The 243,793-nt window shown below is 44.5% G+C and overlaps 1 protein-coding gene across 1 annotated transcript; it reads right to left on the bottom strand.

Moving 5' to 3' along the window:
* Positions 1–596: 596 nt before the first annotated feature.
* Positions 597–182,011, bottom strand: ADAMTSL2 (ADAMTS like 2). Its single transcript, XM_069241556.1, has 19 exons — positions 181,413–182,011; positions 129,311–129,425; positions 127,523–127,665; positions 124,963–125,038; positions 120,665–120,767; positions 117,502–117,647; positions 117,261–117,384; positions 111,897–111,977; positions 108,482–108,657; positions 102,315–102,651; positions 92,870–93,248; positions 81,017–81,120; positions 69,361–69,487; positions 66,043–66,256; positions 42,212–42,367; positions 36,917–37,087; positions 35,655–35,831; positions 6,784–6,928; positions 597–1,863 (listed from the first exon to the last, which is right to left on the bottom strand). Exons 2-19 carry the CDS (start codon positions 129,422–129,424, stop codon positions 1,745–1,747), a joined length of 2,892 nt encoding a protein of 963 aa, XP_069097657.1. The 5' UTR covers position 129,425; positions 181,413–182,011; the 3' UTR covers positions 597–1,744.
* Between the last annotated feature and the right edge of the window lie 61,782 nt (positions 182,012–243,793).

The following is a 243,793-nucleotide window of genomic DNA, read 5'->3' as shown; positions in this document are numbered from 1 at the left end:
CATACAACTGCTGAAAATCTGCTATAATGGACAGATGTTATGCTGCAATACTTTAGGGCTCTTGGTGGTATCATGAGTGTTCCCAGGGGAAGAAGGGGAAGAAGTCAGTGGGAAACTAGTGGGCACCTCTAAAATCATAACTTTATAATTTTCAAAAGCCTGCAATTTTCTTCAGCACCCAGTGTGTGCTATTACTTGTATTGTCAATGGGTTTTTCCACCTGTAAAACTATTTTGCAGGCAAAGCATGTTACAGTGAATATATACCTTCATCACCCCCATAAACCAGTAGGTCTTCTACCACTCAGGGTTAGGCAAATACATGTAAATCTATGATTGTTCTATAGTTCCTTGCACCTGATTTAAGTCAGTGAAACTGATGAATAGAGTAACATCACATTAAACTAGGTATAATTCTACAAATGATTGAGTTGTTCATTTTATTGACTCCTTTATCCATGACAAGTTTTGATACTCTCAAACTGATTGTGCGCAACTTCCTGCATTTTGTACAATAGAAGTCCCAGATTAAAAAAAAAAACACACAGTCATCTACTTAAATATGATTTTTATTAAAATATATAACTTATAGTGGATTATAAATGGTTAAATATAAGTAGAGGATTCATTGAAGAAAAATATATTAAATGTAGAACACGTGTCCTTGGCTATTACATAAAGTGCAGTTACACTTTGCCTCTAATAATATTAATATTTACAAAATGTAGACAATATGAAGAAATATGACATTAAAGCTTAATTAAAAAAAACTATTCTCTCAAAATTATATACCTGCACATTACAAATTAACAATCTAACATTACGTGTACTGTGCTCCAAATCCTTAATATTATAACATCATGAATAAAATATTACAGTAAATATAAATAAAAATGAGATGGTTGAAAGTTGTCATGTAAGCACCTACACAAAGATCTGTAAATCAACCCACAACACTTTACTACTATTCTACGTTTCACAGAAACATCTATTTCTGAAAATTGAATTCTCAAAGTTGGCCCTACCATTTTATTACAGGCATCTGTAACAAGGATGGTGTCTGGTTTAATGGTAAAACAGTAGGTGTGAAGCTAGATGCCTATCCAATGGTAGGCATCATAGGGGGGGCGGATAAATTGCTGTTGTAGGAACAATAAGGTTAGGTTTGAACATGGGAATTAATGAAAATGTAGCCGTAACAGCTCTAAAGTATGCATATTTACTGAAATTTGGGAGCTCTTGAATACATGGCTAAAGATACACGTAATGCAACCTCTGTGCTTTCATCCAAACAATAGCAAAATATAAATACAACCTTCGCGCCTCCCTTCCACAATGACAGGTAGGAGTGGTGGGCTTTCAGTTCCCTAAAGACCCTAGATCAGGCCAATTCCAAAGATGCACACAAGACATTAATTTGTCAGAAGTGAACTTCATGCGTCACTAAATCTTTACAACATAGATTTAAATGTGGAAAGCAAATATGATATAACAAGATCTGCAGAAAAAGCTTTGGAAGTGTTAATGTCTATTCAGAGGTCCAGGAAGAGATTAAATCCTGAACTTCTGACCGCCTCAGCAGCATCTCCCAGGAAACAAGCTCCAGATGTTTCTTGAATGAGAATGCACTATTTGTTATTATCTGTCCTGTACCATTAAGACAGCCAGGCCCCGGGTGCACCTGTCCAGCGACCACAGTCCTTCATGGCATCTTCCAGCGGCAAGTCTTTGGCGCAATCCCTGCACTAGGAGTGTGTTGTCCTGCAGGACCGGCAGCAGGCTTTGCTGTAGTACCAGTGGCTGCATAGGTTAACTTTTATCGCCAAAGCACAGTTTGTTCCCGCCTGGTCCTGACAGCTGTCATCTGGGGAAAAGGAACCAATTGGCAGTCATTAGGATGAATTACGAATGTAATTGTACTGTACAGTACAAAATATTAATCTGCTTAAAATGGATCATTGCAGAAGAAAAGTACAATCTTGTTATGTGATCAACAGTCCATAGCTTTTCAACTGCATCCCTTAAGCAGCTACTTCAACGTCTTCACAGAGACTGACTGCATAACAAGAAATAAAGAGGACCTCAAGGTCCACCTGCCAGCCCTGCCCCTGAGGTCTCTTCCAGCCCCTCATAGTCAAAGGAAGACAGATTTAGTTTAAGCATTCTACATTGCACCCAGGGCTTCATTTACAATAAAATGGCGTACGATGGCATAGCAAGTTAGCTTGCTGCACCATACAGCATACTTTTAAAAGTGCAGGGATGCGTCATATTTACAGAAATACGATGCATCCGTGTACTTTCCTCAGCGCTGGTGCACAAACTGCTGCCTAGCACCAAAGCAGGCACCCCTGCACCATGGTGAAATGGTGACTGTGTTGCAGGGGTGGTTGTTTATGTGCAGGAAGGGACACTTTATTGCACACAAACAATTATTAATGGCATTTTCCTATTTCTTTGTGTGCTGCATAGAAAGAGGGAAAAATGGGGGGAAATCGACACCCCTGAGGTGGTGTAGGAAGCTGACCATCCCCCACAGCTGTGTAAAACTGGAAATGCATCAGATTACATCAGGTTCCATGGGTGTTGCATGGGAACACCCACAGCAACACCAGCGGAATGTCCCTTTCATGCAGAATTATGTATGAAGGGAGGCCATATTTACCAGTCCATGAAAAGCCCTGCAAGGTGACTTTGAGTGGCCTTGTAAATATGGGCTGGCACACTGTGCCACTGAAGCATACAAAATGACTAGGGTCTTGTAAATGAGGCCCCCAGTCTTGCAATTGAACTCACTCAATGTGTTCCGCTGACCAACCTAAATGCATGCCACACGGGGTGAGATCCATCCCGTTCTCAATTTATGTGTGTATCCCTTTCTGTTCATGAACAATTAACACCAAATCAACAGGTGACAACTGAACAAGGAACAAGTAAAGGCATGACTGTGACACTGTAAACACTCCAGGCTGAAACATGTTGACATATTCATCAAGACTTATGTTTACTCACAATACGGGAGAAGGTCACAGGATGATAGAGTAGGTGAAGGGAATTTTATGTTTCCACACACTTTGTGGAAACTACAAGATGGTTATCTAAGTATATTTAGAGAAATGATTTATGTCAGTTTATCGACCTTCACATCTTTTGTATAAGCCTGTGCTCACACATGTGCCGCTTCAACTTGCATGCACACACTCACTTAGCCAGTGACTAGGTTAGACATCAGAGCCAGTAAGGTCGACACTGAATTATTAAATTAATGACCAAAATAGTATCTCTTCAGGTGATGCAGAGAGTGGTACCTGCATCTGCTGCGTTTGAGGAGGCCCTCGACCAGTAGGAGTAGAAAGGCATCTTTGCCTATTATTTGCCTAGTAAGCATCATAAAGAGGTCCAAAGCCATAATGTATATCAACACGGCAGTATAGTAGCTACCTGGACTAAATGGATCGTGCCTAAGTAATTCTTGTGTTGTGGAAGAGCTCAGAGTGCTCAGAGTAATTTGAGACGTCTTTCATAGAATAACCTGAACAGTCAATTCGAACTCGTACCAATGGAGTCCAGGGGAGACATACCACTAATGCTGGAATGGGGCCAATTCAGTTTTTACCCTCCAGGATCTATTGAGAAGGGGAGTGGATTCAGATACCTCAGGGGCCAAGAATGTGGGTTAAAGAACAGAGAAACTGCCCACAAAGTGCCCAATTAGGAGTCAGGTGGGGTGGTATCCAGTGGTAGGTTACTAGTCCGTTTAACCCCAGATGTCCTGGTGCTCCTGTATCCAAAATTACTGGGTGAAGGAATACTAGGCCCAATTTTGCACTGTGCAAAAACACAACTTGTAAAACATCCTCAGACACCAAGGGAGGGGCTGTGGACATGGACACAGGTAACCCCCACCTGACCCCTTCTTGCTCAGTGGGGAAAGCTTGGGCCTCTGCCCCACCCCAGTTAAAATAGAGACTGCCATGACCGCCACCCCACAAGCTACATTTCCTGCATTACATCATTCACGCCTTGCACAGAGAAGGTGGTAAATCAGAACAGGGAGAAGAAAGGTTTCTGGAATTTCAGACACCAATGCAGAAAATGATCTGTAGGGTTAGTCACGTGCTGGTTTCTTCCAACCTCTGCCCTGCTTCCTCTTCCTACTGAACAACAGGGAACTTCAAGTTAAAGTTGAAGTCCTGCACGCAGGAGATCACAATGACTTTCAACTATCTACTGCCTGGCTGCAACTTACCAGCTGGTCACTCGAAAGAAGAAGTTGGTTTGACTTTCTGGTTAAACTATTCATAGTTACCAGTCTACTACACAACAGATGGGAATCAGGGGACGAGATTCCTCTGTGCACTCCCTAGAGTCACCTTAGCATTATGGGCTTAGTTCCCTGACACAAACCGAAAAAAGAAGAGGCAAGCTATATTATCCCATGGTGCAACTGGGTACTCCATGCTTAGATTAGGTGATGGGCCAACCAGACAGTGTAATGGCATTAAATGAGCCGAGGGAGATGTTGTCTCAAAAGGGACTTCTGCTCCTATTTGGCTTGCACCTTTCTCATGGGCTTTGCCAAATGGATCGGGCTGGATCATGTCAGCAGATACAGGAGGCAAACAATTGTTCAACTTTGTGTCTTCCTCTTTGAAAATGTTACTACCACGCGCTGAATTTGGTCAAGGAGCGCAGCGGTCACATAGGGGAGCCTTTGCAAACGCTACCTCACTTAGGGCCAGATGTAGCAAAGTATTTGCACGTCGCAAACGGCGAAAATCGCCGTTTGCGAGGTGCAAATGCCTCTTTGCTATGCAGAAATGCATATTGCGAGTCGGTACCGACTCGCAATATGCATTTCCGACTCGCAAATAGGAAGGGGTGTTCCCTTCCTATTTGCGAGTCTGAATGGTATGCAATACCATTTGCGACCGCATACGCGGTCGCAAATGGCATCGCAGTTACCATCCACTTCAAGTGGATGGTAACCCACTCGCAAATTGGAAGGGGTCCCCATGGGACCCCTTCCAGTTTGTGACTGGACCCACAAATATTTTTTCAGGGCAGGGAGTGGTCCAAGGGACCACTCCCTGCCCTGAAAAAATGCCGAAACTAAAGGTTTCGGTTATTTTTTAAGTGCAGCTCGTTTTCCTGTAAGGAAAACGGGCTACACTTAAAAAAAAAAAAAAATGCTTTATTTAACAGCAGTCACGGACATGGAGGTCTGCTGACGACAGCAGGCCTCCATGTTTGCGAGTGCCTATATTCGCTATGGGGCCGCAATTTGCGACCCACCTCATGAATATTCATGAGGTGGGTCATTGCGACCCCATAGCGACTTGCAGTCGGTGTCTGAGACACCGTACTGCATACCAATTTGCGAGGTGCAAAGTGCGAGTCGCATGGACTCGCACTTTGCACCTCGCAAATTTAAAATTTGCTACATCTGGCCCTTACTCACTGACAAAAAAGATGCTGTGCCTTGCTTTAAGGCATTTGGATTCCCAGCACCTTTGCTTACCTCAAAACTATCTTTCTTCAAAATAGACTTACAAACTTCCTGAGGCATGGCGTGCACTTTGCCCGGACAGTCAGTATTTAATAGACCTCCTTACCACAGTCACACAGTGACCACAGAGGGCTCTGGATATGTACTCCATAAAATGCACATACTGGCGATGTGGGCAAGCTGTGGCAAATGTCCTAGGGGAACGACTTGCATGGTTCTGCTGTGTATGCCAAAGCTGAAGTGCAGCGGAACCAGAAGAAATGGTAGACAATTAAGCAACCTGCAGATATGTGTGCTGAGCATTAGAGCAACATGTTCCACTCCGCACTGATCCCCTGACAAAAGAGAACTGGCTAATTTGTGTAACTGTGCAGTGAGCCTTTGTGTGTGTGTCTATGCCTTAGCATAACTAGCCCGCAAATCGCTGAACTGAACAGTTCTGAGAAGCAACTTCTGGTGTATCACTGATAGAGTTGGTCAGGGTAAAAAAACAGGGCCTGGCGCCCACATAAACATGCCCCACAGCCCCCATTGGCAAATGAGATAGCTAACAAGCATTTGCAATGCAATGCATCTCGCATTTGCTCGAGTTAGAGCTATTAGCATTGTAAACTCGTAACAGGGCTTTTCTTGCCACATAAATTGAAAATGAAAAGTAACACAGTTTCACATAAGCGAGCCAATTCAAAGTGCCACAACATCAGTGTGAAGCAACGCACTAAAGGAAAAAGAAGTTCGCTTGCAGTCAAACATATTGGCAAAAGTGCAAAAAGCCATGTAACAGGGGCAATGTCCAAGGCGGTAACTAACCCGCCCCAAGAAGGGACAAACGTAAAGCATTTACCAACGAACATAAAGTATTTTTTGAAGGGCAAGCCCATGAACGAGTGATAGTGATGGGCGTGCGGTGGGTGTGGCTAAAAGCCCTGATATATACCAACACGTTGAAAAAGCAGTGCTTGCGTGCTGCTATGCTTGACTTACAAATGTGGCCACATTTGCAAATCAGCCCAGTTTAGAACATGTAAAGACACGATGTATTAGTGTTTTGCAAGATATGTGAAACTGCATGTTTTTGTGTTTGCTGCAGGCAATGTTTGCGGTAAGGTTTGGGAAATCAGCAGTAAAAACCGACCAGTCCATCGGGAACTGTCTCACAGTCATAACCAGCTCACCGAGTCCTTGAGTATCCACAGGTGTAGGCTAGGAGAACCTACAATGTAAAAGGGCCATTACTGTAGAATCAAAGGTATTAGTGATTCCAGGATTTCTTACCTGGGGGCTCTGTGGGGCAAGGCTGGAGGTCACAGGTTTGCTTTGCTACAGGCTTCACCAGCGGGTCACAGCCACGGACAATGTCTGTTCCTTGGTAACACTTCACATCACGCATTCTTACTCCGACACCACAGGTTTTGGTGCACTGCAGAGAAAGGACAGCCATTGTCAGAGGAAATAAGTACAACACTTCCTGGACAAGTAAGTGCAAAGCAATCAGTAGGAACCTTGAACATGCAAGATAGCATTGAAATGATTCATTTGCTGTCAGTGCAACAGTAGTTTAGTGAAACCAATAGCTTGTGTGCAAATACTCATGCACTGTTTTACTATTATTTTGGATACTAAGAAGTGGTTTGCTCCCTCAGCATTCCCATCTCTACCCCCGCAGGCCGCACTCATGTGCAAACAAAGCATTTGCAAAAACATAGCAGAAACATTATCGTTTTCAAGAGAAAACATCTCAGGGAAATGGATGGACCATTTCACATGGAGCTAGCAGCAAAAACCAAGCACACCCTATAAGATCAATCTAGCCACACTGCCTCCTTCACTCAGCAAAATTGCTATGCTTAGGGAAGGATGCTTGCAAAATCCCTTTTAAATAGAAGTCCCCCAAAGACGTAGAACATGTCAATAATGAGTTTTACACATTTTACAGCAATGCACGCACTGTGGGTTGTTTTAACTTCCGTTTACCGCTTGTATCTTTGGAAGCCAAAGTGTGTCACCATACAGTGCTCCTTGTAGTTCTGTGAGGTTCTGTAAACCATAGTTTACTACAGAACATTCCCCGACACTTTTTTGTTTTCTCACTAAAGTATTGATGCATTCTGATACTTATAGTCCTTTCCATCATCAAATGAGCTCATGGCCTGCAGGAGGAGCACCGACGGTCCTGCCGCCTGCCAGTTCCTTCAGACTCATTAACACATGCATGAAAATTTTCTTTTGTCCATGTCCTGCTCCACACTCTTTTCTGAAGCTACAATCATCTGAATCGCATAGAGCTGCGTTGCGTGTACAGCTTCTGCGATGCCAGATCATTGTACTTTCAGCAATACCAATCTAGAATTATCCAACGAGGCCATTCATTATAACCCCCAGAAATCCTGCCTCATTCATGGTCATGAGAAGGAAAGGTCCTTGAAAATCCTTCTAAATGGCTGCCAATACACATATGGAGCCCTGCAAGGGACTGCTGGCCTTTACCTCTGTGCTATACAATGAGGAGAGTCACAGAGATCTGCAACAATCCAAATCCGTGTTCATAATGCACTGTTTTCTTATTTCCCATGTGCACCCATAAAAATTGCTGCCCTTGCAGAGATGAAGAGCAACAAGGGATTGCAGAGTTCCATCTCCCCATTTTCATTTGCAAACAGCCACTAAGACAGCCCTTTACTTTAAAGGGCCAAGGGCTGCAATACTACAAAACATGACATGATGTGAAAGAGACATTGCAGGCAACATAAGGAAATCTATGGGGTACCTGCTTGCTCCCTCTTATGCTCACAACTGTCACAGGACATCTTTCACTGTGCAGATTGTTGCAGTCAGCAAAGGCAGTCACGAACAATTGATACACGATAACAAGTGGATGCACCTTCACCTCTCCCTTTGAATTTAAACTCACAAGGAGTAGAAATACTTCAATTTCAAGATGCAATAACATTTGAAACTTGCAAGGCATCCTGTTAATGGTTTCAGACATAGGTCATGGTATTTGTGAAGCATGGGATCTGCAACTGTACAACACCTTCATGCATCTAACCTTTGATTTCGTGGTATCCTGGTGCCCTTTTTATGCTTTCTGGAGTCTCAGTTCTTCCCCCTCTAGATTCTGTACATCTGTTTTATTATGTACATGGTATATTTTTCCATAATTCTGTTCCTACATTCTACTCCCCTTCTCAGGCCACTTTGTACTCTCTGGTGTTTACTAAAACAATTCTTATATTTAGGCCTTGTGCCTCCTACTCAGAGACTCACTTCGGTGCTCTTATTCCACGTGCTGCTGGCTGTCACCTAAGATGCTACGAGAATAAGTGCTTTACCTGCCTTAACTTGATCTTTTTTGGTTACAGACTATGTGAGTTGACAGGGTGGAGATCGATTTTGAAAAGTTTTACATTACCCTTTCCATCTCCTCAAGATCTTTTTTCCATTCCTGTCTCAGTATTGAGAGGTAGGATTTGGAAAGAGACACCTCTTCTGTTTATGGTGACATCACAGAACCACAAATTATTTAGTCAACTTCACTTCTAAAACATTGAACGCAATCAGCAGGTGGGATTTCCCTACAATAAACCTGATGGACAACCCTATTTCAACATGTGACATGAGGTGGGAAAGATATTGCAGAGGAGAAGTCGAATCTTCACATCAATGTAGCTCGACTGCAGATCCACAGGGTATGTGCCCCCCTGGTCTATTCACAGCTCACCTCTGGGGGGATGCCTCAGAAATATATTTCATCATTCATTTTAGGGAGGGGAATTATGAGCTTTAAAGAATTACCTTTGCAGGATAACTTTCTGTAAAGCCTTAGGCCATCATTAGGAGTTTGGCGGGCAGCGGAGTCCGCCCAGAAGACTCGTACTGCGATTAGGCCGTCTGGGCGGCCAGAACACCTCCGGCCCTATTAGGAGTTTACCGCAGGGCCGGCAGGCGGAAGCAGTGTTTCTGCCCCTGGCCCTGCGGTAAACAGGGCCTTAACATTGACGCAGGCTTGTAATCGAGCCGGCGCCAATGTGGCGGTGCAGCGGGTGCAGCACCACCCTTCGAGCTTTCCACTGTCCGTAATTTGGGCAGTGGAAGGAGCGACGGGGCTGTCCATGGGGGCCCCTGCACTGCCCACGACAAGTGCATGGGCCCCTGGCACCACCTTTCCGACAGCCTTTGCAGGGCTACCCCCATGCAAAGGCTGTCGTAAAAGGGACTAGTAATCCCCAGGGCAGCGCTGCAAGCAGCGCTGCCCTAGCAGATTACAACTGTGAGACCACCAGGCTGTCGACTGGCGGCAACCTGGGGGTGCCGGCGTTCCGACCATAGTGCTTTTGCCACGGTCGTAATGTTGCGGCCGGGCCGCCACTTTGGCAATGGTCCAACCGCGCCCGTGACCCTGGCGTTCTGGTGACCGCCAGGGTTATAATGAGGCCCTTTGAGTTTTTTCAATTCCAACAAGTTAAAAAATATAATCTTCACCAAGCTTAAAGAGGGAGACATTTGCAACTTTGTCCACTTGCACTTCTCTGTATTGAATTTGACCTTTCATGTCCTGTATTGCCCTTTTCATCGATTATTTATTATTATTATTATTATTTTGCACTTTACATCTGTTTATACATCATTTTAGGTGCAAGTGTGAACAACACTGCATATTAATTTCTAAATATATCACTTTGCCATCAGTGCCGGACACATTATTTACTTTGTAAATTTTCTTTCCATACTCTTTCAGTCACAGGCATCAGAGTGCTCTGAATATTATTATTATTATTATTATTATTATTATTATTATTATTATTATTGTTGTTATTATCACTGCAACTATTATTATTATTGTTATTATTAGAATATTATTAAATGCAACTAATTGCTCAAATACCATCAGCACAATTTTCAACCCAGATGAATGCGTAGGATTCAGGTAATTTAAGCATGCACCCAATTTGTGTGTCATAAAAAACTCGTTGGTATATGGCTCAAGCATTCTAATCACACTGCTAAGTCTACCTCGGTAATAATTACACTCCCTGCATGAAAAAATGCCTGTATTAACTATAGAAGAATTGAGCAGTTCCTCTTCAATGAAACAGAGTATTCTGGAACTGGGTGGCTACAACTTATACGCCTTTTGTAGTCTGAAGGGTGACTGAAAAAGCCAGCACTGGGAAAGACATTAGGTCTTGCCTATGAGGGACCTATTTGCTTTGTCAATGTGTTTCAGCCATGTTTTACAGCAGAGTGGCTGCTGTGCAGCATTACTGAAAATAAAGTAAAAAAATGCTTTGATGTGATCAGTGGTGTCCACATCATAGCAATTTCTTTCCTCTGCTTTCAGCTATGGTGCACAGCAGCTGTGTTGTGGTACAAAATGGTTAAACAAAACCTTGACCAAGTCAATAGCTTTTGTAGGTGAGACCTTTTGGGTTTGCCAGTGCTTGTTTATACCATCAAATTTCAGGAATGATCTTGGGAGCTCACCACGCATGTTGAGTTTCTGAATAATATATAATATTCAAATAGCGAAGATAATCTTTCCAAAACAAGCTAATATTTATGGTTTAGGATGCTTCACAGGAAACTCTCCAACAACAAGCATTGAAAAAGCCATTATGTCTTGCTTTTGCGAGAGTTAGAGCTATTGGTGTTCTAAATGACAATGTCTTTTACCCATGTGTTATGGAGTGGAGTGCATGTATGTGGTGTGGAGTGGAACGGAATTATGTGGGTTGGATTGAAATTGTTAGTTGTGGAATTGTGTGGCTTGGAATAGTGTGGTCTGGAGAGGGTTTATGTAGTGGAATTATGTGACACATTAAACTACCAAGTAATACAACTTTTAATTCACCACCTCCTCAAGGTTTTAATCCTCCTTATTGTGTCCCTGAGTCAGACTGTGAAATGAGAACAAGCCTGCACCAAAGTCCCACCCAACCCCTTCTATCCCCTTTCCCTCGGCTCCGCTGGTATGCTTGCTGCTGTAGATTGATAATTGTGAATCGCCCGCATATCCTTGCTCAAATGCCTGTTTTTAGTTAAGTCTTGCTAATCAATGTGCCATGCACGTGGATGCGTTCATTGTGCACCACAGGTCAAATACATTAATATCAGAAATGTAACAAGAAAAATCCTAACATTTAAAGAATGAAAAGAACCGTGAAAAATAACTGATAAATTGAAGAGGGTGAAGGCACAATTATGTAAATAGGAAGCCTCTCGGCCATGCTCAAAACCACCAAAGATTACGATGTCTAAAACAAACGACTCCATTAACAAACTTAGGTAAAGGAGGCAACAAAAATACTCCACTCTACAAACGGAATAAACAGCGAGTGGGAGAGAGGCATACTCTGTCTCATGAGTAAAAATTACAAGACAAGCTCATTTCTCCCATTTACCACCACTGCAAAACAGCTATAGTAAAGGAACACAAAATGCTAGTTAAACTGATGGGTAAGGAGGCTTTGAAATACCAACATTATAAGGAAATGTATTCACAATGGGAGTTACCCATCCGATGAGTGGAATAAATCAAGACATAAGTCCAAAATCTAGGGGGGCATGCTTGTCCCAGCTCCCCTAAGACCACGCTGGGAGTAGGGGTGGGTGGTGAACTCTGCTCCGCTCGTGGAGTTTGCATACTTTTTCCTACTCCACATTCTGCTTAGAGCGTCAAGTTACGAAAAACTCAGCGTAGCGTAGTGGAGTTTTTTCCTCGTTCACACTCGCCAATGATAGGTTGGCGACCGTGAGCGAGGAAAATCTCACTCCAGACCACCTCCTGGCAAGTTATCTCAACATGGGTGGTCACGGATGGTCGCTACCGCTTGCGTTGAGAAACCTTCTTTACATGTTGAGGAAGCTGCCACTCGAGTAGAAAATCTACTTAAGCAGCTGAAAAGAAGCAGCGCCCACTTGCGCTGTGCGTGGTGCTATTCGAGCTGATTTTACAGCGCAGGACAAATACCCTCCACTGAAAATCAGTGCGAACAGCAAGACCTAACACACTTCGCCACTTGCGTGACTCCATGTAGTGCAGCTGAGTTTTAAGTCACTTTGTAGCGCTGTGTGAAATCCACCTAGGAGTAGGAGGGAGGAGGAAATGAGGACAAAGAATAAACAAGGTATTATCTATTAAAAGGTTAAAGCTTAAATGTGCTGTCATGGGAGGGGCATACTACAAGGTATGATGTTGAAAAGGTAAGTTTATTTGAAACATCAGGACAATACAACTCTGCTTCCACCTCTACCGACTGCCTCCAACCGTCTCCCCGACCCCTCACATTCCGTCGAGCCTCGTGCCCAAGATTCTTCAATAAGCATGAGACTCAGTAGAACAGACCCAACACATACCTGCCCCAGTCCGCCTCCATTGCTACCAAAGGCGGGCAAGGAGATATAAACATCCCTTGTCTGAAACTACTCACCAACTCAGCCAAATTCCCCTACTTCCCTCGTTCAAAACACTGGGGAATGAAACACATCTCAGAAACGGCAGAGGGAAAGCAGCTGTGAAATCGTTTTCCACACCCTGTCTCTGCAGTAGAAATGTGACCCAGCTCAAACTTTGTACGGAGCTGCATGGGGGCGAAAACACTTTTCTCTCTAACATGACTGAAACGAAGAGAGGCTTAAAGGCACCATCAGTGCATATTTGAACAAGTGGGCACCGTGTAAAAACAAAAGAAAGGTGTGTACCAGCCGCACTTAAAGAAAGAGAGACTTGAATTCACCATTGGTGGGTACGGTTATTTCAGCGACCTCAAATTTAGATTGTAAACTAAGTAAACAAAGAAAGCACAGCCTAATGTACACACAGAAGATAAATATAAAAAAGGAACAAAAGGGAACCTTCCAAAAACATGGACTGCTTGGAAGGAGAAACACAGGCTGAACAGAAAGCAACTAGAAAAATAGTCCGCACACCAACTAAAATAGTCAAAAGCACAAGGAAACAAGTAATACTTTGCTGCTCCTTAAGGGTAAACAAAAGACCAAATGGAAGGACAACAAACTAAGATTAGCCACATACTTGGAAGCTTTCTTAAAGGACACACAAAAAAATGAATCAACAACACGGGTGGGATGTCAGCTCGCAGAGTAGAAACAGCATGTCTCGAAGAGACAGCGCATGGACTTCCTAGGCAAGAACTAAAAAGTGGGAAAAACAGCAAGCAAAGGCAAGTATTGGTTTTGTGCCTGCTGTTTTCTTACCTCAATGAGTTAACTATTATTGTATTATTTATCAGATCCATTTTGTGGTAAATACACTACTTTGTGGCAGACCGGTATATGTGTTGCACAAACCAGATTTAAATAGGAAACAGATATGAGTGAATGGACAGTAGCAAAAGAAAAATGCATGTCACAAGCATAAAAAGGTGAAAGAATTACAGAAGATCTGGTTGCATGGGTTCATCTTTTGTGAAAGCTCATAGAAATAGATGGAGACAGTAGCTCACAATCATAAAAGTGCAATGAAACAATGCTGAGAAACTAACCAGGAGCCTGGAGAAATAAAGCAAACACTAGAACTCTAATGAAACGTTGCTGTCAAATACTGAAATAAACTACTGCATGAACTAAATTAAATAGCATAAATTACACAAGGTAAAGTAATGCACAAAATGATTTAAAAAAGGACAAAAAGGCAGAGGTAGGCAACTACAAATAGACTGTAGTTTACAAGCCTTTACAGATTTAAGATGCTTGAAATCTGCTGTAGTCTACACACAACACTGTTACTGTCTAGAAAATGGATTTAATATGGTGTATGCTAGGAAGGTCCTCCATGTGAGGTTATGGAAACAACCCTACTCCCCACCCCTATTTGGAATGCTTAGGTTAAATGAGGGGTTTTAGATTCCTCAACAATGCTTGCTGATTTACTTTTGGTCGGGACTAGTTGCAAGATTAGAGTTACAAAGGGCAGCAGGTCGAACCTCATGGAGTGAATTTAAAACCAAGGAAGATCAGGTAAAATAGACATGACTTGCACTGAAGTACAATCCTAGTTTTAGGAATTCCTAGACACATGGTATTGTTACATGTACTCTTTACCACAGACATGCAAGTATCTGAATAATAACACTCATTGTACCTTAATACAAAGAAACATGCTCCAAAGCATACATCACAGTTCCACACCACTACAAACAAGCACCAACAGAGAAAGCCTTCAACAGGAAGCATCTAAGATGGGGAGCATCAATGACAATAGTAGAACAATAAAATGTACCTCAATCCCAGTGTGAACAACGGAAGGACCCCAATAAAGACAATAATTGTTTTTTAGTCCATGCTCCACTGAAGTGACAAACACACACAAAGAGGAAGTGACACATACATGCTCTGAATAGTTGAACAAGGAAATGAGAGTGATGAAGAAGCCAAACAAATGTAACTAATGAATGGGCTAAAAGCCACTTTTTAGATTTTGTTTTAGAACAATAGATTATCGCAAACGACAGTGCGTGTACGCTGTCTCCAGACTCGACCTAATGAGCATACTAAGCTTGCTTTGTGATAGTGTTGCAACAATGATCTAATTAATTTTAGTTTAAAGGTCAAAATGCTGAAGACTTAGGGAGATAAGGAATGAAAGAGAGGGTAGATCTGAATGGCACATGCATGTGCTGAACATTAGGTACCAGGTCAAGAGATAGCACTAGTTTGTATTTTGCCTTCAGTGCTTAAGAATAATTCAAATGACTAGAAGTAGTTGGTGTTTCATTCAGGGATGGGTTTGAAAAGGGCAAATAGAGAACTGGCTAATGAATAATTTTTCCCAAAAGATTGAGAGTCACAGGCATCCAAATGAAGGATTCCTCACTGTTGGCAATGACCATCTTCTCTGTGGTATTCCACAATAGTTTTGCCTTCTTTTCCTGAACCCGTTTCTGTTGGCTATCGGTCCCTGCACAACTTACTCCCACTAATTGGTGGTAAAGTATTTGTGCTCCCCCTTTTAACTATGGTAAGCTTGTCATATACCCAATGGGCATATTTAATTTGCTTATAAGCCCCTGGTATATGCTACTACCTGTACCCAGGATCTGTAACCTAAATAGTACTAGTGGGCTGCAACATTCATTGTGACACCTAATAAAGTAGCACTGTAGATATGTCTCCAGGCCTGCCCCTTGAGTATGGGTGGCCAGTCTTAAACTGCCATTTTGACGTGGCAAAGCAAACTTTTTGCCAAGTCTAAACCTTCCTTTTTAATGCTTATAAGTCACCCCTAAAGTAGGGCATGTAGTTTTAATGTTTTGTATGTCCTGACACTGAAAACCCTCCAATGTCATTTTTCACTGTAGCAAGGCTGACTGTCTCTTGGGAAACCCTGTTTCATATTATAACAACTCATAATGCTTAACTTCAGTTTGGGAGTGGCTAGAAAAATGGTTCAAGGGCAAATTTTTAGTAGTAATTTAAAATCCAACTTAATGGTTAAGTTAGATTTTACATTACTTTTTTGAAAATTACACTTTTAGGAAATAGTTTTCCTTCCTAAGCCAAACTTGACCTTTGTGTCAGTGTCCAGTTTCACCAACTGCTGGTGGCTCTCCTGTTGAATGGATTTCTCCCAACCAGTGGACAATGGGCTTTGGTGTGGAGAGGTGTTTTTCTTCCTAAATAGGATGGCCTGGGGGCTATGCCAATCCCCTTCCTGAGCCTCAAATGATGCCCGAGCCTGTCACTAGCAGATGTAGCACACTCCTAAACCTTCCTCCCTTTTGTCTTGTTAGTCAGCTTGGCTAAACTCTAGTGGGAAAGGGGGCCTTCCCCAAACCTGGTTTGGAGCAACTACAAGTAAAGATTTGCATTTTGTATCATAACCATGACTCTGGGTGGGCACAAGGATTTCTGACGAGGAAAGAAGGGCTTTGCCATGTTCCATTTAGGTAGCGATGGCATTTTGGGATTGATTACAGTAAAACACACAGGAATTGCTACAAAAGATGGAAGGATCTGCTTTCGGAGCTTGAGAGTTGTAAGGGTTTCCCCCACTCACAGGCTGGAACTGGGAATAAGTGTGCCACCTCCAGTACCATCTACTCCAGAATACTCCTGGGCCTGAGAAGAATCAGAAGAAGGACTCCTCTGCTGTCTGAAGAACCTGAAGGAAGACTGGACTTGCTTGACTTGAACTCAGGACCCCAGAAGTGACTCAAAGGCCCATATTTATACTTTTTTACGCAAATCAGCGCTAGGGCAGATTTGCGTAAAAAAAGTTTACCACCGGCTAACGCCATTCCAGCGTCCCAGCCGGGCGCCTTATTTATGGAATGACGTTTGCCAACGCTACGGCCTGGTTAGCGTCTAAATAAATGACGGTAACCGGGCAGCGGAGGCGAAGGGAAGACTGCGGGTTGTGCGCTCCAAAGAATGGTGCGAGTCAGGTTAAAGTAAAAAATATTGGCTCTAACCTCACTTGCGCCATTTTTTGGTGCACAACCCCCATGGAAATGACTCCTGTCTTAGCAAAGACAGGAGTCATGCTCCCCTGCTCAATGGCCATGCCCAGGGGACTTCTGTCCCCTGGGCATGGCCACTGGGCACAGTGGCATGTAAGGGGGCCCAAGTTAGCCCCCCCTATGCAACTTTAAAAAAAATATATATATGAACTCACCATGGATGGGTCCCCCATCCATGGGTGTCCTCCAGAGGAGGGCGAGGGTGGCAGGGGGTGACCCTGGGTGCAGGGAAGGGCACCTGTGGACTGCTTCCATGATCTCCCACCATGGAAATGAGCCCACAGGTCACTTAACGCCTCCCCTTACCCTGGGGGCCCCACTTAGAATTTTAGTGTCTGCTTAGCAGACACTGAAACTCGCGACGGGTGCTACTGCACCCGTCGCACCCCTTCCACTCCGCCGGCTCCATTCGGAGCCGGCTTCCTCGTGGAAGGGTGTTTCCCGCTGGGCTGGCGGGCGGCCTTTTGGCGGTCGCCCGCCAGCCCAGTGGGAAACCCAGAATGACCGCCGCGGTCTTTTGACCGCGGTCCGGTCTTCTGGCGGTTACCGCTTGGCGGGCGGCGGGAGCCGCCCGCCAAGCTCAGAATCACCCCCTTTGTCTTCTCAGAGTTTTCCCCTCTTCATCAACGACTTCACCAGGACCCTGCTCTTGAGCAACCCACTGTCGACAAACCTGATTTTGGATCCAGCTTGTAGCTTACCCTGCGAATGACCACTTCTTCATAAAAAGTCTGAAGGAAAACTTTCAATCACAACAAACCTGGTTCCTGTATCCAACCAGCAATCCATTGCAGTTAGTCTTAACTTTTGACTTTGGCCTGCTCTAGGGCAACTAGGTAACCAGGTTGGTGATTTGTGCATTGTGGCACTATTTTTAATTAAAATGTTAAAACATTCATATCTCCAGGTCCACTTGCTGTATTTTGATGTTTTGGTGTTATTTTATTTATTAAAATATTCTCTACTTCTCTAAATTGGTTTGGATTTTTTCTTGAGTTTTCACTTTATCACTATTTGAGTACAACATAAATACTTTACACATTGCTTCTAAGTTAAGTCTGACAGCTTTGTGCCAAGCAATCAGAGGGGTAAGAACAGTTTTATTTAATGACTTTAATGGTTCACCTTGACAAGGATTGTGATTATGTTTTGAGGTGGCCTCTCACCCCTCTCAACTAATACTCAAATTTCTTACCATCATTAAGGTGTGCCAGCAAGGGGTGGTCACCTGTTATTCCAAAGAGCACTCTATATTCTGGAACAAAGAGCCACTGGCTTCAAATTAGAATGAGCATTTTTCAATTATTTCCACATTTTCCAGCAGATTAATAAGACATCTAGTCCTCCTGTTCAAGCAAGCAGATTGCCAAAATATTTACCAGTGCTTAATCTTAGTTCTTCTTCCAGTTGCCTCAAGATATGCATGCAATCTGGGACAGAAGGACTTTCAGATCCCAACAAACCAAGCTATATTGCCCTTCTGAAATAGATTAAGTCTGACTGGTCAGCATGGTGTCTTCACTAGCTGCACTGTTGCCTAGCCCTTCTTTCTTACATAGTGCCAAGAGACAATACAGTGAATATTTAGTCTTAAAAATGCACAGCTAGAAGGATAGATACTCTAAAACCCCACTCATTGCTGAGGGAATTTGTCCTTCAATGAAATTCCTGTTGGACAGTCTACTCAGATGTTGAAAACACCTAGTGAAACTGAACTTTCCAATTAGTGGCTCTCCTACTCATGGTGCGATAAAGCACAACAGCACCAAGCCTAGTGTGTTGATCACATGGATAACCACAGACTGCCAGTGGATCGTTTGGGAATAAATCCCATCAATGTGTTTAGTTCTTTGACCAGTAGTTTTTCAAGACTTATAAGACAGAAAGGGAGCTTTCTCACAACTGGAAAAGTGGGAAAAAGAAAATACTTGAGTAGCAACACAAACATGTGCCTAGGCAAACCAGCTGAACACCAAAAAAGGTAACTATTTCCCTCTTTATGACAGGCTGAGTCCAATTTTGATCAACACATGTTCAGAAATATATATCACTCATCACGTGTGTAGCTTTTCATACTTGTATGAATTTGCACTGTGATTGTTTTAATCTCAGAACTTGTCATTGAATCTAGGATAAGCTTTTTACCTCACTTTGACATCAAAATTAGGCTTTTTTGATGTAGATGTGCTCTGGACAACTGTCAGAATAGAACAAAGTATTCACACCAGCAACAAGATTGCATGAATGCCTGCCTTTTCTAGAGCGAATGAATGGGGAATGATAACCATCTGCAGGAGAGAACTTTGATGACAGGGCAGGTGAAGAGACAAAATAATTATCTTGTTTAAGTAGAAGGGTGAGAGGCTTGTTTTACTTCATGTGCTAGCCACCCTAGAGTGCATGTCCAAAGGGCACCACACACAACGTGCTCCAAACTTTTTGCCAAAAAGAGGTGAGTCGTATGCCTCAGTCTCTTCGATCTGCCCTAGCAGTAGAGTTCAGGCTAAACACATTTAGGGGTGGGTGAACAATTTCACTCCACCAGCAGAGTTCACAGAGTTTTCCCCACACCGCACGTAGCCCAGAATTCTGAAAAACTCTGCGAAGTGACACGGAGCAGAGTTTTTTCTCTTGCTCGTGCTCTCCAATGTTAAGTTGGCGAGCAAGAGCAAGAGAAATCGCTAAGTTGGCGAGCAAGATGTCTGAATGCTAGCGGTCAAGGTAGGCCACGACCGCTCGCCATGAGAAGGCTGCCGCTCGCGTTGAGGAAGCTGCCGCTCAAGAAGGGAATCTACTTGAGCGGCAAAAAGAAGTTAGTGCCCCCTAGCGCTTTGTGTGATGCTGTTCGCACTGATTTTACAGCACAGGAAAAACTAGTGCTGAAAATCAGAGTGAACAACACAACTTACCCAAACACCGCTGCTTGCAGAACTTCACGTAGCGCAGCCGAGTTTTTTCAGCACTTCAGAGTTCCACATAGCAGAACTCTGCAAACTCCACTCAGGTCTAAACACATGGTCCTATTTCATTGGGATAACGAATTGCTAGGTTCAAGGCCATTTCTCTCTGGCAGGAACATGTCTTCCAGCTCTTTAGTTTGGGTTGGCAGAAGGAGTTGTGATCACACACAAAGAAAGAAAATAGCACAAGAGTTACGGCCCATGTTAGAAATGGGGTCTTTGGTTGGGCTTCCAGCTTCACCTTCCAAGGCCCCAGGAACTGGATAGGGCAACACTTGGCAGGGCAGGAGTCTCAGCAGGGAGTCCAGGTGCTGGCAGGAGAAGTCTTTGATGTCCCTGAGTCTTCAACAACAGGAGGCAAGCTCAGGACAAGCCCCTGGAAATTCTTCACAAGCAGGAAGACACACAAAGTCCAGTCTTTGTCCTCTTGCACAGGCAGAAGCAGCAACTGAAGGATAGCTCCACAAAGCACAGTCTCAGGCAGGGCAGCACTTCTCCTCAGCTCTTCGCCTCTTTCCAAGCAGAGGTTCCTCTTGATGTCCAGAAGTGATCTAAAGTCTGTGGTTTTGGGTGCCCTTCTTATACCCATTTTGGCATTTGAAGTAGGATTACTTCAAAGGAAAGTCTCTCTTGTTTGTGAAACCCTGCCTTGCCCAGGCCAGGCCCCAGACACACACCAGGGGATTGTAGACTGCATTGTGTGAGGGCAGGCACAGTCCTTTCTGGTTTAAGTGACCACTCCTCCCCTCCCTCCTAGCACAGAAGGCTCATCAGGATATGCAGGCTACATCCAGGTACCGTTGTGTCACTGTCTAGAGAGAGTTGCAAACAGCCCAACTGTCAAACTGACCCAGACAGGGAATCCAGAAACAGGCAGAGTCACAGAATGGTTTAAGCAAAAAAATGCCCACCTTCTTAAAGTGGCATTTTCAAACACACAATCTTAACACCAACTTTACTAAAATATGTATTTTTAAACTGAGAGCTCAGAGACCCCAAACTCCACATGTCTATCTGCTCCCAAAGGGATTCTACGCTTTAATCATTGGATAGCCCCCATGTTAACCTATGAGAGAGATAGGACTTGAAACAGTGAAAAACGAATTTGGCAGTATTTCACTGTCAGGACATATAAAACACATTAGTATATGTCCTACCTTAAACATACACTGCACCCTGCCCATGGGGCGACCTAGGGCCTACCTTAGGAGTGTCTTACATGTAAGAAAAGGAACGGTTTAGGCCTGGCAAGTGGGTACACTTGTCAAGTCGAATTAGCAGTTAAAACTGCACACACAGACACTTCAGTGGCAGGTCTGAGCCATGGTTACTGAGCTACTATTGTGGGTGGCACAACCAGTGCTGCAAATCCACTAGTAGCATTTGATTTACAAGCCCTGGGCACCTCTTGTGCACTATACTAGGGACTTACCAGTAAATCAAATATGCCAATCATGGTAAGCCAATTACATACACATTTTATACAGGAGCACTTGTACTTTGGCACTGGATGGCAGTGGTAAAGTGCCCAGAGTAACAAAAACAGCAAAAACAGAGTCAGCACACATCAACAACCTGGGAAACAGAGGCAAAAAGTTAGGGGAGACCACGCCATGGATGAAAAGCTAACAGCCCATCTTACTTTAACTCTTTGCATTAACCTCCTTTAGTGCCCACAGGGGCGTAGCTTCAGAGGAGGTGTCTGGGTTTGACACTTTCCTAATAAATACATTCTTAACTTGGTAGTTGGGTTTGGGGGCCCTTAGTCTTGTCTGCTATGTCTGTGTCCATTGTTCTAGTCATCCTAATTTCACTAACAGGTTTTAACTTGTTCATTGTTTTTAATCAGAAACTTAAATATATTTAGGCCTGGATTTAAAAGGATTTTGTATCAAGGTTGAGTCACATTTTGATACAGCCCAGACACAAAATCCTTTTTCGTCTTTACAAAACTGTGCAAATGTTGATTTGTGGGGCTTCGTAAGAAAAGCGAACACATGCTCACTGTGCCACCTTGCGCTATTTTGCTTCAGGTAGCCATTCCATGATTGATGCATTGGTGTTCCTGTGCATCGTCCCATGGATGTTGATGTAAACCCATAATTACATAGGCCCATGTTTATGAAGATTTTGCATCTGGGTTTTCTCACTTTTTTGATACAGCCCTGATGTTAAGTCTTGTTTAGTATTTACAAAGCTACACAAATGCTGATTTGCATGGCTTTGTAAGAATAATTAAAACAACACAGCACATTTCACTCCCTTGTGCTACTTTACATCAGAAAGGCTTTTTATTGGTAGACCATGGGCGTTCTGGGCATCCGCCAATTGATTTTGACCCTAATTCATATTTACAAAGAGCTTCAGACATGGGTATGCGCAACAATGATGCACCTGCTGGGGCTGGTGTAACAAGGAGAAATATCTTAATTTCTCTCCAATATTTCCTCTTTACATGTGTGATCCTCCTGCAGCAGACATACAAAGGGAAACTCCTCTAAGGATAGTTTGCATGCAGAAATGTATCTCTTACTGAACAAAACCTGCTTCAGGCACCAAAACTATCCTGACTATAATGCAAGCACGCTAGCGCCATGGTGTAAGGGTGCCTGCACTGGTGCTAGGCAGCCCAAAATGTGCAAGAGCATAGCGAGATCAAGACTATGCCATTTCCTTAACATCATTGTGCAATTCTGGTCTGTTCAGGTGACACAATCCAGTGCAGCAACTTTGCTTGCTGTGCTGCATTGAGCCACTTCCGTATAAATATGCCCCTTAGTTACGATTTACCAAAATAGAAGCAAATCTGCACTCATAGAAGTACTCCTTGAATGAATGGAAACTTACTACTTTTTAGAATTCACAAATATTGGCAGGAATAGGCTTGGAAAGCTCAGAAAGTCTCAAGTTTCCAGCCTTACACCCAAATTGTGATTGTGATGGAACAAATGCTTGCAAATAGTCTAACCACTGGCAATCCCTTGGGGTAGCATTCCAAACCATTGTTTATTGCCCACTGTTCCACTTTTAACAGAGGGCCTGATTTAGGATTTAGCAGATGGATTAAAGGCAGACAGGGTGGTGGAGGACTTTACCACCTTTACTCCATCTACCATATTTAGAGATGCCCACTAGCCTAGCGGACATCTCTATATATTGGCAAGAACCACTATTAAGGTGGTTCCTGTCAATGTAGGAAATGTTTAATGGATGGCTGGCCATCAACCTTTTCCAAATTATTTTGATTTTTCAAAAACAAACTCCCAAAGCGGGAGTTTGATTTTTAAAAATAAAAATACTGATGTCCCCCCAACCTACATTCCTTGGCGTTGGGGTACTTTTTTTTTCTTTTACTGTCCTTGACCTCCGAGATATACCTGTGGGTGATGGACAGTAAAAAAATAAAAGTTCACTCTAAATAGGGTGGACAGTCGGAAGGCTTACTTCTGAGGGCACCTAGTCCATCGGGTCGTCAAAGGAAGTTTTATACTGGCAGGGTAAAGTTTGCTCCATCAGTGTATAATTTGATTTGCGGATTGTCCTACTCAAAATTAGATAGACGGACTTTGAGTTGGTGGGCAGGGTGACTCCGTCTCTGTTGAAATAGGGTACCTGTCAACCGATCTCTAAACCAGCCCCAGAGGTCCACATAATGCATCTCGGAACTGACTCTGCGCCTCATCGGAACAGTCTATCCAGAACCTTTGTCACCCCACACATTCACCCTGTGGCCTACTGCTTTTTTTTATTTGGCAAATTTGAGGTTAACATCCCTCAAATCTCACCAACTAAGCGATGCCCCTGGATGCCCATACAAAATAAAACATGTTCTAGTAGGGCACACACATAAGCAAAAAAAATAATAACATACTTGCACATATGCACGCATGCATGCGTTCACAAATTGTGACTCTATGCTCTGTCACAGACCATCTTGCAGTTTAAAAATGCTATTCCACTATATCTGCTCATATTCTCTTTAGAATTCACTCATTTGTTTCTCAGGTTACAATCCCCCAGGCTTCAACCTTGTCATACACTTCTCTACAAGAAGTTTAGGCTGCATAATTCTTCATTCATTATTAGTTCAAATAAACATATTGGAGACTGGAGAATGACAACCATTTTGTTCAATCAATTAAGCGAATAGATCGCTTCACGCCTTTACAAAACAGGGAGGATAACACAAATCTTCAACCAATCAGGACGATCTTCAGGCACAGCTGCACGGTACATCACGCACACTGACGCACTCATGCATAAGTCAAGCAGGGATTTTGTGGAGAAACCCCAGGACTGCAAACAATCTTCATGGACCCCGCTCAGAGACCACAGGAATTACCCAAGACGTCCTGGGACATTCTTGCTGACAGACCCTTGCCAACAAGGTAAAAAAAAACCTTACTGGCCTGGTGCCCCTTAAAGACTCCCCATAGGAGAAAATCAATAGGACATTCATACTGGTAAGAATGGCTGTCTACAGCACTCTGCCAGCCAGACGCTTTGACCACCAACTCTCCATTGTTGTGTCTGTCTCAGTAAAAGACTTTCTGTGGTCCAGCTCTGCGCGCGCTGAGAGCCTAAACACTTTCATTTCAATCCCCAAAACAAACCGAGATGTGATTACCTCTTGGCAGGATGTTCTCCCAGCAGTGTCTACGAATTAGCAGAGCAGCTGCCTTGGCGAAGGCAGTCAGATATATACGTCATCTAACAGTGAAGCAGCATCTTTCTAGAATGACCCACTGAATGGTTTATTTAGGAGCTTTGTAAAGTGCTATGTTTAGCCATTGTAGCAAAGGACAGGCATGAAGCTAGTTTAAGGGGACAGAAGCATTAACGAGGCTGGCAACTGGGTAAAGGAACAGTCTCCTTACCCCACATTGGGATCAGGGGACTGGACAGAAGTAAAGGTCTACAAAGGAAAGCAGGGAAGGAGCATGGGGGCTGGAAAGATGCAAAAGGTGAACCACTGTGGTGGCCTAACAATTTTTAAACTACCCTATGAGGGGTGGGTGCAGCAAGGCATATAAAACACCTCCAAGAAGGGAAGAAGGCACAAAGGGGCATAATTACAAGCCCCTTGCTCCTCCTTGCAGCACACTAGCATCATTTTTTATGCTAATGTGGCGATAAGGAGGCATTTTCATCGCACCACATTTACAAAGTATCTTTTTAACCCCTTGTGCCACATTATGCCTGCGCCAGGCATAATGTATGCAAGGGGGGTGTTTCCCCATTAGGAGACCCAGAAAAATAGAGCAGGGAAACTTACAAGATTTGACTGTGCCATTTTTAGCATAATATTTAATGCCTGTCTTTTACAGATGTTGAAGTGACACTCCCATTGTATTCAATGGGCCTCCCTTGACTTTGGTGGTTTAGCGTCATAAATTTAGGCGTTAATCCACCAAAGCGCCACAATAGCTCCAACATTTTTGATGCTATTGGACAAACGTGCTCCGTGGTGCGCCTTATTACATATTAAATATGGCGCATACATGGTGTTGTTGAGGGGCCGCAAGAAAAGTGACGCATCATCTATGACGCACCACTTTATTGTAAATATTCCCCTTTGAATATTCAGAGACCTCTTGGGAGAGTTCAGCCAAAGAAAATCCAGAGAAGTATATATCCCTGTCAAAATACTAGCCCTTTTTTTGGTAGCAAAGGGAGCAGAGGCTCAAGCACCATCTGTTGAGGGTATAAAAAGAGCGAGCGTTCATGGATGCCGGCCTGCAAGCTTAGGCACGTGTGGAACTGCGGTAGAGCACACACCTTCACGGAATTCAAGAAACCGAGAGAGAACACAAAGAAGAAAGAACAGCACAATAAATAGGCCACATTTGCCTATATCCATCTCCCCAATAGAGATCTAAAGCAAAAGATAAATTAACACAGCAGAATGACAGGCAGCAAGGAGAGGGTGGAACCACAGGTAAGAAACTGCCCAATATCATTATCGAAACTGAGACTGCAATTTCATAGCTATCACCAGCAGGGTGATCCACAAACTTTTATTGGGGATACACAAATGTTTTCCCATTACATATAAAGCGCACTCCTTTTTATAATTTGCTAGAATCTGAAATTAGCATTACACCAACCAGCTATTAAAAGAGAAGACAGAGAGGAGGTTGAAGCTGGGCAGAATAATGGGACAAGTGGAGCACATGTTATTTGAAGAATTCATAGTGTCTCCCCTGGTGATCCCATAAAGAAAGTCGGGTCAGCTCAGATTAATCCATCACCTTACCCAGAGAGGGAGTCGGTAAATGACTGTATTAGATTCCAAGAAATGCTCAGTGAGCATTCGGTCCACTTCAGTTTTGAATCCTGTTTTCCTGTGCTCTCCCTAAACTGCAGCATCTCAGTGCACGAGCTGGAAGCTTCAGACTTTTTGGGGTTCATTGCTATTGAAACAGAGCCACTATCACTGCATGACATGACAATTTCAATGAAAGAAAACAGGATGTTACAGGAAAAGAGAGCCTTAAAATTTCTTCAGACTGGTGGGAGGGTGCATTAACACTTACAAACATGAGTATCATCAAACTTCTTCCTGAAAACTGTACCTTCTGCTCCTGAACGAGCAGCATCTGATCAAATGCTAAAATGATGGCCTGCTCTCACAACAAGCATCTCTTTACAGTGAGAACAATTGATCATATATTGTCACAAACGTGTGTGGAAAACCCTTCCAACCTGGTGCAGGAAAGTGTCCCCATGTCTGTTTTTCCAAAGTCTATTGTGTTTCAAATAATAAACGTGAAATATTGACTATATGTTAAATATATATGTATTCGCTAATCTTCTATCTAGCACTAGTCATGTATTGCGATTTTATATCTATCTTGTTTAAGCAAACCAACAAACATGCACTTATCTGTTGAGATAATAGTGATGATTGTTGAAGAAAACACATAGGTGGTAGATTTAGGCGCAGATGTAAGGGTACAGTTATGGTGCACTAGACTAGAAATTATGAGTTATGGGTCTGATTCACAAAGGCACTTACGACTCAGAACGTTACAAGTGCTGAGTCTTGGCACTCGAGGAGGAGTCTCCGCGCTCCAGGTGTAATCTCTGCACTGAGTACTGCAGTGCGGAGATTCCACCCAAGTGCAGAGACTCCACACTCATAACTTCACTAGTCATAAGTAGTTATAGGTAGGCCTGGGTGGAGTTTGCGGAGTTCCGCTATGCAGAACTCTGTGATGTGACCAAAAACTCTGCTGCGCTGCACGGAGTTCCCCAAAGCAGTGGTATGTGTTCGATCATGCCGCGAATGGCACCAAATGCAGTGCAAGACAGCGCTGCTTCTTTTCTGCTGCTCAAGTACATTTTCTACTTGAGCTGCAACTTCCTCAATGCGAGCGGAAGGTTTCTCGATGCAAGTGGTAGTGATCATCTGCGACCACCCACGTTGAGACATCTCACCAGGTGGTGGTTCGGAGTAAGAGTTTCCTCGCTTGCACTCACAAACTTAACTTTGGCAAGGCGAGAGCGAGGAAAAAACTCCACTCCACAGAGCTTTTTGGAACTAAGCAGAAAGAATATGGAAAAGTACTTCAATTCTAAACCTTCAACCTACAACTTCAGTAACATCTTCTAAACAACAAAGTCAATTACAAGATGAGTATGCTAACTGCTATGATGAATTTAGGTTACATAACTTGCATAACATCTGTATTGAACACCTATTGAATTCTACACCCAATTCATACACAACTTTTAGTGTGCAGTCATCACGTCCACCAAGCTGGTGCATTGTGTTTGGACAACTGGTCTTCCACGTCTTGAAAAGTATAAATTAAATTGAGATTTTACTCATGAAAAAGTGCATTTTTTAGGAACTCATATAAAGTGCCTTCATTGGCTTTTTACATCAAAATTGCATAATAAACTAAACATCAGCATTATGCAATATTATTCTTTTATCGAATACGACAATTGACTTGATTAAGAAAAGTTTTTTTCATTTAATATTTTTAAAAACACACACAATCGATGTTCAGATTCCCACTATTGTGCTTTATTTATTTAATGTAAAGTATTTTTTGGTTTCGCAAACAAAAATTTCGAATTCTCATGTTTTGTTTGTCTTTCTTTCAGTTCTCGTGTAACTGACGATCACTCCCCTGCCATGGAAATATCCACAAAGAGCACAGCGATAACAACCAAAACACACACTAAACTATGTCCAAAAAGAAGACACTGGGCCTAGTCACAAAGGTGTGCATAAAGTAAGACTCTCGTGGAACTGTTTACACACTTTTGCATACCTTTGTGAATTTGCATCAATACAGCTCAAAGGAGAATAACGTGAGAGTATTCAGGAAAGATACATAAGTATATATTCACACCAATTTACTTTGGTAAAAGTGCAAGGAAAACTGTCCTTTTTGCACTTTTACCAATAGGGATGATTCACAAAGGCATGTAACACACGTAAAACAGTACTCCTGGAGTACTGTTTCCTGTGTTAAGTAGTGCTTTCTGTGGTCATGCATTCTTCTGTGAATCTGCTCTAAATGTAAACTTTTATTGTAATACATTTTGCACTGAATAGCAAATATGAGATGCACTGCTGTCGTGTTAAATGCCAGATGAAGTATAGTTGTCAGGGGCAACAAAAAGAATCTTCAGGTGTTCTGGAGGCTAACCCTGATCCTTTGAGTACTAAAAGAACCCTGTGAACCCTGTGAAACAAGAACAATGAGAGCAATATTGAAAATTAAGAAGTACCAAATTAGCATACATACTCCGTGGCTTAGCCATATAAATGGGCACTCTGCGATAGTAGATCTTCCACGAGTGGTTTTTCATGCAAAGTAAACCATGAACACTAGAAGGGTCAGCTTAAGAATTGTGTCTGGTACCAGAGTTATAACACTGGAAAGGAAATGTCAGCAACATTTTCTACGGATTGGGCAGTTCTTCTGACTTTGTTGCATTATAATGTTTGATCTTCAAGCACAGGATCTCAGAGCTGGTAATTAATAATCTATTTGCTGACAGCCATCACTTGCGTTAACCCACCAAATGACTAACGGTACCAATTTGCTGACTTGGGGCCTGTTTATGAGTTTGGCAGACAAGGTACTCTGACACAAATTTGGAGGAGTGACCTGTTTATCAAACCATCAGTCTGCCTGTTCTATTTTGAATCATGAGGACTGTCAGTTTTCTGACAGCAGTACATTCTCTGGCTCTGCCATCAGAAACCTTGCACCGATGGCTTGTCGGTGTAGAATCATCAGACAGTCCGTCCTATTTAGAGTGGACTGTCTGATGGATTTTTCTCTCTGCTGCCAGGGAAATCCTGGACGTTCTGTGCAGACAAAAATATACTGATGAGTCTCGGTGTGTCAGGGTCATTAATATTTTATTTTGGCAAAAACAAATTCCTACTCCTGCTTTAGGAGTTTGTTTTTGAAAAAGTAAAAAAGTTTGTTAAGTGGCCATATGAAACATGACAAGCAGTCATCAAACTTTCTGTGTCTTCAAAGGAGCTACATGGAGGCGGCTCTTGGGAAGGCACAGAGATCACCCCCAGGCCTGCAGTGATCTCACAATATGACAAGCGGTAGTCCGTCAGGTTGGCAGATGTAATGTTTTTCACCATCCTGATGGATGGTGGGCCACCTGGGCAACCCTGAATCAGGCCTTAAGTCATCAGATGGCAATACCCTTCATACATTGTTTAGGTAAATCCCAGCTTTCAACAGGGCAGATGGAGAAGAAATTTATAATCCTGTGGGTCAGCGCTGCAGTGCACAACAACCCTTGCCCCAGATCCTTCTCTACCACCAACTGTGCTAGTGAAATCTGCAATCTGTGGCTTTGAGTCAACAACAGTGCCACACACATTTTTTAATCTCCCATAAAGTAGGCCTATTGGAGAAAAAGGACTCTCTCTAAAGACCTAATACAAACAAAGCCCTGGGCGATATTGTCACCCCAATTCGAGTCATCTCACTTATCTGCATTTAAGAGCAAGGATAACTGATTCCATTAGAACATTGCACACATGATTCCCATAAAATGTTTTATTAGGTCAGAGAAAACATAACCTAATGTAAAAAATAGAAAGCTTGGATGTTGTACTTGCAATCATTTTGTCCAGATCACGTACTGTTAAAGTGTTCTTGATTTTAGTTACATTGTTTTTCACTGTTCTTTCAAGGAAGCACTCTAGGGCAGTGGTTCCCAACCTTTTGATTTCTGTGGACCCCCACTTTAACATTAATGGAACCCAGGGACCCCCACTGAATCATCATGGGAATCCGGGGACCCCCGCCTGACTCATTACTGGAAGCTGGGGACCTAATTTGTCAATATTTGTTAATATTTTTTAATTTTCTAGGCTCTCGTGGACCCCCTGAGAAGGCTTTGTGGACCCCTAGTGGTCCCCGGACCACAGGTTGGGAACCACTGCTCTAGGGAATTACATCTCACAGTGTAAAACGAATCTGTCATGTAAAGCTGGGAGCTTTCACTGTGTTACATGTTTCCCAACCAGTGCTTCAAAGCCCTTCTGGTAGAGTCGAGTTCACCAATAACTCATCAAACAAGGAGGGCTTGATCTTCATTTGCCATTAGACTCAAATCTGCTCTCTAAGGATGCTCTTGGTGTAAAACCAAATCAAACCTCTTTTCAGACGGTGTGATCGTTTTACCAAGACCAGGGTCCTATAAGTCAGCAACGTGTACTGAGAAGCCACTACTCTATCAAAACATATTTCAGGTAATTTCTTAAACACAACCCCTAAGTCTATACTTAGCTACAGCTTGGGGCAGTCCCCCGGGAAGTAATTCATGTGGTGCAGCTAGTACAAAAAGAGTGCAACTTGGACTCCCCAATATTAGCTGGCTTATTTATGACAGGCTTGCGCCACCGAACATCACTTTCTGTGATCCTCCAGTGGCGCAAACCTCCCAACCATATCTATGAGACCACACAAAGCCACTCTGCTTGGCTTTGAATGGCCTCATAGATATGGAGTAAGGCAAAGCAGCGCAAGTCACTGCATTGCTTTACTCTGAGTCAGGAAGGCGTTTGTGAGAAAGTAGCCTCTTTCTAGCCTTGTTACCCCCACTTTTGGCCTGTTTGTGAGTATATGTCAGGGTGTTTTCGCTGTCTCACTGGGATCCTGATAGCCAGGGCCCAGTGCTCATAGTGGAAACCCTATGTTGTAAGTGTGGTTGTTATGTGTCACAGGGATCCTGCTAGCCAGGACCCCAGTGCTCATAAGTTTGTGTCCTATATGTATGTGTTCCCTGTGTGATGCCTAACTGTCTCACTGAGGCTCTGCTAACCAGAACCTCAGTGGTTATGCTCTCTCTGCTTTACAAATTGTCACTAACAGGCTAGTGACCAATTTTACCAATTCACATTGGCATACTGGAACACCCTTATAATTCCCTAGTATATGGTACTGAGGTACCCAGGGTATTGGGGTTCCAGGAGATCCCTATGGGCTTCAGCATTTCTTTTGCCACCCATAGGGAGCTCTGACAATTCTTACACAGGCCTGCCACTGCAGCCTGAGTGAAATAACGCCCACATTATTTCACAGCCATTTTACACTGCACATAAGTAATTTATAAGTCACCTATATGTCTAACCTTCACCTGGTGAAGGTTGGGTGCAAAGTTACATAGTGTGTGGGCACCCTGGCACTAGCCAAGGTGCCCCCACATCGTTCAGGGCAAATTCCCCGGACTTTGTGAGTGCGGGGACACCATTTCACGCGTGCACTATACATAGGTCACTACCTATGTATAGCATCACAATGGTAACTCCGAACATGGCCATGTAACATGTCTAAGATCATGGAATTGTCACCCCAATGCCATTCTGGCATTGGGGAGACAATTCCATGATCCCCCGGGACTCTAGCACAGAACCCGGGTACTGCCAAACTGCCTTTCCGGGGTTTTCACTGCTGCTGCTGCCAACCCCTCAGACAGGTTTCTGCCCTCCTGGGGTCCAGGCAGGCCTGGCCCAGGAAGGCAGAACAAAGGACTTCCTCTGAGAGAGGGTGTTACACCCTTTGGAAATAGGTGTCAGGGCTGGGGAGGAGTAGCCTCCCCCAGCCTCTGGAAATGCTTTGATGGGCACAGATGGTGCCCATCTCTGCATAAGCCAGTCTACACCGGTTCAGGGATCCCCCAGCCCTGCTCTGGCACGAAACTGGACAAAGGAAAGGGGAGTGACCACTCACCTGACCTGCACCTCCCAGGGGAGGTGCCCAGAGCTCCTCCAGCGTGCCCCAGACCTCTGCCATCTTGGATTCAGAGGTGTGCTGGCACACTGGACTGCTCTGGGTGGCCAGGGCCAGCAGGTGACGTCAGAGACTCCTTCTGATAGGCTCTTACCTTTCTTACTAGCCTATCCTCCTTCCTAGGTAGCCAAACCTCCTTTTCTGGCTATTTAGGGTCTCTGCTTTAGGGAATTCTTCAGATACCGAATGCAAGAGCTCATCAGAGTTCCTCCTCTGCATCTCCCTCTTCACCTTCTGCCAAAGGATCATCCGCTGGCTGCTCAGGACGCCTGCAAAACCGCAACAAAGTAGCAAAGACGACTACTGCAACCTTGTATTGCTTCATCCTGCTGGCTTTCTCACCTGTTTCCTGGTGGTGTATGCTCTGGGGGTAGCCTGCCTCCTTCTTGCACCAGGAGCTCTGAAGAAATCTCCTGTGGGTCGACAGAATCTTCCCCCTGCAACCGCAGTCAACAAAAGACTACATCACCGGTCCTCTGGGTCCCCTCTCAGCATGACGAGCGTGATCCCTGGAACTCAGCAACTCTGTCCAAGTGACTCCCACAGTCCAGTGACTCTTCAGTCCAAGTTTGGTGGAGGTAAGTCCTTGCCTCCCCAAGCTAGACTGCATTGCTGAGTACCGCGTGAATTGCAGCTGCTCCGGCTCCTGTGCACTCTTCCAGGATTTCCTTTGTGCACAGCCAAGCCTGGGTCCCTGACAATCTAACCTGCAGTGCACAACCTTCTGAGTTGTCCTCCGGCGTCTTGGGACTCCCTTTTCTGACTTCGGGTGGACTCCAGTTCACTCCTCTTCTAAGTGCCTGTTCCGGTACTTCTGCGGGTGCTGCATGCTTCTGTGAGGGCTCCCTGACTTGCTGGGCGCCCCCTCTGTCTCCTCACCCAAGTGGCAACATCCTGGTCCCTCCTGGGCCACAGCAGCATCCAAAAACCCTAACCGCGACCCTTGCAGCTAGCAAGGCTTGTTTGCGGTCTTTCTGCATGGGAACACCTCTGCAAGCTTTTTCACGATGTGGGACATCCATCCTCCAAAGGGAAAGTTCCTAGTCCTCTTCGTTCTTGCAAAACACCAAGCTTCTTCCATCCGGTGGCAGCTCCTTTGCACCCTCAGCTGGCATTTCCTGGGCATCTGCCCACTCTCGACACTGTCGCGACTCTTGGACTTGGTCCCCTTGTTTCACAGGTACTCAGGTCCGGAAATCCACTGTTGTGCTTTGCTGGTGATGGTTTTCCTTGCAGAATCCCCCTATCACGACTTCTGTGCTCTCTGGGGGTTGTAGGTGCACTTTACACCTACATTACAGGGTCTTGGGGTGGGCTATTTTTTTAACCCTCACTGTTTTCTTATAGTCCCAGCGACCCTCTACAAGCTCACATAGGTTTGGGGTCCATTTGAGGTTCGCATTCCACTTTTGGAGTATATGGTTTGTCTTGCCCCTATACCTATGTGCTCCTATTGCAATCTACTGTAACTTTACATTGCTTGCATTACTTCCTTTTGCTATTACTGCATATTTTTGGTATTGTGTACATATATCTTGTGTATATTTGGCATCCTCATACTGAGGGTACTCACTGAGATACTTTTGGCATATTGTCATAAAAATAAAGTACCTTTATTTTTAGTATATCTGTGTATTGTGTTTTCTTATGATATTGTGCATATGACACTAGTGGTATAGTAGGAGCTTTTCATGTCTCCTAGTTCAGCCTAAGCTGCTCTGCTATAGCTACCTTCTATCAGCCTAAGCTGCTAGAAACACCTCTTCTACACTAATAAGGGATAACTGGACCTGGTACAGAGTGTAAGTACCCCTTGGTACCCACTACAAGCCAGGCCAGGCTCCTACAGCGTTCCATGGGCATTGCAGGGGGTTTTCCCACGCAACACCCATGGTTTTTTAAGCTGCTCCAGATTTACTTATTCATGTAAACCTGTGGAAGCTCCAAAACCCTACGCCTCCCAAAGTGAGGTGTAACAAGGTGAAATATTTTTATGTCTCCTAATTTTTGCCTCTTTCCATGTGTACTGCATTCTGCAATACACATAGAACGGAGAAAACGCCTCTCAGGATTGTTTTTGTGTAGGAAGGTGTCCCATCCTGCACAAAAACAATCTTGCATGCAACGCAGGCACCCTTTCACCATAGTGCAAGGGGCATGAGTTGGCCCTAGGTTGCCAAAACAGTTCCAGCGCAGTAGGAAATGTCAGGAATGCACTGTATTTCATACGTATGGTGCATTTGTTCCCTTTCACATTGGCATGGTGCAGCGAAGCAAGAAGACTTGAGGCGCTACCCTAGGCCAATTCCCCATAAACCTGGGCCTATGTATAGTAGTCCACTTTAACTTGACGTCTGCTACCCAGCAAGGGACACTGAAATAGTAAAGGAAGCAAACACCTTTTTCTGTCTGTGCCCCAAAATAAATATGAAAGTGGCTACTTGCCATGGTAGAACTACCTCTACCCAGACCTGTGCTCTTCAGGAAAAAGCACCTTTTGGATGCTGATGTAGTATCAATTAGGTAGTCTTTATTAGTATTATTGAAAAACAAAATTGGAAGGACTTAATCAGGTAAAATGATATGCGAGACTCATCTCTTACTTAAAAGAAAGCCCCCTGAATAAAGCACTCACTGCTGATTTCTGTTTGCGAACTACTGGCCAACGTTCCGAGGCTAGTACATTGAGTGTGACTGTAATCTAATTTATACTTGCTTTATGAAAAAAGAACTATTAAACCATGCTCCATTAGTAGAACTCTTCGTCCTACGTTTGTCAATGTTGTCAGAATTTTTAAATGTATTCGGGTCTTGCTGTTCCAGACATGTTAGAGTGGATGTAAATCATAGTAAGGATTTGTAATTTGTTTAGCACTTAACACAATTTTTCCATCTCCAGATGATGTCAATGAAGGGTGTAGCTGTTATCCAATGCAATGGCTCTGAAGACACGCAGAGATGGAAAATGTGAATGACGTTCAAACAGAGCAATGGATAAAGAGGGCCGACCTAACACCCCTCTGTTTACTCATGTTTGTAGGTTTATTTTGATTTGTTTAAGCATCAGGATGACAGGAAGTACAGACCTAATTAAAATTCATGTGCATATATGAGATTAATTCCAATCACGAAGTGTGCTGCAGCACGGCTTGCCCTACAAAGACCATGTTTTTGGGGGATTTCTATGAATGACCTGGGTTAAGGTGCCCCAAAGGCACAATGCATACATTTAGGAGTTTAATTCCTATACAGAGAACTTTGACAATCAAAAATAAAAGAGAGCATGGAAGGGGCCCTGTGTTGCATGACATGGAGGTTAGAAAACAGCAGTAAGCCCCAAAAGTTGCATTTTTGCTAGGGACATGTTGAGCAGCAAACTTCTCCAAAGTCCGTATTTGACTAGGTGCGCATTTTACCTCTGACCATGGCGTTGTGTACCACTTAAAACATGGCCGCTCGAAGCACGTGCTCTCCTCAGCATCTTTGGCGCTGATATCGCAGTCCGAAGGGTTCCGGTTTTTCAGTTTCCCATTTGCTATTTCCACACACTGGACGATCCTCTTCTTGACTCCACGGCCACACGTGGTATTACACTATGGAGAAGAGATACCCCAGTAATGTGAGTCTCATTACACCAGAGCGTTCCTATTATTCTCAGCCACAGGGCTATACCCACTGCACCAAACACTGCGAAGAACAAGTGAGCAAGGAGCACATTACTAACTAGGCTCAAACTAGATCGAGCTGTGGTATGAAGGCTGGAGCATCCAATCAACCACAAATGTGGTATTGCTGTGGTAACAAGTTAGATTACAATCCTGTGGGCACATATCTTCGTTTCTAAGGCTGGCACAGATTTAAAGGGAGACTGGTCCACTGCCAAAGTGTAAGACTTCGCAACAGGCTTCTCAGAGTAGAGTTCAGCAGTAGCAGAACAAATCATATATTAGATGTTTCTTGCATATGCCTGGATGTACCCGCGCCAGGCACAACAGCCTACTGGGTATTTACTAAGCCTGGGTGGAATTTTCAAATCTGCCGGCGGAATTGGAGGAACTTTGGAAATTCTGTATTACTCTTGTACTACAGAATTACTGATCAATGAAAATTCTGCCACTCCGCCGGCAGAATTAAAAAAAATATATGCAGTAATTCCTAAAGTTAGAAACCACTGCATACCACCCAGCTCCCTCGCATACTCTGCAGTGATTGAAGCTATTAATCACAGCAGAGTATGTAAGGGTGCCAAGTAGCATTTGTTTGTGCTATTTTCTTAACACAAAATGCATCCTTGCATCCGTTTTTGGACGCAAGGATGAAGGTTGTGCTAATAAAATAGGGCCAAGTGCCCCCTCTGCCCCATTGCCGAATTCTGCGGAATCTGTTGGATATTTAACTTGTTTCTACGAAATCAAACACCACGAAGTCCCCCACCCCGAGTATTTAAACTGTTTACCTACAGGCCAGTTCTCCACTAACATAAAACAACATAACAGAGCTCAACACAGCCGGGGGATGCATCAAGGCGCACAGTTCCAGTTACTTCTAAATGAGGGACACCCCACTGAATTATATTTGATTAATGATGTCTGAGAAAAAGCATGAGGGTCTGTGACCAGCCACAAAGCTAACCATACTACAGAAATGCCCATCAGGAAATAGTAGTAGCAGATCTTACCCTTTCCCAGTCTTGTGTCAACCACTGTGGTGGGCAGTTCTTGTCACCACATGGGTGTATGGCCAGCGGCTTCATCTCAATTGGGCACTGGGACTCTGGAACCACTCTGCCATCTGCAGTCTTACAAAAGACGTGTCTGACCATCTGGCCCTGCCCACAGCCTCCACTGCACTGAAAATGAAATATAAGTGACAGGTCAGTAGAACATGTGGGAGACATCTTAGCAATATCAAATACGGCTATGGGACTCATTTAGGATGGGGCAGTGAATAGGAGCTTTGCTGCACAACATCAGGACTTCTGCCCACCAACCATGAGGTTAACCTCCCGATTTAGAGGTGCGGACTAATGATTGTGCAAAAGTTGGACCTCCTCCAGCTCCAGTGGTGCACAGGTATTGGCGGCAGCATCAGGTCAACCCGACATAACGTGGTCCTCCTGATGTAACGTTTCCTTGCCTGAATAGTATGAGGATGCCATATGTCTGTATTTAACATTATGAACTTTACACAGTTTGAATCAAATAAAAAAAAAAGTTAGTCTTGCTGCTTAAATGGCGTGATGATTGTGCAAAAATGTGTACACTGCATGGCGGAGGTATTTAATGCTCCTTGAGATGCTACGACCTAGTAATTGATTTTGGGCGAGCAGCATACCAGAGTAATTTAGCAAATATACCATGGTCCATAATACAAATAGGAACTCGAGATTCTGGCTGGTAGTAAAAAACAGACTCATTGAATGAAGCGGGACCCTCACATCACAGATGCTATGGCACCTTCTGCACATTTTCTCTAATAACTAGCAAAAATTATTTATGTTTTGTGAAGCTCAGCCACTTCCTTTGCCTTAACGCATTACTGATCGGAAGCTCTAGGTGCATTTAAACAATGCATGTTTGGAAAATAAAAATGTGTTACACATCCTCAAAGACTTCATTCTGCTGCTGAACAGAAGCATTCTACACTGCCAATACTTCCGAAGATTGCAGACTTCTAGATTTTGGTTCCTATTCTCTGGACCATTATTCTTCTTCGTTTTGATTTATTTTTTTATATTCTCTTGTTCTGCAAAAGGCTGAAAAGTGTTTATTTTCCACCTCAGAGCAAAGAGTTTCACTCTGTGGCTCAGCTAATGACTTAGTGCTCTAGTGAACATTATTCAATTTATTTATTATTTTATTCAGGCAGCAAACAACCGTACATCCAATAAGTGGTACAGATAACAACGCAATACAAACAATTGTGTCTGTCCCATAAACCGTGTCTTGGTCCCCGTCTCTTCATTCTCTTACTTCATTTAGAGGTCCTGGGATGAGGTATTCCCGATGATGAAAAACCCATTACGTGAATATCATAAATTTGGAGGGATCACCCAACTTAGGGTTGCCCCTTTAAATGTCAATAGAGAATTTTCAGACTGCAGCCAGCTTGTGAACCATGGCAGTGCGGGACATAAAATGACCCTAGATGTATCCCCAAATGCAGGGACTAAAAAAAAAGCCCAACACCTTGGGAGCATTAATTATGTCATTTTCAAACATGGACCCCAATTTCGGGGTCTGGTTTACAAATGAAGGTTACCAGCAGACTGAAAACGCTAAGTCTGGTGGTTTGGCCATGAAAGGGGTACGAGGAGACAATGGTTCGCTTACGAACTCTTTGAGGATTTCCCTTCATCTATAAGGATCACACTACATTTCACAGGATTTCCGACCATGACTATGTATTGCCCTACTTCTATGTTTGTTCTAGATGCCTTGGGTTACCCAACATCTCTATTAAATTACCTTTCATATGTATGGATTTCCCTACATTTCGATGGTTTGCCCCAATACAGGTTGCACAACATCAATAGGAGTTGCCAGACATCTTAATAAACATCCCTACATTTCTTTGGATTGCCCCATCTCTATGAATTGACACGCTTCTCTATGTATTGCCATCATTTTCTATACATTGCCTTGTGAAGCATGTTACTTAATGTCCCTTTTAACCTTCAGAGGCAAAGGAGAAACGACTTAAATGGCAAGATGAAATTTTTAGTGGTGTAACTGGCCCCATGAATCAAGTCAGCTTTTCTCTAGTTCGAACTTTTAACCAAGCAGAAAACAATTCACAGATGTGTCTACACATGCATGAACACACGTTGCTTTCCAGACCACCCCTATGTAGTCTCTCCCACGACTTCTCTCCAGAAACAATGAAAGAACCCAATGCATTAACCCATGTAAGACTTGTGTACATGGTCATCCAGGTGGAGTGTTCTAGTGATTAATAGATGTGGGCTGCTACAGTGTCTGTTCCTGGCCGAGCCTTGCTTGGCTTGAGCATTATGTTCACTCTTCTGTCTGCTTGATTAATACTGCATGTGGAATCCAAGTCCATTCTTCTGCTGGAGATTTCCAGCTGCGCCTGTGGATCTCATCCAGTCAGAACAGGGGCATGGTTACTCTCCAACTGTGTCAGCGACGTCATGAACAAGCGGCCAGCTGGTGGCTAACACAGATTCAGAACATACTTCTAATATGTAGACATCGCTAAAGAGATTGAATCTGTAACTCCTCACCCCAGTAATAGAAGGGATCACTGGTTTAATAAGAGCAGTGATTAATATAAGCATCTCCCAGACTACTTTACCATTTACACAGAGAGGTTCTGTGTTTTTCCAGGCCACCAGTTTCCTTTAAACATATTCACAGAGGTTAAATACCTTCGGACAATGCATTGAGAACTGGAAAATAGATTACCGGTTTTTATACTTTTACAGTCCTTACTTTATGATTGTTGGTAGCAGAACATATCTATCTGGTCAATTTGAAGCAATAAAAAGAATCATAAGATATCTATTTCTGCACACTTTTCAAGATAAAACAAAAGTGTCAATGAAAAAACAACAACTCCATTAACAGAACTATATGACTCTTATGCATGCCAAATAAAGACTGGCTGGTTCACAAAAGTTGTCTAAGTCCTACACAACTTCTTGGCCAGCCTAATAGCTAATTGTTTCATGTATTCTTGTCATGGTCTTGAAACATCTTACTTGAATCACGGCCTTTTGCTCACTACAGGCAGCACCTTAGCTGGTGGCCCTTTTTCGAGTGCCCATAAAGTTTATTTCTGTTAATCCTGCAAATCCACTCAAGTCTTGCACTGTGTTGACAAACCTAGAAGGCTTACAATCAGATCCCTGTTCCTTCTCTCAATCCCCCTAAAGTTGATTCAGAAAGGTGTTAATCAATATTTTAATACTCAGGATCCAGGGGCAATTGAATTTCTATAGTATGGACAACATTCATTTCATAAATCCTTGCTTGACAGTCATCGCTGGTTTGAATACAGTGATTAATTCAATAATAAAATACACCAAGAACAAATTATTAGCCACATCTTAAACATCAGCTTAAGCTGTGGTCATGAGTAAAAACATATCTTCAGCTACTTTCCTCAAAGTCATCACAATGATTTCCTCTAAGACCTGTCATATGGGGTTTCATTCTCCTATAACCGATTCATTTTCACAGGTGTGCTATTGCATGATGTTTTTTTGATTATTGTATTTGACCGTGGATCCCCTGTTATCACTATGGTGTTAATTGTATAATTTGTGTTTCTTTTTTCTGTATTCGGAGTTGAGCCCTTGGTTTAATATTTTCACCTTAAGTATAGTAAAATAAATATATGCATCTTCAGCATCCTGAGTTGAATTGATGTCTAACGATACAACCTTATTGCTACTCCTTGATTCATATCAGATGGATAGCAAAACATGAGCATACCTCTTAGTGATTAAAATTCTATTCTTGCCTGGTTTTGTATGGAGGTGTTCAGTGATACGCTGAAAAATCACCAATTCTGCATGTAATACCCCATTTGTTTGATCAAATGCAGAATATAATTAATTACTGGCCCTGGTATGTAACTCACTCTGTGATGTTAATATTTTTAATTTACAAATCCAGAGTATTATACCCCTGGGATGGGACTATAGGATGTGACCTATTTTTGATTCCCCCTCTTTGAATTATTCATGAATGTGGTACCAATGTGCACTATTAGGGATCCGAGAACTCTGGGCATTGCATGGAGTATAATTGGTATACACAATACCTCAAAATTGCAAATACTGTTGTGCAACTATTTCTCCTTATATAATTTCTAAGGTCTTTATTGCCTAGATCATTACCCTGTTGAAAGTACTTGCATAGTGCCCCCATCTTGGGATCTATTACCCCACAGGGCTACGTATATACTACCATGGCTTTGCAAGCCCAATGCTTTTTACAGCATAGGTCTATTTTCAGTTATCCAACTGTGTAAACTAGGACATTTACCACCTTGTCACCAAAAAGGAGGACACTCTACATCAGAATTTATCACTTATGCTAAATACAACCCAATTGTGAGTTTTTGAGCAATAACATGCATATTGTTGGTGGCTACAGCAACAAAATCTGCATCTTGCACTAGATACCAGATATAGGGGGTCATTCCGACCCCGGCGGTCAAGGACCGCCGGGGCCGGCGGGAGCACCGCCAACAGGCTGGCGGTGCTCCACAGGGTATTCTGACTGTGGCGGTTCAGCCGCGGCCAGAAAGGGAAAACCGGCGGTCTCCGCGCCGCCATGGGGATTCTGACCCCCATACCGCCATCCTGTTCCTGGCGGCTTCGGCCGCCAGGAACAGGATGGCGGTATGGGGTGTCGGGGGCCCCTGGGGGCCCCTGCAGTGCCCATGCCAATGGCATGGGCACTGCAGGGGCCCCCGTAAGAGGGCCCCACCCTGAATTTCAGTGTCTGCTTAGCAGACACTGAAATTCGCGACGGGTGCCACTGCACCCGTCGCAAATCCTCCACTCCGCCGGCTCCATTCGGAGCCGGCATCCTCATGGGGGGGTGTTTCCCACTGGGTTGGCGGGCGGCCTGTTGGCGGTCGCCCGCCAGCCCAGTGGGAAACCCAGAATACCCGCGGCGGTCTTTTGACCGCGCAGCGGTATTCTGGCGGTTCCCTCCAGGCGGGCGGCTCCCGCCGCCCGCCGGGGTCAGAATGACCCCCATATTCTTCTCAATGAATAGAGACATGTTTGGCCCGTCTAACATCTTCACAACACTCATAATTGTGTGATGTACGTAGTTTGAGAAAAACAAAGATACCTAGACATGCACCCCTTCTGGGCCTTTGTAACCCTACAAACAGGATATAATAGGAGCACAGATGTCTGCGTCATTCAGATCATCTGAGAACTCATTTCCTGCTTCTTGTTCTACACAGATGTCCACATGAGAACACTCACTGGCCCCCAGTCTGAGACGGTCCACTGCCTGTCGCAAGGAGGTCCGGTGCAGTTCTTCTCGGCAGGTGGCTTGGTGTCCGGATCACACATGTTCTCACTCTCTGAGCATCGCACGTCTCTCGTCACATGGCTCTTTTCCCCACATTTTGCAGTGCACTAGAAAAGAGAGGAGGGGGAAGTTGAAATACGACCTGGCATTTCCACCTGACATATGTTTAGAAACAGCTGGCTTCCTCAGAAAGCCGTCAGGGACCAGCAGCTCCAAGCTGCGACATTTGCCAATACATCTGGCTGAAGGTGTGACTGAGTCTGATTAAAATCACAAGGTAGTCTACAAATGCAAGACAACAATTTTCATGGCCACTCTTTGGTAGTAAAAGGGGAAAAGCACGCGAGCAAATCATTTCCTGAAAGGAATTCTTGAAACGTCACCCTCCTACAGTCTTTCTGAGGACTAATGTCCTTTCCACAGAACTATATCTCTTGAGAGCAGAGCGCGTCCAGCATCCATTGCACCCCCCCCCACCCCCCCAACTGCACAGCCAGCAGAGTGAAGTCATTTTGGAATGGCCTTCCATTCATATCTGTGTCAGACAGCAGATTCAATGTTTGTGTAACGCAGACCAACGCGTGAAGGGCACGCGGCTCTAACATGACGTATTGATTTTAGAAACTGTCAGATCTCCACAAAACCAGCTCTTATTGTTGGGGAAAATTAACATGCTGCCCAGTTGGCAACAGTGTCTATATGCTGGCGCAAGCTAGATCAGGACAGCTGGCCAAAACATGCACTACACATCTCGCTGGAATGCGCCAGCAGTAAAATCCCTGGTGCTTGCCATGGCTTTCAGAACACATCATTTCTCACCTCTAGAAACTTGTGAAGCAATACACCTAACACCAAACACCACCCACTGACTGAGATCTTATTTTGCACACGATTGTGAAGCACATAAACACACACTGGTGTATGGACTGACTACCACAACCATTTCGTACCCATTTGTAGAGGTTATTTGTAATGCTGAGTGTAATATCTAATTGTGCTTTTATTAAAGTGTTTTTCCTTTTTAATAAAAAAGACACTGACTGGACAATGATTAATTGACTGTTATTTGGTGCGTTGCTTAGCTCTGACTTTCTAGCCCAGGAGTCAAGTGAAACAAGCATTTGCAATGCAACGGGTCTCGCGTTTGCTCATGTTAGAGCTGATCGCGTTGTAAACTCCTAACCCGACTTTTCATCTATCGGCAAAAGTTATTTTATGTACGTAACCAGAAAAAGTGAAATTAACTGTGTAAAGCGCTCGACTTCTGCCAAGCGAAATCGTGCTAGGAAAATAGAGAAAAAGTAGTCCACGATCCGACAGAAAACAGCGAGCCTCGCATGTTTTCTGTACTTGGTCGCTGCGCTCGAGGAGGGCTAACGTGTGCATGCCTTCCACTAATGAAAGCAAGCAGATTTTACTAGGCAAGCTCACGAACCAATGAAACACACTGACGTGACGTCGACAGGGCTCCGAGCCCTTTTCTAGTAACTAAAGCGTCTCGCTGTGATACGCATGCGCGAGAGCATGCAACGCAGGCTCGACCCTAAAAAGGGGTTGGTTGTTATGTTTAAAAGTCTGCACTTCGGAGGATTCAGGAAACCAGCGATAAAGGACCCTATCTAACCCAAATGGAGGTGCAGTAGCTGGAACCTGCTGACTCAGATTTCTTACAATTGGCAATCATATTAAAATTAGTAATGGGAGAAGTTTTAACTCTACCCACTAATGAAGGGAAGCCTGGAAGAAATTAAATGAACAAATGGTCAGTGCATCTCAGGATTTAAAGTCACTGGATGTGCTCTTGGTGGGACATCTGGCCACAGGAAATTATATTGCCTAATCACTGATGTCTGCCTGAACCACAACCTTCTCGTAGACAGCTCTGATGATGATGAGTACAGGGGAGAAAAGTGTGCATGCAAACTGGGGGCAGCACTTCTGTGGTCAAGGGTGGGGAGGAAGAGATTTGGAGACAGCTCTTATGGGAACACTGGGCTGGTTGCAGAAACCCCTTCACTTTTTGCCCCCATTTTTAGCTTATACTTGCGTTTTCTGACTGTGACTGTGCCCTGGGAACTGCTATCAGGCACAGGGACAGTGCTCTGTTTAAAACAGTATATGCAAATTAGGCCTAATTATTATTGGCTCTGACAACCTTCCTATAAGTAGGGCATGAAGGTTTAGGGACACCTGTATAGTTGGTGCACCCAAAGGCGCACTGCTGTTGTGTCCAGTGTCATTGTAAAGGTGTACCTGCCTTGCTGGCTGCTTTTATGTTACAATTAACTCGAAATTAGATTTTGGAATGAAAAGTTCTTCCAAAAGCTCAGACTACCGTACTTTTGCACATGTCACTACTAAGGTCTGCCCTATGTGCCCCAAGAGTTGGATGCAGTGTAAATATAAGCAGGGGCTTTATAAAAGAAGTTGTATAAGCCCTGGTGAGGGGAAAACTGCCAAATTAGTTTTTCCCCATTGTAGTCAATTGGTTCCGTAGGCTACCATTGGGAGACTTTATTTTAAAATAATAAATAGATTTTTACCACACTTCACAGGAAGTGGTCACCCCAAAGGATGGTGGCCTGTACCTCATTGAACATGAGTACCTCCATGCTTCCTAACCCTGGAAAAAGGATAAATGTGTCAGAGCTGCCCCACAATTCAGATTCCTGCTGGAAGAAGATAATGGAGAAGAGGGTCTTCCTTGTTGGGCCCCTGGCCAGCACATGAAGAACTGCACTCAAAAGGACTGCACCACCTGCACTTTTTGGGCTTCATCAACAAAAGGACTGTGTCTTGCTTCTGCAACTCCAGGAGTGCACTCCCTGTACGCTACAGCGATAAATGAGCTGACCAGAGTCCGCTGCATCAAGTCCTGCAAGAAAAGCCCTGCTGACCATTGTCCAGTGGCCATTGGAGGACTCTGACCAGGTGCATGCTGGGACTTGTAGTCCCAACTTCCAAGGAGCAACTTGGAGCTTCTGGAACCTTGGATTAAGTTGCAGACACTTCAAGGACCAAAGAGGACTTCTAGAAGAATATCCAGAAGTTTGGAGATGTTTGGAGCAACTTTGAAAAAAAAAAAAGCTCCATAAGTGGACCAACCCAATGTTGAGAGTCAAGCTGGCTACCTTCAATCACAATCTGAATTTCAGGTCCGTCCCGCTGAAAGCTTCTGAGTTCTAAACTTCCAGGATTTGACGAGGGGCTCACGGGAAGGCAATCTGACAACATCGTATTGAAATCAGCTTGCTCAGGAGGACCGCACGATGTCAAGAAAAGCTCCAGAAAAGTTTCTAAGTGTGAAGGTAAAACTTTGACTGAGGCTCAGTGTATTCAAGCAGGGCTCCATCGCTGTCAGCCTCGACTTTTGACTTTGCCCCGATAAAGTGCTACCAGATGTCCCCAGTGGCACTTTTGGTTTTTAGGCGCTAGAAATAATTCATATCTCTGGTTCCTAACAACTGGATTTTTGTCGTTTTGCTGTCATTTTAAACATACAAATATTTCCTATATATATATATACATTTGGTGTTGTGAGTTGTGCTTTACTTACTGTTTTGTTGATATTAAATGCTATACACACCTGTTTCCTAAATTAAGCCTAACTGCATGTGAGCCAAGCTACCAAGGGTTGAGCAAGGATTAGTTTACTGACACCTTGATTGGACCTAGTTGGGTTTTGTAGCCTATTGCTAAGTGTAGGTACCTACCTGCTCTCACGAATAATCCACTTTCCAACAGCTCCAATGTTGTTGGGGGCAGGGCTAAGAGGGATCCCAGAAGGGACAGCTTCAGGGCTGATGTCAACTGGAGGTTCTGGCTTTGATCATGGATAGTTCTGGAATGGCAGAACTTAAAATATTAGTGGGATGTGAGTTTGGCAGAGTATGTTGTATGGTGACAGACGGGTGCCAGCCCAGCTACTGGTGGCAGCAGGAATAGCTTCACACTGCTGTAAAGGGGCAGTAAATCTTCACTCATATTTTCATAAAAACCTTGCCAATTCTGCACTTTGTGAAACGCTGAAAGTGTTAAAAATGTTGCAAAGGTATGACTCTAGCTACTTTACAAGTTCAAAAAGCCCTACTTAAACTACCAACATACACTGTAAAAAAAAGCTCTCATACAATCAATGCCCGCACTAGAGGAGCGGGTGAACCTTCATTGGAATAATTTGTATCAATTAATGACATTGTCCATCAACAACCACTGATGAGATGCTACCCAATTTAACATTAGTTCCTATGATAATTTACAGAGAACCAGTGTTCCCTCCACTTAGAACACCACCACAGACCCTGTATGGTAACCCAGTCTTTATTCCCCTGTAGGATTCTTTGAAAACAATGCATCTATAATTTTTCCCTTTTATGAGGTAAGTGAATGCCCGTTCTCGGACACATTATAAACGCATAAAGAAACTACACAGCATGTTGGGAGTACAAATTAGAATGCAAGGGTGCCTGCGTTGGGGCTAGGCAGCAGTTTATGCACCAGCGTAGGGGGAGAGGACAGAAATGCGCTGAATCTTGTAGATAGAGCACATTTCTGCCTTTTTCCAGTGGTGCAGGGTAAGGCAGCAGGACACTTGCTGTGCCGCTCTGCACCATGGGGCTTGTATATAAGCCCTTTGCTCCACCAGAGCATCACTTTTTGTGACACTCCAGTGGCGCTGTGCCACGCTCCATATTTACAAGGCAGCGTTAAGCCACTTTTTGTTGCTTAACGCATCCTTGTAAATATGGGCAGCCCAGTGCAGTTTTCTGCGGCAAAGGGGCGTGGATGGGTGTTGCTGTGGGTGTGGCCATGCACCTATTCTTTTTGACACTACCTGTGATTTACAAGGAAACGGAAACCTGAGGCAGCACCAAAAACTAATGCCTCCCCAGGGGTGGTATTAGAGTGGCACAATGAGGAGAAATAATTCTCCTAGTTATTTTGCTCTTTCTATTTGCATTCTGCAGCACACATAGATGGAGCAAATCATCATTAATGATTGGCTTTGTGCAGGAAGGTGTCCCTTCCTGCACATAAACAATCACCCCCGCAATGCAGGCCTCCTTGCACCATGGCACAAGGGTAGCTGCACCGGCACTAGGCAGCTGATTTAGCGCCGGCATCAAGGAAAACCACAGGGATGCATTGTATTCTGGTAAATATGGCGCATCTCTGCATTTTAGAAATTATGCAGCCGGGCACAGCAAATTACTTGTGACACCTTGCTGCACCATTTCCTCTTAAATTAGGCCCTAAGTATTCTTCTTCATAGTTTGTCCCTTCTTGCAAAGGCATAGATCAGTAGAGTGGCTTGTGCCTGTGTTGGAAGTCTTTTATTGTTGTGTGCGATAACCAGCTGGTTATTCTAATCATGCCACAACATAGCTGTACCTATGCATAATATACAGTGAAGAGGAGTGAGAGATAGGTATGAATATGCTTATTTCTACCATCTTTGTTTGGGAGATTAGTTGTTATTCTTGGGTGGATACAAACTTGAATGCTCTGTTCCTATATTTCAGATAGTCTTGGATATTTCTTGTGTTTTTTCCATGAAAGAGTTTTAACAATGTGCAGCCTGTATTAAGAAGGACAACCCACTAATGAATGCAACACTTCTTATATGGCGATGCCAGCAGCCGTATCAGTCTAAACAGACAAGTTCTATTTTGCCAGTATCTTTAAAGTTTCATTTGAAGGATGGTCCACTGCTGTATCTCTCCCTCTATCCATAGGTGTGGCATCTGGCCATGGGTAGGCAGTGAAGCCCTTGAACAGCTGGAGTGGAGTGGTGAAATACCAACTTCTGTAGTCATTGTCTGGCATTTGGAGCTTGGGTTCTTGGAGTATGGGTTCTTGGAGTGGTGCTTCTAGTTACAGCCTGTTTGTGGATTTTAAATGATACAAAAGTGAAGCAATGGTACACCGGAGCTACAGTGGAAAATCTTGGCATCGGAAGATGCTTCAAAAGTTTACATGGTATAACTTGAAAGACAAGGAGTAGGCTGAATTTCACCATTATCCTTCGGTTTCTCACTTCAGAAGAGGTCACCAAAAAGGTATACACAAATGGTGTAGACTTGTATCTCTTCCACTCTCCCCAGTAGAGGATCTCAGTATTGCATGATATCAATATTCACTGGTCAATAGCTTGGCATCAAAGCTCTGGAGCCAAAGCATTTAGGTTAGATTTCCAGGTACTGGATGATCTGAGTGTTGTTTCATCATTCTAGTTACTTAAGTTGAAGAAACGGTTCAGGTTTAGTAGCAGGCTGAGATAGACTTTGAAGAGGGCTAGAGGAATGATCAAGCATTGAATTACACAAGAGGTGGTGCAGAAAAGAGCAGAAATTAAGGCTGAAGGTGTTTGATTTGCTGGACAGGTGGGAGGAAATTCCTCTAAGAATGGCTCTCTGGAAGACCGCTGCCTTTGCCTAAGTAGATGGTATGCACTGTATCAAAGGCAGCAGAGAGCTCCATTACAAGGGTGGCGATTATATCTTTGTCAACAGTAGTCTAGATGTAGGGCTGCTTCAGTAACTCTGTTAGGATGGAAGCCAGTTTGGTACTCAGACATCTGAATGGTCTGAATGAAATCAGTTGTCTTTGGAACAGTTGATAGCTGGATGGTTCTCCTGGATTACATTTATTCTTCTTGATGATTGATCAGATGTTTGAGGTCTAGAGGTTGGTGGCTCAGGTTAGGGAATTGTTGCTCATGGTTCTTGCTGAGTTGGTGGTATTTGTATTAAGTAGGGTGCCAGGGTATTAAGTAGAATGTGAGGAGGGCAGGGATCTGAGACCCAGCTGGCCTGTTGCCCTTGATTTTTTCCTTCAATTATCAAGATGAGAGTGTTTCAAAGCAAAATAGAGACCTGTGTGGCTTCAAATGTTGTTGTGCTGCACAGGGGGGGGCTCCTTCGCAATGGCAAAAAAGCATTGCCCCCTGGCTAAGAGCCAGAAGCTGAAAAATAAAACAATATTTTGTTTTATTTTTCAGCTGCTGACTCAGCTGAGCCAGTGTGTAAAGTGTGGGGCGGGGCTGCTCCAAGGATGGGGGGAGGAGGAGGAGTAGAGTCAGTGCATTAAGTGCACATGATAGTTTGGCCGGCTGTCTTAGGCTGGCCAAACTGACATGCACACTTAGGTTTCTCCAACCTCGCTGTGTTACACAGCTGGGTTGGAGAAACTGCACAAACTCCAATGCAATGTCTGAGGGAGAGCCAAAGTCACTCAGACCAATCCTGGCACTGCTCTCATGCTAGGTATAGCAGAAAAGCAATGCCAGGATTGCATCAGAAGCCTGTGCTGGTGTCCCAGGTAATGCTAGGACAGCATCAGAAGAGGAGCGCAAGATGGCCTGCATTGTCAGGAAAGGTATGTTTTTGTTTTTGTTATCACTGTTATTACACCTAGTCTGTCAGGAAGGGTTGGAAGGTGTCTTGCTATTAAAGTATTTTTCTAGGACCTTGCTTTGCAGATGAGGTGATCTAATACACGACAGTGTAAGGGTATTAGGAAAAGTTTTGCTTGTTTTTGTACCACAAGTGTGTTGACAAATCAAACTGCACCTAATATGTAATGTCATTAGTCATGTGTAAAAATGGGTCACAAGCAAGTAGTGATGTCATGATTGCCCCTCTGTCACAGAGGCCAAAACACACACCAATCCCTCAGTCTACTCCAGTCTCTGTAAGATTCAAAGTGAGAGGACATCCGTTTTCATTTAGAAAGAGCTGACAAAATAATTTTCTAATGAGAGACATACTCTGCAGAAAAAATGCTCAGCTGTACGAGCTCAGTGCTCTTTGTTTAAAAAAGGTGTTAGTTTAACTTAGACACCTTTATTTTCAAGCAATATCCAACTGAAATGTTCCTCCTTGAATTTGGTGTCTTAGCCTAGGAGAAGGACTGCAAAATTTTACCATCAGGAAACAATTCTTTGCTTTTTAATCCTAAAAGCATCTTTGCAAAAACCATTAGCTATGAACTTTAGTAACTGCAATTCTAGCTCTTTGAGTTACTGAAAGTGCCACACCAGACACTTAGCAAAACTACTAGTTGCTGGTAAGTAGGAAACAGTTTCAAGCACAAAATGTCTCTTGGGTGCAGTTTTATTTCCCAGCAAGATATTTTTTGCTCGATCCAGACTCTGGCAGACAGAAATGGCACAAAATTGCATACCCATTAAATGACAAAAAACCCACAAAATTCACATAATAGGAGAGAAGATTTCGCTTTTGTGTTCTTTTAATGCTGGCCCAAGGATGTTAGGTAGGCATGTTTAAATTATATTTAACTTGAATGGTGAAAATACTTGCCCATATCCAACTCTTTTCAAAGAGTGACCGAAACACGTACAATAGGGCCACTGAAGACACCAGTCTTACATTGCCACCAAAGAGGGTCTACGCTGCTCAAATGGCCTCAAAATGGCCTTGGTGCCAGGGGAAAAAAGAATGCAATTGGTAAAATAGATTGCAGTGCAGTACTGACATATTGAACTCATTTGGTACTTTAATCTAGTTCACGTATAGTGCACTCACAACATGCAGTCGCTGCCCCCACTGAAACAATTTCCCAGAAGAGAGACCACTGCAATTAAGGTGGTTTGACCATGGCGTAGCCTTTAATTCGTATAGTCACATAGTATTACAAAGAAATTATATCCATAGTTAGTCAGACATTATTGCTATGAGAATACAGACAATAATACAGAACATAGGATCATCAAAACAGCAATACTGTGCAAGCAATACCACAGTTGTTTCCACCTTCCATTAAAGCGCAACACTTCAGGATGCAAAAAGTGCCAGAAGGCCCCTTTACTCATCCATCAACTACGCCCTCATCCAAGGGCATCCGGGGCATACCTTAGTATCAACTTTTCCTCCATCATACAGAGGGATGGGCAATACCCGCAGTTCCATACCAACACATACCCAGGACAGCGCATAGCACTCTGGCCCTACCGGAGTACCTGTCACAAAGCAAAATCCTCAAAATGTTCAGCTTCGGGCATCCCGAAGTAGGGCAGAAAGGTCCAGGACCACCAGCAGGTCAGTTCCCCACTCCTGTCTACCCAGAGCCCACACAAATCAACAACCCTCCAAGATGTAAGTTCAGTACACCAGTCCAAATTTTTTGGGTAGCCTCCTTTTTCTGCTGCAAGACATTCAGCCAATTCCACCTTCCGCCAGGGGTGGGTGAGTGGGTGATGCAGTATATGGTTCATGGTGCGTGGCGAAGAGAGAAGATGCTGATCCCTCGTCTCATGATGGCTTAAATGCTGCCATTTCAGGTGCCCTCCAATGACATCAAGGGCGACCCTCCTTTCTGGTGAAACGGATGAGGGACTCCTCCTTGGCTCCCTCCCGTGAAGTGACTAATGGCACCCTACAGCTATTTGCCATGGGCACCTGGCCATAGTGCGCTCACAACGTGCAAGTCGCTGCCCTCCACTGAAACATTTCCCCAGGAGATAGTCCATTGCAATTAAGGTGGTTTGACCATGGCGTAGCCTTTAATTCGTATAGTCACCTAATATCAAAAAGAAAGGATATCCATCAGAGCCAGCTTTAGCACTGTTGGCGCCCTGTGAGACAGTCTTTTTTGGCACTCCCCACTCCATGACCATCTCCTCTGATTCACTCACTACACCCTGGCAAATGTGCTCCTCATCTTTCCATAGCCCCCTTTCACATACATTCATTTGTTTTAAAGTGCTTGTAAAGGCTGTCTTTAGTAATCTATTCAGCTATCCACATAATATATAGTTCTGTTCTATATTGCAGGCATATTAACCCTGTACGCTACCTTATGGTGAGTCAAAGCTGTCTCTAGACAAAAATCCCATCTCTCTCTCTAGCAGGAACATTAATCACAAGAGGTATCTTGACATTTTAAATGTTTCCTGAAGGCTGGACCAACAAGGAACTTTTTAGCTGTTGCTTTTAAATCGCAAATTTCGTAAGTCATTGCTAAACACAGCACCCCTCCAATCCAGGTCAGCACCTGGTGCCGCCGCAAGGCTAGCACTGCCCTAAAGCCAGCCTTGATATCCATAGTTAGTCAGAGATTATTGCTATGAGAATACAGAACATAAGAGCTTCAAAACAGCAACATTGTGCAAGCAACACCACAGTTGTCTCCACCTTCCATTAAAGCACAACACTTCAGAATGCAAAAAGTGCAGGAAAGCCCCTTTCCTCATCCATCGACCATGCCCTCATCCAAGGGCATCTGGGGCATATCTTAGTAGCAACTTTTCCTCTCTCCTACAGAGGGATAGGCAATACTTGCAGTTCTATACCAACACATACACAGGGCACCACATGGCATTCCGGCCCTTCTGGGGTACTTGTCACCAGGCAAAATCCCCAAAATGTTCAACTCCAGGCATTCCGGGGTAGGGCAGAAAGGCCCAGGACCTCCAGTAGGTCACTCCTCACTGCCAAGTGCCCAAACAAATCAACACCCCTCCAAGGTGTAAGTTCAATGGACCAGTCCAAATTTTTTGTGTAGCCCTCTTTTCCTGCTGCAAGAAATTCCTCCACAGGGTAAGGAGGTCACTGGCGATCTCGCCCTCCCCCCACCACTGCCAGAGAGTCTCAGTAACGGCCCCTAAGAAAGGTCAACTGCTGCATGCAAAGCTTGTGGCCCCCCCAAGTAACAAATGCACCATATCACTAAGGGACTGCTCTCTGTCCATAGGACACTACACTATGGGTGCTACCAAATAAACTGCTGCCACAGCTTCCCCGTTGGGTACAAGTTTACTGGCTGACTGCACCTGCACCTTAAAAATATAGGCCATACAACAACCTCACTATTAGACCACCCACCACTCTAGATGCCTGGAATTATTTGACAGTGAATATTCCAACCAATCTCAATTTCCTCCCTAGTAGGAGGGGTAACAACCGACCACCTTCTTCCAGGGATGGTTGTACTCTACCGTGTTCTTACTTCATAACTTATCCAGGACTCTACGTCCAATGGGCAGATCCTTCTACTAACCGATTGCTCCACCTTCTTGAAACCAGAGTCAATTCCTTGCCTGATGGTACATCATGATGTGGCTGTTTAACCACAGAAACATTAATGAATGAAGTGGCAGACATAAAATGATAGATAAGAAAACACCCGGAAACAAAGAAGACCATCCACTGATGGCACCGCACTGACGTGTGAAAAAATAACCAAGACCCCTTTATCAAAGCTTCCTCAGTCCAGTGATAAACCGCTCACATATGTATTGAAGTTAGCTGCTTCTGGTCATGCTGGAACGGGTCAAAGTAAAATGTTCACCCTAACCAGTGTGGAGCATTGATCGGATACAGTCCCAGATTAGTCCTGCTGAAGTTTTACCTTCTCAAGCTTTATGCCAAGAGTCCCGTTCTCCTTGACGAGGGTTGAAGGAGCAAGAAGAGCATCACTGGTGCCAGGTGGCATGGTGTGAAGAGCAGGTCGAGCGTCATGGATGGGCAGGTTAGAGCTTAGTGTTGGCCATCCCCTGCGGGCTGTCAATGTTGATGTGCAAAGAAAAAGGCTGGTGGTGGCTCATGCTGGACTTCGTGTGTGGTCTGCACAGCCCCCAGTGTGAAGGGGCCTATTCTGGAAGAGCCTAAAAGCTTGATTTAAAGAGCCCTTAAGTCACACCAAGGGTCCAAGACATTCGGGGGTCAGAAATTCACTGCTACTGGGCCCAAGAGCTGGTTGGGGAGCCTTTTATGTGCCTTAGGCTCCGGTCAGGAGGCCTATAGACTAGCCCTTTGAGTCACTCTGGGTCCTGAGTTCAGTTCAGTTCAGTTGCTGGTCCAGTTCGTCTTCCCCAGGCAGGAGGGCTACTGAGTGCAGGTCAGCAGAGTAGGGTAGCAGTTTTAGAGAAGCAGTCCAGCAGAGCGGCAATATATTCAAGTAGAAGTGGGACTGTGCCTAGCTCCTTCCTCTCATCCTGCCAGTACTGACCCATGCAAACACACCTTAGCTCCCATTATGTGTGGCTGTCTAGAAGGAATAGATAAAGTACATGACTGTCACTCACATCCAGTTATGTCACCCAGAGACAGGCTGCAGGCACCAAATGGCTAAGGATCGGAAATACCAACTTTCTAAATGTGGGCCGATCGAGATGGCCACTTGTTAGAGTGGCTCCCATCCTCCACCAACCTTAGCCCCTAACATCCGTACCCTAATCTGTCTCTGATGACCGGCTGTTACATTCTGTGGGTCATGAGGCCACTGGGATAGCACAGAGTAATTTTCTCAACCCGGTAGTACAACCTCTATGCTGTGAGATGAAGAGGCCTGCAGCACCGTGTGAAGCTGCGGTCCTGATGTGTTGTCTGCGAGAGCCATGCTCAGAGAGGGGGCACCCATGAAACTGCTGCCCACTACAGACACTCACTTAGGGGGCTCGGGGAGAATGACCTCTACATGCCAATATCCGCCTGAATATTGGTGTCCCACACAGATTCAGGGGCAGCGGGGCACCAGACCAAAAAGCAGAGTGCATCAGCCTACACCCTTGATTGATGCTACGTGAATTACGACCCATCATATGAGCGCACAGTACACCAATGCATTCATTGGCACTCTAGATTATGGTTAGGCTGTCTTGCAGCACTGAGGATGCAGCAACAGACCGCATCAAACAGCAAGATCGTTTTGGTGGAGGGAGATTTGTTTTCTTTTTTCTTCGCACCCTCCCGATGACCTACCATAACCTTAACGCCCATTTCAAATATGAGATCGGGATTGAGTGTGCCTGGGATCGTGGGTCCCCTGACAGTTTGTAAGAGCCTGACTAAGAGGGCCACAAGACAAACCTGCAGAATTGGTCACCAGCTTGGGAACAAACAGCTGGTGGACAACTGTCCGCTACCAGGTACAGATCAAGGTTGGCCCACTACCACGCAAGGGGTATCATTCCCTGGCCACATTGGGCTCTCAATAGTGGAAGGGGGCTCGATTTATTGACTGGCTGAAACAATTGTGGCCCACTGTCCTCCCCAAGTGATGCCCTGAAAAATTTGCAAATGCGCATCATTTAGAATGTCCCATACTCCCTCCCTTGACACAAGCCTTGGCGTTTACTACATCCAGACTGGAGAGGGGAACTGGAAAAAGTAACAGACTAAGGGGGTCATTCCGAGTTTGGTCAGAAGACCGCGGGGCCATTCTGACTTTCCCGCTGGGCTGGCGGGCGCCTGCCAAGGGAGCGCCAAGGGAGCGCCCGCCGGCCCAGCGGGAAAGGGCCTGCAACACTGAAGCCGGCTCCGAATGGACAGTAGACAGTGAAAAGCATACTGGGGCCCTGTTAGGGGGCCCCTGCACTGCCCATGCCAGTGGCATGGGCAGTGCAGGGGCCCCCAGGGGCCCCAGGACACCCGTTCCCGCCATCCTGTTTCTGGTGGTGAAAACCGCCAGAAACAGGCTGGCGGGAAGGGGGTCGGAATCCCCATGGCGGCGCTGCTTGCAGCGCCGCTATGGAGGATTCGCCCAGCCAGGGCTAATCCGGCGGGAAACCGCCGGACCCGGTTTTCGCCGCGGTCGGAATGGGCAATGAAGCACTGCCAGCCTGGTGGCGGTGCTTCAGTCATTCGTGGACCTGGCGGTCGGAGACCGCCAGGGTCAGAATGACCCCCTAAGTGCCGGTCAATCCTCTGACCTACCCAGCAGAACGCCACATCAGATATCACTACAGACCCCAGTATTCAAGGGGCACATGGTAGGAAACCCGACAGGCCGCACAGAGAAATCTTCTTGCCAGAACGCTCCCTGGCTGGAGGCGGTGAGTACCTCTGCCTGCCTGCCTACCCCAAACAATGTAAATTTTGCTCTGCAAACAGGATGACTGGAGGCTGGAGCACCCAAGTGGCCAACCAAACCAAACTTAATAAATTTGCATGTCACCGAGATGATGCAACTTGAGCATCAATGGCACCTGCGCCGAGCCCTGTGACACTGCGCTCATACGAAAATGGGGCCCTTTCACTCAATGAGATTATGGCAGTGATCCAGGGAGCCCAGGGGTCTCTAGAGACAAAAATAATGATTGTTTCCATGGTAGTCACACTGGTTCAGGCGGACCTCTGTAACATGAATACCTGGCTGTGGGAAACAGAAGACTCCCTTACAATCCTCAAGACAGAAGCTGCAACCTTGCGGAAATAAGTCAAGGAACTGTGCATTACCATGAAGGCCCTTGTGGATTTCGAAGGCCACTCAAGAGGGAACATTATTTGTGTGATAGAAGTCCCAGAGAAGGTGGAAGGTCCAGCTGTAAAACACTTTGTGATAGACCTTGTCTTTAAATTCCTGCAGCTTCGAGGCCTCTCTAAGTAATTTTTGATTGAGAGGGTACAAAGAATTCCAGGTGCCATGCCCCACACGATAATTGCCCACATTTTTAGGGTCGAGCCTGCGTCGCATGTGCTTGCGCATGCGTTTCGCTAAGCGAGACGCTTTAGTAATTAAAAAGGGTTCGGAGCCTGTCCACGTCACGTCCATGTCTGTCATTGGCTTGTGGGCTTGCCTGTTAGAATGTGCTTGATTTCATTAGTTGAAGGCATGCACATGTCATGCCTTTTCCGGTGGATAGCCCTCTTCGAGCGCATCGACCAAGTACAGAAAACATGCGAGGCTCGCTGTTTTCTGCCCGGCTCGTGGACTACTTTTTCTCTATTTTCCCAGCGCGATCTCGCTTGGCAGAAGTCGAGCGCTTTACATAATATCGGCCCTGTTACAGAGTTAATTGCACTTTTTTGGGTTAGGTACATAAATGCACTTTTGCCGATAGGTTTCATTACCAGTGAAAAGTCGGGTTAGGAGTTTACAACGCTATCAGCTCTAACACGAGCAAACGCAAGACCCGTTGCATTGCAAATGCTTGTTAATTTTGGAGACTGCAATGTCATTCTTCAAACAGCTTGGAGTGCCCCTCCAGTCAAATACGAAAATGAAACTATCAGCTATTTTCCGGACTTCACACTGTGTATTCAGAGAATGCACTGTAGTGTTGTGGAAGTGAAATGAGCCCTGAGGGATCGGGCCTGAAATGCTCCATGAAGATCCCGGCACAACTGTGGGTAGTAATAGAGGGGAAGACCTGGCATTTCATGACCCTAGAGGTGGCATGGGAATGGCTTAATGGATGGAGACCGTCCAGAGAGTCATGGTCACGAGCCCCACAAGCAGCAACCCTGGCACCTCAGAACACAGAGACGACACTAGGGACGCGAGAGTTGGCAGGCATTCACCGCAACAACAAAATGAGGAGGAGATGAGGCAACAAGATATGTGCAAATATTGAGTGACTGAGTGGGATGATTCTGGTGGTCGGTCGGACCCTCTCCTGATGCAGAATCCCGGAGAGAAGGGCCAGACAATAAATGCCACGCTGGACGTTTCATTTATTTGTAACAACAGATGACCCTTGGTAACACGTGAGCAATGCAAAAGAGGGCATTAGTGGGGGAATCTTGTTGTTGTTAGTGGTGGTCGTCACTGTCATCTTTCGATTCAGTATTAGTTTGGGGGCACAGGCACTATGCAATTTAGGGGGGATGAGCACTTTTGAGTCCGCTATGCAGGGAGAGGTGTATGGTTGGGGGTTTTTGTTGTATGTTTGGACAGTTAGTTTATTATTCACAGCACTAGCGCTGACACTACAAGTAAGAGCCCGTTCCTATGCCTTCACACAAACCCTAAAGTGGGGGGAGGCAGAATTGATGAACCAGAGAGGCCTCTGGCTTAAACCCACAAATATGTGGTGCCATGAGAGGATCACAGATCGAAATTCGATCCTGGAATGCAAACGGCCTACGGAATAAAAGCAAAGCAGGGGTTGTGAGACAATGTAACAAACGTCGAACCCCTGATGTTGTCTTCCTCCGGGAAACACACATGAAGGGCACCACATATTAAGCACTAAATAGATGGGGGTATACTATGGCAGTACACGCAGTTTACACTTTAGGATCCAGAAGAGTTTGTATTCTCATAAAGAAAATGTTCCCGCTTACTCTTCAACAGACTTGGTCAGACACACGCAGGAGATGTGTGGCCCTTCCGGGATGCTGGGAGGGAGTAACAGTTAATAGTTACTCAGTCTGTGTCCTGCCACCCTTCCCTGACGCTGTGCTGCCCAACCTGCATGCTCTCTTGCTACAGTTACCAGAAGGCACATTGTTACTGGGAGAGGGGACTTTGATGCTGTGCAAGGAGCGTGATTGCTGGCCTCTGAGACCAACTGGATCATCGCCTCACGTGACTTCCTTGCAGCCCTTGGTTTAGCTGATCCCTGGTGCACTCACAATCACGAACTCAAACATTATACTTTCTACTCCGAGGCACACCGCAGTTTCTCCCACATTGATCACTTTTTCACTCTCACACATTAGCTCCTCCAGTATTTGGATGTCCAATTCCTAGCCAGAGGTATTACATACCATTCCCCACTCTGGGTGGCCTTTGGTCTCCAAGAGGGCTCTGAGCACCCTGAGGTATCAACCAGCCCCTGGCACTTTAAATTGCCACATATTAAAGAGGGCGTCATAGAGGCCACAAATCATTATTTCACTGAGAACAAGGCCTTGGTTACCTTATCTCTGGCCCCAAGGGAGGCAAACAAAACAATTATCAAACAGCAGGCCCTCTCCCTGATTGATGGCCATTGAAGGGGTAAAAGGGCCAAACTAAAAACACTTGAAGATGAGCTATTTGCCACGCAAGATACCACTGACACCCACCGTGCTCTGAAGCTAAAAGAGAAGGAATACAAAGATGAGGTCATTGTTGTGGCCAGGGCTTGGGCCATGCAACACCACATTTTCAAAGCAAGCAACAAGGCAGGTAAACTCTTGGCCTGGCTAGATATGTGGGAAAAGGTTAGCCACTGGGTATTGGAAATACGAAAAGACCAAGGAACATTGGTGAGGGGTAGGCGAAGCACAGCTGATGTCTTTGCAACCTACTACACGCTCCTACAGTCCATGGCTGTTACAGCTATGGCAGAGGACTCCAGGGAGCCTTTGACTAACATTCGTCTTCCAACACTTGGGCAATATGATAGTGCCTTCCTAGAAGAAGAGCTCACTGAAGCTGAAATAATACAAGCAATACACAATCTCAGTGTAGGTAAAGTCCTCGGCCCAAACGTAGTGCTAATTTAACTGTATAAATTTATGGCCTCGAAGCTAGCTCCATATATGCTGTGTATGTTTAAGGAGAGTCTGCCACAAGGTTGCTGCCGAAAGACCAGTGCCTGACCACCATCAGTTGTGTAACAAAGGCCCCAGCAGACCCCATGGTGCAGGTGAGCCCTCAAAGTCCAGGGGGGCACCCTCAGCCCAGTATCCTGGCCTGAGAGCTCCTGAATGAGTTCAGAGGGGGGGTCCATCCTTGTACTTTACAGGGGGCTCTCCTGAAGTTTCGTTTTGCCACTGGCCACCACTGAAGATACTCATGAGGAAGGGAAACCACCTTATGATTGTGCATCATACCAGCCAATTTCATTCCTTGATGCTGAAGTCAAAATCCTGGCCAAGGTGTTGGCCTCTCGCCTTTTCTAGCTTATTACAATCTTAATTCACCCAGATCAGTTGGGATTTATGCCTGGCCGAAGCACCACTCTTGATTCTCAGATGCCTTCATGGTGTGTTCACCATTCTTCAAGAAGATGCCCCAGTGCTCTCATTAGACACTAGAATGGCATTTGACACAGCAGAATGGGTTTACATGTTCAAGGTATTAGCCAGCTGGGTTTTGGCCCACATTTCACCAACAGAGTGAGACTACTCTATGCAGACCCATTGGTACTGGTGAAAGTAAACGGGGGGGACGCTTCCGTGAGTTTGAACTTTGGTGAGGCATCTCCAGGGTTGTCCCTTATCACTGCTAATTTTTGCCTTAATACTTGAGCCCCTGGCAACCTGGGTCCAACAGGACCTTTGGTATGCGAGTTGCATTGGAATGACCATTGGGAGGACAAAAGTTCACTATACACTGATGATATTCTGCTCGATGTAACAGACCCTGTTATTACACTAGATAGGTTGATGAAGATCATAACTAACTTTGGCTGGTACTCCAGCTATACTATTAACTGGAAAAAATCTCTAATTTATATCCTGAAGGGCCGGGTGCCACAACTGACCCATAACTGCGAGGCTACCATAGCAATAGATGGATTTCACTTTCTGGGCATATACCTCATTACTGATCCAGACTTATTCTTCCGTATGAATCTCTCACCACCAGTAGACAGGCTGAGTTGGGATGTTTGGCACTGGAGGTATCTGCCCATGTTGCTCCTCGGCAGGCCACACTCTTTAAGATGATGTCCCTGCCCTGTTTCTTATACGCCCTACAAAATAAGCCTGGTGCAAGACTCATAGTTCAAAGCCATTCACAGGGAAATTAGATCACTGCTTAGGGACAGGGGAATGGAGAGGACCACGCTATGAAAACTCAATAGGTGGTACGATGGAGAGATAGCCTTGGCTGATATTCAGAAATACTACTGGGCTTCACAACTCACCTGATGAATCCTTGATTTGAATGGATGGACTGATAATGCAGCCGGGGGGATATCTGAGGGCACTCTATAACACAGCTAGTAGCACAGCCCTCTATTGCCCAACATCAACCATAATTGCTCTCTGCCACACAGCAACAAGGTCCCGGGGATGGAGAGATAAACTTATGCAAGCTACAACCTTATGGGACCTGGCTTGGTTGTGTACCCTGGGAGAGCAGTGCCTGTATGAATGAGGTGCATGAGTGTGCTATGGCTGTTTCTGCAAAATGGTGTCTTCTCGAAATCTGGCGCACAACAGACATGAACTGCATTAAACAGATGTGGTGGACTTGGGACTTTCAGCAGTGAAACATAATATAGTGAGATTTTGGGGAGCAGAACAGACACCACAGCTCGGAGACTAGAAACAAGATATGAATTGGTGTATGTTGGTTGAGAGGGCAGTATATAAAGGTCGGGGCTGCCCTCAGGAATGGAAGAAAATCTGGGGGGAATGGAATGTTCACAGGGGAAATACTAGTAATGACTTTGCCTCCACTGGCTCAGTGGAGTAGCGAACGGGCCCAAATGTATCTCTCATCAGTGTTGATTGAATTAAGTAGTGGGGAGGAAGCATTGCCAGGAAAATTGGGTATTGAAATACTCATACGATCACAAGAAATGTCAGTGCTCAATTATGTTTTGTATTTGTTTGTGTGTATTGTAAAAATATTTTTTTTAAAGAACATTCTAGAAGTGACATTTTCAGAATTCCAATTTAAAATCCAACTGCACCATAAATTAGGATTCTAGAGACACCAAACATGAACTGATCATCTCTTCCCATTTGGAAATTAAGCTTATAAAATTTACTAAGGGAGCTCCGATGTTATCCTATGGGAGAGACAGGCCTTGCAGTAGTGAAAACCGAATGTAAGAGTTTTTCACTACCAGCACATGTAAAACTTAAACATATGGGTCCTATTTTTCAAATTTGTTGCATATTGCCCTCTGGTCTGTCCAGGGCTTAACCTAGGGGTGACTTATATGTATTGAAAAGGAAAGCTTGGGCCTGGCAAAAGGTTTATTTTGCCAGGTCGAAATCGCATTTTACCCTGCACTCACAAGGTTTGTAGTAGAATACCTGAGACATGTTTAAGAGACTGTTTAAGTGGGTGGCATAAGCAGTGCTGCAGGCCCATTAGTAGCATTTACCTTACAGGCTCTAGGCACATGTAGTACTACTTTACTAGGGACTTCCAAGTAAATTAAATACATCAATTGGGTATGATTCAATCTTACAATGCTTTAGGCAGAGAGCACAAGCACTTTGGCACTGGTTAGCAGTGGCACAGTGTGCAGAATCCTAAGGCCAGCAAAAACAGATGGCCTGATTTAGAATTTGGCAGATGGGGTTCCTCTATCACAAATGTGACTGATATCCCATCTGCCATTTTCTGATTTCATTATATCGTATGATAATTGTAATATGTGAGATGGGATATTCGTCACATTTGTAATGGAGTAACCCCTCAGCCAAATTCTAAATCAGGCCCATAGTCAGTAAAAACAGGAGGCGTGAATGCAAAATGGTTTGGGGGGAAACTATGCCAAGAATGCCAGATCTAACATTTAACCTTATTGTGGTAGGCTGTTTTCTCATGATTTAAGTTCAAAATCAACTTTTTTTTAGATAATTTACTCATCTATTAAAACTCTACAAAGTCAGTATTCTTCCTACTGTGTTATATTGCATCAAATATTTAGCACATCAGTGTTTGCACTTCCTCCAAAAAACAGAAGGAAAGATTAGTATGGGCCCTTCTTTCTGTAAACTCCAGTCCAGGCCCTTCGATTAGAGCTTGGCATATCAAGTGTTAATCCTCTGTTCTGTGCTGTGTGGCGCAATGGCTTTATGAGTTGGTACACTCTAACACAGGAACTTTGAGAAGACATGGGTTTCAAAGCACAAAATGCTTTCAGAATAAATGCTTTCTTCTGGCAATATTTTAACCATGCGCTATCACATCTAGAACATCCCTTGCAGTACTTAGAAAACTGGTCTTATTCTCATCCAAAGTTAGTTTTTAAAAGGGCAAATGCCCAGACGAGTTATAAAGCGGATAAACCCATGACGTCACTAATTCAGACACAATATTCAGGATGCAGCTGTACCCAACCTTTCTGACAAATCATAAGATTAGACAAACACTATTTTTTATTAAGATCAGATAAACTACCAGTCAAATCGGTATTAGGTTCATGGAAGGGTAACCCACCAGATCAGCGGATAACTGTTTATGTAATGATAAAGGAGTACAGAATTTGGAACATATCTTTTTTATGTGTCCTGCCCATGTAGTGCAACGTCATAAATGTTTGCTTCTTTTTAGTAGGCACTCTAAAGTGTATTCTCGAAATGATATACTTGCAGTTATGTATTCATCAATAAATCAATAAAATCAAATAATGATGCCTCTCAAATGCGTTCATGAATAAACAAATTTTTTATAACGTTTTTACTGTTCTAAACGTTTCTGCAAGATTTATTAACTCATTTCTCATTATTTATCACTGTAATAGTGTACTTCTTTACATCATCCCAACCTTATTTCTCTAATTAAGGTTGTCCTCTTAGTCATGACTAGTTCATCACAAAATATTGTACTTTTGTCGATGTTTCTTGTTACTTTTTAGGTGTATATTTCATTGCATTGGCCTCTGTTGAGGTCTATATATGTCAATAAATTAAACTGAATTGAAAGCAATCTCTTTAGTCTAATATGGTATCCCAGATTAGGTGGAGTAATCTGATAAACTTAAATTGCACCAGCATGCCTCTCTCAAGTACAACTGATAACATAACAGGTGTGTCCAGATGACAGGGACATAGAGTGTGGGCACTGCCCACTGGGATTCAGAACAATGACAAAGTGGTGAGGCCACATGCAGAGCTGGATCTTTGATTTTTCTTGCACTGGGCAGAAAGGGAAAAAGTATGAGCCCAAGCTAATGACCTAATGCCTATGACCTGACATTACTGTGAGTAATATCATTTGTCTTTTTATCCACTTTGACATCAGTGAAGCGACTACACTGGATGGTGCATGAGTAAAATAAAAATAAAAACATAATTAAAAAAAATAACTAGATCCTAAAGCTCTGTTTAGCGGATACACCCGACACTGATCTCACTGGAAAGGAAAACGACCCAAGGTCTCACTTAACCGATATTTTTCAGCACTGTCTACTGCATTATTAAAATTCCAAAAATATGCATCCCTGATGCAATACTAGAATACTGTTGCTCCCAGGTGCACAGTGAAAGAAAATGTATGTAGCACAAATATTTTTGTGAGCATAGAAAATACAAAAATGTGAACTCGTTCTATGAAGGCGATATATGCAGTATTTCAATATATTGAAAGCAATGAACAACAGTTTTATTTTGTTCATATTATGGTAAACTACATCACTTTTCCTTATTGCTGGCGACCCCAAATAAAATAGGTTGCATAATGTTGTTATTTGAAGTGCAGAAATATTCGACGTGTGCAGTGTTAATCTACGACACTATTACCGGAATTGGAACCAAACTCTTGTATGTTACACACAGATAATTTCGGCAGACACTCAACATCCTGGGCTACCTTACTGGGATTGAAATCTGCTTCCTACAGGTAACACAAGTGCCTTGGCGTGCATGTGCTCAGCTCACTGATCTATAGACAGTGTTTACATTTTGTAAGCTCTGCTTGTTCAATAAATGCCTAAGAGGTATATAATCAACAAGTGGTGTATTAAATAAATGTGTCTGCTCACAAAGACAAATAATTTTTGTCTATAAATATTTCTCTGTTTATAAATTGTTTGTATGAAGTATGTTTAATGTTTTTAATGTGAAATGTTTTCATTTTCTTCCGTTTTTTCTGCATTTGTCGCCCTGAGTGGGTAGGGTATCCCCAGACGTGGGTCCTTGCTTGCTATGCCACCAGATTCAAGCTAGCCTGGCTGCTGAAGGGTGATACCTTAAAACCGGTCCCAGGATGCTCGATTCTGGTCCAGGGAGGATCTAGCCTGGCAGTTCGGGCTGGACTGTTCCCATGGGAAATGTGGTCAAGACTGATTTGCATATAGCTGGGTCCAAACTGGAATGGCATGACAAGCAAAAAAAATGATGGATTAAACCCAAATCTGTGACTGGGGGGTGAATGTTAGATTTGTTCTACATTCTGACCATCTTCTGTTGTTTTTGCATGTTTTTATTTGAAAGATTTGTTTAAAAGTGCTCTACTGAGTACACCATATTAAAATGTGTGTATACTTAAAAAAAAAAAAAAAAAACTTATGTGGTAAATCTTTGTAACTTTTGCTGGTATATTGAGGATGAGTGATTGAATACAATTGAATAAATGTGAGAAGTGTGCCTTTTGTTATTCAGGTACCCAGGTGTTCTCTTATTGTTCTTCTGAACCCTGTCCCCTTGGTGTTTCAAGGATATCTCTCTTGGTATTAATACTGAAAAGATAGATACAGACAGTGTGTGAGACAGGAAGAAGGAGGAGAGTGCCACATAGGAGAAAATTGGCACATGGACAGTAACAGCTGGTGACCTTTAAATTAAATGGTTCTTAAATCACTATTTGAACTCTGACTGAGCGAGTCAAGCACGTGATCATTGCCTACATTTGTGGGTTCCAAGGATAAAGGGGTTTGACCTCTACAGTGCAGCAAATGGAATACACTGTGGTTTGGGACAAACGTCTTGGTGGGTGATTCTGTTGAAGTCAATTGGATCACAGAGATTGGCCAAGAGTGAGACTCTATTCAGTGTGAACCCCAGTGTGACTCACTTTATATAAGTTGGAACACTTTCGCTCAACCTAAGTACAGTGTTCTTAACAGGTTAGTAAACATCCCCATCATTTTAGGAACACTGACTTTCTAGACACGGATGTAGTACACCTGTACCCAGTTTGTGGGTACCTTCCCCATGGCCATTGTTGGCGGTGGAATTTCTACCATGAGTGCTGGACAGTGGTGTATTTTTTCCTCCTACAGAAAATAGATTCAGTCCTGCATTTGATGGCTTTTTTTCTGCTGCCTTGGCAGGAGGGAATCCAGGCCCAATGACAGAGGAAAAATGCACTACCCAAACATAAAATCAGGTGATGAGACAAATACACAGACGGAGGAGATTATTCTGGAAATAAAGGATATTTACAAGCCTAGTTCAAATCAATCAATGGCATCACTAACCTCTGACCACTCTGACATTTCCCATTGTGGCCCACAGGCTGGGTTAGTGCAGGTTTTGCGCTCATCTGGCCTGGTTATGTCTGCCGCCTCACAGAGGTCACTGTACACTGAGCTGTCAAATCCGGGAGAGATCATCTTCCAACAGCGGACAATGCGGAACTGATACCCCTCACCACAAGTCCGAGAGCACTCACTCCAGCTGCTGGTCTCCCACCTGCAAGATCAGCAAGGGAAAGAAAATACACACTGAAACCAGGCTCAGACCTGAGGCAAAGAACAACTTGTAGCCACCACATGTATTTACACATTGCCGAATAATTATTGGTTAGCTTGCTTAGAGATGTACTCCGTCTTCAGAGGTATGGAAACAGAGGTATCGGGAGAATCCTCTGGTGGTAACTATACTTTGAAGGAAATTGAATTCCCACTGCTTGCTGGAGTATTAAGTACGATCACCTTTCCCAAATCAAACCTTTAGTCCTAAGATCATAGCTCTATTGTGTCATCACTTACAAAGCAAAGCCGGTTCTGTGGTTGCATAGAACAATTTATACTGATTTTACAGAGATACATCTTGTCCAAAGATTCTGCAATAGAGAACACATTTTAAAAGACTGTGCTGTGGTCATTTTAAAGTGTGGCACTACAACGCAGTTGTCTGAAGACACATTGTTATCAATTATTCAAACTATACATAGAGTGGGCTGTGCTTTTGCCCAGAAGAATATTTCTAGTTCACCATATTCTGTTGGGAGTTTGGTGTATCATTCCACTTCCGGGAGTGCTTGCATTAAAAATGCACAAGGAAATATTTTACAGCTCAGACGAACAGAGAAACAGTAAACCATCACATATTCAATTATTTTTCATATAAATGCATTGTGTAAAGAACGCAAAAGGATTCCTTTTTGTTTTGTGATTCAACTGCACCGCACTTTTTTAAATGTTACAGTCAGGACTCAAAACGCAAGCCAAGCCGATTGGCTTTGCCATTGTTTGGTATGTTCTGTTTGTTATCTGTGAAACAAAAAGGTCTACTAGGGAACTATACAAGCCACGAGTCAAGAAATGATGCTGGTGTTCCTGTTTAAGCAGTGGTAACTGCTGGACAGTAATTGAAAGTGTGCACTCCATTTAACTTGGGACGTTGATACATCTCTAGGGTCACACCCAGTGTAGTAGCTCCAGGTCACATGGATGTTAGGGGGTCACTGTACTCCTATTGTGGCTCTTATTTACTACGCAACCAGTGACCATGGTTAGCCACAAGGGCCCATGAAACCCTTAATACACCACTTGGTTCCCTCACCGTTGGTTAATCGCTCTCTTTATTAAATATGGGATAACCTTTTCAAAAATTCTCCAAAAGGGAAACCCTACTAATTATGCTACATCTTGGGCCTCCACCCACATTCCTTCAGCACATCCTCTTTATCACTATGGTATAGAGCCTCCCATGGGCTAGTCATTCCAACAATAACACGCCTTGCATACCTTCTCAGGGAATGAACACATTGAGTATAGTCCCCTCAAATCTAGCATCTTGGGTAGAGCCACCAAGCCCAGTGAAATCGAAACACAAAGCGGGCAAATCCAGTAAGGTGCAAGGCCCAATGAACTTAATGTTCCACTTATTAGGACCCTGACCAGCAGAAATACTTCTTAAACTGGAAAACGTTTGTGTTCAGTAAAAGGTCGGGTTTAGAACAATTGACTGTACATCGAGGACATCACAAAGTCCACCACTTGTTTTAGCCTTAACCAATCAAGCGCCTTCTGTTTGCAATTGAAGGCCAGGATACTCAAGATCAAGTGTAGAAATGGCAATGTGAGAGGTAAAAAATGATAAGCTATGGGTAGCAGGTGTTATCAATTGCTCCCATCACTTAACGTTCACTGCTTTGCCAAGCAGAATGAGACGTATTGAAATAAAATTAATTCAGACATCATTGAGACATATTTATAAGAGATAATTCGCAACTATACACCTCCCTCACTAAAATCAACTTAATACTCCTCAAAACACAATGATTTCCACACAAGAGGATCTTACCCCTGTACGGTACATCTGGAACAACAGTTTAGTATGTGGCACTCCTAGGACATCCTCAATATATGGCACTCTCATTGTACTGGTTTCAAGAATGAAACATTTGTGTTATCCTCACACGCAAGGCAAACATGTAGTACTATTCCCATGCTATGAAATCTGGAAAAGTTAAATTATGACAGCTCTTGTGTTAACACCCTGCCTCTCTTTTACACCAATGCCGCAGATGGGATATCCATCTGACTTATATCACCTGACTAAGAAGCCATTTGTATTACCACTAGTATTAGTGTAGAGATGCCACATGTGGTAATACTCCAGATTAATGCCACAACTAGGCTATTCTCAACAGGAACAACACAATATAAGAGTTATCCTCCTGAAGAAGGATAGGTTTCCTTTTTCGCTCCTTTATAATGTCACAACGTGGGCAATATGATTTTTTCTACTTATAAGGATGCTGTATTAATTTTTCATTGTGTTTGAAACGAGGACAGCATTATAACAGGCACACACTAATTGCTGGTGATTTATTTGAAAAGTATGCAAGATCAAATAAGGGTCAGTGAGTACTTAAAGCTCTAATGATTCCACCACTACAGAAGAGAGACTAGTACATATGGGGCAAGGTCATATGTAGGTATAACAAAGATAATAGAATTATTTTAGATCACCTGTATTCATCTGGCTGCTTAAAAACACTTAGGTGTAAATGTTGCTTTATTTGTTGCTGAGAAGCATGAACTAGATTTACCTATTTTTGTATTACAGGTTATAGCTGATATTATCCAAATTTCTCAATCCCAAAGTGTAGATTACGTTTAAACTACCTATATGTGTCGCTATTTAATAAACTACTCCAAAAATCTGCAGAAATAAACCCCCCCAGCTGGCGGGAAGGAGCTGAGTCAAGAGTTCAGTATTTGAACAAGTTGTAAGAGGAGGCACTACACTTGCCAAAAACAGTTCTTAGAAAAAGAGAAAGTTGAAGGGTGCTAAGCGAGGGGGAAATAAATAAAACATATTCCGTGGCTTATATAAAATATAATGGGAATTACACAATTTAGCATCCACGATGTGCAGAAATGACAAAATGCTCTGTTTAAAAGAGCAAAAAAAATGTTCGCACTAGCATTTTTAAAAATGAAAACAGAGCATTTCTGAAGCGCAGGTGGTGGCTTCGGCTGGAATGCACTCTCAGCAGTGTCTGGACTGCAGCCCTCGGGCCTCTCGAGGCGAGCTTGGTAAAATGGCCGCCGCGTGTGTACCTTGGCTGACATTCTCTTCCAGCGCAGAACTCGTGGACTGGCTCGGGACGGGTGAGAGCATCGCACTGTGAGTCGTCCACTTCGATGCCGTCGTATCGAACGCACATGGCGTACGTCGACATCACACCTATGGAAAGGGAGCCAAAGGGGGAGGAGAAAAGGAGTGGGGCCAGGAGACAGAAAGAGACAGTGATGAAGACATACAAAAAGTCGAAGAATTGTGTAAGTGTCGGATTTATTTACTTTATTGGACAGCATCCAAAGCATCTGGCCATATAACGTACTATGTTTTGTATTACTTTCGTTTTGGCAAGAAAAAACTGTAGGTCATAAAAAGAAACAAGTATGGAACATATTCTAATCCTATGAAAATGTTAAATCCTTTGTCCATATGGCATGTACTTTAAAACTGGATATCCAAGTGTAAATTCCTAGCAAGCAACATCTGTTCATAGGTGTACGTTGCTCCTCTAACTACCCAGATGTTGTTGGATCTTGGCATTACCTGTTACATTGCTGCTTAACAAAATGCTAGGCGGAATTTTGTATTGCGGGGTATTAAAGAGGTAACCTTGTCCATAAAAACGTTAACATTGACAACAATTCTTTTTCTTTTGAGACAGAAAAAATGTTGCATGCGAAGACACAGCACATTTTGGCATGGGAAAATACTTGCATGTATGTACGCATGTACGTAAATGCTAGTTTGCAGAAGGATCTTTTCAGTTTCAGTCATTGGACCTTATTACAGGAACCATAAGAAGCACAATTTTGGTGATAATGGGATCTGCACCTGAAGTGGTTTTCCTTAGTTAGTAGTAATCAAAGCGTCTGAAAGTTGCTTCCTTGCAAGAATTGCCACAGTTAAAACTTGGCAAAAATCATGCATGGAAAAAAACACAAACATTCCAAGTTTCCAGTCCATTAACACTGGACTTACTATGCAATAGCTCTGTTCAGAAGTGCAGAAATTGGAATGATCCGGACATAGGCACCTGACTAAAACCAAAGCCAGTGAGATCAGTAATCCCAGGTGCGGTATTATTGCATCTGTTTGTTAGGAGAGGAAATTATATCCTAAAGTCTCTATTAAGATTGCCATGGATTAATGCATGCTATCCCCCTGCTCTGGAATTACTGTTACAGTGCCCATTTACGGACCAATTATAATGATAATATAAGTGTTTCAATTGTCAAGCTTTAACTTTCCGGTTGTGTTCAAAGGAACCTATTTTTAGTATCCCTTTTGAAATATGATGGAGTCAGGGTACAAATGTAAAGAAATGGTTCTAGGGATGATTCCAAACATGAAGTAGCCATAATCAATCTAAAAAGTGAATTTTATCTAAACCAACAAAATATACCTAAACCTTCAACCATGTAACACAACCCTTATTTCTATAGATGTGACAAGTTACAAGACAAGTGATGGACTGTAATACCATAATGCAGCAAGTCAGATCAACTCAACCGATTAGAAATTGTCAACAAGTTTCTCACATCCTACCAACCTCTTCATCTGTTCATTAAATACACTTTTGTGTGTCTCAGAAATTGCTCATTGACCTCATTGACGTTCTGTACCTAGGAATGAAATTTATCTCTGTGATTGACTTCTTTGGGAATAATATATTTATTTATTCATTGGACTTCGTAGCAACTCTTTATTCTATGTGTTGGAAATAATGTCTTATGATACAAGAAATTATCCTCAGACAAATGATGATCTCTTTAACTCCATAACGTAATTGCTTGAAAATTGTATTGCTTACAGAGGTTCATTCTCAAATCTATAACTTTTTCTCTTTGATATGTATATTTTTTTTCTGTGAATTTCTAGGGGTTTTAACGTAAAGCAATACTTAATTACTGTATGTTAATCCAAACGACTTGGGGTCAATCCCTCACATGCAGCAAACCCCATACTGTGCACAGCCTTTGGCCTTTTGCAGTGCAGGATTGGCCACAAGGCCTGGCCATGGTTGGCCACAAACCCTGGAGTGAAGCCAGGCCATTGGCATACCCCCCAAAGGTAACAAACCCCACACTGCGCACAGTCTTTGGCTGTGACTGTGAGAGGTTGACCACAGCGCCTTTTTTTCAAAGAGAAGTGGATGACACAGGCCCCCTGCCCAAGCTTTGTAAGGCCCTAGGGACCCCATCCCCCAGGGCCACTAATTACAATTAAGGGGAGGGGGCATGCACCCCCCTATCATGGGCTAAATGCGGGGCCCCGGGACAACATTCCCTTGGGCTTGGCGCATTTCATTTAGAAGAAGGGAGCCCATGATTCCCCTCACAGGGTTGCTTTGGGCCCCAGAGACCCCATACCCAGGGCCCGGTGCATTTTTCATGAGAGGTGGACATAGGGCCCCCCTCCCTGGGCCCTTTAAGGCCCTGGAACCTCATCCACCGAAGCCCAGCAATATATATCAGAGGGAGGGGGCATGCAGCCTTCCTCCCCAGGCCCAGTTCGACCCAAGGAACTCCTCCCCCGAGGCCCAGTGAATATTTTGGGGGGACAGGGGCACTTGGCCCCCACAACGCTTTTGGCCCTAGGACCCCATTCCCCAGGGTCTGGCACATTTTGTGGGGGGGCATATGCCCCCTCCCCAGGCCAATTTTGACCCAGAAACACCAGCCCCTGTGTCTGCCATCATATTTATGGAGGAGGGGGGCATGTGGCCACCTCACTGGGCCTATTTTGGCCACGTGAACTCGTTCACCCCAGCCATATTGCAAAAAGGGAGCAGGGCATGCAGGCCCCAAGGCCGACTTTGGCCCCAGGGATCCCATCCCGAGGTCCACCCATATTGGAATAGCGGTAGGGGGCATGCAGCCCCCCTCCAGGGGAGGGGGGGGCGATATTCGCTCTGGGTAAACCATCCCCAGGGCCCGGCCAATGTCCAAAGAGGGATGGGAGCTAAGCGGCTGAAATTCGCTCAGGAGGGGGGCTGCATGCCCAGCCACCACTTTTTTAAAAATGCTGAGTCCCAGGGAATGGGATCCCTGAGTTGAAATCATCCTGGGGAAGAGAAAAGTGTGCACCCCTAAAAGCACATGATTGTTCCCACAGGACTGGCCCACCCGGGGGGCTGAAAAAAAAAGAACAAGCGTCGGAGACTGCACTTGTTTTTTTATTTTTTATTTTGCCACGGATCCTCATGAATTCATGGCAAAAATTAAAAAACACATTTTGGTCGAAGGCAGGGTCCCTGTGGGACCTCACCACCAAGCCTAGGGGTCTGGATATTACTACCCTGTCCCTTTGTAGTTTTTCGTGAGTCCTGAGTCCTAAGAAAGCTGCCACCACTTCCTGGTTGAAGTGGTGGCAGCCAATCAGATCGCAGTATAAGATCTGTTGGATCCACAGACCCTTCTGCATCTCTAGATATACACAAATCTTTATTTTTAATTACTTCAAAACTACTGAACAAAGTTACACAAAATTACTAAAGGCAATCTATGTGAACCAAGATTCAGCTTTCTGTGAAACTGTTGTTATTCCATTCAGTGGATCGAGCTGTAGTATTGTTCAAAATCCCTATGGGAAAATAGATGGTGAAAATGCGTTTGGGACACCCCCTTTTTCTTAGCCCCCCCTGGACAGATCACTCCAAGACTTTCCATATAGCAGATGAAGTGAGTGGAAAACTAGTTTTTTAAATTTTGTGAACATTCAGCAAATGGGCGATCACCAGCAGATGGTTATAGATAAGACCTAGTTTCTATAGGAAAAGCGTGTTTTGTTTTGCTAATAACTTTGGTACCGTTTGATGAATCCTCACGAAGGGACGCAGACTCATCACAGATCCACTGCAGTGGACCTGTGGATCCACGCGCCAACAACAATGCCGTGAGTGGCTGGCCGCAACATGACAGGAAAGTTGTGGCCACCATTTTACCTATCAGGACACGGTCCGGGAGCCTCAAAATGAAAGTCTACAATGATTGAAAGGTTCAAGGAGGAGGTGTCACTAAGGGACCCCTGATAGCCAAGAAATTGCCCCAAATTTTTTTTTCCCACAGGCACGGATCCACAGATCCATTGTGGCACCCAGTGCGGCCCCCGTGTGAATCTGCAACAGATCCGCGTATCCTCCCTAATAGAAAACAAATACATGCACTCACAGACCCACTTACACACTTTCTTATACCCCACATTACCACTCAGACACCCACTCCCACACATACACAGCCACTCACAAAATCACTTACAGACCCACACAAGCACTCACTCACCCATGGACGTACCCACCAGCCTCTGACACAACCACTCACACAACCAGTCATACACTCATGCACCCACTCACACATCCACAAAACGACTCATATACCCACTCACAGATTCACACAGCCACTCACACATTCACTCATACACCCACAAAACCACTCAATCACCCACTCACACCCTTATATACCCACACACAGACCCAAAAAACACTACCACACCAAGTCACTGACCCACACAGCCACTCCCCCACCCACTCACACACCCATACAGCCCCTCACATGCCCAGTCACAGACCCTCAGCATGAGGTTGGCTGCATTCAGGGGGCTGGCCCCAGGCCCTACGGCCACTCCTCCACCTAGCATGGTCGAAGTGTGGTAAGTAAATATTACTTTACATTAAATACATGGTTACGAGGATGGTATAGTTAGGAAATAAAACTAAAAAAAACCTTAGACATACACTGAAAAACAGGAATATTACAGTTAGGTTCAGAATTCACACACATAAAACAATAGAAATTAAGCAATTATAGTTAGAGTTACCTATAGTAACTATAAATCATTCCCTAAGGTAACCATAACTAGAGCCCACGTCATGCACTGCTAATTACCCCACATATCACATCAGTCATGACATCTTCTGTGACATAATTGATAATATAACTGCAACATTTGCAGCAAAAATATTGATGAGAAAACTGTGCCGGCGGGGCCCGAGTTATAGTTAATTTACAACACAAGTTATAATTACTTGATATAACTCTAGCTATAACTTCTGAATTTTTATGGTTTTGTGTGTGTAAATTCTGAACCTAACTATAACATCCCTGTAACCTTTGTTTTTTTTAGTGGATACATTTACTTAGATCACATCTGACTCTTTCCTGGGGCACAGATGCACACGTTAGTTCACCGGGAAGGAGCTAAATACTGTTAACATTGTTTAATTGGGTTGGACATCGACACAGCTACCACCTCTGGATTTAATCTACCCTATTATTTTAGGGTCTACTAACCCATCCCAATAATCTAGGGAGACTACCACCCCCTCTGAGATCTCCTCTGAGTCAGTCACTAACCCACCTGGGGGAACTAGGGCACTCCCCACCCATTTTCTATCTCCTCAGGGACTACCACTCTCTTCTTACCCCTTACTCTGCTACCCACCACCATGGACCATTCTTGGACAGCTCCCTTTCTCAACAGATGACGTATGGGAACCTTAGGAACCACCATTTTTTCTTGTGCTCCCTCCTTATGCTGGGAACATTTCTCAGGGAACACCTCAAACTGCTGGCAGGAACCCCAACGGGTGGAACTAACCTCCTGGTACTCCCCTCCATCCACCATTCCAGTGGAATTTGGCCTGTGCCAATACTGACAAAAAACTCTGCAAAAAATATGACTCAATGTGTGCTCCCTCACATGAAATGTGGTTTGCACATGACAAATGCAAGAATGTACTGGTGCTTCCTCAATAATTTCCTGGAACCCAAGAAGCAGGTCCCATCCCTTCATCCCAATTTATGGTGTGGGTATTTGCCACAGTCCCTAACCTATAGGAAATCAGCCTCCTCATACAGCCTAGTGTGTATAGTGTTGGGGCTCAAAGAACACTATGGCCTGGGAACAATCTAGTGTAAATGCTGTGAAAGCTCACCCTGCCATCACATCGTTTCAACAATGAGCATGGACCACATTAAACACAGTTAAAACCTCAAACATAACAAATTTCAAATGGAAAATGTGTGTGGGGCTTTTCCTCTCCCACATTTTGATATCACACGGTCAAACCTTTGAACCCCTTTCAGAGCACTGCACTCTGATGCTTGTGGTCTAATGTATAGATAAAATGTTGCAAAAGTGAATTTATCAAATTTTAATAGAGCATCCTGGAATTGGATACTACTGATCCCAGTGCTGACAACCAATGTAAAAAATGTGGTTAAAAATTGCAAAGTGTGTGAATCTTTTTCAAGTATTAAGTCTGACATTGTCTCTTAACTGTAATTCAAGCAGCAAATGATGCTCTCCGGTAGCAAAGCAGAGCAGTCCAAGTCCTATTCAGGAGTGGTGATGTGGACTACCAATCCCAATTTGATGGCACACAACAACAGCACTTAATACATTGATGTCCAGTCAGTGCTTTTTCTTTGAAAAGGGAAAGTACATTTATTATACATGAGCTACTAAATACTAAGCATTAAACTTCAAATATACCCTTGATAACAGCCTCTTATCACTTAGGGTTAATTTTCTCAAAACTGTGCTTGGGGTCTCTGACTGAGCTAGCCTTCCTGCAGTGTCTATGTTGCTCCAGCCCCTGGTAAGATTGGGTTCTAGGGGCAGTAGTTGGTATGGGAGGGGGACCCATGCTCCCCTCCAAAGGGGCTAATAAATAATGATGCTCCGACCACCAAGCCCTTCCCGAGAGGTATTTACTAAATTCGAGCAGAGTGCTACAAGTTTGCTTGCTTGCTTGCTTGCTTGCTTTTCTTCTTTTAAAAAAAAGGAAGATCTTTAAGGCAACATATCTCTGGCCCAGTAAAGCTAATCTATGTCATATTTGCCTTGTTTTGCTCCTGGTGGCCAGCCCTAGTCTCCAGGACAATTTTCTTCAGCCTCCTGGCCTCTAAGAGTGATTTTTGCAGTGAAATGTTTTTTTGAGAGCTCTGTGCGCCAGATCGGTCCTCTGCTTGGCTCTTGCTAAGCTGTGTCTGCGGGTGCTTCTGCACCTCCCCTTCCACCAGTCAGAAAAAAAACCTCCCTGCCACACTCCCAAGGCCCTAGAGCCTCCTGGCATCTTGAGGGTACTTGGGTGACAGTAGAGTCCAAAGTCAGTCTGTATAAGTCATTGTGGAAGCATTCAAGGTTGCTGCAGAAGTTCCTTTTCCCCAGCTTGCCCTCAGCGGGCATAAGGAGGTGAGCATCACTGGCCCTGGAGAGATCCTAATCTCAGGGGTCAGCTTGAGTAAAGGCCCTTAGTCCATCCTTGCAGGTCCTGACATGGCTTCTCCTTCCAGCTGGCATCCTTTTGCCATTGTCGCTCGCAGGTCCATGGTCTTATCAACTGTCTCGTCGTGGTGCTGGGTTTTAAGTGGGGTAAGTTACTTTCTGTCTATACCTAATCTCCACTTCTACCACACAATTGTTTCTGAAAAAACATTTTTCATAATTAGACTATTATACTGGCATGTGATTCATGTGTCTTATTTTGTATATAGGCAAACATGCCCTAGCTTGTATTATGTCGGCGTTTTAGCAAAAATACGAGAACCTGAGTACTGTAACTGTAAGTTCAAACATGGATAGAAAAATAGAAGCATGTTACTGCAATTAGGGTGCAATTATGCTTGTAATAAAAGTTTAGACCAAGAATAGAACATAATATACAAAGTTCTCTTTGTAGGCTGCTTACTGACCTTGTGCTTTGAAGGCACCAGGCCTTGGTCTAGTTGATATATATATTCCATCAATGAAATGTTTATATAACAACACCAGTCTGGGAGACTTCTGTAGTTAATTTAAGATACACAAATGTTATATATAAAATAAGATTTATTGTCCCTCTTGATAAATTATAGCATCCACCTTCCTAGAATGTGTAATTGACAAGACACCTTTGTATAAGAAAATTGAAACTATAGATTATATTCCCCACTACTAATACTCTATGTTCACTCCCTATACTTTATATTCAGTAGAGAGCTTGCCCCACCTGCCAGGCTAGTGGGAAAACAGGGAAACAGCTTAAGGCTCCCCTGCTCCCACTCCCTGTCGTTGGCACCCCCTTTGAAAGGGTGGGCATCGACATTGTTGGTCCCTTGGACCCCAAAACTGCCCTGGGTAACAGGTTTATTCTGGTTTTAGTGGACCATGCCACCTGCTATCCAGAGGCAATCCCTCTGAGAACAGTGACTGCACCGGTGGTGATCAGAGCCATGTTGGGAATATTTACCCAAGTGGGATTCCTTAAGGAGGTTGTGTCTGACAGGGGCACAAACTTCATGTCTGCATACATGAAGTCCATGTGGGATGAGTGTGGGGTGACCTACGGGTTTACCACCCAATATCACCCTCAATTCAATGGGCTTGTTGAGAGATTCATCAAGATCCTGAAAGGCATGATTAGTGGCCTGATTGATGCCATGAGGCGTAAGTGGGACGTCCTCTTACCATGCCTGTTATTTGCTTACAGAGTGGTGCCCCAGAAAGGGGTGGGGTTCAGCCTCTTTGAGCTTCTCTATGGTCACCCTGTCAGGGGACCCCTAAGCATTGTTAAGGAGGGCTGGGAGAAAGCTCCCAAGTAACCTCCCCAGGATGTGGTCAACTACATGCTGGCCCTCCGTAACCAAACCCAACGCTTCTGGAAGCAGGCCAAGAGTAACCTCGAGGCCAGTCAAGAGGTGATGAAGGAGTGGTATGACCGGAAGACCACTCTGGTTGAGTTCTCACCGGGAGACAAAGTTTGAGTGATGGAGCCAGTAGAGCCCAGGGCTCTCCAGGACCGCTGGACTGGCCCCTTTGAGATCAAGGAGCATAAAGGGGAGGCCACTTACCTAGTGGACCTCAAGACCCCTAGGCACCCCCTAAGGGTCCTCCATCACAACCGGCTCAAACCTCACTTTGAGAGGTCTGAGGTCAGTATGCTCCTGGTCACAGATGAGGGCATGGAAGAGGAGAGTGAACCTCTCCCCGACCTCCTCTCTGTCAAAGAAGGGGATGGGTCAGTGGAGGGCGTCATTCTCTCTGACTCCCTGACTCTAACCCAGAGAGGAGACTGCTATGAGCTGTTAGAGCAGTATGACCTCTTACTTTCAGACAGACTGTACAGTGTGCTCCTACTCACATATACAGATATTGGAATGAACTTTATGATTGCTAACTGCATGAATTGTGTGAGCCTCTCCAAATACTGAGCTTCAGTGTTATGCTCCTTGTCATGGACCATGGTTTTAATGCATCTTTAAAAATAATGGTATGATTATATAGTACAGGAGAAGATATCTTTTATCAAAAATTAAATGTTAATTTCCTTCTTTACTTGTTGCACACAACTGTCAGGAAAGCGTCCACTTGGAGGAGTGTTCTTCCACAGACTTTGCTATTAAGTTACTACTTTGAGCATACGGATTGTGTTTGTTCTACCCTCCCTTCGGCGACGTACTAAGGTATTAGATTAATTACTTATATTTCAAGAGGTCACTTTCTCTTACAGCATGATTGTATATATTTTCTAGCCTTAAGGAAATTAAGGCAATATGATGCATGATGAAACATGTGTTGACCAGATTTGTTGGTCTGGCTAGATCGGTTGGATTGAAGAAAAATACATAAAGCCACTTTGATTAACAGAAGGAGAAATCACCATTGTGCGTTGGTGAGGTTGCGAGAACTGCCCTTCTATAAAATGAACATTGTACCCTAAACAGTGAATTTGTCACAAATTAGTGATCTGGACTAATGGTTCATAATTATTTGTGCACACTACATTCTGTGACAAAGCCCACACTTATGTGATACAACATACATTCAGGGAAGCATGTCCTTTGCTAGGATTTGTGTAATCATATTTTTCCATTTGCGAAATTCAGCAAAATATTGAGTAAATTGAGCAAATCAGTAAACAAAAAATGAACATATCACCACATCTTTTATTATGTATTCAGACTGCAAGAAGATATTGATATTGGGTAGGTGCCTCCAACCTTTGCTGTTAATGAAAATCACCCCAAGGTATTAATATCATTAGTGTTGTGGATTTCTAGAGCGCATGGATACCTGGAGGCCTCCCAAAAGTGATTACATAAGACAATATTATGTTAGTGGCCACCTTATGTAAAATTACCCGCAGTGATCGCCTCTGCATCAGGGAGGGTAGCCAGCAGTAATGCAAAAAAGGCTTTGTCAATTTGGAATATTTTACATAGGAAATACGTACCAGCCATAGCTTAAATGTCCCTGGTAGCTTGGTAATAATGTTAGTAGTAAACCTCCCCAGCACCACATGATTTATCACTCAAATATCAGCTTAAAATATTTGGAAATTCAACCATCAGTTTATCAGTTCTGAAAATACACTCATTCTTATTTCAAACTCACATTTTTCAATTTTGGTTTACCTATATGAATTCAGTCAGACAAAAGCTTCTAATATAGTAGGCTGGACTGGACACCAGAGAGCTACTTCTGGGCAGCTTGAGGGCTACCAGTAGCTCACAAGCTACTCGTTGGAGAAGCCTGATATACATTGTCTTTAAGAAGTCAAACAACATTTTGGGCCTGATTACGACCTTGGTGGATGGGATACTCTGTCACAAATGTGACAGATATCCTGTTCGCCGTATTACAGGTTCCATTATATCCTATGGAACTTGTGTGCGGGATATCAGTCACATTTGTGATGGAGTATCTCATCCGCCAAGGTCGCAATCAGGCCTTTAGCTTATGAGGGTGCAGGAAGAGACCAAAGAGGTATATGTGTTTAAACAACCTAACAACGATGTTTTGAAAAAAGGTCCGGCACAGAGGAGTGAATAAAACCAGAAGAAGGGTCAGGACAGCGTAATGTATGACTAGACCAGAGTATCAAAAGCAGTAAAGTAAATGCAAGCAATGATTTCTCTTTCCTGAAATGCATGCCCCATGGCAGGACTTAAAGAAAGAGGTCAGCAGTTAACGTTTGGGGAAAAAAAACATGCACACCTATGTGACAAAACAGAGCATCTGCCGAAAAAGTAAAATCATTGTATTGTGTCTACAATAAGGTCAGTCTCCCGTTCTTTTTTAGAACAATGTGTTGGCAAACATACTGGGCCCCAACGGGCGTTTTGTTTAGATTTCTGTCCTTTGAAAGCGAGATAATTTTTGGTGAGGTTTCTGGCGAACTTGAAAGTGGAATCTTCTGCATCTTTCTATCACCTAACATGCAAGTTTCAAGGATGATCAACCCACAGGTAAAATTACAGGTGGAAGTAGTGGGTGTTTAGTCATTAAGCCCCCCCCCCCCCACCGTTCCCATTTTTTTTGCTGGAAGGTCTGTGGGTGAGATCAGACAATTGCTGCAGATAATGAAACAATGGCAGCATACATCAGATTAAGCTTCCACGTTTGCCGGAAAATTCAAACAAAATTATCCTATCTGTGGCAGAACAGAAAAATTAGCAAATGTCTCTTGAGGTGGTGGCGTGGGCAGGCAGCGACCTTAGAGCACCACCAGAAGAGAACATTTATCAGAGTGCAACTCTCTAGCCCTGTATCTTGGACAGTGAAGCACGGAAACAGGAAAAATTTCACTTTACTAGGACCCTAGAAATCACCGAGATCGTTTGAGCCTGCAACTTCATAAGGAGGCACTACCACATTAAACAACCATCAGCGAACGATTGCAAAAGGGAAAACAATGTGGGTTTATGAACTGACCTGCTGTGCAGGTAGAACTGCAGGGCTCTTGTGAAGAAAGCTTCCACCTATACATATCAGCAACACTGAGCCCTTGACCTTTCCTCAACAGCTTCAGTCGGTTTCTGCCAAGAAGTGACAACGAGCGTTATCAGTGGAGCTGATGCACTTCTATTTAGTCAAACAATACGTACAAACTTAGATTTGTTTTACTTTAATTTTTGTTTCATGTGTTATTTATTTATTTTAAAACATACCTGTCCTGATCCCCAAGAAGAATCCCCAGCATGGTTAGAAGCAGAGCTTCCACTGCCTAGAAATAGAGAGAATGGGATAAAAATACCCAAAATATAGAAACATTTCAGATTATTACAAAAGTTTGCACTTTCTGCTCAAATATGTGATCTAAACAGCAGGTTTGAAAGGTGCAGTATCTCCTTCCTCATGATGCACTAGTGCAACTTTTTAAGTACTAGATTAGTCATGTTGTACTATGGTACCACGCCATCCTGTACAGAAAATGTTCTTTCACACACAAAAGTGTCTTGAGGAATGCATTCCATAGGAAACCGCCTGCATGGTGAGATGTTCAGCAGTTACAACATTTACACCATGGTACTCTCAACCCATTAATCCTTCTTCCTATTGCTTCAAACACATTGGTTTGGCCTGTACAATTGCTTCGACTACTATTGCTTAGACCTGCAATTACTTTGATCTTTGCATTTGGACATCAAGTTTTAAGGTAAGTAAATCAGTAATTTAACGGTAAAGAAAATAAAAGGATCAGATTAATGGTTGTAAAAATGTTTATCTAAAACAGATTATTTAAATAAATCAACTATCATTCAAAAGTTCATAGAATATCAATTATAGAAGCTACGTTATCTTGATATTTATATTAATTTGGGGTTAGGATTACCAATTTCCTTTACTTGAAATATTGAAATGCAATTAGTTCTAATATAAATATATATGTGTGTTTAGTTTTATCCACAAGAATATAATTAAGTATTAAAAAGAGGTTATGGTAAGAGGCAGGGTTAGTATTCCATACTTATTCATGTAATTAATATTAGTATATTTAAATAGTTAGCAGACAATAGGTTTGGGGTTCCCCATTTCAGTTTATTTAATTGAGTTAATATTAATGTAATTAAGAATTTGCCATTTATTAGAGATTAAGGTCCCTTCTTAATGAAAGGCTTATTACTAATATAACAATTTAGCATTTGCTACACTAGTATTATTCGATCAGTAATGGGGTCAAAGTAAGAAGTATTGTCATGATAGAGGCTAAAGATAATGGGTCAAAGTGATTGGTTGAAGTAATGGATAGTAGGTTAAAGATATGGGGGTTTAACTACGACCACTGGAATTATGCTGCGCTGTGCGGCAGCAGTGATTTTCGCATAATTAGAAATTTGCTACCCATTCCATCATCAGCCGCATAATTTGTAGATTTTTAACATTAAAAGTTTGCTTCTAGATCAGGCGTTTCAAAAGTTACTAAAAATGCAGTGACACATGTAGTCGTGTAGTAAAAGACCCTTTGCAAAGCTGGAGTGGTCATCTTTCTGTTGCTTATTGTTATATTTGAGTGTTAATTTGGTACTAATGAGGTGCAACCAATGCCCAGAAAGGGTTACCAAATGTAAAAATTTGAAAATAATGAAGTAATACTATTGTAAAATAAAATGTGCTGCACTATGCTGCATAATTTGCCTTGTCTTGCAGCGTAATTTACTCAACCCTGACGTGTAATTTGGCCCTATTATGCTGCATAATTCCAGTGAACAGTGGTGAAAGTATACCATGCATTCATTACAATTCAGATTCTTCTTCACATATCTAATACAATAATGGGACTAATATCTGCTCTTAAAGAATACCTATTGCTGATGATCTCAGGCAAAACAAATTGAAAATGTAGCCTATACAGTGGAACATTTACTTTCAAATAAGAACTGTCACCTCTTGTTTGTTTTGTCCTCTGCTTTCTGTATTTTTAAACAGGGGTTTTAGTCTGAACATTTAGGAATATTTTACTAAAGGCCAACTTTGTGTCTCCTTGACTCTGAATATGAAACGGTATGAATCTTCATTAGGCTTGATAAGAAGGGGTGCATTGTGTTGGATAATATAATATGCACTATACTGGATAATAATGTCTTTCTTATGATGAATAGGAGTTCCTTCCAAGGTCTCCCAAGTGGAGAGGCTAGACTACTTTGTGGCAGAAAGATGCTGATTCATGCTATATATGAAAAGATACACAGAGTCTTCCTGAAGTTCTAAAATTATGACATTTAAGGGCACTAAACTTGGTGGCAATCTGGGGCTAATACGGGACCACATATAAATCTGATTGAACACACATATAGTGTCAGCCTAATTTAAACCACTGGCTATCAGTAGATAATGCTGGTAGAAAACTGCCCTTGTGAAATGACTGAGATGCAGAGTGTATATGTCTAGGCCTCATTCCCTTAATCTGTAATTTGAACATCAAAGAAGGTAGTGCAACCAAAAAGGCTCTACAACATTTCTGGAAGTCCATATTCCTGCATTGTTGACTGTTAGGTCTCTAGATGTCTCTTTCGAAAAACCCAATAGGATACATAAAGCAGCCATTGACAGCGCCACCCTCTCCATCAGACATCTGGTTCCAAGGCCCTGGGCGAGATTCAGTCAGCCTTTATTCCATTATTCTTTGTAGTAAGTGTTGTATCAAAGGCAACAACTTTACAAATAAACAAGGCTTATGGTTGACCTGGTTTTATTCAGGGCTATCCAACAAGGCTACCTTATAGCAGTTTTCATGATAGCAATATATTACACTCTAAGGTAAGATTGACAGGCCCAAGGGTGCTCTGCCAGCACACTCTGTGGTGTAATTTGTTACAGTTGGCACCTGCTTTGTGGTAGTTCCAACTGATAATTGGTGTAGAGGTATTAATACCCGCTTATTCATTAAACTGTTCAGCTGCACATACAGGAAGGGCTCCATATGAAGATTTTGCCATGGTGGATTTAGCTCCAGTTTCTCGATAATCTGACATGAAGTAGATCACCGGTAGAGAGAAACAAACATTTGCAATGTGGATCCATGATCCATCTAATATTTTTGCAACTCTTTTATCTGGAGTTAATTGTGGCTGTGTTTTTGGTATCAACAGTCACCTATTTTAATGGTCAAAACTAGTTCATACTAAACTATAACAGACGAAGGTCTTGAGTGGTGGTCATAATCCAGCCTAAGTATCTGGGAGGGAAACATTCATGGCTACTTCATAAACATTCTGTATCAGAGGGACACAAGCTTAGAGCTGGTTTTGCTTTTAACCTCAAATTGTGAGAGAGAAAAACAGCTAAAGTAAGGACAAGATTTTATGATATTAGGATGCTCAGGGAATTGTAACAAAGGCTGGTGTTGAATCAGTTGCTGAAGGCAACTAGAATATGGAAGTGCTAAAAATGCATAGCTGTCACAAATGTGTGAGAAGATATACCAGCTAGTTCCGAATTTTAGCATGCGTTAGTCATTCCGTGCACTGAACATCCATCCTCTGCAGAGATATCTAGTGACATCCAAATCCAATTTGAGACAGTCATTACTACTTAGTAATTACTGCAAGAGAATCACTTACAAAGATTGCACTAAAGTCTGATTTTTCAAGGAATTATAACTCACAGCTCAATATTCACAAAAGCATAATTTGTTTCCTGAGAACATATCTGACTTTTATTGCTTTGCTTTTTGAATGCTGCTGTAACACCGTGCAACTGGAAATTCAGAAAACATAGTGCATATGTCACAATTATGACACTTCCTATTTTCTCTCCTTACAGTAGCATTTGCATTGTGATCTACATTTGCTTTTATTTAATATAATGTGTTATTGCTTACAAATTGGTTGTAGGGGATCGGTGGGTACTGCCATTGGTAGGAAAGTCTGCAGTATAGAAGTACAGTAAATGCAGTTTTGATGACACTAGTGGAAATACTTCTTGAAATTCTGTCTGCATGTTAACAGAGCTCCTCCTCTATTTAATCTGATTGTGTAAAGTCAGGATATGAAACAGTTTGACTTTATATGGTACCTGATTTACAATTTATCTCTGAATTTGGGTTTATACCGAAAACTTAAAGGCTCAAATTTGTAGCACCTGAAAGTGTCCTAATATAATCCATAGGGAACAATATATAGTAGGTGTTGCTGTTATTGATTCTAGACAGTGCCAAGGTTGTAATAAGTAAATTCCTTAATGGTTATCTCAAAATAGAGGCTATTTCTTTAATAATGTTTCTTATTTGGCTTTGCAAAGCAGCTGCAGCAGTGAAACTCAGGCAATACCTAAATTTCTGACAGATCCAGTGGATTCTGAGGGGATACCCTATGTGAACAGTCAGGTGAAGAAGATATTGGGTGGAGTGGAGTGGCCTACATCCATTCTTGGGTATCCAACACATCAGCCAATGTTGTCATTGATTTTCTGACTGATGACAGGGAGACATTACTTTGCTTTACATGGGTGTTCTCAATTTGGTATCCTCTGCACAAAGGTGTCACTGCAGTTAAAGTGATTGGGGACATTACCAGCTACATAATTTATTTTCACAGAATTGCAAGAGTGAAATCTTCAGCTAACCTTATATAACATGTTCCAGAATGGAAACTGGGAATTGCACTGTTCAAAGTATGAATATGTTGTGTTCACCCCTACCATATTCTACAATATGGCAACAAACTGGGATTGTTTAACATACCAACAAGGAAGCGGACAATGACCTTGACTAAGACTTTTTTGGGAAGGACAGTGTGTTAGTTTTGATTAATATTGTTCTAGGAACTGATGGCATTCATAGCAGTGTGATTAACATATTTCAGAGCAGATCAATGATCTTGGTCGGGAATGTCTGTCCTCTGACAGAAATTACACTGGATTGACCAACGTGTCCTAACTTGGATAGTACTCTTGCCTCACAGGTTGTCGGACAAGATATTAAACTAGGCTTAGGTAATAGGTTCTAAAAGGGAACAGGAAACTCTGTTTGGCTAATTTGTTGTAGGCAGCAAAAGCATAATGCACTTGCACCTGACGAAAATGTTCCAGGATCAGATCAAACCAAGGTTGACTATCACATTCTAGAATACGTAAACAAGAATATTCTCCTGGCTTTACTGCTGAAGCATCATGGGATAACACAGTAGACTGTGTATCATGAAAATGAATAGGATGCACTGCACAGTGGGATTGGCTAACACATTCAGTTACATCACAGTATACTAGGCTTGGATGACTCTCAAGAAAAGGACACAATACTACATTTTAACTAATATTTACTAGACTGCAATACATACTGAACTTGACTAACACATTCTAGGAAAGGACAGCTTACTGACTTGGGTCATGCTCTAGGATAGGAAAGTACAATGGGTTTGGCTGATGGCGTAGGATAAGATAGTGCACTGGACTTTTGTACTTCTATTATATTAGCAGAGGCACATTAAACTGAACTAGGGTGATGTGCCAATTCATTACACTAGACTTTGATGGTGTTCTAGGACAAGCAGTGGCGTAGCGTGTGGGGTGCAGGGGGGCCGGCCGCACCGGGCGCAACATCTTGGAAGAGACTAAATCCACGGGTTAGGGGGCGCAAATTACTTGCCTTGCCCCGGGTTAGGGGGCTCAAATTACTTGCCTTGCCGTGGGTGCTGACAACCCACGCTACGCCACTGAGGACAAGACAGTACAAACATCTTTGGTTCCCAAAGCGAAGCTCTGCAAGCATGCGTTAGTACAGAAACGAATGGTTATTGTAAAGTAAGTACCATGTTAACACAACGTGTATTTGTAGTAATCTACAGGGAACCCATCTAGTGTCACTGTTCTTAGCTGAGTCTGTAGAGACAATATAAATACCAAAGAGATATGTTGTCTGCTTCATGTATCATCATACAGAAATATAACATACTACAGAAAATGAGTATACTGCACCTTTACATAATTACAAACAGTCTTGCAATCTGAAACACATTTGAAAAAGTCACTATTTTAAAGGGACAATGTCGCCTTGGTATACGACTCTAGTGGTCGTGCAGGGCTTCCATCTGAAATGAACAGATTCAAAAACCTCTTCCTCATTTGTTCTGTATACTTGTCATGCTTTTTAGCTTTTCAAATATTTATGTGTTTTGTGGGAAGGGTTTGCACAATTCACCATCAGAAAACTAGACTAATAATCTGGTGTGAAAATATGATATTCCCTCTCATTTCCCCCTTTTTAAACACCACACTAAAGTCGCTGGGTGTCTCCAGTAAGGAGTAGAAGGTATTTCTTTCATGGAAGAGCACTGTCCCTTTAAAATGTTTGATCAAATTAGGCCCTAGTAACCAGCTGCCTCTGGCCTAGCAGAGCGAGGTGGGCAGCTGGTGGGATTTCTAGGCAGCAGAAGCTCTGATTATCATAACACCAACAGAAAAAAACATAACAGTGCGTTTCTCGCTTAGCCACAGAAAGATCTGAACACATTTCAATGCAGAGCTTCTTCTGGGAAGAGCGGTGTGTCAAATTAAAATATCCTACCTGTCCTGGTTTTCTGAAGCATGCAAACATCTGTTTACGGACCAGAAACGAACATTCATTTTTTTTGGGACAGGAAAAACACGTATTTTTGTTATAGTGTGTGTGGGTGTCTCTCACATCCCCCCTACTAGCAGTAATGGGTGACACCGTTCAAGGACCGGATGTGGCTTAAAATCTAAAGATAACAACAACATGTTCTGTCACTTAAGGCAGCAAAGACACCATCAGCAGTTCAAGGGTTGCTATTTTGTTTGAATCACTCACGCTCTGATTATAGGAGGCCTGATTTACAGGAGGGGGGGGCACCCTATGATCATCACAAGTAAAGATCCCAGCACATATATCCGGATATCACAAGTAACTATACTCGGAATGAGGAACAACGTGCAGGCCCTTTAGCGAGTCAAAATCTGTGTGTGACATCATTACTCCGAGGCCGGATACGCTTCCCTTTACCAGCTGCTTTGAGTAAGTGGTAGATCGAAGCCGGGACACTGGTGTGTCACCAGATGCAGTGGGCTGGCGGGGCGGCGGGGGGGGGGGGGGGCACATACCGCCCCCCTCCTGTTCCTTGAAAGGGGGTTGGCTCAGTGCCAATTTGGGGAACCAATAGGAGCCCTGACATAGATGCTCAAACCAGCCCCGCACCCTTCGTCTTTTCAAGCTCTCACTCTGTTTCCATCCATGTATTCCCTCTCTCCTCTCTCTGATCGGTTACCCCCCATCCCGCTCCCCTTCTCTCACATTTCCCTCCTTGAAGCCTCACTGTGACTGCTGCAACTAACTTTGGAGAACTGAAGACAGCGTGAGAGGCCCCAGGAACCGGCCTCCTACGAGTCCAGCCCACCGGGGAAATGCCCGGCAGTATAAAGGCTTGTACCTGGCTGGGCCGGGGCCTAGGCCAGACTGCATTTGTTTTCTGAACTTCATGTGATTTAAATTGCCGGATTTTCCGGCCAATAAAATCGTATCTGTTGTTCTAGCACCCAGGAAGTTCAGGTACAGGAACGAGCACTGGCTGCTTAAAATTGGGCAAAGCAGTATCCAGCCCAATTTATATAATTGTATCATAAGGACCAAAGAGTGTCAGTCTGCATTTTGTTTTTTGTGTGTTTGGATTATGATGTTGTTTTAACAGGATGACGCCTCGCTTCTATAAAACAAACAAACTATTTTTCAGGTTGATTTAGGTGAGGGCGCCGACGTTTCCTTTCACTTTTCCAAGTTTGATGTGTGCGTTTAGATACAAACTAACCTCGACCGCGACAATCTATAAGGCAGGGTGCACCCATGCGCAACTGCGCCCTGCTTTGGTAGAACAATGGATAGAATGGCCGTAATAAATAAAAAAAATCGAGTTGGCAGACAATTTTGTTCTGGAATCCACAGTTGTTTTGACTGCCTGGTTTTGTGTTAGTGTCTTTGTAGTGGGGGCTAATTCAAACAGCTCCAGGCGAGCTCTGGGATTTAGCACTCGCCAGAGCACCTGGGCTCCAACAATAGCCAAACCAGATGGTTTCCTTAGTTATATTATAGTCAAAGAAGGATTGGTCCAGATTTTTTTTAGAGAAGGCACCAACGATTTCCTTACAGCCATGACTGTCAAAGATCACTCAACCTTCCAGCAAAGGCTCTCAAGAACATGTAATCCAGGCCTTAAATAGGAAAGGATGAGGGGACCAAGTGCGACTGCGGGTGGTATATTTTGCTTCTGCATGATGGGGATGAGGGATCAGAAAATATAATTGACATGTTTGTACCTGTATACAAATATAAATTTGTCATGTTGCGTATGCTCTAAATATGAAAACTTTAGGACCCATTGGAGAAGTTTCCCATGGTGCTCGGCGGTAATGGAAATGTATGGCATGAATATTGAAGCTAAGCCTAACACAGCTAGGTCTGATAATGACTAAAACATCACCAACTTCCTACAAAGCATTTGTAGGTGTTTGATTATCATTGCTTCAGAGTGAACCGCTAATGCAAACATAGCAGGTATAGTTACTCGGTTCAAAGGTACACATTTTTTGTTGGTTTTGGAAGGGTGATAGGATATATGCAACCACCGGAAATTAAGTTGTTGATCAGGCACCCAAATATCCGTCCTGGAAGTGGATGCATTAATTAGTCCACAGTGCCACTACACCCAGATGTGACAATACAATGTTAAACTATCTGCAAGCAATGCCTTGATAGACCAGCTGTATTGAACTTGAGTGGTGAGCTAAAAAATAAATAAAGCTAATGTGCTACATGTCGAAATGCCATCCTAAATTAAATGGGACAAAAAGTTCATTGGAACAAGTGAGACAGTTTAACATGTCCACTTTCCTACAGATGTCAGAGACAATTGTTAAAGTTGAGATCAGACAGTTTTACCACAATTCCTTAATAAATTGTTTCACTGTAAAGGTCTTTACATAGGCATGAAATTAAACTAATGCGCCCCAAGTTGCAATAAATAAATGTATATTTGCATCTGGTTATAGGAAAGGAAGGTAACATCTGGCACCGAATATCTGAGAGGAGAGTGAAAACCGCCACCTGAAGAACAACAGCCAAAATTGGTTCTAACAAGCTTTAGCTGAAGATTGAACCTAGAATCCAGAAAATGTACTTGGAACAGCTTTTATGTGATTTGTGGCAAAATGGGAAAAAGACAGCTCAAGATCAGGTGACCGAACTGGAGGGTGGAGAACAACATGGAAAGGGTCCTAAAACTAGAAGGTGCAGACAAAGAAGAGCCTCTGGATCTCGAGGTCGACATAGGCAATGTTTTAAAATGATCTAAGGCATAAGAAGGAAGAACTTAATTTTCTGAAAGGTAGCACAGAAAATGCAAATGGTCCTATGGAAAACTAATGCAGGAAAAAGAAGATCACTCAGGAGAGTAAAGATAATGTGTAAAGGGTTGCAAAATGAAGTCGTTCACGAAAAAAGAGCCTTAGGATCTGAAGGGAAACATGAAAAATGTATTAGAAAGAAATAGAGCAGGAAAATAAAACTCTCATATCTGAAGGATGATATGGAAATACCTTAATATGAACTAATGCAGGAGAAAACATAGCCCCAGAATGTGACTGATAAATTGACTAGGTGAAATAATGACTAAATGATGGGGAAGGCTGATCCTCAGAATCTGAAAGATGATGTGGAAAGGTTTCCAGATGAGCTAGGGATACAACAAATAGAGTTTCAGGATATGAACAATCACAAGGAAAAGGTATTATAATCAGCCAATATAATAAGAAGCAGAGCCTCCAGATTTGAAGGGCGGCTTAGTCAAGTGAAATAATGAGCTACTGCATGAAAAGGCAGATTGGCAGGTTGATAAGGAAGTCACAGAAAAGGTCTTAAGCTGAACTATTGCAGAAAAAAGAAGTATTTTTGGAGCTTAAGTATGACATGAAAGACATCTCCAAAACAAGTAATGCAAGAGAAAGCAGGGCCTCAGGATGAAGGATGATAAGAGGATGGCTAGCGCGGGAAAAAGATGAGCTTCAGTATCAAAAACTTGACATACAAATAGTTAATGATTGTCCAGAGGAGGAGAACACACAGGTTTGAAGGCTGAAATAGTAAAGTTTCCAAGATACGCTAATCACTAGTACAAACTAGTGATTAACTATGACCATGAAAGCAACCTCCTAATATGTCAAAAATGATATAGAAAACGTCTTGTGATGAGCTACAAAATGGGAAAGCTGTGTCCTTAAATCTAGGGGAATAGCCTGTGAGCATCTTTGTGAGGAAGTAAAGCTTCTGGATCACAAAGGTGATATAGGAATGGTCATATGAGAAATGTTGATGACAAAGTTGAAAATCAGTGTGAACGGGTCTAAAATGAGCAAGCGATAGATGGGCTTTAAGATCAGCAGAATGAATTGGAAACTGTACCAGGTAAAGCAAATAACCCTTGCCTCATTCTTGCATTGAACTGACAAGGATTTACATGTTCCTGCACGGAATATCGATAATGAAAATATTGACTAATGTAAATATTGTGGCCTATTATTTACAAATATCTTGTTTATTGGATGTAGATTTTTTGTTATTCACTATGTATTTTTGTAAATGACAATTATGACAACACATTTTTGTTAAACAATAGCCTGGTGCCAAGTCTCTGGTGCAATCAAAAACCATGCAGTGTTTCAATGCTTTGCATTGTATACGGCTGCCAGCTTTCTTGACATGCAACAGAATCAGTTAGAGAATTAGTGACACAGTATTTTGATACATTTCAGCTGAATCTCAATGACTTTCGGCCTCCATTTCTTTGTAGCTGTACTACACTAAAATCTACAGTCCAGTGGTTTTCTTTTGTGATCAAGGCAACGTAAAGCCAAGTATCTCCCAAGCTTATGCCTTGGATTCATATGTATTGCAATGACTTTAGTTAACTTTAGCTCACCCAATATTATTTAAGTTTCTAATGCCGATTAAATGAACATGTACTCTATACATTTAGTGAGTAGTATTTGATTAAGCTGTCCTTCATATGATTTATTTCTTCTTGATCTTCAAATCTTTCCAAGGATAACTTCTACAGTCATTTACTTGAAGTCTATGAATCATTATTAATTTCCATTGAATGATAACTGCATATGAAAGTTAGTCAACAAATAGTTCTGCCAACTGTAACGATTTGAACTATCTTCGGAAGATACTTTGAAGACAGACCTAGTGGAGAACAGGCTTTAAAAGTTGTGTCCAAAAGGGTTACTAAGAAGACTATTTTGAGTTTATGGTGGAGTGGGCTCAATGACAAAGGCACGGATCTCAGAAAGTATGCAAATGCTGTTTTTCTTCAAACAAAAAACATGATTCCTGATAAAAGTATGTGCCACTATATCTATGGTGGTGCAGGTTATGGCCATGGAGACCTGGATGTCCTCACGTCATCTCAGTTGGAAAGCCTCGCTATTCATAACTAATAAACAAATGTTGCAGTCCCTTGATAAGTGAAAACAGTAAAATACCGTGATTCACCCTATATATGTTCATGACAATCTAGTAGAATGATCTTCCACAGATTAAAAATGACTTGAATGGATATTCTTGATATTTTAACTTTTCACATCTTCTATTTGTGAGCGCATTTATTTGGTTCTTTCTCATTTACCTAACCTGGAAAATGGTCACCTTGGAGTTACTTTGAATTTTGGACAAAACTGTACAACTCACCTTCATGTTACTGCAACATACATGATTAGATATGTATGCCGTATTATTTAAAAAAGGCAATATGAATTGCTGAAATAAAGAAGATTCCATACCTTGGTTTATGTGTCCGGTTGGTTGAGGGGATTGGTAGTAAAATTGTGCCATTTAACACCTGCGTCTCAGCAGAAGTATTGGTCTTGTCAACCGTAAGCTCTAAGAATGTGCGGCTGATGTTGTATGCCTGAACACCATCACTCTCATCATAGTCCACATAGAGGCTGTCAAGATGTGGTTCCACAGAGTTGAGTGGTTCACCTGGAGCGAAGATGCTATTGACCGTCAAGTTGAGGAAGAGTTCATTGGAGTTGGGATCTCTGTCCGTGAGTTTGTTCGTAATTGCATTCTTTGAAAGATAGATATTGGAGGGAAACAGAGAACCTGAATTTTGAGTCTCTGTTTCAATCCCATGAGTAGTAATGGTGGAATTAGTATCTATTTTTAAACAGAAGAAAGACAAGAAAAATAAGTCACTGCTTAGCAATTAAAATACATGCATTTTGCAACATACAGAGAAACAACAGTATGTTTTGAATAGTTACCCAACATACTTTACAGGATCAATCACGAGTAAGAAACCGCTCACTTTTCTGTGGTGTTTGCAAAATCAAGTATTGAAAACACCCAACCTGTAAGAACTGTGTAACACGTCAGAGATTGTGGCCCTTCCTTGAAAATGTGAAGCAGTCTCAAGATCCTACTTTCATAAAAGGCTTCTCCAACGAGAAGCTAATGAGCTACTGGTATCTCTTCAGCTACCTGAAAGTAGCTCTCCTGCATGCAGCCTAGCCTACTAAATTAGAATCTTTTGCTAGGTTGAATTAATTTAAGTATACTGAAATTAACATAAACATCTAGTTAAGATTAAAATGTTTGTATTTTAATAACTGAGAAGGTGATATCTGGAAAAAATCGCTGACTTTGTAAAATCCATTTAAAGCTAATATTTGAGTGAGAAATCATACAATGCAAAGGGGATTTATTACTCATATTACTACCTTGGTACCAGAGGCATCACTGCTATAACTTACGTTTTGCACATGTAGAGGTATTCCAAATTGATAAAACCTTTTTAGTGTTACTAGTGGCAACTCTAAGGCACTGATCTGATCACTGCTGGCAATTCTGCATGGGGTTGATGCTAATCTAATCTTGTCTGATATACTCACTATAACAACAGGAATAACAGCAGCCCGAGATGATAGTCACTGAACATAAATAGCTCTCATAACAGGAAAGGCTGGAAGCTCATGTTTTATAACATACTCGATGGAAACAGAGATAAACATATCTGATGATTAACCTTTGCCTGCCGAAACATGCACGAGAAAAGCGGTAAAAGATGAGGCTTTTAATTAGGCCTGGACAAAGTTTTTGTTAAAGCGGTGTAATCTTGTATAAACCTATTTTGGCTGAGCAAAATGTAATTTGTTGCATTTCTCATAACGTGATCTTTTGTGTGATTTTTTGCATACAAGAGACTGGTCTTAGTACAACATTTCTCAACGAGAGACACTGTCACCGAAAACAACACGTTTTCTTTTCTAAATAGTGTCCTGTCCCTATCTCACGACATTTTTGTGCAGAATATGGCCCGACGGAGAAACGTTACTCGAAAAAAACAGAGAAAAGTATTTTACGTAAAATGCATGATTTCTGGAAAATTATGCATAGTTCATGGACAAAAATATGCAAATGTCTCCCTAGCAATAACACTAGTAGAATATTGAAATTAAAAAAAATGGTTCCCGTGCTCCACACTATATCACCACTTCGCCAGCAGCTATGTGAAGCACCCAATTAATGGTACCACAAAGTCAGATTATGGATATATAGTATATTCGCGGTCTGATAAACTATAAACTTCACATAGCAAAACAACGATTGAATACAACGAAATAATCCTCTTGCAAACTGAAGATGAGCAGCAAAACGAATCACTAAATAAGATGTATGTTTTTATGGTGTGGCATTCCAGATACTAGGTGGTAGTGTTGGTCAGGATGTGGTGAGATGGGAAGGGCTGGTATTTAAGCCTTAACTGTCACACGATGCCTGCTGGAGTTGGCATGCTCCTCAGGAATGTATTCTAGACATAGTCCTCGATTTAGGGCTTCAGTCTGATTAGACCTGCAGTGTCAGTTCAGGCGTTGACCAGATCACTAACAGTGCAAACGTTCTGTATTAGGTCTCCTCACAAACCCCCTTTCATTAAGTAAAACTGTTTATTCAGTCGAAATGTGTGTGGGAAAACACTGCGGCATTCCAAGTTTTACTGCTCAGAACTGGAAAAACATGGGTATTACTTCATTGTCCCCCATAGTGAGACGCAAAACTCGGAATAGGCAGATAATTCTACACCCAGTAAATACCACGTCTGGTGGTATAGGTATTTACCTGTTGAGGTTTTACTTCCTGAAATAATTGGATGGTAGGAATGAGTCCTTTAGCATTGCCATGTTGACAAATATCTCAAGGTGACCAATCCATAAATCTTGCAGAAGTTCAGCTTGATGTGTCAGGTCGATAGTGTTCTCTGTATCTCTTTGAGTGGTGGGATGAACATTGCTACCAAGGGTTTTGCATCTCTCCATCTCACAAGGATGATTTTCAGGGACAACTAACTCTTGGATCCACTTCTTGATAGACACACATACAGAGGTCTCTGATGCATAGTAATGCTTCAGGAACACGTTAGATCTGGCATCCATGGCTTAGCTTTCCCCTATTTATTTTGCTCACTTCGTTTTTGCTGGCCTTAGGGTACTGAGCACTTTATCACTCCTCCAGTGATAAAGAGCTTGTGCTCTTTCCCTAAAACATGATAATGTTGGCTTATCCCCAATTGCCATATTTACTTAACTTTTAAGTCTCTAGCAGAGTGACCTACATGTGCCACCTGGCCAGTAACTTAAATTCTACTAATGGACCTGCAGCACTGATTGTGCCTCCCTCTCAAGTAGCCCTCTAAACATGTCTCAGGTCTGCCATTGCTGGCCATGTCAAATTAGAAAAGTAAACCTTTTGCCAGGCCCAAACCTTCCTTTTTAATACATATTATTCACATGTAAGGCAGGCCCTAGATGGTCCCAAGGCAGGGTACAGTGTGTTCAAAAAGTTGGATATGTACTTTTTAGGTGTTACATGTCCTGGTAATGAAAAACTCTTTCATTCATTTTTCACTACAGCAAGGCCTATCTTTCCCACAGGATAATAATGGAGTTGCCTTATTACATTGTATAAGTGTTATTTCCAAAGAGAAAGAGAAACTCCCACCAAGTCTGATGTCTCTTGAACCCTAATTGAAAATCCTAACTTATGGTGAAGCAGATTTTAAGTAACAATCCTGAAAATGGCACTTTTAGAAAGTTGGCATTTTCATGTATTGTCCATTCGGTGCCTGCAGTCCCTATCTGATCACAGGGCTGGCAGTTGGACTTTGCATATTCCTCCTAGAAAGCCACAAATAATGGGAGCTTAGGAGTGGGCCATCACTGCCAGGGTGTGAGGGAGGAGCTGCCCTGAAGGAACTGCTGCCCTGCTGTGCTGACCTGCTGCCTGCTGCCTTCCTGCCTGGGTGAGAAGGACTGAACCTGCATCTCCTGAATTGAGAATCCAGAGTGACTCCAAGGGCTAAGTGGCTGGCCTCCTGATCTGAAGCCTCAAGGACATAACAGGCTTCCTACAACATCGCATCTGCACCAGGGCTCTGCCATCTGTGAGTCTAGACTGCCAAGAGGTGCTACCTCAGTCCTGCACCCTTGGAAGTGGGCCTAAGGTGCTTGCAGTGGAACTGACGCATTGCCTCTGCTGAGCGGCGCATCCCAGAGCAGAACAGAAGCATTTTCTCTAGGGATCGGTGCATCACTGAGCAGAACTGGTGCACTGTCGCTGCTGCATGGATTGGGCCTGATGCGAAGACCTGCATCAGCTCTGCAGTCTTCAGAAGTGATACATCACTCCAAAGGACTGGCACGTCCACAGCCCATATCCTCACATCCCTCATCAATGGCAGGCCTCAACAACTCTGCCGGACTCTTCATCGGAGCCTTGCAGCTCCCTGAAACTGATGCATCACCAGCTGCGTGCCATATCTCTGACATAAGACCTTGCATAGCAAGTCCCTTTGATATAATGCTCTACAACAATGCCAGAGGACCTTGCACCGTAGCTTTGCCTCATCTCAAACTGCTTTGGCTGCGCGGTGCACCTTCGACAAAGCTCCACGCAACGCTCCCAACCAGGATTTAAGGTTCTTTGTCTAGCGCGCCTAACTGGGTCCCTGTAGTCAGCCCTGGCTCCATCATGGTTGGTGTGAACTTGTGACTTTGTACCAGTCCAGCAGAACCAGATATCCCCGGTTGACACGTGATGCTTTTAGACACTATTCTACAGTTTATTCTTGAAAAAAATCATAATTCTTAGTTCTACTGATTAGATTTTTATAGTTTTGGTCTTTTTTTATTCATTAAATCAAGCTCTATTTTTCTAACCTGGTGTGTGGATAATTTTTGTGTGGTGTTTTCACTGTTTTACTGTTTCGAGTGTTGCACAAATACTTTACACATTGCCTTCAAGTTAAGCCTTACAGCTCTGGGGCAAGCTACAAGGGGGTGAGCACAGATTCATTTGGGGTCTGCTTGTGACTTATCCTGACAAGATTTGTGGTTGCTGCTTGACCAGCCTTCACACTCCAGTCAACCAACCAACAACCTAAGCTCTCACACTGCCCAATCATCACTCCTGTCTCTCACTCCGGGTAACTGAACATATCTAGTGCTCACGAAAAACCTGCAGGATGTACAGACAAGCCACTGTGAGGAAAGGTGTGAGCTCCAGCACACACCAGAGACCATTAGGAGATTTTGACTTTTGGTTTACCAAATATATTTTATTTTGTATTTCTTTGACATACCGTTGATTTGCTTAACCTCCATATAGACGTGTCATGAATTCTTGCAAAGAGGATCTGTTACATTAGATACATGCTCTTTGATCAATGCCAGCTGATTACATTATGGTGTCCTATTCACTTCTATATTCTTATCCCAATCTTTCTTTTTTTAGCTCTGTCATATTTTTTCTTCGGCTATCAAAGGAGGCTTTATTTAAGTCTCGTTTATAGACAACGTTACCTGTCTGTTGTCAAACCATCTATTATATTCAATGTCAGTATGTAGAGCGAGTAATGTCTGTATGTTGCCTATCATTGGTTTGCTTTCTTGTTAATACCATTTCCTTGGGACTTATTCATTGGATTTCCTTCCTCTTCATGTGTTTCTTCAACACAGTTGGTTGATTTGTATGTTTCCACTGCTTATAAGCAAGGAAATATTGCTTCTTTTTTTTCAAAATTCCATTGGAATACATGTGGTTTCCATCTCTCCCTGAGTGCTTGTTTTATGTTACATTTTTGCCCTCCTTTCACTGTGTTGTTATTTCCCACCCCACTTCCTCTACTGCACTCCCAGCCCTCTCTGCTTTATTTTGACTATTTTCTTCGATTTTTCCCCTGAATGTCGGTGTCTGTGTCATTGTTCTCCGACCTAGCTCATCAGCAAAGGGTAGCAAATCCTAGAAATTCAGGTGATGAAAAATGTAAATGTGCACAGGGTGTCACAAATCTTTGCACCACCTCTGCCTGCATTGCTGATTCACTGAAGCCAAAAATGACTATAGTGAAAAAAACACTGCATTTCACCTGTTCACCTGCATGGATAGAATACATAGGAGTGACTGCCGCAAGACCCTGATACACTCCCTGATCACAAACAGACTTGACTACAACAACGCCCTATAGGCTGGAACCACCAAGGAGAACCTGAGCAAACTACAACAAATCCAGAACGCCTCTGCCAGAATCATCCTGAACATCCCCCGCTGAGAACACATCAAACGACACCTGAGAGATCTCCACTGGCTCCCCATTGAGAAAAGGATCAACTTCAAGCTCCTCGCCCACGATTACAGGTCCCTCCACAACCTTAGACCCAGCTACCTCATTCACTGCATCACCTTTTGCTCCCCTGCCAGACCTCTCCGCTCCTCCCAGCGGGCACTCGCCACCATAACCCTGCATAAGGAAGTCCTCACTGGAGGAAGATTTTCCCCTACCTTGCAGCAAAATGTTGGAACACCTTGTCTCTCCACCTCAGGCAGTTTCCATCGTTACCTGAATTCAGGAAGGACCTTAAGACCTGGCTCTTAGATTGAATCTTGAGGACCTACCCCACAGCTCCTTGAGGCCCTATGGGTGAGTAGTTCGCTTTAAAAATGTTGATTGATTGATGATAGGTGGACTGACTGTCAATTAATACATAATTTTCTATACAATCCACAACAGTTAATTTTCAGGAAAATCTTTTCACAAACTGTCCATTTTTTATATTAATATTTACATTAGTGATGGTGTGGTTGAACTACTATAAATAGTTTTCAGAGAGCTCTCAAGAACTCACAGGTAAATCGCAAAGGCTACAATGTTAGGCTGCCAAACTGAGCCTAAATCTTCAAAGCAAGAGCACCTCAAACCAACCTTGAAAACATTTCGCTGGTACCTACAGCAGTGACAGTGGTGAAATTTCAAAGGGAAGGGGCGTAAAAGTTGGATATGATTTTTATGTAGTGAGTTAATGCGAGCAAGCTGAATGGTCAAACGGTGGGTTTGGGGGGGTTCTCCTCCCAGGAAAAACATTGAAAAAAGATTGGTAAGTGGAGTGTTCTAAAGCAAAGGACTTAAGGGACACATATACAAAGCTTTTTCCTCATTGCAAATGGCCGGATTCGCAGAATCAGGCCGTTGGCGACAAGAAAAAAGCATTTTGCAATGTACATACCTAATTTTGCGATTCTGGAAATGTTTCAACTGTGAAATTGGGAATTAAATATGATCGAGGCCTGTGGAAGGAGTAATGGCCTTCAGTTATGCTTACTTTATGTTAGATACATGTGCCCTTTTTCTCTGCACATCTCGTCCATCTGCACATCTTTAATCTCACATCTTTCCTCTAAAGACCCCTCTTTTAAGTCTCCCCCGAATGCACTTCCTAGCATCTCCTTTACTTCACCACCCCCAAACATACACTGCACTCACTCACATGTAAGCACACCTATTGAGCCTCAGCATCAGAGCACTCAATTAAAGCCCCTCATAAACACCTGACAGAACTGAAAGTATGCACTATATAAGAGTAAAAAGATGCATGAAAAAATACGGAAGGACAACATGATGAAATAGCTAACACACTTGGGAAATGCAAGAATAAGTCAAACGTGTGAAATAAAAGAGGAACTAAATCGCTGACATGCATTATTGTAACATTTTTAACATTCATTGCTCATAAATCAGTCAATGTTTGGACGAATAGGAAAGGGCGAGATCTATGCTTGTGAATGACAGATGTCTGGCCTCATGCAAGGAATGCGGACTCCGGTGCCCGAAAATGTGACCCTGGCAGTGTCACTGGCCTACAGTGGATACCACAATAGACACCAATGGCAAAGAAAGGTTTCAGAAAGGTGACCTACAGATAGTCCAGACTTTAATAAATCAGTTTGTTTAGAAATGTGATTGTATCACTAAATAAATCAATTTCTGTAATATGTTTTTTAGGTTAAATCATCAAAATTTCATAGGAGCGCAGGCTCAGTGGAGATACCACCCCTATAATACAATGTAAAGGATCGGTTTCAAAGCCCTTTTCACCCTTCACACAGCCAATTGAAACAAGTAACGAGTCATTATGAGTACTGGCTCCCTACTACATGCAAGCAAGGACTCTATAATCACCATCTCTGCATCTGAATCACCAACAGTCCTCCAAAAGGCAGAAGCAGTGACAGATCATGTATCCTTAAGGACTACGGACTCTGGAAAGACCTTAGATCGAGAGCAGAAAATCATGAGTACCTTTATTTCTCCCTCACCTTCACTCAAATCCATTCTTGAATTTAGTTAATCCGTGGTCATCACACACATCAAACAATTGACACATGGACCAAACTCTTTCAAGCACAAAAGATGAGTAAGTAACATGATACCCGTCCCCTAAAATGCACTTTAATGTATCTGATAGACAGCACAAACGCAGCCACAAAATAAAACAACAGTTGCAGAGAGAAAATAATACAGTAGAGAGGCTGTACATCATGTGCCCAGTTAGATTCTAACAACTTTTGTTCCTTTCAGTGGCGGCCGGCAGCTTTAGGAGGGGGGGGGGATGCACACACAAACTCATTCTTTCACACACAGACACGCACGCACGCACATCCATTAACAACACTCATAACATTCAAACATGCACGCACGCACCAAACATTCATTTTAAAAGTTCACATACACAAATTCTTTCCCACACACACGCACTCATGCACATCCATTAACAACACTCATACCATTCAAACATGCACGCACGCACCAAACGTTCATTTTAAAACATCACAAACACTCATTCTTTCACACACTCACGCACATCCATTAACACTCATAACATTCAAACATACACGCTCGCACCAAACATTCATTTTGAAAGTTCACACACACTCATTATTTCCCACACACACGCACGCACATCCATTAACAACACTCATACCATTCAAACATGCACGCACGCACCAAACATTCATTTTAAAACATCACACACACACACACTCGATGTCCCAGGAGGGTTGGGACTGCTGCCTTCCCTCATTGGCTAATGAGGGAAGGCAGCAGTCCCAGCCTAGTCACAGAGTGGGATGGGGTCAGTGAGACTACTGACCCCACCCCACTCTGTGACGAAGTGTCACTGATTTTCACTCGCCCTGGGCACTTCAGGGCTTAAACCTGAAGCGCCCAGGGCGAGTGTCAATGGGTGACGCTTTCCTCGTCACCCAGGGGAGGGCCTCGAGGCACCTTTGCTGAGCCCAGGAGGCCATGCCCATAGGGGCTGTGACCTCCTCAGACCAGCAAAGTTTAGCTCAGGCAGCCAGGAGTCTGCGCAAAACGCGCATGTCTCAATCCTGGCTGTCTGAGCTGAAAATGAAAAGTGTCTGTCAGGCTGACCTTTGTTCAGCCTGGCAGGCACTCTTCATGAAGGGCAAAAGGGGGGGGGGGGTCGCCCCTCCGCCCTATAGGACGGGCCGGGCCTGGTTCCTTTGCACTCCTTTCAAATCTAGGCTAATTGTCCTAGCTCACTGCAGTGTCTCTAAGGTGCTAAATGTTGGTCTATAAAGCTCAATAAAAAATACCTTTGTAGTGTAAGAAATAAAGGCAGATACAAGTTTGTTGTATAGATTTTCTACTCAGACTTCCCTTGTTTCAGGTGTACTGAAACTACTGTCTGTAGCATGTCTCATTATCGAAAATTCCTTTTTAATTACATATTTTATGCAACTAATTATCAACAAAGTGAGGAAAGGGACATGAACATTAGATTAATCCACATTGAAGATAATAAAGAGAGAAGCTTAAAACGCTGTTAAAACACAGGTAGGATTCATATACAATGTATCTTGGGTTACCTTCAAAAGGTTTGCTCTTTGGTCTTTCACAGTCAAGTCCATCAGGCCCCTCATACACCTCATTGGTTTCTGGACCATGTTTCAGCTTAAGATCTCCCTTTCCCTCCTGTCCTTCAAACATCTGATTCTGCAGATCCACCTGACCTTTGGAAAGCTTTCTGTGAAAGCTGGTGTTGGGAAAAGCAGGCTCCAGCATTCTCCCTCCAAACTCTCTGCTCTCCTCGCTGTCAGAGTCAGGGAATGTGTAATAGACAGGCTGTACAAGCTTAGAGTGTGTCCTCCTTAGAAGTGTGTACTCAAAGGTGATAGAAGGGTTCCTCCCGTTCTGATTCCACACCTAAAATGAAATGTTTAAAGATCTTGCATGTATTACCTTAGAAATGGAGACATTGACTACCAAAGGCATCGCTTTGAGAAATAAGATATTATGGGTAATACATCACAGTCCAATCATTTACAACATGCCTTTAGACACATGACATTACAGGACATACAAAACTTCTAAAAACATACAACTTTGATAACTACTGTCACAAATCACATAGTAATTCACTGACTGTATAGCAACATATAGCACATCCCATAGACAGGATATCATTAGGATAGCACTTGAATGACATGGGTCCTTAAGGCCCACAGACAACACATTTAAAGACAGTGGGTTTTGAAGGAGTCTCTAGGAAAGAAAACCAGAAGTAGCAATAGCATAATGCCTGATATGAAATTTGCTGCAGTAGATTCTCTATCCACCATTGCAGCAAATTTGCCAAGCCAGTAGAGAGATATGAGTGCTGCTACCAAGATCGATTGACTATTCAATTATTATTATCATCCTGTAAGGTATAAACAATGAATTTGCTCTATGTAAATGATACTTTCCATTTTGAACCTAAGAGGCCGTCCTTGCAAAGAATGTTTAAAAATAGCTTTATCTAAGTGAACAGGCACATTCTTGGAAATGACCGCTGAGGGCTCCCCACCTTTTAGCCAAAAAACTGTTTTCTAATGCTCACTGGTGGCTTTGCTATTCCATGTGCTGCACTTGCTTCACTATTTTTAGTTTGGTGAATCCTATTGAGCAGACTTTCTGTATTTGAAGAAATGACAGTTCTTGATCAAACATGACACCCAGTTTCTTGATTATTGATACCAGCTTTCGAAGCAGATGAAATGGATAGGCCACAGGTTTAGTGTACGGCAGGAGGGTGTGCACCCGGAATGCCAAGATAGGAATGTCAATGGTACAAATTATCATGACCAGAATATACAGGCCGAAATATCAAAAGTAGAGATTTTCTATGCCTAACTCTACTTGTGTGGTGAATACCACTGGACAGAATTACACCAAATTTGGTAGAAAGGTAGCTCTTGGTCCAGAAAGCACCCTTTTTGTTATTTGGTGTAAATCTGTTCAGTAGGTTTTGAGAGATTAAAGGAAGTGCTACTTTTTATCTATAGGGACGTTAAGGCTCTGTGAAACCTTCCGATCTCATGCTGAGATCTGATTGACTGTTAACACTTCAACAAGGAAGTTTTGGCAGCCATGTTGGGGCTTGGTTTCAAAAGCGAAAAAATAAGAAAAGGGGCAAGGGACCACCCCAGAGCAAAAAAACGTTTTTTAAAAAAGTTTTCAGGCAGAGTTGTGAAGGAGTGGCTGGAGAAAAAAACAAGCACAGGCTTCTGCGCTGGTTTCTATGAAACCCCCGAGTGGACCAGGTCCAGGGGCATTCATATTTTAAATGCTGGGGGCCCTCTGGTCCCCCCACAGACCTGTGGACCGCCACCACCCTGGGGCTAATTGTATTGAAAATGCGGGTGGCCCGCTCGCCCCTGCAAAGTCCCAGTGAACACCACCTTCCAGGGGCACTTGTTATAAATGAAATGTGTGGTATGCCGCCAGGACCCCCACAGCCCCAGGGACCTCCTCTTCCCCATTGGCTCTAATCAAATTAAAAGCAGGGGGGCACCTGGCTCCCCTGCAGCTCTGGGGACATCTACCTTCCTGGGGCTCACATTCATTTTAGTGTGGGGGGGACACACAGCCTCACCCGCAGCCTGGGGACCACCACTCCTTGGGGCAAATTTGAAAAAAAAGAAAGGTGGTCCATTTTGGACCCCCGCAGCCCCAGGGACCACCACCTCTCTGGAGCTAAATGCAGATTTGGAGGGGCCACTCGGCCCCCCCGAGGAGTCACTGATGGCCCTGGGGACCACCACCGCCCAGAACCAGTTCTTGCTATGTCCCGGGGTGCCCACCCCAGGGCACAGCTGTTTGCTTTTGCTTGGTGGGAGCTGACACCTCCCACCAAGCAAAAGCAAACAAAGTCGGCTTTCTGCAAGAGAGAGCTGTCAAGCAGCTCTCCCTTGCAGAAAGCAGAGTTTTCATCTGTCTTCCCTGCACGTTAATATGCGTGCGGGAAAGACAGACGAAAACATTGCTTCCACATGCAGGGAGCTGCTGCTTAAACCAGCTCCCTGCTTGTGGGAGGAATACTGGCTCCCCCAGGATGTGGGGAGCCGACTAGGACCATGGAGGCCTTGGGGGACCCCCTGCGGTCCTGTCTCTCTCTCTCTTTCTCTGTCTCTCTTCTATTCCATAACTGGATGGAAGAGAGAGAAAGAGAGAGAGAGAGAGAGAGAGAGAGAAAGAGAGATAGAGAGAGATAGTCATTGCAATGGTCCCTCCATGCATTGACTTTTCAGCACAAGTCACCTGTGGCATAATGGTTAAGTTGAGGGGTCCAGTCCAGCTGTGTCTGTGGATAGTCCCTAGTTTAATTTTTTTTCAACAACAAAAGTTGTAAATTCATAATAAAAGGTTATTTATCTTTTTAATTAACAAATACACTTTTCGATTCAATTTGTAAAGAAATATCTCATTCTAAGTATATCATCCATCAAAGCCTAAAAGTCTTTATCTCGCTCTCTCTCACTCTCTCTCTCTCTCTCTCTCAATTTCTCTTTTTCAAACTCTTTCACTCACTCACACACCCACTCAGACCCTTGCGCGCCCACTCACAGACCCACTCACACTCATGCACCCACCACAGACTCACTCACACCTTTGTGCACCCACTCACAACTCCAATCAGACCCTCACACACTCACTCACAGACCCAACCCACTCACAGACCCTCGTGCACCAACTCACTGACCAACTGAAACCCTCACCCACCCACTCACAGACCGACACAGAAACTGACACACCCACCAATACACTAATGCACCCACTCTCACTCCCAGATACACCCTCTCACACCTATTCTCACACCCAGAGAGACAGGGCATGGCCAACTCCTGCCACTCACAGCCAAAGAGCTGCGCGCAGCGTGGGGTTGGGTGGTTATGGGGGTGGGCTACAGGGTCTGGCTGTGCACTGCAGCGGCTGGATTGATTAATGTATAGTAATGAAAATTACTTTACGCTAAAAAAACATGGACATTCACTGAAAGGTTACAGGGACCTAATAGTTAGGACATAGAATTTCTTTTAAACATAACAATTCTCTAAAAAAAACAGAGGTTACAGGGCTGTTATAGTTAGACACACATGTTAAATGTACGAAACCATAGAAATTCACCTGTTATAGAGTTATCTATTCTCGAGTAACTATAACTCATGCCCTAAGGTAACTATAACTTCCGCCCTTGCCATGCACTGCTAATTACCCCACAAATTACAGCACTCATGACATCTTTCACAACATCGCTAATAATGCCACTGAAAAATCTGCAGTAAAATTCTTGATCAGATAACTGTGCCTGGAGGGGGTGTGAGTTGAAGTTACCTTAAGGCACAAGTTATAGTTACTTTAGACAACTGTAACTATGACAGGTGGCTTTCAATAGTTTGGTACATTTAAAATGCGAGCCTAACTATAACGTCCCAGTAACCTTTGTTTTTTAAATTCAATATACATATGTATAGATATATCATAGATTTCTTTGCTCCATTTTTTGGGCCCCCTAACGGGGGAACGCCCCCTTTGCATACATTATGCCAGGCACATCCATAATGTAGCGCAAAGGGTTAAAAAATGGCACAATGCACGCATTGCGCCACTTTGTAAATTTGGCACGGCGATTTTGGTACAAGGAGGCGCTAGGGGCTCTTAAATCTGCCCCATAGTGTTTTAGGTTACTTGAATCGAGCCCACGTTTTTTGTAGAAGTGGGTGGAACTCGCAGAGTTTCACTCCTCAGAGTTTCGTTAGAACAACTTAGCGAGATTCTGCAGACTTCCACCAATGGACAGAAGCTATGCAGCTTGTGCTGCAATTTAGTGCCAGTAGGGCAAGCAGTGCTGAAAATCAGCATGGACTGCACCATGCATTGTGCAAGATCTTGCAGCCATTTGAGCTGATTTTCCTGCAGTTTGAGTAGAAAATCTACTTGAGCTGCAGCAAATCCACTCGAACGGCAGCCCTCTGACCACGACCAGTCATGAACGCCAGCGACTGCCCGCATTAGAAAATTGCAGTAGAGGATGACAAATTTCTCATGTGCTCGCCAGCACACATAGGGGGTTATTACAACTTTGGAGGAGGTGTTAATCCGTCCCAAAAGTGACGGTAAAGTGACGGATATACCACCAGCCATATTACGAGTCCATTATATCCTATGGAACTCGTAATACGGCTGGTGGTAAATCCGTCACTTTACCGTCACTTTTGGGACGGATTAACACCTCCTCCAAAGTTGTAATAACCCCCATATTCTGGAGCATCATGGTAGAAACATTCTGCCACGCAGCGATTGGTGGAATTTGGCCAGAACTCTGTTTTAAAGAGTAACATGGAGTGGTCATAATTCTGTCAATTTTGCAGGATGGAGTATTTTGCTTGCTCCTAGTTTTTCCATTTCAGCTGTAATCGTGTCTTTTTTCAGCACATCCTACACCACACCATAATTCAACGAGACACTGATGACTGTTGGAGTGGATAACCAATGGACAAGTGATCTTTTAAAATGGTCACCGGGCAAGGAGCATCAATCAAGGATCATCAGGATCATCAGGTGAACCAGACAAAAGCTTTAAGGATCACAACAAGTAATTGCACGCATAATTAATAGTCACAGGTAGCACATCATAAGAGGCAATGCATTTATGGTCAGAGACAGCATACATAGTGACACACGATACTCAGTGCCATGCACGGTGCATAGCACCACAAAGAGCACAGAGAGCTATGAACCAGACACCTAAAGAAAGGGAGCATCAAGAGTGAAAGGTAGCACGCTGAGAGAATACTTTATATGTGGGTCTTACAGGTGGCATACGTAAAAATAAGGCACAAGAAGAGCCACAAATAACATATCGAAACACACAAGGATTGGGGGACATGTGCAGTACACAGAAAGATAAAAGGTGCGCCAATTCTGCAAATAAAAAGATATCTTATTAACGTCAAGACACACAATATCAAAAGTCACAGCCAGTATACTAAGATGCAAATGGCATTAAATAGCCTTAGTACTATACCTGAAGACGCATGGCCCTGGAGGATACACCTAACACAGTTCAAGATACAGGGCGTGGACTGTCACATATTACTCACCTAAAGGCACAGAGCATGGATAATCATTTTGGTCTCACCTCAAAATGTAAGGAATGGAAAATCACACACAGGCAATCTGAAGGCACAATGCTTAAAGGCCTAGATATCATGCATTACAACAAAGAGTTTTATGGGTCACAGGTAACACAATATAAAGACAGGATAGTATGTGTTACAGGCAACACATCTAAAGAAATGCCTATGCTCCCTTCTGAACTCTACTCATTGCATACATTGCATTGTTTATAGGACTAACTCCTATAAACAATACAATGAATATCATCCTTGGATAAAGAGAGTGTTACTGGCTGAGTATGGCAGACTGGGTATTCATAAACACATAATTCATAGGAAATATCTCCAAAGAAGTCCTGGCTCCAAGTAGCCTACCCTGTATTTACAGCTTCGACAAAGGGGCCAATTTATTTTAAAATAAACCTTTCTTCATCATCAAGCTGCAGACATGGAAACTGGTAATTTCACAAGCATGGAATGTTTCTTTCCCCAAAACACTAACAGAACTCAGTAATTAGCTACGCATAGGGAAACAATATTTTAAAATAAAATCTTCATTGTCTCATCAGACAAGAAATTCCATGCACAAACCATACCATTATGTTGAGTCCCTGGTTTGTAGGTCCTTGGGCGACGATGTATTCAATGCCCGTCTCGTACACGTCCATTGGCCTCCGGTACTTGAAGACTGTGCCCGCCAGGTTGAAGTTCTTCGGGCTGTCAACTTTGTAATTTCCATTGAAAAAGAAGTAGCCAGATTCATCTGCAACCGCTTCAGACAAGAGTAAAACGACAAATTAATACAGTTCAAAGTTCTTTCTAAGCAGACTCTCAAACCTTGAATTTTTTAATTATTAGTTCAAGCATTCAAGGCCATTTCCTTCATCGCAATCAGCCCGCAGATATTTTTGTTCTAAACATGATTTTAAATGTGCATGTGATTCTTCTATCATTCTTGTCCATCAAGCATTTTTAATTAAAGGGAAGCAAAAACATTTGGTAAAACTTCTAGAGAAAGAAATGCTGTTTTCTGGAATTCAATAATCATTAGAAACACTTGATGAGGAGTTTGGGTTTTAATATAAAAAGTTGAATATAAGCAAAAATCAGTATTTGCTTTTTGCTATGTAAATGTCACATTTTAGTATTATAGACAGACCGCTCTAGAGGCATAAAGTGTACATAATGTTTCAGCCAGCATGTATTTAAAAGGCTAAGTTCATGTGCATTGAGTCTTGTTAAGTTCAACGAGCCAACCAAGGCAGACAATAGACAACTTGTAGTTAATATGGTTTACCTTTTATGTCTATTGCCAAAATATGGACTTTGCCACATGGAAAAAGGTACATAGGACTCCAAGGGAAGCTCCCTGCAGTAGTGCATCTATGCACTGCACCCCCTACAGGGACTCACACCAGGAGCGGGTCCTCCATTAGGGTAGAGTACTGCCACCCCACTAACTGAAATGCCCCCAGAAAACCCCCAATGATGAAAAATAAAATGGTAATAAAGTTAATTTATTACTATTGTATTTTTCATCAATCCATCCCGAACTGACTGTCAGGCCTGGGGCAGGGCCATTGCTACTGAGTGGCAGCAACAGAGAACAGTGGTGGGCTGTGCACTTAAGTTTAAAGTGCACATGTCACTTTGGCCAGCTATCGTGTGACGGCTAGCCTGACATGCATATTTTAAACCTCTCTAACTCAGCAGTCTCAGACAGCTGTGTTGAGAGCTAGCACAAGCCTCCAGTGCCCTTGAGAGCGCTGAGAAAGGCCACTCCATCCAATTCTGGTGCTTCTCTCATGCTGGTTAACAGCATAAGACCAGCACAAAGATTGGTCAGGGGAGTTGGGTGGGGTCCACGCTGAATCTTTGAGGGAGGAGCTAAGAACACTGGAGTGACGAGTACGTTTGCAGCGAACAAGTTAAGTGATTGAAGTGGGAGGTGTGTGTAGGTGATGCTTGGGGATGCTAGTCCCTTGATCTCAAGTCTCGCTACACATAGCTTCCGGTGGGGAGAAGTGATAAAGTCCCCCACAACAAAGGTTTTTCTCACCCTGTCAAGGGGCCTGTAAACAAATCGATGCCAGGGCATTTTCTAGCCTTTGATTAGCTGCTAGAAGGAGGCACTGTCTCAGAGGATCTCTGAGTGACCTCCGTCTCTTATTACGCAGGAAGAAGGGGTCACTTCCCCTACCATGGGAAGAGAAGCAGAGAGGCCTTGAATCTGGACAGGCTCTCTCTTGTGCTGCCCTCACACTGAGCCTTCGCAGCCTCTGTCTCCATCTTTTTGTGAGCTCTCCTTCCACTCTCATCCTAGCCCCCACTCCCAAAGCTGTGCCCCCACCTCTCCTAAGGCTCCTCTCCCCTTCTGTCTCTCTAGCCCGCACCCGGTAAGGGTAGTGAGGGAGCCCCAGTGGTGTCCACTGTGGGCAACAATGATGGGATCCAGGGGGTTCACTTGCATTAAGAGCCTGCTGGGATCGTAAACAGAGTGTAAGCATGGACCTGCCCATGCTCATTGTTTCACCATGAGCTCATGACTTCCGGCGTGTCACAGGTACAACCCAAGGACTTCTTGACTAGCTGTAGCTTTTGTTACGAGTCTCCAGTGCAATGAAATGACCTGGTTGGCTCCTACTTTACATTTACTGTGAGCTACACTGAAAAGCTCTCCTCTTTCCTGGTTTAGCCTGGTTGGCTCCTGATTGTATTTTAGGCTACTTGTGTTCTTAAACAACCCGCTGGTTTCAGAAATCGCTTGGTTTGGTCCTGATTTTATCATTATTTTTAAGTGAGCTTTTTATTTTCTTGTGCAAATTTGGGCGCTGTTTTTTCCTCTCCGGAAGCTTGTAGTTTTTCACAGGAAATTCTATCAATATGTGCATGTGTTTCTTGAAGAAATGTAGGGTTTGGTGGATGTAATCTTATTTTAATGAATGTGTTTAGCTGTTTTGCAAAGTGCTGCAAACTTTCTTTATCTTCGTAGCGCTGAAATTACAGATCACAGTGGGAAGTATTCAAACACCAGGGCATTAAAGTCAATTCCATTTCTTGTATTTCTTTATTTTATTTTATAGGTGCCTTCAGCGGCGGCTGCCGTAAATCTCAAGTGGGGTGGGGCAGTTTTTTTTTTTTTTACTTACCGTTTCAAACACCACTGCCTCGCTTTTTTTCTCTTCTCTTCTGGCTGGGACACCAGCACAGGCTCGCCAGCAATTCTGACTGCTCTCATGCTAAACTAAGCATGACAGCAGTGCCAAGATTGGTCTGAGCGACTTGGTCTGCTGCTCAGACAGCGCACTGGAACCTGTGCAGTTTCTCCAACCACGCTCTGCTGGAGCCGGGTTGGAGAAACCTAAGTGCGCGTGTGTTTGGCTGGCCTGAGATGGCCAGCTAAACACACGCGCACTTAGTACACAGATTTCACTCCCCCTCCCCTCTACGTCCTCCTGTGACCCAGCCCCGTCCCACTGCGCACATGCTGCTGGCTGAGCCAGCATCTGTAAAATAAAATGAAAATGAAATATAGTTTTATTTTACAGCTGATTGGCTCTTAGCCGGGGGAAACGCTCCTCCGACATTGAGGGGGAGCCACCCCTGAGTGCCTTACAAGCATGCACCCGCACGCCACCCATTTGTCCACCCCTCCACTCTAGTTGCCAGCTGACACATACTTACACTCTCTCCAAATTGGGCAGTGATGCAGAAAAGGGTAACAAGGACTAGGAGGAACACTCAAGCATTGTACCAGACAACATTGCAACATTGTATGAAGGGAGCAAGCTGCCGAGAGCTGACAACTTTGGCTGTGTGTTTTGCCCTTCCATTACTCCCGCCACTGTTGGCCCTATAATGTCCGCTTCATGACGAGGACTCAGGAGTTTTAAGTGTACCACCATTTATTTACTTCAGGGAAATGGCTTCAGACTCTCATTCTTTTCTCTTCTTTTAAAAAATCAATCATCTAATATCAACATTTGTAATTGTCATAAAGGATGCACCTACCCAACACATCTGCCGATTTTTTCCGTTCCACTATCTGGATACCTCTTGCTCCAGCAGGAATGTGTGTGACCAGAGAATAGCCTAAGAAAAACTATATGTTAATAACTTGGAAACAAAATATGAATATAATTCATTACCTTCAATAATGGTTCACTTATGTACTAATTTTGTTTAGGGCTGTTATCAAATCATTTACAGAGAAGAGAAGTTACCCCTGATCAGACCACAGAAATGTAGGATCATGTTCAAAAACACAATTGTTACTCGTACAGAGTCACATTTCAGAAAAAGGTATTATAGAAGAAGAAAAAAGAACCAAATGCCATCAATGTGGATGAAGAATGAGCATATTTATAAACAAAAAAGTAGAAATGAAATACTGAATATGTAAGAAGGGAGACAAATGTATCTGTGGATGGGGAGTGCACTTATTAAAAAGAACCTGAAATTATAAACAACAGTAACAAGAGGGGTAAAAGTGTGTAGACAACAAAGTTTAGAAATTCAAAAGCAGCGATAGAGCGGAAGGGTTAGTCCAAAACAAGATCTGTGGACCAAAGATAAAAGTGGTAAAACTGGGGTAATGTGAATTGAAAAAGGAATCATGTGCTAGAGACGGATAGCAGGAAGCCAGAGTGCTATAATAAAAGAGGATATCAAGAAATTAGAATATGATTATTAGGCAGTACCCTGAGTGGGTGCCTCTCTTTAAAAAAGTTGTGCCCTAATTGGATAATCAAGAATCTCCCTGTGGAAACTTACCCTCTTCTTGGTAGCACACTCAAGCAGCACTGGCTTACTCAAGCAAGTTGTGGGGTTTAGAATGCAGCATGACAAAGTAAATAATACACAATAAACAAAAGCTTTAGCCAGCGTAACATTTAGCGATGTGAGAGGTTAGGAGGACCGTGGTCAGTCCCTAACCAGAGCCCTAGCCCCCAGGATGTCTTCTGCCCCAACCTACTAATCAAATTGACCTAAACAACATTGTCCTTTCTCCCTACCCAACAGCGCTTCTATGGGCCCGTCCACTCCCAATACCCAGGTATATTCCAGTGGCTAAACACAGAATAATGGGCCCCCCTGCAGAATGTGAAATGGGGGCCCTGATTCTCCCACATCTCACAGATAATCATTCGCCTTTAGCTGAATGGGGGCCCAATTGATGAATTAGGGCCCCTTGAGTGGCTGACGTAATTGTGAATGCCAACCAGGATGGCCTAAGGTAACCAAACATTGGGAGCTCATATCTTGGAATAGACTGTTTGTGGTAATACATTTCTAGTGTCTAGAATCCAGAATCTAGTATTCGGATATGATCTTCTAATGTCTAGAATCTAGTAATTTGCTATGATCTTCTAATGGCTAGAATCTAGTATTCTTATATAACCTTCTAATGGCTAGAATCCAATATTCTGATATGCTCTGTATGCAATCAATTATTTGAGGAAAGCGATTTGTTTTTTTACGACAGACATCTTCAGTACAAGGGAGTATATATGTATATATATATATATATATATATATAAAACACAGTGGCGATTGCTACTAGTTATTATGGTTAAGACTATATTTTCATAGAATTTTTGGTTTTTATGACTTGCCTATGTATTTGGCACCGTTTGACGAATCTTCACAAAATTTTCCAAAAAAGTGCACCTGTGATTCTTGTTGCACACAAAAAGTTTGGGAGTGATTCCGTCAAGCGGGGGCTGAGAAAAAAGGGGGGGGTAAAAAAAAGTTGTGTTTCCCATGTTAATTCCCATAGGCCCTTTGAACCTGACTACAGCCTGAACCACTGAATAGAATTACACCAAATTTGACAGAAAACTAGCTTTTGATACACAGATTATGCTCTCATTTATTTGGTGCAAATCTGTCCAATAGTTTTGGAGATATTAAAGGGAAAATACATTTGTATATTTCTGGCCTGACGACTTTGCGAAGATTAAGAGCTCATGCGTGGCAAATGAACAGCTCTGATTGTCTGCCAACGCTTCAAACCAGGAAGTGTTGGCATAGCTGAGCGCCAGAAAAAAAAGCAAAAAAAAAAAAAGGGCCAGGGTTGAGCACCCTGACCCCTTAGCGCTGGTCCTGGGGTCCAAGAGGGAACCCCCAGAGCTAAAAAGCATTTACTTTAATTTTTACAGCAATTTGCTGCAAATCCAGTGATAAGCCCCCCACCCCCCGAAAACAAACAAGTGCAGGCTCTTGCACTTGTTTTCTCTGGAGCCCCCGGGTAGGCCAGGTCCCAGGGGCATTTATTATATATGTGGGGGGGAGCGGAGGCCTGTCCCCCCACAGCTCCAGGGACTACCACTTCCTCAGGGCACAATTAAGATACAGGGGAGCCACATGGTCCCCCAGCAGCCCCAAGGACCACCACCTCCCTGGGGCAGTAAACTAATGTGGTGCGGGGGCCAGTCCATTCCCCCCCTCAGCCCTGGGGACTGCCACTTCCCTGGGGCACAAAACGAATATAGTGCGAGGACAACCACCTCCCCAGGGCTGTTATAAAAAAGTAAAGGGGTCTGTTTTAGAGCTGGGGACCACTCTCTCCACCAGGGCTGCTTTACATTGGAGGGGTGCCGCGCAGGCCCTCTCATGTAGCCATATATGGCCCTGGGGAATGCCATTCCCCAGGGCCGACTTCTGCTATGGCCCAGGATGCCCATCCCCAGGATGTAGCTATTTGCTTTTGCTTGGTGGGAGCGCTGCGAGGGAACTGTCAAACAGCTCTTGCTATCAGAAAGTTGAGTTTTCATCTGTCTTCCCTGCATCTAAATATGCGTGCAGGGAAGACAGATGAAAACATTGCTCACGCAAGTAGGGAGCTGCTATTAAAAGCAGCTCCATGATTGCAGGAGCAATGCCGGCTCCTGCAGAAGACAGGAGTCAGATAGGACCGCGGTGGCCTTGAGGCTCCCCCTGTAGGCCCATCACTCTCTCTCACTTCCATCGCTTAATGGGATTGAAGAGAGAGAGAGAAAGATTGGTATTGCAATGTTCTCTCCAAACAATGACTTGAAAGTGTGACAACAGCAAATGTTTTCATGCACAGCAACACAGTTCTAGCCTACTGGTAAAGCTCTTGGACAGTTATTCACTGGGTTGAAGGTTCAAATCCTGGTAGCTCATGGCAGGGTGTTGTTTATTTACATGTGTTTTGAATGCTAAACATGCCTAGTGATGGAACATTTACATCCTTTTTCATTCAGAATCTATGCCTTGACTGCCATCATTATGGCCCTCATTATGATGGGCCTGTGGCGAAGACTGCTACATTGGCCTCTGCCAACCTGCCACATCCCCGTCTGTACCACCAGGGCAGTTGGATCTGCCGGGCCGGAGATCAGCATCCAGTAAAGACTGCCGGCGGTATTTGGAGCCGGCTTTCCACCAGAATTTCTGTGGCGGTAGCACCGCCATGAAAACCCTAGCAGAAAGGCTACCAGTGACAGGAAATCTCTTTCCTGTCACAGGCAGACAACTCCCCCACCACGCTGCAAGCCCAATACCCCCAACTTCCCCTCCCTACAAGAACCCCCCTCCCCTCTACCAGAACAGCACCCCCCTCCCCACCCCTTCTAGTACAGTGCCCCCCACCCCCTTCTAGTATAGCACCCCCCCACCTTGCATACACACAAATGCACACAGACACCCACATTCACCGCGCACACGCTCATTCACCAACACTGACATACACGCATTCACTCACAAGCATTCATACATGCATACACTCACAAGCATCCATACACTCACTCACTTCAACATTCATACACACACTCACTTCAACATTCATAAACGCACTCACTTCAACATTCACACACTCACTCACTTCAACATTCACACACGCATTCACTTCAACCTTCATAAACGCACTCACTTCAACATTCACACACGCACTCACTTCAACATTCACACATGCATTCACTTCAACCTTCATACACGCACTCACTTCAACATTCATACATGCATTCAACCACGCATTTGCACATACATTCACACAACCATTAAACCATTCATTCACACATACATTCACACACCCATACACACATGCATGCACACACCCATATACACACGCATACACACACGCATACACACACACAAACACACACCCATGCACACATGCACACACCCACGCATACACGCATACATGCACACACGCAGAAAACACCCACACACACACAACCCCCATACCCTCCCACCCCCTTCCCCTGTTGGACCATCGACTTACCTTGTTTGGCGAGGATGCTGTTCGGCAGGGAATGGGAACAGGTGATTCCACCGCCGGCAGTGCCCCACCATCAAGACATCACCAGGGCGTATTACTGCTAGTAACATGGCTGGTGGAGTCCTTTTGGCAGGGCGGGGCTGGTGGTGGAACTGCCCATGCACCTCCGACCACCAGCATGACTACTGGAGGATTTCTACCCAATATGTGTCAGAAATCCTTCAGTACTCGTGATATGGTGGCGGAAGCCCGCCATCACTGATGGTCTTCTGGCGCCCGCGGCTTTGGCAGTCTTGGAAAAAGACCACCAAAGTCAAAATGATGGCCTATATCTGGACAGTGGAAAGAAAGGAGTTGCTTGTGGCCTAGTGGTAAAGGTCTCAGAAGTTGTGGGTTTGAGTCTAGACGTGTCTATGGTCATTTCTCTACTCCTATTTATTTTCAACTTCAAATATTTAATGTACATATAAAAAGGTTATCTCACTCTTCTTGACACAAGTATTTTTCTTTTCATACTGTCTGAAAATATCTCATTCCAAGTATTTCATTCAACAAAGCCTAAAACATTCTCTATCTCTCTCCCTCTCACTCTCTTTCACTCTCTCTCATTTTCTCTTGTTAATCTTTCTACCACTCAAACACCCACTCAGACCCTTATAGACTATAAATCATGCCTTAAGATAGCTATAGCTCGCGCCCTCCAAATGAGCTTCTAACTACCCCACAAATTACGGCACTTATGAAATCTTTGATAACATAATTGATAATATCACTGTAATATTTGCAGTAAACTTTTTAAAGAAAAAAATGTGCAGTGTTGTTGCTGGATGTAATAAACTTCTCTTTTGCAAGAGGTAAGTGGCCGGGGCTCCTTTCTATGATCTGGGGTGCCTTTGAGGAGAAGCACCCAGGCGTGAGAGACGGCATATAGGTATATACATACACACACATATATATATATGTGTTTCTCAAAGTCATGACATGTTATTATGAAATTACCAGTACAATGCGTCAATTAAGCAAAAACGCTAAAATGACCCTAACACGCTACAGACAAAAGGAATGGTTTGATCTCCCTTGGCACACTACATACTCAATGTTTCCTTTAAGCCAGGAATTTAAAGTCTTACCAAGATGTGCAGCCCCCTTCCTGTAGTTGCCTGTCACGTGAATGCAGCTACTGCCATCACCCTGGCAAACACCACACTTATCTAGTGTATGGGTCGAGAATAAAATCCCGTCACATCCAATTGGCTGAGGAGAGAAAAATAAAGACATGGGAAAACACATTGTTGGTATGCCGACAAGTGATGCTTCATCTGAAATATTTAGATGCTACTGCCAAAGTTTGTACTGTAGTGTTTCAACAACCTCACATTTTCCAGACACGCAAATGCCGCGGTAGTCGCTGTACTTGCAAGATGTCCCATCGCGGGCCTGGACCATTAGCTGTCGCTGGCCATCCACAGTGGTGCAGTGGAGGTCACAAGGCTTACTGGAGATATGCACATAGTCATCTAGTCAAAAGGGGGACACCAAAACTTCGTTATTCTTGGTGGCATTCCACTGCAAAGGGTCATATGTGTGTTATCAAATATTTAAATCAGACAATAATGCTGCATATTTTTTCTTACGTTTGTAAAATCCTATTAAAGAATTACAGAGTGAACCACAGTATGAGGAAAACAAAAGAGAAAAGAAATTCACATGAGTGAATTGATTATTAAATACAGTTGCAACCTAGAAAAGGTTTGTGGATATTAACAAAAATATCTTATATCATTAATAAAGGTCAGGAATGAGCTATACAGTTGTAGAACATAGCATTTTATATTTGTTGCTATTGAAAGAAGATAAAAGTGGGGGAAAGAGGAAAAGGGAGAGATAGTTAAGAATTGTCTATTCTAATGGGGAAGAAGATAGAGGTTATCAATGTATCTTTGTGATGATCAATAAATGCTGAACTAAAATAATCATGGGGGGGGGCAATACGTGTACCTCAGGAGGGTTGTTCTGTCATCTAGATAGAAAGGTAGAAAAGAGCAACCCTAACAAATCTCGTCTGATTTGTTGCTCTGTAGAATTAACACTGGCACAATCGAATCTGATGACAGAGAATATTCCACCATCTAATGAAGGTACTTTCCTGAGCATTCGTGTGATAATTTGCAATGCAATTGCTATAAACATATGAATAAAATGTTCCCATCATAACAGAATTGTTCTATATTGGAGAGGGACCGCCCAGGAAGATGTAAAGTGTATCGAACGGAAATGAAATAAAACAAATATCAATGAGTTTGACACATGCTTGCAACCAATCGTCTGACTGGAGGACAGCCCAAAAATACGTGAAACATGTTACGATTCTCCTCTGTACATAATACTGCATCATGAATAACAGCATTGGGTACCAGACCCGGAAGTGCTACAGACCAGAAAAAGCTCAACAACATGAACGATAAGCTAATAGATGCCACAGAAAGGACCACAGGATTGTACATGCTGAGGAGACGGCTGAGTAAGCAGGAGGACCAACTGCTCAGCGAAGAAAGTTAAAAGGAAAAGAGCAACTAATACACTATAAACATATCAAATATTATAGGGGCAAACTCTGAGCATAATGTGGTAAGGAAAGGAGCAGTGTGTAATAATGGAGTACATTCTCCTAATGGCTGTGTGATGAAAGCTGATGTAAAAGGAGTTCTGGTTTTCGGTAGACATTCAGGGCATGCTTTCCTTTCCCTTCACTCTTCGCATCCTTCCACTCTCAAATATAACATCTTCACCACTAGGAATACAAACCTTGATTCTGCCAAATTTCTATGACAAGTACCATTTCCTTTAGCAATGATGACCATATCACTCGAGGATAGCCTCTACCCCTGATATATTTCCATATATCTCACAGACCCTTATTACCGGCAGATGGAATTTCTATTCCCCCGCAGTATGATACTCCACTACCTTCATCAGCACTGAAAACCTTTAATCCAGAATCCTATAACTATATATTGTACACTGAGCAGAATACATCTCTACGCCAGTATCTTTAAATAGCACGTCACACACCCTTAGTACCAGCAGAGTAAATCCCTACTTCACCCTCCCAGCCTTAAATATCTCATCCCTTATGACGGGCAGTAGAAGTACAACAATGTTGTATTTCTAAATCAATCATTTCATTTCAGAATATATTTGCACTTACGCCTCCAAATTGCTTAAAATAATCAAGCAAGCACCAGAACGGGGAAGTGACTTGCACTTTAACAATCTCTACAAGCAAAACATTCACCCATCACTATTCAACCACGGGTAGTTCAGCTCTCTAGGTTGTGTTGTTGGGTGAGGATGCTTCACACTGATTAAACAAATGTTTATAATGATTATAGTAAATACATATGTATAGGGATTTGTCCACCGGATAAAGAAGCCTTGTCATGTTCGGAAATGCTTAGGGAAGTCGTATGTCCCTATGTAATGGAATTAAATTGAAGCAGTTTTTGTTATGTCATCAATAAGGAACTATATACACAAACAAGCTGCATTGAGGAACATACATTTAAAGACTGACCTGTTGACGCACTTGCAAAAAGGAATGAAGTTGGTGAGGTAGCAGGATAAACCTTGTTGTTGGCTGGAGTGACATTTATTTTCGGGACAACCCTTGCTATTTGTTGGTGAAACCCAGTGATGATCTGTACTGCCACTGCTTTTTTCTGGCCCAACTTTGCCAATAGCTAGGCCGCCCTGCCAGTTAGCTAGACTACCCCTCTTGTGTTCTGGACTGACTATGTTGAGTCCTGGCTAGATCCTGCAATTAGATGGCAGAATATGCTATTCACTACACTGATTCTGCCATTTTCTTGCCAGCCTTTGGTATTGGTTAGATACATACAGTTATTTTCTGGACTGGCCCTGTTATTTTCTGGACAGACTTTGCCATGAGTTGGACTAACCGTACAAATAGCTGGACGGACTTAGTTGTACTCTGGACTGGCCGTGCTGTGTTCTAAACAGATCAGCTGAACATACCCTGCTAGTATGAGTAGGGCAGACCCTGCTATTAGCTGGACAGGTTGGTTGTGTTCTGGACAGATCCTGCAATTAGCAGGACAGACCCTGCTATTAGGTGTACAGACTGTTCTTTACGTGGCAAAAGCTGCTATTAGCTGGGTTGACCAGGTTGGGCAATCAGCTGGACAGGTGCTATTGTGCTATTAAATTCCTACATTGTAATCAGCTAAACTAGCCCCGTAATTGGCGGGACGGACTCTGATATTACCAGATTGCCTGTTTTATCAACTGGTTTGAATTAAACCAAGTATCACTTTAATACATATTCATACATCATCCTTAATGGCCTCAACATTGGAATAAGCTGCATACCATAGTGTAGTGCAAAATAAGAATTTACACAATTGGCTTTCTCAAAAAAACAGAATTTTAATGGAGTGTTAAATCAAGGTTTACGAAGATGGGGTTGTTACAAAGCCATTGGTTATGTAACCAAAGTAAGGGGTTACATGCTTACCAGGATATAAAGGTTTCCACTGATATGTTTTTCTGTTGTACACATGGGAATTAAATGATGAACACTGTTCCTCTCGAAAACTCCACCCATTAGCCGGGCATTCCTGGAGGAGAAAAAATAACACACAATGAGTTCTAGGTTGCTAAAAAACAGAGGGGTAGCCTGTAAAGCTTCCTTGTATATTATTTACCACTCACAATGGTTCAGTAATGGCTTTTGTATCACGAGGGCTGTAGTATTCAGAAATGCCCATCAAAGGGCACTGGGGGTAGAATTTGACAGCCCTAGCTTGGCGTCAACTTAGACTAGCAAGGCTAGTATCATCTGTCTCAGTCTAGAGACTGCAGATACATCTCAAAGAACAAAAGCACAATTGGTGTATCTAAAATTCCTGCTGATTTCCTAGATTTCCCACCAATTTCCCCTCCCAAAGAACTGATAGGCAAATAGGAGGGTGTAGCTGGGCTTGTGGTGGAATGGTGGAATCTTTCCCTCCTTCCAGTGTGTCAACAGGACAAAGATGAGGAAGGAAAAGACTGCTAAGGAAGCGGCAGGGCAGACACCCTCAGTTCAGTCTTTCTCCAGTGCCACTGACACTAAAGCCGTGGCCGGGGAGAGAATGTTAAGATCTACTGCCATTTGGGTACAGTTGTGCTCCTTGTCTTCCAACTACCCTACTGGAGTGAGAGGCAGGAGAGCAGCAATGATTCTCGGGAAGGTCTTCACCTCTCAGGCGGCTAAACAGGTCCTTATTCAACATCATGCTCCTCATGCACTCCCACAGTCGTTGCCCAGCTCAACCATCCTAGCTCCTGACTTAGCTATGGGCTGTGCCAGGGCACATGAATATGAGAAATTATACCTGGGCATCTGGAACAGGAACTGACAAGCCAGTGCAAATGGTAGTCCTGAGCATGGAGGCCTTAAACCAATCATGTGGTTCTGAACTGAACATATCAGTCTAAATTTCAACACCAGGAGCTCAATGGAATACACAAGGCTATGCTTGCACACCAGAAGCTACCCATTGGGCTGCACCCGGCATATGAGACAGTACTTACATACACGGATGTGCATTCAGTAGCGCTGGTCATACATAAGCATATGAAGCATCGGTGAGCATACTGCTCACAGTGGTATTGGAACCAAACTGAACCCGACTGACGATCCCTAATCAGGGCAAAACCAGTCTTGGGTTGCTTGTATCCTGGTTCAGCGAGGACATGTGTGGGCCAGTCTACCTGGACTGTTCCTATTATATCAGAAGCAAAAATGATTTGCATGTGGCTGGGTCTACTCTGCGGTGGCATGGATGGCAAAATAACAATGGGTTGAAATGCTACCCTGAGCGATTGCCAGTGGTTAGACAAATTGGAAAGATTCCTCCCATCACATTTCTTATGTTTGGATATTTTTGGGCTTCACATATTATAGTTGTGGTGATATTTGGAATGTGTGCATTTTATTGGAGTGTGTCTATCGTGAATTTTGGAGAACGTTGTATTTTGCTACTCAGGACATACTTAAATACATTATTTGTTCTAGCTCTGGCAGCGTTAAGGTTGAGGGCTGACTGAGTGGCAAGGAACGGAGGCAATGAATGGATATCAGAGAGTGGGAACAGGAGCAATTGGTCACCCTGTGACACACCAAATATCGTGCTTTTCCGTAATTCACTGGGTCCCTTAGGTACAAAGCCGCACAATGCAGCTTCAAAGCGAGCTGCCTTGTACCAGCCTCGCATCCCAGTCCTCACCTTATCACACTCACAGTTGTGGAAGCCTCTCACCGTCTCAACATTTCTCAGCATCAAAACAGGCTTCAATTTTGTTATTTAGATATATATGTATTTGAATGTTTTAAGCTTGTTAGTAGATGGTATGGTATGCATATATTTTACTTGGTTAAATAAAATGAATTTACACTTAGTCCACTTTAATTATTTGGTGTTTCTCTCATGCAGGCTAAGGTTCTTCTGTCTGCTCAGCCAGGATTGGCCTAGGTTTTCATTATTTGTGGGGGTTTCTACATATACCCCTCAATTGCTGATTTTTTTTAGTTCAAGCTGAAACTTTGAACGTCAATGGTTAAGCAACTGATTTTATTTTTTTAGGATGTGTACATTGTTGGAAGTCAATTCCTTTAAAATTAATGTTTGTGCTCAGGTTGTTATTTCAAATACTACAGTGAAATATTTATCTATGCATTCCTGTATATGATATATATTTTTTTGAGAATTGGTTTGATGATATTTTAGTCTAACATATATACGTTGCCTTTATTTAATATTTGGAAATCAATATTTTTTTACACTATACTCTAGTGTTCAATACTGATGTTTTCAGTATGTTTTTGTTGTATAAATGTATGTTGCTAAGATTTTTCCACATTAAACGTGTACTGAAAGTCAATATTGTTGTATCACAATATTTTTGTTGTCAGTATTGTGGCATACGGCGGTTTGAGAGAAAATAAAAAATTAATGTGTGTGCTACAGTAGGCCTAACCAATGAGTCACAGTTTAGTAGTTGGACTTAACAAATGCATCCAGTGTAATCGATATAATATTGATGTAGAAGAGGGGATTTCATATCTAGAAAAGCACTATATCATTGTGAAAATCATGATGCATTTGAGATGAGCCCTAAGGAATCCAAGAATTGCCAGTGGCTTTTGTATGGATAAAAGTTGTTCTTAAGCTTCAGTAAAACACACAGAAATGTTCTTTGTTTTTCTGAACTCACTTCCCAGTACATGTACATTTTACAAAATCTTATCAGGTTTCGGAGATGAATATAACCTCAGCTCGTTATCCATACAATACTTCTCCACTCCACAAAGTGTGAATAAGCGAAAAGGAAGGAGACATATTGCAATCTTCTTGAATTATCCTCCTTTGTAAACAGATGGATACACCACATAGATGGTCCACCAAAGAATTCTCCATCAGGTCACTGCGCTGCTATACAAGATGTTGCTATTTCATTACCACCTCTCTTCCTCGCCTAATAGTCATGCTAAAGTGTGTCTGTTTCCACCTATCAATACACAGGTTGAACTTAACAATTTTTTTCCCGAGACAAAATGTTGTTGATATATTTTTATTGACTTGTACCCCCATTACAATTAAAATGTGATTTAATTGAGCTTAATTTAACTTGTTTGAGGAGAAAACAGAATACCTTCAGATGTACCACACATAATATTAAATATATTATACCACGGTTATGTAGCTCTGCAACTTGGAAGGATTTTTATATAATACAATTGATTCCATAATGCCTGTATACATGCCTGTCTCTAATTTCTTTATAATCAGGGAAGTGTGATGCACCCAGTTGCCGATTATAAAGAAAAGACACATAAACTCGACTATTATACGCTATTACAGGTGAGATCTGACATCACAATGACTGCTGCCAGACCAGCAGCTGGGCTAAAAGGTGCATAACTGAAGCAGTTGTTTAAAGCAAAGAAAACAGAAGCTGCTTTTCTTTCTTTTGCTATATTTTTTAGCTTACAATGACAAAGCGAACATGTTTCTTTTGTGCACTCATTACATAGATAGAGAAAAGCTAGAATCTGTTTGCATGTTTCTACACATTCCGAGCTACAGCAGCTTTTATTTTAATTTTAAAAACTGACTTTTACTGAACTGCTTCTATTATCTCTTTGAAACAAATATCTAACAGGTTTTTGATGTGTTTATTTTGCACTAGAGTTTTTATTTTCATTCTTCATGTTTGCAAATATTGCTCTCTCTTTCATCTGAAAGAGCTACGCACCATGGATTTAAGTAGCTGGTGGGAAAGGCGATGGTGTGACCATGTTTTACGGGATAAAGTACCCCTTTGTGTACATTATATGGTTATTGCAAGTCACCTCGGAATTTCATAACCTTATAAAGGAACTCAGAATTCAGCCTCATCCGTCTATATGGTTATGGAACTCCTCTGTGACTTGCAGTATCCTTATAATGTACGTCAAGGGGTGCTTTACCTGATATATATATCCCATAGAAATCAATGACAATGAAAATTACATTTGAGAGCACCCAGCACATATCAGTTCCAACCAGAGAAGAACTGCTTTAAAGATTTTTGTAAAAAAGTGATGCACTGATAGCAAGTCTGGTATGAGAGGAGTGGTATGTAGCCAAGGAGGCTATTGAGCCTCCCAAAGTACGACACCATCTTCTTTCAAACCTGTGTAGCACCAAACAACTTGGTGGTCTTGCTTAAATGAGGACACACAACTCCTTCAAAAAATATGGTTAATGACAAAAAGCTGTTTCTTACCTGTACTTTGCAGAGTTGATATCTTTTTGAGGTCCCTGTGCAGGTTTTATTACCAAGGCCACTTATGGATTTCCTTCTGAAAAGGTAAAATAGAGGTTATCTTTGGTACCAGACTGTTAAGGTGTACATGACAACAAGGGATCAAAGGATGCTCTAAGATAAAAACTACAAGCGAGAGGGCAAATCACATCCTGTTGTATGTACTATTGATGTATTAATTTCTCAGGACTGGTGGTAAGATCTTAGTAGCTGCACAATGCATAGCATGAAAGTTATAGTTTAGATGTTCTTGCTTGATGAAGACTGGAAAACATGTTGGACTGTAAAGAAAAGTCATCTATGCATGTAGTGTTCAACAGTCATAGTCCAGAGGCCTATGAAATGCCCTTTTTCTATGATCAGAAATTTCCTGTTTATACAAGACGTGCACAGTCAAGTTTCAGAGACAGCCAGAAATGTATCTACACAAACCACCTGCAATATGAAACTATGCACAATTGCCATAGGGCCAAACATACTGGCTCCACAGAAATGTTACATAGATGGCTTATGTAACCACAGAGTGATGACTGATTTCCTTTGTACAGAAAGCTGGTGATTGTTAGATGAACTGCACAAGAAGGGTGACACTTGCATTGGTGCTGTAAGATTTGAAGAATCGATGTGAAAATGTTTACTATGCAGAATTTCAGTATGTTAGGCAGAGTTTGGGACCCCGAGGCCAGGTGTCAAGTCAGTCCCCACTTTCCTCACTTTTCATAACCTTTGTTTGCACATGAAGAGTGTGAATGCCCAGTAAACAGATGGTAAGCCAATCATTACATCTATTCAGTTGTTTGTGCCCTTGTATAGGTTTTCTGCATCCAATCAACAATAGCTTACAAAAAATCTATACATAGTGCGAATGTGCAGAACATGAACCCAAAGGCCATCTGCCAAATTCTTTACATCAAGGGATTGTGAATGCATATGCAGAGTGCAATAGCCCAGGGGGTAAAAAAAAATTCTCTCTATGAAGGGTTTCTGTCTGCCCTTGAGAGTGTAATTGCTCGAAAACCAGTTGAAGAATCCTTAATCTAAATTCAGTATGTGAGCATGAGATAGTGAATATTTACCATGATGCTACTCGATGTACAGCTCCAGGACTCAAGAGCCCAATGTCCACATCCTGCACCTTTATCATGAAGCCACTCTATGTGTCCATGCAGAGTCCAAGAGCCTAGGGGTCAAAGGCTCAATCCTTATCACAAATGCCCTCTGTGTCCAAATGCAGTATTCAAGAGCTGAGGGTTCAGATACAGATTCTTTTCTAGCATGGAACTTTGAGTTTCTATGAAGAGTCCAGTAGCCCAAGGACCAGATACTGATTTCTGACTCTCTAGTGGCACACGTATAACACAACAACCAAGGGAGCAGACACATGACATTTAGAAGAAATCAGAGTTCAGATGTGAAATCCTGGTCATTACTACAGCACTGAACGCAGGTAATGATTGAGAAAAAAGAACCCCTTAAGGCAGGAATTATGCTTCATGCACCTGGAGTGAAATATCACTGTCTCATTTAGAGTACATTCATTGAAATTGAAGAAAAAAGCATAAATGTACTCAGGTGTTGTAGGAATGTTCTTGGATTTCGATTACAGGGTGTGCAGACATAATTCTGGATTAAAAAAACAACCACAGTTGCACAGAAGATGGATCTTTGTTGGCTTCAAGAGTAGCCCCAGTAGTAACAATGGAAAAATAAATGTTAAACATTACCGAAGGAACATAAATTGAAACAAAACCTTTGCAAAATGATAAAAAAAGACGTACATTGACAGATATATCTTAATGTGTTAGAGGATGACCGGTCGGGAAATTTCCAGAAACTGCAAATTCAATTATCCTGATTTTGAGAACATGCATATCAAATTTAGAACGGGGTTAAATATGAAAGTACAGCAGTTTTCCACAGTCATAGGTTAATATCATTGACGAGACATGCGAGTTTCCAGGGAGGTGGGGGGAGACAATTGAAATGAACACCCAAAAAGCTCTGATACTAGGGACATTCACAAACCTCTACAATAGTTTTAAGACCCATATATGTGCCTAATGTTAGTGGCAGAAAAAATCTAATCAATACCAATTGGGTGTGAAGGACATCCAAACAACCTTATATTTCAAAGCAGTGTAGGGGACGGTTATTCCCTATGAAATAATAAAAGAAAACCAGCAGTTGTTCTACTTGTCTACACTATCCGCTTTTGGTTCAAGCAACCTCATGAAACTTCATATTTTGCCAATATTTCCATGCACAGACGTGGAATTTTCCAACTTTCATGACTTGCAGAAATCTACCTAAATCCCAGAACAGTTTGTAGTTTTCTGCATACCCTGATTCTTTGTGAACCAGGCCCATTGCCTGTTTGACCAAGGTACAGAGTGTAAGAAATATCTGTGAGATCACAGAGCAAGTCAGGTTGAGGTGCAGAGAGGGAGGATGCACATTAGCTCTGCTTGCAATGTTCTGCGTGCAGAACAAGGTATGAGCCTGGCACTCTCAAGGATATTACCTTTGCCTCAGGCAGTGTCTCTCTTGTGACTTGACTCCTCCACCACATGTCCTTGTGCAGGCTGTCCACTTGGTCCATTCGCCCCACCAGTACGCTGTCACATCAGAACCTTCTTCCAGACTGTTTGATGTATGAGTAATATCCTGTTTATCACAATCAAGGAAAATATATGTTGGTGACATTTTTCAGTAAAATCTCTGCAAGAACATTTTAGCTAATTCTTAGTAGGACTTGGAGAACACACGTTCTCATGATTCTGACAGTGTACAGGTTTAGAACATATGCTGCCCTTAACATTATCCTTTAAACAGGGATGTCGGATGATGACAACACGTCATTAAGGAACTCATAGACAAGATTTACAAACTTTTTTCTGCATGCATATCAGGCTTACATGTAAAAGATTAACATCTTTGTAAACAACAGTCAATCCTAAATCACAACTGCATACTCGGTATAGATGATTAGTGAAACCACTAACATATAAGAAAATTCCATTACCAATGTAGGTTTTCGAAAACTGAAAGTGCCGCCCAGGTGAGTGGTCATGTGTATTCTCGGGGAGTGGCAGGAGAACAGCCTTACAAATGCGGTAAACATCAATAAAAGTCACAGCTGTGGGGTTTCAAATATATTAGAAATTTCCTCCCCTCACGCTTACCTGCACTTCTAAACTTATTACTAAAAGAGGCAGGCATCCGTGGAGTAGTTAATCATAGAAAAGGCCACAGGGGTGCATGGAAACATACTTCCATGTGAAGAAAATAGTAAAAACAAAAGATAACTGTAGAGTCATGGAAGTAAGGATCATGCCTGAGAAATGAACTCACATAGGCCAGTCATTTTTGAAATTCTGGTAATAGTCCCAAATCTCATATACATGGAGGTGTACGTTTGTAAAGACCTTCCACTTTTTCTGACTCCAGCGTTTTGCAAATATTATTGAGTAGAAATGTAGTCCAATATATTAAATTGAGGTGAACCAAGAGTAGAGTTCAGGAAATGCATTGGGTTGCTAACCAACAAGCCCAAGACTGGAGCATTAGTATAGGTGGGCAGGGAGCTCCACTCCGCTGGCAGGGCTAACGGAGTTTTTAGCACTCCACGCTCCGCCTGGAGCACAGAGTTCATTCAAAAACTCAGCTAGCCCCGCCAGCGGAGTGGAGCTCAAACAGAAAGTATTGTTTTTAAAATGTGTTGAAATAAGAAAAAGTTAAACTGTTAAATAAAATAGTTAACATTCTAGTCAGCCTCAGGATTAGCATAAGAGGTTCAGTTAGCATTACGGTTTATGGTAATTGTGGGGCTTCTAAAACATCCAAGTAAATATTCTATTTAGAGGATATCTTGGCTAAGGCAAGGATGAAGCTTGAAGGCACCCATTGGAGTCTTTCTCCCTCCATCCTGTGGGATGTTTGTTTGTATAGAGATATAGATATGGAGTCTTTCAACATTAATAGCCCACCCGATGAAATACTTGTAGAGCCACAGATACAAATAAGGAAGAAAGTCCATCTTAAGTACCGATTAGCTTCATCCGTGCAAGCTCTGCATCATGCATCTTTTACAGATCACCTAATAACCAGCTGCACATACCTTTGATAGCTTAATGCATTCCTTGGGACTGGTTTACCACGGAAAACAAATAGGAAAAAACTAATGTTTTGGTATAGAAGAATGCCAACAAAACCCTAAGAGTTACGACCCGCTCTCACTAGAAAGGGACGCAGTGGTAAAAGGTAGCATCACTCACGGACTAAGATGACCAAATCCCCGTCTTCCACTCACCTGTGAAATGACAGGCATGAGATTCCCCACAAAGACCGCAACAGTGAACAACCTCATCAGGTATGAGTTTTCACCCAAAAATCTACAGCTCCAGATCTGTTGTACTAGGACCATTCTAGAAGGCAAAATTAGTAACATTGTCAATCTTTATTTATTCAACTCATGCAAAGTATACCAGGCATGCATGACACATCGGCAATTTAGTAGTCTTGAATGCAACAAAAACAACTCTTATTCTCTTTTACAATCAACTTATGGTCACAAATGGCCATTTAATTATTTCATTTTATTTCTAACATTATCTGCAACACCGATTATTATGTCTGTGACAAAGAAAAATGCACTTACTTTTTGTAATGTCCCTTGAATGATACATGTTCAATATGTTAGAAATGTCTCTAGGCATCAGAATGGATCCAGAACATTTTCACTGGTACCATACACAGATACCCAGTTGCCCCCTAGCGACATTAGTCACCGAATTGTCAGCACAATTACTGAAAATATTGTAACGACTCTTTCTAGATGCCATACAAACTGTTGCTATCAGTTCCATCCACATTTCTACACCACAAACGACAGCACAAAACAATCCAAGTGATTCAAATAGAAAGAACACTACCAACATTTTTACCTATCTCAGAAAAGGGGGTGAGATTTGGGACAAGTTCAAATATCCACCAGAAAGAGTTTTACCAATCTTGAATAACTTTATTTTAAATGGAAACATTCACCCAGAGACCCCTCATACTCACAAAGCAGCAATGATGCAGGAGGTGGGCATGAGGATCATAATCATGTTTTATATCAATAGTTCGTTAATGTGTGATCTCTGAAACTGTAACCCACTCCCACATTCATAACCGTAATGTTTAGAAAAGTACATACTAACACCCAAGTGAATGCTTAGGAGGCATCTAGAAATGGGATTACTCACAAAAACCCAGATGAGACTTTGCTCCTCTCTCAAAGAGCATTGCCACTCGCAGGCAGCTCCATCTCTGCCAACGTGTAACATAATGTAATGCACAGAACTGACTTTCTAGAGATGCTGTTTTGACACAGCCTTCCCTTTCTTCAGGTCCAAATACTCCTTAAAAAGTTGTTTGTCCATCGTGTATTACTTGGACCACTCCATATTAATTCTGTGAGTTTCCCCACAGCTAATCTGTGCAACCTTTGCAGTCTTTTCGGGAAATAAGGAAGAAGAAAAAAATCTGGAACCAATATTTTATGAGAGATATATCACCTAAGGAAAAAAGCTTACATTGTACTTTCAACCCCTTTTTGTGAGGCAGCAACAGGACGTAAGGCTGTTTAGAAGACGGCACTTGCAATTCACCACATTCTGTTAGAGGTAATTGCCACCAGAAATGTATTTTTAAAGGCAACGACCTGAGAGAAAAAGAAAGAATAATCTCCATGAGGACTTTACTACCAAATGGAAGTCCAAAATGGAAGGTTCAAAGGTTATTTGTCTGAATGCATTCTAGAGCCACCTAAAAAAAACAACTGGAAAAATGGCGCTCGAGTGAGGTATACACAGGAATACAGACAAACTGCGAGGTAGACTAACTATGCCTTTGCTGAGGCCAGGATGGAGTAAACTGAAAGCCTGTGGGCTTATCCAATGATTGTGGATCCCACAAAGCGCACCAACCTGCAAAGTACCTCCAACTGCTGGAGTACACACATTTTGTAGACTACTGTCTGTCCTTCCAAACCGGTATCTGGTACTTTTTCTGGCAATGTATGTTGACTCAATCTATCAATCTATCAGGTTCCACAACTTGAGGCACAGGGCCTGAACATTTGTTTTCACAATACTGACTTAGTTTTTAAGACACAAGATTCCCAATAAACAGACACTTTGGGGATGGACATGCTTAGGTCAATAATATGGTATATCCAGTTTTCTTCAGGTAACCTATAGCAATAAGGATCATTGATTAGTAAATGTCTATCTTTTGTGATGAAAAGGTTTAAAGGAACTTGGCTTAGTCCTTGAGGAGCACAGATACTCTGAGGTCTCCAATGACAGATGGTGTCTCCCTGCAGTTTGACGGTGTATCTCCTGAACTAAATGCAGTTCCCTTATAGTCCATCAGGGCTTTGTTAAATGTCAAAAAAAGGCTCTAATGATTGTTCAGTTTTCGTTACAAGGTTACGTTTTTTTCTCTGTTGACAGAAAAGGAAAGGACAGTAACTCTGCTGCTTTGTGGCTCACACCCACGTAAGTATTAGGGGCCTGATTTTGATTTTGACCGACCATAATCTATCTATCATGGTGGTAGAGGACATGATCTCCGTCATCCTGTGAACTAGCATCATCAAAGTTAGAGATGTCTGCCGGCCCAGAAGTAATCTATGTATCTTTAAGGGAAGCTCTGTCAATGCAATTTCCTTCAAAGTACAAAATGTTAACTGGATGTCCACCGTCAGTTTTGATGGCCACCCACTAAACTGTTAACATTTTTTTGTTTTTCAAAAACAAACTCCCAAAGTTTGCTGATATCAGGTGGAGGAGGGAGGCTGAGACATGACCTAACTGCAGAATTTTGTTAAAAAACATTGAACTCTGTGGATGGCTAGACGTCTCATATGAGGATCGAAGATCAACTATGATTGCCTCACACATCCATTTTATTTAGAAGATATATTGCACATTTATCAGCCAGCACAGTATATCTGCTAAATGTCTCTGTCAGGGTGCATGTCAGTGCAACCTTGAGGCCAATGAGAAGTCACACAGTGCAGCAGGGGCAGGATCCCCAGCACTGTCCCAGCTTCTGATAAAGATGTTCCTACAGTCCTTCCAAGGAGCAGGGAGAGGGATTGAGGTGGGTCTTCCCCTTTTCAAACCTTCCCCTGCTGCTCTGTCTGGCTCCTCATTGGTAACCATGGCTTGCTGGTTCTAATGTCCAGCTCCAGATTCCTTCTGTGCTCCTGCCATGGAGCCCCTAAGTTGCCAACAAATGAAGCAAGGTCAGTGAAAAATTGTTGTTTCTCTGTGCATGTATGTGTATGTTTCTGTGAATGTGTTTGTGAGTGAGTGAATAAGAGTGCATATGAGTGTGTTTGAGAGTATCATTGAGTGTGAAAGTAAGTGAGAATCTGAGTTTGAGAGAGTGTAGAAGTAATTGTGAGTGAGTGCCAGGGAGTAAGTGAAGGAGTGCACTGCATTAGAAGGAGTGATCAAAGATTGCGAGTGGGCATGAAAGAGAGTCAGGGCTTTAGTTATCAGTGGTGCAGCAGGTGCAGTTTTCCAGGGCCCACAGTCAGTGAGTGTGAAAGGATGTGTGAGTAAGTGTGTTTGTAAATGAGTGTGAGAACCGGTGAGTATGGGCACCTTAATGTGTGAGTAAGATTGAGGGAAGAAGAATATGAGTAAGAATGAGTATGTGAAAGAATGTAAGTTAGGGTGAGTGAAGGCAGAGGGTGTGAATGTGAGAGGGAGTGAGTATGAGTGAGAGTGAGAAAGTGAGTTCGAGTTTTTTGTTATTTGGTGTCTGCCACTTGCCATGGCATACTCAATCGAATACATTGCTTATAGTGGCACCCTGACTAAGATAGAAAGGGCACCCATGGCTAAATGCAGACCCTGACATACTTTGAGTAATGCCTGGTATGGGGCTGGAGAGACAAAAAAGGTTGAAGGCTGATTCTTGCAGACTGGAGGAAATCATTGGCATGGAGGCACTCATGGCAAAATGCTGGCACTGGGACATTGGAGGTAATTCTTGGCATACGAAAGGGCTCCCAAGGCAAAATGCAGACCCTGAAATACTAGAAGCGGTACTTGACATATGGGGACACCTGTGGCAAAATGCTGGTACTGGCACACTGAATGTAATCTTTTGCCCCAGAGAAAGCAGTAATGGTAGATTGAGGCTGAGGATTGGGTTTGGGAAAGCAAACAATGATGAAATGCAAGTTCTTAAATACTGGTGGTAATTTTTATATATGGGCCACCCATTGTCTATGGGTCATATCAATGGCAAAATCATGCCACTGGAATATTGTATGCAATACTTGGCATAAGGGAGTACGTAAAATAAAATGCTGGCATTGGCACAATGAAGGTAATGCTTTCAAGGCAAAGTTTTTAAATAAGTGGTAAGAACGAGTATTACGCGCCACCACTAAAAGCATCACCAAAGGCCACGGGAAGATGCTAAGCACCAACTGCCACCATTGGATCATACAATTAAAATATTCCTCATCTAGACTGTCAAGAGTGGTACACCTAATCAGGAATCAAAAAGAACCCCTGGATGCTAAGAGCAGCACCGTGCATTAGTGCTACCCTTTGTGAAGGCAAACACACTCACATTGGCAGTGCAGCTGAATCTCTGCTCGTCTATAAAAGTTGTCTCTTTTTGAAGAACAGATCATCATCATTAGAAGCAAAATAAATGAAAAAACAGAATAGTTCATCAGTCGGACCAGGTATTGAGCACCTGGCTGTCTGACTGGATGCTGTGGTATTTCCATAACCCACCAACCAGAAACCTGGCTACAGAGGACATCCATGTTTACATGTGTGAGCATAGCAGATGAGAAAATATTTTTTTGTGTCTTCCAAAGACACACGATGAGAGGACTCTTGGAAGAAGTCCAACCTGCATCTAGAAGCTGTGAAGGGACCAGAACACAGCGATCAGACTTGTGCAAGCCTGTACTGAAAAAACATGAACATGGCCAGGGACCCATGAGTTCTCCTACTTCATATAAGAATTAGGATTTAATTCTATGTTCCAGGCCTCATACACAGATCCTTGACACGATCAACCACCCTTCACCTATGCAAAAACAGCACTTCCTCCAAAACTCACAGAGGCCCCTAAAAAAGATGCACTGTCTCTTACTCCAGTTGCACAGGCTGAGAAGACAGAGGCTTCTGTTTCCAGTGCTCTAAACTCTGCAATAACCTTCCTCTAGATGCCTGGCTAAGCCCAAGGCCCTCATCACATTGGAAGGGCTCTCACATCCTTCCTGCTTCTCCACCCATAAAACCTGTAATCTCCCAGCCCGAAGGAGCAACTCTCCAGCACCGAAGCAAATAACGAGCCCGAGACTCTGGAGCATACAGCAAGGCTTTTCCTAAAAAGAAAAGTTTAAAGCTAGGGTTTGCAAAATTCATTTTGTTTTCATGTAGTTATGAAAAATGTCTGCAAAGTTACAGGACATTCAGTAACATTCGAATCCTTCATTTTGTGCAATAAATACATCCTTATGTCAATTTTTGAAGTGAGAATGCGTTTTGCACTAAATAAATGGCAAAAACAAAAGCACGCAAAACAAACTTCTGCTTGCGTTCTGCTGTTACAGTGCATGTTCCCTGTAAATTTTTTTACCACAAATGACTCATAATTATGACAAGTGGTGGCATCATTTTGGGAATTTCCTGGAAAATGTAGTATTTGAAATTACAGAAATTAAACTTTGCCCAAGCCCAACTTTAAAGGAAGTGCCACAGAAACTCTGTAAATAGAACAGTTAACACTGGAGCCACGCACTCTTGCCCTCAGTGTAGCACAACTGTTGATCTATGAAGCATTTTAATAAAAAGTGCAACAAATCCAACCATTAAAGGCCTATTATAGCGAAGAGAGGAGAAGAACACTCAATTGGGAACAAGCAGGTTCACCTCAGCACCTCAAGCGGCAGTGCTTAATTTGAGCCAATGGTTTCCAGTGCCCAGCACCAGCACTTAATTATCAACACCAGCGCCTGTGACGGTCTGCCACAAGGTGGTGATGTCGGGCTAATTTAGAGATGACCACAACAACAGTTAATTCTTAATTCAAAATACATTAATACTCACTATTACCTGCCACCCAAGACATTCGTATAACTTGGAGGCCCGGAATAGTCTGAATTGCCACCCTTGCAGGAGTGTGATGGTTGGTAGTTGCGTTGATACTATGATTGGCAGCATGGCCGAGGCAATGTGTGGTGTGAGCTGCAGTGGCCTCCTGGATAGCCCTGTCACTTATTTTTTTTTCTCCAAACTAAGCACTGTCCAGCGGTGTGTATGCCTCATTCAAAATTAGATGGATGTACTGCCAGCAAAACGCGTCTGGCACCACCGCCTTCCCACCTTGTGTGCAGAGGTAACTTCACCAAAATTGCTGTGGATCAGCTGCTCAATTTAGACTGAGCGATCCACCATCATGTGTAGTGAACTTAACTTCTTGAAAGTCTGTCACATTTAGAGTGGCAACTTTTCCACAAATGCTAAGGATAATGCTTTCAACATTTTCAGTAAAAAGCAAATATGATGGGAAATACCCACTCAGACGGCCCCACCCCGGCATATTAAGAAGTTTTGATATGCGGGCATTTGATGGCAGAAATTTCTCCTGACATTGGTGGATTTTCCACCAGTATTTCTCTTCTAACATGACCTTGTCATGGACATAACATACCATGAAAGAGAATGGCTCCTCGTGTCCTGCAGAGACGTGGTGCAGACTAAAGTGAACGCACCGTTCGGTCACTGCTCGGCCGCTGTAGCACACCTGTTCTCAGTGAGAGAATGTGACCACGGTTGAGGTCCCAGCAAAACTGCAGCACAATTCTTGTGTTCTAACTATCCAGACTCTCCCGCTTCCGTTTGTCTATGCGACCCGGAAGTGGCTGCGTTTCTACGGTTCCCCTGACACTCCGAGGAAAGATATAGGAAGACCTCCAAAAAGTCGAGGAGATAGTATGATTTTACTCTTTTGCTTCGAATGCACGAACATTTGTGAAAAGTGCTTATTTAGGAGACAAACTGTTCTTTGTGCCACACTATGACATACATGTATGACAGTGGACATGGTATTTGCATGTGTGATATACATCGATGTGCACGGGGGGCTATGTGCGTTCACAGACAAGAGTTTGAACCTAGGGCACACTGGCTGCAAATCATGTCCCGCATGACAGATTTACTAAGGGTGACCTGACGTCGGATTTCCTCGGACTGTCCTGGTTTTCAGAGGACTCTCTGACTTCTTGATACTTTTCTCTGTTTTAAGTACACACCCTGTTTTTTTGGTATGACAAAGTTAAACTCATCCTGTAAAACAGAATTACAATGTATTCTCGCATTCCCACAGGCACTGCTAAAGTCTGAAGCAATTTAAGTAATTTACATTTTTAGGTCTCGCCTAGATAGGGTGACCACATTTTGAGGAGCTAAAACCAGAACAGGTCAGACATAAAAGAAGGACTAAAGCCTTTACTCTCACTTTTATAACACATATATATACACACACACATTTACAAGACTACATATATAAAATTAGCTATGGCTTGACCTCCCACCCTGCACCCTCAACCACGTCGCTCTGCTCCCCACTCGTCTCTCTGCTGGGAGCAGACAGGGGACTGTGTTGCCTGACAGTAACAGATAAATTACTTTAATTATTTCATACTTTGTAAGCCTCTGTTAAAGGAGAGCATAGCTTTAACTTATGCTTCACTAGATGATCTGACCTTTGTCCCAAAAACTGGGCCGTTTATTTAATGATCTGACCTTTGTCCCAAAAACCGGAAGATTTATTTAAAATTAAGAGCAGCGTCGGGACACCGGGACAGTCCTCTAAAAACCAGGACTGGCTGGGGAAATCCGGGACGTCTAGTCACCCTACACTAAACAGCTTTGAGACCTTTTGTTGGGCTTAGAGGCCACCCATTACTTACTAATAGTTGTATTCATTGTCACTCTCATTCACTCGGTTCTTCTAGATCAGCTGCCATAGGTTTCCTTTCTCTTTATGTGTTTGTCCTTCCACTGGAGCAAGGATGGATCACTTGTGTCCTTCGACTGATCAGTTTTTTAGGCCCTACTTTTATCACAAGTGGGTCTTTTTCAGCTGGCTTCCTCATGTACTGTTACCCCATCTGTATTCCTACTTCACCTGTGTTGCTTTCCCCCACCTGCCTTCCTAATCTTGTCCATCCTGCTTGCCCTTCCTCTCTCATTAATGTTGCTTGGGCCCACCTACCCTCCATTGTCTGAGCTACTAGTGCCTGCCAGCCATTTCTTATCCATTTTGCTTGCCACTACCTGGCATCTCTCTTTCCATTGTCTGTCATTGCTTGTCCCACCCACCTAAAAAAGCACTATGGCATGGACACCGCTGGCCACATCATAGTGTTTTTTCTCCCACACCCTTCCTTTTCTGTGTTGACCCCTATATCAGACCTCCATTTTGCCATCCTCCATTATGCGTAGCACCCTGCCCTCCCTCCCTCCAGTTTAAAAAATTCACTATGACACAATCAGTGATGGCCTGGCCGCATTATAGTGCTTTTTTATTTTTCAACTGTCAGCCATGCTGCACATCAGCCATGCTGCTGTACAATATGGCTAAAAACATTGAAAAAACCAATAGCTCTCGTCTCATTGGCAAGACCTATTGGTTTTACCAAAGCTTGTTCTTTCATGCAGCACAGACAGAGGACAACTGCATGCTCTGAGGAGAGTGGCAACAGAATCGGGTAGTGAAGCAGAGCAGGGGGCACAGGTTGGAGGACTTGCTATAGCTAATGCTGTGAAATATAGCCCTGTAAATCAAGAGGTAAAAAGAACAAAGGTGTGAGAAAGAATTATATTGTTTGAAGTTTAAGTTCACAAATTATATGTCTATCTATCTATCTAAACTTTGATGATTGTCAGCCTTTGATCCCACATCGTATCTGGCTTGTCCTGGTTTTTACTTCTCCAAATCTGGTCACCCTAAGTTTAGAGGAAAGGAAACACTAGGACACCAGACCCATTGAGTGAGATGTGAACTTCCAGCAAGCGACAGCTGTGCACTTGATCTTGGCACAATATTTCTAAAACAAGGGAAGGGAGTGTCATAGATTCCAATCTTAATGTGATTCCCTGAAGAAAAAAGAAATGGATGTGAATAAGGAGTGGGCTTCTAATTGTTCTGAAGTAAGAGTAAGAGTAATTGAGGGAAGCTAGAACAGAAAACATCTTCACTACAAAAGTAAAAGTTAAGCCAAAGATGTACATGTACGCCTGAACATACTTATGTTTCTTACTATTCACAAACATTCCCAAAAGTGCACCTAGAAAGTTGCAGGTTTCCAGGGATAGCACTGGGCATGTCATGCGACATCTCCATCAGCTCCTATTCCCCCTGTGAAGAAATGGTCATTGCCAAAAAAGGAGAGAATAGAACTCTCTGTGCCAATATACATTTTTTCTGTTTTCCTCAGTATGAAGAACATGCTTCCTTGTGGAGAAATCCCTTCCTCTATGCCCTCATTCATTTAATATGAGTGATCCATTGCCTTTTCTGTCCAAGAAAGTGACTTACTGCAATCTTTGACCATTTCAAGGGTGGGGTGGGGTCAGATTAAAGTTTGTAAATCCCCAGAAACTACAGGGCCTCTTCACAAATTGCATTTTGTAACACATCTAATAGAACTGCAACAGTACTTTGAAAGTACTATAAAATGCTTTTCACAAAACATCAAGACTAAATCTTACCCCCCCACTCACACACGCCCCATTTTATCCATCTTTTCTATGGGGCTTTCTTAATTCATGTTAGTTTACTACTCAGTAGTAAACATGGAAGGTACTGGGGAAATGGCTGGAAATAGAGATATAGGCCCTCATTCTGACCTTGGTGGGCGGCGGAGGCCGCCCGCCAAAGTCCCGCCGTCAGGTTACCGTTCCGCGGTCGAAAGACTGCGGCGGTAATTCTGACTTTCCCGCTGGGCTGGCGGGCGGTCTCCTTCAGACCGCCAGCCAGCCCAGCGGGAAAGAGGCTTCCACGATGAAGCCGGCTCGGAATCGAGCCGGCGGAGTGGAAGCTGTGCGACGGGTGCAGTTGCACCCGTCGCGTATTTCACTGTCTGCGCAGCAGACAGTGAAATACATTTAGGGGCCCTCTTACGGGGGCCCCTGCAATGCCCATGCCAGTGGCATGGGCACTGCAGGGGCCCCCAGGGGCCCCGCGACCCCCCCTACCGCCATCCGGATCTCGGCGGTCCGACCGCCGGGATCTGGATGGCGGTAGGGGGGGTCAGAATCCCCGCGGCGGTGCAGCAAGCTGCGCCGCCGCGGAGGATTCAATGGGGCCGCGGTACACTGGCGGGACCCCGCCAGTGGTGCCGGTCCGACCGCGGCTTTACCGCCGCGGTCGGAATCCCCATTGAAGCACCGCCGGCTTGTCGGCGGTGCTCCCGCGGTCCTCCGCCCTGGCGGTCAAAGACCGCCAGGGTCAGAATGAGGGCCATAATTTCGACTAAATGAAAGGGGTTTAATGAGGCAAAAGAAGGGGATTAGGGAAGGAAATGTACACACCGACAAAAGAGTAAGCCCATGGCTGTTCACTAAATGCACTTCTAAAGTTACTGCAGCCAAAAAGTAACCTAAAATAGTAGTACATTACTCCAGCTCAGAGTTGGAGTAAGCCCTTCGCCACACATGGCCAACCTCTAGTACTGCAACACCTTTGCATAAAGAATAACAGAGGTAGGTAAAACCACATCGGAAATAATTCTAAATTAGATTAATGTATTTCAAATATTTTCTGATATAAAAAAATAATCCAATGCCATCTTCTCACCCCTTGCATGGGATATACTACTTCTGATTTCTCTGCACCTGCAGTGGAGAAATGCACATTGGTAAATCCATTTATGCCTGCAAGGAATCCTTCCTAGCATGAGTAAATGAGATTTTTTTTTGTTTGGCTGAAAATGTATTTTTATGACTAAAAATACTTCTGTGAATACTAGCCACAGTATTTAACATGTGATATGTTCTCGTGCTTATGTAATCTTATTCCTCATGCTAAACATGCTGCTCTCTGCCTACCATTCCCACCTCATCCCATCCTCTCTCCTCATCACATTACCTTCCTCTCCAAGTTAACCTTCATTTTTCCTCCCCTTGTCATCATCCTCTCCAATCCTTTCAAAACCTACTTCTCTCTCTTCTAACTTCTAATACTCAACTGCATTAGCTAATATACTTCTTCCTTTTCATTGAATATGACCCTGAATGTTATTGCTATACACCCCATTACACATCCTCTCTGCACACCCTCCTCATCATAACATCCCTTTCTTACTAATCCTACCACCCTTCCTTCCCAGTTTCCCATTTAGCCCTCACCTCTATTCTAACCGTAACAATTGTACCTCTCATTTACTATTCCCACTGTCTCCTACCCTTTCTCCAGGCTCCCTTAGACACACACACAAATATATATATGCATATATATATATATATATATATATATTCTATATTAGGCATGATTTGATGAATCTTCACAAAATTTTCCAAGAAAATACTACACTCACTTCAGTGTCTGTCTGGAAAGTTTCAGGGTGACCTGTCAAGCAGGGGTGGAGAAAAAAGGAGAGTCCCAAAACACAAATTCCATTGGATTTTAAACAGTGATAGCGCCAAAACCACTGGATGGAATTACACCAAATTTGGCAGAAAGGTAGCGCTTGGTTCAGAAAGCACCCTTTTTGTTATTTGGTGAACATCTGTTCAGTAGTTTTAGAGAAATTAACGTAAATCTACATATATATATATATATATATATATATATATATATATATATATATATATATATATATATATATATATATATATATGGAAGCAAAGGATTTGCAACCCCTTCCACTTTAGCCGAGTCCCAGAAAAAAGTGTTAAACAAACAAAAGGGGCCATGGTAGAGTCACCCTGACCCCTTAGCTCTGGTGCTGGGGTCTCAGGCGGACCCCCGGGATCAAAAAAGCATGTATTTTTTTAATCTTTGCTGAGATTCGCAGTGGATCCATGATTCTGACACAAAAAACGTTTTTCAAATGAAGCGCGGACTCCTGTGCTTCATCATTTTGAAGCACAGGAGTCCTGTGCCCACTGAACTAGGCCAAGTTCAGGGGGCATTGCTTATTTAAGTGCAGGGGGACTGCATGCCCCCCACCGCAGCCCTAGGTGCCGCCACTATAGAAATTTACCAATTATAGTTAGAGTTATCTCGACTAACTATATCTTGTTCCCTAAGGTAACTATAACTTGCTCCCTCGCCATGCACAGTTATCTGATCAATAATTTTACTATAAATGCTACAGTGACATTATTAATGATGCTATCAAAGATGTCACGAGTGCTGTTATTTGTGGGGTAATTAGCAGTGCCTGCGAGGGAGCAAGTTTAGTTACCTTAGGGCACATGTTATAGCCAGTCGAGATAACTCTAACTATAACTGGTGAATTTCTATTATTTGATACGTTTAAAATGTGAGCCTAACTATAACATCCCTGTAACTTTTGTTGTTTTAAGTGAATTTCTCTGTTTTTTATTTCTATTTCCTAACTATAACATTCCTGTAACCTTTTTCAGTGAGTATATAATAAATATATATCTATATAGGGAGAGTCCAAACACCCTAGATGTGTTTTCAGCAGATTAACTAGGGTCCCTTGTTTTCTGATGGCTGCAGCATCAACTCTTCTGTGCAGATAAAGAAGCATTTTTGGTGTCTGGTGATTGCTTTGGATTGTACTGTCTCTTAGAACAGACTACAAATTCACACCTTCTCAGCAAGCACAATCTTAGGGATACTTTCCTACACAGACAAATGTGTTGACATAAGAAACAAGGATGGTAAGAGAAAATGTGATATCCCTACCATATCTCTTCTACATGCCATGTAAAGGCAGAGCCACAGGTCTGCTGCAACATGATTGGATCACACCTCAGAACCTCATTCACAACACCAAAATATTTCTCATACAGACCACGTGATTTACCAGTCGTACACAACAAACTGAGTAGTGATAGCGACTAATGAGCAAGCACTCTGAGGCCCTATTAGATGATACAAAAGCATAATAAAAATGCTACAATAAAATAGAGCAAGGCTGCACTGTAGCATTGTGTAACAGCATAGGACTTTAACTTTCTAACACAAGTTCAAGCATCTGTACTCCCAATTCAGATTGTTATTCTTTTCTGGGAAATAAACATGATAAGCATGTCCTACTTTAAGATTAGCATTATTCCCCCTCCATCCGAGATGCATTCAAATTCCCTGAATATATTGCAGTGGACTAGTAACATAACTGAGCAAATTTTACAATATTCCATCATATTGTTGATAGCTCACCAATGATTGAGAGTTTTTTTAAATCAGTCGTCGAAAAAGTATGACAAAAAGGTTGGCAGCTTGCATTGACTGTCCCTGTCCCTAGTAGCAGTTCAGGTAGTGAGGAGGAGAGCCATTGAGAACTGACATTAAACATATTGGGCCTGATTCACAAAGATAAACTTACATGTTTGTGTAAGTTTACGCTTTCTCAGTATTCACAAAACTGCATTTTAATAGGATGTTTACAAGTGCAGAGACTCCACAGTTGATGCAGAGAATGCTGCACATAACAAAATAGACCTGTCTTATCTTTTAATGTGCAGGAGTACTCTTCCACAGCCAAGGAGTCTCCAGTTACACTTACTACTAAAATGCAGTTTTGTGAATTCCAAAACAAATGTAAACTTACACGAAAGTGTAAGTTTATCTTTGTGAATCAGGCCCACGTGTCCCTGAACTTTTCAGCCAGCATTTCACATCCCCAGTTATTCCACTCAGTCGCTCATACTCATAGGGATGATTTACAAAAAGTTACAGTGCAGCATTGTGCAAGAAAGAGAGCAGGTCAGGGCATATCTACCAAGAAATTGAGCCTTTTGTGCTGTTCCCAAGTGTTGGCATTCTACCAGGCTGCCTAGCGCCACACACACACATTCACAACAATGTCTAGCCTAAGTTTAAAACTAGAAGAGTATCCATCCATTACGACATACTTTGTATAGACATATTTTACATCTTTTCCCATTTTGGTTTTGTGCTCCAAAGTGAGGAGAGATATAAACATTTCTCGTAACTAGCACCTACCTCGAGGAGGCTTTATTTTTCACTTAAAGCCATGTCTACCATTTTTAGTAAAGTGGACTTTGCATCAAAAACCATAGGTGGTAGCATATAACGTCCATGTACTGCCCGTGGGATGTCCCTTTGAGGCAAAGTAATGCAAACTACAACAAATCACTATTTATGTGTGTTAATTTCCGATGGAAAGTGAAGTTGAGTACTTAGATACACAACAGTCCAGGAGAGTAGTTAGGTACACACCCAAACCATGTCATCCTTTTGAGCTCATCATATATAGACCACACAGTCTTGGTCGTCAGACACACACACAGTCCAGAAGACACTTAAATAGACACTCATACCGCACCGTTCTGCCTGTCCTGGACACTCACAGACTTCAGGAGAGGAGCTAGTTACACATCCAGACCACACATTCTAGGTGAGCCCTTCGGTACCCAAACAGTCCAAGGAAGCACTTACATAAACACCCAGACCATAAAGCCAGGTAAACACTTAGCACTTGAGCAACTAGTAAAGAAAGCCACTTGTACACTTAGCTATCGTCCAGACCACACAGTGCACTAGAGAAGTTGGATACAACTCGGAGCAGACAGGTCAAGAGAGCACTTAGAGTAATGAGACACATTCTGGCACCATCGAGTCCAGATGCATAATTAGAAAAAAAACAGACAACACAATCCAGCTGAAAACTGGATTGGAGGGCATAAGCAGACAGCAGTACAGTGAGGAGCACTTCGAAGAAAAGGCAGATTGTTAAGTCTGAAGAGTGTAATTCACCACTGGGTGACTAAAACATGTTTTTATTCGAAAAGGGCAGCATATCAGAAGTAGCTAGTTTGCAAACCTACATCATTAGTGGCCCAGACAAGTTGCTCCCCCTGCCCTCTCCATCCCTCACATCCGCTTTCCTCCAACACCACACTCCCCCCCCCCCCCCCCCCCCCAAACACCCACCAGTTGCACTCCACCGTCCGAAGCGTGCATATCTTTATGGCTGCACATTTAAGGTAAAACACAGAACAGGCCCTGAAAAAGCGCGGTAATTCACTATAGCGCGCAGCCTTCGGTTGTCTGCGCCGGAGGACAGGTGTCTCTTAGGTTTCATAACATCTCGGTTTTCATCCAGCCTTCCTTACGCTTCTGGTGTGGTGCCAAGAAGCAGTGCTGGCACCTCCAGGCGTCTCACGCAAGCCAAGAACCGAGCAGCAGCTCACAAGACGTGAGCGATGGAAACAGTTCTGTGCTGTATCCTTGGCGCACCAGAGGGAAATGACACTTCGCCAGTCACAAGTGACAAAGCACATGTATCATACTTTGTGCACTGCTTTATATGGTTACATTGCTCCAAGCGCTGCTACAAATGAAGTAACAACGTGGCCCCTGTCCCAACACATTTCGCCAACTACACTGTAAAATGTTCGGAGCAGAAAGCTCGAAAAGGGCTTCCCGAACTTCTCCAGGAGGGTTAATACGGAGCTGAGGGCTGAAGGGAGGCAGCATTTTAGGTCTGGTGTTAACCAAGCTGTTTTACGTTTACTAAACGTTTATGTATAATGTAATTATAGGGGTTTCATCGAGCACTCTTCATCCATTGGTCTAGTATTGTGTCAGTCACATTGCTCTTCTGCTCTATATAGCGCAGGGCAATAGGCAGTGCTTGAAATTGAAAAATAGACGTTTAGGTACCCTACATGTACCTACTTGCTTCTGAGAAGTGCTGGTATCCTCCAATCAAAAGTATTGGACCTCTGCTGACAAGTGCCGGTACTTTCACTCTCAAAATAAAGAAGTGCAGGGACTCAGTACCTGACAGTACCGGCCCATTTAAAGCACTTGCAATGGGTCAGCCCGCTTTTGTCGTGGCTAACTACACTGGTGGCACTCTGAAAGAGCACATCTGCACCAAAGTAGTTCCCTTTAGTGATAGGGACTAGGGGCTACTGTGGTGATTGGCTTTTTGAGATCAAAAACAAAACAAGCATTAATAAAGCCAAGAGGCTGGCAGCCAACGCCAGAGCAAGTGGCTTTGCTAATGCTTGTTCCCTCTGAGACCAATCACACAGATTACACGCCTGATAAAATTAATGGTTCACTTACAGTTAATAACAGACTTTTTAGTGATTGCCCTATTTACACAATGTGCAGGATAGGAAACAATATATAAACATGTAAAAAAAAGTCCTGTAGTAAACACAAACAGCCCATTCTTGTAACATTTTCATCTGCTTTTAGCCAACAATGTGATTTACTTAGTTAACATCTGTGTCTGACCTGTAGAGCTCGAATCCCCACAGAACTATTTTGGCCTTTGATTCTTTAGAGGTGCAGGAAAACTACGGAAAACTGGTGAAAATCAATATTTCTTATGTACAACACTGCAAAACTGTTTCTAGCAAGCACAGTATAAAAATGCATTTATACTGTTATAAGCACATACTGGGAAAATCATGCCCTTTCCTTTAGTCTAAAACATGCTTGATCCTACTTTGAAGTTTTATTAGATACAGATCCTAACGTAGGGATATAAGTAGATGTTGGCCTAGGTTCTTTATGCAGGGTCGTCCCAAAACTTTTGTATCCACTCTCCTGTTTTCCCAACCCGTTCTTGCTTGCTTTTTTGACTTTGCTCTCTTTGACAGTGCTCAAGTACTCGTGCTCTCTCCATTAAACATGGTAAAATTGGCTAACACCCATTGGCACATTTAGTTTACTTATAAGTCCCTGGTTAAGTGGTACTTCATGTGCCCAGGGCTTGTTAATTAAATGCTACTAGTGGGCCTACAGCACTGATTGTGCCACCCACTTAAGTAGACTTTTAAATCTAACTCAGGACTGCTGTTGCAGCCAGTGTGTGCAGTTTCAAACAGCTCCTCAGTGTGGCCATCTGGTCACTCTGAGCCCAGAAATCTTGTTGCTGGCCATGCATTTTATTGCGTACCTATGTGCCCGGGCTCCAATAGAATTCCCCATGAGGGCTCATTTGTCTCTGCAACCCCAGCCAGGGTTCCCAGAGGTGAGATGTGTTTGCTTTGATGGCCTCATCTGTCACTGAGTGTGCATGGATTACAAGAAAAGCAGGTGACAATGGACCTCCTCTTGTTTTTTGGGTGCCCCACACAGATGCTGCAATGGCTTGAGACAGCTTGCCCGGGAATTTCAGGGACCCTCTCCATGGCTGCCTTCCTCCCCTGTTCGATGGGCCTTTCATCTCTTCCTGGAGAGGAGGCAGTGATGCAGAGCTGATATACCTTGCAGGGCGGCCTGCTCATTGATTGTCTAGCCACCACTGTACTCTGATCAACTGGGCACACTTGGTCCATTTACAGATGGACTGATTGGCCAACTTTGAATGTTGTTTCATGCAAGAGCTTCAATCCCACCTGGTCTGTCTGACTGGAGGGCCTGTCTTTGTGGAGGTCAAGCAGCAAAGTGAAGGCCAAGCAGCTTGGCAGCTTGAGATCCCGCTGCTGTCTGACAAGACTCAATGGGGTGAGGTGGTGCTAGCCCTGATGCCACCTGGTGGTCCCGGCCCTGGGTACCTGACAGTTTCCCTTCACCCCCTAGCATATTGCTGCAGCAGTCCAGATTGCCTATTCCTTGGGGTGTCCCCACCTCCTAGGCCAGCTAGCCTTCGTCTCATTCCATCAATGTGGAGCAGGCTGGGCCCACCAGTCTCCGTGTGACTACCTTGTCTTCCTAGCCCCCTGCAGGCAAGCCGGATCTTTCGCAGAAGCCTCATGTAATCAATACCACAAAATATCCAACAAGTGGGCATTGAAGTGGTCAGAAAACCTCCTGATTTGCAGAACTGGGCTGTTACTAACCACAAAATTGCTTTTCTAAATATACGGAACACAAATTGCGATTTGGTAACAGGTTACCGAATCCTAGTTTGTGTTTAGTGATTCGGTATTTGGAAGGAGAGAGTTTAGAGTGCCCCTTCCAAAAAAACAAATTGCAGTGGCATGTATGAATGTTTTGTGACTGATTTACTGTTGCAAAACATTAATTTTTTTATTGACAGCTCTAGAATGGTGGTAACCATTCACAAATGGGAGGGGGGCCCCAAAGGTCCCTTTCCCCTTTGTGAATGTTGAAACAAATATTTTTTAAGAGCAGGCAGTGGTCCAAAGGAAGCTTAAGCGTTTCATTTTATTTTTGATATGCATCCCATCTACCTTTGTGAAAAACAGGCTGAATTAAAATAAAATAGTTTGCTATATTTAAAAGCAATCACAGACATGGTGGTCTGCTGACCCCAGCAGGCCACCATCACTGTGATGGCTGCAATTCCTAATGGGTTGCAATTTGCAACGTGCCTCATTGATATTATTGAGGTAGGTCTGCTGTAATCACTGTTTCCAACTTGTACTTTTTTGTACGTTAAGAATTGCAATCCCTAAATTCTGCACATATGGCCCTAAATGTTAACTATGCTGCTTAGTTTGCACCAAAGGTGATTTTACATCTTCATGTGTCACTGCATTTTTAGTAACGTGAACCGTTTGAGGTAGAAGCACATTTTTTTGTTAAAATCTGCAGATTATGCCGCAGATAATGCATTATGTTGCAAATACGGCAAATCTCTAATTATGTGAAAATCGCCGCAGCCACACAATTGCATAGTTCCAGTGGCCCTGATTATATGCGGCCTCATACAGCACCAAGGTTGCTTTTACACTTCAATCTCATTTTGTCCGTAAATGTAATTTTTCTTGTAGATGGAACACAATTATGCTGTTACTGTGCATTGCAGCTTATTATGAGCCTAAAAGTGATTTTGCACGTAAATGTGAATGTACACCTAAATGTGCTTTTCGCTCCAAAATGTATTCTATGCACATGCTGATGTTGCACCTCAGTGTGCTGCCAGCAATATGTGATTTTATACTGATGGCCTCATGTTACGCCTCTTGTACAACATTGTTTCCTTTTCTGACTTTGCACTCAAATTTATCTTTTGTTCCAAAATATATTTTTGCATTTAAATGTTTCTTCACACTATTGTTGATGTTGCAGCAAACATTGACCTTTCAACTAACTGTAATTTTGCAACCAAATGTGTTTGCTTGTAAAAATGTTTCCATATCGCTATTGATATTGCAATAGGGTAATTGTGCTGCTAAATCACCTAAATGTGATTTTGCAACAAAATGTGTTGTTCTCCAAATGTGATCTGTAACCCTAAATGTGTTAAATGCCACTACTGATCTTGCAGGAAAGGTGATTTTGCACTTTAATCTGATATTACATCTTTGTGTTATTTTGCTTCTAAATGCAATGCCATGATGCAACTTAATTTGTACCAAAGGTAATTTTGCATGTAAATGTGAGTTGCACTCATGTTTTCCACTGTAATGATGTTGCTGCATCTAGAGTAATATTACACCTCAAAGTATCACAGCTGTACCCAGAACGCACCATTGGCTGTGTGAGATTAAATGAATCAATCTGATCAATGATGTGGCCTTCTGATTTAAGATGGCCTACCTTGGAAGATATATTCTGCTTTTTATTCCTGCGCCATCGACCCTCCGCACTCGCAAGACCTCTGCAGCTCCCTCTCCAGCTACTTCCACCGCAAGATCACAGACATACACAAAAGCTTCATAACACCGCCACCCACCATCACCACCACTGCCGCAGCCAACCCCACAGCACTCTGCCGCACCAACATACTGAGCACCTGGACCCCCGCAAACGATGAAGAAAGCAGCAAAACCAGGAGCTCCAGCCCCTCAGGCTCTCCAACAGACCCCTGCCCCCACCACGTCTTCAACAAGGTCAGCCAAATAATCGCTCCCCAGCTCTGGTCCGTCATCGACAGCTCCTTCGAGACCCCCACCTTCCCAGATATTTGGAAACACGCCGAAGTCAACGCCTTGCTCAAAAAACCCAAAGCAGACCCCGAAGACCTCACAAACTACCGACCTATCTCTCTACTCCCCTTCCCCGCAGAGGTCATAGAGAAGATAGTCAACAAACAACTTTCCCGCTACCTGGGGGACAACAACATACTCGACATCTCCCAGTCTGGATACCGCAAAAACCACTGCACCGAGACTGCCCTCATCGCCTGCACTGACAACATCAGGACCAGACTTGAAAAGGGTGAAACCGTCGCCCTCATCCTTCTCGACCTCTCCACAGCCTTCTACACAGTATGCCACCAAACCCTTCGCACATGCCTCTTCGAATCTGGAATTTGCCACAAAGCCCTGGACTGGCTCACCTCCTTCCTCTCCGAAGGAACCCAAAGAGTTTGCCTCCCTCCATTCTGGTCTAAAGCCACCAAGACCATATGTTGAGTCGCCCAAGGATCCTCACTCAGCCCCACTCTCTTCAATATCTACATGGCTCCGCTCACCAGCATCGTCCGCCCCCACAGCCTCAACATCATTTCCTACGCAGATGACACCCAGCTCATCCTCTCCCTCACGAGGAACCCCTTTACCGCCAAGAACAATCTCCAAGCCGGACTCCTTGCCATCGCTAATTGGATGCCAGCAAGCCACCTCAAACTGAACTCAGGAAAAACCGAGATCATCATCTTCGGACCCAACAAGACAGCATGGAACGACTCATGGTGGCATGCCACCTTAGGACCACCACCAACACCCACCACCCACACATGCAACCTCGGCTTCATACTAGACTCGTCTCTTTCCATGACTCACCAAGTCAATGCCATATCTTCCTCTTGCTTCAACACCCTCCTTATGCTATGCAAGACCTTTACGTGGATTCCGATAGAAACCAGAAGAACGTTCACCCAGGCCCTCGTCAGCAGCAGACTGGACTACGGCAACACCCTCTACGCGGGGACCACAGCCAAGCTTCAGAGAAAACTCCAGCGCATCCAGAACGCCGCCACACGTCTCATCCTCAACCTCCCACGCCACAAGCATATCTCCTCCCACGTCAGATCACTACACTGGCTACCCATCAACAAAAGGATCGTCTTCAAAATCCTATTCCACGCTCACAAAGCCCTCCACGACACCGGACCGGCCTACCTCAACGAAAGACTTAACTTCCTCCCGACCCGCCAGCTCCGCTCCGCGGACCTCGCCCTCGCAACGGTTCCCCGCATCTAACGCACCACTTCCGGCGGCAGATCCTTCTCCCACCTCACCACCAAAACCTAGACCTCTCTCCCCACCAACCTACGCAAGACCCAGGACCTCCTAGCCTTCAGAAAGCACCTCAAAATAATGGCTTTTCGACCAATAACAAACGCCCTCCCACCCCCAGCGCCTTGAGACCCTACCAGGTAAGTAGCGCACTTAACAAATTATTGATTGATTGATTCACTACAACCAAAACCATTTAGTCCAGTTCCTTATCATTGACATCCATCTGAACCTCCATCAATCATGGCACAAGGATACCCAGAATATAAAGTTCAAGATGTTTTTGACTCTCAAATTTTTAGAGCTTGCCTTCAAATCTTGATTTGCCAAGAAGACTATTCATCTAGTGAAAGATCATTGGAAGATTGTTCATCTGTTCTTGGTCCCCAACTTTTCGCTGTTTCTTTCAAAAGCATCTTGATAAACATGGAGCTTCAGGAGGGGGGCACCCTATCACAAGCATGCCAAGAACTAAGCAGTAGGCTTAGTGAAATTCAAATTAAGTCTGTGTTATTCACATAATTTCTGGAATTTCGCATTAGGTTTGCTCCACAAAATTTTCGAAATTATTCCATTATGTCAGATAGTGTTATTATGCCACTGATCACGGCGGCAGTAAAATTATAGCATGAGAGTGCAGTAACAATGCAAACAACAAAAGCACAACCAGCTGTTTTTCCTGGCAAATATGTTTTTTGCACTACTGTTTGGTGAAAAAGGCATCCTCACCACAAACGTAGATGCAGGTGCATTTTTGAAGCTTAAATATAGCATAAAACTAGTGATTTGCATTTTTCATAATTTTAAAGCATATCATATGGAACTCCACATCTCTACTAATCATATGCTGTTGGCAACTTCTATGTGTATTCCACATGGCTTATTTCTGGATGCCCCACATGTAGCGTCAAGCTGGCATTGCTTGTGGCTTGTCCGCGTTAATGATTCTACAGTAGTGCTCACCTGGGGAGTGCTACATGATCAGCATGGGCAGCAGCAGGGATGTAGATTCAATGAGCAGGAAGAGGTTGTCAAACTTCTTTTCAAGTTCAGACAACATCATGGTTCTAAAGCAAGAAGAATGGCTGGGCCTATGAACCACCCTTCACATCATGTTGGATTGTCCTGAGCAACACTATTGGAAGTTACAAATCGAGGATGAAGTATAAGATTTTCCTGTGGTGTCTGAATCTTTTGTAATGAAAGCATTAATGACTGGAAGATGCATTACAACACATTTGTTCCCTATTTTTCATCCCATTAATTGCCCACCTGTTCAATGGTATTACCCCTTATTCTACCCCTAGATATCACAATTTTTCTGCACTGATAACCCATGGCATCATACTAGGGATGTCCCATTCTGATTCTGCTTCCCAGTATAAATTGACTACACTGTGTTCATAGGATATTATAAAAGCCACCAGAAATCAGCCTTCCGTGGCTTTGGAATCCAGGGGAAATGGCAAAGGTCCCGGTGCCAGCTCCCATGTGACACGTCTCCTTTTTCCTTTCCAGCTCAGGGTGCCGCTGTGCCTTCCTGCTGCTCTGTGCCTGCTTTAACTCCTTCTCTGCTTGCTTCTTCTCCTCCTCACTCTGCTCTCTCTCTACCTTTTGCCTCATTGCTTTCTGCTTCATGCCCGATTTTGCTTTGTGCCCGCTTTGTGCCTGCTTTCTGCCCACTTTCTGTCCGTTTTCTGCTTTTCCTCACTCTCTCTCCCATCCTGCCTTCGCTGCCTCGCTTCCCACCCTTTCTCTTCTCCCGCCACCCAGTGCCCCTCTCTCCCCCCCAGGACTTACACATTGGAGGCCGCAGTGCAGTCTCATCACTGGTGCACCACGGGCAAGCCCATCTGCACCCGTCAGTGTCTGGACTGATCCCAGCGCCAGGAACCCTCGCCCTCCACCCACCAACTGCCAAGGAGCTCTGGGCCCTGGATCCTGGATTCCGCTACAGCAACTGTTACATCTCCTCCCCCTGAGCTACCAAAGGATTCTTAACTTGCCATCTCTGCTGCTCCTCCTGTAAAACAGAACCACCAGTCCACAAAGGATCCCACACCACACTTGCTTGGAAGACCACAAACCACCTGGAGCCACTCCAGTGCATACTGCTCAATGCCCAATCCCTCTGCAAGCATGCCATAGAAATCTGGGACACCACAACCTCCCTCCCCTCTATGTAGTCTTCATCACTGAAACCCGGCTCAATCCCTCCTTAAACCCTGACATAGCCACCACCACACCCGACGGCTACAAGATGAAACACAGGGACTGCCCCAACAAACACGGTGGAGGCATCACCATCATCTTCAAGGACACCATCTGATGCATCGCCACCGACGATAACCCTTCTCTCATGGAATACACTCAACTTTCAGCTACAAACTAATGCCAAGACAACTATTAGAGACATCCTCATACACAGACCCCTTGGATATATGACCTGCCTTCTGCGATGCAATCCCCAACCTCATCGCTCCTTTGATCATCGACTCCATCAACTACATCCTGCTAGGTGACCTCAATTTCCACATTGAGGATCACAATGACACCAAGTACACCATTCTCCTGGAAAACATGAGCAACATCGGCCTTGCTCAACTGGTCACTGAAGCCGGACGCACACTTGACACGCAACTTTACCTCCAGTAACAAAGTCAAATTCAGCCACGTCACAGAAGTCACCTGGTCCAACTAAGCCGTAGTTCACTTCACTATCTACATTGATTAACACACCATCATTAGGTACTACAACTCCTCCCACTGCCGCTGGAGCAAGGTAAAAAGAGACACAGTGGACCCAGGCCCTTAGCACTTCCCAACCCGAAGCCTTGCCAGACCTAGAGCAGGCCGTCCAGAACTTTTCCAGAACTGGATCACCTAATGTGCCGACTGAGTCGCCCCGCTGAAGAAAGCCAGAACCAACAAAACCTCAAGAAAGGCCAGCTGGTACACCCCAGAACTCAAAACCACCAATCACAAGTGGTACCAACTCGAGAAAAATTTTTTATCCACTAGACACCACACAGAGAGAGCCACCTACAAAGCAGCCCTTACCAAATACCACTGGCAAATCAAGGAAGCCATGAGAGCAGCCATCACAGCCCACAATCAATGCAGCAGCCAACTGCATGAAGGAACTGCTTAAAATAGTCAAAAAATACTTCAACCCGACAGCCACAGAGAACACCATCACCCTTCACAAGAACTCTGCAACACCCTCTCGGACTACTTTCACAATAACATTTTCACCATATACAACAACTTTGCCCCCCAATCCACAGCCCTCAACCCCAGCAGCCTCGACCAACCAGTGCACACCAGCTGAACGACTACCACCTGCACACTGTTCTCCTCTCAATCCACTGCAGCCATCCTGTTACCCATCCACTCCGGAACACATTACGACCCATGCCCCTACCACTACATCACCACAGCATTTTCTCAGACAAATGGAAAGACGCAGAAATTAGGCCCCTCCTAAATAAACCATCTTCCAATCCTAGCGAGCTCAAAAATGATCAATTGATCTCACTGCTCCCCTACTACTTGAAAGTACTTGAGAAGGCCATCAATTAACAGCTCACCAAATACTTGGAGAAAAACAACCTGCTTGACATCTCCTAATCAGGATTCTGAGCCAACCATTTTGTGAGATGGGGCTCTGAAAGGTGTTAGGAAACCACTACCAAAAAGTGCTAATCCAACTACTACAGCTTCTCACACTGCTAGTCTACAGAATAACTCTTAGTACCCTTTTAGCAGCAATAAAGGTCCCTGCTGTCCTGAAGGGATGCCTGAAGTGTCACTCATTTATTAAACCTCACCAGATAGGCATGTCACAAAGTTAGCAATTTAAAAAATAAAAATTGCCAAGTTGTCAGTCACTCAATTCGCATCTTTGCACAGCACACTCCCAGCATGAACTTCTTTTGAGTTATACTTGAATTCTAAAGTATAAACCATTTGAGAGAAATTAATTTAATGAAAATCAACTTTTTTGGGCAAAATCATCATGAAAATGTTTATTCTGCTGTATATATATGAATATTTATATTTCAGAGCTTTATGATTGATTCGAGCCTGGTGGGAGTTGACGTATCTGTGGTGAAATTACATCACCCTTTCTCCATACTGGAGTAACTTACTAGCGTTGTATGTGCCGGATGAAAAGGATTAAGCAGTGCTGTTCTAGGAAGTTGATGTTGAAAGCAACAATTGTTGTGATTTAATCCACTTTGACACATTGTCCTGAGGATAGTCTCATGGATGGTTTGTGCCTTGGGAGACCAAAACGTCGACCTTATACTTTCCATGACGCAATTCTTCGCATGAGCTGCTGGAGTCCCTTAGCAGTGATTTTCTGATTGTTTGAAAGACTGCATATATGAATCAAACCTTTTGTGGTTGGAGAGTCAGGAGGGCTGGTGCTCTCCTTCTGTCCCTTGGATGTAAAGGGATTGTGTACAAGAGGGGTCACCAGTGCATTTGTATAAAAACACAAAAAATCTCTTTGTTGCTTTGCTATGTTGATGTATATATTATTAGTGAATATATAAAAATTCTTCATTTTCCCAGAAACAAATTACACGCTGTTTGAAGATTTATTCATTTATGGAATTTAATCTGTGGTTAATTACAACATTAATAGTATTTAATATTGCTGAAATATTTGTATGCACATGATTCCTCCATGAACATTGTGTGCTTTACAGTTTATATTTCAGAAAATACACTTTGCTGTGATGAAAGATAATGCAACCACAAACAAACCCCTGAAATCAGCAGTGAATTTTCACTTTGTGGGCATTCTTCCATTCTGCATAGTTTCTTACATAAAATACTGCCAAGTGAAACATTTTACTACAGTCAGGAAATGTAAACACTAAAATTCAATGAGTAAAACAAAGATAAGGTTCACATAAAATAAACAATAATAAGAAAGTATGCATGTGAAGGTGAATGTTGAGCTCCCCATGCTTAGAATACTATTTCCGGCTAAACACTTGGGGCCTGATTCAAAAAGGAAAAATTACACTTTTGTGTAAGTTTACTATTTTGTGATATTCACAAACTCTGACTTTAATTTTAATAATAGTCATTTTATGAGTGTGAAAAGCCCACAGTCAGGACAGAGGCCTCCGCAGTTAAAAAGATAGGATAGTCATTGAACATGTCATGAGTGTTGTAATATGGGAACTCATAAGCAGCACATAAACTATAACTGGAATATTTCAGTGTTTTTTTGTTTAAAATGGGTTTTTAACTGACATAACTAACTATAACATCACTTTAACCTTTGTTTTATTTCAGAGAATTTCAAAGTCTGTTTAACATAAAGTAAGACATTATATACAGATATAAATAAAATGTCACATTAACCTTTGTGTTTTTTTCAGCAATTTCTTAGGTTTTTATAACATTAAGTATGATCTTACTACAATACCTAACAATGTCACTGGTCTGTGGCAGACAAGCACTTTACCCAACCACACGAGTGGTGGCAACCCCCACTCGCATAACCAGCCAATGAGAACACTCATCACAATGTAAACGGTTTTCTTTTTAAATTATGCAGGACTACTGAGTTTCTCCAGAGGACATCACATCAATATAAAAAGGGCAAGCATGTTGTCTTTGTCAAGATGTGATCATATCAATATACAAGGCAAGCCTAGTGGTTCTGTCACAGAGTGACCATGTCAATATACAAGGCATACTTATTGGCTTATTCAAGCTGTGACCCCATATGTATGTGTCTGGCTGCTCATTCATTATTTTTGCCAGTAAAAGTTTCTATCTAGGTGCCTGGTTTCACCTGGAACACCCACTCCTTATTTTATTGTTGGGGTCTGCAGTACGATGGGCAAGCAGCTCCCCCAGCAAGCAGACCCTGTTCAATGGGGCTGCGCAAGAGCTAGCACCATTCACTGTGTGCTTGCAAGGTGGAAGCAGTCTTTTTCTTGTCTCCCATCAGGCAAGAATGAAGAAGCTCGAGAGGATGCCCAACAAATGCCTCCTCCCCATTCTCAAATAAAAGCATACATTCGCCAACCTTCAAGCTCTAGCCCATCTTGGGGATATTTAAAAACAAAGGGGGTCATTTTGACCTTGGCGGACGGCGGAGGCCGTCCGCCAAGGTACCGCCGCTGAATGACCGCACCGCGGTCAAAAGACCGCGGCGGCCATTCAGACATTTCCTCTGGGCCGGCGGGCGCTCTCCAAAAGAGCGCCCGCCGGCCCAGAGGAAATGCCCCTGCAACGAGGACGCCTGCTCAGAATTGAGCCGGTGTAGTTGCAGGGGTGCGACGGGTGCAGTTGCACCCGTCGCGTATTTCAGTGTCTGCTTAGCAGACACTGAAATACTTTGCGGGGCCCTCTTACGGGGGCCCCTGCAGTGCCCATGCCATGGGCACTGCAGGGGCCCCCAGGGGCCCCGCGGCACCCCCTACCGCCATCCTGTTCCTGGTGGGAGACCCGCCAGGAACAGGATGGCGGTAGGGGGTGTCAGAATCCCCATGGCTGCGGAGCGCGCTCCGCAGCCATGGAGGATTCTGAAGGGCAGTGGTAAACCGGCGGGAGACCGCCGGTTTACCCTTTCTGACCGCGGCTGAACCGCCGCGGTCAGAATGCCCTCGGGAGCACCGCCAGCCTGTTGGCGGTGCTCCCGTGGTCGGTGGCCCTGGCGGCCACCGGCCGCCAGAGTCAGAATGACCCCCTAAATGTGTTGTCCCCCATTTTAATTGTTTGCCAGGTTCTGCAGGAGTCCCGGGATTCTTTTCAACTACTGAACAGATTTACACCAAATAGCCAAATAACAATAAGCATGTTATCTAGGTAAATATGTAGCTTCTGCTAGATGTGGTGTAATTCCGTTCAGCCATTTGGGCTGCATCATTGTTCAGGAATCCCTATGAAAAATACATGGAGAAATTGTGTTTTGGCACCACCTTATTTATCTGCTCCCACTTGACTGATAACTACAAAAAACATTCAAAGAAGGAGCTGAGGGGGATGAACCTTTTTTTGGAAAGATTTGTGAGTATTCATCAAATGGCCCCAAAGTTATTACACATTTCCTATGGTAACTAGGTCATATCTATAACTACACCGTTGCGTCCGCCATGCACTCCTTATGACCTCATATGTTACATCATTTACTGCATGTTCTATGACATCACTGTGCATGGTGGAGGCGTGAATTATAGTTACTTCAGTCAACTATAACTCATGAATTTCTGTGTTTTAGTATAATATGTTACGTTGAAACTGACATTTTCACCCAACTATAATCCCTAGGTTGTATATAGTGGTGTTCGCCACCAGAAAGCTATAGTTAGGACCATGTTTCCATAGAAAAAGCATTTTTGACTTGCCTATATCTTTGGTCCATTTGATGAATCTTCACAAAAACTTTCAAAAGAAAGTGGCTGATGCTTTTTGGTGCGCATGGAAAGTTTTGGGGTGATCCGTCAAGCAGGGGCCGAGAAAAATGGGGCTAAAAAAACAATCTGTTTCCCATGTTAATTCCCATAGGATCTGTCAACACGTCTACAGGCTGAACCGCCGAATGAAATTACACCAAATTTGGCAGAAAGCTAGCTGTTGGTATGCAGATTGTGCGTTTTGTTAATTGGTGTAAATCCGTTCAGTAGTTTCTGGGAAATTTAGGGAAGCCTTCTTAGAACTCAGCTTGAGCTGAGTCCCAGAAAAAAAGTTTTAAAAAATGAAAATGGGCGAGGGTAGAGATAAACTGACACCGTAGCACTAGTAGGGGGCCCCAGAAGACATTTGTTTTAAAAAACAATTGCCGCAAGCTCACAATATTTGCAAATTTGTGGCAAAAAAAATAATTAAAAAAAAACAAGCGTGGGCTCTCGCACTTGTTTTTTTATAGGCCCCCGGGTGGGCCAGGTCCGGGAGCATTATTAATTTTGTGTGTGGGAGGCCTCCTGCCCCCCCCCCCACAGCTCTGGAGACTGCCACCTCCCCAGGGCTTTCATTTTTATGTAAGTTTGCTGCTGCTGCCCCAGGCGCCCCAGGGACCACACCTCTCCGGAGCTTTAATTTTTTTTAATAGGCGGGGGGCTACTACCTACCCCTATCCTGGGTACCACCACCCCTCCATGGCTTCTAGTTTTATTATATGCGTTGGGGCCTGTGGCCCTTCACACCCCTGGGACCACCACCCCCAGGTGGCTTAATGAAAGTATATGCAGGGGGCACATGGCTCCCACACTCCGGTGACCACTACCTCCCCGGGGCTTTAATTTTTTTTATATGTGGGGAGGACCAGGGCCCTCCTGCTGCCCTAAGGATCACCACCCCCCCCAGAGCTTCTAGTTAAATATAGGTGGAGGGCCAGCACCCCGTGACCCGGGAACCACCACCCTCATGGCAAAGTGGAAAAAAAAGAAAGAGGGTTCCTTTTGGACCCCAAAGCCCTGGGGACCACCACCTCCAAGGCTACGTAAACATTAGAAATGGCGCCATGTGGCCCCCCTTGAGGAGCCTCTTTTGGCCCTTGGGACCGCCACCCTCTAGGACTAGCTCCAGCTATGTCCAAGGGGTGCACACCCCCAGGGACAAAGCTGCTTGCTGTGATTTGGCTGCAGCTTTGCAGCCAAGCCACTGCAAACACTCCGCAGATTGACAGCAGGACCCTTAAAGCAGGTCCCACTGTCAAACAGCGTAGCTTTCATCTCTGTTCCCTGCATGCGTGCAGAGGACAGAGATGAAATGCTTCAGCAAGCAGGGAGCTACTGTTAAAGCAGCTCCCTACTTGCTGTAGTAATGGCACCACAGGGGAGGACTTAAGGCTTTCTCTGTAGTACCAGGATTCCCATAAAGGGCTTTTTATTATTTTATTTTTTTAATTAATAGTATGGAAATAAATAAATACTTTATAGGGACCGTGGGGGAGTCTTGAGGGCTTCCTCGCAGTCCCTGAAAGCCCTTAAAGGGCTATAAAAACAAATTTAAAAAAATACCCCCTCCCCACCCCTATAGCTCTCCGTGAAGTTTGCAAACCTTCACACTGAGTTTTGAGGGTTCAAGTTCAGCTGGATTTATTTCCATTTTTTTCAATTAAAAAAAATATAGTTAAAAAAAAATAATACATTTTTTATTGTAAATTCGAGACAAATAACTCATTCTAAGTATATCAGCCATCAAAGCCAAAAAACGTTATCTCTCTCCCTCTCACTTTCTTTCTCACTTTCTCTCTGTCTCTTTTTCAATCAATTCTCCCACTCACACACCTACTTAGACACTTGCGGACCCACTCACAGGTCCACTTAGACCCTCATGCACCCACTCAGACCGTTACGCACTCACTCACACACCCACTCAGACCACCACACACCCAGTTACTGACCCACTGACAACCTGATGCACCCCCTCAAAGACTCAGGAACATACTGACTCACCCACAAAATCACTGATGTACGCACTCTACACCCAGACAGACACTCTGACAGCCACTCTTACCCCCATATATAGCCTCTCCCACCTATTCTCACACCCAGAGAGGTTGCGGCCAACTTCTGCCAGGCATGTGCAAAGGGCCGGGCACAACATCTGTTTGGATGGTTAGGGGGGTTGGCTGCAGGGACTGGCTGCAGGCCAGGCCTTGTGGGCAACCCCTACAGCACATGAGAGAAGGCCGTGCACAGTGCAAGGATGGGTGCTTTAAGGGGATTGGCCAAAGGGTCTGGCCGCAGGCCGTGGGCCGCGGTGGTTGGATTCACGTATAGCAATTAAAATGACTATACGTTAAAAAAATTCACTGAAAAAAACAAACGTTACAGAGACATTATAGTGAGGTTCTGAATTTACCTTACAAAACCATAGAAATTCAGCAGTTATAAGTTAGAGTTCTTTCAAGTAAAACTTGCACCCTAAGGTAACTATAACTCGCGCCTTTGCCATGCACAGATAATTACACCACATATTATATAATTGATGACATATGCTATGCCACCTTTCGTTTTCTCATTGCAATATTTTGAATAAAATTATTGATGCAACAATTGTGCATGGCAGAGAGGGTATCCTAAATCAGTTGTTAAAGGTGCCATGACTAGGGCGAAGAAGCAAAAGAGAGATTAACTCTTGATACCAAACTGCAAGGTCAATAATGATGGACTGAGTGACAATGAGATCATGCAGTTTGACTCTGCTAGCCAACAAAAACAAAAGATTATTACGTGAAAACTGGAATTTATTACTATTAGATGAAACTTTAAAAGGAGTATTATCAAATCAACAGCAGATCACCTATAAAAAAAACACCGTCTTTGGGAGACCACTTGACAAGAAGTTACATGACTCCTCAGAAAAAATGTGGTCCAAACTGGCTTAAACAAAAACAGATGTTTTTTGGGAAATGTATTAAGTGCAAAGCATGTTCAATTGGAAAAGAATGATGGCATTCAAACTATATGATGGAAAAATAATGACAATCAAGGAGAGGATAAGTTGTCAAACATCATATGTGGTCTGTGAGTTTGAGTGTACATGTGGTAAAACAAATATGTGGGTAGAACTGTGAATAAACTCCACATACTACAGCACCTCAGAGCAATTAACAAAAGAGACACAACATATTAGATGGCGAAACACATTTGGGAACAACATGATGGTGATCGGACAGGATTAAACTACTGTTGTATTCAATGTATCAGTCCCAGTCTCAGAGGAGGGGACCGGGAGCTTGGTCTACGCAAAGCAGAATCAAAATGGATCATCCTAATGGGAACTGTAAGGCCATAGGGCCTGAATACAGATGCAGAACTACATGTGCATTTATAAAAATAAAGCACCAAGAGGGTTTTCAAATTTAGATGAGTAGACAAAGTGGTCCCTTAGAGAAGTGATGACATACATGAACACAATAAGTCAGCAAATGGAATCATGCAAGATAGACAATTTGGGTTCGTAGCAGTGTGCATAACACAATTTCATCATGGAATTCTGAATAGAGACAGTATAAGTGGTCTAATATGACGGTAACTTACTGTGTAAGAAAATAGCAGTGATGAAACATTAATAGTTTGCTCAGAGATGGTTCTGCTAAAACATGCACTTGTACTTTAAGAATATGACTATGAAAAGAAAAATATTAATGAATGTATTGAATGTTTTGGGATTTTATAAGTTTAAAAAAAAAATGCTGAGATTTTGTGACTTCTTGACAATTGAGGTTTCCCCCCCTTTGGAGTATGTGAAATTATGACATAACGTATGTGCATTTTAGGGGTATGGTAACTGGATCAAGTAAAGAAATTGACATGATGAATTATCAATAGAATTTAACGTCCAGAGATATTGCGGCTAAAATAATGCATTTGCACTTTAGGGAACTCTGCTGGGACTTTGTTAATTCATGAGAATTATTGTATTTGTTTTGAACTGTTTGTATTGCTGAAAGAATGTTGCACAAAGTACTCTCTGAACTATATGTATTGTTGATAAAAGGCATTTGCACTTTAGTGATATGAGTTTCATAAACATTTTTTTGCACTATAGAGATAAAAGGGGATAATGCTTAGAGAAAGTGCTGCTAAAATAATGCATTTGCACTTTAGGGAATTTTATGGGAACCTTGTGGATACATGAAAACTATTGAATCCGCTTTGGACTGCTTGCATTGTTGATAGACCTTTGTAGGAAGCTGGCTCTGTATATACTACATCAAAATGAGATATAGTGTGCACTGAGTCCAGGGGTTCCCCAAGAGGCTTGACAGAGGCAATAATAGATAATACTAATGTGTTCAAGGTAACCCCAAACACCCAGCACCAGCGACACAGGGTTGTTACGTGCAGAGGTCAAACAGGAGCCAAAATAACATAGGCCCCCAAGGAGACAGGGAGTACTCTGATTCCGGTCTGCTTGCAGGTAAGTACCAGCGTCATCGGAGGGCAGACCAGGGGGTTTTGAAGGAGCACTGGGGGGGCCAAGGAGGCACAAAAACCACACCCTCAACGGCACAGGGGCAGCAGAATGCAGTGTGCAAACAGGGCGTTGGGTTCTCGATAGAACTCTATGGAGGGACCCAGGGGTCACTTAGGCACTGCAGGCAGGGCACGGGGGGCTTCTAGGGCAAGCCACCGACTGGACAAGGGTGAGGGCCACCTGCTGGTCATTGCTGCACCGGTGGTCGGTTTCTCTCAGGCCTGGGGGCTGTGCGTGCAGTGCTTCTCCAGGCAACGGATATCTTCGTCCTGGGCCGTCGTTGTCAGGGGGTCCTCGATGATTCCCTCTGCAGGCCTTGTCCTGGGGGTTTGGAGAGGTCATCCCAGAGTGGACACGTAGTCGGAATCGCCTGGGGATCCTCTCTGGCTGGTTGGTTTCTCTGGATACTGGCCGGGGACTTCGGGTACAGAATAGTTTGGACTCACGCTTCTGGAGTGAGGTGAGAGTCCCTTTAAAGATAGTTTCTTGGTCTTCTTGTTGGACAGGTCCGCTTTCCCCTGGAGTTTCTTGGTCCTCGATGATGCAGGCAGCCCCTTCGAGGCTTTTCAGGGGTCGCTGGCCCTGCAGAACGCGCTGCTTCTTCTTCTGCAGCTTTTCGAACTAGGAGATGGGCCGGTAGGGCTGGGGCCGAGTCAGTTGTTGCCTCATTCTCTTCTCTGTGGGGTTTTCAGCTCCACTGTTCTTCTTTCTTGAGGTCATCAGGAATCTGAAGGGCTGGTTTCAGGGTTGCCCCTAAATACTAAATTATGGGTGTGTTAGGGTCAGGGGCAGTAGCCATTGGCTACTGTCTCTGAGGGTGGCTACACCCTCCTTTTGCCCTCTCCCGTTGAGGAGGGGTGGCACATCCCAATCCCTATTGGTCCTAATCCTCCAAAGCAAGATGGAGGATTTCTCAGGGAGGGGTCACTTCAGCTCTGGACACCTTAGGGGTGGTCCTGGCTGTGGGGGTACCTCCTCCTTGTTTTTCTCATAATCCCTCAGGACTTTCAGCCAAAAGTGGGGGCTCATCTGGGGGGTGGACATCTCCACTGGCTGGAGTGCCTTGGGGCACTGTAACACCAGGTTTGAGCTTTTGAGGCTCACACCACGCATTACAGTTCCTGCAGGACAGGCTTTGTTTCTGACCACAGAGTGCACAAAGGCACTCACCCCATGTGGTCAGAAACTCATCTGGAAGTGGCAGGCTGGTGTAGACCTGTCAGCCTTACACTATCAGTTGGGCTAACATACAGGGGGCATCTCTAAGATGCCTTCTGTGTGCATTTTTCAATAAATCCCACACTGGCATCAGTGTGGGTTTATTGTGCTGAGAGGTTTGATACCAAACTTCCCAGCATTCAGTGTAACCATTATGGTGCTGTGGAGTTCGTAATGACAAATTTACTGACCATATACTCAGTATGGCTACCCTGCAATTACAATGTCTAAGAATTGACTTAGACACTGTAGGGGCATATTGCTACTACAGGTGTGCCCTCACCTGTGGTATAGTGCACCCTGCCTTAAGGCTTTAACGCCTGCAAGAGGGGTGACATACCTATGCCACAGGCAGTGATTGGTGGGCATGGCACTCTGAGGAGGGTGCCATGTCGACTTTGTCTTTTCTCCCCACTAGCACACACAAGCTGCAAGGCAGTGTGCATGATCTGAGTAAGGGGTCCCTGGGGGTGGCATAATACATACTGTAGCCAGGGTCCTTGTAGAAGCAGTCCTGCACAATTCTCCCACCAGTGCAGGGATGATAACCTGCAACTGGTCTTCCAACCTGGGGTCTGTACCTTCAGGTTGGACCAGGGCCAGGGGAGAGGCTTCACTCCCCCTGTCCCCCTTCTGGGGTCCTTGACACCCAAACTAAGAGGGGCCTCCCCAGAAGACAACGCAGTAGGGGCACTGTTAGCAGTAGCCCCTCCCTCAAGGTCAGGGGGGACACCCTGAATCTGGCCTTTCAATCCAGGGTCTGTACCCTGAGATTGAACTTGGGTCAGGGGTGAGTCTCTCCCTCCCCTGCCCCTACTCCCGGGGTTCTGCACCCCCCACCATGGCGAGTACCCCTAGAAGTCACAATGAGGGGGGGGGGGTAATTGGGCAAACCGTCCCTCCCCTCAGGTAAGGGTTCACCCCCTGCACCTGATCTTCCAGTCTAGGGTCTGTACCCTCAGACTGGACCACTGCCTGGCAACCCAGGACTTCCTGGGGAGCACACCTACTCCCCATCAGGTAAGAGGTTACCCCCTGAACCTGATCATCCAACCCAGAGTCACCACCCTGCGGTTGAACCATTTCCTGGTGCACCAGGACTTCCTGGGGGGCACACCTATCCCCCACAAGGGAAACACCTTCCCCAAGGGCCATACAAGAGTCTGGTTGGCGCAGGTCTCCTGACCTCTGCCCATCTGGCGGAGTCTGGATTCCCCCCAACCTAGAAATGTTCTCACCAAGGTCATTCCTGGGGTGCTCTGACCTTACAGATAACCCCTGACCCTCCAGGTTCTCCACCCACTCTCAACCCTCTGTCTGGACTTCTGCACCCCCTCACTAGGAGTGGTACTGTGAGACACCAGAACTGGTGGGATGCTAGCTACAGCCACCCCCCCAAATTCTCCTGACACTGTGGGGTCTCCCTCAGCAGATGGCCCTACGGCATAAGCGAGGCTCCTCTACTGGCTTTCCCTCATGGAACCCTCCAGGACCTGGGACTGGATTTCGGGCATCCTGGGCCTCAGCCCAACCCCATTCCCTCTCCTCAGAGACTGGACATGGGATCCCTCACCCATCCCACTACACTGGGACCTACCAGGGACACTACAATCCTTTCCCACCTCACCTGGAAGGGAAATACCTAGACCACTCCCCTCAGGAGCACCCCAAATGCCTCTTCAGACTCTCTGGTACTCACCCAGAGGTCTGCCTCCAATGTAAGTTCCCTAGGGTAAAAGAAGTCACACTCCACCTGGTGTTGGGGTAGCTCTGGAAAATAAGGACTAGACATATGCTCTCCAGCAATTGCATCACTCAGACTCTCCCATGAATTAACCAAACTACCCTTCACCCTACCATCCAGTGACTCAGCCTTGAAAAAGTACCCCACATCACCCCCCTAAGACTGGTGAGACAATACCTGACTGTCCCTGACACTCAACCCACACTCTTCTGGGATGTCTCCACACTCCATAACCAGGACTTCTACTTGGGGGGAACCCCTCTCCCTGCCACTCTCACCTACAGCCATTAGAGTGGCCCTCCTATCACTAGGAATATGACTCCCCATGCCAGTTCCCCAATCCACCTCAGGGACTATGTGCATCACTGGAGCACCTCATACCCCTGAACCTCCTGGTGGGTTTTAACCCCCTCCTTCAAGTTGGGCACCAAATCTCTCGGCATGTGCGCTTCTTCATCTGCACTGGATACAAGATTTTTGCTGCCACCATCTGAACTGGACTATCTCATGACACCTCATGGCTTCCAGCGTCAGCTCTTCACAGCTCAGCTCTTGAGCTGCCAACATTTCTTTTTCCTTGGCTAAGGCTCTCTTAGCCTCAGCTCTCTCAAGCTGTTCTTCCAGCTCTCTCATCCACAGCTCCTGAGCTAGGAGCCATTCCTCTCTCTGGTTGCCTTTCCTCATCAGAGTAGTCCTCCTTCTCAGAACAATCTGGTATGGCTGCTTCCCAGAGTTTCATCTCATACTGAAACAGGGGTGTCTCAAAGACCCACCTCGGGGACCTTCTCTTCACAGCCAGCCCCCTTTCCTTGCAGAAAACCTTTAGCTCCCTCAACGTGAAGTACCCCAGGTGCCAGAAGTTGACTTCCATTCTGCAAAGGCCTCACAACCAAGAGTCCCAAAATATCACAATATCTCTAGGAGGAAGCCAGAAAACAAAAAGGAAAACACAGTATGTGGTACGTAGTGGTCTGCGATATGGTAGTAGTGTACACCAATCACTGGGGGTCAAGTGCAAATGCAGGTCCTATCCTCACCGCTGACAACCAATGTTAGAAATGGGGTCTCTAATTGGCAGCCGGTTTGCACCCTGTCCAAGTAGGGACCCTCACTCTAGTCAGGATAAGGGAGATACCCGATCAGATAACCCCTGCTCACCCCCTTGGTAGCTTGGCACGAGCAGTCAGGTTTATCTCAGAAGCAATGTGTAAAGCATTTGCACATAACACACAGTAATAAGTGAAAACACTACAAACGGACACCACAGCAGTTTTAGAAAAATATCCAATATTTATCTATATAAAACAAGACCAAATACGATAAAAATCCAACATACAGTAATAAAAAAATGAATTCTGCAAGATTTACTCAAAAATACAGTTCCTTGAAGTCAATAGCTCCACCTGGGGCTATCACGGCGTCGTGATCAACAAAACCACCAGTTCAGGCCAGCCGTGGCGTTGCGGGCCATCTACGGTGTCGGGAAGACCCGCAAACAATACCTTGAATTTGCAGGGTGTCGTGATCCACCCAGTGAACTCAGGAGAGTGGCATCGCTGACTTCGTGGTGTCGGTCCGGAGTCGGTGCAGGGAGGTGTCGGTCCGGAGTCGGTGCAGGGAGTCGTCGGGCCCTTGAGGTCACACGTGTTGTGGATCGAACCCCAGGCTGATGAAGTCTGGTGCGCCGGCATGGATGGCGTTGAGGCTGCGGTGCGAAGCGGAATGATGCGATGTGCGGTGCCCACAGGTCACGGTGCAGGCAGAGCTCAGTGTTGCGTCCAGCGGCGTCGGTGAGACCAGGGCTGCGGTGTGAAGTGGGGCAGTGCGACGTGCGGTGTCCACAGGTCATGGTACAGGCAGCGGCGGCGTCATTGCTGAAGCACTGTCGTCGGTAGGCCCAAGCCAGCGGTGCAGGACAGAACGGTGCTTCGTGACCCTCATGAGCGGTGTCTTCAGGCCACGGTGCAGGCAGGATGCCTGGTGACGACACAGGAGTCGATGGTGCTGGCGCCGGTAGACCGGGGCTGCGGTGCGAGACGGTGCTCCGTGTACTTTACGAGGTGTGTCCACAGGCCACGGTGCAGGCAGCGGCACCGGTGTCAGCAGGAGCAGCAGCGTTGAGGATGCCTAGGCTGCGGTGTGAGCAGGCAATGCTGAAGTGCGGGGCCCACAGGTCGCGGTGCGAGCAGCGGCTCGGTGAAGTCATCCAATGACGGCATCAGGGAGACCAGGGTCGTGGTGCAAAGCGGGGCAATGTGACTCCGTCTGGCATCGGCAAGTCACGGTGCAGGCCAGCGGCATCATTGGTGGCGAGCAGTGGTTTCTCCTCTTGAACAGCACAAAACACACAGGCCCTCATTACGACCTCGGCGGTCTTTGAGGTACCGCCGTGCTGAAGACCGCCAGTGCAGGCTGTTTTCCGCGGTACGTATTATGACTGCTGGCAGCCCTCCGTCCTTTTTCGGATGGAGAGCCGCCAGCAGCCATACTGGCAGTCGGCGGGGAAGTGGAGGCTGCTCCACCTCCACCGCTCCATCATCAGAACACCGCCCACCGAATCACGTTCCATGATTCGGTGTGGCGGTGTTCTGGTGATGGGGAGCTGGTGGCGGAGCAGCCCCCATGGATCCCGTCCCCTCCCGGAGGATCAACGGACAAGGTAAGTTGATCATCCGTTAGGGGTGTTGTGTGTTGTGTGTTATGTGCGTGCATGGGGGTGTGCGTGTGAGTATGTAGAGAAGGTGTGTGAATGCGTGTATGCATGCAGGGGGGTGTGTTGTGTGTATGGGAAATGTGTGCGGGTCGGTCTGTCTGCATGTCTGTTTGTATGTGTACAGGTATGGGTTGTTGTAGTGTATGTGTGCGCGTAGGGGTGTGTGTCTGTGCAGGTTGGGGGTGGGGAGGGGGTGTGTGTCTGTGCATGTTGGGTGTAGGGGTGGGGAGGGGGGTCCTGCCACCTTTGGGGGGTTACAGGGGGCTGGGGGTGTGGGCGGAGGATTCGGGGGTGGGGGAGGGGGGTGGATGAGACCCCTATCAGTGCCAGGGAAAGAATTCCCTGGCACTGATAGTGCCTACCGCCTTGGATTTCGTTGCGGTTCCAAACCACCTGAAATCCATGGCGGTATGCAGGGTCCTGATACTGCCGGCGGTCTGGTGATGGCCGCTGGGCTGGAGACCAAAGTCTCCAGCCCAGCGGTCGTCACCGCCCTGGCGGTCGGAGTGGAGACGTGGCGGATGACCATGGCGGTAACCGGTCATAATTCCATTTTTTTTTTTCTTCGGCCTGTTGGCGGTTTTACCGCCACTTCTCCCCCGTCCACCAGGGTCATAATGAGGGCCACAGGTCGCAGTGCCTCAGGTCAAGGAAACTAAAGTCTTTGGTGTCCCTGAGACTTCCAACAGGAGGCAAGCTCTACTCCAAGCCCTTGGAGAATTTTCTCAAGCAGGACACACAGCAAAGTTCACTCTTTTCAGGCTGAAGCAGCAACTACAGGCCAGTCCAGCAAAGCAGCAAAGCAAAGGGACAGTACTCCTCCTTCAGCTCTTCATCTCTTCTCCTTGCAGAGGCTCCTCTTGATTCCAGGAAGATTCTAAAAGTCTGGGGTTTTGGGTCTTCTTCTTATACCCAGTTCTGCCTTTGAAGTTGGCAAACTTCAAAGCAAAGTCTCAAGTGTTTGCAAGATCCTTCCTTGTCCAGACCAGGCCTCAGACACTCACAAGGGGTCAGGGACGGCATTGTGTGAGGGCAGGCACAGTCCTTTCAGGTGTGAGTGACCACTCCTCCCCTCCCGTCCAGCACAGATGGCTAATCAAGATATGCAGGCTACACCCAAGCCCCCTTTGCGTCACTGTGTAGAGGAGAGGTGTGAACAGCCCAATTGTCAAACTTACCCAGAAGGGGAATCCACAGACAGGCAGAGTCACAGAATGGATTAATCAAGAAAATGCCTACTTTCTAAAAGTGGCAATTTCAAACTAACAATCTAAAAACCAACTTCACTAAAAGATGTATTTTTAAATTGTGAGCTCAGAAACCCTATACTCCAAATTTGTATCTGCTCTCAAAGAGAATCTGCGCTTTAAGGATATTTAAAGGCAGCCCCCATGTTAACCTATGAGAGAGATAGGCCTTACACAGTGAAAACCGTTCCTGGGGGAGGTAAGTAAAGTACAGTTTCTGAGGTAAGTAACAAACTTACGGGTTCAGTGTCAGGGGCATAGGTAGCCCCTAGCATCAGCAACACAGGGCTGGTTAGGGGCAGAGGCCAAACAGGAGGTCTGCTTGCAGGTAAGTACCCGCGTCATCGTAGGGCAGACCAGGGGGGTTTGGAGGAGCACTGGGGGGCCACAAGTAGACACAAAAACCACACCCTCAGCGGCACAGGGGCGGCTGGGTGCAGTGTACAAACAGGGCGTCGGGTTCTCAATAGAACTCTAAGGAGGGATCAAGGGGTCACTTAGGCGCTGCAGACAAGGCACAGGGGGGTTTCTCGGGCAAGCCACCAACTGGGCAAGGGTGAGGGCTGCCTGCTGGTCGTTGCTGCACCGGTGGTTGGTTTCTCTCAGGCCTGGGGGCTGTGAGTGCAGTGCTTCTCCGGGCAACGGATATCTTTGTCCCCGGCAGTCGCGGTCAGGGGGGTCCTCGGGATTCACTCTGCAGGCGTCGTCATGGGGATTTGTAGACACATAGTCGGAATCGCCTGGGGATCCTCTCTGGCTAGATGTTTTCTCAGGACGTGGGCCGGGGTTGTCAGGTGCAGAGTAGTTTGGACTCATGCTTCTGGAGTGAGGTGAGAGTCCCTTTAAAGATGGTTTCTTGGTCTTCTTGTTGGACAGGTCTGCTGTCCATGGGAGTTTCTTGGTCCTCGATGATGCAGGGAGTCCCCTGGAGGCTTTTCAGGAGTCGCTGGTCCTGCAGAACGCATTGCTTCTTCTTGTGCAGCTTTTCGAAGTAGGAGACCGGCCAGTAGGGCGCGGGCCGAGTCAGTTGATGTCTCCTCTTCTCTGTGGGGTTTTCAGCCCAGCAGTCCTTCTTCTTTCTTGAGGTCATGAGGAATCTGAACAGCTGATTGCTACTTCAGTAAGGCTGACAACAGACAGGTACTGAGAATTTGTACTTCACTCTGCTCATGTGTTGAATGCACCTGCATGGAGTTGTCATCTTCATCACTAGCTGCTGTGCCCAGCTTGCACAAAGGTGGTACTTGCACTACACCTGAAGATGACATTTGAAAGGGAATCACTTCAAAACAGTTCCAGAACCTTAGACACTGGATCCACAGTCCTTGTCCCAGGTCTAGATTTGTTGGCCTAAGGAGTGGAGAGTCTTGCAGCATATTCACTGAGCTGCTGCAAGACAAGTCCTGGTGTCTGAATGGCAGCCAACCTCTCAGAGGCGAAGAAATATCTGTATGCAGAAAAACCTGCTGGAGAAGATGTGGGTCTGACTAGCTCCTGGAAGCCTGTCTGCCAGCCTGTTTACTCAGAGAAGGAATGAGAGTTCCTGAGCCTGAAGAAGGAGATACTGTCCAGGAAGAGAAATCTAGCCATGTCCCTCATGTAAGAGTGAAGCACCCAGAATATGCACCCAGAAGAAGCAGACTACAGACTGAAGCAACTCCAGTACTGATCTGAGTTGTGAGGGGGTAGTCCAGTCCCACAGAATCTTGTCCATGTAGGGAATTGAGTAACAAAACTTTAAACAAAGGATGAATGTGCCATCAGGCACCCATGCAGTATACTCGAAAGACACATCCCCGAGGAGCTGTTATCACCGCTGAAGCAGCAGAGCTGCCCCGGGCGTAGATGCTGCAACTGCTGAAGACAATGACCACCTGTCAAACTTCCTGCTTCACCAATGCCCTCAGCAAACCAGGTGAGAGCAAGGCTGCTTCTGCAGTCAAGTGATGCTGAAGAAGATGCTGACAATGACAGCCCAACAACCAAACCATCCAGACCCAGCCAGTATATGTCTGCTGAGCAGGCTCAATCTCAAATGTCTGAAAGACTGCATCAGGAAGGCACACAGTTAATCCTGCCATATGAATTTTCAATACCCGTGTGAACTCTCTGGGCTTAAAAACTTCTGTTCAAACTGACCCACAGAGTGCATGCGTAGTGACAGCTTAGTGAACTTGCACCTATGCCTATTCTTGCCTAAGATGGAATCATGGGAAAGTCATCATAGATATAAGGGGATATGCTAGAGTTTGGAGAATGGTACCGTAGAGGGAGTAGTACTTGACTAGAACCCATTGGTCATATCATTAACTTTTTAGATATAGTCCCATCCCTATCTAACCTTAGTACTCCATTTTACTGTGATACTAACGTTCGTTCTTTACACTGAATACCAAGCAGTTGGCTGGATAGTAAACAATTGTGTCTGACTGTTTGAGTTCTGAGTCTCTTCCCCTCCTTACTACTTCCCTAATATTACTTTCAGTGCTTGCTCTTGCTACCTCTTGAAGTATACAAAAGAGTGATGAATTAAATTATTGAATTGACCTCAGCTATGGGTATTTACTCTGGCTGCATCCCAGTTGATTGTTATTTTGCACACCATGACAACTTAGTTTGAACCTACCCATATGCAGCTCAGTCTTGATCCTGCTCCAGCAGTTCAGCCTTAACTGCTAAGCCTTTTCCCCCATGAACCAGAACACAAGCAACCAAAGACTCTGTTTGCCATTATTAGTGCTCATCAGTCAGGTACAACTTGGTTCAGTGGCACAGTATGCAGCGGACCCATGTCTGGGCATAACTGTCCCATCTAGGGTGTTGCACTGAAATATACAAAAAGTGATGGATGGAGTACTTGAATTAATCTCAGACACTGACAAATACTTGATGCTGCATCCCAGTCTATCATTATTGTGCATACCATGCCCCCTGAGTTTGGACACAATAATATACAACTCAGTTCTGTACATGGTCCAATAGGAATAGTCCAGTCTGAATACCCGGCCAAGTCACCGCTTAATCAGAAGGCAAGCAACTTAAGACTGGTTTCACACTTATTCCGGCTCATCAGTTGGGAATAGCTTGGTTCAAGTGGCACAGTATGCACTGGTCCCAGGCCTGAGCATACCACTCCCAGTTAGTGTGTCACACTGACATAGTAATGGATGGAATGCTTGAATTTATCTCAGCCCCTGGTAATTACTCTAGCACATCACACATCACAGTATATTATTATTTTGCACACCATGCCATCTCAGTTTGGACATAACCATATTCATATCAGTCTTGCCACAGCTCCAATAAGAACAATGCAGCCCGAACCACCAAGCCAGGTACTCCATAAAATGGAACACAACACAGTGGCTGACATTAATTCAAGCATTCCATCCATCACTTTTTATTGTATACTTCAGTACACTTGGAAATACTCTTTCTTCTATATGCTCTCAGAATGATATAGAAACCCTACACACCTGATGGATACACACACTCTATGCAATACAGCCACATGCTTGAATAGTCCATGTGTTACAGATGCACATTCCTGCCTCCATCCTCCATACTCCTGACTCTGCACACTCTGGACAGACCCACACTCCTGACATGCATACTCATAAGACAGACACACTCTTGCCACTTAGAATATTATACATCCCTGACATACTGGGTGGAATCAAGCAATACATGGCACCCGATACACACACGGCATGTAATACACACACCCAACACACATAGGGGGTTATTACAACTTTGGAGGAGGTGTTAATCCGTCCCAAATGTGGAGGATATACCACCATCCGTATTACGAGTTCCATAGGATATAATGGACTCGTAATACTGCTGGTGGTATATCCGTCACTTTACCGTCACTTTTGGGACGGATTAACACCTCCTCCAAAGTTGTAATAACCCCTATAATGCCAACCAATAAACGGATAACAGAGTCACACACTTTGCAGAAAAGGTTCAATTTTTTAAAGTTTCATAATAACATATATTTTTTAATGTACATTTATTTAAAAAATCCATTCAAAAATTAAGCAGAGACTGTGTTAGAGTAAACTAACAGCTTAACAATGGCTTTGCAATAAAAGATCTTACACCCCTGAGCCAATCAATGCTACATCCTTTGGGATAAAGTATTCCAAATGATATTTTAAATTGCATATGCAAATATCCATCAGCAAGAAGGAAACCACAGGAATACCCTCACTAGTAACGCACATGTCCATGGTAGTGTTGAATGAATAACCAGGATTCCCCTTTGACAGCAATATTTATATATGCCTGGGATTTGCCTGGGATTTGATCTTCCTCCATCCCTGCTCTGAGGATAAAAACCATTGCCAACTGTTTTGGCAGCCTGACAGAGTGCTGGTAAGGCTAGACCCCTTGTAGCATTTAACGGACACTTTGCATCTGAGAGGGCATAACTTGGCTGTGCCATTATGTCTAATTAAGGATTAAATAAAGGAGTGGTTATATTCTTATGTAAATATGTGAAAGTAACTTTTCATATACCGTGGTGTACCAAAATCAATACGAGTAAAGTGCACTTATGAATATAACTTTTCACGTAAACCACATTTATTAATCGTTTTGCAAGTATGTTTATGTTATTGTATTTTAGAAATGTTATTTTCTGTAATCATTTTATATTCACCATGTGAAATGTGTGGAAAACCATTTAACCCAAAGTGAATTAATGTGTTTTTTTAGCTTGGCCAGAGTCAAGGCCCTAATTCTTCTTTGTATTTCTAACCTCCAATGTGAAAGCTTATTTCATTGCATATATTCCTAAGCTGCAGGTGCAATGTGTACAAATGTTTGGCTAATAAAGATATCATTAAACAAAGAAGATAAGACGGTGAAGTTGTGTTCCCAAGTTCGAGAGGAGTAACTTGGAGATGGTAGCCAAACTCCCATCTGAAATTCCTGAGCAGGGGAGTAAACCAAGGTTGAACTGATTTATCTTCAAAAGGCTTAAATGTCAATTAGACAATTTATTTTGTGAACTGTTGCTCAGTGGAAGGTTCTGGCTGTGATGTCAATTTCTGAAAGAATCAAGATTTAAGTGTGGTTAGCTAGTTATAGATTTAGATTTCCTTTGCCCCTTGATCAGAGCGGACCACACTCTATTTTCCTAAGTAACTTCATGCTACTGATACCTTTCTCATTTACAGACGTTCTGCAGTGCAGACACCTTTCTCCTGAAATTATTTTAGTGTTTTGGTTAGTTAGGAATTTAGGTCTAAAAGTTAGGCAGGGAAACTTGTACCTGCATTTAATGAATCAGATGCTTTTCTCATTTTCTACATTATCGCCAATGAAAGATTGGGTCTGCACATGTTGAATAAATTCAATGCTGTGTGACACCTTAATTCTCCTTTGGTGATTTTACACTTCTATACAATGGTTTTGAGAATCATTTTTAAGCTTGACTTTGAGTCTGTAATAAAGTCCTTTGAACTTTATTTGTTTTCTGAAATTCAATGTGTGGCCAATAGGTTACACAAGTAATTTGTATAAGAAAGTTTGTGTGTCTCCTCACCCCTTGGAACTTGCAAAAACATTCATCGAACTCCAGATCTAGAAATAGTGCCCAGAGCTGGATCACATCCAAGACCCTGATGATGCTACAGTACGCTTAAGGTTTCCACTGGCCAACCATGCAGGTTCTCGGGAATTGTTTATGCTATTGGTAGCATTCTTATTCCTTAATGTTCATATCCAATTGCTACCTTTATTCTTGAGGGGTTCTTTTATTTTTGATAGGTTGTAGTATGACATGTTTAACCTTTCACCTATATGAAAGAACTTTGAGACTCAAGAAATGGGAACAGAGGGAAGGATGTCAGTAAAAATGGGATAAACGGCGAGGGCATAGATAGAGTGAGCATGCTGCTTTAGGCTTTGTGTAGGGCCATGGAGTTTACACAATCATTCATGTATTCTGATCCTTTGCAGAGAAACAAAACATTTTTGAGTGTGGTTAAGGCAGAAAGACTGAGGGGTTCATCTGACCTACCCAAATGGCATCCGGCAGTTCCTACGGTATCCTCTATCTACTAAAACACTGGATGGCATTTAAAGGTTATCATTGATAAAGTAATTGATCGGCCTTCCAGATAATAGCAATATTTCATGTTCAACTGAAAAAGCAACGTCCCCCAATTGGGGGCCTATCCAGCTATATCAAGCAACTGAAAAAGCAAAATCTGTACAGCCTCAATATTCCAGAAAGTTTTAGAAATATCTCTACAGTTCACAAAAAGACCTTGTGCTTTAAATTCATCTAATAATGCACAACAAGGCATATAAAATACTTGTTTCTTTCAGCAGTGGCTGCCTAGGACATCAACTGAATCATATGAATGGTTATTGACTCACAGAATCCTTGGCACAGCATTTCAATGAGCAGAAACCGCTCTCAAGGCACAGAACCATTCACCAGCATGTCAATGAGCATGTACCCTTCCAGTAGCACAGAATCATCCTCCTGGGAGTTCCCTGAAAGTGTATCGCTCTCAAGGCACAGGACTCTCCTTGCAGCTTTCAATACACGTGTACCCCACTCCAGACACAGAACCCTTCTTCCAGCATTTCAATGAATGGGTGTCCCTTTCTTGACACAGAACTCTCCTCGCAGGATTTCAATGAATGGGTCCCTCTCCAGGCACAAAACCCTCTCCCCACATTTCAATGAAGGGGTACCGCTCTCTGGACACAGAACTCTCCTCTCAGCATTTTTAATCAATGGATATTCCTCTCTAGATAGACAACCCTACTCCTAGCATCTGAATGTGTGAGTACCGCTGCCAATATTTCAATTAGCGGGTATCCCTCCACAGACACAGAACCCTCCTCCCAGCGTTTGAATGAGCGAGTGCCCCTCTCCAAACACAGAAACCTCCTCCCAGCATCCGAATGAGCGAGTACCCCTCTCCAAAAACAGAAACCTCCTCCCAGCATCTGAATGAGTGAGTACCCCTCTCCAAACACAGAAACCTCCTCCCAGCATCTGAATGAGTCTGTACTCCCCCCAGTGTGTGGTTCCCCCTGTCCAGACACACAAACCTCCTCCCAGCACCTCAATATGTGTGTACCCCTCCTAGCATCTAAATGAACGGGTGTCCATCTCGAGGCACTGGAACCTCCTTCCAGCATTTCAATAAATGGGTACCCCTCTCCACACACAGAACCCTCCTCCCAGCATTTCAATGAATGGGTACCCCCTCTCCAGACACAGAACCCACCACCCAGCATTTCAATGAATGGTACCCTCTCCAGACAGAGAACCCTCCTTCCAGCATTTCAATAAATGGGTACCCCTCTCCAGACACAGAACCCTCCTCCCAGCAATTCAATGAATGAGTACCCTCTCCTGACACAGAACCCTCCTCCCAGCATTTCAATGAATGGGTACCCTCTCCAGACACAGAACCCTCCTCCAAGCATTTCAATTAATGGATACCCCCTCTCCAGACACACAACCTTCCTCCCAGCATTTCAATGAGTGGGCCCCCCTCTCCAGACACAGAAGTCTCCTCCCAGCATTTTAATGAATGGGTATCCCTCTCCATACACTGGACTTTCCTTACAGCATTCTAATTACTAGATACCCCTCCCAGTGTTTCAAGGAATGGGTACCTGTCACCAACTCAGAACTCTCCTACCAGCATTTGATGAACATGTGTCCCTCTCCAGACACTGGACTTTCCTTCCAGCACTTTAGTCTGTGGGTACCTCTTCCAGTGTTGTAAAGAGTGGGTACCCCTCACCAAACACAGAACTCTAATCCCAGCATGCTAATGAATGGGTATCCTCACCAGCCACAGAACCCTTCTCCCACCATTTCAACGAGCAGGTCACCCCCCCCCCCAGTGTTTAATGAATAGCTATCACTGACCAGCCACAGAACCCTCCTCTCAGCATCTCAATAAGCAAGTACACCTCTACAGATACACGACCATCCTCCCATTCACTTATTGGGTCCCTCTCCAGGCACCGGATCGTCCTTCCAGCATTTCAAAAGTGGGAGCCACTCACCACATACAGAACTCTCCTCCCAATATTTAAATCCCGGGATATCGTTCTCCAGACACAGAACCTCCCAACCAGCATCTGAATGTGTGGGTCCTCCCCGCCAATATTTCAATGAGCGGGGGCCTTCTCCAGACACAGAACCCTCCTTCCTGCATCTAAATCAGTGGGTACCCCTCTCCAGACACAGACATCTCCTCCCAGTATCTGAATCAGTGGGTACCCCTCCAAGTATTTCAGAGAGTGAGTACCCTTCTCCTGACACACAATCCTCCTCCCTGCATCTGAATGTGTTGACACTCCTCCCAGTGTTTCAATGAGGGAGTACCCCTCTTCAGACACCAAACCCTTCTCCCAGCATCTGGATGTGTGCGTACCCCTCCCAGTGTATCAATGAGCGGGTATTCCTCTCCAAACACAGAACCCCCTTCCCAGCATCTGAATATGTGGGTACCCCTCTGGAGGTTTCAGTGAGCAGGTACCCCTGTCCAGACACAGAAACCTCCTCCCAGCATTTGATTGTGTGGGTACCCCTGCCAATGTATCAAAGAGCTGACCCCCCTCTTCAGACACACAATCCTCCTCCCAGCATCTGAATGTGGGGTACCTTTCCCAGTGTTTCAATGAATGGGTACCCTTTTCCAGACACAAAATCCTCGTCACAGTATCTGAATGTGTGGGTATTGCTCCCAGTGCTTCAACGAGTGGGTACCCCTCTCCAGACACATAAACCTCATCACAGCATCTCCCAGTATTTCACTGAGTAAATACCCCTCTACAGACACAGAACCCTCCTCCCAGTGTTTCAGTGAGCGTGTACTCCTCTCCAGACATAGAAACCTCCTCCCAGCATTTCCATGAAAAGCACCATTCTGCAAACACTAAACAATTCCCGCAATCCTTTGGAGTAAATATGTGCAGGCCTAGAATCTTGTTTCCAGCACTTCAAATGAATAGGCACCCCTCTGCATACCCCGACCCCTACTTCCAGCATTCCAATGAGTGGGAACCCGTCTCCAGACACGAATCCTCCTCTCAGCATTTCACTGAGTGGCAGGCCCTTTCTAGACAAGAACCCCTATACAAACATTTTAAAGTGTGGGTAACAAACTCAATACAAAGAACCCTATTCCCAGCATTTAAATGAGTGGGTGACCCTCGTCAGACAATCACCCTCCTCCCAGCATTTGAAATCCACAGGTACCTCCTCAGAGACACCCACCTGATTGGACACTCTGTAAACCTTTGCTATTAGTGGATACTTCTCTGTAGTTAGGGGACCCTTATCCCAGCAGTTTGTAAAACATCTGAATATATGTGTATCCCACTGCAGATACCGAATTTTACTCCCAGCACTTATAAAACAATTGAATGAAATGGGATCTCTCCGCAGACAGCACTTCCAGCGCATCATGAAATGTTTCTACTAGGGCAACACGTGCTTGGCCATACCAATAAAGCTGCGTTGTAGTGTACTGCCTTGTATTCCTGTGAACAGACGCCCCTTCGCAGATGTAGAACCTTTTGTCGTGATTTTATAACGTGCTACTTCAACGGGTACCTTTCCGAGGACACAGAACCCAGAAAAACACTGAAAAGAGCGAGTTAGTGTATCTATTCAACCAATTAGAACAAATAAACAGGACCTCTCTGCTTAAAACCTACCCGTCCGCCCAGAATTTGAGGCCACACTCATCCCTCTGGAGGCCTGGGACCCTGCCCCCAGGCACGCACCACCCTTCTAACAAAGATCATACTTGTCACTCTTTAAAAAGCATGGTAAAGTCCGGGTACCACTTCGCAGACAGCCCACTTCATCAAAACACACTTTAAAGGGTTGAAATCAATAGGCATCCTTCCCTAGACACAGAGCCATCCTCACAGAGATCCAATGAAAGCAAACTCCCATGCAGACACAGAACTCTCCTATCATTGTTTCAGGGTACAGGCACCCCTCACGAGACACAGAACCCTCTTAGCATCATTTCATTGTACAGGTACATCTCTCCGGACTCAGAACCCTCCTCTTGGTATTTCTGTGTACAGACACCCCTCTCCAGACACAGAACCCTCCTGCCGTTATTTCTGTGTAGATACACCTCTCTCCAGACACAGAACCCTCCTCTCGTTATTTCTGTGTACATACACCTCTCTCCAGACACAGAACCCTCCTCCCGTTATTTCTGGGTACAGACACCCCTCTCCAGACACAGAACCCTCCTCCCGTTATTGCTGTGTACATACACTTCTCTCCAGACACAGAACTCTCCTATCGTTATTTCTGTGTACAGACACTCCTCTCCACACACAGAACCCTCCTCTCGTTATTTCTGTGTACATACACCTCTCTCCAGACACAGAACCCTCCTCCTGTTATTTCTGTGTACAGACACCCCTCTCCAGACACAGAACCCTCCTCCCGTTATTGCTGTGTACAGACACCCCTCTCCAGACACAGAACTCTCCTCTCGTTATTTATGTGTACATACACTTCTCTCCAGACACAGAACTCTCCTCTCGTTATTTCTGTGTACAGACACTCCTCTCCACACACAGAACCCTCCTCTCGTTATTTCTGTGTACATACACCTCTCTCCAGACACAGAACATTCCTCTCGTAATTTCTGTGTACAGACACTCCTCTACACACACAGAACCCTCCTCTCGTTATTTCTGTGTACAGATACCCCTCTCCAGACGCAGAACCCTCTTGTCATCATTTCATTGTACAAGTACACCCCTCCAGACACAGGACCCTCATCTCATTATTTCATTGTACAGGTACACCACTCCAGGCACAAAACCCTCATCTCATTATTTCATTGTACAAGTACACCACTCCAGGCACAGAACCCTCATCTCAATATTTCATTGTACAGGTTCCCCTCTCCAGGCACAGAACCCTCATCTCATTATTTCTTCGTACAGGTACCCCTCTCCAGGCACAGAACCCTCATCTCAATATGTCTTCATACAGGTACCTCTCTTCAGGCACAGAACCCTCATCTCATTATTTCATTGTACAGGTACCCCTCTCCAGGGACAGAACCCTCATCTTGTTATTTAATTGTACAAGTACACCTCTTCAGGCACAGAACCCTCATCTCATTATTTCATTGTACAAGTACACCCCACCAGACACAGGACCCTCATCTCATTATTTCATTGTACAAGTACACCACTCCAGGCACAAAACCCTCATCTCATTATTTCATTGTACAAGTACACCACTCCATGCACAGAACCCTCATCTCAATATTTCTTCATACAGGTACCTCTCTCCAGGCACAGAACCTTCATCTCATTATTTCATTGTACGGGTACCCCTCTCCAGGCAAACCCTCAATACATTATTTAATTGTACAAGTACACCTCTCCATGCACAGAACCCTCATCTCAATATTTCTTCATACAGGTACCTCTCTCCAGGCACAGAACCTTCATCTCATTATTTCATTGTACGGGTACCCCTCTCCAGGCAAACCCTCAATACATTATTTAATTGTACAAGTACACCTCTCCAGGCACAGAACCCTCATCTCATTATTTCATTGAACAAGCACCCATCTCCAGACACAAAACACTCTTATTATTTCAGTTTGCAGACATCCCTTTCTAAACACGGAACCCTATTATCGGCATTCCAATGTATCCGTCTACAAACACAGATTTCTCTTACTATTATTTCAATGAACAGACACCCTTCTCCAGACACAGAACCTTTTTTTGTGATGTTTTCAAGCAACGGGCACCACTTTGCACAACACTCTTCTCTGCATTTCAATGAACCCGAACCCCCCCAGAACCCTGCTTTTAGGGCACGCTCTCTTAAAAAAACAAAAAACACTGCCAGCACTTTTCAAAACGATGTGGTTAACAAGAGTATCTAACTGAAGTCACTGATCCCGGTATACCTTGTAATGATACAAATCCATGAGCATGTCTGCAGGGAGGAAATCATCACACAGGCAGGACAGGCAACGGAGTGGAGTTACACAACTCTTCTGCAGTCACTGGACCCATCAGCATGGACCATGAAGATCATTTACATGGCGATGAGTCTTTTCACACAAACCCCACCACCTTGAAAATCATTGCAGACGACCAGGCCTTACCTGCAAGTGGCAGCGGTCTATCCCAAGTTCGGCGGGAGAAGGATCGTGGGACGGCGCGAGGCGCTGAGGCGGCAGGTGTTCTCTAAGGCGCAGGGTGCTTTTCAGGTGACCCGTGGAGGGCGTTGGGCGCGAGATGACAATGAAATGCTGTATGTAGTGCGGCAGCCGGCGCAGCTGCGCTATATTCAGGGAGCGCTGTGGTATTATTGAAGGGTGCTGTGTGTGGCTACATTGATGCTGCACGTGGACAGCTGAGGTGTGCAAACACGAGGCGCGCGCACCCAAGGGGTATGTATGGTCGTTGTACCTTCCGGGAATGCTGTAATACACTAAAGATATGCTGGTGGTGGTGGTGGCGGGCTGGTGGCGGGGTGTTGGCGCTCAGGAAGCTGTGATGTACCTTGGTAAGCGGTGGACAGTAGGCTGCGTTGTGGACACTTTGGTGAACCCTCAGGGGACACTGTGGTGCCCTCGAGATGTGGTGCCCTCGGGAGGATGCTCTCGGGACTCAGTGAATGTTATAGTGCACTAGAGGTTGCGCTTGCTGCCTGCACTGGACCCTCACAGCCCAGACCCCCAGGCACTTGCTGAGCACAGGAGCTGCAGTGGCTGCCCCTGCCTTATCCCTGTGTCCGCTTTATAGCTGTCAGGCAGACGGCGGGGAATGTCCAGCGCGCGCGCCCCTGCTCCCTCCACCTCCCATGCAGGAGAAGAGGCGGGGCGGACAGACTGCAGCGCGCGCGTCCTCCCGGGCCAGCCATGCATTGAAAATCATCCTCCCATAAAGACGCCCCATTTTTCGTACCGCACAACATGAAACTGGCAGTCGGGTTCCAATTTATATGAGCAAGTGCGATGGTGCTCCTCTTTTCGAATTTCCTCCCCAGGCTGCCTTTTATTTTACATTTAATTAAATGTCGTGAGTACATCAGTGAGTGATTACATTTAAAAGATTTACCAGATGTATATCCGGTTCCGTTTCCTTTTCCAAATTCTGCTTTTTGTGGTGGTTCCCCGTGAAGCCCCAAGAGACCGGGACTTGATGTGAGCGCTGCAAAGTTGGAAAAATGCTCACTTCTCTACCGTTTCAGGTGAAGGTGCTCGCTGGAAGATAACACAACCGCGCACCAGGAGGTGTAAAGTTCAACGGCCAACCAGGACCTACAGAGTTACATTTTGGCGGACACTTGTGTCACAATCAGTGGCGTAACGAAACTTGAGGGGCCCCCTTGCACAGTACCTGTAGGGGTCCCCCTCCACTTGAAGCAGCCCTGCCCACGGTGTACTGTGCTGAGGGAGCCCCTGGAGCGCGGAGGCTGCGGGGCCTTTGTTACGCCGCTGGTCCCACGGATTTTCGAGAGGTGTTCGCTTTTGCTACCATAGCGTTGTGTTTTATGTTGACCTTTTCCATCTCGGCATTTTTTTCTCGTTTGTAAGTGTATCACACTGTGGCAGGCTGCTTATTGCTGTCTGTTCTAAAAAGTTAGACTACGGTTTGCACAGAAAAAAAAAAACTACTCTGAATCGCTGGAAGCATGCACAGGGTAACAAGTACTTTGCTTAGTGTGCAGAAAAAGAAAACAAATTCCATTGTAAGAAAACCTCACTCGTTAAAGTGCAAATATGTGGTGTTAGATAGGGATCACTCTGCCGAAGACAAGCCCATATTTGGAGCCCTTTTCTGTCAAAATCTAACCAGCCCTGCAGAAGGAAGAGAAATCCCGGCTGCGTCACTCCAAGGTCATTCCTGCTAAATGTATTCTTCCTCCACGCCCTTTCCTTCTGCTAGATAACTTCAATGGAAAGCAAATGAAAGCACCAGGGAACGCAGTCTGCCTAGATCGAGCAAAAAGACCGTCACATGCCCATGTGCTGCTTGGCTCGCCCTGAGATAAAGCTGGGCGTACCACCAGTGGGAGCGGATGGAGTCAGATACTTCACCACCCACCCAAAATAGTTAACCTGCTTCCAATGGCATGGGCACTGCAGGGGCCCCCGTAAGAGGGCCCCACTTTGTATTTCAGTGTCTGCTTTGCAGACACTGAAATACGCGACAGGTGCCACTGCACCCGTCGCATATCCTCCACTCCGCCGGCTCCATTCGGAGCCGGCATCCTAATGGAGGGGTGTTTCCCACTGGGCTGGCGGGTGGCCTTTTGGCAGTCGCCCGCCAGCCCAGTGGGAAACCCAGAATACCCGCGGCGGTCTTTTGACCGCGCAGCGGTATTCTGGCGGTTCCCTTCAGGCGGGCGGCTCCCGCCGCCCGCCGGGGTCAGAATGACCCCCATAGTCCAAATGTCAAGGTGGCAATATGAAATATTTCCTCCTTGTGTAGCCAAAAGCAGTAGGTAGTTTAAAAACATTGACACATGTTTCAGTGGATTAGCCTGAATTTCACTTCCATCTTCATCAGAATCAAACACAATAATAAATGATGCAAAACAATAACAACTCTTCAATCTCTTTGTCAGAGTTGCAAGGGGGACAATAGTCCTAATACCCATTAGACAAAAAGAGGAAGGATCCCATTATCTCATCCTGGGGCTATCTAGGATCCTCACGATGCAGTTCATGACCAATCCCTGCTTAATATTTCTCAGGCAGGCATATAAACAGATAAGGCAGAAGGAATAAGCAGCAGTTCTAAGGTCAAGAAAACTATCCAAATTAGTGTTGAAAATTCACTGCGAGAAGCTACACCAGTGTTTGAAGAGCCCTACAGAAATACTCCTTAAAACTGTACCACTTGTGATATACTGTGGGATATATGGGTGCCCTGAGAGTGAAACACTAAACGGCCATCACTCAGAGTCTGCCTCGTAAAACAAATACCTTTCAGTCTTCAAGTTAAAAAAATCCCAGTCATATTTACAGCGGGTCTAATTTACAAAAAATCTTCAGTTGTATTGGTACTATATGTAGTAGGGACTAGATGGTCCTCTGTACTGAGTCAGCACAAATAATTTGTAAATTAGAACGTCTAGTGAATCAGCAATTAAGGGCACAATAAGATACCTTGAAATTATCACAAAAGCAAGGACTTTCTTGTACATGTTGAAAAACAAATAGAGAAATTCAAAGAATTCACAGTTGACCAGAAGCTTACAATTCTTCAGAAGGATAAAAAGAACGTTAAGCTTGAGCAGGTTTATACATATCTGAAGGAAGGCTTCTATTGTAGGCCTGAATTGCCAAAAACCTTTATTGACAGTGCTGCTCATGTGAAAGATTCATTACATTCTGGAGCACATCATCAGCTAAATCAGGCAACCAATTGAACCTGGGAGAAGGCTCCTCCAATGATTACAGTCAAGCCATATCTGAAGCTTTTTTAGGTAGAGGCAGAGGGGAGAGGCTGAGGAGAACCACCACGGGAACGGAGAACATATTGACGGTTATACAAGAGATGAGCCCCATAAATAATATCTCAGATGTGTTGGCAAGAGAACAGTCCTTTCTATCTAAGGGACTTTTATTGGTACATTCAGGACCGAAAGTTTTCACCAGATTGAAAACTGACATTATTGACTTTTTTCATAAGATTAGGTTACACAGTTATTTTTTGTATAAGGAAGAATATAAGAAGTAGTAACTGGCCTACGGAAAAAAAATCCTCCTTCATTGCACCTAATAATGAAGCATGTGAAGAAATGATCAACTTTGAGAAAACGGTACTACTTGCTATTAACTAACTATAGAAAACATTTTAAATATTTCACCCAGATCTGTGCAGAAGTCACACAAAAGCTCTCCAGGAGCTGAAAGAGAACCAAGAAGTGATCTTAAAACCAGTCACGGAAAGGGGAACAATAGTGCTTTGGTAACACAACAAGTACATAAAATAGTGTCTTAACCAAGTAGCTGATCTGGACTACTACAGAAACCTTGGAAACAACCCTTCAAGACGGATGATGACTGAAATCACAGAGAAATTACAACAGGGACTGGATGAAGGCTGGCTTTGTCCAAAGGAATTTGAGTATCTTACCTAATGGATCATCAAGGACATCAGTACTGCAACTTCTCCCAAAGACAAGCACAAACTCATTAAACTGCCAGGAAGACCAGCCTTGTCCGGTGTGCCTCTATTTTAGAACCATTCTCAAAGTATGTGGATGTGTTCTTGAAACCTTTTCCGAAAATCACAACATCCTATGTTCAGGACACAACAGATTTCATCAACCACATTTTGGGCCTTCCATTTATTCGAGACACACAGTTATTAGTGACCTAGGATGTGATATCTCTGTACACCACATATCCACATGTCCAAGCACAAAAGGTAATTGAGCTTTACCTAGAGAAAAGTGAAAGACCACACAAGGTGAAGAGCTTCGTCCCCTGGAAATGGTGAAAATCACCTTGATAAAGAACTATTTTTTATATATTGGTGACTTCTATGTTCAAACAAAGGGAACTGCAATGGGTTGCCTCTGTGCACCTTAAACTGCATTTTTATACATGGTTAAATATGAATATAAATATGTGTTTCAGGTCAACCCTTACTCTGACTAGTTCACCATTTGATACAGGTACATCAACAATGCTTTCTGCATTTTTTCTGCTGATACAAGAACCCTTACAAGACTAGGTAGACTGCCTTAATGAAAGATCTTCAAAAATTAAATCTAACCTAGTATATGACTGACATGCATTAATTCCCGCAGTCACATTAAAAACAAGCAATGCCTGTGCAGCAACACATGTCTACACTAAACCAATAGATAAGAACAGTTGACTGTGCTGTACAGCTTTCAGCCGAGAAATTTGCTTAACAATTTGCCATATGGTCAATTCTGAAAAGTTCAACAATTTTTTTTTTTTTAACCAATTTTTTTTTTTTTTTAATATGCGTGTAGACACAACAGAAAAACGAAAGAAAACACTTACAAATCAGTGAGTACGTGACAGTCCTGCTAAATAAATCAAGGCAATATCTTCCGTAGATGACAACCCCCCCCCATCCGACAGAGCATGATAACCTTAGCTCACACTGGAAGCCCCCTGCAAGCCCACCACTCCCCCAGATTTTCTCGTATTTTTGGGGACAGCCCCATACCTCTTAGATTGGCTTTTTTAATTGAGAGCACCAGTCCACTTCAGTTCGCCACTTCGAGAGTGACGGTACCGTCGGGCCTCTCCAGAGCTGTGCAATGTCTCAGCCACCAGACAGGTGACCCCTATAAATATTCGATCAGCTCTCAGCCCTCCCAGCTCCTCCAGAAGGCCCAGCAGCGCCATCCTGGCCTTCAATTCAATGGGACAACCAAGAACCGCCAAGATGCCCCACTCCACCCCCCAAAAAGGTCATATCCCTGTACACTCTCATGCCACATGCAACAGGTGCACTCCTGGTTGACCACATCTCATACATGCAGGGGGGTCCCCAGGTGAATATGTCGGAATCTCTGTGGGGGACAGGTATGACATATGAAAGTAGTTTATCTAGATCATTCTTAACCTGGCAGAAATGGCCAGTTCCCTTGGTACTATGTAGGCCTCCCTCAATCATCCTCGTCCAGCTCTCCCACCTATCCCGCACCCGAGCGAGGCCGTCAGGCGCATTAGAAGCAAGGATTGATAGATCTGAGTAATGGCCCCCCTCCCCAGCTCCCCAAGAACAGTTTCGCCTCAAGCCGGCTGTGATCTGGGAGAGACAGTCCGGACGACAGGTGGGTCCTCAAGGCGTGGCGCATCTGAAGGAAGCGAAAAAACTGGGAGCTGGCTAGGGCATATTGCTCTCTCAGCTGATGAAAGGACATCAGAGTATCACCAGTGCAGACATCCTCCAGGTATGTAATTCCAATGGCGTCCCATTGTCGAAAACCCTCCAATCGGGACACCTGGTGCAGCCATGTTCCCTACTATTCAGCGTCAGCTTTGTGAGGTGTTGGTCCCAACCCGTCAGCCACAGCGCTGCCCGCCAACAATACACCATCATCCGCGTGCAGTCAGGGGCACCCTCAGGGAGCAGATCACCATACAACACTCCTAACAGGCCCTCAAAACCAAGGTAACCCAACTCCAAGCAGTAGGTCAGATCGTCCCATCCCCCTGTAAACCACTCATTGATTTGGATCAGCTGAACCACCAAGTAATAGACGTTGAGGTCCAGCACCCCCATTCCTCCCTCGTAGAGTGATTTCCTAGTGGAGCAAAAGGTCACCTGGTAGCACCCTCCCCCCCATATGAAGGAGGTGAGTTTGGAAGTGAGGGATCGGAACCAGGCACGGGGCACCAAGTAGGGAAAGTTTGTCAGGGCATACAAGTAGCGGGAGAGGCAGATCATTTTAAAAAGGGTGTTTTGACCCAAAGGGTTCAGGGGCAACTGATCCCAGGGTCTGAAAATTCAATTGCCAGGCCAGAGCCAGGAGCGGGGAGAGGTGAATCCCCAAGTATTTGAAGGCAGTACGCCTTACCAGAATATGCGGGCACCACCTCACTCCCCTTGCGGTGCCCAGCACCTCCACCAACAGCGACTTCCTGGGGTTTGAAACATAGCCAAGAGCTCCACCATACAGTTTCAGGAGCTCAAGGTAACGAGGGCCAGAGCACCAGGGCTGCCCCAGGAACACCAATACATAGTACACATACAAAGACATTGAATCCTCGTGGCTAGTCCCTCACCTCCCACCGTCGATCAGTAGCTCCCCACAGATGAGGCAGGCCAGCGGCTTGATGGCCAGGGCAAACAGCAAGGGGGAGAGGGGGCATCCCTGGCGTGTCCCCCGTCTGATCGGAAAGGGATCTGAAAGGATGCCATTCACCCGCACCTGCGCTGAGGGGCTGTGATACAGTAGATGGACCATGTTCCTGAATTTCGGGCCGAAGCCCATCCGTACTAGGACCCTCTCCAGGAAGTTCCAAGCCAGGGTGTCAAAGGCCTTGCTAAAGTCCACCAGGAGGAGTGCCAGCTCATCTCCCAGCCAATCCGCCTGCGACAGCGCCGCCCGAACCTGGCAGAGACAGTGATGCGTGCTTCTTCTTGGCATGAAGCCACACTGGTCAGGATGCACCAGGTGGGGCAGTGTACGTACCAGCCTGGTTGCCAAGACCTTTGTGACTATCTTAATGCCCGTGTTGATTAGCGAGATGGGCTGATAGGACAAACGTTGGTCCCGGGGCAGAACGTCCTTAGCTATGACCACAATCGTGGCACTATCCTGCCACTGAGTGAAGGAGCCACAATGGAGCGCCTCCTCATACGCCTTAATAGGGGAGGTATCAGGTGTGATAGAAATTGCTTGTAGTATTCGACCGGGTGTCCATCAGGCCCTGCTGTTTTCCCAGATTGAAGTGCTGAGATGGCTTCCCCCACCTCCTCCTCTAACAGCGACAGGTCCAGTTCTTCCGCCAAGAACAACGGAAGCGAGGGCAGTGGAATGTCACCCAGAATAGGGTTTTCCCGTTCCACCGTGGGCTGTGGGACTCGGGCGTACAGGCACTCATAGTAGGAGGTGAAAGTGTGGGCAATTACCTGCAGGTCCTCCTGTGCTGCACCCCCGATCCCTGATAAGGAGCACCACTCAGGCCGAGATGTCACGAGTTGCAAGCCAGTAAGCAGTTTTCGGGTCTTGTCACCCAGCTCATATACTCTTTGGGTTGAGGCCTGCCAATGCTGTGGAGCCTCCACGAGGGACACCTGTCTGAACTCCATGCACCGAAGCTCCAACAGCCGCCTCGAATCCTCCCCCCCGGGCCATCCGGCGCAACACTCCAGCTCAACTATATCGACCTCCAGCTCAGTGATCCGCCGTGCTCGCTGGGCTTCCCACCACCTGACGTACCCCTTAATGCTACCTCTCAAGGCTGGCTTGCTTGCTGCCCAGAGGGTCCCGGCCGAGACCACTGAGCCCTTGTTCACTTGAAAGAAGTTTGCTAGTTCTTGGTCAATGAATTCAACACATTCAGGGTCTTTCAAATACCAGGCAGTGAAGCACCACATGGGTCGCACGCTTTGCCCTGGGGCGCCCCAACCCAGGAGGACCGGCGCATGAGCTGAGATACCACAGGCCAGGATCTGCACTGATGTCAAGAACAGGAGATTGCCAACGTGGAGCCATATTAGATCTATCCGTGCTTCTATGTGATGGGCCGCCAACTGATGGGTGAATGCTGTCATCTGCGAGTGACAAGCCCACCATGCGTCACACAAGCCCATGGAGTCCGCCTAGCTCGATAGGCATGTAGAGTCCATACAACGCCCCATACTTGGGGCAGCAGAAGTGTCTCGGATCGGATCCTGGATCGCGTTAAAGGTCCCTCCCAGAATAGTTGTTCCTTGCGGTAGGGAAAGGAGCAAAGCGCGCATCCTCCCAGGGTGGGCCGAAGAAACTGTGGAGGAAGATAGCATGAGATGAAGTTGACCTGTCAGCCAGCCAGACGGCCCTCCACACCAACATATCGCCCCTGGGGGTCGGTGTGGACCTTATCCACTTGCATGGGCAATGTCTTATGAAGCATGAGGGCCAACCCTCCGGAGCCCCTGGTGAATCCAGAGTGGTACACGTGGTTGTAACCAAAGCGACTGAGAAACAGACACTGGGTTCCCACCAAGTGGGTCTCCTCTAACATGACCACCCCCGGGCGGTATCTCCTAATGTAACATAGGACCATGGCTCTCTTAATACGGTCTAACTGACCGTTCATGTACCAGAAGAGTACTGTGGACATAATACAAGTAGGGGTAATGGCATTGAAGGCAACTCCTGTCCTCCATCGTGCCTGAGCTGCCAAGATCCAGTGCTATTGTGGACAATCTGGGATAACGGGTCGGACTGCAATGGGACTCACTGTGCAAGGGTCTACCCTGAAGCATCTGTCGCCCCTACCCAACACTTTTACAACTTAGCAAAGTACAACCAAGAAAGTTGGGGGGTCCTCAAGATATAGCAGTGCCATGATCACAGATGTGCAACCTGACCATCACTATGAAAACAAAATAAGACCTTTCCAGTCTCTCAGGCTACTGCCAATGCCCGGCCTGGGGGCCAGCGCCGCCAAGCATTCCAAGCTGAGTCTCAGATTCTGGGCATCTTCCCCACCAGCCCGATCACTCTGAGGGAGTCGACATATCCTCCGCAGATGCAAACAGGACCGGGGTGGCCGTGAGGGCAACGTCCAATGCCTCGTCCACCGGCAGCTAGGGCAACGGCGAGGCCCCCGTTCCAATCTTCCGCTCCCCCGCCACCGCTCGCGACTTCCTGGAGTGGGAGCATTTTCTCCACAAGCGGGCCGGGAAGGGGGCTCCACCCAGGGATCCAGTTCCTTCCCTTGGTTCCCCCTCCCGTGCTGGGGGCCTCAGGACATGTCTCTTGGTAGCCCACTCCCAGGCCTGCTCCGGTGGGTCAAAGAAGAACGTGTTGGACTGAAAACTTACTTTCAGGCGGGCGGGAAAAAACAACATATAATGCAAATTCAGCGCACGCAGATTCTGTTTGACCACTTCTGCGCTTTTGCTGCACAGCCCTGGAGTAGTCCAGGAAAAACAGGATTTTGTAGTTCTAATAATGCGCAGAATTGTGTTGCAGTCTCTGAAGTTCAGGCTCCTCAGAATTATCGGTTGGGGCGGCGCGCCTACTGGCAGGTGCGGGGCCAGCAAGCTGTGCGCCTGTTCTATAATAAAGGTGGGGCAATTTCTCTACAGGCATCCAGGTACGAAACCAGGCTTCAAGCGCTGCAGCCAGATCTGGAACGTCCAAAGCCTCTGGCAGGCCCACCAATCGCAGGTTATTGCACCAGGCCTGTTTCTCGACATCGCTCACTGTCTTCTCTACCTCCACTGCAGTCACGGAGGGCACCCCCTCCTGCTGTTCTCTGTCAGCCACCCCCCGCCTCACCTCCAGATCACCACAGCTGCTCTGGCCTTCTTCAGCCCTCTTTTCCTCTCGGGCCCCTCCTCATGCACCCTGGGCCCAGAACAGATCATGCGGCGCCTGCCATCACCAGGCCAGGTGGGCTCCGAACCCCGTCTCCAGCCTGTGTCCCACAGCGGGTGGGTCTGGATTCTGCTGCCAGCTTGCCGCTTCTCCATCTCGGGCCAGGGAGGGGGACTCAGACGTCCTGGCTTCCCGCCGGATCCTTGTTTAGTCTGCCAAGGCCCTAGCGCGCTCTATGCTGCACCTGCTATTTTAAGGTCAGGCGGGCCCACGGAAGGCGCAACCCGCTGGCTCTGTTGGTCTCCCCTGGTGCGCCGGGAGGCTCCCCTCCGCGCCTCAGACCCCTTCTCCACTACTGCGGCCCCCAGAATTCTCGGGGGGGCTGCACGTCAGGTAGAATTCAGTTGGGTCGCTGGCGGGCCACACAGCTCTATCGAAATGCGGCCACCATGGTGGCCAGATTAGCCACGCCCCAAGTTCAACAAAACTTTACTAATAAAGATCAATGTTTCGGCCATGGAGAAGCAATGATTGATAAGCTTCTGGCAAGAGGCTACCCAAGAAATTTGTAAAAAATGGCTGTAAACGGGCTTGGACTTACACCATGAGAAATGCTTTTTAAATGCAGAAATAAAGAAAATCAAAAAGTTTGGTTTGCATAACTACTTTCATCCCGTTCACAAATTCACTCGAAAGGAACATCCATCAAAACTGGCACATCCTCTCTACATTTGAGATATCTCGGTGACAACTATTTTTTATTTTAAAAATGAAAAAAAATCTGTGACCATCTAATGAGAGCCTACACAGAATCATCTCCAGTAACACGATTGACCATTAGCAACCTATGGCAGTTACAACCCATTCAGGGACACCACTGCTGTGGTGAACATTCAGTCTGCAATCAAACGCTGGAAGGCCATGAGTTTGAAAACTGTGGACAAAAAGTAACCTACAAGCGATTTTCTAATTGCTAGATGAAAAATGTTATATTTGGTATTCTATGTCCTTGCCAAAAAAAAATATACCTTAGAAAAAAAACAAGAGATCAGAAAGATGATATGCCAACACAAGTCTCAAATTAGATGCAAGATTCTGAACATACCATTGGTCAAAAACTTTCTCACATACTGAGGATGAAGTGAAATGCACAGTCCTTGAAGTAATTTAATCAGATCCTCATGTCCGGAACATTGATCAGATACTTTAGAGATAGTAGGCACCCATGATACTAAAATTCAGTACCTCTCATTCTGGATTCAACAAGGTGTCTGAAATCAACAAGTAATAAACCATTGTGATCTGACACAATGACCATGATGTTCTCTGCCCTTCACTTTTTTTTCCATGAAAGCATATCTCTTTCACTAACCAAGGTTCCCTGACAGACTTCCAATTTTCTGTGTGTCACACTGAGTAGGGAATAGGTAGCTACATCAATCCTTAAATGATCCAAACACCTATAATTTTGGGAATCTGGTATTTGCACATTAGTAATCTGAAATCACTGAAGACATTAATCAACATTTGTGATAACTAATTATTGTGTGTCTGCAGCAACAGCCCACATTAAAACTCATAACATACAATTACCACCAGCAATTAAAAACTAATGAAGATAATGATTATCTTTTCTATCACAATTCATCATGTGACAGCATCTTATAACATTCACATAAAATATAATGAGTTACGGTAACCACACAAGTTGCACATCATACAGTAATGAAATCTGCAAAAATCTCATACATCACTCGATTTGTTATAAGATTCTATCTGTATTAGTACTTATTTTTTGAGGTAGTACTGTTTAGGCATTCGTCTCAAATCATAACGTTATGATTTAGGGCCAGCAATTCTTAACACTGTGGTGCAACGTAGGAACTCCATTTCCCATGATTCTCAGTAATGTCCTGACAACATTCTTGAGACACCTTACACCATGAAGCTGTATTGGACACAGATACTAGGCTGTTTACAATATATAAATAATTGAGAGAAGTCTGTCAAGCATCCTTTAAATACAAGGCTGACTTCAGCGCTGGAGCACTGGATTCACTCACCCGGCTTGAAGTAAGTCTTATAGGTGTTCCTTCTTAGCATGGGCATTTTCCATTTTTTCTAGATTTGTTTAAGCATGCCTCATTTTATTTATTTCAGCCACCTCTTCTGGCAAAAACATTGCTGACATTGTGACAGTTATTACAGAGACTTCACCTGTTTACTAGTGGTACGTCCTCAGCAAACTCATTTACCTGCATTTAAAAGTAGACCATACTCAGCATTGTGGGGATCATTACGAGTTTTCACCATCCACCGAACATCTGACGGGAGGTTGCCGCCACACAGGCTACCTCCCCGCAGGCCCCATTAAGAGATCCCCACTAGGCTGGCGGAAACCTCAGCCTAGCGGGAAACAGGCTACTTCAGTGTCACTGGCTCGTAATTGAGCTGGCGACAGTGCTGTAGCCAGCAGTGTGCACCAGCAAAGCAGACAGTGAACATTGCGTGGATGCTTGGCACGGGGGCCCTTGCACCTGTTCTCTGCCAGCCTTTTCATGGCGGTGGAAAACGAGGTTGTAATCCCCAGGGCAGTGCGTGTGAAGTTCCATAGACCGCCACACTCGTAATGAGCACCTATGTGTTTTATTATAATTTCTTTTCAGTAGCAGAACATTGAAGCTCTCAAACATATCAAAGTACAAAATAATACCCACCCTGGGTGTCAGTACTCCCTATGCTTCACAGCTTTATCCTGTAACTGATCCCTCTTCACTTTTCATGCAGGCAAAACAGTCAGGACCCCTTAGAAACATGTAAGTAAGGCTATCTCTCATATCCTTACTTATCACACATTGCGGTATACACTCTAAACAGTTATCATATATTCATCATATGTCTCCGGAATAAGCCCACCAGCCTTCATCCTAATGAGACTCCTAAGATGTTAGCGATCAAAATAAGTTGTCTAACCACGGCCAAGGAAATTAGGACCTGTCTAACAATTTCCACAATAGGACTCCCATGGACCTAATATTTCTTAGGTCAACACCTAGGATTAGTTTGTTGGGTCCTTACTTTGACCTCTGGACATTTTATGAGGGGTCTAAAAACATATGAATATTTCAAACATTTGCCCCCAAGCCTTAATAAATTATTGTGCTGGTGCATAGAGCATATAGATGTGTAAATAATTGGGCATGGCCATTTTTTTGGCTGATGCTGCTCATTTTTGAACTATGTGCCCTGACCTTAAACACATGGTAAAATTGGCTAATCCTTAATTGGCATAGTTAACTCCCCAGTAAGAACATAAGTATGGTGCAGAAAGCATACCATTGAGTAGGGAAAGTTAAATATCACTTGTGGACTGCAGCACTTATTATGCCATCCTCTAGGCTGACGAACAAAACATGACTTTAGGCCTACCTGTGTAGCCTAATGCCTTCAGCTTTTAAACTTGCAGGCAAACCTGCCAAACTAACCCCTCTTGACAGGAGAGAACCCCAACTAGGTTATCTCTAAGTAGGCCCTGCAGTCCATGTGCTAGGGTGCCTAGTTTTTAAAAATGGAACCAAGAATAATTTAATCTTAGAATGTACCTTCACTGACTAGTCCCCAAACGGTGTTCTCACAGTAAAGGGGGGTAGCTGTTGCAGGAGAAAAACTGAAGTTCAGAATAAAATCATAATCCTACTATATTTGGTTTGGGCCACACTATCAGAGTAATTCAAGCACTATATTTACTAATGTTTTTGGAAAATCAAATTCAGTGGTGACGTTCATTCTTAATAACTATTTTGGAAAAGTGGATTTTCAAAGGTCACATTTTATCTGCCTTATCCTCTAGTGGTCTAATTAGCATCAGTCTTTTGGCAGATGGGGCCACCAGTGCTTCCACTTAATGTGGTGTAAAAACTTCTCCCAGATCAATAATAATGACATTGGCCTTTTCAGGAGAACACCTGGAGGTGAGGTATGTGACAAATATCATCTCAGGAATGACATATGGGGAAGGACCAGAAATGTTATTAACTTGAAAGAGACCAGAGTGAGGCCTGTGCATTCACATTTAAGAGTAAGGGGAGACCTGAGACCTTGTCTTTTAGGCCCTATATAGCCAATTTGGTACCCACTCATTGTGAAGGGAAGACGGTCCCAGAAGAAGTTTGATGTAGCTGAGGAGGAGGGTATTGCTCATTTCACTAAACACACCCCTAGCTGACACACAGGCTCCCTTCAGGGGCAAAAGGCCTAGGCAACTTGGATTTGCCTTAAAATGGTGCAATATGTTATAGTCTGCAGTAAGGCAAACAGGATGTGCTGCAAAGGATGGACGGGGTGCGCTCTGAAACTTTTTCCTCCTTGGTTAGTGAGTGCTAATGTCTAGAAAAAATCTTACACAATGGTACCTCACCCGCATCTCAGCAAAACACTGTGCATCTGTAGAAGAACAGAAGAGGACTGCACCTGCTGTATGAGACCCATGTGGAGACCTGAAGGACTGGTCCTGCTGCTCTCTCTTGTCGCCAGGACTGAAAAGTCGACATCAAGAGTCAGTTGTTTGCTCTTCTGTGTGGCTACAGGAACACAACAAGCTGCAGGAGGCCTATTTCTCAAAGTGCCCGCTGACCAGCAGCAACTGGAACTGGACTGAACCTTGCTGGTGGCTTCTGCTGGAGTGATTACTGGCCCTTATACCCTGTCCCTGATGTCCTGAAAGCCTTAGAAGTAACCAAGGGGCGTTGCTCTACAAACCCAGAAAAGTTGAGACTTGGAAAACATTTGGACTTCCCACCTCTTCGCAAAGGTGTCCAATTTCAATGTGACTTCACTGGATGTAGGTTCATGCTTGCACCGATAGAGGATTTTGGAGTTCATAAAAAAGACTAGAAATAAAAGTAAAAATCTTGACCAGACAAAGGAGCAAAAAGTACCTGCTTCACGTGAAGATTTTCTTGACCATGAAATGTGTATTTCTCCCTCTCACCAAAACCAAAGGATGGGACCTTGTCTGGTGACTATCCACTGGTTCGCCATCTTTGAAAGGACTTTGGCAGACAGAGCCTGAACTTTGCCCCGCTGGAGAATTTTGACTTACGTTTCAAAGGCTAATTCAGAATGTAAAATCTTTGACTGGGATGTAGCTAACCTGTGCCCCATTGCAGTTGACCTACAACCAAGCCTAAATCCTAATCAACCACAACCAGTGAGTACTGTTTGGCTCTTTACGTCTTCTTTTTGCTTTTTACCTTAAATCTTTAAAAGTTCAAATATCTGGTTCTCCTTATTGGATTCTTGTGGTTTTGGCCTCATTTTACTCATTAAATTTATTTTGTTTCTCTAAATTGGTTGTGGGAGTTTTATTGTGCTTTTTGTCTTTTTAATTGCATTGTTACTGATAAATATTTAGCACATTGTCCTAAGTTAAGCCTGTCTGCTCTGTATTATGACTAGTGGAGATTGAGTTCAGGTTTAAATGATTGAAACTTTATTTCGCCTCATTAATTTTGTGGCCTTATTCCATGTGATGGTCTTCCATCCAACCCAATTAATAATCCACTTTCTTACAGTATCCAATCAGGTAATGCAGCAGTAGCTAAAGTTCTGCAATCACAGTTTCTGGTGGCCCAGATAGTTTGATAGTAAACAAGGCCAAATAGTTCAATTTTTGGGAGTTTCCTGAAACACAGTTGGTTAAGTTCAGGTCTCAAGAGTAGCTGAGAGCCCTCCACAGTCTTTATGTCTTATATTCCCAGTTTTGCAAAACTGAGTATCAGTGCCGAATCAAGCCCCAGGAAAGGATCAGAAATGATTAGCCCCAAAAGGACCATGGAAATAATGCACACAAGTATTTTCTGACTTAGAAAGCTTCATACTTGTGGAATGAATGGCAGTTTAGTTTAATCCCCACATTCCTAGCTTTTCTGGTCATTGACAGATAAGTCCCAACCAAAGAGTATTGAGACATTTGATTATGATGTTTTCCATCTTTGTTCTGTTCAAGCAGAGGAAGTTGTCTTTCATCCAGTAAAGGACACGGTTAAACCATGAAAGGTTGTTGCTTGGGTTGCTGTTTCTGTGTGTATCATTTGAATAATTATAAAAAACGACTTCAGGTTTCTTGTGATGCTGTGTCAGGGAACATAAATAGGAGCTGAATAGAAGGCAGATGATATATTATATATGATCCTTGAAAGACACTCAGGACACAAGATGTGTGTAAGATTGAACTTTTCCCATCATGATGTTTTGATTTTGGCTGGAAAAGAAAGATTGGGTTTAGGATATTGCAGCATCCGCTATTCCAACCCATTTTCAAGTCTAACCAACAAATTGTGCATTCAGCACAGTCATAGGCTGTGGAAAAGTCAGGGAGGATGATGTTTGGCATTGGATATTTATCCACCGTAGGCAAGACCTCCTTCCTTATGTGGCCTATAGCTGTTTCAGTGAACTTAAATTTCAGACAAATGGTCATGAGGTGATGATTTAGTTAGAACTAATATGGGAGCTTTCATGTCACTTTATGTTTTAAGTTTGTACTAATGAGAGTAAGGTTTAAGATGGACCTTTAAATAACCAAGATCTTGGTATTTGCATTTGTTTTTTTTCTGAAATGAGATGGTGAGGCATGCTTTAGAACAGGTGTCTCCAACGAGTAGTTCATAAGCTCCTGGCAGCTCTTGAGCTTCCGATAAGTAGCTCTCCTGTGTGTAGCCCAGCCTACAAAAACTGAAAATTATATATTATAAAAAATCATGTCAACTTGTCAGAAGTGGTCAGTATAAAAGTCTAATAATATTCATAGCTCTGGAGGATTATTATTGAACAGAAGTATATTTCACCATAGAAAAGGTTGGAGACCACTGCATTAGAAGGTCAGACAACTCTCAAAAGTAGGAAAACATTTATCATGTTTGCAATGTCCATTATCAGCATAGGAAGGAGTTCTTTAAGACATCTGGCTGGTCCATATGTAAATTTAAAGACGTTCTTTGAGATAAAGGCTTAATCTTTTATCAGACTCAAGTTATTTGAAGTACATTGAGGTGGGTATTGTTAAAGGAGGTGAGTTGGGTGGGAAGGAAATATTTAACATTTTGGATAAAAAAAACTAAATTAAGTCCTGAGAGTTGATGTGATGCAGATGGATTACTGTTTAGTGTGTCATAGTTACTCAGTTTGTGATAGATGTTAAAGATCTCCTTTGATTTATTAAGTGGTGAATAATGTGTTCTGGAAAGTGAGCCTTACTGGCTCTGCTCCTTGCCCTGTGATAGCCTTTTCTTGGTGTATTGCAGCAAGGTTAGTCCTCTTCTGACTTTAGCCTTATGGATTGCAGTCTATGTGTTTCACTTCAGCAACATCTTTGAACCACTTATTGAGTGCTTTGAAGTATTGTTTGACTTTGTGAGATTTGACAAGAACAAAAATGATGTCAAGGGCAGCAGGTGTGTTGAGCCAATCAAGAATATGAAGTCAGATGAGTGGAGTGGGATGCATTTGAAGGAGAGATGATTTTGAAGTGCCTGTAAATGCTGGGGAGTGTTGTGGTGTTAGCAGAAAATCGGTGTCCATAAGGTTTGTCAGGTTATTGGAGATGAATGGATGGTCTCAATATGATTGTAGCTGTATCATTAAATATGATGGCTTAAGGTTATACCTGAAGATGAGATCAAATGTGTGCCTCGATGTGTGAGTTGGGCCATTAACAAACTCTTGTAAGCAAAAGACCTGCTTGTTCTTAATGTAGTCTGTTGCCGGGTTGGAATCTGGTTTACCAGCTCATAGCTTAAATATGATGATAACCTAAATTGCCCTATGTGGAGCAATAAAATTCAAAATATTTCAACCTCTTCTTTTGGTCTATGAAAGAAATCATGGATCAACTCTCTTTCATTCAAACCTCTATCCCAATCTTTATCCCAATCTCCAATCCAATTGCATAAAACTCCATGGCCTACATCAGAGCTGAAGCTCCTCATATATTTGGGCAATTGGAAACCAAGTGGGAGAGGAAGAAGAAAATATTATTGAAGAAGAAGATCATGCCTATATGGGAGGGTATAAAAACTCATAATGAAAGCCAAAAAAAAACAACTGGGGTAAGGAAATTAATAATACTTCAAGTTACTCTCTAATCGTATTTAGATCTGTAATAAAGGGAGAGAGCCTTATCATATATCTCCGCTAACATTACTCCAACCCAAGAGCTGTGTGACCAACGTAATTTTTTTTGTGATACAATCTTCAAGATGAAACAAATATCTACACAATTATTAGATAGCAAGTTATCCTCTGTGTCATAGACAACTCTATTTCTAGTTTATACACCTCTTTGTTTCAGCTCAACTCAGTCAATGCTTATGATTTTGTTAATCTTCTTAGCAAATGGCAAGCCCCTTATTCTAAGAGACCACACATCTGCAATGCTGTTTTGAAATAGCAACCCTATTCTCACTCATTTTTTTTGCATTTCTTGTCCATCCAGGAACCATGCTTTCCTGGCTCACTGAAAAACCCAAGCATGTCTCCATTGTTGAAGCTAATTTCCACTTGATTACCACTCTGTTGTCATACGCTAAGATCTTAGGAAAAGTAGTGGTCAGCAATTTCCATATTACTTGCATACCAGTGATATTCTACCCATCCTTACAATCCAGGAGGCAGCTCTATCAAAGTTTTGGGTGACATGGGGTGGCATGCCAAGGTAACATGGGCTACAGTAAAGCCTATCAAATGGTTTGCTTTGTGGATCACACTCTTCAGCAGATCAAGATGGATACACTGCTGTCAAAGAAATATATAACTGAATATTGTTTTTTAAAGGATATTTCCTCTCCACTGCGTTGTTTTATACCTGTGTGTACCTGAATGTTCACTCTTCTCCAAGTCTCGATTCAAGATATTGCAGACTGTGCACAGCTTTGTATCAGGCTCTCCCATAATACTAAGGGGGTCATTCTGACCCTGGCGGTCATGGACCGCCAGGGCCGGGGACGGAGGAAGCACCGCCAACAGGCTGGCGGTGCTTCAGGGGCATTCTGACCGCGGCAGTACAGCCGCGGTCAGAAATGGAAAACCGGCGGTGTCCCGCCGGTTTCCCGCCGGTTTCCCGCTGCCCTAGGGAATCCTCCATGGCGGCGCTGCAGGCAGCGCCGCCATGGGGATTCCAACCCCCTTACCGCCAGCCTGGTTCTGGCGGTTTTGACCGCCAGAACCTGGCTGGCGGTAACGGGTGTCGTGGGGCCCCTGCAGTGCCCATGCCAGAGGCATGGGCACTGCAGGGGCCCCCTAACAGGGCCCCACCAAGATTTTCAGTGTCTGCCAAGCAGACACTGAAAATCGCGACGGGTGCAACTGCACCTGTCGCACCCTTTCCACTCCGCCGGCTCCATTCGGAGCCGGCATCCTCATGGAAGGGGGTTTCCCGCTGGGCTGGCGGGCGGCCTTCTGGCGGTCGCCCGCCAGCCCAGCGGGAAACTCAGAATTACCGCAGCGGTCTTTTGACCGCGCAGCGGTATTCTGACGGCGGAACTTTGGCGGGCGGCCTCCGCCGCCCGCCAAAGTCAGAATGACCCCCTAAGTTGGTTAAAGACCTTGAATTATTGCTGGAAATATCCAGATGGATGTATGATAACTACCCTCAGCTTTAACAAGCTAAGACAGAGTTGATATTTTTTGATGTCATGGGAAGGCCCTCACTGACTTTCCCCAAAATCCCTAACATCTCAGATCTTAAATTTGAGCTTGTAGACAAGTTTAAAAACCCAGGTTCCTGTGTGAAACCAAGACCTCCCCTAAGCTACAGGTTAATGCTTTAATATTATATGTTTCCATTAAATCAACAAACACACTCATTCTTCCACTTATTTCTCACATAAACGAGCACTGGTAATACATGGTAATGAATGCTCAGCTCAACTACTGAAATAAACTATATATTTTGGCTTGCACAGGAACACCCACCCTTGACTATAATAGGCCCAGAAGGCCTTCTCATGAGCCACTTCTAGGCTCAGGGAACTAAATCACAATTCAGGACCCGTCAGACAGTTCCTGTTTTGCTCTTAAAGTCTGAAAGCATTGCTTTTAAAATAATTTACAATCTTATTCTTGGTTTATAAATGCATGTTGTTACCTCCATACCTAAGTTTATAGCTACTCTATGTTGCTGTTTTGTTACTTGCATAGCACATGACCACCCAGGGGCACTGGTCGATGCGTAAAAAGCAGGCCGAATAGTGAAATGTGACTACTCATGGGCCTTATAGAGCAAATTGGTTTGGAGGTCCTTTCTGCATTGCCAATGATTGGCATTGTATCTTATGCCCATGGACAGAGTGTTCCAGAGGATAGGGGGAGTAAAGAGAAATAGCAACAACTAAGATATGCTCTTCAATATTTAGAACAAAGAGGAGGATATGATGAATGCAGAGGCCTATTAAGAGAGAATCTGGCCAGGCAATAGGCAGTGAAGCAAAGACAGAGCTTGAAGAAAACAATGCACACACCATAAGATTTTTACAGAGGTCTTTGCCTGAATATGCAGCCAGTGCAGGGATTAAAGAATTTGATGCAAATTATTAAAACAGAGAGTCAATATAGCCAGATGGCTGCTTGAATGATTATGATTTGCCTAAAGACACTGTAACAGGTAAGTATTAATGATGACATAGTGACCATTACTGGCCCTGGTTAATGTTCCACGTTGGTGGTCCACATGGCTTCAAAATAGAGGAAAGGGAGAAGAAGCTTTAACTCGTTCAAAACAAAAGTGTACAAGGAAACAACTGTGGAGACCTGAAAATTCAATTGAAGAGTGTTGCAATCTTGATGCTCAAGCTTCTCAAACTTGGACAAGTCCCAAAAACGGTTAGCTAAAAGTATACCAAAATAGAGACCTCAAAATGGTAACCATAATCAAATTTTTTCAGTGATCTGTTTTAAACAAGGGGGGGCCATCAAGGCGCACAGTTGGAAGAAGCTGCTGAACGGATGAGTTATTAGAGGGAGGACCATTAGGGTTGCACAGGATTTGAGTGTCATCTGCATAGCAATAAAATTGAAAGTAAAAGGCTCAAATGATATACAGTTCCTACTAAAATAATAGGACTGTGTATTAAGATGACCGAACTTCAGAATGTGGGGCCTGAGTCCATTCACACCGTCAGAAGCTGTCTGCCAAATTCCTGTCTAGCTCACAGTGCCTCAGCCAAACCCGCAACCTTACCTGGGAGGAAGGTGATTATGGCAACCTGAACGTGACACTCTAATCCCTGAGGGAATCGTGGAACCAGATCTTACCCTTTCATTGTCCTATTTATGCATGCCCAAGCAAAACACAAGAGAGATTCAGGATAAGTTTTCAGTACATTTATTGAAACAATCATAGTCTTGCATAGAGAGAATGAGCTGCGATAATTAGGCAGAAGAAAGAAAGCAACATTACCAGCATTATGAACATGATGAAAAGAATAAACAGACCAGCCATGGAAAACAATTTTTAGATATTCCTACCTATCACTAATACTATGCTCAGAGCATAGTGAATGAACCCTCTTCCTTCCCTGCATGTGGAACACAGCATTTGTCCCAAGACAGTCGTGGCTGGAGTGCTCCTCTGCCCCCCAGGGTCAGTGCATCATTTATATATTCAAAGCCACACTGTTTTAGAGGCACAGCTCTGATGCAATGATATGTCTAGACATTGGAAGCTGTCTCCAAATGGGAAATGTAATCAATATAATATCTTGTTCTGTGTTCCTAACCTGGAACAGAGCGTATAGAACACATGTTAAGAAAGGCTAACTAAAAACACCGAACATGTGCAATTAATTGTTGGAATAATATCATGCAAACCTAAATGTATGAAATGTCCCTGCTAAAAGTGATGTCAGCTAAGACGTGTAAAATGTAAAATTTTAAACAAAGCTAAAATGGAGAACCAATGTGGGCCCAGGAAGGCCTTACGACACAAATAAGCATGGCCAAAGGCCTCAGATAAAGATTAACTTAGATAAGTGGCAGAACAGCTCCTTGAAGGAAGCCACAAGATAATATGATAACAACTGTCCCAGAGCAACCCTCTGGGATCTATTACAAAGGAAGGAACAAAACCACTGAAAAAGAAATATGCCAGTCACAGCCGTTAATAATTGCTTTCATAAAAGAGAGTGACCAACACTGTCTAAAACTGTTCCGAAACCTAACAATATCATGGCATTGGCATTGTCATCATCCGCCCCAAGCGGAGATCGTCTTGAAGTGAAATCATGAAAGATTCAGTGACTCTGTTCAGCCAGGGATCCTAGAGGGAGCTACATAGCAATGACCAGATCATATTCCCTGTCACCTCAAAGAATCTGACTACACAGAGTCGGTGGACTTTGTCAGAAAGTACTAACTTTAAATCCAGATCCAACAAGCTAGATGATACTTTCAGACTTCTTTGTATACAGGGTAGGCATGTGTGAAATTTGTGTAATTTGCTTTTGTCTGAATATGTGAATTTCGGGAATATTTTGTGAAATTATGCTTACTTATATGAAATGCAAAGCTATCATTTAGCACTATATTTTAGTTTTTCCATGAGGAACATTTCGCATTAAAAAGCACAAGTGCATCAGGCTTACTTTCTGGTTGTTTCCTGTGCTTGCACAGTATAATTTGGATTTGAATGGCGGTCTGATTTGTGATGTGGCGTAGTGGCATACATTTAGGAATTTTATGTACAAGCATAAGCAAAATTCCCCAAATTATTCCAGTCATCCTGGTGTATTTAAATTTCTTCTGGGCATAACCCACAGCCAACAATAGAAGTAAGTTAGTTAGCAGAATACTGAAGAAAAGGAAATGGCGTAATAGCAAAAAAACACAGACACTGGATGTCACCAAGTGGATTTGCCACTCTGCTGGACATTGACATATATTCTGGGACACAGTGGATATCTAAAGAAAAGATTAATATCTTTAATACCTTACTTCTCTATAGAATCATTGAACACATGCTAAAATAAATGACATTCCTCTAGAATAGCTCTCAGACTTTCTGGAGTTTTGATGGAACTCTGGCATTCCTGGAGCAAAAAAATAAATAATGTTTCTAATTGATATAATTTGATCATGGCTTCATCTCACTAATTTCTCTGACAAAGGCATCAAACTTTTGTTTTGCAAGTATGCACTTTCTGTGATACATTAAAAGTTGTTTCTTTACCTTTACTGTAAATAAACATTCTCAGCCTTATATTGTTCACACTGAGAACAATTCATCACTTTCCTAAGCACTTTTCACCCTCTTAAATCCAATATAAGCATTGTGAAAATATTAACAGTCTTTTAAGGACTTAAGGAAGTTTAGTGTCTAACTGTGTATCAAAAGATATATGTTTATGCTCCTTTGAAACAGTACATTTAACTATTCAATTTCTTTGTTAACACACACAATTACATTCATTAGAATATTTCTTGGGGGTCTATGCGACTCCGTGTCTGGCGCCGCTGGTGTCGGCTTGTTTGGAACGACTCCGCCACGACGCCGTGTTAACACCTCATCAAAGCATTTTGTGTTTCTAAGCTATTTTTGAGTTTAATCTTTAAAAATTCAGAACTTGACTTGTGTATGTCGGATTTTTGTCGTTTTGGTCTAGTTTTGTTTAGATAAATATTTCCTATTTTTGTAAACTGGTGTTGTGTCATTTTGTAGTGTTTTCATTAAGTTACTGTGTGTGTTGGTACAAATACTTTACACCTAGCACTCTGAAGTTAAGCCTGCTGCTCTGCCAAGCTACCAAGAGGGTAAGCAGGGGTTAGCTGAGGGTGATTCTCTTTTACCCTGACTAGAGTGAGGGTCCTTGCTTGAACCAGGGGGTAACCTGAGTGTCAACCAAAAACCCCATTTCTAACAGTAGTGGAGAGAATAGATTATATAGCAGTATTGGGCCAAGATGGTTCTGTGCTTTTTTCTTCAATCTGCACCCCACTAACAACCGTTATGCATTGATTCTATTGAAACCAAGGTAAACTTCTCAATTCCCAACTTATATGTTCATTATGCTTACTTTAGTAAAATTACGGTCGGTACCATGTTAATTTATGCTGGTTTCAACTTGGATTTCCCACTCATTCTATCATTTCTCTTTTTGTTTTTAAATTATGTGGCAGAATGAGAATCTTAGGCTGACTCATCATAACCTGCTGCTTTCAAGATATCAATACCATGTGACATCTTCCTATTTTGGGCCTTTGGCAAAACCCCTGCACCATAATGACCCTAATGAGGGAGATGGCAGACAACACATTTCTACTACTTGTGTAAGAACTGGAAAGAGGGAATGGTTGAGCTCAGGTTTAGAAGCATGAATAATGTGACTTCTCTGTTTTAGGAATTGAAAATATGCATTATTTAGTGATAACTACAGAGGTTAGAGCAGCTATTACTGTGATGTTAAAGTATATCAAGGAATGAGGAGGGCTAAGGTTGGGCATCGTCAGCTTTCTAACATTGATAGCAGTAGCAGGATCGTGGTCTGGGGGAGGTATCCTGGTTATAGAGCCCAGGAAGAGAGAAACTAGTGACAGGATGATGTGGATGGGCAACTGGACAATTTGTTTGTGATATCCCAGGTTGGGGGCTCAGCTTCAGTCGATGGATAGGGAGAACGTCCTGGCTTTAGACTACGTGGGACCTATAGTAAAATAAATAAATGACAAGTAATATTACGCTAACAATCCACAAGTTCAACAGAAAAATATTTATTTTATTGAAGAGAAAAAAGAGCCACTCATTCCACCCGGAGCAGACCCTCCACTTCCCACTCACTAACCCCTAAACAAACACCATTCCTAGCATTCCCATTTTTCAGTTAAAACCAATTATAACAGATGAAACCATCACCAAAGGAAGTCATTGGTTTTCAGTAGAAACAGATGTTTTGCACCACTTTTACTGCTTTGAAGACACTGCTGTCAAACAGAATAAATCTGTCCGCTATCTCTAAAACATTTTCTGTGATGGAGGCTCCCATTATGACCTACTCTGGTCATTGTAAGCAGCCTAAAATGATTTTGTGACCATTTGTAATGTCTCCCACTCCTGTTTTGTGACCGTGGCCGACCAAAAATAGCTATAGCTCACTGTTAACTGCATGTTTCTGTGTACTGGGTAGCAGGTTTGCAGCTGAATTCTCAGTAGTGTCTCAATACAGGACAAGCAGCATTTCCAAGATGTCATCCTCATTCATTCTGTCGCTGACTGTAAAGCCAGTGGATTTAAAAAAAAAGTGACCTGTGTGACAATGTTGATGGGATGTCATTTTTTACTAACACAAATGTTAAATAACTATAAATTAACCAATACATTCTTCAGTATGTATCAGCAATTAGGAACGCACAAATGAAGCACGTTTATGTGTTTCTTAAGTGTGACAGAAACAAAGAATTCTATTAGGATCAACATCGATCAAGAGACTTGACTTGTTGATGCACAAATAATAAATATTCCCTGAATCCTGATTTCCACGCTTTATTGTTTTTGGGCTATATAGCTTTATCAGTAAAACTGTATGTCTATGTACATTTAGTGGCCATTTCAACAATAAAGCTGCTGTTTGTAAATTACTATGCTCTACCACATCAAAGCTCCAAAATGCATTTCTATGTACAAACCACACTCTTGCCACTCTCCTGCTGAAAGGGCATGTCACATTTGCTTTTGTGTGATGGATGGATGCAACACATACAACATTAATGGCATCACACCCCACACTGTAAATTTTTCAGCCCCACTGATGAAGGCATTTCTCACACTTTCTTTCAAGTAAACAAAGGTCCACCCACACGTGCATTAAAAATTTATGCCTACAGTTCCTTGTGCTGGCTTCAAATAAACCCCAAGCACGTATACGTGGACTAACTATGTAAAATAAACTTTATTTATAGTGTGAAATGCACAAGCAAATTACCAAACGCATTCTGGAGGTTATGAAGTTTACTACATTTGCTGCTGGCAAATGCAAGAGCACCATTTGCTTTCACCAGGGACATTATAGCTAACAGTATGCAGGTTAGTCTCTTAGCAGACTTTTCCGATTCACTATAAAGAGCAGGGCTAGCTCAGATCAGTAATAATAAATTTATTAACCCAGTTCTTTTGTTGGTGTCTTGAAGCAAAAGAATAGGTCAGTGTGATACTGGCTTGGAGTAACTGAACACTGAGCACCCCAAAATATATTTATAGTTCATGTCCTACATAGAAAATCTTCTGTCAGCAGACCTTTGTCATTTGTCTGAAGAACAGAGCAGCAAGAAGGTGTGTTAATTAATCACTGTTAAACATGATGTGTGAAAATATCTCCATCCAATCTGACCGCCATGGTTGTAATGTAACGGTTGGACCGCCACAGCAGCGGCGGTCCTGACTGCCACCATGAGGCTGGTCTCCAGACGGCCAGCCTCATAATCAGGCCCTTAGTAGTCTAACTTCAGTCCATCAAACACCCGGGAAATTCCGGTGGACAGGTCAGATTTACTATTCTAACTAAAGTCCAACGAACATTAGAAAATTGGATAGGGATGGGGGATTTTAACTCTAGTCCCAAAAATAGTGGACAAAGAATAAGGTGGTCATTATGACATCGGCGGTGACTGTTAATGTGGCGGTAATACCCCCAACAGGCTGGCGGTAATTACCCCCAATTAAGGTAATGGCAGTGATAACTCCAAGAGACAGCCAACAATAGGTACCTTATTCACATTCAAATTGAAAAGCACTCTTCCATGAGATCGCATAAGGAGCTGCCATGACTAGGAACTGCATATTATAGCGCACTTCGGAACTAAATAAATTTCAAAACAAGATTGAATGCCAACAAAACAGACGTACAAGATGTCCTCTTGTTATTCCTTGTAATAATGCACATCTGTTTCAACCTGGCATAAGTCAGGAATTTTACCTTGTTAAACCTGTGAAAACAATTGTGACTTTTTTATTATTACTTTCTCTTAAAAGAGGAATTCTTTCACCCTTTAAAACACTTTTGTAAGCCCAGTTAAAATGTAACCTTTTTCTCCTTGCATTTGGCCATGAGCATGTTCTTTAGCCAGGTCTTGTGGCAGGGCCTATTGCCAAAATGTTCTTTCTTTCTGGGAATCAGATATATCTGTCTGAGCTGTTTATATTAGAAATATTGTACCCATGATGGTCAGGAAATGTTTGTGAATGATCAAAAATGGATAAACCATTCAGATGCTCAAGACCAAATTGAACCTGGTTTGAGTTACTTACATTTCATTTGTAAATCAAGGCAACATTTTTAGGAGGTAAGCTAGTTTTTGCTTCTTCTCTTGTATGTTTCTTTGCTAGTAATTATTTAATTCAGTAATTTAATTCCTTCAGTTTATTGCTCTCATTGTCTCCCTTTACCTCAGCTTCTCTTCTCGCTATCCCTTGCCAGTGCTTAACTTGTAATATGATAAGTACTGGTGCCCAAGCACTACTCAAAAGACAGCGGCCTGTGTAATTAAATGTCCCCACGCTGAATTCCAGGCGCTGCATAGTGCCTTGGATCCACATAAGTCATGCCTCTTTAATCCACTGCCAGGCACTCCCTGCCCCTTTATCTCACTCTTGCAGCCTCCTGCTTTCTCCCGTGTTGATGTTTTTCCATCTTTTATTCCTTCTTCTTTCCTGTTTAGGTTTTTTTCTCTCTTGCTCTCGGGAAATGCGTTTGGACCCAACTGGTGCCAAAAAATTAGTGCCGGTGGACCCCACCGGCAACCACCATCTCGAATTATACACTGACTAGAACCACCCTCACTCCTGTCCCTCTGGTACAAATCCAGCACAGTTCTTCTTCACCCTGGGCACCTCTCCTCCTATCCCAAACCCAAATACTGGTGTCAGAGGAGCCACAGGAAAGTCTTAAGAACCCTGTAAGGGCAGACTGAATGTTTGCCTCTTATCCAAAGTGACAGTTAGCCACTTTCTCAAGTGATTCATATCTGGAATTACATGCACTCTGCCCTGTCTGTAGCACAGAGGGGCCCTGTCTCTGCCAGAACCTTCGTTGATCCAAGGTCTAACAGCATACTGGCAACCCTCCATCTGCCCCATTCAAATCCATAACCCCTTTCCCCCATCTGACCCCATTCAAAGCCATGACACTGTTTCACAACCAACCCCAGTTTCTCCTGCTGCCCAATTGATCCACCTCCTGCCACAATTCCATTTATCCCTAAATGAACCCATATCTCAAAAACCTTCAATACCTCACCGTTCCCATAGATATTCCGCCCCAGAAACACTCGCCCCTAACCTTTTTAATTCTCCCCCAAAACAATCCCTAAAGTCCCATCCCATCCAAAAACCTAGGTGTTCTGACTTCGATCTGCATCAGAAATATGGAGAGTCTTACGAAGAGGAGCCTATGCAAAGATGTAGATGCACTCCCAGACTTTGATTTTTATTCATCTTTTGTTGAAACACTTTTATTAACCAATAGAAAGAAGATTTGTGTTGTCCCTTTTTATTTACATTGTACAAAAAGTTGTAATCGACTATTTGTTTTTGAACATGTTATAATTTAGTTGCATATTTCAATATGTTGTTTAACTTAACAACTAATGCAAATTTCCACATCTCATGATTTCGTATCTGTTGCATTGTGGAAGATGTAGTTAATTCCGTCACCATGTGTGTTAAAGGAACTGGGAGTGTTGCTGTGAGGGCCTATCGCCCATGACATTCAGAGTGGAAATGTGTGTGACTGTTTTTAAATTTATTATTTTTCCAACAAAATGTAGTAATACCTTGAGATATCGAGATTCACCTGTAGTCCATGCCATATATTATATATGCCTACACTTAGGTTAAGTTTATGAGCACAATGTCTGGTAGGTGAGTGTGTGTCCTGCCCTTCATATTGTGTGGCAGATTTATGTAACGTAACATAGCAGTGACTTAGTTGTGGAAATCTCTGTTTGGGGTACATGGATGGGGTTGCATAATATGATTACAGAGTGTGTAAGTGGATAAAGGTGGGTCAAAATTAGACTGTGATTTTTTTTTAAACGCTCAAATTTGGAGATATTTGTTTACATTCATACTTTAAATTATTTTTGAAAGCTTAGTTATTGAGGGGGAGCACTCTATATTTGTCTGGCAAGGTAGATTAATACAAATATGCATCCACTAAGTAATTTGGGGTGTGGAGGCTAGTAAGTTCGTATTAGGTGAATATTTAATATCGATATGTTGAGTGAGGCGTGTGGCAGACAGGTAGCCAGAGTTAATTGTAGGCCTGGCGAACTTTAAATGAAACTGCCATCATTTGTGTAATCTCAGGAATTTCATGTTACTGTACTGTGGAATTCAAGAAATTATGCAATTAAACCACTTTCTGTAATTATGTAAAATTCGCTGTAAAAATGTACCGCAAACGCACAGAAACAACAGAACATGAGCGGCTGTTCACAGCAATTCTACTTTCTTTGCACTGTTTTTTAGCTTGAAATATGTTATGGCATCAACATTTGATGTGAAGACATGTTTCATGCTAAAGTATTGGCTGAAATTACAGATTTGCATTTCATGTTGCCGGGAAGGAAAAGTCCATCACATGGTAATGGAGGTGCACTCCTGCCTGAGTGCCACGACTGAACTGTTGTTGGATCCCAAATGCAGATTTTTGCTATCATAGGTAAACACAGATCGTGCATGTGTACCATGACATAGGCATGTCTCACAGATTGTGGTCTTGTTTGGTCTGGGAAGGTAGCCCAAAGTATTACCCACCTAGTGATGAAAGGCTACCAGGATTATACTATTGGGCAAGGCATTTACTCACGCACACTCGCTCCCCACACATCAACATGAGTGAACTCCGTAAAGGTTAACTCCTCCATGCTTCCTCCCCCCCAGACTGTCCACTTACAAAAATACATATCCCTTAAATGTGTAGTATGCTCCTGCAACTTACATTTATGAGATCCCAGTTAGCTGCCCATAGCAGCGCCAGCCATAGGGTTTCAAGGGTTACTGTTTTACTTTATTCCATGTTGCACATGTTGGCCACTCCTCTACGGAATAGGGTGCACTATAATCTGTTTCCTGCACCCTGCTGCCCCTCAGTGTCAATGTAAACATGATGGGATGTGCCTGTCAGTCCACTTAATTAACAGATTTATCATTGTATCTTGTACATTCTGTGGAGATTGTTGATAACATGCCAATAATATATATATTTTTAAATTAAAGGCTACCAAGCACAAAACAGCATGTGTGTTCTGGTGGCAGCATACCATGTAATGATCAGTAGGAGTGAACAGATCTTTTTTACATGTGTCATTGGAGGGAGAGCTACAGGCTCATTCATTTAAGGTTCTGCTGCTGTTTGCTTTAATCAATCAATGAAACAGCATTTATAAAGCGCAATCCTGAGTCCCTTGTCACCGGGGGTGGGTCTCAAGATGCTAGCTGGGGGAGGGTGTCAGTCGAAGAGCCAGGCCTTGAAGTCCTTTCTGAACTGAGCCAACGAGGGGAACTGCCTGAGGTGGAGCAGCATTTTGTTCCAGGTGTGCACGGTGAAGTAGGAGAAGGCTCTTTCTCCAGCCATGTTCTTCCGGATCCTGGGGATGGTGGCAAGGGCCAGTTGATGCAGAGTGGAATTGCCTGGAGGGTGTGTATAAGGAGAGGTGGTGGTTGAAGTAGGTGGGTCCAGTGTTGTGAAGAGCCTTGTAAACTTGTGTCAGGATCTTGAAAGTGATGCGTTTGTTGACGGGGAGTCAGTGTAGGTCTCTCAGGTGGGCGGAGATGTGGCTATGGTGGGGAATGTCCAGGATCAGTCTGGCCACCGCTTTCTGTATTCTCTGGAGTCTAGTTTGGAGTTTCTTGTTGATTCCAGCTTAGAGTGTGCTGCCGTAGTCAAGTTTACTGCTAATGAGTGCCTGGGTGACTGTCCTACTTGCGTTAATGGGTATCCACTTGAAGATCTTCTGGAGCAGGAGGAGAGTGTAGAAGCCCAAGGATAAGATGGTGTTGACTTGGCGGGCCATAGACAGTGACACGTCAAGAATGATGCTGAGGTTACATGCATGGTTGGTAGAGGATGGGTCAGTTCCCAGGGCACTGGGCCACAAGCTGTCAATCCAGATGGTAGTGGTGGGGTCCAGGATGAGGATCTGCTTCTTGTTCAAGTTGAGCTTGAGGCAGCTGTCGCTCATCCATTTGGCTGTTGATGGTTTGTCGGTGAGGGCGAGAAAGAGCTGTCTGCGCTTGCGTTGTATGGCCCATAACTGGGCTGCAGTGCGTATGTGATCAGCTCCGCTCTCCTGGCATGGCTTGCAGAGTTTGTGGTTGAACTCTGCACTTCAAAACCTCTGTTAGCTCTGCCAGTGTAGCAGAGCTCACCTCCCACCCCTAATGGTAATGGTATGTTCTAGAAGGAGCAACATGAGAAATGAGGACAGTGAAGTTCTTCTAAATCCAAAGTGGTAACTTGATTCTAGTTCCACATGGTGGGATACTTTAAGAGAGTTTGTTAGGTGAAAGACCCTGATCCAGCAGCACCCGTGAAAACAAGCATGTTACACATGGATGAAGGGAACCTAGAGGGCCCATTTGCACTCTGCATAGTAGCTATGGACATCTGGGAGAGGAACACAGATGTTCTGAAGCTCATTCATCCTAACACTATGGGGTTTGTGGAGGAAGTTAGTATCAGTGGGAGAAAAGTTAGGAAGTAAGTATCAATTGGAGGGAAAACTCTTCCCCGAGGGATACTGGAGCCATTACCACCACACAAACCAAATTCCAAAACACCATGATCAACATCACCACCTGGATGGGGACCAACTGCCTCAAGCTAAACTCAGACAAGAAGGAGATCCTCATGTTCAGGAATAAGCCCTCCCCCTAGGACGACACACGGTGCCCCCGCCCTTAGTTCCCTACCCACTCCCACTGACCATGCATGCAACCTCAGGATTATCCTGGATAGCCAACTGACCATGAAGCAACAGATCAATGGTGTCTCATCTCCCTGCTTCCACAGCCTCTGAATGCTCTGCAAGATCTTTGGATTGATCCCCACCTCTACCAGGAAAACAGTCACCCAGGCCCTTATCTCCAGCCGACTCGACTACAGAAACGTGCTCTATGCTGAAACCATGAACCAGCTCAGTAACCACCTTCAGAGCATTCAGAATGCGGCTGCAAACTTGTCCTTGACCTCCCCATAAGAACCAGCATTACCGCTCACCTTAGGGCCCCCTACTGGCTCCCCGTCCAGCAAAGATGCTTCTTCAAGCTCCTCACGTATGCATAGAAGGCGCTCCACAATGCTGGACCCGACTACATCAACATCTGCCTCACATTCCACTGACCGACCAAGGAAGTCCGCTCAGCCTCCTGCACCCAGGTCCACGCACCCCACATCCAGCATGAACGCATCGGAGGGCACTTCTTCTCCCACCTTGCCCCATGTCTTCGAACGACCTCCATCTGTGCACCTCCCGTTCTATGAAGGACTTCAGAAAGCAGCTCAAGACTTAGCTCTTCGACTGACATTGCCACCTGGACGAGGCCGCCAGCATCCCTCCAGTGCCTAGAGACCCTCCAGGGTGACAAGCTTGAGCTCTACACGACCCTTGATTTATGGATTCCTCACCATGGCTGTGGGCGAAGTACCTTAAACCTGAGGAGATACTCCCTAGAACCAAAGTAACAGGTTTGGTCACTACTCGAGAGGGCATGGAGTATGCACTTGCCAGCCTTCAGATTGAGCTTAGTGACAAGATGACTATGATTGATGTCAGGGTAAAGGAAAAGCAAGTTGCTGGAGGTCTCTTGGGCAATGATTTGCTTGGCCCCGGCTTAGTGCCAGGACAAGAAGCCTTTATTGCTTGGACAACGTCAGCTGTGTTGACAAGAGCACGGCTGCACGTCAGTCTCAGAGTGGGACTGGGATTGTTCCAAACTTGCAAGGACCAGGACAAGGTAGTTTGCAGGAAAGGGCTGACTCAGGGAAGGCAATGGCTAAGGAGGTCATCGCATATGCTCCAGAGGGAAGGAAGGATGATGCTCCTGAAGCTGACCAGTTGCTGGAGTCTGCAGGGTTTGCCAGCTTCTGGTGGGCCTACATGGGGAAAATACGGCAAGGCACAGGAGGAGAGACCTATACTTGTGGGACTTTGTAAGGAAGCCAAGGAATAGGTTAGCAAAGGAGTGGTCAGGAAACACTATAGGCCTGCTTTAGATTTTGGCGGAAGGGTTACTCTGTCACAAGGATGACGGATATCCTATCTGCTGAAATATAAACCCTATTATTTCCTATTGGATTTATATTTTGGCAGATGAGAGATCCGTCACCGTTGTGACAGAGTAACCCATCCGCCAAAATCTAAATCAGGCCCTGTGTTGGCTGGGAGGATGGCCTACTTTATAGCATGCAGGTAAATCCTAAGCCAGGAACCAGCAAGAGGCTAGTGGTTCCATTAGTGCACCTGAACCTCCTGTTGTCATTGACCCATGAAGTGCCTTTAGCATGACACTTAGGGATTAGAAAGGCCCAGGATAGGTTTGACCCTTTATTCTATTGGCTAAGGGCATGTGGAGGCACACAGCTGTACTGTAGAACGTGTCTCACATGCCACAGGAGCTCAGCGTCATTACCGATGAAGCTGGCAGGAGTGCGGCAAGGCATCAAGACATTAGGTGTAAATATCGCATTTAGGAACCAGGGGAAAACAAACGTAGGGACAGACACTGGAGAGACTGGTTGAGAGGGCCTGAAGATCGACTTTTGGACCTACATGTAATCATTGCTCATAAACCTTTGAAATTCAGCATAACACATACACTCAGTATGATAATACAACATTCACCTTAGCCGCTTAAGTGCGGGCGTCGGCCACTGGCCGACGCCCACACTACCTCCCTGGTGCGGGTCACGACCAGTGGCCGACACCAGGGAGGATTTTATTTTTTTTAATCCCTGGGAGACACGGAAGCTCTTCCGTGTCTCCCCCCCCACCCGCCCCCCACCCACCCCTTTGTGATGACTGACGTTACAATGTTGATTTCCCCATCGGAGCAGGAAGCAGCCTTGTGGCCGCTTCCTGCTCCGATGGGGAAAACGGCCACAAACGGCCTTCCCCACGTTCGGGAAGGCCTCGTAAGAAAGGGGAGACTCTCCCCTTTCTTACGAGGCCTTCCTGAAAGTGTTTCCTGGCCCCCGATCGCAGCACAGCTGCGATCGGGGGCCAGGAAACACCACTAGACACCAGGGATTTCACTTGGGGGGGTCGGCCCCCTCGGAAAACGGGCCGCACTCCCCCCCCCACCCCCCCCGGGGGCATTTTTTTTTTTTTTAAAGGTATGTGCCCCTGGGCAAATTTTTTTATTTTTCAAAAAAAAAAAATTAAAAAAAAAAAAAATGGACAGGGGGTCGCCCGTGGGCAGGGCGACCCCCTGTGGGGGCAACATTTTTTTTTAGTTGTTGTAGGGTTTCCATGGGGGCCATTTTGGCCCCCAAGGAAACCATACAACAACAAAAAAAAAATAGCTCTATATATATATATATATATATATATATATATATATCTATATATATATATCTATGTAGATATATCTATGTACATGGATATATCTATAGATAGATCTATAGATATATATATAGATATATGTATATATCTATAGATCTATCTATAGATATATCTATATAGATATATATATATATATATATATATATATATATATATATATCACTTTTGTCAATATGTGTGTGGTTTCCCTGGGGCTGCAATCGGCCCCCAGGAAAACCAGACCCACATATAAAAGTGATATATATAAATATATATATATATATATTTTTTTTTGCCACCAGTTGTCTTGCAGTTGCAGCTTGCGTCTTCAAAGCAATGCACATACTTCAACTGACGCTTTTCAACTGTAGCTTTTAGGCAGCAATAAAAAAGTCAAGTAAGTATTGTGATTATGTTTCTGCTATAAAAGGGTCAGACTTGTCTAGTGGCAGTTTTAGTGCCATAAAGAAGCGCAGAAGGTTTATATGCCTACTGCAAAGAGCAAATCTGTATTTTATGTAAATAGCTGAGTACATTAGTAAAGTCAGTCATTACCTGCGCTATAATACAAATCAAATGTATGTGCGGGGTGGAGGGCGGCTATGGAGAGATGAAGGGCACTTTTGCTGGGTGGTAATGAGGGAATCCGAGGAGGAGGGAGTGGGAGCACCAATGATGATTGTTGGACTGGGCGCATGGTATGTGACAAGGTGTTTTTTGAGTGTCCTGAAAGAACGTGCTGATTGAGGGAAGAAGCGCAGGTAAGGTGGCCTCTACTGTTACACGTATCTCACACACACCATCGATTTTGTGACTGTCTACGTAGGCTAGTGTTTTAGAGCAGCAGTTTAGCCAATAGCAGAGATGGCATCTTGATGGATGACTGCTGCCGTCACTCGGGTTATAGAGGACAGCTCTGACATAGGATCAGGGACTGAGACATCAGATACTGAGACAGCATCTGAGGGATAGGACAATGGCGCCGGCTCTGGGAGTGATTTTTCAGTCGGAGGAGTCCCATTCGATAACTCCTCTTTCAGTACATTATGAGGGAGGTGATGAGGACACTACTGCTGTCCCTTCGCAAGCAGTCTGTGCAACTGGGTAATAGTGGGTTAGCCCAACCCAGAGAGCAGGTGAATGCGGCGGCAAGCGGAGAGAGAGTGCTCTCTTGGGAGCTCCTCAATTTGGTTCAGCCCCAAATTCTACCGTCCAAATCGTATTGTGGAGACATCAAAAATATCTATCGCAAAACAAACTGGTTTTGTAAGGCAGGCACCTGTGTTTTTGGTACTGGGTTCGGCGGCCATATAGAGAAACACACTAAACCCAAACATTTCTGGAAACTAGACATTCGGGGGAGTCCACAGAGGTGTGACTTGTGTGGATTCCCCTAAAGTTTTCTTACCCAGAATACCCTGCAAAGCTGAAATGTTGAATAAAAACTCTATTTTTCTCGTATTTCTGTCACACTAACTACAGGAATATGCTGGGATCCACAAAATTCCTACCACCCAGTGATTCCTCACCTGTCCTGATAAAAACTCTACCCCAATTGAGTGCGTACACCTAGTGCCTGCGTCAGCAATGGATCACCCCAGGGTCAACAGCTGCCTCATGTAAGGACCAACATTGACCGTTGTGTGATCTATTCCTGTCGCGGGCACCAGGCCTACCCACACAAGTGAGATACCATTTTTATCGGGAGACTTGGGGGAATGCTGGGTGGGAGGACATTTGTGGCTCCTCTCAGATTCCAGAACTTTCTGTCACCGAAATGAGAGGTAAAAGTGTTTTTTTGGCCAAATTTCTGATGTTTGCAAAGGATTCTGGGTAACAGAACCTGGTCAGAGCCCCAAAAGTCACCCCATCTTGGATTCCCCTGGGTTTCTAGTTTTCAAAAATGCACTGGTTTGCTAGGTTTCCCCAGGTGCCGGCTGAGCTAGAGGCCAAAATCCACAGGTAGGCACTGTTTTCTATGAAAAAATGTGATGTGTCCACGTTGTGTTTTGGGGCATTTCCTGTCGCGGGCGCTAGGCCTACCCACACAAGTGAGGTATCATTTGTATCAGGAGATTTGGGGGAACGCTGGGTGGAAGGAAATTTGTGGATCCTCTCAGATTCCAGAACTTTCTGTCACCGAAATGCGAGGAAAACGTTTTAGCCACATTTTGAGGTTTGCAAAGGATTCTGGGTAACAGAACCTGGTCAGAGCCCCACAAGTCATCCCAAGTTGGATTCCCCTAGGTCTCTAGTTTTCAAAAATGCACATGTTTGGTAGGTTTCCCTAGGTGCCGGCTGAGCTAGAGGCCAAAATCTACAGGTAGGCACTTTGCAAAAAACAGCTCTGTTTTCTGTCAAAAAATGGGATGTGTCCACGTTGTGCTTTGGGGCATTTCCTGTCGCGGGCGCTAGGCCTACCCACACAAGTGAGGTATTATTTTTATAGGGAGACTTGGGGGAATGCTGGATGGAAGGGAATTTGTGGCTCCTCTCAGATTCCAGAACTTTCTGTTACCGAAATGTGAGGAAAACGTGTTTTTTTTGCCACATTTTGAGGTTTGCAAGGGATTCTGGGTAACAGAACCTGGTCAGAGCCCCACAAGTCACCCCATCGTGCATTACCCTGGGTCTCTAGTTTTCAAAAATGCACAGGGTTGGTAGGTTTCCCTAGGTGCCGGCTGAGCTAGAGGCCAAAATCTACAGGTAGGCACTTTGCAAAAAACAGCTCTGTTTTCTGTCAAAAAATGGGATGTGTCCACGTTGTGTTTTGGGGCATTTCCTGTCGCTGGCGCTAGGCCTACCCACACAAGTGAGGTATCATTTTTATCGGGAGACTTGGGGGAACATAGAATAGCAAAACAAGTGTTATTGCCCCTTATCTTTCACACCCATTCCTGTCACTAACTGGAAGGAGGCTGAAAGCACCAAAAATAGTAAAAATGGGGTATGTCCCAGTAAAATGCCAAATTTGTGTTGAAAAATGTGGTTTTCTGATTCAAGTCTTCCCGTTCCTGAAAGGTGGGAAGATGGTGATTTTAGCACCAGAAACCCTTTGTTGATGCCATTTTCAGGGAAAAAAACCACAAGCCTTCTTCGGCAGCACTTTTTTCCAATTGTTTTGGAAAAAACGAATTTTTCACTGTATTTTGGCTAATTTATTGGTCTCCTCCAGGGGAAACCACAAACTCTGGGTCCCCTTAGAATCCCTAGGATGTTGGAAAAAAAGGACGCAAATTTGGCATGGATAGCCTATGTGGACAAAAAGTTATGAAGGCCTAAGCGCAAACTACCCCAAATAGCCAAAAACGGGCTCAGCACTGGGGGGGGAAACGGGCCAGCAGCTCAGGGGTTAAATAAAGTATTCTGTATGTAGTAATAGGTTTGCCCTTCGCTCAGTAAAGAGAAGAGATGGTGAGGTCCTTGTCCAAATTGAAACCAAGAATTACGCCCTGAAAAAAGTTGTTGAAATTGTATCCAAAATTTACAATGGAAAGATGATTCAAAGTTCACCAAGCAAGTCTGCGTAAATGGAAAATCAAGGTAAGTACAGATGGGACAAGAGAAGAAAGGAGCAAATACAACACAATAAAAATGCAGGTACAAGAACACCAGGTGACTATTTAATGAGTAGCGAAGAAGCCCAAGCAACGTGGGATTATCCCATGCTTCTGAGATAGTGCAGGAGGAGCACTATCCTGCTATTTCTCTTTGTGCTCCAGAAATCCTGTCCTAGAAACCCAGAAATGATTCTCTGTGAGCCTACACTGGTTAAACAGATACCCTCCAATTGCCCATTCTCCATAACCTTCAGTCTGGCCCGCAACTGTATTCAAATGACTCAAGAAAACCCTTCAAGGAATCAGAAATGAAAGACCTTTAATCCTTTCACTATATGTTGCATGGCCCTGAATTCCTGCAAAACCTGAAAGTAGCCTACACGGAATCTGCCAACTTGCAGATCAGTCCAGCCTCACAATAGTTGTCTATCTCTACCTCTTCAATAACTGGGGTATTGCCCTTCTTTTTGGGAAGATCTGCTGCTGGGCAAGGCTCCCAAGGAGGAATGAGTTCCCTAGACAGGTAGACCCAAGGCTCAGCACCTTAGGTCGACTCGGCAGTTTTCCTCAGTATCCACTCAAAAGACTGCCTGAAACTTTCTGTTTTCATTCATGCATAACCATTTCCCCGCAGGCACAAATGAGAACCTACGCAACGTTTGATGCCACCCACAGCAGACCTGAAGCATGCCTGTTGCTGGAATTAGATAAGGTGTTCTAGTTAACTTGCAGAGACACTGCGCTTCAGCAGTCTTGCACTACATAACACCTTGCCTCCCATCATTTTCACAGACTCACCTGTAGGAACTTCTCTCGAGTTTATTGTAATGTTTTTATTAACAAAGCTAAAAATGCTATAGGCAGACATCAGCATGGCACGGACTTATTATGGAGCTGGACAATTAATGAGGCACTAATCATTAGAAACTTTCAGTGACAAAGAGATATGCTTTGAGTTTATTACAAAAGGTGGGGTAATTGTGAAATCCAAGTGTAAAGCATAAATAACAAACGATGAAAAAAGCACACGTAGTGAAAGGGACTGCAAGGCAAAATTGAGTGAACTGTGGAAAAAGTAAGTGATGCTATATGATGTGGTAAGGATTGGTGTGAGCTGGTGGGTTACAAAGTGAGATTGTGTAGGATGGTGTGTAGGATGCAATGCAGGACATGTGTACTGTGGTGTAGTCTCATATGGCATGGTGTGACATAATGGAATTAATTTATGTCGTTTATACAAATCATATGGTACAGAATTGTTAAATGTTTGCTAGTTGGGAGTGGTTTGGGGAGGGGTGGTGTTGTATGGTGTGTAGTGTGGTGTGTGATTAACAAACAAAGCTAGTTACCATGATCACTCCTCGGGTTGACTTTCAAACTACCAAATACAGTAACAGTTTTCTGACAGTTCTTGCATCCTAAATCTTACGTACTTCAAATTAATTTTTGGCATTCACCTGAACTCGCACAGGACATAGAACAGGGCGTGGATGGGCAGAACAAGATTCCAAGAGAGATAGTGGAATACAGGATCAACTTTTATAGATTGGGATACTTTTCACAATACTCTTGGTGGATTCACAATATGTTCTGAAAGAATTGAACCAACAAATTGTGGTCGCAGTTTAGAGGATTTTTTAATTGTAAATTCTTACTGAGTAACCACACTCAATCTTCCACAAAATATTCCGATGGTGGGCTTAATTTTCAGTCAGCATATAGGTTAGAGCTAACTTTCGCTTTTTCTAATGCTTCATGTGCTGATTTTTCACACTATTTAACTCTGTTAAATGTATTTGCACTGATAGAAATGATGTGGATGAGCACAGATAATATTTAACAATGATGTCTAAACATACAAAGCAAGAGTGATATGTTCAGCATTGTTAATTTTTCTAATCACAACATCTTTCTCCATTCTTAATCCAATCTCTTCTTGTTGCACAGCTTCACATCGTAAATATTGTTTACTTATTGGTTTATTTACTCAGCTTGTCTGTCTAGGGGTGCTAGCTAACAGACAGACGGAGTTCCATATCTAATTCTTTACGGCCAGACCCTGTGACGAATTTGGATCTCCTTTTAGACATGAAGGCCCTCGTTACGAGTGTTGCGGTTTTAAGACTGTTACACATGCTGTCCGACCGCCACAGTAGGACCGTGGCTGAGCGGCCACGGTTTGACCGCCGGTACCACCAGGTTGCCACCAATCTAAAGCCTGGCGGTGTTGGCGGTTGTAATCCGCCAGGGCAGCGCTGTAAACAGCGTCTTCCTCTGGATTATGAGTCCCCTGCCTGGCAGCGTTTGCATGGCAGTCTGACCACCATGCAAAGGCTGGCCGAAAGGGGCGTCAAGGGCCCCATGGCAGCCCCTGCACTGCCCATGCACTTGGCATGGGCAGTGCAGGGGCCCCCATAGACAGCCAATCGCACTTTTCACTGCACGAATTACAGGCAGTGAAAAGCGCAACATTGACGCTGGTTTGATTACGAGCCGGTGTCAATTTTGTGGTGTGTTTCCCGCTGGGTTGGCGGACAGAATAGCCGGAAACTCGTAATAATGCCCGCAGAGCGAAGGCCACATAAGTCGTAATGAGGCCCTGAGACTTTTGGGGCCATATCTACAAGAAAGTGGCATCACCCCTGCCCCACCTAACAACACCATGGTTGCACCGTATTTACAATACGGCGTACCATGACACTCGTTCTCACAATAGCATCATAATTTATTTTTTGCTGGATTAGCACCCTAAATTATGGCGTTAGTCCAGCAAAGAATGAGGGAAGTTCATAGGCTACTATGGGCCCGTCACTTTAATGCCTGCCCTGAGTAGACATTAGAAATGACAGAAAAAAATGATGCAGTGAAACCTTGTAGATTTCTGGATAAGTTCTGATGTGGATGGTGTTTGAGCCTTTCTTTGAAAAATGCTTCATATTGTGTTGTGCATCTCCGGACAGCAACAGTGCAGAAGCTGGTGGACCCTTACTTAAAAATGGGTTAGTATTATGCTCTCTATTGTGACGATCTTTATTCTGATTTGTCCAATATGTTTTATCAGTAGTCATGCCATGCTGAATTTGCAGTTTTTGCCTATTATCTATACATAAAATGTGTATACAAACCCCTTGATTCTGTGGGTGAGCCAGAGATTTACCTGACTATCTATTAGATAGGGATGTTGTCCATTCCTTTATTATTTTACTGTTCGTTTAGGAATTAGAATCATTCTGATTTCTAACTATGTCCTCTTGTAGGAAAGTCCTCCTTTTTGCCCTGGTCACCTCCAATCTTTTTGGACAGGTACTGGTGGTTACTGACTATTGGCTGTGCCCTGGGTACTGCTTACCAGTCCCAGGGCCAGTGCTCTGTGTAAAGTGGATATGCAAATTAGGCTAATTATAATTGGCTAAGTTAACCTACCTATAGGTCCCTAGTATATGGTAGGGCATGTAGGTTTAGGGACCACAGCATAGGTAGTGCACCCATAGGTGCACTGCTGAGGTGCCCAGTGTCATTTTAAAGGCAGGCCTGCCTTGCTGGCTGCTTTTAAATTAAAGTTATATGCAAATTCGACTTTGGAATTAAAAGTAGTTCCAAAGTCTTAAACTACCTTATATTTACATATAAGTCACCCCTAAGGTGTGCCCTATGTGCCCCTAGGGCTGGGTGCCATGTATCTATAAGCAGGGGCCTTATACAAATAGTTTTATAAGCCCTGGTGAGGTAAAAACAGCCACATTTGTTTTTTCCCTCATTGTAGTGAATGGCCTCCATAGGCTAGAATGGGGAGACTTTATTTTAATTTTAAAAGTCCCCTCAAGTAATGGATACCAAGAGTTTGGTATCAAATTAATTGTTATAATAAATTCCACAACTTCCAGTTGTTGGATTTAATATAACTTGTTCAGGTAAAGAGTTTTAAACTTTACCTGAAAAGTTGCCAATTTCAGCCCTGCATTGTTTTTGCTGCTGTGCTCTGATTGGCTAGCCTCTGGCAGCCTGGCCAGGCTGCCTTGATGAGGTGTGAAGTGGCCTGGCTTCACACAAAGCGATGTGCCTGTGGGAGGGAATTTCCCCTCAGCAGATGGTGAGGCAGGAAGGGGGAGGGCTGCCAAACTGGTCTTCAAAGGCAGAGAAGGACATTTGAAGCAACCCAGCAACACCCCCACATCCTGCAATCCCAGACAACTAGGTGCCCCCTTGATTATATTAGGAGAGGGCAGGAGAGGGGTGTGTTTATGATTTTTGGCCGCACCAGTGGGTGGGCTCAGCCAGATGTAACCTCCAAAAATCATTTTCGGCCAAGATGGATTTTTGAAGAATGTTGCCTCCTGGGATTGATTTTTGCCACACTTCCCAGGAAGTGGTCATTAGAGGGGGAAGGACCCTGCACCTGATTGGAGAATCAGGACCCCCCTGTTTTTCATCCAGGAGCAAGGATAAAACTGGCAGACCTGCACCCACACCTCACAGGACTGCCCTGCTGGACCCCTGGCCTGCACCTGGAACCTGCACTCTGAAGGAATGCACCAGCTGCACACTTGGGCTTCACCACAAGAAGGAATTTGCTTGGCTTCAAATGGTTCAAGGAGGGACTCCCTGTTTGCTACAGGTGAAAAATTGCTAAACAGAGTCCCCTGCACCAACTCCTGAAGAAATCAACCAGCTGGCCACTGCCTAGTGGCCAAAAAGGAGTTTGCGCCAGGTGCATTCTGGGAGTTGTAGTCCACACCCTCCAAGGATCATCTCAGAACTTCTGGACCCTTGGGGTGAGCTGTGGACCCCAAAAGAACCTTAAAAGAACATCTGGGAGAAGACCCAGAAGTTTGGAGAAGGTTGGAGAACTTTTGAAAAAAAGCTCCATAGAGGGACCGAACCGCCGTGGCAACTCTAGCTGGCTTGCCTCAACCGCGACCCGGCCTGATTTGCAGGTTCGTCCCGGTAAAGAAAATCTCCAAAAAAGAGACTAAGGCGGTCATTCTGACCGCGGCGGGCGGCAGTCGCCGCCCGCCATGCGGTCACCGCCAAATGGCCGCTCCGCGGTCAGGAGACCGCGGATGCCATTCTGGCTTTCCCGCTGGGCCGGCGGGCGACCGCCAAAAGGGCGCCCGCCGGCCCAGCGGGAAAGGCCCTGCAACGAGGAAGCCGGCTCCGAATGGAGCCGGCGGAGTTGCAGGGGTGCGACGGGTGCAGTTGGACCCGTCGCGATTTTCACTGTCTGCAAAGCAGACAGTGAAAATCTTCATGGGGCCCTGTTAGGGGGCCCCTGCACTGCCCATGCCAGTGGCATGGGTAGTGCAGGTGCCCCCAGGGGCCCCACGACACCCGTTCCCGCCATCCTGTTCCTGGCGGTAAGAACCGCCAGAAACAGGGTGGCGGGAAGGGGGTCGGAATCCCCATGGCGGCGCTGCAAGCAGCGCCGCCATGGAGGATTCCCTGGGCCAGGGGAAAACCGGCGAGAAACCGCCGGTTCCCCTTTTCTGACCGCGGCTTTACCGCCACGGTCAGAATGGCCCTGGAAGCACCGCCAGCCTGTTGCCGGTGCTTCCGTGGTCTCCGGCCATGACTGCCAGGGTCGGAATGACCCCCTAAGTCCGAAGGTAAAAAGTTGACCGGGACCTCCCAGCCAGCGTATCCGTGGAGGGCTCCAAGGACCTCGGATCAAGATCCAGGTTTACCCCGGTCGAAGGATTTTCACCTCGAAAAAAACAACTAAGTCCGAAGGTAAAAATCTCCACCGAGGGCTCCCGCAACGCGTATCCGGAGCAGAGTTCCAGGAGGTCGGATTGGACTGGCAGGCTCGTCCCGCTGAAGAAAATCTTCATAAAAGAGACTAAGGGGGTCATTACGACCTTGCCCGGCGGCTGAAGCTGCCCACCAAGGTCTAACTGCCGGGAGGCCGCCAATGCAGCCGCACTCGCGCCACGGCCATTATGAGATCCCCCGCTGGGCCGGTGGGCGGAAACCTGGTTTCCGTCCACCGGCCCAGCTGTGATCTCGGCCGTAACACAGGAGCCGGCTCAAAATAGAGCCGGTGGTGTTGCGGCCGTGCGACGGGTGCAGTTGCGGCCGTGCGACGGGAGCAGTTGCACCCGTCACGCTTTTCACTGTCTGCATAGCAGACAGTGAAAAGCTGCATGGGGCCATGGCAGGGGGCCCCTGCACTGCCCATGCCAGAGGCATGGGCAGGGCAGGGGACCCCAGGTGCCCCGTGACTCCCCTTTCCGCCAGCCTCTTCATGGCGGTACAAACTGCCATGAAAAAGCTGGCAGGAGGGGGACTCGTAATCCCCTGGGCGGCGCTGCAAGCAGCACTGCCCTGGAGGATTACTCCCGCTGGGGCTAAAGTGGCAGGAAACCGCTGGTCCCGGCAGTGCGACCGTGGCACTTCCGCTGCGGTCATAATCCCCTGGATTTCTCCGCCAAAACAACCCTGGTGGTCAAAGACCGCCAGGGTTGTAATGACCCCCTAAGTCCGAAGGTAAACTTTTGGCCGAGGCCTCCCGCGAGCTGTAGCCGAGCAGGGATCCATCGCAATCGGCCTCGAACTTTGACTTTGCCCCGGTCGAGGTGCAACCAGATGACCCGATTGGCGCTTTTTGTTTCTAGGCGCTAAAAAACAATAATTCTTTAAAAATTCATATCTCCGGTTCCCCTTATCCGATTTTATTAGTTTTTGTGTCATTTTAAAGATAAAAATATAATCTATTTTTATAAATTGGTTTTGGATTTTTAAACTGTTTCCTGTGTTTTATTTAATTACTGTTTTGTAGTATTTGAATGCTTTACACTCTGTCTCCTAAGTTAAGCCTTGTCGCTCTTTGCCAAGCTACCAGCTTGAGCTGGGTTTAATTTACTGAGACCTAACTGGACCTAAGTGGAGGTTAGTGGCCTATTGCTAAGTGTAGGTACCTACCTGCCCTTACCAATAACCCATTTTCCAACAACTCTGTATCCAAGGCTTCAGTGCAAATATTCTGCATTTCTCAGTAATGCTTACCACGCATGTTTGTAATAAAACACTTTGGGGGTTATTCCAACTTTGGATGAGGTGTTAATCCGTCCCAAAAGTGACGGTAAAGTGACGGATATACCACCAGCCGTATTACGAGTCCATTATATCCTATGGAACTCGTAATACGGCTGGTGGTATATCCGTCACTTTACCGTCACTTTTGGGACGGATTAACACCTCCTCCAAAGTTGGAATAACCCCCTTTAACTTTCCATGACCTAAAACTGAGTTATTGAGTGGTTCCAGTTACTCTTTTATTACACTGCTAAACTAATGTTTGGGTCTTGTTATATCTGGAGGCCTTGGTGGGGTTTCCTCTGACCTTTTGCTTCAGATCTCCTGTTTTGCTGACCTCATTTTTGCTGGCTTTAGTACTCTGGGCACTTTACCACTGCTAACCACTGCTAAAGTGCATATGCTCTCTGCTTAAAACATGGTAACATTCTCTTATCCACAATTGGCATATTTAATTTACTCATACATCCCTAGTAAAGTGCACTACCTGTTCCCAGGACCTGTAAATTAAATGCTACTAGTGGGCCTGCAGCACTAATTGTGTTGCCCACTTAAATAGCCCTTCAAACTTTTCTCAGGCCTGCTATTGCAGAGCCTGTGGGTGCAGTTATAGACTGCCTTGTCGACCTGGCAAGTTAAGTCTCTTACCAGGCCCAAACCTTCCCTTTTAATACATATAAGTCATCCTAAAGGTAGGCCCTGGTCAGCCAAAGGGCAAGACGCAGTGTATTTAAAAAGTACAACACGCACTTTTAAGTTTTACATGCCCTTGTAGTGAAAAAACTCTTACATTTTATTTTCAATACTTCAAGGCCTATCTCTCCCGTAGGATACCATTGGAATTGCCTCATTAGATTTTAAAAGTGTCATTTTCTATTGGGCCCCCCAGGTTTGGTGTCTCTTGAATCGCAATTTAAAATCACAACTTATAGTGAAGGTGGATTTTAAACTGTAATTCTGAAAATGCCACTTTTAGAAAGTTGTCATTTTCTTGCTTTAGCCATTTGGTACCTTCTGGCTGTCTCTGAATAAACATCTGGGGTGGGTGACAGCGTGGCTATGTGTATTCCTTCTTGACAGCCACTCACAAAGGGAGCCTATGTGTGACTGATGGACCATTTGCAATCTGATGGGCCACCCTGGGCAGGTTGGGAGGGAGGAACTGACGCTTACACCTGAATAGGCTATGTCCTGTCCCCATACAAAGGGCTGCACACACCCCTGTAGTGAGACTGGAGCCAGGAAAGGAAAGGAAGAGACTTTGTGTTCTTTAAAGGCATCGCTTTTAAGCCTCCCTTACTTCAAAGGCACAAATGGGCAAAAGTACTGGACATCAGACACCACCAACTAAATATACTTCTGGACCAATGGGTACTCTGCCAGGAAGAATGACTGCTGTGCTGAAAGGACTGCCACTCTGCTGGACTCCTCCTCTGCTGTGCTTCCCTGCTGCCCTCCTTGTCTCGACGTGGGAAGGACTGGACCTGCATCTCTCCAACCCAGAACCAAAGTGACTTCAAGGGATTGCTGTCTTGCCTCCTGATTTCTGATGTTTCAGGGACACAACATACTTCCACCTCACCTGCTGCTGCACCTATACTCTGCCAACTATGATTCTTGCCCTGTCAAGTGGTACCAGTCCAGTCCTGGGCCCTTGGAAGTGGGTTTAAAGTGCTGCTCCAGTCAAATCAACACACTGCTGCCATTGCGCAGATCGGAGCCAGGACATTGACTGTGCTGCGTGTAAATATTCAAGGTCTATTTTTCTAACCAGGTGTGGTACGTTTTTGTGTGGTGTTTTCACTGTTTTACTGTTTGAAGTGTTGCACTAATACTTTACACATTACCTCTTAAGTTAAGCCTGACAGCTCTGTGCCAAGCTACCAGTGGGTGGGCACAGGTTAAGTTAGGGTGTGTTTGTGACTTACCCTGACCATTATTATGTTTCCTGCTTGGATAGGGTGCATACCTCTGCCAACCAAAAACCTCATTTCTAACAGATGCTGAGGACGGTGTTCTTTAATTCCAGATCATTACTGTAGGAGCATAATCTCTGAAGGTATTATTTTGGGGTGTCTAAGATTTTGAAGTTCGACTCCCACTTTGGTTTGTAGGGTGCGCACTATGGTAGTCACTAGTATCATTCCAGATCTAAAATTAAAATCCAGTGTGAAGCAGGCACTGTACCCAAAGCAAACTTAGAGATAGACATCTGATAGGACAAAAGCGGGATCCTTCAGCAACCAAGCAGATGATATACAAGAACTGTTCTTTCCCTTTTCAAGTGCACCTAAGGTTTTAAATATTGCTCAAAAGACCTGTCAGGCTTGATTTGACACTGAAGTGTCTACAGGATGCATACAGCCCCCATAGTGCATATTCTATAAAGCTTAAAGGAGTCACATCCATCCATTCAAGCCAGCCTGTTGTGTGCTCCTGGGAGGAATTTCCCATCTCTTTTAAAAGTTACTTTTCCTTAATAGTTATTCAAAGCTGACTTCACCAATGAATTGCATATTTAATGACTATTAAAATATGTTTTACTTATTTGTCTAACTGATCGCATTTGTGAGATACAGTATTAACATTTTAATCTGTACCATGATTTCCTACATAGGACAGCAATGCCTGCTGCAGTGAAAATAGCTTTTAGGACCTTATCACTGTATGGACATGGTAATATTAACTTTCTACCTCTTCCAAATTGAAATATCCTTGTGGGCTACATGGTCTACATTTGAAAGGGACACCTTTATCTTTCAAAAAGGATTATTTTGACAGGTTGCACTGCTGATTTTGCACCACAGCAGTCAGACTACAAAGGTTAGGTCCGTAGCCGTGTTTGCACTGTCATTGTAGTGGATGACATAATAGGTGCTACAGTCCACTGATGGTATTTAACCTCCAAGCCCTTGGTGCACTTTCTTCCCCATATTCTAGGGACTTACCAGCAAGTTAAATCTACAAATCAGCCAAATTAACCATTTTAAATGGGGGACACAGGGACTTTCTCCTGGTTATCAGGTATAAAGTACACATAATTCTAAAACCAGTAATATAAGGGTTCACCCAAGGGCAGAAAAAACTGTAGTGACTACCCAGAGAATGGGGATTTCGTACACTCTTGCATGTGGGTTGGTGTATAATAATATATACCCTCTTTCCTAATGTGTTGTATTTGATATATAGCTTGACAGGCTAGCATTTTTCCACTTTTTTTATTAGGTTCATAAATTATTTTTTATTGCCAAATCATTTTGGAGGCTATTTCTCTGTTCTTCAATCCTTATAATTTGATTAGGTGTCTTGCAGCTTCTTAGGAATTTTAATTTCAAGCTCCATCTCTGTCTGTCTCTTTCTCTGCAACATTTAGGGGGTCATTCCAACCCTGGCGATCGGTGATAAAGCGGCGGCCAACCCGCCAACAGGCAGGCGGTCCAAAAAATACAATTCTGACCCTGGCAGGAACCGCCAACACAGACCGCCACTTTAACACTCCGACCGCCATGGCGGGACCGACAAACAGCACGGCGGTCACCGCCAACAGGCAGGCGGCAGACAATGTACCGCCCACCCTATCACAACTCACCAATCCGCCACCTTTTCCGGGGCGGGAGCCCCGCCGATAAAAACACAGTGGAAACAGACTACGAACGGGAAAACGCTCACCTCCACACACTCCACGAGGAATCTGGACAGCATGGAACCCGAATTAAACATCCTACGAGCCCTTGTCTACCTGCTCATCTACCACAAGTACGAACGCCGGCGCAGACGACAACGGTGAGTACTGCACCTACGACACAGGGGAGGGGGGAGGAGGAAAGGTTACGTGCACACACATACGCGATACACCCACCCCACCCCCCCAATATCTACACACCAATGCAGAGCAACAAGTCAGAGTGACACCCCCCAAACCCCCCAGAAGAATGCAAAGACATAATTAAAATGAAGTTTCAAATTTATGTATAAAATATGTTCATTGAAGTCATGGTAAAATGCCATATGAAATATACAAAAGTAATAATAAACATAGTGCAAAGTATAAACATAGTCAAAAAGTCCTGCACAGTCCGTTAAATATCCATAGTCCGTGGGCCAATGTGTACAAACACATGGGCAAAGCCCACACAGGAGACCGGACACCATTGGAGAGAACACTGCAGGGGCATCAGATGATAAAACAACAGGCACCTCAGGGGGAAGGGAAAGGGGGGCACCTCAGCCACATGAGTCCACGACGCCAGATCCACGAGGGGCCTCCACGCCCACTGTACCATCCTGGGGAGTGCAAAGCCACAGTCCATCAGATGGATAACCGACTCCACTGGTATTGGAGGAGGCATGGTGCCCAGAGTGCTTCGTGAACACCTGCTCGACACAGAACCGGCACTGTCAATGGACCAGCGGTGCTTGAGACGGCGGTGCCCAGCGGAGCGGTGCTTGAGACGGCGGTGCCCAGCGGAGCGGTGCTTGAGATGAAGGGCCCAGCGGAGCGGTGCTTGAGATGAAGGGCCCAGCGGAGCGGTGCTTGACAGGAAGGGCCCAGCGGAGCAGTGCTTGAGATGAAGGGCCCAGCGGAGCGGTGCTTGAGACGGCGGTGCCCAGCGGAGCGGTGCTTGAGATGAAGGGCCCAGCGGAGCGGTGCTTGAGATGAAGGGCCCAGCGGACCGGTGCTTGAGATGAAGGGCCAGCGGAGCGGTGCTTGACAGGAAGGGCCCAGCGGAGCGGTGCTTGACAGGAAGGGCCCAGATGAGCGGTGCTTGAGATGAAGGGCCCAGCGGAGCGGTGCTTGACAGGAAGGGCCCAGCGGAGCGGTGCTTGACAGGAAGGGCCCAGCGGAGCGGTGCTTGAGATGAAGGGCCCAGCGGAGCGGTGCTTGACAGGAAGGGCCCAGCGGAGCGGTGCTTGACAGGAAGGGCCCAGCGGAGCGGTGCTTGAGATGAAGGGCCCAGCGGAGCGGTGCTTGACAGGAAGGGCCCAGCGGAGCGGTGCTTGACAGGAAGGGCCCAGCGGAGCGGTGCTTGAGATGAAGGGCCCAGCGGAGCGGTGCTTGACAGGAAGGGCCCAGCGGAGCGGTGCTTGAGACGGCGGTGCCCAGCGGAGCGGTGCTTGAGATGAAGGGCCCAGCAGAGCGGTGCTTGACAGGAAGGGCCCAGCGGAGTGGTGCTTGACAGGAAGGGCCCAGCGGAGCTGTGCTTGACAGGAAGGGCCCAGCGGAGTGGTGCTCTTCACGGCGGGGCCCTGTTCAGCGGTGCCCTTCACGGCGGGGCCCTGTTCAGCGGTGCCTGTCTTGGCGGGGCCCTGTTCAGCAGTGCTCTTCACGGCGGGGCCCTGTTCAGCGGTGCCTGTCTTGGCGGGGCCCTGTTCAGCGGTGCCCTTCACGGCGGGGCCCTGTTCAGCAGTGCCTGTCTTGGCGGGGCCCTGTTCAGCGGTGCCCTTCACGGCGGGGCCCTGTTCAGCAGTGCCTGTCTTGGCGGGGCCCTGTTCAGCGGTGCTTGTCCTGTCTTTCAAGGGAGCCAGACCTGGCCAAGACTCCCCGCTTAGTCGCCCTCCGACCTTGCGGTAGCGGGGACCTCCTGTGATGGAGTCTTGGGCCCGTGGGTGTCGTCCGTCACACCCGGTATGGGGCTGGTGGGGCCCTCCTGGTGCGCTCGCCTGCTGCATGTCTTCTCCGCCCTGCTGCCCTTGCCCTCCTTCGCTGCAGCTATCTGGCCCTTGCCTCCCTTAGATGATGTGGCAGGTGACGGGGCAAGGCCACTCTCCTTGGTGGCAGCCGTCTCAGGCTTTTCGCGCCGGCCCTTAATTTTTCTTGTCCTCTTCCCAGGGGGTGGGCTGGCTGTCCCCTTGCTGCTGGCCGATGTTCCTTCCCTAGGAGCTGGTGGACTCCAATAGCCCTGCACTATGGTGACACTAGATGCAGGGCTGGTGGTGGCTGAGTTGCTCTTTGGACTCTTACCAGATGGAGGGGGTGGGTCAGGTGATGCAAAGAGGTTAATTTTGGAGAGGAAAAGTTTTTTCGGAGCAATGGGAAGGGTAGGTGCAGTGGGTATGGGAGTGGAGGAAGAGGATGTGGTTGTAGGAGAGTCAAGTGTGCTGTCTTTGGGTGCAGGTGCTTGGGCTGGAGGCTGTCGTGAGGTGGATGGCTGTTGGGTGGGTGGCTGCCTGTGTTTGTGTGGTTTGGAAGAGGGGGTGACAGACACAGTGGGAGAGGACACAGGGGACGTGTAAATGGCAGTGGGGGTGGTGACTGCACGTGTGCTGACTGTAATGGAGGGTGTGCTGGTGATGGAAGTACTGGCTGATGGTGGTGTGCATGCAGGTGTGAGTGGAGACGTCACAGGGAGGGAGGAGGGAGACGAGGAGGTGGGGGACACAGAGGTGGTAGTGACTGTTGGCATGTCTGCATCTGGATGTTGTTTGTGTGAATGCTTGTGGGATCTGTGGTGCTTACGTCTGGATGAGCTGCCCTTGGGTGTTGAGGTGTGTGCAGGCTGGTCTGATGGTGTGGATGGGATAGGCTGAGGAACAGGAGACTGGGACTGGGTGGAGGGAGTTAGAAGAGGTAGGCTGGAGACAGGGACAATGGCTGCCGTCAGTGCTGAGACCAGAGCGTTGAACGATCGCTGATGGGCAGCCTGATCCGAATGAATGCCCTCCAGGTATGCATTGCTCCGATGCACCTCCCTTTCTACACCCTGGATGGCATTCAAAAGTGTAGACTGCCCAACAATGATGGTCTGGAGGAGGTCAATGACCTCCTCACTGAGGGCAGCAGGGGTAACTGGGGCAGGGCTTGAGGTGCCTGGGGCGAAGGAGATGCCCACCTTCCTGGGTGAGCGGGCACGGAGCAAAGGCTGAGGGGCTGCTGGGAGGGCGGGGCTGGTGCCCTGGGTGGCGGCTGTACCTGTTGTGGCGGTGGGCACGGATGCTGGCGCCACCGCAAGGGAGGTCTCTTCCGAGGACGTGTCGGTGTCGCTGACGTCTCCACGGGTCCCCGTTGTGGAGCTCCCCTCGCCCTCCGTCTCGCTGGTGAACTCGGAGTCGGTTGCATGGCCCTCCGGGGCCATGTGAGATGCAGCTCCCTCGTGCGCCGATGCCACTTCTCCTCAGCCTGATGATGCTAATGCACAGGAAGAAAAAGAAAATGGGTGGGGGGGAGAAATGAAGACAGGTTGAGTGCATGCATTGGCAACACCGTTGGCAGAGAGGACAGACACAGAAGCCCCCTGCACTACGCTGCGCAATCGGGGTACACTACTCAGTTCTTGTGACTAGGCCTACAGGTCTATGGACGACAAATGCACACATGGGTGATGCAGGACCATGGATAGCTGTACTTGGCACCCTACAGAGGTGGGGGGCGGGGGCACAGGGCATGCCTAACGGAGGGGACTAGCCTACAGAAAGCACCCTGGCCTTGAGTTACCCACAGCCCTCCTCCCCAACCCAGACACCTCCACTGCGCGCAAAGATAGCAGAATGTGCTGATACTCACCCCCTTGTGTCTGCTGTGATGTCCTCACGCGCCCATCCAAATTGGGGTAGGCCACCGCCAGGATCCGGGACATCAGGGGGGTCAATTGGCGGCTGGCACCCCTCCTACGTTGGGAGGCCATCCCCAGCAGAGACTCGGCGCTCTTTCTGGTCCCGCGGCGGATGTCCTCTCACCTCTTTCGGCAGTGGGTGCCCCGTCTGTTGTGGACCCCCAGGGCCCGGACGTCCTTGGCGATGGCACGCCAAATGTCGATCTTCTGATGGGCGCTCACCTATTTGACATGTACAGGGTGGGAAAGGAAATATCATCACTTTTCTGCATGGTCGATGTGAGTGGCCCCCCCTCCCCAACCTTGCCATGTGGCACATGTTCCCATCTGTCGTGCGTTGCACTCCTCATTCGCTCCCCTCCCCACCATCTTACATACACCCCACTCAACACAGGCATAGCCCATTCAGCGTGCACCCTGTGTACTAACCTGTTGGTCTGGAGGACCGTAGAGTAGCGCATACTGGGGGAGGACCCCATCAACAAGTTTCTCCAATTCTTCGGCAGTGAAGGCAGGGGCCCTTTCCCCAGTCGCAGCAGCCATTGTATCTCCCAGACCGAGGTCACAGCAGCACTTGCAGTATAGGTCCTCTCCTGTGGATGATCAGGTCTCGAGTGATTAATCAGATAGAAAATGGCGGTCACGCCCGCGGCGGTGCGTACCGCGGCGGTGCGTACCGCGACCGCCGGCGCACATCGTCATTGGCTCATGAAACCCATAGGGTGCAATGTTAACCAATGCGGCTACGCACCGCGGTCTTCGACCGCCTACCGCCACGGTGTGCCACGCCAGCGCATTCACCTCACATCCCACTGTCACACTTCACAGGTCAGGCAGCCGCCATTTCCAGGGCCCACATGGCATAATTTCAACTGCGTCACACAGGCCTAGGCCGTGCATTGCCACTCATACAAGCCTTTCAATGCATTGCGATTCTTTTACTGTGCAAGCTGTGTGAACGAACTTGTGGTTTGCTTGACTTTCTGCTCCATGTTGTCCTTCCTAGGCACCGTCCGCTGGGACTTGCGAGGAGAAGGATAAATCCTCCCGTGTACCGACCGCTGGTGGACCTGTCGACAATGGAAGAACGACATGTTATACTTAGATACCGACTTGACAGAGCCACTATACATGAACTGTGTGCCCAGCTGGAGACCCGCCAGGAACAGGATGGCGGTAGGGGGTGTCAGAATCCCCATGGCGGCGGAGCACGCTCCGCCGCCATGGAGGATTCACACGGGCAGCGGAAAACCGGCGGGAGACCGCCGGTTTTCCTTGTCTGACCGCGGCCGAACCGCCGCGGTCAGAATGCCCTGCGGGGCACCGCCGGTCTGTCGGCGGTGCTCCCGCCGACCCTGGCCCCGGCGGTCAGAGACCGCCGGGGTCAGAATGCCCCCCCGTGTGTAGTTATTGGGTGACTCTGGTTACCCCAACCTCTCCTGGCTATTGACCCCAGTGAGGAATCCCCGCACCAGGGCAGAGGAACGGTACAATGAGGCCCATGGGCGAACTAGGAGGATCATAGAAAGGACCTTCGGCCTCCTGAAAGCCAGGTTTAGGTGCCTACATATGACTGGTGGATCCCTAATGTACTCACCAAAGAAGGTGTGCCATATCATCGTGGCCTGCTGTATGCTTCACAATCTTGCTTTGCGACGCCAGGTGCCTTTTGTGCAGGAGGATGGTCCAGATGGTGGTGTTGTTGCAGCTGTGGAGCCTGTAGAGAGTGAAGAGGAGGAAGACGACGGGGACGACACGGACAACAGGGATACAGTCATACAACAATACTTTCAATAGCACACAGGTAAGAAACAGCCACCCCAATTTACATTTACTTAAGGCCTCCTGCGTCTCTACTGTCTGTGTGTCCCCCCAGTTCCTTTTCAGTTAATTGTGACTTTCCCTTCCCTTTTCAGAGCTGTATGACCGACTGCGTGACTACTGCTTTGTTTGCCCATGGACTAAAGCTTATTGACATTGGTATGTTGTCATCACAATGTTGCTGAACATAATTGCACCGTTATGTGTAATACATTTGTGAAAAATACAAGCAGACTCCTGTTATTTTAAGTGCAATGAGTGATTTATTTCAAGTGCTACATATAGGTAAATGATTGGGAAGCAGGGATGGGTGGGGGTGGAGTAATGTCCATGGCAGAGTCCAGTTCTCAGTCGCACAGGTGCATTGTCCATATGCCTGTGGAAGGATGGAGCAGGGGCAATTCAAGGTTGGACAGGGTGACAATGTGGGACAGTGGGATGACATCAGGGGGTATCATATGCTGGCGGGGGTCTTGCAATCCTACTCTGTCTTCTTGTGAGATCTCAGGTTCTGCTTGCGGGGTGGTTCTTCTTCAGCAGGAGGTGGGGTTCTGGTGGACTGTCGTTGTGTGGGGGCCTCCTGTCCACTAGTGCCGGCGGATGTTGTAGCCTGTTCCTGGTCCTGGCTAGTGACAGGGGCCCTTTGTGGTGCCACATGGTCCCGCAATGTGGTGACTATCTGGTTGAGGGCCAGGACGATGGTCCCCATTGCGGAACCGATGTTCCTCAGTTCCTCTCTGAACCCCATGTACCGTTCCTCCTGCTGTGCCTGGATCTCCTGGAACCTGGCCAGTACCATCGCCATCGTCTCCTGGCCCTGTCCCCCCCTGTCGCACAGCAGCCCTCCCAGTTCCCCTGTTTCTCTGGGCCTCTGTCCCCTGGACGGTGTGCCCACTACCACTGCCCCCAGGTCCCTGTGGTTGTTGGGGTGGTGGGTCAACCTGGGTGCCCTGTAGTGGCGGACACACCGCTGATTGACGTGTCCTGGAGACAGAGGCATGGGCCCACTGGGTGGGAGCTGTGCTGGTGTTCCCAGAGGGGGTTGGGTCTGGTGTAGCCTGTGGCTGTCTGTGGGGAACCGACTGTCCAGAGGTCCCCGATGGGCCGGGCTGGTCGTCTGGCTCCAGGGAGACAGAGCTGCTGTCATCGCTGGGGGCCTCATCTGGGGGTGGGATGGACATCTCTGGACCCTCCGTGGCGATGTGGTGGCGTTCGGGTCCTGCAGGGGTATTAAGGTATGGTTATAGCTTCTGTGTGTGGCATTTCGTGTGATGGGTGGGTGTCCGTGTACCCCAGTGCAGGCATTCCATTGTGGGGGCTTTTGTGAGGGTGGCTTGTGGGGGTGATGTGTGTGTGCAGTGGGCATGCTTTGGTGATGGGTGTCCATGCTTTGTGGTCGCATGCAGGGCTTGGTGTTTGGATGGGTGGGTTGTGATGGTGAGCCTTTTGCAAGGAGTTGGTGTGATGGGGGTGGGGGTGAGGGTGGGGGTATGTGCTGGCATGCAGGTGGGGTGGGGGTGGGAAGTAGTAGTTAAGATTTGACTTACCAGAGTCCATTCCTCCGCCTACTCATGCGAGGCCCTCAGGATGCAGGATGTGCAAGACTTCCTCCTCCCATGCTGTAAATTCGGGGGGAGTAGGTGGGGGTCCGCCGCCAGTCTTCTGCACCGCAATGTTGTGCCTTGATACCATGGAACGCACCTTCCCCCGTAGGTCGTTCCATCGTTTCCTGATGTCATCCCGATTGCGTGGATGCTGTCCCACTGCGTTGACCCTGTCCACTATCTTTTGCCAGAGCTCCATCTTCCTAGCTATTGTGGTGTGCTGCACCTGTGCCCCGAATAGCTGGGGCTCTACACGGACTATTTCCTCCACCATGACCCTGAGTTCTGCGTCAGAGAACCTGGGGTGTCTTTGGGGTGCCATGGGGTGGTGTGGATGAGGTGAGGGGTGGTGTATGTGTTGTGGAGTGTAATGTGTGTGGTGGTGTATGGTGTTTTGTGCATGGTAATTGTGTGGGTGATGTTGTGATTTGCCTCGGTGTGATGGTCTACTCTAAGCAGTGCTGTCTCTCTCGGGCCTTGATTCGCAATTGTTGTCGTAGGGGTTTGTGGGTGATGTGGGTGTGTGTTTTATTTTGTATTGGGTGTGTGGGAGTGGTGTGTATATGTATCCTAGGTGTGTGTGTTTCAAATTGACCAATGTGGGGATGTTTTGTAGAGGTGTGTGTATTTCGACCGCGGCGGTGTGTACCACCAATAGAATACCGCGGTTGAAAGACCGCCGCGTGGATTCGTGGGTCGTAATGGCATGGGCGTATTTCTGTTGGCGTGACGGTGGAGGTTTGGTCATCGCCATTTTTTCGCTGACCTTTGGTGGGGCGGACTTTTGTGGATGTCGGGTTTTTGGAGGTTTTCAAGTTGCGGGTCAGAATGACCGTGGCGGTTTACCGCAGCCGCGGCAGTGTTATGGCGGGCTTCTGACCGGCGGTAAGCGCCTTTTACAGCCGAGGTCAGAATGACCGCTTAGTGTGTTGTTATCATTTTGGATAGATCTTTTGATTAGCCTGTTCTTGTCCTTTTTATCCTCATAGTAATTCTCCATTTTATTTCAAGTACATGTGGAGATCATGAAGTTGACAAACCAGCTGGAAACACCAATTTAGTTAACAGTGAGTTGTTTCTGCTTTATGACTGCCCCATTATACAACCATCGTACACTCATAAAGTCAACAAGCCCAATTTCCTCTCATGTTAAGCCATCTACTGTACAGTTCACTCCTAGGTGCACATAGACCGATGTAGAGGGAAAGGTGTTGGATAACTTGAAATCAAGGGTTAACTTATAAATACATTAATGGTGCAGAACCTCACTATGTGGAGTGCCAGTGACTCAGCATTTTATTACTGTAGATGGGATGAAGGAGCAGTGACAAATCCCCTAGATTAAATTCTCTCTGTTTGGTGTCCATGCCATTATTTAATTTGCGTTCTTTCTAACTTTTTAAAAACATATTATTTATAATTGTCCTTAATTTCCCTAGTAGGGTTTACAGTTGACTAACATATTCAAGCAGAGGCCTCCCAGCATCAATTTGGTTCTTCCATGATTCCTTGGCAACATCCAGTAAGGTCCTATATTTTTGCTCAAAGAGGAGTTCAAAAGGGGCGGGCCTGATGGTTTTCTGTTCTTAACATTGACTTTTAAACAATGCTATTGGGAGAATATTATCCCAGTGCCTTTTTTCCAATACCCACAGTTTTTATAGCATATGTTTGAGAGCTGAGTTATAGCACTCCACCAGGCGTTCCACTCGGAGGTGGTAGGCAGAGGTGCAAGTTTGTTAATTCTTTATTGAGTATATATCTTAGTCATCATGTTGAACATCAATGCACTGGCTTGGTCTATGAGGAAATATTGAGGAAATCCTACCCTAGAAAAAATATATATCATGTCATTGGCGATTTGGACAGTACTTAGTTACCTAAAAGATACAGATTCTGGATATTTGATAGCATAAATAACTCACTTTGATATCAATAACCAGCGCCTATACTGTTTTTGGACAGAGTTATTGGTCCTATTAAATCCATGCCTACCATTTTAATTGGGTCATTCAATAATTGTACCGCACACATTGAGGCCTTCGGTGGCATGTATTTTATTGTTTTTTTACAAATATCAAGCACTTTAGAATACTGGCATATATTGGAGGATATTTTATTCTGTTTTTCTCTCCATAAATGACTTAACAGTACATTAGTCTCAGCTAGAAATAACTCATTCTCCCTAAAAGGTTAATTATCAGTAAAAAGGGCTGATCCCTACCATCCTTCCTTTATAACAGACCATTACGCATTATGACATAGAGTTTTTACTTTCTATGATCTTCTTCCAGTCTAGCTCTTGTCCCTACCTCACGTAATACTGGGTTCTCCCTCTGTGCTTCAAGAAAATATCAGTCCCCTTCCCAGATACCATGATTGAAGAGAACTGATAAAGAGGTGGCTCTCTTTTTCTTCTCTGATCTTTGTTGCTTTCTACTCTTCTTAGTCTTTCCTAATGAAGCCTCCTATTCTTCAGAAGCAGACAGGGCTCTGCTCACCAATTATTCAGAACATCCAGTGTTCCCTTAAGTAGTGTTTCAAATCCTGGATAGATTGTACTCGATATCAGGGAATCTGGCAATTGTGGAATGACCTCCATTCATATATACGTTGGCTTACCAAGCCCTACATGAATATGAATCTTCACTATGGTATATTCTATGTGCTCCCCACATACACACCTTATTTCAATTGACTCTTTTAGATGGATCATTTCCTAGTCTACATGGTGTGGCTTAATCACTGACTTTTTGCACGCTGTTTTGCCATTAACTTGTATGGGCAGTGATACTTACATAGTCGCATTCTGGTGTAGAAAATCAACGTTCAGGCCTCCCCCACTTCCACAGGTTCCTCTTCATGTTTCTTTGGGCACAAACTAGTGATGTGTCCTCTACTGTCACAGTCAAAACATTGAGGACCTTGCTGCAGTAATGTGTTCCCATTTTAATTGCCTACTCCAATTCTGTGGTGCTTTCCCTGCTGCAGGTTTTACTACTTTTCTCAGTCAAACCATTTTCCCTCTCAAATTGTCATCTTTATAACTCTGTCCTTTTTGAGCTTCGGTGAAGGCTGAAGCAATCTCAGTAGCTGGATTTACTGTGAAGTTGTTATGTTGTTTCACCCATCTCTGTCCCTGAGGGGGATTAGAACATTTTTTAATTGTTCTCAGTAGATTGTCTAATTTCTTTCCTTTGATGCCATTTCAGACCATAATCTTTTGTTGTCAAAGCCCTTAATTTGGAAAAATAAGGCTCATGTAACATTCCAGGTCTTTCTTTTTCCTGACTAAGTTCAATAGCTATGATTAATCAACTATGCCCAACCTCTTGAGAATAGTTTTTTAACATCGTCCTAGACAATAACAATTTATGGTTTGCAGCCTGATATGCAGCTTGTAAATCCCCAGTTAGAAGCAAGCTAGATTCTGTCAGGGTTTTTCTTCAGGCCAGGTGGCCCCTTGGGCTATACGTTCAAAGCTGTTGAAGAGGGCCTCCCCTGCAGAATACTTCTGTAAAGCTACGATTATGGTAAGGTCCTTGTGGTTGTCCTATCACATCTGCCAATTTCCCGATGGCCACATCCTAACATTAGATTTCCTGATTAATCTGTTGAGTTTGCACTTGCAAGGTTTGTTGCGATGAGTTCCTCTTCTGCTGGGAGATATGGATAGATCTCTCCAAGCCCACTAAAGTTGCTGTTGACCCTCTGCCAGTTTATGGATTATGGCATCAATTGGTTATACCACTTCTGACACCAATTTGTGTAGGCATGAAATTAATTCACAGGCAATGTCACAATAGTTCTTATGCTTTCAAAATCTGTAATATTACGCACAGTCCAGGCATATAGTTTTATATGGGAAAATAAAAATGTCAGACTTCACTAATTCAGAGTGGTCTCTTTTCATCCTCTCTGCAATGACTTCTCCTTCCAGGCAGCGCCCCTTGGGGAAACCAACAAAGAAAAGGTATCTGGAAAATTGTGCATTTACACTTAAAAAATCTTCTCTCATTTTCTCTTGTTTTAGTTACACCTTTCTCATTCTCATGTTCCTTTATTCTGTTGACCAACCTCCCTTTATGGTGCCCAACAGTTGCACGTATATTTTGGGAGAATTTCAAACTCACACACCTCCAGTTAGGAATGGCAGATTGATTATAATTTGTTGGGTAATAGGGGTAATAGGCATAGCTACATCTCTGTCATCCTTAGAGTCTCATGTTTTCTTCCCACCTCTCCCCTGTCCCTGACACCCATCTGTTTGGCCCCACTACTCCAGGACTGTGGCAGACCTTTCTGCATCAACTATCCCTCGATGCAACCACCAATCCGCAAACCACTTGTCCAGCTCCTTCTCAGGTTTGTCCTCAGCCATGGCACTTGTCCTGAGCCTTCAGTCCCACCCTCTTCCTTCTTTCCTCCTTCTTTGAGTTGCATCTTTGTGGGTCTTCTCCTTCATTCATCTATTCCCCATCTTATGATTCGGTCTCCTTTTCACCCATGTCTTCACCCTCTGTTTAGGGAAAGGTCTTCCATTTAGTCTTTCCTCCCTTTTCATCTTTCTGTTTCTTTCTTCTCTCCTAATCATTTTTACCTTTTTGTTCCATCCTGACTGTGCTGTATTTTTTTGCTTCCAAGTTTCCCACAGGACCTGCTTTCAGCTCCACCCAGTTAAGCACTATGTTACAAGAAAGGCAGTAGCCAGGCCACCCACATTAAAAATTGTGTAGCTGCTACAACCCATTTCTGTCTAACATAAAGAGATAGCTAGAAAATAAATTACCATTGCATGTAACTAACAAATTTAGAAAACATTTGTTTACATTAATTGTATTGCTTATGTTGCAAAGCTGGCTTCCACAGGAATGTTATTTAAGTAACCAATCTGTGCTGGTGGAGTTACTACCTCTCTTACAGTTGAGCCCTGTGTGCCCTTCACTTTCCTTCTATTTTGACATCTAAATATTAAGAGACATTCTGCTGCTTTGAAGGAGAAGCATCAGACATATCAGATCTCCAATAATAGGTCAGCACAAAAGGCAGAGGAAATTGTATACTTGGAGAAGGTGAAAGATAGGGCAGTGGAAACTACACACATGCAGGAAAGGCACCTTGAGGGCTAACTGCACAATGCCCCAGCCATTTCAGGGCCAGTAGGCCATACTGACACTTTCAGATCCCGTGTCATTGTTGTGACCCTTTCTCGCTTTGGTATCAATTCACTCTTGACCTTGTTCCCGCACCTTTATTATTTTTCTCCTCTTCTGTCTCCCTCCTGATAACTTCCCCCCATTGACTCTGATGCTATTTTCCTCCAGTCCTGCTTTGATTTGTGCCCTACTTGGTATCCACTCCAGCAATCCTGTTTGCCATCTAAGCACCACCAATGCATTTTGCTGTTGTGTAGGAGTTTGATCATCTTTGGTTCTTGGGCAAATTTCCAGTTTTGCCTGCGGGATAGTTACATTGAAAGTCCTCTGCTTCAGACTATCAGTTACAGGTAATCAGCCATTTGTGTGGGGTTCATTTCCCTTTGAATTGTAAGTGTGAGCCCTTCCCATCCCCCCTCTCCCCTTCCCATGAAGATCCATAGGTATGCAGATGAATGCAGATGCCGCTGTGTGTCCTGTTTTGGGGCTGTCTGGAGGGAATGTCTAAATGTAGATGTCACCCAGCCCAGTCCAGATGTATATTGGAGACAGGCTGTTGGGTAGCCAGAGCAGTGAGAGCAGAAAAATGCCCACTTTCTAAAAGAGGTTGAGACAATTTAATGTCAGCAAGGCTAGGCCACTGAAATATTTGGAACAAACAAATGCCAGTACTAACCTTACTTCAACAAAGCAATGATTTACATTTGTGTTCACAAAACTCAATTACTGTGATCACCATTTTCTACCTTATTATTTTTGCAAAATATTTTTTTAAATCATTTTTCATAAAACTGTCATAGACAGAGGGAAAACATAACGAAAAACATAAATTTGCATCTTGTGTAACATCACATAAAAAACAACGTCACATAATCATGACAATAAATTGTTACAATAAACATGACAGCAAACATTAAAAGAACATGTGCAACTCAATGTCCTAATCCCGAAATTCAAAAGCCAAAAGGTGCCAATATGTTATAATGAAAAACACAGAAAAGCCTCTGGTTATTTGGCAAAACCCACGGAATGCAAACTTGTTCTATAATTTGTGGCCTAAATCAGGAATCTAAGCTATAAAACGTTCATCAAATAGATTCCCTGTGTGCCCATGCTTCATTTGATAACACACCCCAGTACTTTAAACTGTCAACGCTTTTCAAACCCAATGTGAATGTGGGGGGGTCTCTTCAGG

This window comes from Pleurodeles waltl, chromosome 6, assembly GCF_031143425.1.
Source record: "Pleurodeles waltl isolate 20211129_DDA chromosome 6, aPleWal1.hap1.20221129, whole genome shotgun sequence".
Classification (NCBI taxonomy): domain Eukaryota; kingdom Metazoa; phylum Chordata; class Amphibia; order Caudata; family Salamandridae; genus Pleurodeles; species Pleurodeles waltl.
This window is presented reverse-complemented; position numbering and strand designations above follow the sequence as displayed.

Excerpts from the sequence above, each read along its gene's own strand:
- ADAMTSL2 (XM_069241556.1), bottom strand. The coding sequence starts at position 129,424 with ATGGTCCTAGTACAACAGATCTGGAGCTGTAGATTTTTGGGTGAAAAC. Across the intron at positions 108,658-111,896 it reads AAAATCGGCAGATGTGTTGG|CGGTTGCAGATGAATCTGGC; the intron begins GTAGGTGCATCC and ends TCTTGTCTGAAG. Across the intron at positions 69,488-81,016 it reads CAGTTCTACCTGCACAGCAG|GTGTGATGTCGACGTACGCC; the intron begins GTCAGTTCATAA and ends CCCTTTCCATAG.